This window comes from Hyla sarda, chromosome 6, assembly GCF_029499605.1.
Source record: "Hyla sarda isolate aHylSar1 chromosome 6, aHylSar1.hap1, whole genome shotgun sequence".
NCBI classification, from domain to species: Eukaryota; Metazoa; Chordata; class Amphibia; order Anura; family Hylidae; genus Hyla; species Hyla sarda.
In genome coordinates, this window is record NC_079194.1 from 64,280,571 (window position 1) to 64,549,054 (window position 268,484).

Below are 268,484 nucleotides of genomic sequence, written 5' to 3' on the forward strand. Positions count from 1 at the left end.
TAATGTGGAGGGAACTCTTCTGCACCTAAGGGGGGAACTCTTCTGCACCTAATGTGGGGGCCTCGTATTGATGTTCGCTCACGTCGCACTCCCAGAATTCAAGGGCCGGCGTTACTATGTCCTGACGCCGGCCCTAGAGCGTGACGTACGTGAACATCAAAGGGGGGCCCCCCAAATTCCTTCAAACGGCCCTGGTTCTAGTTCCCCCACATAAGGTTGGCAGTATAGTTCTACCACATTAGGTTGCAGTTCCCCCACATTAGGTTGTAGTTTCCCCCACATTAGGTCGGTAGTATAGTTTCCCCCACATTAGGTTGTAGTTCCCCCACATTAGGTTGGCAGTGTGTTTCCCCACATTGTTGTAGTTCCCCCACATTAGGTTGGTAGTATAGTTCCCCCACATTAGGTTGTAGTTCCCACAGATTAGGTTGTAGTTCCCACACGTTAGGTTGGCAGTATAGTTCCCCCACATTAGAGTGTAGTTCCCCCACATTAGGTTGTAGTTCTCCCACATTAGGTAGGCAGTATAGTTCCCCCACATTAGGTTGTAGTCCCCCCACATTAAGTAGGCAGTATGTTCCCCACATTAGGTGGTAGTTCCCCCACAGTAGGCTGGCAGTATAGTTCCCCCACATTAGGTAGGAAGTATAGTTCCCCCACATTAGGTTGTAGGTCCCCCACATTAGGTTGGCAGTATAGTTTCCCCCACATTAGGTTGGCAGTATAGTTTCCCCCACATGAGGTTGTAGTTCCTCCACATTAAGTTGGCAGTATAGTTTCCCCCACGAGGTTGTAGTTCCTCCACATTAAGTTGGTAGTATAGTTCCCCCACATTAGGTTGTAGTTCCCCCACATTAGGTTGGCAGTATAGTTCCCCCACATTAGGTTGTAGTTCCCCCACATTAGGTTGGCAGTATAGTTCCCCCACATTAGGTTGTAGTTCCCCCACATTAGGTTGGCAGTATAGTTCCCCCACATTAGGTTGGCAGTATAGTTCCCCCACATTAGGTTGGCAGTATAGTTCCCCCACATTAGGTTGTAGTTCCCCCACATTAGGTAGGCAGTATAGTTCCCCCACATTAGGTTGTAGTTCACCCACATTAGGTTGTAGTTCCCCCACATTAGGTAGGCAGTATGTTCACCCTCAGTAGGCTGGCAGTATAGTTCCCCCACATTAGGTAGGTAGTATAGTTCCCCCACATTAGGTAGTAGTTCCCCCACAGTAGGCTGGCAGTGTGTTCCCCCACAGTAGGCTGGCAGTATAGTTCCCCCACATTAGGTTGTAGTTCCCCCACAGTAGGCTGGCAGTATAGTTCCCTCACATTAGGTTGTAGTTCCTCTACATTAGGCTGGCAGTATAGTTCCCCCACATTAGGTAGGCAGTATAGTTCCCCCACATTAGGTTGTAGTTCCCCCACAGTAGGCTGGCAGTATAGTTCCCTCACATTAGGTTGTAGTTCCTCTACATTAGGCTGGCAGTATAGTTCCCCCACATTAGGTAGGCAGTATAGTTCCCCCACATTAGGTTGTAGGTCCCCCACATTAGGTCGGCAGTATAGTTTCCCACACATTAGGTTGGCAGTATAGTTTCCCCCACATGAGGTTGTAGTTCCTCCACATTAAGTTGGTAGTATAGTTCCCCCACGTTAGGTTGTAGTTCCCCCACATTAGGTTGGCAGTATAGTTCCCCCACATTAGGTTGTAGTTCCCCCACATTAGGTTGGCAGTATGCTCCCCCACATTAGGTTGGCAGTATAGTTCCCCCACATTAGGTTGGCAGTATAGTTCCCCCACATTAGGTTGTAGTTCCCCCACATTAGGTAGGCAGTATAGTTCCCCCACATTAGGTTGTAGTTCACCCACATTAGGTTGTAGTTCCCCCACATTAGGTAGGCAGTATGTTCACCCTCAGTAGGCTGGCAGTATAGTTCCCCCACATTAGGTAGGTAGTATAGTTCCCCCACATTAGGCAGTAGTTCCCCCACATTAGGTTGTAGTTCCCCCACAGTAGGCTGGCAGTATAGTTCCCCCACATTAGGTTGTAGTTCCCCCACAGTAGGCTGGCAGTATAGTTCCCTCACATTAGGTTGTAGTTCCTCTCCATTAGGCTGGCAGTATAGTTCCCCCACATTAGGTAGGCAGTATAGTTCCCCCACATTAAGTTGTAGTTCCCCCACATTAAGTAGGCAGTATGTTCCCCACATTAGGTGGTAGTTCCCCCACAGTAGGCTGGCAGTATAGTTCCCCCACATTAGGTAGGAAGTATAGTTCCCCCACATTAGGTTGTAGGTCCCCCACATTAGGTCGGCAGTATAGTTTCCCCCACATTAGGTTGGCAGTATAGTTTCCCCCACATGAGGTTGTAGTTCCTCCACATTAAGTTGGTAGTATAGTTCCCCCACGTTAGGTTGTAGTTCCCCCACATTAGGTTGGCAGTATAGTTCCCCCACATTAGGTTGTAGTTCCCCCACATTAGGTTGGCAGTATAGTTCCCCCACATTAGGTTGTAGTTCCCCCACATTAGGTTGGCAGTATGCTCCCCCACATTAGGTTGGCAGTATAGTTCCCCCACATTAGGTTGGCAGTATAGTTCCCCCACATTAGGTTGTAGTTCCCCCACATTAGGTAGGCAGTATAGTTCCCCCACATTAGGTTGTAGTTCACCCACATTAGGTTGTAGTTCCCCCACATTAGGTAGGCAGTATGTTCACCCTCAGTAGGCTGGCAGTATAGTTCCCCCACATTAGGTAGGTAGTATAGTTCCCCCACATTAGGCAGTAGTTCCCCCACATTAGGTTGTAGTTCCCCCACAGTAGGCTGGCAGTATAGTTCCCCCACATTAGGTTGTAGTTCCCCCACAGTAGGCTGGCAGTATAGTTCCCTCACATTAGGTTGTAGTTCCTCTACATTAGGCTGGCAGTATAGTTCCCCCACATTAGGTAGGCAGTATAGGTCCCCCACATTAGGTTGTAGTTCCCCCACATTAAGTAGGCAGTATGTTCCCCACATTAGGTGGTAGTTCCCCCACAGTAGGCTGGCAGTATAGTTCCCCCACATTAGGTAGGAAGTATAGTTCCCCCACATTAGGTTGTAGGTCCCCCACATTAGGTCGGCAGTATAGTTTACCCCACATTAGGTTGGCAGTATAGTTTCCCCCACATGAGGTTGTAGTTCCTCCACATTAAGTTGGTAGTATAGTTCCCCCACGTTAGGTTGTAGTTCCCCCACATTAGGTTGGCAGTATAGTTCCCCCACATTAGGTTGTAGTTCCCCCACATTAGGTTGGCAGTATAGTTCCCCCACATTAGGTTGTAGTTCCCCCACATTAGGTTGGCAGTATAGTTCCCCCACATTAGGTTGGCAGTATAGTTCCCCCACATTAGGTTGGCAGTATAGTTCCCCCACATTAGGTTGTAGTTCCCCCACATTAGGTAGGCAGTATAGTTCCCCCACATTAGGTTGTAGTTCACCCACATTAGGTTGTAGTTCCCCCACATTAGGTAGGCAGTATGTTCACCCTCAGTAGGCTGGCAGTATAGTTCCCCCACATTAGGTAGGTAGTATAGTTCCCCCACATTAGGCAGTAGTTCCCCCACATTAGGTTGTAGTTCCCCCACAGTAGGCTGGCAGTATAGTTCCCCCACATTAGGTTGTAGTTCCCCCACAGTAGGCTGGCAGTATAGTTCCCTCACATTAGGTTGTAGTTCCTCTACATTAGGCTGGCAGTATAGTTCCCCCACATTAGGTAGGCAGTATAGGTCCCCCACATTAGGTTGTAGTTCCCCCACATTAAGTAGGCAGTATGTTCCCCACATTAGGTGGTAGTTCCCCCACAGTAGGCTGGCAGTATAGTTCCCCCACATTAGGTAGGAAGTATAGTTCCCCCACATTAGGTTGTAGGTCCCCCACATTAGGTCGGCAGTATAGTTTACCCCACATTAGGTTGGCAGTATAGTTTCCCCCACATGAGGTTGTAGTTCCTCCACATTAAGTTGGTAGTATAGTTCCCCCACGTTAGGTTGTAGTTCCCCCACATTAGGTTGGCAGTATAGTTCCCCCACATTAGGTTGTAGTTCCCCCACATTAGGTTGGCAGTATAGTTCCCCCACATTAGGTTGTAGTTCCCCCACATTAGGTTGGCAGTATAGTTCCCCCACATTAGGTTGGCAGTATAGTTCCCCCACATTAGGTTGGCAGTATAGTTCCCCCACATTAGGTTGTAGTTCCCCCACATTAGGTAGGCAGTATAGTTCCCCCACATTAGGTTGTAGTTCACCCACATTAGGTAGGCAGTATGTTCACCCTCAGTAGGCTGGCAGTATAGTTCCCCCACATTAGGTAGGTAGTATAGTTCCCCCACATTAGGCAGTAGTTCCCCCACATTAGGTTGTAGTTCCCCCACAGTAGGCTGGCAGTATAGTTCCCCCACATTAGGTTGTAGTTCCCCCACAGTAGGCTGGCAGTATAGTTCCCTCACATTAGGTTGTAGTTCCTCTACATTAGGCTGGCAGTATAGTTCCCCCACATTAGGTAGGCAGTATAGTTCCCCCACATTAGGTTGTAGTTCCCCCACATTAAGTAGGCAGTATGTTCCCCACATTAGGTGGTAGTTCCCCCACAGTAGGCTGGCAGTATAGTTCCCCCACATTAGGTAGGAAGTATAGTTCCCCCACATTAGGTTGTAGGTCCCCCACATTAGGTCGGCAGTATAGTTTACCCCACATTAGGTTGGCAGTATAGTTTCCCCCACATGAGGTTGTAGTTCCTCCACATTAAGTTGGTAGTATAGTTCCCCCACGTTAGGTTGTAGTTCCCCCACATTAGGTTGGCAGTATAGTTCCCCCACATTAGGTTGTAGTTCCCCCACATTAGGTTGGCAGTATAGTTCCCCCACATTAGGTTGGCAGTATGCTCCCCCACATTAGGTTGGCAGTATAGTTCCCCCACATTAGGTTGGCAGTATAGTTCCCCCACATTAGGTTGTAGTTCCCCCACATTAGGTAGGCAGTATAGTTCCCCCACATTAGGTTGTAGTTCCCCCACATTAGGTAGGCAGTATGTTCACCCTCAGTAGGCTGGCAGTATAGTTCCCCCACATTAGGTAGGTAGTATAGTTCCCCCACATTAGGTAGGTAGTATAGTTCCCCCACATTAGGCAGTAGTTCCCCCACATTAGGTTGTAGTTCCCCCACAGTAGGCTGGCAGTATAGTTCCCCCACAGTAGGCTGGCAGTATAGTTCCCCCACATTAGGTTGTAGTTAGTGTTGAGCGGAATAGGCCATATTCGAATTCGCGAATATTCGCGAATATATGGACGAATATTCGTCATATATTCGCGAATATTCGCATATTCGTTATATCCTCGTTTTATTTTCGCATATGCGAAAATGCGCGTATGCGAAAATTTACAGATGTGAAAATTAGCATATACAAAATTAGCATAAGGTAAAATTCGCATATACTAAAATTTGCATATGCTAATTTTCGCATATGCGAATTTTCGCACGCCAGTCTCACACAGTAGTATTAGAGCCTTCTTTACACCACACAAGCTGGAAGCAGAGAGGGATGATCACTGTGAAGAAAAAAAAAAAAAAAAAAAGAATATTCGTAATTACGAATATATAGCGCTATATTCGCGAAATTCCCGAATTCGCGAATATGCGATATTCGCGAATAATATTCGAATTGCGAATATTCGCGAGCAACACTAGTTGTAGTTCCCCCACAGTAGGCTGGCAGTATAGTTCCCTCACATTAGGTTGTAGTTCCTCTACATTAGGCTGGCAGTATAGTTCCCCCACATTAGGTAGGCAGTATAGTTCCCCCACATTAGGTTGTAGTTCCCCCACATTAAGTAGGCAGTATGTTCCCCACATTAGGTGGTAGTTCCCCCACAGTAGGCTGGCAGTATAGTTCCCCCACATTAGGTAGGAAGTATAGTTCCCCCACATTAGGTTGTAGGTCCCCCACATTAGGTCGGCAGTATAGTTTCCCCCACATTAGGTTGGCAGTATAGTTTCCCCCACATGAGGTTGTAGTTCCTCCACATTAAGTTGGTAGTATAGTTCCCCCACATTAGGTTGTAGTTCCCCCACATTAGGTTGGCAGTATAGTTCCCCCACATTAGGTTGTAGTTCCCCCACATTAGGTTGGCAGTATGCTCCCCCACATTAGGTTGGCAGTATAGTTCCCCCACATTAGGTTGGCAGTATAGTTCCCCCACATTAGGTTGTAGTTCCCCCACATTAGGTAGGCAGTATAGTTCCCCCACATTAGGTTGTAGTTCCTCCACATTAGGTAGGCAGTATGTTCACCCTCAGTAGGCTGGCAGTATAGTTCCCCCACATTAGGTAGTAGTTCCCCCACATTAGGTTGTAGTTCCCCCACAGTAGGCTGGCAGTGTGTTCCCCCACAGTAGGCTGGCAGTATAGTTCCCCCACATTAGGTTGTAGTTCCCCCACAGTAGGCTGGCAGTATAGTTCCCTCACATTAGGTTGTTGTTCCTCTACATTAGGCTGACAATATAGTTCCCCCACATTAGGTTGTAGTTCCCCCACATTAGGTTGGCAGTATAGGTCCCCCACATTAGGTTGGCAGTATAGTTCCCCCACATTAGGTTGGCAGTATAGTTCCCCTACATTAGGTTGGCAGTATAGGTCCCCCCACATTAGTTTGGCAGTATAATTCCCCCACATTAGGTTGTAGTCCCCCCACATAAGGTAGGCAGTGGCTCCCCACAGACATACAGCCTTCAGCCATATACAGTGTATGGTTGGAGGCTGTGTGCCTGTGTACTGCCCCACCTCAGTGCTCTGTCCACCACTTGGTCAGGGGTCACGATCCCGGGACCGGAGGAGCGGTGGTCGGAGCACCAAAGCTGACGTGCAGCTGGTAACTTACCATGCCGGGCACCGCGCGTCCTCCTCCACGATGCTTCGAAACCTTGCTCCTCCGTTCCTATGGGCACACGCATGGGACACCGGTGTGCACAACCTCCCGAAGGCCTCTACGTTTTTAAAGTTAACGCGGGGCCGCAGAAAGGTAACTGCGACATCCTTGTGTCCCGAAAAGATCTTTCAGGACACAGGGATGTCCCGAATGTGAAGGGGGCCCCCTGCGGGCTGCTCAGTGGCGGCCTGCAGGGGGGCCCCTGGGGGATGGGGGCCCTGGGCAATTGCCCGGTTTTCCCCGCTTTAACGCCGACCCTGCTCCTTAGCCATGTTGTGCACCCGCAGAGCATTTTACGCCCACATATGGGGTATTTCCGTACTCAGGAGAAATTTTGGGGTCTTTTTTTCCTTTTACCTCTTGTGAAAATAAAAAGTATGGGGCAACACCAGCGTGTTAGTGTAACAATTGTTATTTTTTTACACTAAAAGGCTGGTGTAGACCACAAATTTTCCTTTTCATAATTCTATTCACATCACTGGCCGGCAAGAGTATAGTGCAGAGATGCGAGCGCAGGATAAAGCCGCTCTGCATCTCTGCAATAGATAGGACAATCACATTGGGTGTCAGAAATGACACCCGCTGTGATCTGTCCTTAACTGCAGGTACTACTACTCCCAACAGGGAACACACTCTGCTCCATGCTGGGAGCTGTAGTACCTGCATTAGTAGACAGATCCCAATAGGTGTCACTTCTGACACCCGATGCGATCGTCCTGTATAATGTATAGATGCGAGCGGCACAGCCGCTCTTCTCTTCTCCCCTGCACTGCCATATATATATACACCTGTTGTTCATATTTCCCACAGACAGTTGTGATGAGCTGAAACCATCTGGCCACAGCTCTCTGCGAGAAATATGAATCTGTGATGTGAAGAACTTCACATCGCAGAACATAGTGCAGAATAGCAGAGAAGAGCGGCTGTGCCGCCGGCTTCTATACATTATATAGGAGGATCGCAACGGGTGTCAGAAGTGACACCCGGGGTGATCTGTGTATTAGTACAGGTACTACTAATCCCATCATGAATCAGTCTGCTCCATGGGAGTAGTAGTACTACATAAAAAATGTAAAAAATAAAGAAAAAAAGTGAAAAAAGTGAGAAAAAAACACACATTTTTAAAATACATTACTAATAAAAAATTTACAAAAATATATTATTTTGACATTTAAATTACCCCTTTCTACATTTTTATTATTGTCAGCTACATTTTTAGTGCCCTGCCCGCTCACATAAATTGATCTGTTTAAAACTTAATAAAAATTTTGTTATAAAAATTATAAATTTCGTTAAATACAATCTTTTCCATCACTACTGTATCTTTTTTTTTTTTTATGGTATCCTACGAAATTTTTTATAAAAAGGTATCTCCATCCCTTTTTTGCATCACTAAAGTCCCAAAAAAATAAAAACCGCATGCAAAACCGCCAAAGTTAAAACCCACATGGCATTTCTTTACTCCCATAGACTTCTATGGGAGGAAAATGCCAAGATTTCTGTGAAAAAAATTTCATAATCTGAACTTGAGGTTGTTTTTGAAAACCAGCCTCTGAGCCCAAAATAGCTGAAAAAAATGGGCGCTTTTTTTTCTGCGTTAAAAACTTCCAGCCTCAAAGGAGAGAATAAACGAAAATGCTAAAATGAAAATAGGCTCTGTCCTCAAGGGGTTAAAAATAGCTGTCTTTACAGCTGTAAGAACCTGTATGCCCTGGATCCTTTAAGGAAATATCTGGCAAATATGAATGTATCCCCTATTCACAAGATAGGGGATAAGTAGCTGGTTACAGGGGGTTTGAGTGCTGGGACCCCCCCCGCGATCACTGGGACGGCCTGCAGGCAGCAATCGCTCTCTACATTTCTATGGACGCCACTCGGGAATCATTGGTGCACTCATAAAAATGAATGGAGGGAGTGCCGACTACCAGTAGACGACACATGTCCCTCTCTGCAGCTACTTATCCCCTATAAGTCTAGTTTTGCCGGAGTTGTTCTTTACTCACAAAAATGTCCCTGATGAGTCTTGGGAATTGAACAATATTATCCAATCCCCTTTGGGGCAGGGGGGGGGGGATTCATCAAAAACTGTGCAGAGGAAGAGTTGTGCAATCAGATTGCTTCTTTCATTTTTAGAAACCTGTAAAAATGAAAGAAGCAATCTGATTGGTTGTCACGGGCAATTGCACCACTCTTCCTCTGCAGTTTTTGATTAATCTCCCTGAAAGAGTTCTCCTTTAAGCGCTTCAGAGCAGTGAGTGTTGGCTACTATGAGTAACCAGTCACTCAGTGCTAATGCAGGGTAGGGGCGATCTTGCTGCTGCCCAGTATTTAACCCTTTAGACGCTGTGATCAATGCCGATCACAGCGTCTAAAGTTAAACCTGCAAGTTGCTCAGTGAAGCTCACGGAACCCCAACAACGTGGTCACAGGGGTTATGTGAGCTAAAATGGCGGAGGAGGGTCCCCTTACCTGTGTCCTGCCACCGATCCAATGATGTAGCCTGAGCTTAGCCAGGCTAGATCAGTGGATAGCCGATCTCACTGTGTAATGCTTTGCATACGCATAGCATCATACAGTAAATGCAATATAATGATTGCATTTAAAATTCCCCTTTTTAGGGACTTAAAAAAAGTGTCAAATAAAAAAATGTAAAAGTTTGTAAAATTTTATAAACCCCCCTCCCCTAAAAAAAATCCAATCACCCTTTTTTCCCTTTTTACAAAAAAATAAAAATACCAAACACCAAAAATAATGATTTTTAATCACATCATTTATCAGAATTTTTTTTATAAAAAGCGATCAAAAAGTCCCATCAAAACAGAAATGGTACCGATAAAAACCACAGATCATGGCACAATAAACGAGCTCTCATACATCCCTGTATAGAGAAAAATAAAAAAGTAATAGGGCCCAGAAAAGAACAATTTTTATGCATACCAATTTTGTAAAAAAAAAAAAAAAAAAAGGATAGTAATCGAATAATAAAAAAAATATATACATTGGGTATTGTTTAGGGATGTCCCGATACCGATACTGGTATCGGGACCGATACTAGCCATTTGCATGGTATCGGGGACTCGTTTAATGTCCCCCATACCATGCCCGATACCTGGTGCCGCTCTGCTGCCCCGTTCTCCCGTCCTCCGGTCCATATCATGTCGTCCTACGGAGGAGCATGTGACACACGTCACTCCTCCTCCCCTGCGCACAGCGTAACGCTACGGAGTAACGTGTATGTCACATGCTCCTCCATAGGACGACACGATGCAGACCGGAGGACGGGAGAACGGAGCAGCAGAGCGAGTTGTCTGCAAGGAGGGGGCTGCTACTAATGTCTAAAGGGGGGGGGGCCTGCTGCTGCTAAACGGGGGGCCCTGCTGCTGTCTAAAGGGGGAGGGGCCCTGCTGCTGTCTAAAGGGGGAGGGGCTGCTGCTGTCTAAAGGGGGGGGGGCTGCTGCTGTCTAAAGGGGGGCCTGCTGCTGTTTAAATTGGGGCCCACTGCCGTTGGCTGTCCGGCCATACTTTACATTGCACGGATCCCTCAACATATGATGGTTTCAACAAGCGATGGTCCATTTGGAACGGATTACCATCGTATGTTGAGGGACCACTGTATTGTATTTGTGAATCAATATAATGTCCATTTTCCTTACAAGCAGAGAGTTTCAAAGTTAGAAAAATGCTAAACTTTCATGAAATTTGGGGATTTTTCACCAAGAAAGGATGCAAGTAACGACGAAAATTTACAGCTAAAATAAAGTAGAATATGTCACGAAAAAATCTCAGACTCAGAATAATCGGTAAAAGCATCCCAGAGTTATTAATGCATAAAGTGATAGTGGTCAGATGTGCAAAAAATGGCTCCGTCCTTAGGGTGCGTTCCCACAGGGCGTATACGCAGCATATTTCACGCTGCGCAAAATTTATGGCAGCAGCGGGAAATACGCTGCAAATTCCTTGCTCACTATACACACAGGGCTTTCGGGTGGCAGCCCTATGCGTGTAATGAGTTTTAGAGGCAGGGCCGTGTGCCGCTGTGACGTGCAGCTCCGCCTCCAAAACTCACTGCACACATAGGGCTGCCGCCGGAAAGCCCTGTGTGTATAGTGAGCAAGGAATTTGCAGCGTATTTCCCGCTGCTGCCATAAATTTTGCGCAGCATCAAATACGCTGCGTATATGCCGTGTGGGAACGCACCCTAAAGGTGAACATGATTACGTCCTTAAGAGGTTAAAAGGAGAGAAGGAAAAAATGGAAAACACAAAACTGAAAATTGGCCTGGTCCTTAAGGGGTTAAACCTTTTGCAGACAAATAGTGAAGCAGTTGCCCGCAGCAACCAACCAGATTCCAGCTTGCATTAAAAAAAAAAAAAAAGTTTTTGAAAAATAGCTTGAAATTGTTTGGTTGCTATAGGCAACTGCGCAAGGTTTGACAAATCTTTCCCGATGTGTGAACATAGCCTAAAAAGTTGGCCCCGAAAACTAAGTGTGAACACTGGTTACATACATTCTCCACAAGCCGCTCAGCTGACCAAACACGACCACCACCACGTGTTTCCTGTGGGGCGGGGCCAGACACGTGACAGCTAGTAGTCACAGAGCAACGTAATCGGGGATGGGCGTGGCGGACGGAGGTCGGCTGGGTGTCATGTGATCACGTCTCCGCTTCACAAGCTCTGGTCGGTGTGCACGAGTCAACGCCGCTGCAGCCGCCGCCTGGCTACGATGGATTTCCTATTAGGCAACGCGTTCGCCACCCCGGTGGGACAGCGGATAGGTGAGTGCTCGGCGCACGGGAACGTAAAGTGCAGCGCGAAAGGGCGATTGTTTTACGACCACTTGTTCTCATTCCCGTTTAGCCAATGAAAAGTTGCTCAACGCTAGGGGCTCAGCCTATGACTGCAGGCTTACCGGACTTATCTGACCAATGGGCTGCGAGATGGTTTAACGCTTGACCAATCAGCGTGCAGACTGAGCTATGTTGGTCATTAACCAATCCCGTGCGGTAAATTCTTCAAGTGGGCGGGGTTACCTGGCTCAGTCATCCCTAGCTTCCCCCTTGTAGATAAATATGTGGGATCCCTTGTGTGTCTGTCAGCGGCTCAATGTATAATTATTTATAATTAGTTATAAATGTATAATTACCAAAATGCTGTAGCTACTGTTGCAAAACTACAACTCCCAGCATGCTGTCCGGGCATGCTGGGAGTTGTAGTTTTGCAACAGCTGGAGACACACTGTTTGGATATCGCTGTGCTAGAATAAACCTGTGGACTCCACACCCCGAAGCAGCAGAGTCTGAACTCGTCCGTATAAGTATGTTACACTCAGTGCGGATCTGCTGCAGATTTTCTGCAGTGGGTTTTAAATATATATTTGTGTGTGCAGAAATCTACACAAAAAGATTCCCATTGTGGGTATGTTCACACAGGGCAGACTTGCTGCAGATTTTTACATTTCTGCAATTGATCTACAGTGGATTCTTAATATATTGGGTCCAGGATCTGCTGCAGATTTACTGTTAAGTCAATACAAATAAATAAGGTTAATACAGGGTCAAAATTGTCCGCAGCTCCTATACGTGTTAATACCTCTTTAGTCCTCGTTCACATGGGCGGATTTGATAGTGAACTTGCAGCAGTAAATGGGGGCAGGCTCTTCGCGGGTTGTCCGTGGCAAACATTTTTGGGTGAAAATCCGCTGCAGATCTTTTTCACTTCAATGGGGTCTACGGGGGATTTTTCACAGCAGAAATTGTGCTGCTGACAAATTGTCTGTGGAGAGCCCGCCCCCATTCGGTTCACAGTCGCCCCAAGGGTCTGTTCACACGGGCAGATTTTACGCAGCATATTTGATGCAGAAAATAGTTGCAGATTCGCAAATTTTTCACAGACCCCTTTTTAAAGGGGTATTCCGGGATCAAACTTTTTATCCTCTAGCCAAAGGATAGGGGCTAAGATGTCTGATCGCGGGGGGCCCACCACTGGGACTCCCCGCGATCTCCGTGCAGCACCCGCATTGTATGTGGGGCTGCGTCTCCAGAGTTGGAAACCTCCGGGTTCCCGGGAATGGAGACGTGATGTAAAGTCACGCCCCCTTGTGACGTAACTCCACGCCCGTCCATTCATGTCTATGGGAGGGGGCATAATGGGCGTTACTCCCCCTCCCATAGACATGAATAGAGGGGGCGCGACGTGACGTCTCCAGTCCTTCTGCTGGGGACTCCCGCGATCTCCGGCTCAGCAACTGCGGCGCCCAGATCAAAGCTTGCAGCTTCTGCATTCGTGACGTCATGCCACACCCCCTCCATTCATGTTTATGGGAAGGGGCGTGACGGCTAGTACATAGCTATCACGCTCCCCCCCCCCCCCCATAGAAGTGAATGGAAGGGGGGCATGGCAGCTGGCATCGCCAGTCATCAGGCATGAAGGGGAGTTCGCTCCGTGCACTGAATGATGGGTACCGCAGCGGGGAGAGCATGGGGGTCCCCAGCGGGGGGTCCCTCGTGGTCTAACATCTTATCCCCTATCCTTTGTATAGGGGATAAGATGTTTTCAGCAGAGTACCCTTTTAAATAGGCTGCGGAAAATCAGGTCATGTGAACGGACCTTTTCTACATATTGATTTTATGCTGCAGATTTTATACTGCAGAAAGGCACAGTCAAGATTAGATGACAAAAAATAGGATAGGGGACAAGTGTCTGATCAAGGGGGGTCCGACCACTGGGAAACCTCTCCTGCACTGCACCCTGGCTCTCCCCAGAAACTGAGCGTGTCGACCCCTGCACCAAGAGGCGGCTTATCTCACAGGATAGGGGATAAGTGTCTGACTGCTGGAATCCCCTGCGATCTCCTGAATGGGACCCCAGCTCTCCTTTTGCAGACGGCACACTCTCCATTCATTTCTTTGGGAGTGCCGAGAGTCCAACGCTTGGGTGCCAGAGAATGATATTAAGAACGGCATTTCTCATTGCTTTAATCTATACGCGGTATAAAACTACTATATTTTAAAAGTGCAAAATGTCCATTTTATGGATGGGATATTCCCATTGAAGTTTACGGACAGGTATTAAAATAGACATACATCTGTGTTTCATCCATATTTCATCAATATTTTGTCATTCAGTTTCTTGTCTAGAAGACGGCCCATGGCTATCTACTGTATGGATGCAATACTGATGGTATTTTATCTGAAATATTTCCGTATTACCAATGTATTTATATGCGCTTGTGTGAATATGGCCTTAGACAGTTCCAAACTGTAGTAAAGTTAGTAAAGTTGATGAAAATTGCTCTATATATCTCCCTTGCTTAGACTGCGGTAAAATATGGTAGTCCTTTTCGGTAGTAAGAGTGGGCTAATAAATCCTGAATTGTGTCTGCCACCAGAGGGAGCCCAGGAGTTTGCTGAATACTGTTGATATGGTGCATACAGTGTAGCATTAGGCCCTACAATAACACCGTATACAGGCTTCATTGACAGCTACAGACAGAACATAAATGTGACCATCTTGTCGCCGTCTCCAGCCCTATCATTGTTGTTACTGTTCTTGCCCTCTGGTGCCCTGGTTACTGCCATGCGGTATTGTAGTCAGGGCTGAAGTCCTGCAGGAACTCATGGGAACGGAGTTCTTCACTTTTTCCACAGCAGGAACGCAGTTCCCATTAGCAGGATTCCTGCAGGACCAGCCCTTAAAGGGGTAATCAGTCCCTAGACATCTTATCCCAGGGGTCCCGCCTTTGGGGACCCCAGCAATCTTTGCAGCGGCACCCAAGACATCCGGTGCACCGAGTGAACTTTGCTCCCTGCCAAATGACTGGTGATGGGGGGGCAGAAGCTTGTGATGTCATGGCCATGCCCTCTCAATGCAAGTCTATGGGAGTGGGCGTGACGGCTGTCATGCCCCCTCCTATAGACTTGCATTGAGGGGCTGTGGCCGTGACATCACGAGCCTCCGATGCTGCACCCAACGCTCTAAACGAATGCCAGGAGCAGCAGGAAGAGCGCGGGGTGAATAGGGGATAAGATGTCTAAGGGCGGAGTACCCCTTTAAGTGAAAATCTTGGGTGAGTTCCCACACTTTTTTTCCCAGGACTTGAGCCCTGATTGTAGTGGGTGATGTCAGACACAAGGCGCACAGATCTGTATATCCCAGTGACTGGTAGACGTGTGGACTTTGTGCCGGTTGTTTGTCTGACCCTGATCACATGACACATGGTTATTGCATGTGCTGTACATTGTCTTGCTGGTTGGTAAAAGCTATGGACTTATACAAGTCAGCACTAAATGGTTCCAGGGGTGTGGAAAATAAAAAACAACTACTTGCCCAAGGGACTAAAACAGAGCCCAATCTACTTGTCCCTTTTTTTTTTCCATATACCAGGCTGTATGAGGGCTTATTTTTTGCACCATAATCAGTTTTTTGTATTGGTACCATTTTGGTGTCGATCTGACTTTTTAATCGCTTTTAACTTTTTTTCCTGGATATTATAAAAATTGCAATTCTGTGTGTTTTTTTTTTTTTTTTTACATATACGTCATTTACCGTACGGGATACATAATGTTATATTCTAATAGTTTGTACAATTACACATGCAGCGATACCAAATATGTTTATTTTTATTATGTTTACATGTTTTTATATAGGAAAAGGGGGTGATTTGATCTTTTAATATGGAAGGGGTTAATGTGTGTCTTTTTAAACGTTTATTAAACATTTTTTTTTACACTTTATTAGTCCCTTAGGTGACTTTTAGGAGGAATCATTAGATTCCTCATGCAGATCAAGGCAGTTCTATTGAACTCTATTGATCTGTGTGCTCTGCGCTCCATTGATTGAGTCTAGACCAGCCAGGATCTATCAATAACAGAGCCACGGACACCAGGGAAGCAGAGGTAAGCCCTCCGGCTACTTCTACAGTGGACCCCTCCACGATCTCGGGATTCACCCCACTAGCCCACCAGGGAGCATTCACATGTCCCTTTAGATCTAAACAGTTAATAGCCAGTCACGTCGATCATCGTATGTCGGCTATTAACGGTGGCCCACAGCTAGGGGCTGCAGAGTATGGAGCGGGCACGAGTCAAAAGCCCACTTTATAAACCCCCCTCTGAGCCCAAAGCAGGGCTAAAGACCTGAAAAATTCACCTGCCCGGCACCCAAAACTGCATGTCCTGGACGCCGGGCGATAGGAATTCCACATCCCTGGGTTCTGACCTCATGCATAACTAGTAGGGGAAAAAAATGGGTTCCCTTCCTTTCCTGAGATATGAGGGTTTATAGTTTGTCTGATAATTCATGGAATCAGTCAGATGGGCAGGGACTTAAAGGGGTACTCTGGGGACCTCCGTGATCTCTCCTGCAGCACCCCCTGTTCATGAGCTGCATGGAGCGAAGATCCGTCTGTGGCTGATGACGGGCACCCCCTCATTACGTCACACCCCACCCCCTCAATGCAAGCCTATGGGAGGAGGCTTGCTTGTCCTCAGTGTACAGAGCCGTGCTTGTTCTGCCCTCACTTTTTAACCAATGAATTATACAAATATACATATAGTATTATATAAAAAGTCTTTGCTAACGACAGGTACACATTAATAGGGTACTCCAGCCCTAATACAACTTATCCCCTATTCAAAGGATAGGGGATAAGATGTCTGATTGCGGGTTTCCCGCCCCCTAATAGGCCATCATGCCCCCTCCTATAGACTTGCATTGAGGGTGCAGAGTCGTGACGTCATGGTACTCTGTCCCCGTGGTCGTCACGCTGCACACTCGGAGCCTCCAGCGCTGTGGAGAGCTGCAAAGGAGGGTGCTGAATGACAGATTGCGGAGGTTCCCAACGGCGAGACCCCTGCGATCAAACATCTTATCCCCTATCCATATATCTCCTATGAGAGAGCCGAAGATTGCTGAACAGCTCTCCCATAGGGATATATGGAGGGGGTGTGGTGGCCCCCACTCTGTGGCAAAGCCTGGGGTCCATACAGATGATCGTGGGGGGCCACAACGTTTGGACCCCTGCAATCTAAAACTTATCCCCTATCCTTCGGATAAGGGATAAGTTTTTCTGTAATGTCGGGCATGAGACTTCTTCTTTAATGTCTCTTCATCTTCCCCTTGTGTATCAGTTAATAGTGTCCCCTCATCTCCCTCTTGTGTCTCATATTTAAAAAACAACAACAACAAACAAACGCCTCCATTCCCACGCTGATCCCTTGTTCTGCCTCCTGATGTCTATGATTGTTGCTCTGGTGTACAGCTGCAGATATCTTTGGTCATCGCTCTGGTGTCACGTGATCAGTTGCCTCGCTGTGATGCTCCGTACTCCTGAGTACAAATTATCACCACCAATTGGCTGCGGCGGTCATCTGACTTCTAAAATTACTGAATTTTGGTCACAACATCCCAGATTTTTTTTTTTATAAAAAGTTATCAAAAAGTTATACATGTGGTAAAGTGATACTGCCTAAACATACAGATTACGGTGCAAAAAATTAGTCCTCATACAGCCCCATATACAGGAAAATAAGAAAGTTATAGGGTCAGAATGGGGCGAGTTTAAAAATACTTTATCTTTAAACAAAAATGTTATTTAATTTTATTTATTTATTTTAAAGCAATACAATACTAGAAAAGCATGTCAACATGGGTATCATTTGTGTTGTCTTTTCTTTTAATCTCCCCATACATTGGATTAATGTGTGTCTTTTAAACTTTTCTTAAAACTTTTTTTTTTTTACACTTTAGTAGTCCCTTAGGGGACTTTTAGTAGCAATCATTTGATTCCTCATACAGATCAATGGAGGTCCATAAAACTCCATTGATCTTTGTGCTCTGTGATCCATTGCTAGAGCCTAGTCCAGCCAGGCTCTATCAATGATAGAGCCACGGACACCAGGGAAGCGAAGGTAAGCCCTCCGACTACCTCTATAGTGGATTGCCCCCCCCCCCCCCCCCGCGATCAACCCCAATAGCCCACCAGAGAGCATTCGCTGTCAGCGGCGATCTAAAGGGTTTATAGCCAGCCGTGCGATCGGGATCGCCACATGCTGGCTATTAGCGGCAGCCCCCAGCTACTGTAATCAGCTGGGGGCTGCAGAGTATGGAGCAGCAGGAGTCAGGAGCTGGCTCCATACACTCTTCTGAGCGCCGCCATGCTTGTCGGGGGCTTTCAGGTCCGGCCCTGCTTGCCCGAAACAGGGCTAAGGACATGAAAAATTCACCTGCCCGGCGCCCGGAACTGCATGTCCTGGGTGTCGGGCGATAGAAATTCCACATCCCTGACTATGGATTGCTAAAGTCATTGAAGATGTCAAAAATATGTATGTGTCAGACATATTGTATCTGCTCAGAAAGGGGCGTGTCCAAGGCAAGCAAAGAACCCACCCTCACTCACTATGCATTCACTTCCTTTCTGAGTCAGCTGTGCTGGGTCTCCTCATCCAATCACTGCAGGCTGCTCTGTAACCCCCCCCCCCTCGGTTTTCATGTCTGATAGACAGGAGTGAGCACAGAGGAGTGCTAGTCCCACCCTCACTTCCTGGACTGTGTCCCAGCCTGTGCTTCAGCTAGGACAAAGATGGTGCTGCAGCAGGACAGGGTTATGTTCTGGATGGTATCGGGACCCCTAGTGGTGTTTTTATAAGCCATGTTTTCTATATAAAAATGACATTTTTTTTTAAATGAAATATATCAGAATGGTAAATGCTTTGCCAAGATCTACAACATATAAAGCGTTTTTGATCCTGACAGTGCCCAGTTAAAGAATTGCTTCTCACGCATTCCTCTAATATATTAAGCTGGCACGGAGCCATGTTGGTGACGGTGCTTTCCCAGCAGCATTATTTGTCATAAAGGTCACTGAACATAATGGCAGCCATAGCAGCCTGTGCACATTAACCTGCCATGAGATGGAAAGCTCTTCCCAGATTATAGACACCGTCCAGATACTGTAAGAAAACAATACAGAGCAGCGTAATGTAGCGCAATGTGTATAGATAAATAGAAAAATGCTGAGCATTGCAGTTATATTCATAACATAGATTTTATTTGTTTATATTTTATTTATGTATTATTTATTTATACTTGTATTTAATGAATGTCATTATTTATTTATATTTTTAATTAATTCATTAATTATTTATTTATTTTATTATTTGTATTTAATTTTTTTTTTTTACCATATTGTAGAGATTTTTCACAAGCTGAATACGCTAAAAACCACCTGACTGCCTATTATCTATCTATGGGCGGATTCGCGCCACGGTATTGTTTCCGGTACAGTAAATCTAATATGTATGGGAAAACGTACTTAATTACGCCATTGTGTATGTCAAATAAAACGTATGTTAGGGTTTTTTATTTTTTGGGGGGTGGCGGGACAGATTCAACATCCGTTAACGCAGTGGTTTCCGAAAATAGGTGTCCAGCTGTTGCAAAACTACAACTCCCAACATACCCTGACAGTCGAGCATGCAGCTTGATAGTATAGTGTTTTTCAAACAGCGTCTCTCCAGCTGTTGCAAAACTACATCTCTCAGCATGCTATTGGAACGCTATTTGGAAAATTTATAATTGTATTTCCTTTTTTGTAAATATATATGTTAAAGGGGAACAAAAACGCAGTGCGAACCCATCCTATCTCTAGCATTGCAGGCAGTCGATGACTATCCTGGACCCCCGTGCTCCTGTGCACATTGCTGTAGTCCCCCCGCAGACAGGAGCGGTGCTGGTTCTATGTATTGGTGACTTATCACCGGCACTTTAGTGCTAACTAATTCTGGAAAGATGATACAGCGGGGAGCGAGCATCAGAAGAGACTTTTATCTTCCTGCCGAACAATGAGCCTGTGTGTCAGAAATGCCTGGATTGTAAACCACATGCTTCCACATCACATGTGCCTGGTATTGGCATTCTGGGAAGATCTTGCTTCCAAAAATATATATATATTTTCTTTGTTGGGTGTGTGCGCATATCTGGGATAACTGATTTTAAATTTTTTTTTTCCTTTTCTCTTCTTTTTTTTTTTTTTTTTTTGTTCTTGTTGTGTGGCTAAAAAGTTGGCACAGCACTGACCGTGATGGAGCTTGGACAAATGAGAGCTAGCTTGGCTACCCTATGTTTCCCTTTTATCCCAACTATTCCCCTGTTCCACAAAATGTATTATATTTAGTTTTTATTGATTTAGTTGTGTGTGTGTGTGTGTGTGTGTGTGTGTATATATATATAATTTTTTTTATTTATTATTGTTTGATACAGCAAATGTTATTATACAGTTTGCAAACCAGATTTTTTGGGGGGACAAAATCAGCCAAAAAAAAATCGCAAAACAATTCACATTTTTTTATTTTATTTATTTATTTTTGAACTGTAAAGGACCATACATTTAATTTTATAACTTTCAACTTAGTGTCCTAAAATGTTCAGCTGTTTTTATATATCGTGTTCAGCACAGAAGACCTTGTTGTCTATGGGGATGGCAATGCCCACACGGCCTTATTGCCGACTGATTCAGTTGGTGCTGGCTGTACTCGGAATCTCCCAGACAGATTGGGAGATTTATCAAAACCTGTCCAGAGGAAACATTGCCCATAGCAACCTATCAGATCACTTCTATCATTTTTGAAAAGACCTTTGAAAAATAAAAAAAAAAAGCAATCTGGTTGCTATGGGCAACTTGGCTACTTTTCCTCTGGACAGGTTTTGATAAATGTCCCCCAGAATGTTTTTGTCCGAAGATTCCTCAGTGTAAACCTAGCCTTAAAGGGGAACTCCAGTACATAACATCTTATCCCACTATCCACAGGATCTCCTGCCCGGAGTCCCGGTGAACATTTGTGTTCAGAACACCGTCTGTTCTCTTTCTCGGAGCGGCCATGGTTGACACTCCCTCTCCATGCATCTCTATGGGAGAGCCAGAGAGACAGCACTCGTGTATCTCCAGCTCTCCCATAGAGATACATGGAGGGGTGTGTTGACCACAGCTTTGTGCGGTGGTTGACAGCATCCTTGCTCGGAGCGGAGATCTCGCCGTGAACATGTAGAACTGTGACCACCGCTGTTGCCGGGCAACAGATCCCACACTTTCCCACAATTCCCCTTGCTTGCCTACACAGTAGAAGCTAACGAGCAATATCTAGATGAACTGAGCATGTGCGACTGTCTCAGTGGAGGACCTAAGATTGTCGTAACCGAGGGCAACATGGCTAAACAATAGGACGTTTTCTGTGATGTTTGTACATTGAAAATATGTTTAATTTCACAAAATACATCAGTTAGGAACTATTTATCTTCGCGGTTAATCCCCTAAAGTATTCTGGATTTGGTGTTGTCATTCTTTCAGCTTCTATTGTGTACTTTTTGCACAGCGTTCGCACTTCAGGAAAGTACCTGCCAAAAGTAAACATTTAGTCATCCCATAGTTATTGCCAAATTGTTAGCTTCACTTTTACCGCCTGCTTCGATTTCAGTGCCTGCCATGGTTTCTTAGCTCTCGGCATTGTCTTCTTGTGCCCATTGTGTTATCCGCATCATACAACTTTCTCTCTAACAAAAAGCGAAAATATCATGTTACTGCTTTGCAGCAGGGCCAGTGTGTCAATACTGCTGTTACCTTTTGGAGAAGGGACACGTAAGACTTGCTTTTTTTGTGCTACTGCAAAACTACAACTCCCAGCATGCTCGGACAGCCAAAGGCTGTCCGGGCATGCTGGAAGGTGTAGTTTTGCAACAGTTGGAGGCATCCTGGTTGGGAAACACTGGTGTATAGTATAAAGCCTCGTAAGTTGAGGCTGCTGGACCTGCGTCATACCCGGAAGGGACCAGCTGATACCTGCTAGTAATGACTGACTTTGGAAATCACTCAAATGCCCATCGTTTAACTGTCTAAATGCCGTAACGTTTAGGACAGGGTCACACACAGGAAATACACTGCCTATTCTCCTATGAAGAGAGACACAGGGCTACCTGGCGGGTTTGAGGTTTGCAGACAGGGCCGTGCACCACAGTCACGTCGGCGCACTGGCTCCTCCTCCAAACCTGTCGCCGGGTAGCCCTGTGTGTTTGCTAACAGCGTATTTCCCGCTGCTGTGTGTGACCCTACCCTTAAAGGGTAACTCTCATTAAAACACATTTTTGCTATTGCACTCCTTATGGTAAATAAAAAATATTTCTAATATACTTTGTTTAAAAAAACAAAATTACGTTTTCTATGTTTTATTTGTGCTTAAAAAAGCTCAAGAGCACATTTTCCCCCATCTTATACACAGACTTGGGACCGAGCTCCAAACACAGAAAGTGCAGCCTAGAGTGCTGAGGGGGGGGGGGGTTGTCCAGTCTCATCCAATCATAGCTCCTCTCACACTTAACTGCCATATGCTTTTGGCTGGACACACCTCCCTCAGCACTCCAGGCTGCACTTCCTGTGTTTGGACCTCGTTCCTAAGTCTATGTAAAAGATGGGGGAAAATGTGCTCTTGAGCTTTTTTAAGCACAAATAAAACATAGAAAACTTCTTTTTTTTTTTTTTTAAACAAAGTATATTAGAAATATTTTTTATTTACCATAAGGAGTGCAATAGCAAAAATTAGTTTTAATGAGAGTCCCCATTTAAACAGTTATTGTGCACATACCTGGTCATCCAGTGGTCCGATCATGTAAATTTGCCAATTTCTGGTCACATCACATCCCAGAATTTTTTTAATAAAAAGTGATTAAATAGAAAGTTAGAGTACCTGTCACCAAATATAGTGTATAATTGTAATATATTGTTCCTTGTGTAATTAGCAGATGCTTTCCTATTCACTTGCTTTTAAAATTCTCAACATAAATATGTTTAAAATGTAATAAGAAAAGGCTCTGTTCTGTTCCCTGCCACAATTAATACAGTGAGTTCGGTCTCCTCCCGGCCTAACAAGAGTCCAAACTCAGGAAGTGTTTCTCTGCACGGAGCTTGATTGACAGCTGCACAGAAAGCTCCACAGATTCTCACAGAAAGCTGCACAGACTGAATGCTGAAAGAGAGCCTCACTGATAGCAACAAAAACTGAAACATGCACAGAGCCTGAGGTCATCCATTAATCACAGCACAGCAACAATGTGAGGGCAGAAGTTTTCCCCCAGCAGGCATCAGTGATGTCATGCCTGCTGGGAAATGCCCACTTTCTCCTGCTGGGAAATTGTACTATGTGAGCAAGAAGAAAGGTATGATACACAGCTTTTTATAGTTCTGAATTTTTTTTAATGGCAGTAAGGGTGTTATGAGTAGTTAGGGAACATAGCCTCAGGTAGTTTATTTGCTGACATGTTCTTTTTAAATACTACGCAAAAGTGGGACCACAGTACTGTAAAATCGTGTAGGTCGTAAAAAAATAAATAAAAAAATCCGGGCTTCTAGTTTCAATACAAATTTGTCAAGCCCTGTCATAAATTTACGGGCTTGTGCCGAGCTTATTCAGTTGTGTAACCTGTTGCACAGTGGCACGGTCATTTCACAAGAGGAACCTTCTATCCGTGGGGTGTGATCTCTTAAGAGGAACTTCTCTGCTTGGATGGTCTGCTTGTACTTGTAGTACCGTGGGTCCATGTTTTCTGTAGGAATCTGACTACGCTGCACTAGTTGGTCCTCCATTGCAAAATCCATTCAAATAACTGAAGAAAAAAAAACAAAACCAAACACAGCATGCATTATGTTTTGTCCGGTTTTAATCCCGTGAAACGATGGACACAAACCCGATGGACACCATTAACATCAATGGGGTCTATTGGGCTCCGGTGGAATGTGTCATGCAGCCTCAGTTTTCCAGCCTTAAAGGAGGGTGTCTGACCGCTGGGACCCACCACAATCTCCTGCACTGCGCCCCCGCTGTCTGCTTGAAAAAAGTGGTGTTGTTCACAGCACAAAGCTTCAGCCGACATGACCCCTCCATGCAGCTTTATGGCAGAGCCGGAGATTGCCGGTTGCATTGCTACGGCTTGCCCATAGAGCTGCATGGAGGGGGCGTGTTGGCTGCACTTCGGGTCACCGTTTGGGAGATCACGGGGGTCCCAGCGGCTGGACCCCCCTGTGATCTGACATTTATTCCCTATCTTTAGGATTTTTTTTTATAAACAGAAGTTCTCCTTTAATTAGAATCTGCAAAGGAGGCCCCAAACTCAGCTTTTTACTACAAAACATAGTTCATTATAATCCTACTGGCTATGAATTACACCTGACACACCTGCCAGGATCCGATATAACTACGAGCCTAGCTGTTTATGCACCTAGATGCCATGGTCAATAGTGATCACAGCATCTCCCTCTCCCCGCTTCTCCCTCAGCAACACTATTGCGGGGTGCTGAGTGATTAAATGGACACTGTCAGAATCAAAAACATTTTTATATGTTGTACATCTTGGCGAACATAAACCTTTCTAGTATACATAATAAAATGTAATTTTATTTTTTTTATTTTTTATAGAAATCATGTTTTTTTCTTAAAATAAAAAAAGACCACTAGGGATCCCCATACCATATAGAAACATAATCCTGTCTGGCTGCAGCATCTTTGTCCATGCCTGTGCTTTAGCTGGGACAGAATGCAGAAAGTAAGGGGGCGGGACTAGTACTCCTCTGTGCTCACTTCTGTCCTGTCGGACTGCAGCGTGAAAACAGAGAGGAGGGGGTTACAGAGCAGCCTGCAGTGATTGGATGAAGAGACACAGCACAGCAGACTCGGGGAGGAAGTGAATGCATAGTGAGTGAGAGTGGGCTCAGTGCTTGCATGGGACATGTTCCTTCCTGAGCAGTGTATTCCAGAAAGAGTGAGCAGCAGAACTGAGGGGGAGATTTATCAAAACCTGTGCAAAGGAAAATTGCTCAGTTGCCCAAAGCAACCAATCAGATTGCTTCTTTCATTTTGCACATGCCTGGTTAAAAATGAAAGAAGCAAGCTGATTGGTTGTAATGAGCAACTGGGCAACTTTTCCTCTGGACAGGTTTTGATAAATCTTCCCCACAGAGATTTGTGAGACAAATACAGAAGCTAAACTCATAAAAAGACATCTGCATGACCTAGAAACATATATAGGCATTATTTTTTTTTCTGTGATATGACTGGTACGCTTTAAGATAGCAGCTTGGGGCCTAGTAAAGACCCCTAGGCCTGCCATCATTATCCCAATGGCTGTTTTTGTGATTCCCCCGCAATTAAAAATAAGTAAAAATATGGATGAAAAAGTTATCATTAAGACCCCTCTACCCTAAGATGGTAACCCGAATGTATATTCTAGTCTAGGCTATATGCCAACCTTAGTTATATACACTCCCAGCACACATCAAGATTGTAGGAAGAAAAAAAAGGGGGGGAGGGAGTGCCTAAAATATTACTGTTCATTGGTATACATTAAAATCCACCCAAAATAAAGAGAAGTGTTTCATATCCACTTGGATAAGGAACACTTTTCTTTATTTTGGGTGGATTTTAATGTATACCAATACACAATAATATTTTAGGCACTTTCCCTTTTTCTTTTTTTCCTAAACCCTAAGATGGCACTAATATAAGCTAAAGCTCACCTCGCTTAGAAATCTAGCCATAAAGCCAAAAAAATGATGGCCCTTAAAAGGTGAAGAGGAAAACACAATATTGCCAAAAATTGCAGTGACAAAGGATGAAAGGTCTGGCAGTGGCAGATGGCACTAGGGGTGTTCTGGGTATTGAGGATGGTGATTATATGGTGCAGAGGAGAAGGTCATAGGCAGAGCGGTGAATTAAGTCAGGTAGGACGAGGACTAGAAGGATTTGGATAGGTGATATTATTCCATCTTTTGAGTCCTGTAGACTGAATTACAGTTAATTAAAACCATGAGCTGAAAAAATAAAATTAAAGGACTTGCCTGTAGTCCTTACACAATGCAAATAAGAAAAAGAATAAAGCAAGGAGGAACTAAGGAAGGAAGCCTGGAGACTGGGTCTTGAGAAATCGGAGAAGAGGTGTTTAGTCTGGCAATATTGTTTAGTTCATTCCCCTTTTATAGCAGATGTGTTATGTACTAGTTGCCTTTTGTACTAGCCCCTTCTAACTTTTCTGTTCTGTATTTATTTGATAGCATTAAAGAAAACCAGTCGTCTCCATTCTGCTCCCTCAGTACTATATAGATTCATTGATGTATATTTGTTCGGGTGATGTTTTAATGTCCGGCCAATCCTCTGTGCAGTGACAACCACATTCCTGGCTGGGAGGGAGGAGGACGCTGTTATAGTGACTGCAAGCGGCTGTGTCTCCTCCTCCATGACTGCATGGCCCTAATTTACATATAGCAAGAGTTGTGAGTTGTTTTTTTTTTCCTGAAAATTGTGCCCCCCGCACCTAAAAACACTTCAATAAATCTATGGCTAGTTTCATATCTGCATATGAGGCTCCTTACTAGGGCTCCATTTCAAACTGAGCCAGCTGCACGATGGTGGTAGGGTATGTTTTTTTTTTTTTTTCCTTAAAATATGTTCATTCTGCAGCTATTAAAAACCAAAAACCCTCAAACCTTTACTTGCCTCTTGCGCTCCCCTGTTGCCTCCGATCTCACTGCTCTCAGTGCCGACCCTTTCCTGGTGTTGGGGGTCAATCCGTTATAGTGCAGCTCAATGATTTCCATGGCCGCAGCCATGTCTTCCCTTAGCCAGTGATTGGCTGAATGGCAATGTGACGTATTGAGCCCCGGCACCAGGAAAAACACTGGGCTCAATATGTCATATTGCCGCCAAGCCAATCACTGACTGAGATGGGACATGACTGCGGCCAGCGATTCACTGAGCTGTACTTTGACGGACCGACCCCCAACACCAGGAAGAGGATGGCATCGGGAGCAGTAAAGGTTCCCCCCCCCCCCCCTTAATAGCTTGACAGAATGGGTATATAAGATCTATGTCATGTCTTTCTGCTGACAGATTTGTTGACTTCTCCATTTATAACCAGTTTTCTGTCTACAGCCCTGGACTATAATAAAATCTTCTGTAATAAAGTCACATGACAGCAAGTCACGCAAATCAGAACAGTCGTTCTGTCACGCGATCAAAGTCACCGTGCAGCCCCAGCCTTAAGGTGATGCATTCCTATTATAAAGGCTTGACGTTACTGGTATGTGTATAATAGACCAGAAGTGTCTTAGGAATGTAGAGCTAAAGGATAAAATGTCTTATCAGATGCTCTTAAGGCAGAAAGGGCTTATTCTTGAAGTAGTGTTTTTGTATCTTCTTGGACTTTCCTCCCATACTAGGCCAGTTTTGATGATTTCAGTGGCGCCTGCTGCAAGTGGACATTCAGCCGGTAGAATTTCACCAACTAAATGTCCGAAGCGTGAACGAGCCCTAAAAGATAACCTGCTGGAGTTATTAGCGAAGGGAATTATGTTGTGTGCACCTGTAGGCCTTGTTCACATTTACGTCAGAGGATCTGTTCAGGGTTAGAAAACAGAACCGGATGGTCCATTAACAGATCAAGGCGAACCCCATTGACTTTAGTGGGATCCATTTGTTTTTTAGGCTAGTGTAAGTTTTTGTCAGTTCTTTCCAACGCCTCCCCGGCTCATGACTTATATTTACACTTACCTGGTGGCCCAGACCCTCCCCCCCTCCATGCTTTGTAAACATGGGGCGCAGCAGCCTTCTGCCAAGGCTCGGCAAATGTACCAGCAGAGCGCCGATAACACACATCCATGAATTTAATTGATTCATGTAAGCAATTGAATGATTGCTTATAAATAGTTTTTCTCCCCTTCATAATAAATATTTATATCACCCCTTTTTCCCATTTAAAAAAAATAAAATAATAAAATCAAACATATTGGGTGTGTGTAATTATCACATTTCTGATCCCACGTGGTTAGCAGCGCAAGCAGCAAAAAATAATCCAGATGCCAAAATTGTTTGTTTATGCTTACGTCACATCCCAGGGAAAAAAAATGGCAAAAATGTGATAAAACAGAACATAAAACATCAAAACTTTTTTTTGCTGACTCGAAACAAATTTGCCAAATTTGCCGAGCCCTGTCTTTTAGTACAGTGCTTGGCTGTTTTGGGGGGGAGACAAGGTGCCCACATTCTTATTATCGAGGTTGGTCAGACCCCCCCCCCCCCCATATTCCCCTACTGGTCAGATAATTATTATCTATTTTGTGAATAGGGAGTAAGTGTTAAACTTGGGATAACCCCTTGAATTCCAGTTCTTTTTTTTTTTGTATAGGCCTTGCGAACATCCCCGTGTATTGATAGGCGTCTCTTTTGCTTTCTGCAGCTTTGTTACATTACTCATTTACAAGTAAACATCCCCGTGGCTGCAGACGGCTCCAAGAATATAATCTGGATCTGGGACTATCCAGTTGCTGGAATGTTCCCCTGGTGGTGCCAGTTCAGACCTCAGTCAGTTGTTTTCGGATCAGCAGACGCCCTTTCTGTAGCTCCCGTCTGGGTCCAAGAGGCTTTTGTTAAAGGGAAACGATTAAAGTTTTTCCAGCATAGGGCGCGGTACGGTTTACCGCCGCGTATGAAATACTTTTCATTCATTCTGTGTCAGCTGAATTTCCCTGAACTGTATTAATCCATTCCCTTTTCTTTTTTTTTTTTAAATGGATTCCTGCATTGAGCACAATATGGGGGGGGGGGGGGGGGGTAGCATGCTTCTTGACACTCATATGGATACAAGAATGTACAGAATTTATCGGGTTTGTGCTATATAATGTGATATTTCTAAACAGCGGAGAAGCTACGGATGCCCCTGTTATGGGTTATCCCAGTATTTCCCAACCATGGGAATGCTGGGAGTTGTAGTTTTGCAACAGCTGGAGGCATGCTGGTTGGGAAACACGGATTTTACAGCTTATTATAATTTTAAACATTTATGACCTATACGCAGGTTGTTCCCTAAAGATCTGATAGATGTGGATGCCACCCCTTTGCCCCCCCCTTATTTATTTCCAGAATTAGGGTCCCCCCGCATCAGAAACTGAACAGAGAAGTGGCTGTGTATATAGAATAAGCTGAGTGGGCTATGCTTTGCCATTTCTAGAACGCCCCTAAAAGTGAAGTTTACAGTTTTCATTACAGTCAACTACGCAAAAAATAACAAAAAAAAAACATTAGTCTGTTTATTTTTTTCCGTAAATAATGTAAGTCAATGGGAAACAGCGGTCCTTCAGCAGCATCCGCTTTCATCATGCGTTGACATACAATTTTTCCCTAAATAAAAGTATACTTTAAACAGAAACAAAAAGGGCCCTACCATGAATATTCATGAAGTGGGCGCAGAGGGGACAGAGGAAGGGATCAGTGGCGTTGCTAGGGTTGGTGTCACCCGGTGCAGTAGAAAATGGTGTCATCACACTCCGCCCACGCTGCGCTACCTACATCACATCACGTTAGATGTAGTGCTAGATGTAGCCCAGTGCTGGGTTAACCCCTTGATGGCTCGGCCCTCCCGAGTCCGGCGATGACGACGGAGGCCAGTAGGGGTATGTTATATTAAACTAAATTTAGTTGGGGATGGGTGCATTCTGCAGGTTTGTCCGACTGTCCATGTCACTTACAGAAACAGCGAGTGACATGGACAGGGTGTCGCCCCACCAGAGGGTGTCACCTGGTGCGGTCCCCCTGCCCCCCCATTGCAATGCCACTGGCAGGGATGCTGGGTATACAGAGTCCCGCCTCCATTGCGCAAAGCTGGTGGTTAATATATTAGCAATGTCAGCTAATAACAGATCTATCTCCAGAACTAGACCGCGAATCCGAGGTTATACCTCATTTTAATCCGGTTCACCTGAACGATAACCCTGTGTATTAGGTTTAGTGCGGGTGAACCGGCTTTAAGGGAAGGGTCACACGTGCGCCATTAAAAAAAAAAGCCAAAATGGTTGCTTGGCGTTTTTCCGTGGGAAAAATGCTGCTGCCAGATGTTAGCAGGGAGTCAATGGGGAAACGCAAAATGCCAAACCCACTTTGCGTTTTTGGGTTTGGCATTTTTTTCCCCTGACCCAGGCGTTTTGCTGCGATCTGGCAGTTTTTCCAAATCGCAGCAATGCTGAGACTCTCAGGTGTTTTTAAGCAAAAACGCGTAGTTTAAGCTTCCTCGGAGAGAAGTGATGCATAGGATCCCTACTTCCCTTCGCAGCCATACAGCATGTCCCTGCATAAATAGGGACTCAGCTGTGCTGCGGCTACAGAGCCGGAGAACAGCTGATCCTGAGCAGTAGATATACGTTGTATATCTACTGCCCAGCAAGAACTTACAGTAAGCCTGCAATGTGTATACAGTATACACATTGCTGGCTCACTTAACCACCTGCTGAGCTGAGCGCTTTGCGCCAGTCCAGCAAGGAAAGACTTAACTTACACTGCCGGACAGTGTAGGTTAACCCTTTTGGGCGGTATACAGGATATACAGCTTTCTATAGATCCACTTACCTCCCTTGCTCCTGTCACTGCCGGGTCCGTGTAGCTCCGCCCCTTAGTGATGATGTAATGGGGAGGGGCAGACGGGAGGCAGAGTGGTAAGTGTGAGGCTCTCTTCACATTGTACGTTTTGTAGAATGTGAATAGACCCTTCTGCCAGTGTCTTCCCAGACAGGGAGACTCCAGCTGTTGCTAAACTACAACTCCCAGCATGCCCACACAGTCGAAGGCTGTCTGGGCATGCTGGGAGTTGTAGTTTTGCATCAATTGGAGGCTCTCTGTTTGGGAAGATCTTTTTACTTTGGCCGCTCTACCCGGGTGGAGAGCGCCAAAAATGTCCTAACCCATTTTTTGTGTTTTCTTTTTTCTTCTCATTTCAGAGCCATGTATGCAAAGGATTACGGCGGATTCGGAGGACTACTGCGGATGAACTGGATTTTTTTTTACCTTTTAATAAAATGGTTAACTAGGGCTGTGGGGGGAGTGTTTTTAAAAATAAAATAATTTTTCCAACGTGTCGTGTTTAGGCTGGGGAGGGCCAGTAACAATGGTCCTCACCCACCCTGGTAACGTTAAGCTGATGCTGCTTGGTTGGTATCTGGCTGAGAATAAAAATACAGGGAACTCTATAAATAAATCTATAAAAAGTAATATTTGGGGGTTAGCGCTAGCTGTTTTTGGGGCCAATGCTAAGCCCCGTCTTAGTAATGGGCTACTAAGCCTGAAAATTCAATAAAAAAAAAAAAAACACTTTGGAAAAATAAAATTGTTTTAAAAAACACTCCCCCACAGCTCTTGTTAACCATTTTATTAAAAGAAAAAAATCCAGTTCTGCAGTAGTCCACCGAATCTGCCATTAACCTCTGCATATATGGATCTGAAATGAGAAGAAAAAAGAAACACAAAAAATGGGTTTGGGCATTTTTGGCTCTCTTTGCTGGGCAGCACCCAGAGAGCCTCCAATTGTTGCAAAACTATAACTCCCAGCATGCCCAGACAGCCTGAGCCTCACACTTACCACTTTGCCTCCCGTCTTTAGCTCTGCCCCCTAATTAAGTCATCACTAGAGGCGGAGCTACACGTATTCGGCAGTGACAGGAGCGAGGGAGGTAAGTGGACCTAAGTGGAAACTTAGGCTAAAGGAGGTTGGATTCTAACACCCCCCCCCCCCCCCCCCCCACGCAGTCTAAAACCTTTTCCCTTTTCCCTATCCTGCGGTTAGGGGATAATTTTTTATTCATGACATATCTCCTTTAATTGCAAAAAATCCAGGAGAGCAGCACAACCACACAAGTAATGATGAGCTGGTAGGTGCAAGCTGTGTGGGAGCTCCAGTACCTCCACTCTTCAATAATGTTCAAGGAACAGCAGCACACAAAATTTGTGCAAAAAGTGGTATACGTTTATTCCATCAATCCAGGGAAATACAGAGCTCTGTAGTGCACTGGACTGATGGAATAAACGTATACCACTCTTTGCACAAATCTTGTGTGCTGCTGTTCCTTGAACATCCTTTAATTGCAAGATACTTATTTTGAGCTGTTTTTGCAATTGTTTTTTTTTTTTTTTTCTTCACGTTTATGTCCCAAAATGACTTGCATTTTTAGCATTTGCTGAAGGCAAAAAGAAAATAAAACACAGCTGAAAAATGTCCAACAAAACAGGTCTAAAGCCTTCCGAAAAAACCCACTAAAATTTGAGACTTATTAGGGGAGATTTATCAAAACCTGTCCAGAGGAAAAGTTGCTGAGTTGCCCATAGCAACCAATCAGATCGCTTCTTTCATTTTTGAAAAGGCCTCTGAAAAATGAAAGAAGCGATCTGATTGGTTGCTATGGGCAACTCAGCAACTTTTCCTCTGGACAGGTTTTGATGAATCTCCATTTTGTCTGTAAAAACAGATGTTTGAGGCTCAAAATTAGTCTGCAAATACGGTGTGTGCTCCTATCCTCAATGGTTCTTCTCAGAAGACTTAAAACTAACTGGAAAAATGTTAAAAGAAGAAACAAGGAGAATAAAGTTAAAAACACGGCCCAGATGGGATGTGTCCAGCATCGTCCATAGCACAGTGCCCATATGTTTAGCTCATCAATTTTTTGCTCCGTCCTCCATAGATGTGGAAAAGCACAGTACAAAAATACATGCCGAGCTGTTTGATCCTATTAGATTTTGGGGCACCAACCATCGATCCTTCACAATAAAAATAATTGGTATTTACAACTTGATGGTAATCTTCATTTGTGCACAAGATCCTATTACTTGTCATGCTGGTTAGAGGTCTCCACCAACTTCTTGATCTTGGTCTTCTATGTATAATGTATCTTTGTAATGTAAAACCTCAGAAGTGACCGGAAGGAAAGTTCACATTGGTTTTTTTTGTTCCTTTTTGGATGCTGGTTCACTGTCCCTACCAGCACTACACAGACTGTGCCAATGTTGGGTTCACTGTAGTGATTCTATGGTCAATGCAAAGGCTGAGTCAGGTTTAAAGGGTTAGTTCAGGGAACTGAACTTATCAGACACTAAGCCACTATCCACTGCAATCTTCAGTATGGGGCCCTGTCTACTTACTTATCTTAGGGCACGCTCTGGCCCCAACCTTCCTGGACTAGTGCAAGTGACTGCCTGCACAGCCAATCAGCGACCACAGTGTTGTCCTGCTGCAGCCGGTGATTGGCTGAATGGGCTGTCCCCTGGGCTTGTCCAGGAAGGTGGGGGTGAAGTGCGCTGAGGATGGGTAGGTGGATACAGGATAAGTATCTGATAAGTTTAGTTCCCCGCACTGGAACTTAAAGGGGTACTCCGCTGCTCAGCGTTTGGAACAAACTGTTCCGAACGCTGGTGCCGGGAGCTCGTGATGTCATAGCCACGCCCCCTCATAGCATCACGCTCCGCCCCCTTAATGCAAGTCTATGTGAGGGGCCGTGACAGCCACCACACCCCCTCCCATAGACTTGCATTGAGGGGGCGGGGTGTGACATCACAAGCTCCCGGCGCCGGCTCCAGCGTTTGCTGCTCAGTGTTTGGAACAAACTGTTCCGGAGTACCCCTTTTAAATCAGCTGGGTGGACCTCTGGGCCATGCATTGGGATTTTGTTTAAATAACAAGAGTTGAAGACCACTTTGAAAACCTGTAAAAACGTTTACGTTATTTTGAATGTTTCAGAAAAGGCAACAGATGGATCTCTACGTTCTGAAGACTGGGCCCTGAACATGGAGATATGTGACATCATCAATGAGACGGAAGAAGGGTAATGATACTAAATAAACTGCGTTCTCTCATGCCGCATCCTTTGCTTGGCATTGACTCCAGTGTTTTCTTTAGGCCTAAAGATGCAATCCGAGCTCTGAAGAAGAGGATTGTGGGAAATAAGAATTTTCAGGAGGTGATGCTGGCCTTAACGGTGAGTTCTTCCTAAGGTGTCTTGTGCTAAGGGACAGAGCATGGGCCCTTTTGGGGCCAACTGGCTGCAGGAAACAAGTACTAATCTCTGTATGGGCATTAATTCAGAGCTTTCACAAGGCTTGAACACTTGGGCAGCTCTAAAGAAGCACTCTGGCATTTTATTTTTTGCTTATATGGTGCAGCATAGGTTGCTCTTAGCTAATAATAGATAATTATGCAGAGGTTTCTGCGTATGACTACCGTATTTTTCGCCCTATAGGACGCACCGGCGTATAAGACGCACCCAATTTATAGGTGCAAAATCTAAAAAAATAAAGATTTTGAACCCAATAGTGGTCTTCAACCTGCGGACCTCTAGATGTTGCAAAACTACAACTCCCAGCATGCCCGGACAGCCGTTGGCTGTCCGGGCATGCTGGGAGTTGTAGTTTTGCAACATCTGGAGGTCCGCAGATTGAAGACCACTGCATAGGAGGTAATACTCACGTGTCCCCACCGCTCCGGACCCGTCACCGCTGCCCTGGATGTCGCTCCATCGCTGTCGCCGTGTCCCCGTCGCTCCGAAACGTCTCTGCTGCCGGCCGGGTATCCTCGCTCTCCATCACCGCCATCACGTAGTTACGCACCGGCCATACAGGGGATCCCTGAACGGAGAAGACACCGAGGAGGCAGGTAAGGTCCCTCCCGGTGTCCTGTAAGCACTAACCCGGCTATTCAGGCGGGCTGTTCGGGACCGCCGCGGTGAAATCACGGCGGTCCCGAACAGCCCGACTGAACAGCCGGGTTAGTGTCACTTTCCCTTCAGACGCGGCGGTCAGCTTTGATCGCCGCGTCTGAAGGGTTAATACAGGGCATCACCGCGATCGGTGATGTCCTGTATTAGCCGCGGGTCCCGGCCGTTGATTGCCGCCGGAACTGCCGCGATAGGGGTGTATTCGCCGTATAAGACGCACCGACTTTTTCCCCCCCCCTTTTTGGGGAAGAAAACGTGCGTCTTATACGGCGAAAAATACGGTATGTCTTACCTGTTTTAGCTGATGAAGCATGCATAAGATCGGCTTCATGTTGGTTTGCAATGCCACACTGAAGGGATTTTGTAATGCTGCCTACATTTCCCTTGAATCCTCTGGCTGAGGGAGTGGGGTTTGATTACTGCAGATGGTCATCTAATAAACCTGCTAGTGGTGGATTTTGCCCAGGTGAACTAAATGAGGGTTGAGTTTGGTTCCCCCCCCCCCCCCCCCCCCCGATCAGTCACTTATCCCCCGTTCTGTGCATAGGGAATAAGTTGTTTTCCCCCTGGACAACATATCAAAAAAAGAAATAAATCTAGGCACTGCAAGATAGCTTGCTATTGTTTAATGAAACACAGCCCCCCACTAGTCAGTCACATTGGTGATCAGGCCGATTTCCGGCATTAACCCTTTAGACACCACAATCAAATTCATTTTTGATTGTTTGTTGATCAGAACATTTTAAATGGCGAAAATCTACTGCCGGTAGATGCCCGTGGAGCTGATTGGGACATCCACAGAAAAAATTACGAGGACCCGATCAGCTAAGAGCCCTTACCTGACCGCCCCCCAAATCGGCACTCCAAAGCTGCAGATAACACTGATCTATGTTGTTCAGTGGAGCAGTTTTGCTCATCTTATAGTCTCCTATGGGGACAAAAAAAAAAAAAGTTTATGGGAATTAACCCCTTTCCTAATAAATGTTAGAATCACCCCCCGCTTCCCATTTTGTAAATAAAATAATGTACACAAAAATAAACATGTGGTATCGCCACGTGCGTAACTGTCCGCACTATTAAAATATAATTTAAAATAAATCTCACCGTCAATGGCATGTGCGTAAACAAAAAAAAAAAAAAAAAGTCCAGAATTGCATATTTTTGGTCACTTAATATACCATAAAAAATTAATAAAAAGCGATCAAATAGTCCCATCAAAACAGAAATGGTGCCAATAAAAACTACAGATCGTGGTGCAAAAATGAGGCCTCACTTATTCCCGTATACAGAAAAATAAAAAAGTTATATAGGGGGTCAGAAGAGGACAATTTTGAGCATATTACTTTTTGTACAAAAAGTTAAAGGTTTTAAATTAGAAAAGTAAAACAGAATACCAATACAAATTGGGTATCATTGTAATCATATGGGCCCAAAGAATAAAAAGAACCTGTCATTTTTACCAAAACAAGCCCTCATATGGATCTTTGGGTGGAACATTGAAAGTGTTATGGCTATTAGAATGCAAAGAGAAAAAAAAAGGACAAAACATTAGCCCGATTCTTAATGGTGACTTTTCGGATGCCAGACAGTGACAACTCGCAGCCCTTTATGGGATCTGTTTAACAAATATGCCGTATGATGTGTATGTCAAACAGGCGCCATGTGAATCTTTGGGTAAGAAGGGGCACCACTTTATTGATTGTATTGAGTCCATCACCCATAGGCTGACATGGCATCAATTTAACATATATTTCATGTAAATTAATGAATTAATGTATTAATGAATTCCATGTAGGCAAAGGGTACCCAAAAAAAAAAAGTTTCTTGGTCGGCTCCATTGGGGGACACAGAGACCGTCGGTATGTCTTGCTGCCACTAGGCATACAAAAGAAAGTCTGCCCCTCCTAGCAGGATATACCCCGCCTAATGACTCTGAGCTAAGCAGTTTTAGCTTAGTGTCAGTAGGAGGCAGACACAGGTCTGAAGCTCTCCAGACCTGGTCTTCTTTTTTTATTTTATAGCTAGGGCCTGTTGTAGATTCTTTTCTCCTTTTTATCTCTTGTTTTTTAGGTGTGGGTTCAGGAGCATGGCGCTACCTGCTCCCCCATATGCGGCTAAGGGGCACGGGGCATAGAGTATGCACCGTTCACCCCTTGCCAACAATGGCCTAGCGCTTGGGGTTGCACCTTGGGTCCTGTACCCAGCCTGACATGACGCAGGTGACAAATAGCTGGCTGAAGACATCTTGGGTGAATATGGCTGGTCACTGGTTGAGTATCTCCCCCCCCCCCCCCCCTCTCCCCCTTCTTCTTTGCTTTAGGGGGCCCCTTATACCCCGGGCCCCAGGGGGATTTTTCATACATTTTTTTAAATTAATTTTTATTATTATGAGGGGCAGGGAATACGGGCTCTGGCCTTTATAGTGCAGTGTCTGGACTCTCCTCCCCCTCCCCTTCGCCATCCCCGACACTGCTTACTCTCATTGTGCTCCAGCCAAATGCAGCGTCTGTCAGCTGGGCTGCTTTCGCGTGGCCAGCTCTTCAGTTTTCTTTCATTTTTGCCTACTTCTCGGGCAAGTCGCGCAGCAGGCAGGAAATTAATTGAGGCTGCGGCCTGGTCCGGCACTTAACTCAGCCCACTCTTCGCATTTGGGCGTGTTGGCGGGGCTCCTGGCCTCCTCCTGCTGCCGGCCAATAGTCTATCAGCGTGCCCGTCCTATCAGCTCGGTGCACGCGCTTTGGGGGGGGGGGGGGGGCGGTCAGCTTCTGTTCTCCTCCCTTTCCTCCTCAAATGGGGTCCATCTGAGTGCGGAGTCCACCCTCCCTGGTCGGTGCAGCCTGCTTCTCTCCTCCCTCCCTCCTTCCCGCTCTGCGGGCCATTTCACCTCAGTGGCTGCCTGCCTCTTTATCTCTAGACATAGGACAGCTACAGCCTGCTTCTCAGCTCCAGGACCTGGGTGAGATTGCTCTAATTTATTTGCTGACTGCTTCCTTACTAGCACTTATGTCCGGCCTTAGTCACCTACTACTCTTGCGTGGGCTGCAAGCCCAAAATGCCGGGTGGTTCCACTGAATCCGCCTGTTCAGCCTGCTCCACTACGCGCTCCATCCCACCTGTGTCTGTCTCTCAGGATGTCCCCCTGGAATGCGCGGTGTCCGCCCCTCCGCCAGAGTGGATTTCTTCCCTTTCTCAGTTGATCTCCGACCTGGCTAGGGTCTCCAGATCAGTGGCCTCTGCTTTGGAGCGGTCTCTCCTGACCCCCACTTCCAGCGCTCACAAGCGCCCTTAAGTGATTTCGTCAGGCACTTCTCCAGAGCCGCGTAATCTGCATAGACATTCTTCCCATAGATCTCACTCCTCTTCCCCAGCTCGCGGCAGTGCCCCACTCTAGGGGCTGCTCCCCTGGTGACCATCCCACCCTCCTCGTTCCCCTTCTTTGGCGACTGCCTTTCAGGTCGCATTAACGCCTTAACCCCTTAAGGACCAAGGATGTACCGGTACGTCCTTGGTCCTGCTCTCCTGATATAACGCTGGGTTACACAGTAACCCCGCGTCATATCACGGCGGGCCTGGCGTCATAGTGAAGCCGGGACCCGCCTCTAATAGCGCGCAGCGCCGATCGCGGCGCCGCACGCTATTAACCCTTTAGCCGCGCGCTCAGAGCTGAGCCGCGTGGCTAAAAGCGAAAGTGAAAGTTGCCGGCGAGCTCAGTCGGGCTGTTCGGGATAGCCGTGGCTAATCGTGGCATCCCGAACAGCTTACAGGACAGCGGGAGGGCCCCTACCTGCCTCCTCGCTGTCCGATCGCCGAATGACTGCTCAGTGCCTGAGATCCAGGTATGAGCAGTCATGCGGCAGAATCGTCAATCACTGGTTTCCTATGAGAAACCAGTGATCAATAATGAAGATCAGTGTGTGCAGTGTTATAGGTCCCTATGGGAGCTATAACACTGCAAAAAAAAAAGTGGGAAAAAAAAAGTGAATAAAGATCATTTAACTCCTCCCCTATTAAAAGTTTGAATCACCCCCCTTTTCCAATAAAAAAAACACAGTGTAAATAAAAATAAACATATATGATATCAACGCATGCGGAAATGTCCGAATTATAAAAATATATCATTAATTAAACCGCTCGTTCAATGGCGTGCACTCAAAAAAATTCCAAAGTCCAAGATAGTGCATTTTTGGTCACTTTTTATAGTGCATTTTTGGTCACTTTTTATATCATTTAAAAAGTGATCAATAAGTCCTATCAATGCAAAAATGGTACCGTTAAAAACTTCAGATCATGGCGCAAAAAATAAGCCCTCATACCTGCATGTAGTTATGATTTTTTTCCAGAAGTCCGACAAAATCAAACCTATATAAGTAGGGTATCATTTTAATCGTATGGACCTACAGAATAAAGATAAGGTTTCATTTTTACCGAAAAATGTACTACGTAGAAACGGAAGCCCCCAAGTGTTACAAAACTGCGTTTTTTTTTCAATTTTGTCGCACAATTATTTTTTTTTTCCTTTCACCGTAGATTTTTGGGCAAAATGACCGATGTCATTACAAAGTAGAATTGGTGGTGCAAAAATAAGCCATCATATGGATTTTTAGGTGCAAAATTGAAAGAGTTATGATTTTTTAAAGGCATGGAGCAAAAAACAAAAATGCAAAAATAGAAAACCCCCCGATCCTTAAGGGGTTAAGGACCAAGCCCATTTTCACCTTAAGGACCAGAGCATTTTTTGCACATCTGACCACTGTCACTTTAAGCATTAATAACTCTGGGATTCTTTTACTTTTCGTCGATACTTGCATCAATTCTTGGTGAAAAATTTAAAAATTTTGTATTTTATAACTTTGAAGCTCTCTGCTTGTAAGGAAAATGGACATACCTTCTTTGTTATTCCGGAGGATGGTCATGAGGGTCTTCCGGCTTCCAAGGCGACCACTTCGCAGTGGATCCATTCTGCCCTCTCGGAATCGTACCGTCGTAAAGGGAAGGTCCCACCTTTTCAGGTGCCTGTGCATTCCACGCGTTCTGTTGCGGCTTTTTGGGCGCTCAACAATAGGGCTCCGGCCTTGCTAGTCTGTAAGGCGGCCACCTGGTCGTCCTTGCAAACTTTCACTAAATTCTGCCAGGTGCACACGTTTGCGTCAGTTGACGCTGGTTTGGGTCGCAAAGGGTTGCAGGCAGCAGTGGCTCAGTCTTCTGCCTGATTCTGAGTTGGGTATTTTTCCCACCCCGGGGACTGCTTTGGTACATCTTCCGGTCTCTGTGTTCCCCAATGGAGCCGATTGTGAAAAGTAGATTTTTTTTTTTTTATGGAGGATTCATTGGGGGACACAGCACCCACCCATTATATTTGTTGCTATGGTTCGGTTTTCTGTCCGAGGGATTGGTTTTCGGGTTCCTTTTTGTCTGGTTCCCTCGTTCACCTGCTGGATTCTTTTTCTGTCAGTCCTTTCCTACTGCTTTGGGACTAAACGGATTAGCTCAGAGTCAGTAGGCGGGTATATCCTGCCAGGAGGGGCCGACTTTCTTTTGTATGCCTAGTGTCAGCCTCCTAGTGGCAGAAAGATACCCACGGTCTCGGTGTCCCCCAGTGGATCCTCCGAGAAAGAGATTTAACGGTAAGCATAAAAAATCTTCTTTTTGTGATGATGCTATATCAATGTTTCCTAACCAGGGTGCTTTCAGCGGTCTCCAAACTACAACTCCCAGCATGTCCAGACAGCCAAAGGCTGTCTGGGCATGCTGGGAGTTGTAGTTTGGCAACAGCTGGAGGCACCCTGCTTGGGAAACACTACGCTATGGACCTGGTTAACTCCTACGTCAGGAGCTTTCCCAGTGCACGTGCTAAAAGGTGGCAAAATAACAGTTTGAACACAGCCTTACAGAGTTGCTATGGGTCCTAACTCGTACAGGGAAGGGGTCCCAAGTGGGTTGATAAAGAGAAAATATTGTAATGTGTTTTTCTGGCACATGTAACCCTGCTGTGTTGTTCCATCTTCTAGGTACTGGAGGCTTGTGTGAAAAACTGCGGCCACCGCTTTCATGTATTGGCAGCTCAGCAGGAATTTGTGGAGGGGGTGCTAGTGAAGACTGTCCTGCCTAAAAACAACCCCCCAGCCATAGTCCAAGATAAAGTGTTCAATTTGATACAGGTACGGCTGACCACATGGAATGGGAACGTCATAAAAATATTCCCACTTGTATGACTGTGACTGGGCTTACGATGGCTATAAATGTTATGTGAGAAGAATATCTGAGCCGCAGGCTCCAGGATGAGCTTCATTACACACAAACTTCATGACACACAAACATATGATATTTTCATTGACAATGCTGTGAGAATAGGTTATTACGGTAATGTTTTTTATTTATTTATTTATTTTTGTAACAACTTCAGCTGTAGTGTCAAGCAGCTGCTGCCAAGGCAAATAAAATTATGGGGTGCATCAATAGGGGCATAGATTCCTACGATTCCTGTGCAAATCACTAGTCAGACCACACATAGAATACTGTGTACAGTTCTGGGCACCAGTGTACAAGAAAGATATAGTGGAGCTGGAGAGGGTTCAAAGATGGGCAACGAGAGTAATACAGGGAATGGGAGGACTACAGTACCCAGAAAGATTATCAGAATTAGGGTTATTTAGTTTAGAAAAAAGAAGGCTTAGGGCGACCTAATAACTATGTATAAATATATCAGGGGACAGTACAGAGATCTCTCCCATGATCTATTTATACCCAGGACTGTATCTATAACAAGGGGACATCCTCTACGTCTAGAGGAAAGAAAGTTTCTACACCAGCACAGATGGGGGTTCTTTACTGTAAGAGCAGTGAGACTGTGGAATTCTCTGCCAGAGGAGGTGGTCATGGTGAACTCTGTAAGAGAGTTCAAAAGAGGCCTGACTGCATTTCTGGAGAGGAGTAATAATACAGGTTGTGGATACTAGATTTATAGGGAAAGAAAGTTGATCCAGGGATTTATTCTGGATTTATTTATTGGAGTCGGGAAGGAATTTTTACCTCCTAGTATGAGGGTTTTTTGCCTTCCTCTGGATCAACTCAGCAGGGACTCATTAGGGTTATAGGATAAACTTGATGGACCCTGGTCTCTTTTCAACCTTATAAACTATGTAACTTTTATTGCACAAGTATAAGGCAACAAAAGACCAGACAAATATATAAAATCTATTAAAAACACACACAAACACCTGAATATATAGTAGTAAATAAGCTACATCAGACCCTCCTGAATGCAGAAATAAGCATAGTGCTATATACCATGCAACCAAAGGAAAAAGTAAGTCAGTAACACCTAATAATAATATATGAAAATGAATAAGGATGAGAAAAAAAAATCTGTATAGAGTGCAGAGTGACTGGGATACTACACAGTGCTAAAATATCACAATACTAAACAAAATGTAAATAATATCCACATTATAAAGTGGACTAGATAAGGCAAAATGGAGGTTCAGTCTGCACTTCAATCTGTATTGGAGGATAGCCCATAGTCTTGGAGGGAAGTGGCCCACGTGCTTTGTCACATAGTGACTTCCTCAGGGATGAAGACCTGTGCACGGTAATACACATTGGCGGGGCATGTCTGGCATTAGCTTGTTAATCCCCACTCCACTATATGGTCTGTTTAACAACTATAGATCAAGTGACAGATGCACTTTAAATGAGTACTCCGGAATATGAAAACTTATCCCCTATCCTAAGAATAGGGGATAATTTTCCGATCATAGGGGGATCTGACCACTAGGAGAGAGATTGCTGAATGCAGCGCTCTCCCATAGAATTATATTGAGGGGGCCTGTCAGCCGCCGCTTCGTGCGGTGGGCAAACACGCCCCCTTACTGCAGACTGGCGGGGCCCTATACGGGAGATCACGGGGGGGGGTCCCAGCAGCCGGACCCCCCACGACTATCTGAAACGTATGCCCTTATCCTTATCCTTTCTGCTTAAATGGGCACTGTCATTTACCTTTTTTTTTTTTTCTATTTTTTTTAAATTTTTTTAATATGTTGTAGTACTTATGTACTACAACATATCTTTAATATACATCAATAATTTTTTGGTGTTTAGAATATTGTATTTTCTATTTGAAATCCGGCCACTAGGGGGTCTCCCTCCTAGTGTCCGGCTGCAGCCTGCTGTGACGTCACAGCTGAATTTGGACCGATCCCGGCCGGGCAATCGTTCCGAACTCAGTCAGCCTCTGCTCGCTTCCTGAATGTCAATTAGACAGGTGGGAGCGAGCGATGTGAATGCCGGGGCTGCACACATTGGCTCACTGGCCTTGCTCGCAGCCCATTCCCGACCCCGGCAGGGATATCTTGCAATGCTCCTATACTCCTCCTCCCTGGGTAGCACATGAACTGCTAAACAGGAAGAGACCCCGGAGCAGCCTGCTGTGGTATTGGCCGCTCATCTATGTGCGCTTCCAACAAGAGCGCAGCATAGATGAGGTGAGGGCAGAAGTCGGCACCCAGCAGGCATCAGTGACGTGGCGCCTGCTGGGGAAATCTGCTTACTGCTCAGCAAGAGTGAGCAACATAAGAGCAGCTGTTTAGAAGGTAGGAAAACATTTTTTAAAGGCAGGGAGGGGGTTAGGGATAGATTAGCAATAGGTAGGGACAGAAAAAAAATGATATACATGGTGGGAGCTACTCTTTAAGCAAATTAAAAGCTTTGCTTACCTCCCTCACTCTCCTGCAGCCTCTGTTATTACGGCTTGTAGTCTCCGTCACACTGCTCTTCCTGGTGCTGGGGTCAGTACCTCACATTACCATTCAGCTTATTGCTGGCTCCAGAAGTGTCCTCCAGCCATCAATTGGCTAAGCGGCAATGAGGTATTGACCCCAGCACCAGAAAGTGCCGTGTGGTGAAGTCCGGGTGCCAGAATATGGGAGGCTGCCGAGGAGGTAATTAAAGTTTTCTTATTTAACCAGACAGCCTAGGCCAGTGCTTCCCAACCAGGGTGCCTCCAGGTGTTGCAAAACTACAACTCCCAGCATGCACGGACAGCCAACGGCTGTCAGAGCATGCTGGGTGTTGTAGTTTTGAAACACCTGGAGGCACCCTGGTTGGGAAGTACTGGCCTAGGCATATTTAAGAAATAAAAACTTTTTGGCAGACACCCCCTTTAACAAAGTACTTTGTTCTTACAAACACTTTTGGGGGAGATCAAAATCTGTCCAGAGGAAAAGTTGCTGAGTTGCCCATAGCAACCAATCAAATCGCTTCTTTCATTTTCAACAAGCCCACTGCAAAATGAAAGAAGCGATCTGATTGGTTGCTCTGGGCAACTTTTCCTGTGCACAGGTTTTGATCAATCTCCCCCTTTGTGTTTCCACCTGCAAATTCTTGTATATCAAATTAGTCAGATATTTTATGGCTACCACTTGATGGCAGCAAAGGGTTACAGGAAACTAGAACACTGAACATGTCTATTGATACCTGTTCTGATTGATAACAAAGTAGGGATCGACCGATTATCGGTTTGGCCGATATTCACGATTTTGGACATTATCGGTATCTGCAATTACCTTGCCGATAATGCTCCGCCCCCCCCCCGGCCAGAGATGACCACGACCGCCGCTGCCCCATTGCCTCCCCCATCCCTGGTTTTATAATTACCTGTTCCCGGGGTCTGTGCTACTTCTGGCTCCTGCCGCGTCCTGCGCTGTTGCTGTGCGTTGCACAATGCTGAGTGACGTCCTCAAAGCGACGTCACAGTCAATGCGCACTGGGGGGGGGGGGGGGAGGGGGCAGTGTAGGGAAGAAATAGCCAATAACTTATACTGGAATATCGGTATAAGTTGTCGGCTATCGGCCACAAAGTTCACAGATTATCGATATCGGCCCTAAAATATCAATATAGTTCGATCCCTATAACAAAGTATTTTTTTAACTGTATTTTATTAAAGAAAAAAAAGCAAGGTATCCTCAGTTATGGTAGCGTATAAACCTATCAATGACCTTAAAGGAGTTCTGTAAGCTAAAACTTTTAACCCCCGCTGTGCCTGGGCTGTAAAACTATACATAATAAACTTTCACTTAACTGCCTACGATACCCCGTTGTTCCGATATCGCCGTCCCATTCTCCGGTCCCGGTCTCTTCCACTTCCTGTGGGTCGGTGACTTCACTATGCGCTCAGCCTATTAGCGGCCGCAGCAATGTCCCGTCGTGGCCGCTGATGGGCTGAGCGCAGAGTGAAGTCACCGACCCGCAGGAAGAGGAAGCTGACAGGGACCAGAGCACGGCCGGCGATATCGGAACAACGGGGTATCGTAGGCAGGTAAGTGAAAGTTTATTATGTATAGTTTTACAGCCCGGGCACAGCGGGGGATAAAAGATTTCAGTTGGAGAACTCCTTTAACACACATTTCCCTTTGAAATGAGGCAAGGCCAAACAATAACAATAGTTACAGTCCATAAGAACAGAACCTATAGGTATTATGCAGAATATCATTGTATTATTAAAGGTAATGTTCCTAGTATAACTTTAGTGGCATCAATTAGATGTAGAACATAATGTGTTGTATGTTAAAATATTGTTGGCATTATGTCAGTAGAAATGTCATAACATTAAATTGAGAGATAAATGTCTTCAAGTGATTAAGAATACAGCCCCTTCCCCAGACCATGGAGGAGCAGGGGAGTTGCATACAGAGAATAATCTGTGTGTGTATCCTTCCCTATCTAGACCTACAATAGTGAAATAAAGTTGTCCCTAATTTAAAGATGTCCAACAGAAAAAAAAATGTATCCCCTATCCGCAGGATGGGGAATAAGTGTCTGATGGGAGTCCGACTGGTTGGATCCCCCATGTAAATGATGTTTTGCACCCAGCACGTCAGCTGATTCAAACACACCCCCTCCATTCATCTTTATGGAAGAGGTGGAGACGAGACACAGCGTTTGCATGTCTCCGCCTCTCCCATAGAGATGAATGGAGGAGGCGTGTTTTCACCAGCTGGGTACGAAATGCGCATTAGCAGAGAGGAGTCGGGCCCCATGCGGAAGATTTGTAATAGGATAGGGGATAATTTATTTATTTTTAATGCTGGACATCTTCTTTAACCTCTTTCTAATGGTAATTAAATGACTCTTTATACACAGTATCTTTTTTTGTAGCTGTGTGTGTGTGTGTGTGTGTATGTATATGTGTGTGTGTGTGTGTGTGTGTGTGTGTGTGTGTGTGTGTGTGTATATATATATATAATATCATTTTTTTGAATTTTACATATCTTTTCTGCATATTTTCGGCACAGGCATGGGCAGATGCTTTCCGCAGCAGTCCGGATCTAACAGGGGTGGTCGCTGTCTACGAGGACCTGAGGCGGAAGGGGCTTGAGTTTCCAATGACTGATCTGGACACGCTGTCTCCTATTCACACTCCCCAGCCTGTAAGTTTATTGTTGTGCTATTAACATATACACCTGACCAGAGGACTAAAGGCCATATAAAATAAACTAGAAATGAGTACAGACAAGGGGGCATCCTCTACGTCCAGAGGAAAGAAGGTTTCTACACTAGCACAGGTGGGGGTTCTTTACTGTAAGAGCAGTGAGACACTGGAATTCTCTCTCGGAGGAGGTGGTCATGGTGAACTCTGTAAAAGAATTCAAAAGGGGTCTGGATGCATTTTTGGAGAATAATAACATTGATTATGTACACTAGATATTTAGGGACAGCATGTTGATCCAGGAATTAATTCTGATGCCAGATTTGGAGTCGGGAAGGAATTTTTACCTCTAGTATGAGGATTTTTTGCCTTCCTCTGGAGCACATTAGGGATATAGGTTGAACTAGGTGGACTCTGGTCTTTTTTCAACCTTATGAACTATGTTACTATGACAAAGTGAGCCAGAATATAGAGCACTGTATATACCAAAGTGGTAGTTGATATGTATGTGGTCTGTAGGACAAGAGAACAGATGAAATCCAGACTAGACAAGGTGATATTAAAACCTATACAACACGCTTCATCAAGGGGTCAAGTCCTGGGGAAAAAGTGTGGCAACTCACCCAAGATTTCCACGCAAAGGCTGATCCTGCAAGACTCTTGCTAATGGGAATGGTGTTTCGGCTGTGGAAAAAGTGCAGGAACTCAGTTCCCACGCGTTCCTGTAGGACTTGAGCCCTGCGCTTCATGAATTCTCTATGGGAGCATCAAAGATAAACAAACGCTGTGCTCGGGTATTTCCGGTTCTCCCATAGACAATGCATAGAGTGGGCGCCAACCTCGTGCTCCATACACTGGAAATATTTGAGTCCCCATTGGGGAGATCGTGGGAAGTTCAACCTCTGGAAGCCCCTGTAATCTCCTGTGGATAGTTTTTAAACGCTGGTGTACCCCTTTAATAAAACTGTGGTAGTAGAAATACACAGAAAATCCATATATGATACATAGTCCAACGTGAGACATTTTCATACTTATGGTGAGGATGAAAGTCTTGCATCTAAAGGTCACAGAATATTAAATGGCTCATACATATTTAGTTTACATAATTCTAACAACCTATATTCATAAGGTGAACTTGTTATTTATTGAGATAAAAAAAACAATGCTGAGATTGCAGCTTTTTTTCTGCATCGTAAAAGGTCGCTGTGTAAGAGGGCGCCTGATCCACAGTGTACATGAGTGGAGATCTTGTAGATCAGTGTTCCTTTACAGAGACTATTACATGGTTAGGTCAGTTGTTGTCCGCACATCTCCTATTACACAGGTATATATGTTGCCGACAGCTGATGATTTACATCATTTCAACATACGATGGCCTCTCAGAGGCCATCGCATGTTGAAGGCAGCATCAACATACGATGCTTTTGGATGTCCGGGCCATCGCATAAACGGCTATCCGGCAGCGCAGACTGCTTCAGCTGCCACCGGATAGCCGCTTACGGTGTGCTGTGTGCCCCGACGATCACTTACCTGTCCTCGGGGCTCCGTAGCGTACTCTTCGGGATCCCCTGCATCGCCGTCGCTCTCCTTCGTCGTCATCACGTCGCCGCGTACGCTGTCCCGTCATCCAATGGGAGCGACGGAGAGCAACTTCCCAGGCAGCAGAGACCTTGCCGGAGCGTCGGGGACACCCGAGGGACCCGGCGACAGCAAGGAAGGGCGACATCCACGGCAGCGGTGACGGTCCGGAGCAGCGGGGACACATGAGTATAACCTCCAATACCAGTGGTCTTCAACCTGCGGACCTCCAGATGTTGCAAAACTACAACTCGGCATGCTGGGAGTTGTAGTTTTGCAACATCTGGAGGTCCGCAGGTTGGAGACCACTGTATATACTTTACATTGCACGGATCCCTCAACATACGATGGTTTCAACAAACGATAATTCATTTGGAACGGATTGCCATCATATGTTGAGGGACCACTGTATTTTGTCTTTTTTTCACCCAATTAGTCTGAGAAGGAGCTGATCGCTGTCCTATTGCACAGGACGTTATAATTTATCTGTGTAATATTGCCTTTGTTAGGTTAATTCATTATAAACTATACATTAGCTGCGGTGTGTTCCAAAATGGTAAGAAAAAAAACAAACAAACTACTTTTACAGTCCAGTTGTTTCTTCCTCAGAGTTCTGTCAAACCTGAAGTTGTTCCGAGACCGGATTTGCCACTTCCTGATACCTTTCAAAGAGGTGGTTCAGTAAGTCGCTCTGCGCCGCCGCCTCCTTACGTGAGTCAGGCTCCGTCAGGCGATGCTCCAATAATACCCACATCTGAACAGGTAAGTCAAAGTTTCTATTATAAACAGTGAGAGGTTGCTATTGTTTCTGTAGATAAAGTTATAGATTGTAACATTGTATACATGCAGTGTATGGATTGCATTGTAAAGTAACTCGGCCTGACACAGTAACCAAGATACTTAGCTGCGAGAAGTACATGATTTCCTATTACACCACAGTAAGCACCAGAGGGAGAAGGCAGTGAATATGAATGAAAGGCATGTGTTCTGGGAAGCCCCTGCGCCTTTTGTCGTACCTTTGTGACTTTCTCAGGGGTGTAATATTGTGCATCACTGCTGTCCTTATATATATGTATGAAGTAATAGTCAATACCTGGCAGATGAGGACGGATCCACCTAAATCCTTCTATCCAGCAGTGCACGGGCCGAGCCCTTGACATCATAAATCGCCAACGGTTAAGTCACGTAAGCCCCCTAATTCGTCAACTGCACATGTGCAATACACAACAAGTTAGACGGATACACACGAATGCGCCAATCAGAGATGGGGCAATACCCACAGTTGAATGTGTTTATCCTCATATTCAGGCATACAAAACAAAATGGCCAAATGTGAAGGGGCCAGTATCTATCAGCCACGCATGTGCAGTACATTTGGTGCACACACACAGTACACATATAGCGAGTCAAATGGGTCAATATATACATTTGTACTTGGCTATATTAATTGCATTGTATCAAATATAATACGCATGCATAGTATGACATTAACCCCACTTCACGTAAGTAAGGTAATGGAGTACTATAGTTAGATCGCTAAAGATGCTACCTTCTTAATCACATGCAATGTAAAATTATGAAAATAAATTGCCAACTAATGCATAATTATGAAGAGGAACAATAACCCCCCTTAATGACAACGGACGTAAATGTAAATCCTGATGTGGTGGTACTTAATGCTTAATTGCTGTCATCAGCCAGGGACCTGCCTATAATAGCTGATGTCAGTCATTAACCCCTCAGATGCCATGATCAATACAGATCACTGCGACAATCTGCAGCAATGCAGTCGTTTAAATGGATGATCGGATCGCCCGCGGTGCTGCCGCAGGGATCCAATCATCCATCATGGTGGCTTCTGGGGTCTTCTGCTCTGGTCTGAGATCGAGCAGACCAGAGCAGATCATCGCCGATAATACTTATGATAGGCATAGCACTGTTCAGTATATGAAATTTATTGATTGCTATAAATAGTCCCCTATGGGAACTATAAAAGTGTAAAAATAAATAAATAAATAAAAAGTGAAAGCCCCTCACCTAATAGAAATTGAATCTTCCTATTGTATCCCAAAAAAGTGTAAAAAAAAAAAAAAAAAAAAAAATGTTTAATGAACATATTTGGTATCGCCATGTGCGTAAATGTCTGAACAATCAAACTAGAATGTAAAAGATCCCGTTTGGTGAACAGCGTAAACGTAAAAAGAAAAACATTTTTTTTGCTTTTTTGTCACATTTTATTAAAAAAAATATATATTCTAAAAAGTGATCAAAAAGTTAAATATAGTTAAAAAGAGTGGTACCAATAAAAACTACAGATCACGGCGCAAAAATTGAACAGTCATACCGCCCTGTATACGGAACAATGAGAAAGTTATAGCTGGTCAAAATAGGGCAATTGTAACCCCTTAAGGACACATCCTTTTTTCACCTTAAAGGGGCATTCCAGGAAAAAACTTTTTTTTATATATGATCTGGCTCCAGAAAGTTAAACAGATTTGTAAATTACTTCCATTAAAAAATCTTAATCCTTTCAGTACCTACTTATGAGCTTCTGACGTTAAGGTTAAGGTTGTTCTTTTCTGTCTCAGTGCTCTCTAATGACACGTGTCTCGGGAAACGCCCAGTTTAGAAGAGGTTTGCTATGGGGATTTGCTTCTAAACTGGGCGGTTCCCAAGACACGTGTCATCAGAGAGCACTTAGACAGAAAAGAACAACCTTAAAGGGGTACTCCGCCCCAGACATCTTATCCCCTATCCAAAGGATAGGGGATAAGATGTCAGATCGCCGCGGTCCCGCTGCTGGGGACCCCTGGGATCCCCGCTGCGGCACCGCGCTATCATTACAGCACAGAGCGAGTTCGGAGCAGCGTGACGTCATGGCGCCGCCCCTTGTGACATCACGGCATGTCCCCTTAATGCAAGTCTGTGGGAGGTGGCGTAATGACCGCCACGCCCCCTCCCATAGACTTGTATTGAAAGGGGTGGGCCGTGACGTAACGATGCTCCGGCCCCTGTACTGCCCATCATTACGTGCAGAGCGAACTCGCTCTGTGCTGTAATAATAGCGCGGTGCCGCAGCGGGGATCCCAGGGGTCCCCAGCAGCGGGACCGCGGCGATCTGACATCTTATCCCCTATCCTTTGGATAGGGGATAAGATGTCTAGGGGCGGAGAACCCTTTTAACTTCAGAAGCTCATAAGTACTGAAAGGATTAAGATTTTTTTAATGGAAGTAATTTACAAATCTGTTTAACCTTCTGGAGCCAGTTCATATATAAAAAAAAGTTTTTTCCTGGATAACCCCTTTAAGGACTGAGCCCTTTTTTCGCAATTCTGACCACCGTCTCTTTACGCATTAATAACTCTAAAACGCTTTTACCGGATATTCTGATTGTTTTTTCGTGACATATTCTACTTTATTTTTATGGTAAATTTTCGTTGTTACTTGCATCCTTTTTTGGTGAAAAATCCCCAAATTTAATGAAAATTTTGAACATTTTGAATTTTTCTAACTTTGAAGCTCTCTGCTTGTAAGGAAAATGGATATTCTAAATACATTTTATTTTTATTCACAAATACAATATGTCCATGTTATGTTGGCATCATAAAATGGACATATTTTAACTTTTTGAAAAAATTATAGGGCTTCAAAGTAGAGCAGCAATTTTCAAAAGTCATGAAACGTGCAAAATCTGAAGGGACAGATGGTACAGAACTACAACTCCCAGCATGCCTGGGCAGTCTAGGCATTCTGGGAGTCGCAGTTTGGCACCCACTAGGAAGGGCAGCAGTAAATATCGCTTACTTCCCCCTTCCTCCACCCCATCCCCCCCCCCCCCTCCCACCGTCATTTCCCTACCTGCGCCGTGATCTCCGCTGTCTCCAGCGACGATCGGCGGTCCCCACGCATCTTCTGGTCAGGTACCGGCCTCCATCTTCTCCCCCAGTTCTGCCCGACATCCAGGGTGGGCAGAACGGGGGGTTGGCATGGCAACCCACTGTCCTGCGCTGCCATTGGTCAGAATCAGTTCTGACCAATGGCAGGGGATAGGAGGAGATCACAGCACTGCGACCTCGCTCCTATACCTCAGGATGATCGAGGCTGTCACTGACAGCTCCGATCATCCCTATTTTCCGGGTGATCGGGTCACCAGAGACCCGATCAGCCCGGAATAGCAGAAAATCGCATGTCTGAATTGACATGCGATTTTCTGCGATCGCCGACATGGGGGGGGGGGGGGGGTACAATTTTTTAAAGTGGTTCAATTATAGAAAAGCATATAACATGGGTATCATTTTAATCGTATTGACCCAGAGAATAATGAAAAATTGTCAAATTTTCCATAAAGTGTACAGCGTGAGAACAAAACATTCCAAAATTTGCTAAATTGCGGTTTTCTTTTCAATTTCCCCACATAAATAATAATTTTTGGGTTGCGCTGTACATTTTATGGTAAAAATAGTGATATCACAAAGTAAAATTGGTGACGCAAAAAACAAGCCCTTATATGGGTCTATGGATGGAAATATAAAAGCGTTATGATTTTTAGAATGTGAGGAGGAAAAAAACAAAAAAATGCTAAAATAAAATGTGCCTGGTCCTTAAGGGATTAATAAACACAGGATATTAATAAGTGATGTACAATAAATTAATAAACGTATGAAACCTGAAATATGTCCAGTAAAGTAGTGCACTAAATGTTATACTATGCTTATTGAGTGCCACCAAGTGTATACATGTGAAAGTAGAATTAAAAAATTAAAATGAAAAAATATAAAAGTATATGTAAAAAAATAGATAAATAAATAAATAAAAAATGTATTGATGGGTAAAAAGTGTGTTGGGTAAAATAGAATGAAGGGACAAGTACAGGGGTGTATTGAAAGTTGTGGAATTTATGTTTTTCCCAGATAGCGAAGCTGCGCAGTGAATTAGAGGTGGTGAACGGAAATGTCAAAGTCATGTCGGAGATGTTGACCGAATTGGTTCCACAGAAGGCAACACAGTCTGATTTGGAGTTGCTGCAGGTAGGAGCCTTGAAGGACTTTTTTTTTTTTCTCTCCCATAAGATTTTTTCCTGTATTCATCTTATACAAGGTCAGATTTTTCATGTAAATTGGAGGTGTTAAAGGTTACTCCACTGTTCCAACGTTTGGAACATTTTGATTGAAATTCAGATTGAACACATTAGGTGGGCCTGCAGGGGGCGCTATAGCAATTATGTAGATGTAATATCTTGAATAAAAAAAAAAAAAATTCTAGTTAAAATATTGTTAGGTTCTGCGTTATCAAACAGAGTAAAGTTTTATGTAATCTTAGGACGACTCCTTTTACAATTTTTCCTGACATTTTCGTTTTGTATTTCCAGAAACGTCTTAAAGGTCACTGTCAGACATAATGTTGCCTAGCAACTCCTCAGTTACTTGATATTTTTTGTCAATCTTTGATACCATCGAGCAGGGTGGATAAATATCCCATAACACCCCTGGCGTTGGGATTCTTTAGTGGCTCATTGAGTTCTGTCACATTCACTGACTTGTTTTTGTTCCCAGGAATTGAACCGTACGTGCCGATCCATGCAGCAGAGAGTCCTGGAGCTTATACCTCGAGTGACCCACGAGCAGCTCACAGAGGAGCTTCTTATTGTCAATGACAACCTTAACAATGTTTTTCTTCGCTATGAGAGGTAAAGGCTTGATGTCTGCCACCGCTTTATTGTGCGGATGTTATAGGATTAGTGTTCGGCGTCAATTAACATGATCAGGTCTTGAATATTAAGGGGTATTAACATTAGTAACGCTGTGGGAGAAGTGTAGGGAGTGTAACTAAGATGTCCCTCTCTTCTCTTGTGAGGTGAATTTCATGTCAAGGGGGATTTAAATTTAAAGGGATATTGCCTTCTCAGAAAGTTTCTCCCTGTACACAGTATAGGGGATAATAAGCCGATTGTGGGGGTGGGGGGGTCCACCTGCTGGGACCCCCACAGATCCTGAGAATGGGAATAGAATTTTCCCCAGAATGAGCAGAGCACACCGCATTCTTTTAATTCCAGGGACATTGTTGTCTCCATCCTCAGGATAGGTAGGGTGCCCAGTAGTCAGACCCCCAATGATCAGTTTGCTACCCCCCATCTGTGTATCTAATAACTTTTTGTATTAGGGTAGGGTCACATGTAGCGTATGCGCAGCGGTGCAAAAATCAGCTACACAGCAGGAAATACACTGTGTATTCTCCTATGTGCTGACACACAAGGCTTACCCAGGACTAGCGCGCCAATGTGACTGTCACTGCGCACACAGGGCTGCTGTGGGGAAGCCCTGTTAGTCTGCTCATATGATTATACGAGGCATATATGATACTTGTGACTCTACCCTTAACGGAGTATTCCTGGACTGGAAAACTTATTCCCTATCCTAAGGATAGGGGATAAGTTTCAGATCGCGGGGGGTCCGACTGCTGGGATCTCCCATACAGGGCCCCGGCAGTCCACTGGAAGGGGGCTTGTCGACCACCACACAAAGTGGCAGCTGACACACCCCCTCAATACAACTCTATGGGAGAGCCGGAGTGCTGTATTGAGCGGGCGTGTTGGTCGCCGCTTTGTGCAGTGGTAGACACACGTTATCTGGCCGGAGAGACGGGGCCCTGTACGGGAGATCGCAGGGGGGTCCCAGCAGTTGGACTGAAACTTATACCCTATCTTTAGGATAGGGGATAAGTCTTTCAATACTGGACTACTCCTTTTTTTAATAAACATTTTAAGGCAGTCTTAATGCGTGTGATCTTGCATATCAAGTGGCACCTGGGCTTACAGTCAGGGAAAGTCCAGATGGCGCCTGTTATTAAAAAAAAAAATGAAGTTTTGTATGTTTTGTTTGTTATTAAAAAAAGCTGCCACTAGGGGTATCCCTACTTGTGCAGAACACATTTCCCCCCCATCTCTTGCACAGACTTTGGACTCCTGCTGGCCTGGAGTGCTGAGGGGTGTGTGCAGCCTTAGCCAATCATAGCTCATCACACACTGAACTGTTCTGGGCTGTGTGTAACAGAATGAGGGAGGAAGTTCTCCCCTGTATGGCTTCAGATGATGTCACGCCTGCTGGGTAAGGGGCTTCACAGTCTGTGAATCTGACTGAGACTGAACAGAAAGTACAGAGCAATATCAAGGTAGAAAAGTAAAACATAATAAAAAATAAAGGCGTGGGGTGGTTTATCATGATGGGGGCAGTGAACTGGGAGGGCTATAAAATTTTACAAGATCATGACAGGTACTCTTTAAGGGACAATTGGGGCAGCCACAGGGAGTATAAGTGCATGTTAACCCCCCCCCCCCCCCCCAACATTTTTACTTTTTTCTCTTTAATGTGTTTTTGTCTTTTTTGTTTTTACATGTTTTGTAAAAATGTGGATTTCAGTTCTAAGCCAGAAAAAAAACAGCATCTTATGAGCTAAAGCACATATATTCCCTTAGAAAACAGTAGGATGCGGATCCCACTCTTATTCTGACTTTTAAATGTTAAAATTCATGTAAATAATCTGATTGTGAATGTGTCCTATTTCTTCAATAATGTGTTTTATATATGAAGTGAAATATTTTTTCTTATTTTAACTGAGTGTACAGATGCACTGTATTTTTAGTCAATGGGTTTAAGAATAGATGTTATGTGAACCTATATGAATTTCCATTTGCTTTCAGGTTTGAGAGAATGTACGCTGGTCAGACCGGTAGAGCGGCAGAACACCAGGTACTTGTTCATGTGATGTTATCCCAAAAAATTATACCTACCATAAAATTGCAAATGTCATACTGTACGCAGCGGTGTTCATAGTCTTCTGTGTAGCAGTGTTCCCTAAACTGTTGCTCTCCAGCTGTTGAGAAACTACAACTCTTAGCATGCTGGGAGTTGTAGTTTTGCAACAACTTAAAGGGGTACTCCGGTGGAAAACACTTTTATTTAAATCAACTGGTGCCAGAAAGTTAAACAGATTTGTAAATGACTTCTATTAAAAAATCTTTACCCTTCCAGTACTTATTAGCAGCTGTATGCTACAGAGGAAATTCTTTTCTTTTTTTAAGTTCTTTTTTTGTCTTGTCCACAGTGCTCTCTGCTGACACCTCTGTCCGTATCAGGAACTGTCCAGAGCAGGAGAAAATTCCCATAGCAAACCCATGCTTCTCTGGACAGTTCCTGACACTGATAGGTGTCAGCAGAGAGCATTGTGTACAAGGAAAATTCAAAATCTTCATTTTTTTTACACTCGCATGTTCTTGTAGACCCAGTTCTTGAATTTTTACAAGGGGTAAAAGGAGAAAAATCCTCTCAAAATTTGTAACCCAATTTCTCTCGAATAAGGAAATACCTCATGTGGATGTAAAGTGTTCAGTGGGCGCAGTAGAGGGCTCAGAAGGGAAGGAGCGACAATGGGATTTTGGAGAGTGAGTTTTTCTGAAATGGTTTTTGGGGGACATGTCACTATGGTGCCAGAACAGCAGAATACCCTGCACATGGCATACCATTTTGGAAACTACACCCCTAAACAAGGGGTACAGTGAGCCTTAACACCCCACAGGTGTTTGACGACTTTTTGTTAAACTCGGATGTGTAAATGGAAAAAAAATGTTTTCACTAAAGTGCAATTTTCCCCCCAAATTAATTTTTTTTTTACAAAGGGTAATGGGAGAAAATGCCCCCCAAACTTTGTAACCCCATCTCTTCTGAGTATGGAAATACACCATGTGTGGATGTAAAATGCACTGCGGGCGAACTACAATGCTCAGAAGAGAAGGTATCACATTTTGCTTTTGGAAAGCAAATTTAGCTGAAATTGTTTTTGGGGGGCATGTCGCATTTACTGTGGTGCTAGAAAGCAAAAAAAACAAAAAACACATGGCATACTATTTTGGAACGTAACAAGGGGTACAGGGAGCCTTAACACCTAACAGGTGTTTGACGACTTTTTGTTAAATTTGGATGTGTAAATGAAAAAAAAAATAATAATTCACTAAAATGCTGTTTTTTCCCAAAATTTTACATTTTTACAAGGGGTAATAGGAGAAAATTACCCCCAAAATTTGTAACCCCATTTCTTCGGAGTATGGAAGTACCCCATGTGTGGACATCAATTGCTCTGTTGGCACACTACAATGCTCAGAAGAGAAGGATCGCCATTGAGCTTTTGTAAAGAGAATTTGTTTGGAATGGAAGTCAGGGGCCATGTGCGTTTACAGAGCCCCCCGTGGTGCCAGAACAGTGGACCCCCCCATATGTGACCCATTTTGGAAACTACACCCCTCACAGAATTTAATAAGGGGTGCAGTGAGTATTTACACCCCACTGGCTTTTGACAGATCTTTGGAACAGTGGGCTGTGCAAGTTAAAAATAAAATTTTTCATTTTCACGGACCACTGTTCCAAAAATCTTTCAGACACCTGTGGGGTGTAAATGCTCTCTGTACCCCTTATTACATTACATGAGGGGTGTAGTTTCCAAAATGGGGTCACGTGTGTGTGTGTGGGGGGGGGGTCATTTGTTCTGGCACTATGGGGGCTTTGTAAACACACATGGCCTTCAATTCCAGACAAATTTTCTCTCAAATCCCAATGGCGCTCCTTCTCTTGTGAGCATTGTATTTCGCCCGCAGAGCACTTTACATCCACATATGGGGTATGTTCTTACTCATAAGAAATGGGGTTACAAATTTTGGGGGGCTTTTTTCTTTTTTTTTCTCTTGTGAAAATGAAAAATTTAGGGTAACACCAGCATTTTAGTGAAATTTTAAGTTTTTTTTTTTTCTCATTTTCTCATCCAACTTTAATGAAAATTCTTCAAACACCTGTGGTGTGTTAAGGCTCACTATACCCCTTGCTACGTTCCGTGAGGGGTGTAGTTTCCAAAATGGGGCTACATGTGGGTATTTTTTTTTTTTTGCGTTTATGTCAGAACCACTGTAAAATTAGCCCCCCCTGTGCAAATCACCAATTTAGGCCTCAAATGTGCATAGTGCGCTCTCACTCCTGAGCCTTGTTGTGTGTCCTCAGAGCATTTTACGCCCACAAATAGGGTATTTCCGTACTCTGGTGTAGTCCCCAACTTTTCCTTTTCATAAGGGGTAAAAGGAGAAAAAGACCCCACAAAATTTGTAGTGCAATTTCTCCCGAGTACAGAAATACCCCATATGTGGCCTTAAACTGTTTCCTTGAAATCCGACAGGGCTCTGAAGTGGGAGAGCGCCATGCGCATTTGAGGACTAAATTAGGGATTGCAAAGGGGTGGACATAGGGGTATTCTACGCGAGTGATTCCCAAACCGGGTGCCTTCAGCTTTTGCTAAACTCCCAACATGCCTGGACAGTCTGTGGCTGTCCGGAAATGCTGGGAGTTGTTGTTTTGCTCTGTTTTGCTCCGTACAATACGTTTTTCATTTTTATTGGGGGGGATAGTGTAAGGGGTGTATAAGTAGTGTTTTACCCTTTATTATGTGTTAGTGTAGTGTAGTGTTTTTATGGTACATTTGCACTGGCGGAGGTTCACAGTGAGTTTGCCGCTAGGAATTTGCGCTGCGGCGAAAAATTTGCCGCAGCTCAAACTTGAAACAGGAAACTCACTGTAAACCTGCCAGTGGGGGGGGGGGCAAACCTCCAGCTGTTTCAAAACTACAACTTCCAGCATGCACTGACAGACCGTGCATGCTGGGAGTTGTACTTATGCAACAGCTGGAGGCACACTGGTTGGAAAACCTTCAGTTAGGTTCTGTTACCTAACTCAGTATTTTCCAACCAGTGTGCCTCCAGGTGTTGCAAAACTACAGCTCCCAGCATGTACTGATCGCCGAAGGGCATGCTGGGAGATGTAGTTATGCAACAGTTGGAGGTACGCAACTACAACTCCCAGCATGCTGAGACAGCTGTTTGGCCATGCTGGATATGCAGTTTTGCAACATCTGGAGGGCTACAGTTTAGAGACCACTGCACAGTGATCTCCAAACTGTAGCCCTCCAGCTGTTGCAAAACTACAAATGCCAGCATGCCCACACAGCAAACAGCTGTCTCGGCATGCTGGGAGTTGTAGTTTTGCAACATGTGGAGGGCTACAGTTTAGAAACCACTGTATAGTGGTCTCAAACTGTATCTCTCCAGATGTTGCTAGGCAACTCACCGGCTTCCATAGTATCCAGGGAGCCGCATCACCGCCCTCTTCTGCCGCCGATCCGCGCCACCGCCGATGGGTAAGTGGACTTCGGCACCGGTCCTCCTCGGTTTCCCCGTTCTGCATGGCCTATTGCGGGTGGGCAGAACAGAGAAACCGATCTGCTATTGGTCGTCGCTTCTACACGACCAATAGCAGGGATAGGAGGGGTGAAACCCCTGCCACCTAACTCCTATCCCTTCAGAGGGATCGTGGGTGTCTTAGACAACACCGATTTCCCCCCCCCCCCCCCTTATTTTCCGGGTCACCGGAGACCCGTATGACCCGTAATTGGAGCAATTGGGGGGGGGGGGGGGGGTCATTTTGCATGGCATGACCTGGGCATTTGCACGGGGTGCCTGCTGTCGTGCGGTAATAACTCAATTATGAATTATGGTCATAAAAATTATGAATTGTGAAAAATTACAAATTATGAAAATTATTAAAAATATCAAAAGTATGACCTGGTGAATTGTAGGCAAAGTCAATCAATACAATTCACATCTGAGTCCGACTATTTCCTCAGATATCACCAAGTTCTTTTTATGACGGGATGACATTAACGCTTAAGGATGTAGTTTTGCAATATACAATAATACACAGGTATTATAAAGTATGCAGATTTATTGGTTATAAGGTTATAAACATAAATAAGTAATAAACACAATGATATATGCAAATGAATATCAATTAGATATTAGTAAACAGTACAAGATTGTTAATTGACTACATAAAGTAGAACAAAACATGTGAGTAGTAAGTAACTTGTTACAATAAACAAAAGCTACTAGGTTAGGAATATCATACGAGAAAAAGGTTACATATCACTCTATCCAGAGGAACCTCACGATATTAAGATGAGCAATATCTAATCATAGACATATCAATATGGAATGCTAAATACACTCCCCGCCCCCTTCTAACCAACTACAAATCACATGATTCCATGAATGGGCAAATCCATCTAAGATTTAAACATGGAAGAACTATGATATACTTCTGCCCCATTCTGGACTATTTTCTATGCATGATCTTGGTAAGACTATTAAGACAATTAGCAGAGATATATGATCTTGCTCTATATTTTAGGAGGAAGAAAAGTTTCCTGTGTGGGAAATATATTTATAACACTTGGCTTGGCAAGTAGGAATTCTATCAATGTCTAAGCAATTATTTAATGCTTTGATAGATTGAGTCTTGATTCTTCTGCAGGTAAAATGAAGTCTCACAATATCCTAAAACTATAATCTCAATATGGAGATAATTAATTATTTTATTTAATTCATTTATTTGCCAATCTAAATGCTATAATTCGTTCCACATTATCCAGTTAGTCTTAATTAAGTGGAATACCATTTTTGTGTCTCTTACCAAGTCTATGTAAGAACTTTACTTCGACTCTTAGGAACGCTGAACGGTCCATCTCATCGTCAGGGACAGCCATTGGTCTGGTACCGTGTGATCAGTCCGACTTCTGGTATCTCACATGGATTTCATGGCTTCCATCTTGTGGACCTCTTTCAGTGGAAGACCTCTTTGTCTTTGTGTGTTCTCTACAGCACAGCACAGTACAGTTCAGTCCAGAGTCCAAAACCAGATGTTAGAGTCAACCCTTACATCTGGTTTACCAGACTTTTTAATTAGACACACCCTCCTAAATTGGAATTCCCCAATGAATGTAGGTTGGGCATGTACATATGGTAATGACTATGACATCACTATAATACCCAGAATTCCTTTCCTGTTGGTGTAATGTCACCCATTCGCTAGGGGGTGCTATTGCATAAGCAATTAGCATCATTACCATTAAGGGTTTACTGTCAATAATTGGTATTAAAACCCACATTCCACACTTGACTGATGGAACAATAATTAACAAACAGGGATTATTTTTGACATCTATAAGTAATCAAACCATGGTTTCTCCAGACATAGAGTCAACAATTGGACATCCTAATTTATTGGAGAGAGAGTCCCATGGAGGTCTCTTTCACACAGAATCTCTCTGCCTGTCTAGTCTTGGTAATTGATTGTTAGTTACAATAACATTCACTGGATAACTAGCCCTATACAAAGACTCATTCTCAAAATCTATACTTGAGACCTTTACACCAGGTCTTAGGAATATAAACATTGAGCAATCCTATATTAGATAATAGATATATACTGATGTCCTTTACAATACTAACAGTATATGACAATATCATATGTCCTACTGATTACCTTATATATATATATAATGGATGATTCTCTAACACTAATGTGTAAATGTCTAGAGAATGTAACTGGCCCCCCTTATCTAAACAGCCATAAATAACTAAGGAGACATCTAAGTATTCTTCCCTCAGACTGGCACTTGAATAGGAGAACTTAGAATACATTGTGGTGTATTTAGAACATACACAAAATGGCCGACATTATGCTATTATGCATATTAAACATAGTGATTCATTTTTGGGGCCTAATTAGCACGACACTGCTGATAGATATGGTACGCCCTTGGTCCTTAACCTGTTAAGGATGCAGGGCGTATCCATACGCCCTGCATCCCGAGTCCTTAAGGACGCTGGGCATATGGATACCCCCGTGGGAATTCCGATCCCCGCCCCTAGCCGGTTGGGGACCGGATCGGGATGCCTGCTGAAATTATTCAGCATGCACCCCGGCACATCGCCCAGGGGGTTCCTGAGACCCCCCCCATGTTGGCGATCGGAGAAAATCGCATGTCAATTCAGACATGCGATTTTCTCCAATTCCGGGCTGATCGGGTCTCTGGTGACCCGATCGCCCGGAAAATAGGGATGATCGGAGTTGTCAGTGACCGCCCCAATCAGCCTAAAGGGATAGGAGTGAGGTCGCAGTGCTGCGATCTCCTCCTATCCCCTGCCATTAGTCAGAACTGAGTTCTGACCAATGGCAGCGCAGGACAGGGGGTTGCCATGGAAACCCCCCCGTTCTGCCCACCCCTGGATGTCGGGCAGAACGGGGGGGGAGAAGATGGAGCCCTGTACCTGAGGAGAAGATGCGTGGGGCCCGGCGATCATCGCAGACATCCAGCGGAGATCACGGCTCAGGTATGGAATCGTCGGTGGGGGGGAGAAATGAAAGTGAAAGTAATGTGATCTTTACTGTGGCAACCACTAGGAAGTCCGGACTTAAACTCCCAGCATGCCCAGACAGCCAAAGGCTGTCTGGCATGCTGGGAGTTGTAGTTTTGCAACATCTGGAGGGTCACAGTTTGGTGACCACTGTTACAGTGGTGCCCAAACGGTAGCCCTCCAGATGTTGCCAAACTACAACTCTCAGCATGCCTAGACCACCCAGGCATGCTGGGAGTTGTAGTTCTGTAACATCTGTCCCTTCAGATTTTGCAATTTTCATGACATTTTTTAAAATTGCTGCTCTATTTTGAAGCCCTCTAATTTTTTCAAAAAGTAAAAATATGTCCATTTTATGATGCCAACATAAAGTGGACATATTGTATTTGTGAATAAAAATAACATTTATTTGGAATATCCATTTTCCTTACAAGTAGAGTGCTTCAAAGTTAGAAAAATGCAAAATGTTCAAAATTTTCATGAAATTTGGGGATTTTTCACCAAGAAAGGATGCAAGTAACGCCGAAAATTTACCATCAAAATAAAGTAGAATAAAGTGACGGTGGTCAGAATTGCAAAAAAGGCCTGCGTCCTTAAGGGGTTAAGTACCAGGGAGCGAAGGCGTACCTGTACGCCCGTGGTCCCTAAGTGGTTAATGATATAGTGAGGTTACCCATTGTTTTTTTTTCCTTTTTGCTGGAACATAACTTGGATGTACACGCTCCATACAGTCATGTGCCCCCGTGGTGTCTAATACTCCAGTTAATGGCTTTCAGTCCCAGGAATGCTCTGAAGTTCAAGGCTTCCCATTTCTGCTGATCCTCTGACCCTCATTTGCAGCAATCTATGTGGTGAGAATGTGAATCAAAAGCTGCAGCTATTTCTGGAGAGCTCAAGGCTGTGAATTCCTCTTTTATCCATTACATGCAGTCAGTTTGTATTGTGTAATCTCCCCAGCCGCGAGTTCACAGTAGGGGTTAATTTATACGTATAAATTCTTGGCTTCTTGTGCTGCCTATGGGGAACCACAAGTATATAAGTTGCAGTAAAAAAGATATCTAACTTATGGATAGATTTGGTTTTAATGCCACTCATCCCATGCCCATTATAATACTGTGTCCGTGCATCAAATTCATATCTAATCTGCTTCCATATATCGAATCGTATCTCCTTAGTATGACTATTCCCAAAATCACAGCAGTCTTCTTTTACTCAGTCCTGTTTCTTTTTATTGCAAAAGTCTTCCCAAGATTTCCCAGATTCTGTGGCCAAGGTAACTAGCTCAGTGTAAGACTAAAGGGGTCCTCCAGTGTTTTAAAATGCTGAAGTACCCCTTTATAAGTGTCTCATCCCAGGAGTCTCCCTGCCATTTCATTTATCCATGCACTCATGTATTTCTGGCACACCATGCAGCAGGGAGATTTCGGGCACCGTTCCAGAGATTCTATCCTGTGGATACATAATTGCAGCAATTTATCAAGCTCTGTAGTATTTTTTTGTGTAAAAAAAGTCGCACGTACTTGCGACTTTTTGCTTATTCCAAAGCACATTTCTGAAATCTGCTCACGTAGTATTTTTTTTTTTTTTTTAACCTTACAGTGGTCTTATATTTATCAGATGCGATAGACACTATTTATGGAGAAAAAAAGAAAAAAAGTTGCATCTCCATTTAAAAGTCACATATGCATTCCAGGGCCAACCTGGCTTACAGAAAGTGCATACGTCCGCTGAAAAGGACATTAACACCCACTTTAACAACTGTTCTTGTTCTGCATCAGGAAACAAAGCTACTACATTAATGTTGATGTTAATTATAGAAAAAATTTATTATATAACTATTATAAATTTTAAGGTTGAAAATACACACTGCACACCTTGTTAATTTTAGGACACGTACATGCTGGTGTACCCACTAAATTTTAAAATGAATGTTGTGTTAAACAGAATAAGGCACAAAATAATTATGTAAGTAATTTTTATAGACTACGTAAATAATGTGGCACTAAAACTTTTCTTTAAAAAAAAGAAACTTCCATAGTAATAAAGCTTCATGCACGTTTTGGGGTGGGTAACGTACCGAGCCGTTTGTTTTAGTTTTTTTGTAGCTGCACTATTGTTTATGTGCCTGTTGGTGCTGCGCGGTCTTCCTTCCTGAAACTCCGGCCTCAGTGCAGCGACGCAAGACTCCGCCCACCAACGTCCCAAAATGCGGGCTCAAAATTAAACAAAAAGCCTCCAGAGCACGGATATTCATGGTGCGGCATAGTATGTTTTTGATATTTTTTAATTTTATTTCTGAGGGTGGATGGGTTGTTGCGGGATAGTTGGAGTGCAGCTATTTATTGCCATGCCGGCCAGTTAGGGTGTCACCCGATTTGGTAGGCCCCCCCTCCCCGTCACTCTCTAGCAACGCTACTGGTAATAAAGGGTAGATAAAGAACTTTGGCTATTAACATAAGGGAAAACTTATCTGCTTTAAAAAATACTTTTTTAAGCGGTTTTCCCGGGTTTTGCTTACGTGTTATTTATTTAATCAAGGTCGTGCGACTACTTGATAAATAAGTCGCATGTAAGCAAAAGTAAGTGAAAAAAAATTGTCATATAAAAGCGATACGTTTGAAAAGAATGAAAAATCTCCTTCAATATGTTTTTAAACACTGGAGTACCCCTTTAAGCTGGAATCACTTATGCACAGTTTATGATGCAGTCTTTGGTGTCAAAATCTGGACAGGATCAAATAGGAAAAAGAAGTATGAGGGGATCATTTATACTTCTTCTTGTAAGATCATTTCTGACTTCGATTTTAAAAAACTGCATTTGTGATTACTGCCTTAAAGGGGTACTCTGTTGCTAGACATCTTATCACCTATCCATAGGTATAGGGGATAAGGTGTCTGACCGCGCGGATCTCTCTGCTGGAATCAGCCGTGATCTCTGTGCAGACACCCAGCATTCTGAACATTATTTTAAGAACGCCAGGTTGGGGTGGCCGTGTTCGTGATGTCACGCCATGCCCCCTCCATTTACCGTATTTTTCGCCCTATAGGACGCACCGGCATATAAGACGCACCCAATTTTAAAGGTGCAAAATCTAGAAAAAAAAGATTCTGAACCCAACAGTGATCTTCAACCTGCGGACCTCCAGATGTTGCAAAACTACAACTCCCAGCATGCCCGTACAGCCCTTGGCTGTCCGAGTTGTAGTTTTGCAACATCTGGAGGTCCGCAGGTTGAAGACCACTGAACTATAGGAGGTAATACTCACGTGTCCCCATCACTGCTCGTCACCGCTGCCCTGGATGTCGCTCCATCGCTGTCGCCGCGTTCCCGGGGTGTCCCCGACGCTCCGGACGTCGTCTTCCCTGGGATCCACGCTCTCCGTCGCCGTCATTACGTCACCGCCATCACGTGGCGTGCGCGACGACGTGATGACGTCGAAGGAGAGCGCCGGCCATGCAGGGGATCCCGGCATGGAGCAGACACAGAGGAGGCAGGTAACGTCCCTCCCGGTGTCTTGTAAGCCGTTCGGGACGCCGCGATTTCACCGCAGCGGTCCCGAACAGCCCGACTGAACAGCCGGATTAGTGTTATTTTCGCTTCAGACACGGCGGTCAGCTTTGATTGCCGCGTCTGAAGGGTTAATACAGGGCATCACCGCGATTGGTGATGTCCTGTATTAGCCGTGGGTCCCTGCCGTTGATGGCTGCAAGGACCGCCGCGATAGGTGTGTATTCGCCGTATAAGACGCACCAACTTCCCCCCCCCCCCCCCAAGAAGATGGGAAGAAAATGTGCGTCTTATACGGCGAAAAATACGGTATATCAATGGGAGGGGCGTGACAGCCAAATCTTGTGACTTGTGATCCAGCCTATATTATCTTTTCTTTTGCAGGAATATTTTAGTCCTGTTCTTGCTTCTGTAATTCCACAAACCCTCTTTATGAAAAATGGCGCTTAATAAAGGACAGTCTTTCCCACCTCACTACTTACAGAGGCTCTTCTTATTACTTTGCTAGGTCTTGGTTATTACACTCCAAAACAATTACCTGTATTCCATTTTTCACAGGTCGGAATAATCTTCTAGGGGGAGATTTAACAAAACCCGTGCAGAGGAAAAGTTGCCCAGTTGCCCATAGCAACCAATCAGATCGCTTCTTTCATATTTCAGAGGACTTTTCAAAAATGAAAGAAGCGATCTGATTGGTTGCTATGGGCAACTGGGCAACTTTTCCTCTGCACAGACTTTGATAAATCTCCCCCCTAGTCTTTTGGGGGATTAGTATTAGGGTCTGTTCACACGGCAGAATTTCCGCTTGCGGAATTCCGCCTCAAATTAAAGCCCATAGATTTTTATCTGGGATTCCGCACTCCCATTCACACTTCTGAATTTCTGCTTGCGGAGTTCCGCAAGCAGAAATTCAGAAGTGTGAATGGGAGTGCGGGATCCCATAGAAGTCTATGGGCTTTAATTTGAGGTGGAATACCGCAAGCGGAAATTCTGCCGTGTGAATAGACCCTCATCTGCCTCCATAGTGGTAGGAGCCGGTGACGGTGGAGGTTTCGTTCAACAATTTGTTTTCTAGCTTCTAGTAGCTCCATAATTGTTATGTTTACTCTCTGGATACCGCTGACCATTGTTTAGTAGTCTCCTGTGGTGAGCACAGACCATACATGTCATTTTACCATTATCTCTGCTGGAGGGATTTTCTCATGTCAGACCCTTCCATGCAGCTGCATTATAATATGGTGTTCTGATAAAATGTGCGTCAGTATAGACGTACGAAAGAAAAGCGTTCTGTTCTTGCCATACTGGGATTAGTGTTTTTCCTGCAGATGCCAGATTGTATTTTATTTTGCTTTACTATATTTATAATCCTGTTTTCTAATGAAATCATTCCTGGTCATTGCCCTGTACTATTAAAGTGCGTATACACTTTAATAGTACAGGGCAAGGTAAGCCACTCAGCAACTCAATGCTTTTAGGCATGTAGACATGGTCAAGGCAACCTGCTGAAGTTCAAGCCGAGCATTTAAATGACCCTGAATGTAGCATGGATGTTTGGTGCCATGTCTGGTCTGAGTATCTTAAAAACTGTGGCGCTACTGGAATTTTCACGCACAACCATCTCTAGGGTTGACAGAGAAAATATCCATTGAGCGGCATTTGTGTGGATGAAAATGCCTTGTTGTTGTCAGAGGAAAATGGGCAGACTGGTTCAAGATGACAGCAACTCAAATGACCACTTGTTACAACCAAGGTATGCAGATTACCATCTCTGGATGCAAAATACACTGCTCAAAAAAATGAAGGGAACACTAAGATAACACATCCTAGATCGGAATGAATGAACTAATCGTATGAAATACTTTCATCTTTACATAGTAATAGATCACTTAGGAATGCGGTGGAAAACTGAGATTTCCATCTTAGATGTGCAGCCAACAAATATTTAGGAACACCGGGGGAGATTTATCAAAACCTGTCCAGAGGAAAAGTTCTGAGTTGCCCATAACAACCAATCAGATCGCTTCTTTCATTTCTTAAAAGGCCTCTGATGAAAAATTAATGAATGAAGCGATTTGATTGGTTGCTATGGGCAACTTAGCAACTTTTCCTCTGGACAGGTTTTGATAAATCTCTGAAAATATTTTCAGCACCTTGCAGAAAGTTTGTCACAAAGAATAAAGGCAAAAGGGGCTGTCACCCTGTACTAAGGTGTACCTAATAAAGTGGCCAGTGAGTGTATATTACAAGTTTGCGTATAGATCTAGGGGGAGATTCAGTTACTGAGTTGCCCATAGCAACCAATCAGATCGCTTCTTTCGTTTTTGAAAAGGCCTCTGAATAATGAAAGAAGTGATCTGATTGGTTGCTATGGGCAACTCAGCTACTTTTTCCTCTGGACAGGTTTTGATAAATCTCCCCCATAATGTGCACACTAATACCTGATGTAATTAATAGCTATCTTTTATCTCCATTCAGGTCCAAAGCAACAGAGACGCCTCCCCATCACTTATTGAACTAGAGACAGCTGCTCAAGCACCGGCTTCCTCTCTATCTGCACAACTGGCCAGTATCGGTGAGTTGTCTTCATGTTTGGACATTTACACTTATTCAAAAATGTTTACACTGTGTTTGTCCTTTAAATGTTATGGCTTCTTTTGACCAAGTAAAAATGGCAGTTTGCGTAACTTCCAGTCCAGTAAGCCATTGGGAGTTACGCAAATTGCATAACTTCTGCGCTTCAGCTGTTTTCAGCTTCCAGACCACCACCGGCATCCACAAACAGGCCGGAGGGGACCAGGAAGCCTCACACGAGATAGGAATAATGCTTCATTTTTAGACCTCTCTGATATTCAGCTTGCAGCCTTCTCCTGGGTTCAGATTCTTCTCATGTGGGTTTATTCCTCCCAGTTCTACATGCTGGATGTGAGGTCTGAGAGTTCAGGATTTGCAGTGGAAGCTCTGCTTTCTCTCTCTATACTTGTACACATCTCATGTGATTCTCCCCTGCTGGCTGCCTTGTGTGTGCTTTTCTCCCTATCTACAGCCTGTGGGAGTTGTACTACATGTATGCTTTCCCTACTATCCAAACTCCGGGCTACTGTGTACAACTGCCTCTCCCTCCCTGCTGCCATCTCTAAGGCTAAGGAGAGCAGGGAAAAAAAAGAGCAGAGATGGCGCTCCAATAGTGAAGTACATTTTCAAAGGGTTAATCGGGAAAAGGATGAAATGGTGCTCACCTTATTGTGTTGTGCTGGTAGGCACAACACTGTGGAATGCTTTAAGTATGCTTTAAGTATATGTGGCGGGAGGCCACCGGTCCCGCTTAGCAAGCGGGATGGTACAGGAATACAGATGTGGAATCTGGGTTGCCTTGCGGGGCTCAACTGATGTCTGTGAAAAAATCCGACTTGATGGCTTCGTAGGCGCTCGCCCGAGGATGACACTGAGTCAGTTGAGATTTTTGAGGCTTTATTTCGTGAATAAACAACGTGTTTCGAGGGGGCACCCCTCTTTTTCAGGTTTATAGCAAGACAGTATGTTATACAGTTATTTATATACATTAGATTTCAAATTCTGGCGGGAGAGTGGGTCGCGGGGTCAGTGGTGACGCCACATTTTTTTTTAAAGAAACTGGTGCCAGAAAGTTAAACAAATTTGTAAATTACTTCTATTAAAAAATCTTTACCCTTCCGGTACTTTTTAGTGGCTGTATGCTACAGAGGAAATTATTTTTCTTTTTGAATTTTTTGTCTTGTCCACAGTGCTCTCTGCTGACACCTCTGTCCGTATCAGGAACTGTCCAGAGCAGGAGAAAATCCACGAAGCAAACCCATGCTGCTCTGGACAGTTCCTGACACGGACAGAAGTGTCAGCAGAGAGCACTGTGGACAAGACAAAAAATAATTTCAAACAGAAAAGAATTTCCTCTGTAGCATACAGCCGCTAAAAAGTACTGGAAGGGTAAAGATTTTTCAATAGAAGTCATTTACAAATCAGTTTAACTTTCTGGCACCAGCTGATATAAAAAAAAAATGTTTTCCACCGGAGTACCCCTTTAAGGGATAGCTGTTACCAGAGGCCTGGTGATCAGTTATTGCTGGACATACATTTTACCTGTATGAAGAGCTATATAACTTCCATTCAGATGAATGGCCATTAATACAGAGTCACAAAGAGTAAGAGATCACAAAGAGTAAGGGATGATCTGTGAGGACCTTTCCGTGCTGGCTATAAAATGGGAGATATTAAAGGGGTACTCCTGTGGAAAAGTTTTTTTTTTTTTTTTTTTTAAATCAACTGGTGCCAGAAAGTTAAACAGATTTGTAAATTACTTCTATTAAAAAGACATAATCCTTCCAATACATTTTATGGGCTGTATACTACAGAGGAAATGCTTTTCTTTTTGGATTTCTCTGATGTCACGACCACAGTGCTCTCTGCTGACCTCTGCTGTCCATTTTAGGAACTGTCCAGAGCAGCATATGTTTGCTATGGTGATTTTCTCCAGTTCCAAAGATGGACAGCAGAGGTCAGCAGAGAGCACTGTGGTCGTGACATCAGAGAAATCCAAAAAAGAAAAGCATTTCCTCTGTAGTATACAGCCCCTGAAAAAAACTGGAAGGATTAAGATTTTTTTATAGAAGTAATTTACAAATCTGTTTAACTTTCTGGCACCATTTGATTTAAAAAAATAAAGTTTTCCACGGGAGTAGCCCTTTAAGTTGTAATTTTACCATCCATCTGGAATCCAGTAACATGCGGTCCATGACGATACAGATGGCCGATAATAAGATCTCTAGTGACGCATTATGAAGCGGGCCGCTCACTCCCTTTACAGCTGTTTGTCAGCTGGAGGTTGTATTGGAAATGTGTGCCATATGGAGCCATGCTTGGCTGGAGTGGTGCTCAGCATAGATCTAATTTGTCGCTATCAAAATTTACACTCGTTTCCTAAAAAATAATTGTATAAATGCTGTTAAAATAGCCTATTTTATTAATATGAAACGTTTCTTACGGAGTCTCCATTGGGCGCCTACACCTTACCTTGATCACTCCGGTAAAATCCGATCACGGCAAACGTCTCATTAGATTGGTGAGGACCATGTATGTGCCCGGGTGCCACGCACACTAGACAAACATGGGCTGCCAATTATCTAATGCAAGGGTTTCCCAACCAGGTCTCCTCCAGCTGTTGCAAAACTACAACTCCCAGCATGCCCGGACAGCCTTTGGCTGTCCGGGCATGCTGGGAGTTGTAGTTTTGCAACAGCTGGAGGCACCCTGGTTGGGAAACACTGCTTTAAAGGAAGGCTCCAGGCAGAAGTGACACACTGGTATTCTTTGTGCAGAGTGTCAAGGGGTGGTACATGACCCTGGTTTAGATTCACACAATGGCACTAAGCTAAAACCCACTAGTTTTTATCAGGTTTATCCAAGTTATTTTGGACATTTTAACATGTCCCAGACACTGTGCACCAAATCTAACTAAGGCTGGGTTCACACTACATTTTTGCCATCCTGTTTTCAATCCGTTTTTCTAAAGAAAACCGTATGGCAAAAAAACAGATGGAACAGTATGGGAAAAAGTAAACCGAATGCGTTTTTAAACAGTATACTGTTTTTAAAAGTGCATACAGTTCCGTCAGTTTTTATAGAAAAAAAACCCATACGTTTTTGAAAATGTTGTCCATTTTTAATGGGAGGGGTCTTGGGTGGGGACTTTAGGATTCAAATGCGCATGTGCAAAGTAAAAACGTATACGTTTTTCCAGTATGGAACCGTATACATGTGCGTTTCCCATTGACGTCCATGTTAAAAAAAAAAAACTTATGTGGTTGCAGTACGGTTTTTAAACCGGAGACAAAATTGTGATCAACCACGGTTTTCACTCCGGTTTAAAAACCGAACTGCAACCGCATACGTTTTTTTTAACATGGACGTCAATGGGAAACGCACATGTATACGGTTCCATACAGGAAAAACGTATACGTTTTTACTTTGCACATGCGCATTTGAATCCTAAAGTCCCCACCCAAGACCCCTCCCATTAAAAATGGACAAAATTTTCAAAAACGTATGGGTTTTTTTTCTATAAAAACTGACGGAACTGTATGCACTTTTAAAAACAGTATACTGTTTAAAAACGCATACGGTTTACTTTTTTCCATACTGTTCCATCCGTTTTTTGGCATACGGTTTTCTTTAGAAAAACGGATTGAAAACAGTATGGCAAAAACGTAGTGTGAACCCAGCCTTACTCGACATTGCATTGTGAAAAGCCAAAAAAGGGGTGTGGTCTGTAAAAGGGGGGGGGGGGGTTGGCTGGCCAAAAAGGGGCGTGGTTTCACAACCCGACCTGTTTGCTATTGAATTCACAGAAAATCCTGTGAATAAATGGCTGGAAATTTCCACGACTTGTAAATCTGTGATCCCTATAGTAAATGGAGTAGAATCCTACAAGTCTGAAACAACATTTAGCACTAGTAAAAACCCGACAGTAAATGAGGCCCAATGTATTTGTTTCGCCTGGAGCATTCCTTTAACCTCTTCATGACCCAGCAAATTTTGATTTCTGGCTCATGGTTTTTTTCCTCCCTACATTCTAAGACCGTAACATTTTTGTTTTTCGACTGACAAAGTTGTTTTAGGGCTTATTTTCTGCATAAAGAGTTGGACTTTCCGATGATTCACTTTTTTTTAATTTTTTTTATCAAAGCCAGAAAAAAAAAATTATATGCAGGGCAAAATTGAAAAAAATGGAATTGCCACAATTTTGTAGGGCAATAACTTTTTCTGAGTTCAAAATACGGTAAACTTGACATTCCTTATTTATTCTATGGGTTAATACAATTCCAATGATATCAAACTTGAATACTTTTGTTTTGTTTTATTGTTAAAAAAAAAAGAATTTAGAACTTTGTTCATTACCATGTTCTCACCCCTATAACTTTTTTATTTTTCCACCTACAGAGCTGTTAGGGTATACTTTTTGTGCTATGAGCTGTAGTTTTTAACGGTACCTTTTTTGTGTATTTCAGTTTTTTTTTATCACTTTTTATTAACATTTTTTGGATGTAATGTAACAAAAAATCAGCAATTTTAGCGTTTTGGAATTTTTTTGTGTTTACGCCGCTTACCGTACAGGATCAGAAACATAATTTAATAGTTTGGACAATTACACACGCGGTGATACCAAATATGTGTATTTTTTTGTACAGTGTTTTATTTAAAAAATGGGAAAAGGGGGGTGATTTGAATTTTTATTAGGGGAGGGATTCTTTTTAAAATTTTTAAAACCCATTTTTTTTTTTTTTTTTACTGTTTTTATACACATTTTCTGCCCCCCCCTTGAGGCCTATCATAAGCCATTATCAGATGGCTTATGCATTACATTGATCTATGAAATCAGTGCTCGATTGCTAAGGGCTGCCTAAGTGAGCCCTAAGCAATCTCAGAGCCAGGGAAGACGCAGAGGAGCAGGTAAGACCTTGGACTTCCCAAGCAACCCACTGGGATCACTGGACACCAGGGAATAGCGGCATTTAGTGTTTAAATGCCGTGATCTGTATAGATCACGGTATTTAACCAGTTAAATAAACGGACCTCTGTGCGATCGCGGAAGTCTGTCATTACTGTCAGATGTAAGCTGCCGACCCATGACGTACATGTATGTCATGGGTTGGGAAAGAGTTAAACTATGAGAATGATAAGATATCGACTCCCTGCATGGAAACTGTTCATTTATAAAGCAGTTCTGTGGGCATATACCAACGATGGGCATAATTGTCAGATCCCACTGTTTTGCGTAGTGCCATCTGTATGATGAGTGATGGTAGCTAGCTATCAGGGCTATATCTGTCTACATAATGACCTTTATTTATTTTTTTTGTACACTAGCGGACTCTGTCCGGCTCCTTGAATGGGGTGTGGCGCTGGTCTAGCGAGAGTGCTTCAGCAGCTGTTTTTTAAATTCTCCTGCTGGATCCAGCTGCCATATGGAAGTTTTTTTTACACAGAAATTGTATACCTGGTGGTAGAGAGCAGGGCCAGCCTTAGGGAAAATTTTGCTGACCTGGGAGAAATTTCCTTTAGTGTTCCTAATTATAAAAGAAAAAAATCTAAGTAATATAACAAAGCCATACTGCTTTAGCTTATACATGTACAGTGAAGTTGGGTTAGAAAGAGTCGTAGCATCTCTACAAAAGACTTCCATTCCCTCACATTGCTGTTAAATATTTTACAGTCAGCGAGACGTGGGACACCATTGTAGTATATTAGGGAATGTGCTCATAGGCAGCTAAGAATTATTGTTGCCCAAGTACCCCTTTAAAGGGGTACTCAAGTGGAAAACACATTTTTTTAAATCAACTGGTGCCAAAAAAGTTAAACCGATTTTATAAATTGCTTTTATTTAAAAATCTTAATCCTTCCAATACTTATGAGCTGCTGTATGCTCCACAGGAAGTTGTGTAGTTCTTTTCTGTCTAACCACAGTGCTCTCTGCTGACACCTCTGTCTGTGTCAAGAACTGTTCAGAGCAGGAGAGGTTTGCTATGGGGATTTGCTTTTACTCTGGACAGTTCCTGACACAGACAGAGGTGTCAGCAGAGAGCACTGTGGTCAGACTGAAAAGAACTACACAACTTCCTCTGTAGCATACAGCAGCTAATAAGTACTGGAAGGATCAAGCTTTTTTAAATAGAAGACATTTACTGATCTGTTTAAAATTTTGGCACCAGTTGTTAAAAAAAAAAAAGATATATTTTTCACCAGAGTACCCCTTTAACAACACAGTATTTTGTCTTCTAAGTGCCCTCACACAGTATACTGCCCCCTATGTCCTACACACAGTATATTGCCCCTGTAGTCCCCCCCCACACACACAGAATAATGCCACCTAAGTGCCCCACACACAATATAATATCAGCAGCAAATATTACCACCATACAATGATTAAATATTACTTATCTACCGCTACTGAACAAAACGCCCTATACACAGAACATGTCCCACAACAGAGTGGTTTGGAGGGGGGTAAGGGGTAAGTAAGTGAGGAGTAGGTGAGTCCTCTTATTAGGTATTTAGGTTACTCCAGTTGATTTTCAGATTTAATCAATAACCAAAAAAAAAGCAAAAAAAATGAAAAAACACCATACTCTTCCCATTGAGCCTTTTTCGCCTAACTAAATCATGCTGATTTTGTCCGTGTGAACATGCCCTAGAGATGTTCCAGACTTGCAAGCTCCCTGGATCACTGAATCCGGTACATTCTTAGACTGTCTAGTCTAAGTTTACACAGAATTAGACAGTTTCTGATTACCCCCCCCCCCCCTGTGTTCTTACTACTTGGTCCCTATATCTGATCCAAACCTATGTCTACTGATAGTATAAAAAGGTTCCTATAGGTCAGTGTTTCCCAACCAGGCTGCCTCCAGCTGTTGCAAAACTACAACTCCCAGCATGCCCGCACAGCCTTTGGCTGTCCGGGCATGCTGGGAGTTGTAGTTTTGCAACAGCTGGAGGCAGCCTGGTTGGGAAACACTGCTATAAGTTTACATGGTGGAAATATTCACATTATATTACAACTAATAGATGCAATGTGTGTTGTTCATTAATGTAATACTGGCCCTGTTTGTGAGCAATAATTTCCCATAAGTCACCATAAAGGTTTATGAGCTTGTAACATTTTGCGGAGCAGATGATAAAATCTGTATGTATTCCAGTGGGCACTGCCAGGAAAATTGGATGTGTACGTCCCCTGCTGTCTCTGCTATTCCGAGCTGGTAGCATATGGGGCTGTATTTTATATAAATAAGCATGTGATTGATGGAATTAGTCCATGTGTTTAGCCAGTATTAAAGGGAACGTGCCATCAGAAAATGTTCATATCAACCTTTTATGGTAAACATAATTTTAGAGGTCAGGATGTGGGGTCGAGATATGAGAACAAAATATGAGGTTGGAATATGAAGAGGGGATTTGGGGTCGTGATATGGGGTCAGCTTCCTCCTTTGTTTCTTTTCCTCCCCTACAAGGATAAGGTAGGAAAAAACTAGGGATCGTCCGATTATCGGTATGGCCGATATTATCGGCCGATAATCACGATTTTGGGCATGATTGGTATCGGCAATTACCTTGCTGATAATGCACCGCCCCGACCCACCACCCCGCGTCGCACCCCCCACCGCCCCGGCCCCATTGCCTCCCCCCATTCCCGGTTTTATAATTACCTGTTCCCGGAGCCCACGCTACTTCTTGCTCCTGCTGCGATCTTGCGTTACGCTGTGCACAGTGACGTGACGTGCGCGACGTGACGTCACCGTCAGTGTGCACAGTGACAGTTCAGTAGGACGCCACCGGAGCCAGATGTGGAGTGGACCCCGGGAACAGGTAATTATAAAACCGTGGATGGGGGATGGTGCGGTGCGGCGGCGGTCGCAGTGCGGCGGGGGGAGCGGTGGCGGTGATAGGTCTCAGGACCCCCGGACAGGCAGGTGGAGAGAAGCGGGTGGCGGCGGCGGCTTATGGCAGCGCAAAAGCCACTCCAGTGCATTGATTTAAAGCACCCGCTTTAAATCAATGATCTGCAGCGGTGTCGCGGGGGGATAAATTGCCGATAACTTATACAGGAATATCAGTATAAGTTATCGCTATCGGCCCTAACCTCCACCGATTATCGGTATCGGCCCTAAAAAAACGATATCAGTCGATCCCTAGAAAAAACGGGCAGCGCCGGGTACATATGGGGCTGTATTTTATATAATCAAGCATGTGATTGATGGAATTAGTCCATGTGTTTAGCCAGTATTAAAGGGAACGTGCCATCAGAAAATGTTCATATCAACCTTTTATAATAAACATATTTTTAAAGAATTTTTGGTGTTTTTTTCTTCTAATTTTCCATTTTGCTATGTAAAAAAATAATGCTAGAATCTTGGAGTTTTCAGTCTGGCCTCTAGGCCTTATATAAATCTGACATTTCCTGTTCTGTAAAGATCTTTTTTTTTGTAGTTACCTACTTCTCATCACAGCGAGGAGTACAATGAAGGGTGACAACAATGTATAGATCACACAGCAAGTGATGCTCACAGCTCAGCGCCTCTCTCTTTGCAAAGGTCATAGAACACTCCCAGTAAGGTTTCTAATTCGTGGGAATAGGACAAGTCCTGTCTATTGTTGCCTATGCCCATGGGGCTTGCTATAAAACATATCCCTAAATGCTGTTAAAACCAGCTCAGGCAAGATGGCAGCCCCATAATAATGGACAAAAAATGTAATGCATTTTAATCAGAAATTAGAAACAAATTAGAAATGTAGAATTTGTTAATTGGCACTTAGCATTAAGAAAAATGTACATGTGTTCCCTGCCTGCCTAATACTTAGCACCCAGGATGTACATGTACGTCCTAAGAGGCAACGGGAGTATAAAGCGAGTGCAGGATCTACGCTCACTTCCTAGACAGCTATCAGCAGCCAGGGACCCGATGCTAATGGCTGACATTACATTAGAGACAATTTTTATGTCTGCCGTTAACCCTTTAGATGTCGTGATTAATACTGATCACGACATTTAAAGCATTAAGGTTTTTCTTTTTTAGACTCATGGGACCATGCGCAGCGCGATTGCAGGCATCCGATGAGTCAAGATGGCGACAGAAGTTTTCCTTACCTCCTTCGTGCAGCTTTTCTGGGATCCATTGGCATAGTCTGCCTTCTGGCAGGCTGTACAAGGTGGATCATTGATATTAATGCTCAGTGCTAGGTCACAGTGAGGTTGGTCAGTGTTATCCACTGCTCAGGAAAGGGGCATGTCTAAGGCAAGCACTGAGCCCCCCCTCACTCACCATGCATTCACTTCCTCTCTAAATCTGCTCTGCTGTGCTGGTCTCCTTAACCAATCACTGCAGGCTGCTCTGTGACCCCCTCCTCTCTGTTTTTATGTTGCAGTCTGATAGGACAGGAGTGAGCACAGAGGAGTGCTAGTCCAGTCCTTACTTATTGGGCTTTGTCCAGCCTGTGCTTCAGCTGGGAAAAAGATGATTCTGTAGCCAGGCAGGATTATACACTTGATGATAAAGGGGACCCCTAGTGGTATATTTATTTATTACATTTTTTATTTAAAAAGACATCTTTTCTATAAAAAGGAGTTGTTCTATTAAGTATATTACAAAGTTTAATGTTTTGCCAAGATGTACAATATATAAAAAGTTTTTTGATTCTGAAAATGCCCATTTTATAGTCTAAAAAGCTGCTTTTTTTGTAGGGGGAAGAATAATAAAAATGCACAACATGAAATCTACTTATTTTTCAGCAAAGGCCACATATTGATAATAAGGATTTGGGTTTTTTTTTTTTTTGTGTCCTTCTTTGCTTGGGAAAAGACCGTAGCATGCCTGCAGACAGTGTGAGGGAGGTTTTGCTGCCCCTGTATCACTAAACTCATAGCAACTGCTAATATCCTTAACCCATAATTTATACTTTAATACATTTTTTTTTCTAATGTTTTTGCTCTGTGGAACCAAGAAGGACATGGAGAAAATAATGGATGGCGCCAGGCCACAGTATGGTAAATGAGCTTAAATACCTGTTCTTTATGCCAGGCACATTTTAGCAAACAATGTGATTGAGGTTTGCCGTTGGATACATCTCGGTGACTGTGAAATCCTCCTTGGAGATTTTAATTAATATCTTTAATTAGACTGAAGTCTGAGAAGCTCACAGAAGGAAGGTAGAGCACTGAGCCTGTGTGAGGCTGAAAGATTTATGATAGCCCTGATACATTTTAAAGGGAATATATCCCCTGTATTTTTATGGTTTACTAATTAAAACCAGATAATTAAGTATTTTTTCTAATTTGTTTTCATTTCTGATTGTAGATTTTGTTTTCTGTATATGGGGCCGATATCTGTTTACAACTTTTAGAGATATGCTTTACAGCAGTCACATGGACCATAGGAACCTAGAGCTTTGAAGATGATTCATTGACTCAATGTTGTGGGAATGCTCTGTGACCTTTGCTGATAGGACAGGAGCTGTGACTATCTCCTATTGTGAATGGTGGATCCTATGTTATCCTATTTATTGATGTTACATTTCATTGTAATCCTGCCCCTAATATTAATAGGATGACTGCTCAGTTATTAGGCTTAGTGCTCAGAATAAAAAAAAAATGCAAGATTTCCTTTTATTTTATATAAGCAATAAAAATAGAATTACACAATCTAATAAAAATTACACAATGATTAAAAAATGTGTTCATCTCTAATATCGCTAGGCTACTAGGCTATGCCATCACTTAAGGATTGGTTGGTATTCAACTTCTAGGATCCTCCCCCCATCATTTATGTGAATGAAGGGGACACAGCGCTAGTATCCCTTTCACTTTTCGTACCCTGCCCAGCAGCCACTCTGCTTAAAGTAAACTGCAGCATAACCCCATTCAGGTGAATAGTGCTAGCTGCAGTACCCTACACATCCTGAAGTGTGGTTGTGCAGGGAAAAAACTCAGTAGATGTAGCGCTATATCAGAACTGTACACCCCTTATTCTAAGAATCATCAAGATTATCATCTCAGGATCATCAAGTGATGGCATAACCTACCAATGGAGAAACAGGAATTTGTCCAGTGCAGGTCTCATGCAAAAGATAATTCTTTATTGAATACTAGCTGAGTACCCGGCATTGCCCAATTTTTCCTTCCTAATCCTTGTTGGGGAAGAAAATCAACAAAGGAGGAAGCTTTTGACTTAATATCCCACCCTCATATATTGTTGTCATATCCCAACCCCATATCTTTTCCTCATGTCTTGTCCTCATGTCTGGACCCCCTGTCCCGTCCCCATATCATGTCCTCACATCATGTCCTCAGGTGGGACTGATTTGTGATGAAAATATTGTAAGCTGAAAAAAGAAGGGTACGTGGCTTTGTGGGACTGGGTGTGATTTGCAAGCCAGACCGATGCACAAAATGGGTATATAATAAAAGGGGTGGGGCTTAAAATGCAGGCATGGCTTTGTGAGATGGGGTGTGGCTTGCAAGCCGGATTGACACATTCACCAGGAGACGCAGAGCAGAGCTTGTGGAGTAAGGTACTCGAAGTCCCATAAACTTGCATGGGACTTGAAACAAAAACCCATCTTTTATATAAGGGTGTAGGTAAGGGTTAATTTAACTATCATATATTTTTATTTGACACATAAGTAATATGTGTACCAGGTATTATTGAAATATCTACAGCCATACGGAGGTTATGTGGGATCATACATTTCCCATTGATTTGCATGGGACTTTAAACAAAAACCCACACACTCACAAATGGGGATAGTTAAGGGTTAATTTAACTATCCTATATTTTAAGTGGACATATAAGTAACATGGAACCAAGTATTCTCAAAATATATCCAGCCGTTTGGAAGTTCTGCAGTAACCTATATTTCCTATAGACCTGTATGGGCCTTTAAACAAAAACCCTGACCCTGGCAAATGGGTGTGAGTAAGGGTTAAATCACCTATCCTATGTTTGTTGTTGACATATACGTAACGTGTGTGCCAAGTTTCATGTTAATATCTTTAGCCGTTTGGACGTGATGCTGGAACATACACACATATATATACGCACACATTGGCCCTCATTTACTATTGCAAACCCGACATGTTTTTTCAGGTTCTGCGCCAGATTGTGTCGCATTGCGCCAGAAATTCTGTCTGCGCCAGATTTTGCGCCAGAATTTGCACCAGAATTGAAAAAACCCCGACTAACTCTCTATTTTGCTAAGAAAACCCGAAAAAGGGGCACGGTCGCCGGGAAAAGGGAGTGTGGCCTCCAAAAAGGGGCGTGTTCCCGACATTTTCACAAAAACCCAACATATTTACTAAGGTTTCCACATAAAATGTGGTGGATTTGAGCTGAGGAAAACCAGACAGATCAGAGCATGTGTAAAAAATGCAAAGTATAGGGAAAGTGGAAAATGTAGGGAAACCTTAGTAAATACCGTGGAAAATAAATTGTAGGGAATTAAAACCCACAAAGAAACCTACACAACACTCTTAGTAAATGAGGGCCATTGAGATATATATATATATATATATATATATATATATATATATATATATATATATATTTATCTCAGAATTTGTGCTAGGTTCCCATCCTAAATGAGGCCACCTCCCCGTGGTGGATGGGGGACACGTTTTGATCAAAAAGTGCGCTAAGAGCCTCAATTTTTTTGACCAATGTGTGCTGCTGCAATCCTCTTTTTTTGTATATATATATATATATATATCTATCTATATATATATATATATATATATATATATATATATATATATATATATATATATATAATGAGAGAGAGATTAAAAGCCATGCACAGGAGTATAAAGTGATGTGTTTCAGGTGCGTTAGAAGCCTGTACGATTAAGGGTGCTTCTACCGCACCTGAAACGTGTCACTTTATACTCCTGTATATGGCTTTTAGTCTTCAATAAAGAATTATCTTTTGCATGAGACCTGCGCTGGACAAATTCCTGTTTCTCCATTCTACAAGTTGTGCTGCCTTGCACAGTCAGAGTGCGGCCTGGCCGATGGGGGATGAGCTGAAGCTGCTATCCATTTGCTCTGCATAACCTACCAATATACCATCTCTTTGAGAGAGTAATGCCCTTTTAAAGGGAATGTGTCATCAAAAAATGACCTATTGTTTGTTTGAATCAAGTTTTTAGGTTAAATGGGCACTCTCATTAAAACAAATTTTTGCTATTGCACTCCTTATGGTAAATCTTTCTAAAATCTTTCTAATGTACTTTGTTTAAAAAAAAATGATAATTACATTTTCTATGTCGTAGCTGCCACTAGGTGTCTCCCTACTTGTCCAGAGCACATTTCCTCCCATCTCTTGCACAGATTTTGGACTCCTGCTAGCCTGGCAGAAGTCCAAAATCAGCAAATACAGTCTGGAGTGTGCAGCCTTATCCAATCAGAGCTCATCTCACACTGGACTGCTCTGAGCTGTTTGTAGCAGAGTGAGGGAGGAAGTTCTCCCCTGTGAATCTGATTGAGCAGAAAATACAGAACAATATCAAGGTAGAAAACTAACAAATAATAAAAAATTAAGGCAGGGGGTAGATTATCATGATGGGAGCAGTGAACTGGAAGGATTATAAAATGTAACAAGATCATGACAGGTACTCTTTAACTGTTCAGTGACTTAGTTATTTGTTCTATTGTAATCCTGCTCGCTTACAACCAATTGGAATAGTGTAAAATCTTGCATTACTGTGCTTCCCTTTAGGCAGTGCAGCAAAGTGTCAGTCAATGATCTTATGTTGACCATAATAAATAGCATGTACAATGCATTCTAAAAGTTTTCATACCCTCTTAATTTGATCACGTTTTGTTATGTTGCGGCCTTGTGCTAAAATAAGAATAAATAAAAGGTTTTCCCCCCATCATTCACCACTTAATACCGCATGATGACGAAGTGGAAATAGTATTTTCTAATATTATGGAGTAAAAAGTGCAGAATGATGACAACATAACAAACCTTCCGAATGCGTTGTAAGTTGCATCCAAAGACCGCAGCTGGATATCCGCTTTGGCTGTAATGACACACAGCCATCCCCAGCATGGAAGGTCCTGTGTATACTGACATACATCAACTTTCTGTGTGATCACAGTAGGACCACCTCAACGCCTCATCTGCAGAGGTCAAAAAGTAAATTGTCACAGTATAAAAACGATATAAAAATCAACGGGAGGCATAGAAGTGATTCCCCTACGTCAGTTTAGTTTATTACTTGAGAATATTTTTCTTATGTACTCTGCATGTATGTCATTGGTTGTTGGGCACTTTTTGTTTGTGAAGGCAGTTTGGACTATACACTTTGTATGCTACTCGGAATCAAAGCAATGGCACGGTCTCCCAACCAGTCTGTGCCAGTATGCCGCCTTCATCAAACATCACATATACCACTGTTACCTTGGCTCTGCCTCCTAATCCCTGACAGCCGGCTGTTGTGATCGCGGTGGCTCCATCCAGTATTACTGGCCGTCCATTCAAATACACTGTTGTCATGTACTACTTGAACGTCACTGATTCATTGAAGGGTCTCCAATGTAAGGCATTCCCCTCTATGATATCTGTAAGACGTCACCTCTTAATGACTACAGTGATCCCTCAAATTACAATGGCCTCAATATATTCTACAATGGTCTAGGGCTGGGCGGTATGACCAAATATGTGTATCACGGTATTTTTTCAACTTACGGCGGTTCCACGGTATATAACAATATTTTCACCCCCCCCCCCCCCCCAAATCATGTGACCCGCCAGCGATGCTCTGATCCCCCCCCCCCCCCGCCCCAAACATGTGACCCGCGCGCGGTGTTCGACTTCGCCCCCCAACTCACTGTATGCCAGTGGTCTCCAACCTGCGGACCTCCAGCTGTTGCAAAATTACAACTCCCAGCATGCCCGGACAGCCAACGGCTGTCCGGGCATGCTGGGAGTTGTAGTTTTGCAACAGCTGGAGGTCCGCAGGTTGGAGACCATTGCTGTACGCTGTATCCCTTTGACCGGGATGCAAAAGATACAGAAAATAAACTTTTAACTCACCCACCTCGGCCGCACGCTGGGGACAGGGGAGGACAGCCGTCAGCCTATCACCGGCCGGAGCGATGCCCCGCCCCGGCCACTGATAGGCTGAGCCCACTGTCATGTAAGAAGCCGGCTGGCGTGTAACATAGGGTTAGTTCCCCGATGTGGGGACAGCGCTGCACTAGGCTGATAATACATTCCCGAGGGGGAGGGGCCCAACCGGTATTGCGGTATAGGGGAAAATTCATATCGTACAGCCCAAAAAAAACGTTATTCGATATGACCCGGTATACGGCCCAGCCCTACAATGGTCTTTTCTCCACCATTGTAACTTGAAACCAGACTCAACATACAATGCTACAGACAGTCCTGATCTGTGAAACGTGTCAATTGCTGGAAGAACTGGCCAATCAGGACATTCACAGGTAAAACCCCTGTATTACTGAAGCGTATGCACTGAATTCCTGTCTGGTAGTGCCCCCTACAGTACAGGGAGGTATTACATGTTCTATACTACTCTTTACCTGTGCCACAGTTAGCTGCTCTTTTGGACACCAAGTAAGGGCGGCTCCATTTTACTTTTTTAGGACATTGCGTGTTCTGTACAGTACCCTGAAGAAGCTCCTGTCCTCTACATAGGCAGTGATTACAGCTCCCAGCAGATCTTTCCAATGGTTTCAACATACAATGGTCGACCTGGAACCGATTAATATTGTAACTTGAGGGACCACTGTACTTTTTAGGGTCTTTTGACAATAAATTCACAATATGTCCCCATATGGCCAGCTGTTCTCAGATCTGGCAGCAAGTGTAGCGTTTTTGTGTAGCACATCACAGGAGAAGCTAGGTATGACATACTGCCCGTTCACATTAGTAAATTGTCTTTGTGATGCAGGACAGGACACGTTCACCAGAGTAAGAGGCGCTCCTTGTAGCCACTCTTCACTACAGCCAAGAGATGATGAAAAGACCCTCCCCCCCCCCCCCCCCCCCCCCCTTCTGTTAACTCAGAAATTCCTTCCTTTATATTTCCCATATCTTTTGTATCCATTCCTAGGTTTGGCTCAAAAACTGCAGCGACAATATTCTAAAAAAGAAACGCCAAGCGGAAGCTCCAACCTATGGATACGTCCACAGAGCGGATCTTTTGCGAGATTTTGGCTGCGGGTTTTAGCTGCAGCAGACCACATTGAACTCGGCGTAATCTGCTGAGAATTTTCCACTGTGGAAAATTTGTGAAAGATTCATACATGTGAAGTTTCCCTAAGGGTACGTTCACTTGTGTTTTTTTGCAGATATTTCACAGCTGATTTTGTAACTCATTGACTTAATGGGTAGCAAACTCTGCTGTAAAAAAAAAAAAACTGCAGCAAAATTTGCACATGTGAGCGTATGCATGTACCCTTAGGGCTCGTTCACAGGATTGGGTTTATTTGCGGGTTTCCCGCTGCGTGCTTGAAAGGAGGCGGGCTCTCTGCGGCTTGCCGTAGCAGATTTTCGGCTGCAAAGTTTCCTCTGCGGAAAATCCGCCGCAGACCTTATTGACTTTAATGCGGCTTGTGGCGGATTTTCTGTAGTGGAATTTCCGCAGCCAGAAATCTGCTGTGGAGAGCCAGCCCCTTTTCAAACACGCAGCGGAAAATCTGCAAATAATTCCGTTCGTATTAACGAGTCGAGGCTGGTTTCACACCAGGTTTTTGCGTTGTCGGGGGAACCCCTATCGGATACCTCTGCTGTATAACTATGACGGATGCTACAATGTAACATCCATCATACGTAGACGTAAAAAAAAAAACATATACTATGTGGTGTACATTTTTACACTATCCTGCTGTACTGAGTAGTGCGCACATCTGTGCTATCCCTTATAGCAGGAAAATGGGAACCATCAGAACGGAAGCTAAAATAGCACTTTTTTTGGCCTTTGTCTATGAATATGTTTGCTGTATGCATGAGGTAGGAAAAGAGCCTTGCTAAACTCCATCTGTCATCTAAGATCTTTTTTTTGTCAGTATTTGTCATAAGGAATAGGCATGAAAAATGCAAGGAACAACTGTGCAGATTTTTTTTCCAACACTTTAAAAAACAAACACACAAACAAAAAAAAAATTGTAATTTCTCTGATGCAGAATCCAGGTCAGAAAGCCTGGTTGCAGAAACGTATCCAAAATGGGCGCACTAGATTTGTGTCAACTCTGTGAGGAACATAGCCTAAGTTTGCTAAATGGTTGTCTGACTGGATACATGAAAGTCAGTATGCATTAAAACTGCTTTGAAATGTTAACAAATCAAACTTTTTAATAATAAAAAAATATGCTTTTGTGTTCATGTAAATAGTTTATTCTTTTGTGTATTCTGTGATATCCTTAAAGGGGTATTCCAGGAAAAACTTTTTTTTATTTTTATTTTTTATATCTACTTTATTTATTATTTTTTTTATATCTACTGGCTCAAGAAAGTTAAACAGATTTGTAAATTACTTCTATAAAAAAAAAAAATCTTAAAGGGGTACTCCGCCTCCAGACATCTTACCCCCTACCCAAAGGATAGGGGATAATATGTCTGTTCGCTGGGGACCCCCGGTGATCTCGGCTGCAGCACCCCGCTGTCATTACTGCACAGAGCAAACTCGCTCTGTGCATAATGACTGGCCATACAGGTGCCGGAGCATCGTGACATCACAGCTCCAACCTCCGCATGATGTCACGTTCCACCCCCTCAATACAAGTCTATGGGAGGGGCGTGGTGGCCGCCCCCTCCCATAGACTTGCATTAAGGAGGCAGGCCGTGACTTCATGAGGGGCGGAGCCGTGACGTCACAATGCTCCGGCCCCTGTATGGCCAGTCATTATGCACAGAGCGAGTTTGCTCTGTGCAGTGATGAAAGCGGGGTGCCGCAGCCGAGATCACGGGGGTCCCCAGTGGTGGGACCCCCCCCCCCCGATCAGACATCTTATCCCCTTTCCTTTGAATAGGGGATAAGATGTCTAGGGGCGGAGTACCCCTTTAATCCTTCCAATAGTTACCAGCTGCTGAAGTTGAGTTCTTTTCTGTCTGACAACAGTGCTCTCTGCTGACACCTGTCTGTCTCAAGAACTGTCTGAAGCATTAAAAGTTTGCTATAGGGATTTGCTCCTACTCTGGACAGTTCCTGAGACAAGCAGAGGTTTCAGAAGAGAGCATTGTTGTCAGACAGAAAAGCACAACTCAACTTCAGCAGCTGATAACTACTGGAAGGATTTAGATTTTTTTAATAGAAGTAATTTACAAATATGCTTAACTTTCTGGAGCCAGTTGATATAGATATAAAAAAAATTAAAAGATTTTTCCTGGAATACCCCTTTAATCATTTGCTGCCATAAAACTGGTGAGTCACAACAGAAGCTTCTCGCAGATCACTGCATGACATTTACCTCCTCTCTGCGTATTTGATGATTATTTTCCTTTCTTCACTATAAACCATAGTAATGTTGCTGCCAATAGGAATCATCATCTGGTTTGACATTCATATATTCCAAGTTTGTATTTAAATTCCTCCTCCTCCTCCTTTTCTTTTGCTGTCACATTGTTTCCCTGTGCGGCTTCAGACGATGATACGGAGCCGCATTTATCTCCATCACTCATCTCCCTTGCATTCTCCCGGTTCTCGCTGTTCTGGTGACAGCTTGTAGTCAGGGAATTTTACAGTATTTTACCGCATAACTGGGCCATATAAAGTAGAGGCGGCATAGTGATGACTTGATCTCCAGCACAATACTCATTGTAAGGGAAGCTCTATTTGCTCGTACAGTGATCCCTCAACTTACAATGGCCTCAACATACAATATTTTCAACATACAATGGTCTTTTTTGGTCTCAACATACAATGCTACGGACAGTCCAGATCTGTGAAACGTGTCAATGGCCGGAAGAACTTACCAATCAGAATGGGCATTCACTGGTAAAACCCCTGTATTCCTGAAGCGTATGCACTGACTGGTGTCTGGTAGCGCCCCCTAAAGTACAGGGAGGTATTACATGTTCTGTACTCTTTACCTGTACCAGGGTTACCTGCTCCTTTGGACACCAAGTAAGGGTGGCTCCATTTTACTTTTTTTAGGACATTGCTTGTTCTGTACAGGACCCTGAAGAAGCTCCTGTCCTCTACATAGACCAGTGTTTCCCAACGAGGGGGCCTCCAGCTGTTGCAAACCTACAACTCCCAGCATGCCCGGACAGCCTTTGGCTGTCCGGGCATGCTGGGAGTTGTAGTTTTGCAACAGCTGGAGGCACCCTGGTTGGAAAACACTGAAACAGACAGTGATTTACAGCTTCCAGTAGATCTTTCTGACTTTTATATGTAAGGATTTGCTTTATCTATATTAGTTATCTATTTATTTTTCTTTAATCGTCACTTTCTCTAATTTTTGGATGACATTTTGGTGGCTACAGAACCAATTACCAGGTTTCCATAGAGTTATGGTCTCAACATACAATGGTTTCAACATACAATGGTCGTCCTGGAACCGATTAATATTGTAACTTGAGGGACCACTGTATCTAGTGAATCCGCTCACAAGCTGCACTTAAAACTCACTTTTATGACTTTTTCATCTTTCCTTAAATAAAGAGCGGTTCACATCACATTTTACCTGTAAGTATACACTGTAATACTGTCAAAAATGTCTTCTAAAATATATAGTGGCATAGCCATAGTCTGCTTGTCAACATACGTTTTATTTGCGGAAAACAAAAGTATAATAGACTACATTTAGGGCTTGTTTACACTGCAAACATTCCGCTGGCTAAAGGCGAGCTCCGGCAAATCTTTGGTGGTAGCACCGTGCCGTCGTTCACCGTCTCATAGACAGTAATGCAGTCCAGCAAAGTTCTGCCCAAGGGTCTATATACACGTACAGTATCCTGCGCATATTTGATGCTATGTTTAGTCATTTACTTTACATTGAAATCTGCAGCATAAAATCCTGCGCATCAAATATGCACACACTGTAAACATGTTCATTTTTTGGAGCGGACGTACTTTACGTCAGTGGAGTTCCGAAGCGGTGATTCTGCAGAATCCCATTGAAAACAATCAGACTCTCCTGCAAGTTGATTTCCACAGCAGAGTGTCCGCAGTGTGGATGAGCCCTTAAAGGGGTACTCAGGTGGAAACCTTTTATTTTTTTTTTATTTTTATTATTAAATGAACTGGTGCCAGAAAGTTAAACAGATTTGTAAATTACTTCTATAAAAAAAAAAAAAAAAAAATAAAAAAAAAAGCTTTATCCTTCCAGTACTTATTAGCAGCTGTATGCTACAAAGGAAATTCTATTCTTTTTTTTTTTTCATTTCTTTTTGGTCTTGTCCACAGTGCTCTCTGCTGACACCTCTGTCCGTGTCAGGAACTGTCCGGAGCAGCATAAGTTTGCTAGGGGGATTTTCTCCTGCTCTGGACAGTTCCTGAGACGGTGTCAGCAGAGAGCACTGTGGACAAAACAAAAAAAGAAATTCAAAAAGAATAGAATTTCCTCTGTAGCATATAGCTGCTAATAAGAACTGGAAGGGTGAAGATTTTTTAATAGAAGTAATTTACAAATCTGTTTGACTTTCTGGCACCAGTTGATAAAAAAAAAAAAAAAAAAAAAAAAAAAAAAAAAAAAAAAGGTTTCCCACCCCTTTAAGGTATGTTCAAACGTGCAGAAAATCCACAGTATAAAACCTGCAGCAAAATAAGCAAATGTGAGCATGCTCTTAGGGCAGTGATTCCAAACCAAGGTGCCTCCAGCTGTTGCAAAACTACAACTCCTAGCATGCCCGGACAGCCAAAGGCTGTCTGGGCATGCTGGGAGTTGTAGTTTTGCAACAGCTGGAGGCACCCTGGTTCGGAAACACTGTCTTAGTGTGCATCCCCATGTAACATACTAACAGTCCATGTTAGGCCCAAAAAATTTTTTGCCCTTAACAGAAGCTGATTTCATCTAAAGTGAGGGAAAACAGTGCTCCCCTTGATTTGCTCATTTTATGTACAATTTATTGCAAAAATCTTTTAAAATTACTGTGATAAATACCTAATGTTGAAACTGAATTACAGCAACGGCCTGGCCCCAGACGTGACTCCTGTGTACAGTGGGGATCAAAAGTTTGGGCACCCCAGGTAAAAATTTGCATCAATGTGCCTAAAGAAGCCAAGGAAAGATGGAAACATCTCCAAAAGGCATCACATTACAGATGAGACATTCTTATAATATGTCAACAAAAGTTAGATTTTATTTCCATCATTTACACTTTCAAAATAACAGAAAACAAAAAAATGTCGTCTGCAAAACTTTGGGCACCCTGCAGAATTTATAGCATGCACTGCCCCCTTGGCAAAGCTGAGGCCTGCCAGTGTCATGGATTGTTCTCAATCATCATCTGGGAAGACCAGGTGATGTCAATCTCAAAGGTTTTAAATGCCCAGACGACTCTGACCTTGCCGCAACAATCAGCACCATGGGTTCTTCTAAGCAGTTGTCTAGAAATCTGAAATTGAAAATAGTTGATGCTCACAAAGCTGGAGAAGGCTATAAGAAGATAGCAAAACGTTTTCAGATGTCAATATCCTCTGTTCGGAATGTAATTAAAGGAGTAGTCCAGTGGTGAACCCAGTGGTGAACAATTTATCCCCTATCCTAAGGATAGGGGATAAGTTTGAGATTGCGGGGGGTCCAACCGCTGGGACCCCCTGCGATCTCCTGTACGGAGCCCCGACAGCCCGAGGGAAAGGAGCGTGTCGACCTCCGCACAAAGCGGCGGCCGACACGCCCCCTCAATACATCTCTATGGCAGAGCCGAAGCGCTGCCTTCGGCAATCTCCGGCTCTGCCATAGAGATGTATTGAGGGTGCGTGTCGGCCGCCGCTTCGTGCGGAGGTTGACACCCGCTATATGGCCGGAGAGCCTGGCCCCCGTACAGAGAGATCGCAGGGGGCCCCCGCGATCTCAAACTTTTCCCCTATCCTTAGGCTAGGGGATAAGTTTTTCACCACTGGACTACCCCTTTAAGAAATGGCAGTCATCAGGAACAGTGGAAGTTAACGCAAGATCTGGAAGTAAAAAAAAATTTGATTTAAAGAAAAATATCAGACAGAACAGCTCGCAGGATTGTGAGAAAAACAATTCAAAACCCACGTTTGACTGCAAAATCCCTCCAGAAAGGTCTGGCAGACACTGGAGTTGTGGTACACTATTCCACTATAAAGAGATACTTGTACAAATATGGTCTTCATGGAAGAGTCATCAGAAGAAAACCTCTTCTACTTCCTCACCACAAAAATCAGCGTTTGAACTTTGTAAATAAACATATAGACAAGCCTGATGCAATTTGGAAACAAGTTCTGTGGACCGATGAGGTTAAAATTGAACTTTTTGGCCGGAATGAGCAAAGGTACGTTTGGACAAGAAGGGGAACGGAATTTAATGAAAAGAACCTCTGTCCACCTGTTAAGCATGGGGGGTGGATCAATCATGCTTTGGGGTTGTATTGCAGCCAGGGAACATCTCACGAGTAGAAGGAAAAATTGATTCAATAAAATTTCAGCAAATTTTGGATCTAACTTTTGGATGCCATCTGTGAAAAAGCTGAAGTTAAAGAGAAGATGGCTTCTACAAATGGATAATGATCCTAAACACACCTTGAAATCCACGGGGGATTACATAAAGAGGGGTAAACTGAAGGTTTTACCATGGCCTTCACAAATCCTGACCTCAACATAATTGAAAATCTATGGATAGACCTTAAAAGAGCAGTGCGTGACAGACAGCCCAGAAATCTCAAAGAACTGGAAGACTTTTGTAAGGAAGAATGGGCAAAGATACCTCAAACAAGAATTGAAAGACTCTTGGCTGGCTACAAAAAGCATTTACAAGCTGTGATATTTGCCAAAGGGGGCAGTACAAGATATTAACTCTGCAGGGTGCCCAAACTTTTGCAGACCCATTTTTTTGCTTTCTGTTATTTTGAAAGTGTAAATGATGGAAATAAAATCTAACTTTTGTTGACCTATTATAAGAATGTCTAACCTGTAGTTTGATGCCTTTTGGAGATTTTTCCATCTTTCCTTGGCTTCTTTATGCACATGAATACAAATTTTTACCTGGGGTGCCCAAACTTTTGATCCCCACTGTATATACGGCTGTCTGCTATCTCAAACTCCTAGTACTGGCATGCGCTGGGAGGAAGTGATCTTTCTGATCTGAATTTTCATGCGGAATTCCGCACAGAGATTCCGCAGCAGCAGAGTCCCATTTGTAGTCAATAGGATCCTGCTGCGCTGTGCACACGGCGGAATTTTCACACCAGATGTTTCCGGCGCCAAAATTCTGCTTTCCCTCTCCGCAGAAAGAATGAACCAGCCCATTCTTTCTGCCAACTCCGCACGGAAAGTATTACCGTTTATGAGATGGCGCATTTCTGTGCGGGCCTAGCGCCGGCATGTTATCCGGGCACCCTCAGTCTGCTCAGGTATCTGCGTATGTGACTGCTGTGTACACCTTTTTGTCGCTCATGTTTATTGCTCAGGATGGGACAGGATTTTTTTTCTCTTTGTTTAAGCTGAATAAAAATAGATTTTATTTTTTTTTTTAAAACACCTAATATAAAACCTAGAAAGCAGATCATTGGCCATGTATGCAACACTTGCATTGACTTTAATTTTATTACCGTATATTGTCTACAGGCCTACGGTTCATACAGCCCCATTTGTAGCTTGTAACAAACAATGGCATATAGTTATCAGACACAGATGATGACGCTGGTTACACCATCTCCTGTCTGCGCTGTTATGTTCTCCACTGAGAATGACTCTGATATCCATAAATTCACTATATAGTCAGTGATCAGGCATAAAGCGCAAGACCTTATGTGTCGTGGGTGAAATGAATATCAGCAAAAGGCAATTCTAGAGCAGTGTTTCCCAACCAGGGTGCCTCCAGCTGTTGCAAAACTACAACTCCCAGCATGCCCGGACAGTCGAAGGCTGTCCGGGCATGCTGGGAGTTGTAGTTTTGCAACAGCTGGAGGCACCCTGGTTGGGAAACACTCTTCTAGAAGCTAAACCTGCTCCAGGACCAAATTTTGAAGCATGAAAGCACAGTCATAGCGCAATGTATATTCCTACTCTTTCTGTAGAACTGTATCACTAGAGATGAGCGAACTTACAGTAAATTCGATTCATCACGAACTTCTCGGCTCGGCGGTTGCCGACTTTTCCTGCATAAATTAGTTCAGCTTTCAGGTGCTCCCGTGGGCTGGAAAAGGTGGATACAGTCCTAGGAGACTCTTTCTTAGGATTGTATCCACCTTTTCCAGCCCACCGGAGCACCGGAAAGCTGAATTAATTTATGCAGGAAAAGTCAGCAACCACCGAGCTGAGAAGTTTGTGACGAATGGAATTTACTGTAAGTTCGCTCATCTCTATGTATCACATTCTAACTCTTTGTATAAAGCACTGCAGGGACAGTAGTTTTTAGGCTGTATGACATCCTGTCTCTCCTGTATATACTCCCTGGGCTCTTCATTCTTCACATAAGCTATATAGGCAAGTAGTCACCATGCAGGCACCATTGTCAGGCAAAGGGGGAAAGTCTCATAGAGCTTTTGACATATACTTCCAAAAATACTCGCCCTTGTTACTCTGTTGTGGATACTAGAATCAATGGGCGAGATTTGTCAAAACCTGTGCAGAGGAAAAGTTGTCCAGTTGCCCATAGCAACCAATCAGATCGCTTCTTTCATTTTTGACAAGGCCTCTGGAAAATGAAAGAAGCGATCTGATTGGTTGCTATGGGCAACTGGGCAACTTTTCCTTTGCACAGATTTGGATAAATCTCTCCCTATCTTCTCATACATGCGGTGCAAATTGAGGAGAGGGAATTATTCCTCCAGAAATGTATTTTATTTTTGTATTTACTATTTCAGTTGCAGTGTCAATTTGGACAAGATTTTTTTGGCAGAATATATTTTTCTTTTAACCTTTTGCACTTAGTATATGGGTACTGTATCACAGAAAAAATAATGCTTATATATTTTACTCACTTGGTCATGCAGATGCTCTACATGTCTTTGTTTTTTTATTCGTCTAACTTCTGTATTTGGCTCACAAATCCCTCTGTTCTGCTGCTCACACATTGTGGCATCCACTGCTCAAGAAGGGGCGTGTCCGAGACAAGCACTGAGCATGCCCTCACTCACCATGCATTTACTTCCTCCCTGTGTCTGCTGTGCTGTGCTGGGTCTCTTCATCCACTCACTGCAGACTGCTCTGTAACCCCCTCCTCTCCTGAGCTTCAGCTGGGACAAAGAAAATGCTTCAGCCAGACAGGATTATGTTCTGGATGGTATGGGGACCCCTAGTGGTCTTTTCTATTAGCCATGATTTCTATAAAAAGGAGATACATTTTTTTAAGAAGTATATTAAATAGTTAAAGGGGTACTCCGCCCCTAGACATGTTATCCCCTTTCCAAAGGATAGGGGATAGCATGTCTGATCGTGATCTCCAGTGTGGCACCCCATAATCCGATGCATGGAGTGAACTCCGTGGAATAGAGGGGGTATGGCATGAACACCACAGTTCCGGCCTGGAGATCAGACATGTTATCCCCTGTCCTTTGGATAGGGGATAACATGTCTAGGGGTGGAGTACCCCTTTAATGTTTTCCAAGATGTACAACATATAAAACATTTTTGACAGTGCCCATTTAAGTAAAGCTGGGTGACCCTCTTCATGATCCAGTAGCATGCAGGAGTTATGTTCTTGTTCTCTTCTTGGCTTTATATAAGGAGCTGCTCTGTGCAGAGAGAATGCCAAAGGGGACAGAGCTCATTCATTCTAAAGGGGGGTGGTATTGCACGTGAAGGCAGCTACCCAAAGTGGCAATCAAGTAGATTGAGCATCAATCAGAAGCCTGATACGTTTTTGTGTGCACAGGGTAGCAAGACTGATTGCTGAATTGTGCGGCCCCTAAGTTCCATCATTTGTTGGCTGCATCCTCCCCTATTGCACGAGAGAGATGCGGCTAATGAACAATGGTTTTTCAGCCTAAATTGCTGAGATCAGCTGATGAGAGTGCTTATTCCTTATTCAGCTGTTTGGTGGACTTTTTGGGGTACTTTCCGGTCCCCGTTAATCAGATCACTTGGCATCCAGCCAAAAACGGGATGCTGACATATACTGTTAATGGGAGCAGCAGACCCCATTCACTTTTGCCAAACTAAGGCTCCTTTCACACTATATGTTGCTCCGTTTTAAAGACCCGTTATAATGTCCCGTTAAGAAAACCCTTAAAACCGGCTGTTAAACGGCCGTTACAAAATCCCATTCAAGTCTATGGGATTTTCTGATTATCCGTTATCACCCGTTATAGCCCGTTATGAATAATGGACGTTATTTGTGACGGGAGAAAAATGAGTGCATTACGGAGCAACATAAAATGGAGCAACATATAGTGTGAAAGGAGCCTAAGGCACCTGGTGACTCAGTTTGGGACATATGTGCTATTTTAAATGTACAGCAGCCTCTGACAAGAGTCAGCTTAATATAGAGCATATGTCCCGAACTGAGTCACTAGGGGGCACTGCTCCCGTTAACAGCATACGTCAGCATCTTGCGTTCGGCGGGGCGGAGGCTCGTGACATCACAGTCTTGTCCCCTCAATGCAAGTCTATGGGAGGGGGCGTGACGGCCGTCACGCCCCCTCCCATAGACTTGCATTGAGGGGCCATGACTGTGATGTCATGAGCCTCCGGCGCTGCACCCAACGCTCTAAACGAATGCCGGGTGCAGCAGGGAGAACGTGAGGGTCCCCAGCATCGGGACCCCCGGGATCAGACGTCTTATCCCCTATCCTTTGGATAGGGTATAAGATGTCTCATACCCCTTTAAGTGGACATTTTGGGTGAGTTCCCACACTTTTTTCCCAGGACTTGACCCCTGGTTGTACCCTCACACAAGGCGATGTGGACTTGTTCAGCCAATAATCTCCTTTTAATTGGGCCCTAAAGATTAGAGTGGGTCCCAGAAGTTTGACTGCAAATAATCAGAATCAAATAAAATCTTATCGAGAGCCCAACTCTTCATTTAGTCGTGACTATTTGGTAGTCCGGGTCAGAGCACCTATTTTTCTGCTGTCTTGTGCCACTATGGCCATCTAGGAGTCTGACTTGCCTGCCTACTGCTTTATTATATATAGATCTCAGTATATTGATACATTTGACTTTTTCCTTAACATTTTATTTTATCTTTTTTAAGAGATGAGTTCTGGGTCTGTGAGTGGAACACTGAAGACTCTGGAACAAGGAAAGAAGCCAGAAGATGATTTCGATATGTTTGCACTGACTAGAGGGAGCTCCCTGGCCGAGCAACGCAAAAGGTGAGTGCACGGTACAGACTTAAATGTTGTACTGTATGATGTGTCATCAGAAAATGAACTGATCTATTGCTTAAATTAGGTTTGTGTTAAATATGTTTTTAATGGGCATTGACGTAGAGACATGTCATAAGTTTTCATTGGTCGGGGTCTAGGTGTTCAGACCCACCTGACTGAGACAGACTTTCAGGCATTACAATGCGTTTTGCACACGGCTTTAACTGTGTTCACCTGTAAACCGGAAGTATTCTTAGTGTTTTTTTTAAGTGTTCTTAGTGTATTTAAATCAGTCTTTTATCACCGTCTTGCATAACCTGATGAAGATCCTGGTCCAGGATCGGAACGAGTTTTCTATAAATAAATATATCCATTTGATACCTTCTCTTCAGTCTGACGCGCCATGCAACAGGTCATTCTTTAGGTTTTCTACACATTGGGGGAGATTTATCAAAACCTGTACAGAGGAAAAGTTGCTGAGTTGCCCATAGCAACCAATCAGATCGCTACTTTCAATTTTCAGTGGCCTTTTCAAAAATAAAGGAAGCGATCGGATTGGTTGCTATGGGCAACTCAGCAACTTTTCCTCTGGACAGGTTTTGATAAATATCCCCCATTTACCTTACCGGACATGAGGATTCATGTACAGCGCTGATCCTGTGGCTGCTTATCGGGCGTTTTCTCTTCACATGCTGCTTTAGGTGTTGGGCTCTTAGCGCAACACCATCTGGTAAGGGCAAGGATTTACATTTTATCCTGCTCTGTATATCTCTGACGGTCATCACTAGGGGTGCACCGGGTCTTTTTGTTTTTACATTTTACGGGCTTAATGTGAGCCTACTGAACTGTCTCGGTTGTGCAGGGAGTGAAGAGCTCAGTCATATCACTTCTCTCCTCGCTTGTTTTAATGATCCGTGGGGGTCTGAACACTCAAATACTGTCCAATGAAAACTTTTGACATCTCTATAAAACAGTGTTTTCTAAACAGTGTGCCTCCAGCTGTTGCAGAACTATAGCTCCCAGCATGTCTGGACAGCTAAAGGCTGTCCGGGCATGTGGGGGGTTGTAATTTAGAAAATTTTGTAACAGCTGACGGCACACTGTTTGACGGGTATATAAAATTATAAAAAATCGAAATTCACTCCAGCCACTAAGCCTAATAATAAGCTCACATTTCCTGTGCTATTAAGATAACACTTTGGCATTACTCCCCCCTACCCCATCATCACAGGCAGAATAACAGTGAATGGCAACATCAGTATATGGATAAGATAGGATCAGACCATTTACAATAGGTGATGGTTCCCTCTCCCCACCCCCACCCCCCTCCTGCACAGTGACTTCTGGACTGGTCCCAGAGCATGCCTAAAAAAACACTTCTATAGAAAAGTCAATGAGTCCCCTCCAGACTATTGTTTCTTATGTCCATGTAGCTGTTTCAGAAAACAGAAACTGATTAGAAAAAAGAATGTTTCAGTATTTGACTGACACCTTAAAGCAGTACTCTGGGATAGAAAAAGGTATCCCCTATTCTAAGGATAGATTATAGGTGTCAGGTCGTGGGAGGGTCCGGCCACTGGGACTCCCACAATTTCCCACACGGTGCCTCGGGTCTCCTCCTGAATGGGGCTTGTCGACTACTGCTCAAGCTGTGGCCGTCACGCATCTCTATGGGAGAGTTGGAGCGATGCAATCGGGTATCTCTGGCTCTCCCATAGAACTGCATGAAGGGGACGTGTCGCCCACAGCTTCATACAGAGAGCCGGGGCGCCATACCATAGATTGAGGCGGGTCCAAGCAGTCGGACCCCCGTGATCTGACACTTATCCCCATCCTTAGGATAGGGGATAAATTTTTCTATCCCGGAGTAGACCTTGAACTTCTTTTCCTCATTGCTTAGGGTGCGTTTACACGGCCTGTTTTTTTTTATTATCCCAGTTTTGTTCCGGATTAAAAACGTTTTATTAAAAAACCCATTCATATAAATGGGATTTTTTTACAATCCGTTTACATCCGTTTGTACCCATCTGCACTCATTTCCGTTTTTTTGATGGCAGAAAAAAAAACGGCACATAGCAACCAATCAGATTGCTTCTTTCATTTTTGAGAAGGCCTCTGAAAAATGAAAGAAGCGATCTGATAGCTTGCTATGGGCAACTCGGCAAATTTTCCTCTGGACGGGTTTTAATAAATCTCCTCCATAGCACATAAAATACATAAAACACACAAACCGTGGCAAAAAATCCTGAGGAAGAATGGAAAGGAATTACTGGGGCTGAGCAATACGTTTTTACTATTTACATGGGATTGGTAAAGCTATATCCATATTTCAAATAGTAAGGCAGTCCATAAATGGAAACACTATAAAGCTGGATAGGAGACACAAAAAATATACAATGTGCAAGCGCTCAGTGCTGTGATATTGACCACATTTGAGTGGGTTCCTCTACTATTAGTACTAGCTGAGGGGACATATCGTAGAAGAGTTTGGGTGGGTTTGGGCATTTTGTGACAGTTTCCGTGAACTTGAGGGTGGTCCTAGGCGTTCCTGTCCTAGGATCAAGTAGTCAGCTGTGAAAATCGTGTGATTTACTACACTAACACTGCCATACTGATATAGCACTGACAATATCCATGGTTTTCATGATTTGGGTGTTTGGATCAGGAATTGAATTTTGAGCTATCAAATTTCTGAAAGACACCGCAGTATTTAAGTAGTGGACAAATAATATTTCAGTAGTCAGACAAGGTTTATTGGACAAACCGAAAATGTGCAATCTGCATCAAAACGAAAGTGTAGACCGGTGCATAAATTTGGCCCCCCAACATATATATCACTTCAAGGAGACTGTGATGGGGGAGGAGAATGTGACAGGGGAGGAGAATGTGACAGGGGGGTGTAACAAGGGGGAGGAGAATGTGACAGGGGGTGTGACAAGGGGGAGGAGAATGTGACAGTGGGTGTGACAAGGGGGAGGAGAATGTGACGGGGGGTGTGACAAGGGGGAGGAGAATGTGAAAAGGGTGTGTGACAAGGGGGAGGAGAATGTGACAAGGGGGAGATGTGAAATAGGCCGTGGGCATAAAATGGGTAGGTAGATGTGAAATGGAGGCGATTGGACATGAAATGGGGGGATTTCACCATTTTTTTTTAATTTTTTTTTTATTGTATCACATTACATATCGAAATCGCAATATTTAGGAGCATATTGTCAATGATGATGGGGATATGGGGTTTATTGATGTTGACTACTGGACTTTTCAATGGGGTTAGTGTGATTAGAGGATCTGATGTATTTAGATCTTCATAGTTTGGGGTGTCATCATAAATGGATATTTCTGACAGTGTTGGTGATGGTTTTGGCGATGGTGGGTTGGGATTTGTAGCTGGTGATTTATGGATATGCTTTTTAAGAACTTCTATGGTTTGCATTATGTCGTAGATTTTTGCTGGTCTGGGCGTGAGTGTTGAGGATGGATAGTTGTAATGTGAAGGTTGGTTCATCTGAGATGGATTGTGGCTTTTGCGGGCTGGTGTGTTGTGGTTTCCGAGGCCACTGAAGATGGTTTGGGTTGGAGTAACACTGTAGTTGGTGGTGGTGGTGGTGGTGGTGGTATTGGCAGGTTGGTGTTGGTGTTGGTGTGTGGTGCACAAAAAACTGTATTTTCCAATGTACAAAGTATACATGGACAAAATCAGTTATAAAGTTATTACAGCACATCTGCGAAACTGGTCTTTGTCACCCCGGTGAAACGCTAAAGAAGAAGTCTGATTTTGGGGTTTCATCCCTTGCCAGGGACACCCGCAACCAGCCTCCAGCTTGTATATTATATATAGGGCACATATAGATATATTATATACAGGGCACATATAGGTATACAGGGCACATATAGGTATATCATATACAGGGCACATATAGGTATATTATATACAGGGCACATATAGGTATATTATATACAGGGCACATATAGGTATATTCTGTATGAACAGAAAATGTGGAGTTCTTTGGTCATAACAAGGCAAAAGAACACAGCATTCAAAGACAAACACTTGCTATCCACAATACAATCTGGTGGAGGGTCCATCATGCTGTGGGGCTGTACTGGGAGTCTTGTTAAAGTTGAGGGTCACATGGATTCCACTAAACATCAGCAGATACTTCAGAATAATGGAGAGGAATCAGTTGAAAGAACGCTGGGGCTGGATATTTTAACAAGACAATGACCCAAAACACTGCACAAAATCTGCTCAGACATTTATGCAGAGGAACAAATCCAATGTTCTGGAATAGCTGTCCCTGTCCCCAGACCTGAATATCATTGACAATCTGTGGTGTGAAGTGGGCTGTGTGTGTGTGTATGTAGGTAGATATATATATATATATATATATATATATATATAATTTATTTTTTTTTTTTGTTTTTTTTTCATTACGCTTGTGTGCTGCAGTCACCTATTTTCTTTGGACTATATATAATAAATATATAATATATACAGCCCACTTCACACCACATGTGCAGATTTGAAGCTGTGCTCAGTCATTTAATTTACATCAAACTCTGCGGCATAAAATCAGCAGCTTCAAATCCTATACGTTAAATATGTGCAGAATTCTGAACGTGTGAATGGTATGGTCCCAGGTAGTGCTTACATAGCGTATTTCATGCTGCGCATCAGGAAATATGCTGTGTATTTTCAATTGAGCATACACACAGGCCTACCCCGTGGCAGCCCTATGTGTTCAGTGAGGTTTGGAGGAGGGACCACATGTGACCCCGCCTCCAATTCGCACTGAACACACAGGGCTGCCGCGGGGTAACCCAACGTGTATGCTCAATGGAGAATATGCACAGTGTTTCCCGCTGCGCAGCGTGAAATATGCTCCGTAAGGTCTTTGTGGGACTGTAGCCTCAAGGGATATTCCAGCAAAAGCAGAGGGTCCGACCTCTGACCCTGTGATCTTGAATAAGAATGAATGGAGTGGCTGCATGTCAACCCATTGCTTCATTCAGCCAAGAGAGTCGTGTTCTGGAGATTGGTCACAGGGGTGTCTGACCTCCTGGCTCCCTGCAGACACTTATCCCCCATAATGTGGGTAGGGAATATGAGTGGGGAATCTCCTGCAAAAGGAAGCATTACCTCTTCCTGTAAAGGGTTGTAGAAAGCTCTTTTAGGGTGCTTGTCGCCAGTACACAGCAGAGAAGCTACATACAATAGGTGGTACCAAAGAGCAAGCTCTTTTCTTCAGGAAGAGAGATAATTTGCATATGATTTCCCATGAAGCATTGCATGGTTTATAAGACTCCACACTCCAGTCTGATGCTTTCCACTCTATGCCCTTATTCAAGAGTCTGAGATTTGTTTTCCATGGTACTTGTGTAGTAAAGGACCATCAAAAGTCTAGAACGTTGCGAGAGGGACCCAAGGAATGAGACTCTTAGTCAGGAGTTGTGTAAATCAGTGTTGGATGAGCTGAGAGAACGGCTCGTCTGATCATGTGAGGACGCAGCAGAAGATGTAAGATGACCCTTGGTATAATCTGATCTTTAGTTACTGAAGGAGTGTTGGAGCTTAGTTTGGGTTCATGACTGTGGGTGGTGACATCAGGTTACTCTCTCTTCTGGGCACAGTCTATTTCTGCCTCCCCACAGGCATGTGTATATCTCTGTCCTCCTTACTGACTGCATTCATCTTCTTCTAGGATTTGTTTCTCACTCATCCAGCTTTTGCGGTTATTTTGAGCTTATGTTGCTCCTTGACTACGTTTCTGCTTTTTTGCATTGATGTCAAGGCCGCTTTTGTCTTTTTTATTCCATTGCCACTCAGATTGTTCTTCCTAACCATGAACCTTTCTGACTGCTGCGGCTGGTGCAAGCACTTAAGGGCCTTTGTGCCATTCTTCTTGATTAGCGGGATGATAGTGGGCATCTACTTCATCGTGGAGGCCATTGTATATAGCGGACCTCTAGCTGATGAGCATTTCTTTGATCACATCGACTCACACCTACCCAAGCCAATTTCTACAAAGTATGGATCGAACCCAGCTAGTCCCAGCAGCTTCAGGTTTTTCACTGACAAGACACACGGCCCAGGGCAAGTGAATAGTTTAGTAGATAGGGAATTAGAATATGGCTGAGAATTAACCCCTCTGCTGCCTTAATAGTCGGGAAGTTTAGAGTGCAGTATATTTTCATGTGAAGCCTGTAGGTTAATTTTATATGAGGGAATTGTTTGCCACTACTGCAGAATATACATTATATACACCAGGGTTATGTGTTATATATTGTGACTTCTTTGTTTGCTTCGGTTACATAGTAATGCCTTATCTTCTGCACTTGCTCCCTCCTTCCAGTTCACCAGAATTCCTGTGGTTTTGCATTACCTTACATCTATCCGGTTTCATTTTGCATTTAAAAAAAAATCTTTTATCAACATCTCTTTTTATCTAGTGTTAAATATGAGGATCCACAGGCGGCAGATGGACTTGCAGTAGCCCTTGATACTCGGCAGCAGAACACTGGTGCAGTAAGTAGTACTTGACATGTCCTATACTTACCTGACTGCTCTAGAAATGCTCAGCTGGCTATTCTTTAACTTTAATGCATTGTATTCCACTGATTATAGTGTCTGAAAATTCTTGTACTAAGGCGATACAATATGAAAGCTTCTGAATGCTTGAAACATGTTGTATTGAGTTTGTTTTAATTTTTTTTCCAAGTATGACAACTTGCCACCTATCTATAGGATTGGTGGTAAATGTCTGATCAGTGTGGGTTTGACCAATCATGAGAACAGGGGTCCCAAGCGCCCCTGTTATAATGTAGAGGGCGTAGACCATGCACACTGACCCTACTGCATTTTTTAGCAGTTTTCTAGACTTTACTCAACTACTGCTCCATTCAGGGACACTTTAAAATTAGGGATACACATTGCAGATACTGCAGCAGAATATGTGCCAAAAGGCAGAAGTGGATCCCACTGGAAAGGGGAAGTATAACATTGTCCTTTGTTTGCCCTATCAATTGGATCCACTTATGCCTTTGGCACATTTTCTGCTGCAGGAAATCTTCATGGTAACTGAAAATGTGTTCCCTTAAAGCGAACGAAGCATTAGATTTGACCATATATAACCCTTGGCAATGCATTACATATGGTAAAATCTTCATTCTCACCATCCCCTGGGGATGTTTTTGCCCCAGAGATGGTGAGGATATGAAGTTTGTAAGTCTCCCCCTCCGCCCTGTAATTAGGAGCAAGGGGAGATGCACTTACCTAGTCCCGCCGCTCCACTTGTAGTAAAGTTCCCTTGGCATGATTTATGGCCCGCGTCATCGCTCTGCTCCCTAGGCAGCTGGAGAAGAGTGGTGCTCTATAACTATCCCATCAGATAATTTTTTGGGGGGTTTTAACAATTTTAATTAAACAGAAAAATCACACAGAAACCCAAAAATCCACCAAACACTTCAATACCATTCACTCCGCCCTACCAACAAACAAAGATAGCCACCAACAGTCCAAGTACATGAGTACCATCCTGCAAAATAAGGAAGAAAGGGCAGAAAATGGGGTGCAGCATTTGTTTTGTACAATATTACTTATATGCATTTCAAGAAATAGGCAAGATGGAACAGAATGCTAAATTGAGGCAGCAATAATCACGTGTTTAGAGACCACCCATGAGACAAAACGAAAGTGACAGCTACATTAAAAAAAAAAATAAGTATCTGCACAGAAAACTCAAAATTACATGGGCAGTAATGAGCAAAATATCTATGAACCAAGAAACCCCAAACCCCCCCCCCCCTCCCTCCACAAGCCTCACCAAGAGCACATAAGCCCCTTAAGGTCTACCAGGGTCCAATCTATTAAGCTTGTTTTCAGGGAACCCACACCATATAAACCTTATGCATGGCCTTACGTTTTTTTTTTCTATAGATACCCCTCTCCAAGCGAACGATAGGAGGGACCCTAGTAGCCAGATCATCCACAATAGGAGGACTGGCTCTTATATGATATTGAGCAATGAGTTTCCTGGTCTAATATAGTATATTAAGGACACCAAGTTGCGAACCCAGAGGGCTCCTCCCCACATCCTATAAGACCCAACAGGCAAGGTTTAGGCTCCAATGCTAAGATAAACCCTTTAACTGTACGAATGAGCAGTATCACAAAGTAATTAAAAGAGAACAATCCCACATCATATGAAACAAGTGGGCACCCAGTTGGCCATACCGTGTACAGGCAGAGTCAGGTCGGAGACCAACCCTATGCAGAAACATTGGGGTTATATACACTCTGGGGGAGATTTATCAAAACCTGTCCAGAGGAAAAGTTGCTCAGTTGCCCATAGCAACCAGTCAGCTCGCTTCTTTCATTTTTAACAAGACCTCTGCAAAATGAAAGACAAAATCTGATTGGTTGCTATGGGCAACTGGGCAACTTTTCCTCTGGACAGGTTTTGATAAATCTCCCCCTCTGTGTTTAGGGAAAGGCTGTGACAAACAATTGAGATAGATTTCAGGGAGAGATAGAAATGGGGTATGTAACAAGACAGTAGAACACGTGCCAACCCCTATGCTGGAAGCACTGTGCAGAATGGTTGGACATTTGAACAGCAGCGGCAAAGGGAGTGAGGAAGGTAAATATAGGATTTATTTTTTCTATATTACAGGGCCTGGAGCAGAAAAAAAAAAAATTACTCCCTAGAATACCTCATGAGGTTAAAGGAGTAGTCAAGCGAAAATGTACTTATCCCCTATCCACAGGATAGGTGATAAGTAGCTGATCGTGGGGGGTCAGACCGCACCCTGGTGCTCTCAGTGAGGAGCTTGTGTTGTTTACTGGTAAGCAGCGCATACTCCATTCATTTCTATGGGAGCACCGATGATGCCCAGGTGCTGCACTCGGAACTCTGTATTTTTGGCACGAGCGCTGTAACTGAGCGCCGGGTTCTGTCCCGGTGAACGCGAGGGGCACAAGCAGTCAAACCCCCTGCGATCAGCTACATCTCCCCTTTCCTGTGGATAGGGGATAAGTACATTTTCTCCAGAAATCTCCTTTAATATAAAGTGGTTTTTACGATTTCCTAATAAGTGAGGTAATAGCAGGGAATGTAAAATAAAAATTAACATGTTTATGTATTTGTGTTTTTTTTTTTTTTTTTTGCGTCCCATTACAAAAGTAGAAAAAGACTCTTTATCTTTATTTTCTGCTCAGATTCCAGCCCCTCAGACCAACTTCATGGAGGACATTGAAAAATGGCTGTCTGTCGATGCTGTAAGTATTTACGACCCGTGGTCTGTGCTGATTATAAGTCACTTACCGTACCCTTTCGCCTATATTAATATTGTATAAGATTGCTGTGCGAAACATATTGTAACAATGTTGAATGTATAGGAAATACAAGTTAGGCTGGGTTCACATCTTGTTTTTTGCAATACAATTCCCGTATAAGTTTTCAATTTGAAAATCGTACGGAACCGTATTGAAAACCGTATGCATTGACTCTCCATTGAAAACCATATGCCAAAAGATGCATCCGGTTGTGTCCGTTTTGCATCCTGTACGGTTTTGTCAGTTTTTTTCCCCTACCCAAAACCGTAGCCTACCACGATTTTTGGTCCTGGTGAAAAACTGTATTGAAACGTATACATTTTTTTTTTTTAACATGGGAGTCAGTGGGAACCATACAGAACTATATGTGCATACGGTTCCATCCAGTTTTCACCATACGGCTTTTGACTTTGCACAGTTTTTTTCTTTGAATTTCAATCAAACAAGTCAAACTTTATACATAATGGAATTTTTCTTAAAAAACTGATGCAACCAGGTATAATTTTTCAAACTGTATACGGATTAAAATTTGTACACCTGTTTTGATACAGTTTAGTCAGGTTTTGAGGAATCCGTTTTTTATCAAAAACCTAATACAGGAACTGTATTGCAAAAATGTGGTGTAAACCCAGCCTTATACTCAGATATATCCTGAGGAGCAACGCCAGTGTCTTTGGCAGTGCCTCCAAACCAGTGAGCACCCAGCTGTTGCAAAACTACAACTCCCAGCATACTGAGAGTTGTAGTTTTGCAACAGCTGCAGGCACACTCGTTGGGAATCACTGCCATAGACATTAGAGCTGCTTCCTCAATGTTACTGTATACTGATGGCGCAGGTGCAGCGTTTGACATTTAGATTTGTACTTCATCTACTTTACGTAATCCTTGGGAAATCTTAACAATAAGTGTTTTTATTTTTGAGCCTCATGAATAGAGCTTTCCAGAAATCTTTCTATTTCTTTGTGCATTATTGGTTTGGGTGACTGCCACACAGCTGTATTGTGCAACAGATAACAGAAATGGCTGCAACGTTGAGGATCTGCCGCAGAATAGGCCTATTTACTAGTCGCAGCTAGATTCTGCATTCATTTTTCTTTTCTTTGCACAGTGTAAAGGTGGCGCATGTGTTGTCGCTTTCAAATGAGACACAGTAGCTCCATAAGACTATAAGACTATTGTAATCAAAATGACTCAAATATACAGATTATTAGAAACCTTTAAAAATGTACATTCGATATATATATAAACCATAATCATAACTTGCAGTAAAAGGGAACCTATTAGATTGAAATATCAGTCCCATCTGCAGACATCATGTATAGAGCAGGGGGAGCTGAGCAGATTGATTGATATATAGTTTTATGGGCATTGCATTTATTCGTGTAAATCCCAAATCTACTTAGTCTGTCAACTAGGCAAAATGACTTCAAGTAGATTGAATGTCTAGAACAGTGTTTCCCAATGACGGTGCCTCCAGCTGTTGCAAAACTACAAGTTCCAGCATGCTGGGAGTTAGTTTTGCAACAGCTGGAATCACTTTGGTTTGGAAACACTGGTCTAGCGATCTAGCGGTGTACAACCCAAAAGTAGAGAGCCTTTTTTCTTTTTATTGGAGGAAGCACTTTTACTCCCTCTTGTGTCTGAGACCACACCTATAGTCATTTATATATCTTGTTATGTATAAGTGCACGCAGAGTTTTGCAGCTATCCAACATCTTCAGGCTAAGTTCACACCAGCATTGTGCTCCGTCCCATTCAGGATCTGTCCAGCTTTGTCAAAGTACAACGCACACTGCCAGGTCCTATTGACTGAATGGGGTCTGTCGGGTTCCCATCATATATCTGTGGAGCTCCTCTAAATGCAGCACAACGCAGATGTCACCTCAGACTTAGCTGGGTGTCTTATTTCTATATAAGTCCCATATTATCTTAAGGAAAAGCAGTTTCCTTGACTTGGTTGCCAGCATTTCATTATCATTTTGGCTTGAGTCATGGATAACTCATTTGAGGAAATCTCGATCTCACATGATAATAGTATGTTCTTTTAATAACACGGATCAATAGACTCATACTAAGCAGTTGAATCCTATCTGCTGTTTCTAGCACAGTCTAGAACATGAAGGCGATCATCCGAGTATTATTATCAACTGCACGGCTATGCTCCTTGCTTCATGTTATTAACATTTCCTTTAATGGAAAATGTCATTGAGTTTCTTCTCTGTTGAGTTGATAAAGAGGTACTTACTCCACTGGAAAATATATTTTTTTTATCAACTGGTGCCAGAAAGTTGAACAGATTTGTAAATTACTTCTATTAAATAATCCTTAATCCTTCCAGTACTTATCAGCTGCTATATGCTCCACAGGAACTTCTTTTCTTTATTAATTTCCTTTCTGTCTGACCACAGTGCTCTCTGCTGACACCTCTGTCCATTTTAGGAACTGTCCAGAGCGGGATAGGTTTGCTATGGGGTTTTTCTCCTGCTTTGGACAGTTCCTAAAATGGACAAAGGTGTTAGCAGAGTGCACTGTGGTAATACAGAATAGAAATTCAAAAAGAAAAGAACTTCCTGTGGAGAAAATAGCAGCTAATAAATACTGGAAGGATTAAGATTTTTTTTAATAGAAGTAATTTACAAATATGTTTAACTTTCTGGCACCAGTTGATTTAAAAAAAATGTTATCCACTGGAGTACCCTTTTAAACCTACCATGCTTTGCTTTCTTCTAGCTTTTCTAGGGAAGATTAATGGCAACCAATATGGCTGCGCAGTGGTAGACACCCTGACTCTTGAACAACACATTTGGCTGATGCACTGATATGCGATATGGGGGATGTATCCGAGCTAGGTAGACTTTGCTTTTCTTGAGTTTGGAAGAGTGTGGCAACATCTCTTGTGGTAACTGCTACCAAGGCCATATTGGTTGTCAACCGACTCTTGTGCTATTTGCTATAATGGCCATATTGGTTGTCACCCAACTCTTGTGGTATCTGCTACTATGGCCATATTGGTTGTCACCCAACCCTTGTGGCATCTGCTGCCATGGTTATGTTGGTTGTCACCCAATCCTTGTGCCATCTACTGCCATAGGTATATTGGTTGTCACCCAACCCTTGTGGTATCTGCTGTTATGGTTATGTTGGTGTCACCCAACTCTTGTGGCATCTTCTGCCATGGTTATATTGGAGGTCACCCAACTTTTCAGGAAGATGCAGCTGAAGAGAATTTGTACCATCTGAATAGAATTTTGTAACTTTCCATCATATCAGATCTGTGAAAGGTTTCTTCACTGATCTCCAAAGCTTCCAGCGTCACATTTCTTTTCATCAGTGTATCCTTTTTAGTAGGAGTTGTTGCCATAGCTCTGGAAATGTCATTCTGTATCTAATACTTTTGCATTCTTCCCACACACAGGAAGATGAGAATGAGGGGGAAGAGGGTGTGACCAGTGAAGGTAAGTGGCCAGCGTTCAATCTTCTGCTATGAAAAGCACAACTCCAATGACCTTTTCTATGCAAAGAATAGGAATAGGGCACTTACCAGGTCGGTCATGTAGCGGATGACTTTATTGAAGGCTTGGCATAAGCAACTTACAAATATTCAGTGCAGGACGGACAGGTGAATAGCAGCAGGGCTACCTGGGCAGGTGATGGAGCCTTTTCGCGCACAGTGGCTCTTTAACTGGCTTCATCACGTTAGGAGATAAGTGTTATATGTTCTGAGCACCGGTTGCTATAGTGATAAATAAACAACTCACAATTAAAGTGACAGGTGTACACAGAGATAAAACACATCTAAGAGATACACAAATCTAAAAACTAAGAGCAAGCTACGGAGAACTACAATAAAACAGTCCTCTTATTGTGCTCATTGAGGCCAAGATATTGCCTCAAGGCGCAAGGTCCACTTAGCTTCTTTTTTTTAGCAAAAGTTGATGCCTGTCCATTCCTCCAATAGGCGTGTTCGACCCGTTTCAGAGCAGTAAAAGATAAAGCATTTAGATTACCATTATGTACATCATTCAAATGCTTAGTGAAGTGTGTAGCCCAACTCCGTTTTTTTTTTGATCGAACATGCTCGCGATGGAATAATGGGAGGTTTGTTTTGGCAACATAGAAAAAATTACAGGTACATACCAGCCAAGAGAAGTGCCTGCTTAGCGGGTTCTTTCCCGGTTCTGTGTCACCTAGCCTCAGTGTTAGTCTCTGAGGACTGTTGGCAACCCTGGTGTTGGGTCTTGTCAGACCTAGCGGTACTCTCACCTGACTGCTCTCCCAGTAATCATGTAACTGTGACAAATAGAGTCCGCACTTGCCGTGAATTTGCCCTTCTATCATAAAGATACTATAGTTCAAGGTTCGTCATTAAGCTTGATATGTAAACTGGTCCTCTTCTTCCTACAGAATTTGATAAATTCCTAGAGGAGCGAGCAAAGGCAGCAGACCGAATTCCACCATTGCCTTCTCCTCCCACCGATGCCCCTCGAGTCTCTTCCAGTACTGGGCGGAATAAGAAAGAGAACGGTGAAGACGCTCTCTTTGCCTTGTGATTCTCTGAAGTTTCAGTCTGGAGCTTATGGACATCTCAGTTGTAAAAATGTCACAGGCAGAGTGAAAATTTCCTTTTGGAGACTCTTCCGAGACAAAGAAAAAAATGTTTCCTGTGGTACTAGGATCTTTTGGAGTATGGATGCCATGAGCAGTACCAGACCACACCGCTGTTTTTTTCTGATTTGAAATCTCTTGTTAGCTTTGATGGCTACATTTCCTGATGCCTCCTCATACTGTAGACCTTGTTGGTTGGAGCTTTGCTTTCTTCTTGTGTTACCAGATAACTATCTGAAGTGGAGCCATTTTTTAGCACTACAAACCTGAAGCTGTCTACACATGCCTCCGACAGATACACCATCCACATACCAATTGCACTACTGGAAGGAGTATACGACTAAGCTTGGGGTTTCTTACTACAACGATCAGCTTGCTTAATACCTTAAGTGCCTTCTTGGTCTTTCTTAGTCTTCTAAGAGGTTGTTCTATGGAGTAGAGCTTGGTTTATTCCAGGACTATATATATGTTTAGGTACAGGAATTTGCTGCTTTTTAAATATAATAATCTCACTGTTGGAATAAACCCAAGAGATAGTAGCTTCAAGGTTGGTTCTATCGTATTTGTGCTTTGTACAAGAAAAACCCTAAATGATTTGAGGACTGTGGGAAGTTTAGAAGTTGTAGCTCCTCACTTCTGCTCACTATCCTCCTCCCTACTAAAGAAATGTCAGAATAGAACATATACAGCCTTATTGACTGAATGAATGAATGAAAATTGCTTTTTATTGCTACACTCGCATTGTTTTTTATCTGATCTTTCTATATCGTGGATGAGGAAGCCATAATGGCTATGGACAATGTAGTAACTTTTTACTATATAAATGATGTAACATATAACACGTGTTCAGCAGTGTAAACAATAGATGTTTCTATTTTGGTTGCCTTGGCTATATTCAGCGGCATCTATAAGTTTTTTTATTAGTCATTTCTTTTTTCATGCTAAATATTTATAGATTTCATTTGAAAGACGGTTTCAGCTCACCTGAGGGCAACGTGCCAGGCGATCCCCAGTAGAACAAAGGGGAAAAGGGAGTGTTCAGCCGGAACTGTTAAAAAGACTTCTTTTATTATAATCGATTAAAAGTCCATATAGGAAGCCAGCTATTTAAGAAAGCACGATCGGACAAAAATAGACTGGGTACAGCATTACCGACGCGTTTCTAGTTGAATAACCTTTAATCGTGATAAATTTATAGATTTAGGTATACCTAAGCAGACGAGAAGAAATGTAGTCCAAAAGCAGTGGTTTCAAACTGTGGCCCTCCAGATGTTGCACAACTTCAACTCCCAGCATGCCCGGACAGCCAACGGCTGTCCGGGCATGCTGCGAGTTGAAGTTGTGCAACATCTGGAGTGCCACAGTTTGAGACCTCTGTCCTAAAGCTTTGTTCGCATCAGTCGTCTGTTCCATGATGTCAGGGCTCTGATATGTGTACAGCGTTTTACCTTGAAGGTCGGGGAAGTGGTGTGCAGATTTTTTTTTTATGTAAGGACACAATTTTAAGTTTATATGACAGATGGATCCATTATATCTGTAAGGGCACACAACAGATTTTAACATGGATTGTGGTGTGAATTTTTCGCCACCTTGGATTTGTCTAATGGAACACTCTTATGGCTCCTATAAAGGGGTATTCCATGATCATCTTCTATATTATGCTGGGAACATTGCATAAAAAAAACAAGTGATACTCACCTACCCTTGTCCCCCACAGCTCCTGTTTCAGGTCCCCACTCTTCACTGCTGGTTCTTGATGAGTCTTCTCAGTAAGACCTGCCTGCTGAGCCAATCACTGGCTGCAGCTGTGTCCCATCTCGGCCAGTGATTGGCAGAGCAGGCAGGTCCTTCGGAGATGTTTCATTTTTGGGACCAGCATCTGATTAGAAGGGGGCTGTTGGGGACCAGGGTTAGGTAAGTATCACTTATTTTTAGCAGAACATTTTAAGATACCAGAATAACCCTTTTAGAACAGGAACATCAATGTTAAAGAGGTATTCTGGTATAATGATCTTATCCCTTTATCCAGATCCTCAGAACAAAGCCCAAACTCTTTTGATTTGAATAGTGGCGAGTCGTCAAAAATCCTGTCACTCCATTCAATGTATATGGAGCTGCCAGAAATAGCCGAGGGAGTACCCCTTTAACGTAAATAAAGCCTTAAACAGGTCTGTCAGGTGAATATACTTTATGTAACAACAGCATATTAATGCTACAGACTTGTACTCATAGTCAAAATGGTACGAAAAAAATCGCCATTTGTGGAATAGGAGCACTGTAATAATACAGCGGCCTCGAGTCTGTGTTCACAGATAGAGTACTGCCCTACCTTCTCCCTTCCAATGTTTAACTAGCTTCTGTGTACAACCTTTCATTCACCACCCTGCAGTGTCCAGGAGAGCGCCCCCCTCAGGAATACACCAGCCTTGTAATCATGAGTCGGTTGTATTCCACAGCGTTTAATGCCATTTTGGCGTATGGAGCCGTAGCTGTAATATGCTGCGCCTCCATAGTTCAACCTATTCAGCCGACAGATCCGCTGTAACTGTACCCATATATACTTATATGTCCTTGAATATAGTCATGGCAACCGGAATCTTTTGCCGGCCGCATTCAAAGAACTGGACCATTACGCAAATAGAAATACTTTTTATATTGAAAAAAAAAATTACTTTTTATTTTAGAATTAAAAAAAACTGTTGCAGCTCCTATGATTGTAGAATGTAACCTTGTTTAATTTGCTTATTGTTTTGCATAGATTACTGTTTAAATCTAAGACATTTGTATGTTAGCGGCCCTTTAAGGCCAGCATTTATCTTCATGTGTGTATGCAGTGCATATAGTGGATTCTGACCCACAGCCAGCAGAAACGAATACTATATACCAGCTAGACAAGACTGAGAAGCCTATGATCGATAAACCGGAAACTAATACTATATACAGGGGTCAAGTCCTGAGAAAAAAGTGTGGTAATTCCACTTGAGGGCTGCTTCTGCAGGACTCCTGCTAATGGGAACGGTGTCCCTGCTGTGGAAAAAGTGCAGGAACTCCGTTCCCGCAGGACTTGAGCCCTGACTATATACCAGCTAGACAAGACTTGATAAACTTACAATCAATAAACCTTAAACTAATACTATTTACAGGGGTCAAGTCCTGGGAAAATAAGTGTGGGAACTCACCCAAGATTTCCACTTGAGGGCTGCTCCTGCAGGACTCCTGCTAATGGGAATGGTGTCCCTGCTGTGGAAAAAGTGCAGGAACTCCGTTCCCACAGGACTTGAGCACTGACTATATACCAGTTAGACAAGACTGAGAACCCTATGATCGATAAGCCATCAGAACGCCTTTTAATAATGTGATGTTTGCTTAATACAGCCTCTATAGTCCTTTCCGCTTCTCTGCACAGTTGACTTTCTACATTTGCTGCCGTCTTTTAAATCTCTATGCTGTTTTTAAAAAACTATCCAGCATATAGGACCGAGGGGTCACCCTGGTTTTCCGATCATTTTTTAGAAATTGCGACAAAAAAAATTTCTTTGGGAGTCTCATTTGTTTAAACATTACAAATATAATAAATGAATAAATACATCTGAAAATGACAGTATTTTTTATTTTTAATTTTTTTTCTGTCCAGTATATGCTTGTGTCTCAACAGTTTATGGTTTTATGTTACAGCTAGAAACTGAATTGGCTGATTTTTTTTATTTGACTTAAATATATTTTTGAAGACTTTTGAAACATAGTATGAGAATATTAGTATGGCAATGCATTTAAAGGCACCACTCGATTTGTCGTAAGGACAATATTTGCCAATCAGGCTGCCTCCAGCTGTTGCAAAACTGACGGCTGTCCGGGCATGCTGGGAGTTGTAGTTTTAAAACAGCTGGGGGCACCCTGGTTGGGAAACACGGCATTAGACAGTAGTGGCCACCTGATTTTTGAGGTTACGGGTGCATTTATACTGTACCTTATACTGGATATTTGAGCAGTACTCACTATGTACTACTTTAATATACACGTAGTTTAGGTTGCACTTCCAGGCATATTGCTATATTTGTATAAACAACACAACCTGATATAGTATAGAAAAAATATATATATATTAATATCAGGTTGTGTTGTGCTTTATATATATATATATATATATATATATATATATATATATATATATATATACATACACAACACAACCTGATTTTATATACATATATACACTGCAACATGACATATATAACACAACCACGGGGATGTTGTCAGTAGGCTGATGCCCAGTATGGTTACTTTTTATCTGTTACCATAGAGCAGTGCGTTTTGGGAGCCCAAAAGACTAAAGGTGGCCATACACATAAGAAAGCTTGCAGTGATCTCTCCCGATTCCTCCTATACACAGCCGGGATTTCGTGTGTTCATACTGGAGAGTAAGGAAGATTCCAGATTCCTGTGGTATATGCTTATGTTCCCAATAAAAAAGGGATCGGGCAATTGAAATTCAAAATTCAATGTAGTAGTCGTATAGAGAAGAAAGATGACCTGGCACTGCTTCTTCACACACACACACACACACACGATACTAATCCCATTCGACACAATCGTGCAGCTTGTCTGTCTGTGCATCGTGTTGGTGGTGCTAAACTTGTATGAAATGCAGTTCACTGTATAATCGGTAGTAGAAGAAAAAGACAAGTGCACTCACCACTTCGTATGCTTCTTCTTTATTTAAAGTTCCATTTGGAAAACATAGGGGTGCAGGGGGACGATGACAACGCGGTGTTCAGCAGGCGCACAACACCACGTTGTCATCTTCCCCTGCACCCCTGTCTATGTTTTCCGAATGGAACTTTAAATAAAGAAGAAGCATACGAAGTGGTGAGTGCATTTGACTTTTTCTTCTACTACCGAAATTCAAAATTCTATTCCGTCCATTTGGAAGCCTATAGGGGGAGATTTATCAAAACCTGTGCAGAGGAAAAGTTGCTGGATTGCCCATAGCAACCAATCAGATTGCTTCTTTCATTTTGCAGAGGCCTTGTTAAAAATGAAAGAAGAAATCTGGTTGCCATAGACAACTTTTCCTCTGCACAGGTTATGATAAATCTCCCCCATAATGTTGTTTCACTAAATTGGGATCAATTAGTCAAGTTAATGGACGTGGCATAAAGCAGGCTGTGAGATATGTCCCAGATGACTGCTTTACTGTATGGAAAAAACGTGTTGGTTTTTAGGTATTGCATCGTATTCATTATCAATTATAATTACGTACAAGACATAACAATTGTCGATGAGGATGGGATCACCGTGGTTAATAGGATTATACAGAGTTCATATGGAGAAATTAGATGTTTCCAACCATTTTATATGGAATTCATTTGCTGAAAAATTTGTTTTAGCTTGAAGCAAATAATGTATCTAATGCTATTCAGAAAGAAGCCGTGCTGCTGAGTGTCATGGGCCCCAAGACATATGTCGCCTCCTTTCTGATGTCATAGGCCCCAAGACATATGATGTCGCCTGCTTTCTGATGTCATAGGCCCCAAGACATATGTCGCCTGCTTTCTGATGTCATAGGCCCAAGACATATGATGTCGCCTGCTTTCTGATGTCATAGGCCCAAAGACATATGATATTGCCCGCTCTCTGATGTCCCCTAGACATCAGAGAGCCAAGACAATGTAATAGAGCAGCAGGAAACGCTAGCAGAATGCTTGGATGTATAGGGAGAGGTATAAGCAGTAGAAAGAGAGAAGTGCTCATGCCGCTGTACAGAACACTGTTGAGGCCTCACTTGGAGTATTGTGCGCAGTACTGGAGGCCATATCTCCAAAAGGATATAGATACTCTAGAGAGAGTTCAGAGAAGAGCTACTAAACTAGTACATGGATTGCAGGCAGGGCCGGCCTTAGGGGTGTGCGAGCTGTGCGGTCGCAGAGGGCGCCATAGCAACAGGGGCGCCGGGCGACCGACACAGCTCGCACCAAGTATATATAATTTGAATTGCCCGACGCCCGGGATTTAGCCCTGCTTCGGGCAAGCAGCGCTAAATGCCGGTGTAATGGAGAAAATGGTGCCCTGTAGCGGAATGTGACCCTCCACACAGGGACACAGTTTTCTGCTTTGCAGGCCGCTCCCTCTCATTACATTCCCACTACCCTCCCTCAACTGTGTCCCTATGCGGAGGGAAAAAAAAGAGGATACAGGAGCCCAGCAGTGTTCTAAGGCAGAAGGGATATGCTGATCCCGAAACGCGTCATTGCCTGCATGCTTTTTAAAATAGTTTTATTATTACATTCAAATAAACTATTTTAATGTAACCTACGTCTTCCCTGAACCATCTTTGGACCGAGCAGTGCCAGATGCAAGGGCCTTCTTTTTCTCCTTCCTCATCCTATGCGGAGGGTCACATTCCGCTTCAGGGCACAGTTTTCTTCATTACACCGGAAGGCTTCACTTACCCCGACCTCCTCCGCGTCTCCGGTTGGCTGGCGGCCCGAGTCTGAAGCGGGACGTCGCACATGTGACGTACCTCCGCAGACCTGCACAGGACGTCAGTGACGTCACTCGTCAGGGCGCCGCCGGAGAGAAGAGAAGCGCAGGTCATGTAAGGTTGTCTATGTGTGTGTGTGTGCGTGCATGTGTGGTTGTCTGTGTGTGTGTGTGTGTGTGTGTGTGTGTGTGTGTGTGCGCGCATGTGTGGTTGCCTGTGTGTGAGTCGGTGGGGGAATGGGGGAACGTCAATGCTACCGAATTTGGGGAACCTGCTACTACCTAATGTGGGGAAACTGCTTCTTCCTAATGTGAGGCTATACTGCACCTAATGGGGGAGCTATACTGTACATAATGTTGGGAACTATACTGCCAACCTAATGTGGGGGAGCTATACTGCACCTAATGTGGGGAGCTATACTGCACCTAATGTTGGGATCTATACTGCACCTAATGTTGGGAACTATACTGCACCTAATGTGGGGGAGCTATACTGCACCTAATGTGGGGAACTATACTGCACCTAATGTGGGGAACATTATACTGCACCTAATGTGGGGGAACATTATACTGCACCTAATGTGGGAAGCTATACTGCACCTAATGTGGGGAACTTTACTGCATCTGATTAAGGGGGACATGGGACTGATTAAGGGGGCAGGGGAATGATTAAATATTTAAAAAAAATATTTGTTACAAAGATTATTTTTTCCTCGTTGTGTATGTTTATGGGGTAATTGGGGGGGGGGGGGGCACAAGGTTAGCTCGCACAGGGCGCCTGAACACCTAAGGCTGGCCCTGATTGCAGGATAAAACTTTAAATCAACTGGTGTCAGAAAGATAAACAGATTTGTAAATTACTTCTGTTTAAAAATCTTAATCCTTCCAGTACTTACTACAGAGGAAATGGTTTTCTTTATGGAACACAGAGCTCTCTGCTGACATCATGACCACAGTGCTCTCTGCTAACAACTCTGTCCATTTTAAGAACTGTCCAGAGTAGGTGAAAATCCCTATAGCAAACATATGCTGCTCTGGACAGTTCCTAAAATGGACAGAGATGTCAGCAGAGAGCACTGTGGTCATGATGTCAGCAGAGAGCTCTGTGTTCCAAAAACCATTTTCTCTGTAGTATACAGACCCTAAAAAGTACTGGAAAGATTAAGATTTTTTTAATAGGAGTAATTTACAAATCTTTTTAACTTTCTGGCACCAGTTGATTAAAAAAAAAAAATTAAAAAAAAAAAAGTTTTCCACGGGAGTACCCCTTTAACATGAATAGGAGAAAGAAGAGACAGAGAGGATATGATAAAGACTTTTAAATACATAAAGGGAATCAACATGGTTAAGGAGGAGAGGATATTTAAAAGAAGAAAAACTACTACAAGAGGACATAGTTTTAAATTAGAGGGGCAAAGGTTTAAAAGTAATATGTGGAAGTATTACTTTACTGAGAGAGTAGTGGATGCATGGAATAGCCTTCCTGCAGAAATGGTCGCTGCAAATACAATGAAGGAGTTTAAGCATGCATGGGATAAGCATAAGGCTATCCTTCATATAAGATAGGGCATGGGGCTATTGATAGGATTCAGATTATTGGGCAGACTAGATGGGCCAAATGGTTCTTATCTGCGTTCTTATCTAGGTTTTTAACCCCTTAAGGACTCAGCCTTTTTCCGTTTTTGCATTTTCATTTTTTCCTCATCACCTAAAAATCATAACTCTTTCAATTTTGCACATAAAAATCCATATTATAGCTTATTTTTTGCACCACCAATTCTACTTTGCAGTGACATTAGTCATTTTACCAAAAAATCCACGGCAAAATGCAAAAAAATTTATTGTGCGATTGGGCCTCAGTATCAGAGATGGCAACCCTAGTGGATACTGGTCTCCCTAACAGCCGGGGGAACAGCTCAACTAGTAGTGTGGGGGATGGTAACGCAGGTAGGCCAAGACAGTTAGTTGTGGTAGGGGATTCTATAATCAGGAAGACGGATAGAATAATTTGTCGCCAAGACCACCTCAACCGAATGGTTTGCTGTCTCCCTGGTGCCAGGGTTCGGCATGTGGTGGAAAGGGTGGACAAATTACTAGGGGGGGCTCGGGATGACCCAGCTGTCGTGGTCCATGTGGGAACCAACGACAGAATACATGGTAGGTGGAGGTCCTTGAAGAATAATTACAAGGAACTAGGTGCCAAACTGAAGGGAAGGACCTCTAAGGTTGTGTTCTCTGGAATACTTCCTGTGCCATGCGCATCGCAGGAAAGACAGCGGGAGCTTAGGGAGTTAAATGCATGGCTTAAGTCGTGGTGTGAGGGGGAAGGGTTTGGGTTTTTAGAGCACTGGGCTGACTTTTCATTGGGGTACAAACTCTATTCTACGGATAATTTGCACCTGAATGGAAGGGGGTTTGCTGTGCTGGGGGAGAGAATCCTGGAAGGGGTGGCTGAGTATTTAAACTAGGTGAGTGGGGGGAGGATAATAAAGCAAAGAAAGCAGACAGTGGGATGGATAGGTTAGAGAGGGGTCAGGACATAATGATGGGTGGAGAGGAGTCCTGTGGGGGGAGGTTAAGAGCAGTGGATAAGGAGATCCATGCGTTACAAACCAGCCGTAAAAATAAATGTAGCCCGAAAAATTGCAATCCCAATAAATCAAAAAATTCCATTAGCCCCAATAACTCAATAACTACAATAAGCCCCATTAACTCAAAAAATACCGTTAGCCCCAATAACTTAAATAACAACGTTAGACCCAATAACTCAAAAAATCCCATTAGCCCCAATAACTTAAATAGTACAATTAGCCCTTATAACTCAAATAATAACATTAACCCCAATAACTCTGAAAATCCCATTAGTGAGACTATATGTGTAAAACTTAATGGAAATGTAAAGTGTATGTTCACAAATGCCAGAAGTCTAGCAAATAAAATGGGGGAGCTTGAGGCCTTGATGCTGGAGGAACATATTGATATAGTTGGGGTCACTGAGACATGGCTGGACTCCCCGCATGACTGGGCTGTTAATCTGCAGGGGTTTACATTGTTTCGCAAGGATAGAATGAACAGAAAAGGTGGTGGAGTCTGTCTGTATGTAAGAAGTGGTATGAAAGTCAGTGTGAACGATGCCATAGTGTGTGATGATTCTGAGGATGTGGAATCACTGTGGGTAGAATTACAAAAGGAGGGAAATACTGAAAAAATAATATTTGGTGTAATTTACAGACCCCCTAATATCACTGAAGAGATAGAAGGTCGGCTGTATAAACAAATAGAGAGGGCCGCCCGGGCAGGTACAGTGGTAATAATGGGAGATTTTAACTATCCAGATATAGATTGGGGTCCGGGGTTGGCTAAAACTACAAAGGGGAGAAAATTCCTAAATTTATTGCAGGATAATTTTATGGGCCAGTTTGTGGAGGATCCAACAAGAAGTGATGCCTTGTTGGATCTGATCATTTCCAACAACGCAGAGCTGGTTGGTAATGTAACTGTGCGGGAAAACCTTGGTAATAGCGACCACAATATAGTTACTTTTGACTTAAAATGTAGAAAACAAAGACAGGCGGGGAAGGCAAAAACATATAACTTTAAAAAGGCAAACTTCCCTGGGCTGAGGGCTGCACTACAGGACATAGACTGGGGGGAGGTGTTGTCAAATACTGATACAGAAGGTAAATGGGACATCTTTAAATCAACTCTAAATAACTATACAGCTAAATATATACCAAAGGGGAACAAATATAAACGATTAAAACTAAATCCTACATGGCTGACAAATGAGGTTAAAAGAGCAATAAACAACAAAAAAATTGCCTTCAAAAAATACAAATCTGATGGGTCAGGTATAACATTTAAACAGTACAAGGAGCTTAATAAAATCTGTAAAAATTTAATAAAAACAGCAAAAATTCTAAACGAGAGACAGGTGACCAAAGAAAGAAAAACTAATCTTAAATATTTTTTTAGATATATAAATACAAAAAAACCAAGGACAGAGCATGTAGGACCCCTTAATAATCATAATGGGGAGGTTGTCACGGGCGATCAAGAGAAGGCGGAGCTACTGAATGGGTTCTTTAGTTCTGTATATACTATGGAAGAAGGAGCTGACATTGGCCAGGTCAGTGCTGATAACACATCATATAATGTATTGAACTGGCTTAATGTAGAGATGGTACAAGGTAAGTTAAGTAATATAAATGTAAGCAAATCTCCAGGGCCGGATGGACTACACCGAAGAGTTCTTAGAGAGGTAAGTTCAGTAATATCTGTACCCTTGTTCATGATATTTAGAGATTCTCTGGTGTCTGGTATTGTGCCAAGGGACTGGCGTAAGGCTAATGTGGTACCAATCTTCAAGAAGGGCTCTAGGTCTTCGCCAGGCAATTATAGACCGGTAAGTCTAACGTGCATTGTGGGTAAATTGTTTGAAGGACTTATAAGGGATTACATACAGGAATACATAGGGGATAATAGTATTATAAGTGATAGCCAGCATGGGTTTACTAAGGATAGAAGTTGTCAAACCAATCTAATTTGCTTTTATGAAGAGGTGAGTAGAAGCCTTGACAGAGGAATGGCTGCGGATATAGTGTTTCTGGATTTTGCCAAAGCGTTTGATACTGTCCCTCACAGACGTCTGACAGGTAAGTTAAGGTCCTTGGGCTTGGAAACTTTAGTTTGTAACTGGATTGAACACTGGCTCATGGATCGTACCCAGAGAGTGGTGGTCATTGATTCGTACTCTGATTGGTCCACAGTTATTAGTGGTGTACCCCAAGGTTCAGTACTGGGCCCACTGCTGTTTAATTTATTTATCAATGATATAGAGGATGGTATTAACAGCTCTGTTTCTATCTTTGCAGATGACACCAAGCTTTGTAGCACGGTACAGTCTATAGAGGATGTGTATAGGTTACAAGATGACTTGGATAGACTAAGTGTCTGGGCATCCACGTGGCAAATGAGGTTCAATGTGGATAAATGTAAAGTTATGCATCTGGGTACTAATAACCTGCATGCGTCGTATGTCTTAGGGGGGATTAAACTGGCAGAGTCACTGGTAGAGAAGGATCTGGGTGTACTTGTAGATCACAGACTACAGAATAGCATGCAATGTCAGGCTGCTGCTTCCAAAGCCGGCAGGATATTGTCATGTATCAAAAGAGGCATGGACTCAAGGGACAGGGACATAATACTCCCCCTTTATAAAGCATTGGTACGGCCTCACCTGGAATATGCTGTTCAGTTTTGGTCGCCTGTTCATAAAAGGGACACTGCGGAGTTGGAAAGGGTGCAGAGACGTGCGACTAAACTAATATGGGGCATGGAACATCTTAGCTATGAGGAGCGATTAAAGGAGTTACAATTGTTTAGTCTTGAGAAGAGACGTTTAAGGGGGGATATGATAAACGTATATAAGTATATAAATGGCCCATATAAAAAATATGGAGAAAAACTGTTCCAGGTTAAACCCCCTCAAAGGACGAGGGGGCGCTCCCTCCGTCTGGAGAAGAAAAGGTTTAGTCTAAAGGGGCGACGCCTTCTTTACCGTGAGGACTGTGAATTTATGGAACGGTCTACCTCAGGAACTGGTCACAGCAGGAACAATTAACAGCTTTAAAACAGGGTTAGATACATTCCTGGAACAAAATAACATTAATGCTTATGCAGAATTATAAAACTACATCCCTTTCCCTTATCCCCTTACACCCTTCCCTTCAATTCCCTGGTTGGACTTGATGGACGTATGTCTTTTTTCAACCATACTAACTATGTAACTATATAAAATTGAAGAAAAAATGTCATTTTGTAACTTGTGGGGGCTTCCATTTCTACTCTTTTACTTTTCGGTAAAAATGACACATTCTCTTTATTCTGTAGGTCCATACGGTTAAAATGATACCCTACTTATATAGGTTTGATATTGTTGTACTTCTGAAAAAAATCATAACTACATGCAGCAAAATGTATACGTTTAAAATTCTCATCTTCTGACCCCTATAACTTTTTTATTTTTCTGCGTACGGGCCGGTATGAAGGCTAATTTTTTGCTGTGTGTTTTGAAGTTTTTAGCGGTACCATTTTTGCATTGATCGGACTTTTTGATTTGCTTTTTATTCATTTTTTATGATATAAAAAGTGACCGAAAATACGCTATTTTGGACTTTCTGAATTTTTTTGCACATACGCCATTGACCGTGCGGTTTAATTAACAATATATTTTTATAGTTCGGACATTTATGCACGCGGCGATACCACAAATGTTTATTTTTATTTACACAGTTTTTTTTTTTTTATGGGAAAGGGGGGTGATTCAAACTTTTATTAGGGAAGGGGTTAAATGATCTTTATTAACTTTTTTTTTTTTTTTTAACTTTTTTTCTTTTGCAGTGTTCTAGCTCCCATAGGGGCTATAACACTGCACACACTGATCTTTTACTTTGGTCCCTGCAAAGCCATAGCTTTGCATGGATCAGCGTAATAGGGGCTCATTTGCTCAAGCCTGTAGCTCAGGCTTTGAGCAATCAAATGCAGATCAGACGTGACGGAGCAAGGTAAGGGGGCCTCCGCTCGTGTCCTAGCTGATCGGGACATCGCCATTTTATCGCGATAGTCCCGATCAGCCCAAGGGCCGGGAAGCCCATACTTTCGTTTTCGACACTGGGATCAACTTTGATCAGGGCGTCTGAAGGGTTAATAGCGCGCGGCACAACGATCTGTGCCGCACGCTATTAGCCAAGGGTCCCGGCTATCAATAGCAGCCGGGACCGACCCGGTGTGATGCGGGGTCATGGCGTGACCCTGTTTTAAACACAGGGACAGGGCACAGGGCGTACAGGTACGCCCTGCGTCCTTAAGAGGTTAAAGGGGTACTCCGCTGGAATTTTTTTTTTTTTAAATGAACTGGTGCCAGAAAGTTAAACAGATTTGTATTTCTTCTATTAAAAAAATCTTAATCCTTTTAGCACTTTTTAGCAGCTGTATATTACAGATGAAATTCTTTGCTTTTTGAATTTCTTTTTTGTGTTGTCCACAGTGCTCTCTGCTGACACCTCTGTCCGTGTCAGGAACTGTCCAGAGCAGTATAGGTTTCCTATGGGGATTTGCTCCTGCTCTGGACAGTTCCTGATACGGGCATCAGGTGTCAGCAGAGAGCACTGTGGACAACACAAAAAAAGAAATTCAAAAAATAAAGATTTCCCTCTGTAGCAAACAGCTGCTAAAAGGTACTGAAAGGATTAAGATTTTTTAATAGAAGTAATTTACAAATCTGTTTAACTTTCTGGAACCAGTTCATTTAACATAAAAAAAAAAAGTTTTCCACCGGAGTACCCCTTTAACCTCTTAAGGACCCAGGATGTATGGGTACGTCCTGAGTCCCGGTCCTGCGATATAACGCGGGGTCACATGGTGACCCCGCATCATATCGCGGCGGGCTCGGCGTCATAGTGAAGCCGGGACCTGCCTCTAATAGCGCGCGGCACTGATCGCGGTGCCGCGCGCTATTAACCCTTTAGCCGCGCGCTCAAAGCTGATCCTTGTGGCTAAAAACCAAAGTAAAAGTGTCCGGCTAGCTCAGGGAGCTGTTAGGGATTGCCGAGGTATAATCGCGGCATCACGAACAGCTGTAGCACAGGAGGAGGTCTTCTTACCTTCTCCTGCGCTGTCCGATCACCGAATGAATGCTTCAAGCCTGAGATCCAGGCTTTAGCAATCGCCGAAAACACTGATTGATCCATCTACATAGGAATGGATCAATCAGTGTAAAAGATCAGTCAATGCAATGTTATAGCCCCCCCAAAAGTGTAAAAAAAAATCATTAACCCTTTCAATTATCCCTTTCCCTAATAAAAGTTTGAATCACCTGGCATTTCCAAGAATAAAAAAAACATAGTGTAAATAAAAATAAACATGTGGTATCGCCGCGTGCGGAAAAGTCCGAATTATAAAAACATACCGCTTTTTAAACCACACGTTCAATGGCGTACGCGCAAAAAAATTCCAAGAATAAAAAGTGATCAAAAAGTATGATCAGAACAAAAATGGTACCGCTAAAAACTTCAGATCACGACGCAAAAAATGATCCCTCATAGCGCCCTGAACACAGAAAAATGAAAAAGTTATAGGGGTCAGAAGATGACCATTTTAAACATATACATTTTCCTGCATGTATTCATGATTTTTTTCTGAAGTGATACAAAATCAAACCTATACAAGTAGGGTATCATTTTAACCGTATGGACCTACAGAATAAAGATAAGTTATCATTTTTGCCGAAAAATGTGCTGTGTAAAAACTGAAGCCCCCAAAACTTACAAAATAGTGTTTTTTCATCAATTTTGTCGCACATTGATTTTTTTTTTCCCCATTTCACCGTAGATTTTTGGTTAATTTAACTAATGTCATTACAAAGTAGAATTAGTTACGCAAAAAATAAGCCATCATATAGAATTTTAGGTGAAAATTTTAAAGAGTTATGATTTTTTAAAGTTAAGGAGGAAAAATTGAAAATGAAAAAACGGAAAAAGCCCGGGTCCTTAAGGGGTTAATGACTCAGGGATTTTCCTTCTCACCTTTTTAAAAATCATAACCCTTTCAATTTTCCACCTACAGACTCATATGATGGCTTGTTTTTTGCCCCACCAATTGTACTTTGTAATGACATCAGTCATTTTACAAAAAGATCTATGCAGTGCACTTTTCCGTAAAAATGACAACTTTTCTTTATTCTGGAGGTCCATATGATTAAAATGATACCCAACTTATATAGGTTTGATTTTTTTTTTTTCCTTCTGGTGAAAATTATAACTGTTTGCACGAAAATTTGTACGTTTTAAAAATGTCCTCTACTGACCCCTATAACTATTTTTCCACATACAGAGTGGTATGAAGGCTCATTTTTTGCACCATAATCTGAAGATTTTATTGGTACCATTTTTGTTTTAATGGGACTTTTTAATCGCTTTTTATACATTTTTTTTATGGTATACAAAGTGACCAAAAATACGCAATTTTGGACTTTGGAATTTTTTTTTACGAGTACGCCATTGGCCGTGCGGTTTAATTAACATTATATTTTTATAGTGCAGAAATTTACACACGCGACGATACCACACGTGTTTATGTTTATTTTTGTTTACATTTTTTTTTCTTTTATGGGAAAAGGTGGGTGATTCAAACTTTTATTAGGGAAGGGGTTAAATCACATTTATTAACTCTTTTTTTTTTTTGCCTTTTTTTAAATTTTTTTACACACTTATAGCTCCCATAGGGGACTACAAAATGCAATCTTCTGATTGAATACACTGATCAATGCTACGCCATAGTATAGCATTGGTCAGTGTTATGGCGCTCTGCTGCTCCAGCCTGGATCTCGGGCATGGAGCAGTAGATTGCCGATTGGACGCCGAGGAGGAAGGTAGGGACCCTCCTCGCGTCTTCCGGGAAGCATTTTTTTTACATTTTAGATGCGGCGATCTAGGAGGTTAATGCCAGGCATCACCGAGATTGGTAATGTCCGGTATTAGCCATGGGTCCCAGCCGTTGCTAGCTGCTGGGATCAACCTGCTATGACGCAGGGTCCGTGTGTGACTCCGCGTTATAGCACAGGAGCGGGCGCAGGGCGTACAGGTACGCCCTGTGTCCTTAAGAGGTTAAAGAATCATTTTGCTCCAGCCCTATTTGAAACTGTGAGATGTTTCCCTTTTAAGAAAAGGAATCAACTTCCCGGTGAAAGTATCACAGCTTACATTCTGAACTGCGCAAATTGTCAGAAAACTGCAATTCTACCAGCAGTTTAGTCACTATGAAGAGACAGACTTGTGTGTAGTCTTAGAGATGAGGCCCTTCAGAGGAAATAACACTGCAAAAAAAATTTTTTTTAAAAAGTGTTACTAAATGTGATTTAACCCCTTCCTAATCAGAATCATCCCCCTTTTCCCATAAAAAAAAAACTATGTAAATAAAAATAAATATACACATATGGGGTATTGCCGCGTGCGTAACTGTCCAAACTATAAAAATATATTGTTAATTAAACTGCATGGTCAATGGCGTACACGTAAAAAGTTCCAAAGTCCAAAATAGCGTATTTTTTATCACACTTTATACCATTAAAAAAATTTATAAAAAGCGATCAAAAATTCTGATCAAAACAAAAATTGTACCGATAAAAAGTTCAGATCACGGCGCAAAAAATTTGCCCTCGTACATCCCCATATGCAGAAAAATAAAAAAGCAATAGGGGTCAGAAGAGGACATTTTTAAACGTATACATTTTCCTGCATGTAGTTATAATTTTTTCCAGACGTACGACAAAATCAAATCTATATAAGTAGGGTATCATTTTAACCGTATGGACCTACAGAATAATGATAAGGTGTAATTTTTACCGAAAAATGCACTGCGTAGAAACGGAAGCCCCCAAAAGTTACAAAATGGCGTTTTTTTCTTTTTGGGTAAAATGACTGTTACTGCAAATTAGAATTGGATAAAGCCATTATATGGATTTTTAGGTGGAAAATTGAAAGGGTTATGATTTTAAAAGGTAAGGAGGAAAAAAACGAAAATGCAAAAACTGAAACGCTGAGGCCTTAAGAATGGGGTTAATAGAGTACTGTAGTGGAATATAACTTTTCCTCTATCCACAGTCCACCGACCATTGGATCTATAGCAGTCAATGGAGCAATATCAAAAGCTTGTAATGGAGGATTTGATAGTGAATCCAGCATAGGAATTTCCAACAGTTTGTATGGTAAGTGGCTAAGAGCATCAGCATTGTTGATGGACATTGTTCTCCATGTCAGGAACTGTCCAGAGAGTACTGTGGTCAGACAGAAAAGAATTCCAGAAAGAAATACAACTTCCTGTGGAGCATACAGCAGCTGATAAGTACTGGAAGGATTAAGATATTTTAATAGAAGTCATTTACCAATCTGTTTAACTTTCAGGCATCAGTTGATTTAAAGAAATATCCCTTTAAACATAGTCGGGTTGATCAGTCCGTAGTAGAATAAGGCTGTTAGGTTTCCACTGGCTCTAGACCAGTGGTCTCAAACTGTGGCCCTCCAGATATTGCAAAACTTCAACTCCCAGCATGCCCGGACAGCCGTTAGCATGCTGGGAGTTAAAGGTTTGCAACATCTGGAGGGTCACAGTTTGAGACCACTGCTCTAGACAGATACCAATGTTAGTAATATACAATATATAGAGAGAGTGAGGTGTGAAAACTACGCCATGTGTTTCATCTCACTAGGCCTGTATGTGTGATATCTGTCACATCTGTAATGATGATCCAGACCCATGGAGGGAATTGGTTTTATATAATGGGAAATGTTACATACGTATAGCAGGGCCAGGAACAGGAAAAGGAACAAAGGGCGTCCCAATGATGATGCTCCTGAGGACGTCTTGGAACCGCTCACGCAGATCTTGCAGCATTGATTCCCAAAATCTCCAGATTCCTAAAAAAAAAAAAAAAAACTATGTTACTGAAAAATAATTAATAATACAAACATGAAATAAGTAGATAATCCGCCTGCAATAAAATCACACAAACTTATTCCCTATTATACACATGGAGGATACTTGCTCGTATGTCCCTGATTCTTCTCTGTGTCTGAGGAAACGCCATTTTGAGAACAGGGAATTAGATGTTCCTCATTTTTCTTCTTTATTTCAGGTGGAGGTAAAGGACGGCAGATGACACCATGGGATACACAACACGCGTATACAGACCAAAATATATATACTTTATCGAACTAATTTATACATTTTAAAATCACAGAAGAACTTTATATGTGATCAAAAATCTTACGATACATGGCTCGATTCATGCTTTCCTTTACACGGATCAGTCGTCCTGGTCCCTTTTCTGAAAAACAGCCCCAAAGCATGATGTTTCCACCCCATGCTTCACAGTAGGTAGGGTGTTCTTTGGGTGCAACTCAGCATTCTTTCTCCTCTAAACACGACGAGTTGAGTTTGTACCAAAAAGTTCTACTTTGGTTTCATCTGACCATATGACATTCTCCCAATACCCTTCTGGATCATCCAAATGCTTTCTAGCAAACTTCAGACGGGCCCAGACATGTACTGGCTTAAGTAGGGGGACACGTCTGTCACTGCATGATTTGAGTCCCTGGTGGCGTAGTGTGTTACTGATGGTAGCCTTTGTTACTTTGGTCCCAGCTCTCTGCAGGTCATTCACTAGGTCCCCCCATGTGGTTCTTGGATTTTTGCTCACCGTTCTTGTTATCATTTTGACACCACGGGGTGAAATCTTGTGTGGAGCCCCAGATCGAGGGGAGATTATCAGTGGTCTTGTAATGTCTTCCATTTTCTAATAATTGCTCCCACAGTTGATTATTTCACACCAAGCTGCTTGCCTATTGCAGACTGTCTTCTCATTCTGATGCAGGTGTACAATTTTGTTTCTGGTGTCCTTTGACAGCTCTTTGGCCATAGTGGAGTTTGGAGTGTAACTGTTTGAGGTTGTGGACAGGTGTCTTTTATACTGTTATAAGGTTAAACAGGTGCCAGTAATACAGGTAACGAGTGGAGGACAGAGGAGACTCTTAAAGAAGAAGTTACAGGTCTGTGAGAGCCAGAAATCTTGCTTGTTTTTTGGTGACCAAATACTTATTTTCCACCATAATTTGCAAATAAATTCTTAAAAAATCGGACAATGTGATTTCATGGAATTTTTTCTCTCATTATGTCTCTCATAGTTAAGGTATACCTATGATGAAAATTACAGGCCTCTCTCATCTTTTTAAGTGGGAGTACTTGCACAATTGGTGGCTGACTGAATACTTTTCCCCCCCACTGTATACCCTAGAGTAGTCAGCCCAGAACAGAGACACTAGGAGTGCCTGATGTAACATTTAGCCGACAGGACAACATCCTCTACTAGGACACCACAAATGCAAAGCCCCACATAAACAACCTATAATATAAGGTGAGCATACACCCACCTCATAGAGATAGACAGAGCATTAGTCCACCTGAAGTGATAGAAAACAATAAAAAGATATCCTTATATATTAGTGATCGTACTTTATGTAATGTGTGCAGACTGCAGAGCATACATTTCCCTCTCACACCCCCATAGTAATTTATAGCGGTAAATATAGTCAGCAAAATGCATATATAATTGGGGGGGAATAAAATGCCTATACAATGTATACAGATCCATGTACATTTAGACAATTTGCCTCATAGTTAGCATATCAAAACCCCTTCACCCCACATACATATTACGCTTTGGTGACTTTGTCCAGGGTGGTGATCACAGAAATGCCCTCCCCTTATATATGAGAATGACCAATAGAATGCAACAACACATCTTTGCTTTGCTACCAACCAATGCCAATGCAGAAAAAAGAATGTATTAATAATTTTACAAAATATATATATATGTAGTTAAAATATAAAATATATGTAAAAATATATGTAGTTGACCACGATCCCATCATGGTGCCTACACGCTAGCTTTGGGATACACCTGGTTTTGTAATGGGGCTTGCATGACAGCTCCACAGCAGCAATAAGTTTCGGTTACCATGGATAGTGCATCATAAGGCAAAAATTCTGATCGCTATGTCAACCAGGCACGCATGCGTGATCCACCATCTTGTTTATGGGCCCTTCATATCCATGACTATATCTTATGATCAAAGTGCAGTCATCTTTGCTGCTAATAGGATATAAGGGCACACGGCACAAGTGTAATGGATATTGGGCCAGAAAAAGACACAGAACATTGCAACGATCATACTCCCTGTTCCAAATTATTATGCAAATTCCATTTAAGGGTTACAATTATTAGATATTTTGTTTTTCAGTGTAACTCATGGATGGCATTGTTTCTCAGGGCTCTTTTGATCACTAATAACAATCTCAGACACCTGTGATAATTAGATTGCCAGGTGAGCCCAATTTAAGGGAAAACTACTAAAGGTGGGTGTTCCACATTATTAAGCAGATCATCATTTTCAAGCAATATAGGGAAGAAAAAGGATCTCTCTGCCACCGAAAAGAGTGAAATAGTTCAATGCCTTGGCCAAGGTATGAAAACATTAGATATTTCACGAAAACTTAAAGGGGTACTCCGCCCCTTGCATCTTATCCCCTATCCAAAGGGTAAGGGATAAGATGTCAGATCGCCGGGGTCCGCTGCAGCACCCTGCTTTTATTACTGCACAGAGCAAACTCGCTCTGTGCGTAATGACCGGCGATATAGGGGCCGGAGCATCATGACGTCACGGCTCCGCTCCCTCATGATGTCACGGCCCCCCCCCTATATGCAAGTCTATGGGAGGGGGCGGGCCGTGACATCACGAGGGGCAGAGCCGTGACGTAACAATGCTCCGCCCCTGTATTGCCCGTCATTACGCACAGAGCGAGTTTGCTCTGTGCAGTAATGATAGCGGGGTGCTGCAGCCGAGATCCCGGGGGTCCCCAGCAGCGGGACCCCCGTGATCTGACATCTTATCCCCTATTCTTTGGATAGGGTATAAGATGCTAGGGGTGGAGTACCCCTTTAAGCGTGATCATCGCACTATTAAGAGATTTGTGGCTGATTCAGAGCACAGAAGGGTTTGTGCAGATAAAGGCACATTGAGGAAGATTTCTGCCAGATCCATGCATCAGATCAAGAGAGCAGCTGCTAAAATACCATTACATAGCAGCAAACAGATATTTGAAGCTCCTGGTGCCTCTGGAGACATATACATCAAGGTGTAGAGTCCTCTAGAGTCTTGCAACTGTGCATAAACCTTTTATTCGGCCACCACTAACCAATGCTCACAAGCAGAAACGGCTGCAATGGGCAGAAAAATACATGAAGACTAATTTTCAAACAGTCCTGTTCACTGTTAAGTGCCATGCAACCCTGGTGGATGGTTGGTGGACGTCCCCTTTAGGGTCCCCGAAGGTGTAAAGATGACCCCTACAAAGAATGTAAAGTTTCTGACTGACCACTTTTTTCCCTGGTACAGAAGGAAGCACTATGCTTTCTGAAATAAAATCATCTTCATGCATGACAATGCACCATCTCATGCTGCAAAGAATGCCTCTGCATCAATGGCTGCTATGGGGATAAAAGGAGAGAAAATCATGGTGTGGCCTCCATCCTCCCCTGACCTCAATCCTATTGAGAACCTTTGGAGCATCCTCAAGCAAAAGATCTATGAAGGTGGGAGGCAGTTTACATCCAAACAGCAGCTCTGGGAGGCCATTCTGACATCTTGTAAACAAATTCAAGCAGAAACTGTCCAAAAACTCACAAGTTCAATGGATGCAAGACTTGTGAAGCTGCTATCAAATAAGGGGTCCTATGTTAAAATGTAATGTGACCTGTTAAAATATTTAAAAAGTTAAAATGTTGTTAAAAGTTTGATTGAAATAGCTTTTGATTTCAGTAAATATGCCGCAAACACAACAAATGACAATCTTCAGTTCTTTACAACCAATAAAGTGTTTTGAAACTTACTGTGCTTAACCCCTTAAGGACCAAGCCCATTTTCACCATAAGGACCAGAGCGTTTTTTGCACATCTGACCACTGTCACTTTAAGCATTAATAACTCTGGGATGCTTTTACTTTTCATTCTGATTCAGAGAATGTTTTTTCGTGACATATTCTACTTTATGTCAGTGGTAAATTTTCGTCGATACTTGCATCATTTCTTGGTAACAAATTCAAAAATTGTGATGAAAAAATTGTAAATTTAGCATTTTTCTAAATTTGAAGCTTTCTGCTTGTAAGGAAAATAGACATTACAAATAAATTATGTTTTGATTCGCAAATACAATATGTCTACTTTATGTTTGCATCATAAAATTGACATGTTTTTACTTTTGGAAGACATCAGAGGGTTTCAAAGTTCAGCAGCAATTTTCCAATTTTTCACAAAATTTTCTAAATCGGAATTTTTCATGGACCAGTTCAGTTTTGAAGTGTATATGAAGGGCTTTCTTATTAGAAATACCCCATAAATGACCCCATTATAAAAACTGTACCCCTCAAAGTATTCAAAAGGACATTCAGTAAGTGTGTTAACCCTTTAGGTGTAGGAGAAAATTCAAAATCTTCATTTTTTACACTCGCATGTTCAAGTAGACCCAGTTTTTGAATTTTTACGAGGGGTAAAAGGAGAAAAATCCTCTCAAAATGTGTAACCCAATTTCTCTCGAGTTAGAAAATTCCTCATGTGTATGTAAAGTGTTCAGCAAGCGCAGTAGTGGGCTCAGAAGGAGCGACAATGGGATTTTGGAGAGTGAGTTTTTCTGAAATGGTTTTTGGGGGGCATGTCACATTTAGGAAGCCTCTATGGTGCCAGGACCGCAAAAAAAAAACACATGGCATACTATTTTGGAAACTACACCCCTCAAGGAACGTAACAAGGGGTACAGTGAGCTTTAACACTCCACAGGTGTTTGACGACTTTTCGTTAAAGTTGGATGTGTAAATGATTTTAATTTTTTTCACTAAAATGCTGGTTTTCATCCAAATTTTAAATTTTTACAAAGGGTAATAGGAGAAAATGCCCCCCAAAATTTGTAACCCCATCTCTTCTGAGTATGGAAATACCCCATGTGTGGACGCCAAGTGCACTACAGTGCTCAGAAGAGTAGTAGTCACACTTGGTTTTTGGAAAGCAAATTTTGCTGAAATGGTTTTTGGGGGGCATGTCCCATTTAGGAAGCCCCTATGGTGCCAGCATGGCAAAAAAAAAAAAACTAACAAAAAAAAACACATGGCATACTATTTTGGAAACTACACCCCTCAAGGAACGTAACAAGTGGTACCGTGAGCCTTAACACCCCACAGGTGTTTGACGACATTCGTTAAAGTTGGATGTTGTGGCAGTGTGGCAAGGAAAGGGTGTATTTCCCTTGCTATCTCTGCAGAATGCTCCACCTGTGGCCTGATTAATGAGGTATCAGGAAGGGAAAGTGTGTGTTTTAAAAGGAAAAGGAACAGAATAGTTGGGGCTCTTCCTAGGAGACAGCATGTGGGCTGTAGGGAAGAGACAGAGCCTGCTGAGGAGTACACAGCCCGAGCTAAGAGAGGCTCAAAGAGACTGCCATGAATTGTGAGTAGAAGGTTGCAGGGGACATAAGTTTAACCGGCTGAGGGAAGCTCAGTGGTTGTTAGTCAGGACAAGCTGATCTGTGTAGTCAGTGACCAGACGGTCTAGGATTTTGTTTGTTCCTGCTTTTTGTTTATTTCTTTCCCTGCAACCTGTGTAATAAAACTGGCAAGGTGCAAGATTTGCATTATAAGCATTTGTTTGCTGGTTTATTGAGAAGAAACGCATCCTGTGGCGTGGTCCAGGACGATCCCAGAGCTAATCCCCAAGGAGGAATCCTTACAATGTGTAAATAATTTTTTTTTTTCACTAAAATGCTGGTGTTACCCATTTCATTTTCACAAGTGGTAAAAGGAGAAAATGTCACCGTAAATTTGTAAATACATTTCTTTGGAGTAAGGACATACCTCATATCTGGGCGTAAACAACTCTGCGGGTGCACACCAGGTCTCAGAAGAGCAGGAGCGCAGTCAGGGGCCTTGAGGTTTTACATGGCTGCCTATGGAGCCAGAACAGTGGGACCCCCCCCCCCCCCCCCACAAGGAGCGTTACATGGGGTAAATTACTAACAAGGGGTACAGTGGGACGTAAAATTATAAAACAGGTTATGATCCCAGAATGATGACCCAGAGCATAGCCAAAACAAAAAAATAGAAAATACTAAAAAATATTCCCACCCATCGCTGGATGTCGTATATCTGGATTTTTCCAAACCATTTGATACGGTGCCTCATAAAAGGTTGGTGAATAAATTGAGAAGGATGGGGCTGGTGGAGAATGTGTGTAAGTGGGTAAGTAACTGGCTCAGTGATAAGAAACAGAGGGTGGTTATTAATGGTACTTATTTTGATTGGGTGACTGTTACTAGTGGAGTACCACAGGGGTCCGTCTTGGGTCCTGTTCTATTTAATATATTTATTAATGACCTTGTAGAGGGGTTGAATAGTAAAGTAGCAATCTTTGCAGATGATACTAAACTCTGTAAAGCGGTAAACACTATAGAGGACAGTGCACTGTTACAAATGGATCTGGATAGGTTGGAAGTTTGGGCTGGGAAGTGGCAGATGAGGTTCAACACTGATAAATGTCAGGTAATGCACATGAGGAAAAAAAATCCGGTCTTGGATTATGTATTAAATGGGAGAACACTTGGGATGACTGACATGGAAAAGGATTTAGGAGTCTTAGTTAATAGTAAATTTAGCTGTAGTGACACGTGTCAGGCAGCTGCTGTCAAGGCAAATAAAATAATGGGGTGCATCAATAGGGGCATAGATGCCCATGACAAGGAAATAATTCTACCACAGTACAAATCACTAGTCAGACCACACATGGAATACTGTGTACAGTACTGGGCACCATTGTACAAGAAAGATATAGTGGAGCTGGAGAGGGTTCAAAGACGGGCAACCAGAGTAATACGGGGAATGGGAGGACTACAGTACCCAGAAAGATTATAAGAATTAGGGTTATTTAGCTTAGAAAAAAGAAGGCTTAGGGGCGACCTAATAACTATGTATAAATATATCAGGGGACAGTACAGTGATCTCTGCCATGATCTATTTATACCCAGGACTGTATCTATAACAAGGGGGCATCCTCTACGTTAAGAGGAAAGAAAGTTTCTACACCAGCACAGATGGGGGTTCTTTACTGTAAGAGCTGTGAGACTATGGAACTCTCTGCCAGAAGAGGTGGTCATGGTGAACTCTGTAAAAGAGTTTAAACGGGCTGGATGCACTTTTGGAGAATAATAACATTGCTGGTTATGGATACTAGATTTATAGGGACAGAACGTTGATCCAGGGATTTATTCTGATGCCATATTTGAAGTCAGGAAGGAATTTTTACCTCTAGTATGAGGGTTTTTTGCCTTCCTCTGGATCAACTCAACTCAATAGGGACTTAATAGGGGTACAGGTTGAACTTGATGGACACTGGTCTTTTTTCAACCTTATGAACTATGTTACTATGTTACCCCAAACCCTATGCTCTGATTCATCATTCTGGGAATGTGACATGTGTGGCAGTCCGTAACCTTTTGCCTCAAATGCGCACCCCGCTCAGGTGGAGAGAGAGCGCTGCGCATTTGAGGCAACACAAAAAAGTCCCCAAATGATAGTGACTCAGTGACCCATGACCCATTTTTGGAAGAAATACCCCCAGAGGTCTTATCAGTTTTTTTTTGTTTGTTTTTTATAAAAGAGTTTTTTGGGCAATTTAGCGGTTTATGGGGTTAAAATTTGGAATGTACTCTGGACTTGGTACATTGGGGTTAAATTATGGGAAATTAAAATGAAGAGGGAAAATTTAGTACTCCATGTAAGTGTGATACTCCCTCAAGCAGTTTTTAATGCAGAGGCCCGGATGATCGGGGCAAGTGTCACATTGAGTGGTGGTGTCCTTCCGGACCCCCCTCTTGTGACACACTCTGCATCTTTTCTGGGACTGTCCCCTCTTTCCAGTGTGGGGGACCTCATCTGGAAAGTGTTGGCCTGGGACGATCCTGACACCTATATTTCCAGTTCCTTGGGAACTCCTGCCTGCTCTTTCCCGGTCGACAAAGATCAGGGCCCTTAGGACTTCTTCTTGGAATTGGAGGAATGTCCCAGTGTTTCCAGCGTACTGGGACAGTACAAAAGAGTTGTACATGGCAACCTGTACCAAGTAGACCGCAACTTTTTTGTACCATATCCTTGTTTTCCGCATGCCCATGTTTGGTTGAGGACTTGATCAGAGAGATCAACTCCCCCCATATACCGATTGTAGTCCAGAATACAATCGAACTTGAGGACCGTTGTGGTACCTCGTACAGGGACAGGTGAGCTGCCGTTACCATGAATTGTGGTCAGCATAAGGACATCCCTTTTATCCTAATACCTGACCCGCAACAGGTTTTTATGGGTAAGGGCACGGGACTCACCCTTGGGCATAGGTGTCTGCAGAAAATTTAGAAGGAGGCCTCTCTGGTTTTTCCGCACGGTCCCACCAGTGGATGTGGATCTGGCGGCAAGGGATGTGAACAGAGGGATACTGGTATAAAAGTTGTCCACGTACATGTGGTAACCCTTATCCAGCAATGAGTGCAAAAGGTCCAAAACGAGTTTCCCGCTAACACCCAGAGTGGGGGGGATATTCTGGGGGTTCAATACGGGAATGTTGTCCCTCATATACTCTAAACTTGCAAGTGTACCCGGAGGTACTCTCGCAAAGTTTGTAGAGCTTCACGCCATACTGCGCCCGCTTCGAGGGAATGTACTGGTGGGAGATGAGCCTCCCCTTAAAACTGATACGAGACTCATCTACAGAGAGCTACCTGATAGTGTTGCTCAAGAATATTCGCATTTCGAATATTCGCAGCGAATATCGTATATTCGCGCTAAAAATTCGCTATTACGAATATTCGTCTTTTTTTCAAACTGTTTTAAAAACTGAGCATATTGTAGGGATCTCCTTCGACTGATAAATGCAATGCTTGTATCATTAAAGACCCAGGGATGAGACTGTGAGGCGAAAGGTTTATGCATTGCGAATATTATTTGAAATTCGGTCCCTTCTTATGCCTGTGAGCCAATGAGAGTTCTGCAAGCACAGTTGTCAGAGCTTAGCAACGTCCCTAGCAACCAATAGAAACTTGCTGGCACGACCAGTATATAACATCACTCCCCACGAGCATTCCTTTGCAGATTCACATGGTGGTTTAGAGAGGAGAGTGTTTCTGTGCTTTTGCTTGCGACCTTTGTGCCATTTGTATCCTGTGACAACCAATTGCTTTTTTAAAAGCAGAAGAGAAACCAATTGTTTTTTTAAAAACAGAAGAAGCACAACTGATAACACAGTGATAACTCTCCGAGTACAGATAATGTAGTAGATGTGACCTGCAGTCCTATGTAATACCACAGATAACACAGTTCTCCAAAGTGAGAGTGCCATGCGTATTTGAGGAATAAATTAGGGAATTGCATAGGGGTGGACATAGGGGTATTGCATGCTAGTGATTCCCAAACAGGGTGCCTCCAGCTGTTGCTAAACTCCCAGCATGCTTGGACAGTCAATGGCTGTATGGTAATACTGGGGAGTTGTTTTGCAACAGCTGGAGGCTCCGTTTAGGAAACAGTGCCGTACCAGACGTTTTTTAATTTTTATTGGGGAGAACCGGATGTCTGTGTAGGAGTATGTGTATATGTAGTTTTTTACTTTTTATTTTGTGTTAGTGTAGTGTAATGTAGTGTTTTTAGGGTACAGTCACACGTGCGGGGGTTCACAGTAGTTTCCCGCTGAATGCAGCGAGTTGCATGCAGCGAGTTGCATGCAGGGAGTTGTAGTTTAGCAACAGCTGGAGGCACAATGGTTGCAATACACTGAGAGTTTGTTACCTGGTTTCACAACCAGGGTGCCTCCAGCTGTTGCAAAACTACAACTACCAGCAGGCATGGTCTGTCAGTGCATGCTGGGAGTTGTAGTTTTGCAACAGCTGGAGACACACTGTTTGGGAAACACTGCCATCTGATCTTATATCATAACTTTTAAACTAGTCTAAAATGCAGTTAAATATAATGAAATAACAGTGGTGACATTACTTACACAAATCAACAGTTTTTCCTCATTTGGTGAAAAGTTACTCCCCACCATCTTCAGGGAATATGCATATGCCGCTCATCACTACTCCCTGAGGGGTACATTGGCCTCCCAAAATTTGGCCCCAAAGTGATCTATGACCTGCCTAACTTTGCAAAGCCGGTCATAGGCGGGATCACCTCGGGATCACCAAACTTATACCTAATTAACCCCTTAAGGACACATGACGTACTGGAACGTCATGTGTCCGCTCCCGATCTATAACGCGGGGCCACGGCGTGGCCCCCCGTCATAGCGGGTCGGGCCCGGCCTCTAACAACGGCCGGGACCCGTGGCTAATAGCGCGCGGCATTGATTGCTGTGCCGCGCACTATTAACCCTTTAGATGTGGCGTTCAAAGTGAAACTGAAACCATGCCGGTTAGCTCAGTGGGCTGTTCGGGATAGCCGCGCCGAAATCGCGGCATCCCGAACAGCTTACAGGACAGCAGGAGGGTCCCTACCTGCCTCCTCGCTGTCCGATCGCCGAATGACTGCTCAGTGCCTGAGGCATGAGCAGTCAAGCGGCAGAATCATCGATCACTGGTTTCTTATGAGAAACCAGTGATCAATGTAAAAGATCAGTGTGTGCAGCGTTATAGGTCCCTATGGGATAACAATGATCAGTATAAGAAATCAGTGTGTGCAGTGTTATAGGTCCCTATGGGATAATAATGATCAGTATAAGAGATCAGTGTGTGCAGTGTTATAGGTCCCTATGGGATAACAATGATCAGTGTGTGCAGTGTTATAGGTCCCTATGGGAGCTAGAACACTGCAAAAAAAAAAGTGAATAAATATCATTTAACACCTCCCCTATTAAAAGTTTAAATCACCCCCCTTTTCCCATAAAAAAAAAACACAGTGTAAATAAAAATAAACATATATGGTATCGCCGGGTGCGGAAATGTCCGAATGATAAAAATATATCGTCAATTAAACCACATGGTCAATGGCGTGCGCGCAAAAAAATTCCAAAGTCCAAAAAAGTGCATTTTTGGTAACTTTTTGTATCATGAAAAAATGAATAAAAAGCAATCAATAAGTCCTATCAATGCAAAAATGGTACCGTTAAAAACTTCAGATCACGGCGCAAAAAATGAGCCCTCATACCGCCCCATACACGGAAAAATAAAAAAGTTATAGGGGTCAGAAATGACAATTTGAAACGTATTAATTTTCCTGCATGAAGTTATGATTTTTTCCAGAAGTACGACAAAATCAAACCTATATAAGTAGGGTATCATTTTAACCGTATGGACCTACAGAATAAATATCAGGTGTCATTTTTACCGAAAAATGTACTACGTAGAGACGGAAGCCCCCAAAAGTTACAAAACAGCGTTTTTTTTCAATTTTGTCGCACAATGATTTTTTTCTGTTTCACCGTAGATTTTTGGGCACAATGACTGATGTCATTACAAAGTAGAATTGGTGGCGCAAAAAATAAGCCATCATATGGATTTTTAGGTGCAAAATTGAAAGAGTTATGATTTTTTTTAAAGGCAAGGAGCAAAAAACGAAAGTGCAAAAACGGAAAAAACCCCGTTCCTTAAGGGGTTAATAATCATCAAAAATGCATTAATTAACTTATAAATATATACATGCATTTATTAAATTGTATACAGTGTTCAACTCATGTGTATACCCATTCATATTGTTACTATAAGAACACAAATAAATAGGGCATTTATGTATGTTGGAGTTGTCTTGGGTACCATGTTTTAAAATGCTAATTAAGGTTCAACTTAGCTATGAGGAAAGATTAAAAGAATTACATTTGTTTAGTCTTGCAAAGAGACGTTTAAGATGTGATATGATTAACGTATATAAATATATAAACCCATACAAAAAATATGGGGAAAAACTGTTCCAGATTAAGCCCCCTCAAAGGACAAGGGGGCACTCCCTCTGTCTGGAGAAGAAAAGGTTTGGTCTCAAGGGGCGACACTCCTGCTTTACCATAAGAATTGTAAATTTATGGAACAGTCTACCTCAGGAACTGGTGACAGTAGGAACAGTGGAAAGCTTCAAAACAGGATTAGATACATTCCTAGAACAAAATTACATAAATGCTTATGCAGAAATATAAAATCACATCCCTTCCCTTTCATCCAACCTTACCCCTTCCCTTCAATTCATTGAAGGACATCTTTTTTCAACCGTACTAAGTATGTTATGCATTCCCTGCGGAGTCTGCAGAAAGAATGGACATGTTAATTCTTTCTGCAGACACCGGAATCAGAATTTCTGCACCAGAAAGAGCTAGCGCGGATATTCCGAGGTGTGCAGTGTAGCAAAATCCCTTTGAATTCAACAGGACTCGGGGACGGGATGCTGCTGAAATTCCAGCATGTGAACATGGCCTCAGTGTCCGAACATTTTCACATGGGTAAAAAAACATTAATTCTGATAATTATGGAGATTTTGCCTTTTAAGGCAATTCACACTGACATCAATAAAAAAATTTAAGAAAAAATGTTCATAAAAGAACTGTATTAGGATTTGTCTTGTGGGACTTAGTAGACTCTTCAGGGTATCCCATGGCTGCATTCTTTGGTCACTGCTGTTTGCACAAATTTCATATCATATCCAGAAACTTCAGAGTAGGAAACATTTTTTATTATCTGTAGTGAAATTGCCATTTTAGCAAAAAACAATATACCAAATCTGAGAAGCCAGGCCACAAATCTGACTTTATTGATGAAGAGGAAAAAAATAGACTGCAAACTGCACGATATAATCCCCCAGTAACATAAAGAGCCAAAAATACATTTAGAATGGAGACAGATGTATTTCTATGACAGGTTCAGTATAATTGCCATTGGAGTTCCCATCTTATTGAGATGCTGCAGACAGATGATAAATCGGAGAGATACGCGTGCTACCAAAGCCTATATGGATCTCCATGGAGCATTTACACTTGTCATTCCTTGCGGTCCTATTTATATATTTTCTCCTTCCAGTATATTCTGCCCAGCTCTGTACCTGCAAATGAAATGATGAGTTATCCGATCATTGTTTACATTTATGTGACATAAAGCTCCCAGGCCAAAAAGAAGACAGGATGGGGGGGGGGGGGGGGCGGTTACGAGGCTTATTATGCTCCATGCACTGCATTTCGGCCACCATTTCGGAGAGAGAAATGTGTAAGAGAGAGAGCAAGAACTACTGATACCAAAAAGTCTTCACATATCCAACAGAATTTTCAAAGCAAGCTGAGCAAAGCATTAATCAGTGGGCTGACCTCAGAAAGTGACCTCCTGTCACCTGCAGTACTGTGTCCAGTTGGTGCACTACAAATCCCAGCCAGCAGTGAATGAGCCTATAAAAGTTGACACATTACAATACATTAGCAACTTGAGCAAAGCAGTGAGCTTAGCTGTACTGTCACATAAAAATGCATTCAAAGTAAACATGAAATATGCATTTTAGGCCAAGTTATGTGTATTTTCTGGGTGTAATCAAACTTATAGTATTTCTACCTAGCTTTAATGTAACTACACATTTCAAAGCCTTGCGAGTGAATGTGGAATAGCCATCCAAGGCCAAGTTACACGTTTTCCCTAAAGCAGCATTGCTGTTTCTTCAAAAAGAAAATAAGACATAGGCGGGCTCTGAGTTTAGGAATTACGGCTCTACATAAGCACACGATGTGGCATCATAAGGCCTGGCTAGAACTATCACTAGTCTTAATACAGCCTGCTGTTTGCTGGATACATCTAGGACTAGTCCACCACTGCCTGCTGTTAGCTGTCTACTACAACTACCACCAGTCCACCACCCTTGTTGCCACTACTACCAGCCAGGCCTACACATACACAACCCATGATTTTAAAAAAGTGATATTTTTTTCAGCTTTTCATCCAAAAGTAATTTTTTCCTCACCATTTTGGGACATCAATCCTGTTGCAACTCTCAAACAGAATATTTGAAATGCTTGGAAAAAGCCATTGCATCTTTTTTCCCTTGCCAGCCACAAATCCTATTACAACTCCCAAAAAGAAAGAATTGTTAAAATTTTTTAAACATTTCAATATTTACAAAAGCTGATTCTTTACCTTTAAAGGGGTATTACGCCCCTAGACATCTTATCCCCTATCCAAAGGATAGGGGATAAGATGTCAGATCGCCGCGGTCCCGCTGCTGGGGAGCCCCGGGATCCCCGCTGCGGCACCCCGCTATCATTACAGCACAGAGCGAGTTCGCTCTGTGCGTAATGACGGGCGATACAGGGGATGTCATGGCTCCGCCCCTCTTGACATCATGGCCCGTCCCCTTAATGCAAGTCTATGGCAGTCTATGGCCTCCCATAGACTTGTATTGAAAGGGGCGGGCCGTGACGTCACGATGCTCCGGCCCCTGTATTGCCCGAAATAACATGTAGAGCGAACTCGCTCTGTGCTGTAATGATAGCGCAGTGCCGCAGCAGGGATCCCGCGGCTCCCCAGCAGCGGGACCGTGGTGATCTGACATCTTATCCCCTATCCTTTGGATAGCGGATAAGATGTCTAGGGGCGTAGTACCCCTTTAAAGGGGTACTCTGGCGCTTACACATCTTATCCCCTATCCAAAGGATAGGGGATAAGATGCCTGATCGTGGGAGTCCCGCTTATGGGGACCCCCGGGATCATGCACGCGGCACCCCGTTTGTAATCAGTGCCCGGAGCGTGTTCGCTCCAGGTCTGATTACGCTCGACCGTAGGGCCAGCGGCGTGTGATGTCACGCCTCCGCCCCCGTGTGACATCACGCTCTGCCCCTCAATGCAAGCCTACGGGAGGGGGCGTGACAGCTATCACGCCCCCTCCCGTAGGCTTGAATTGAAGGGCGGAGCGTGACGTCACACGCCGCCGGCCCTGCGGTCGAGCGTAATCAGACCCGGAGCGAACATGCTCCGGACACTGATTACAAACTGGGTGCCGCGTGCATGATCCCGGGGGTCCCCAGCAGCGGGACTCCCGTGATCAGGCATCTTATCCCCAATCCTTTGGATAGGGGATAAGATGAGTAAGCACTGGAGTACCCCTTTAAGGTCTTCTCTATTTCGAGACACCATCACCAATCCTGTTGCAACTCCTACAAAGAAATATATTTTGGAACGCTTGGAAAAATCCACTGCATATTTCGATACCTCCATATGCATTTTACCACTGGCAGACATCTACTGACAACCAGGGAGACTTTATGCAGATTTATTTTAGTGTTAAAAAAAAGAAAACAAAATCCGCTAGTGCAGTCTGTTTTTTAACAAGCTATTAGTTACCATAGGTTACCCCATGTCACTGTAATGTTGACATTAACTTTGCCTTAAAACCACTTTAAAACTACTTAAAGACATCCCTAGGCGACCCAGCAGTTTTATACTGGACTGTAGAGCTCGTAAAGGGGTACTTAGCTGCCAGACATGTTATCCCCTATCCACTGGGGTGCTGCGGCAGAGATCGCAGAGAGTACTGCCGGACCCCCGCAATCTTTGCCGTGACACCCCAGTCATCCGGTGCACAAAGCAAACTCCGTTCCATGCCGGATGACTGGCGATCACAGCCGCCACACCCCCTCCATATATATCTATGAGACGAGATGTGACGGCTGTGTACTAGCCATCACACCCCCACCCATCAACTCCCTCCAACACAGACTTTCAATTCCCTCCAAATGTTTTCTATGGGGTTTAGATCTGGAGACTGGCTAGGCCACTCGTGGACCTTCTTACGAAGCTACTCCTTCGTTGTCCGGGCGGTGTGTTTGGGATCATTGTCATGCTGAAAGACCCAGCCACGTTTCAACTTTAATTCTCTTGCTGATGGAAGGAGGTTTTCACTCAAGATCTCAAGATATATGGCCCCATTCATTCTTTCCATTACACGGATCAGTCGTCCTGGTCCCTTTGCTGAAAAACAGCCCCAAAACAGGATGTTTCCACCCCCATGCTTCACAGTAGATATGGTGTTCTTTGGATGCAACTCAGCATTCTTTCTCCTCCAAACACGACAAGATGAGTTTTTACCAAACAGTTCTACTTTGGTTTCATCTGACCGTATGACATTCTCCCAATACTATTCTGGACTCTGGATCATCCAAATGCTTTCTAAAAAACTTCATACGGGCCTGGACATGTACTGGCTTAAGCAGGGGGACACGTCTGGCACTGAATGATTTGAGTCCCTGGTGGTGTAGTGTGTTACTCATGGTAGCCTTTGTTACTTTAGTCCCAGCTCTCTGCAGGTCATTCACTAGGTCCCCCTGTGTGGAACTGGGATTTTTGCGATCATTTTGACACCACGGGTGAGATCTTGCGTGGAGCCCCAGATCGAGGGAGATTATCAGTGGTCTTATATGTCTTCCATTTTCTAATAATTGCTCCCACAGTTGATTTCTTCTCACCAAGCTGCTTGCCTATTGCAGATTCAATCTTCCCATCCTGGTGACGGTCTACAATTTTGTTTCAGGTGTCCTTCGGCAGCTCTTTGGTCTTGACCATAATGGAGTTTGGAGTGTGACTGTTTGAAGTTGTGGACAGGTGTCTTTTATACTGATAACAAGTTCAAACAGGTGCCATTAATACAGGTAACGAGTGGAGGACAGAGGAGTCTCATTTTCACCTTAAAGGAGTAATCCAGTAGTGAACAAGTGGTGAACAACTTATCCCCTATCCTAAGGAAAGGGGATAGGTTGCAGATCGCGCGGGGTCCGACCGCTGGGCCCCCCCCGCGATCTCCTGTACGGGGCCCCGACAGCCCGCGCGAAGGGGGCGTGTGGACCCCCGCACGAAGCGGCGGCCCACACGCCCCCTCAATACAACTCTATGGCAGAGCCGAAGTGCTGCCTTCGGCAATCTCCGGCTCTGCCATAGAGATGTATTGAGGGGGCGTGTCAGCCGCCGCATCGTGCGGGGGTCGACACCCACTATCTGGCCGGAGAGCCGGGGGCCCGTACAGAGAGATCGCAGGGGGCCCCAGCAGTCGGATCCCCTGCGATCTCAAACTTATCCCCTATCCTTAGGATAGGGGATAAGTTTTTCACCACTGGACTACCCCTTTAAGGACTGAGCCATTTTTTGCAATTCTGACCACTGTCACTTTATGCATTAATAACTCTAAGATGCTTCTACCGATTATTCTGATTCTGAGATAATTTTTTCGTGACATATTCTACTTTATTTTAGTGGTAAATTTTTGTCGTTACTTGCATCCTTTCTTGGTGAAAAATCTAAAAATTTCATGAAAATTTTGAAAATGTAGCATTTTTCTAACTTTGAGAATCTCTGCTTGTAAGGAAAATGGACATTCCAAATAAAGTTTATATTGATTCACAAATACAATATGTCCACTTTATGTTGGCATCATAAAATGGACATATTTTTACTTTTTGAAAACATTAGGGGGCTTCAAAGTATAGCAGCAATTTTCAAAATTTTCATGAAAATTGCAAAATCTGAAGGGACAGATGTTGCAGAACTACAACTCCCAGCATACCTGGGCAGTCTAGGCATGCTGAGAGTTGTAGTTTTGCAACATCTGGAGGGCTACTGTTTGGGCACCACTGTAATAGTGGTCTCCAAACTGTGACCCTCCAGATGTTGCAAAACTACAACTCCCAGCATGCCGAGACAGCCTTTGGCTGTCTGGGCATGCTGGGAATTGCAGTTTGGCAACCACTAGGAAGGCAGCAGTAAAGATCTCATTACTGCCACCTTCCTTGATGCTCCACACCGTCGCTTTCTTACCTGCGCCGTTGATCTCCGCTGATGCCACCGATGATCGCCAGTCCCCACCGCATCTTCTTCATAGTTACCGGTCGCCATCTTTTCCCCCCGTTCTGCCCGACATCCAGGGGTGAGCAGAGCGGGGGGTTTCCATGGCAACCCCCGTCTTCAACTGCCATTGGTCAGTACTCATTGCTAACTAATGGCAGGGGATAGGAGGGGGTGGCACCACTGCACCTCGCTCCTATCCCTTAGGATGATCGGGGCTGTCACTGACAGCTCCGATCATCCCTATTTTCCGGGCGATCGGGTCACCAGAGACCCGATCAGCCCGGAATAGCAGAAAGTCGCATGTCTGAATTGACATGCGATTTCCTGCGATCGCCGACATGGGGGGGGGGGGGGGTCTCAGGAATGATTTCAGCAGGCATCCCAGTCCGGTCCCTGACCGGCTAGCGAAGGGGACCGGAATTCCCATGGGCGTATCCATATGCCCTACATCCTTAAAGGGGTATTCCAGGCAAAACCTTTTTTTATATATATCAACTGGCTCCGGAAAGTTAAACAGATTTGTAAATTACTTCTATTAAAAAATCTTAATCCTTCCAATAATTATTAGCTTCTGAAGTTTTCTGTCTAACTGCTCAATGAAGATGTCACGTCCAGCTGTGCATGATGGGATAATATCACCATAGGAACTGCACAGCTCCAGGGACATGAGTCATCAGAGAGCAGTTAGACAGAAAACAACAACTCAACTTCAGAAGCTAATAACTATTGGAAGGATTAAGATTTTTTAATAGAAATAATTTACAAATCTGTTTAACTTTCCGGAGCCAGTTGATATATATATATAAAAAAGTTTTGGCCTGGAATACCCCTTTAAGGACTCGGGATGCAGGGCGTATGCATACTCCCTGCGTCCTGAACAGGTTAAAGAAGAAGTTACAGGTCTGTGAGAGCTAGAAATCTTGCTTTGCTTGTAGGCTTGTTTTTAGGTTTGTTTTCCACTATAATGTGCAAATAAGTTCTTTAACCCTTTGACGACCAAGGATGTAAATGTATCGGAGCAATGCTCGGGTCATGTGCGGCAGGTCCCGGCTGCTGATAGCAGCCAGGGACCCGCCGTAATGGCCCACAGCCGCAATCACGCGGATGTCTGCCATTAATCCCTTAGATGCCGTGATCAATACAGATCACGGCATCTACAGCAGCACGGCTACATTTTATGCTGATCTGATCACCTGCGGCACAGCTAACATAGCGGACGGAGGTCCCCTCACCTGCCTCTGCCGCCTTCCAGGTGTCTTCTGCACTGATCTGCCATCCAGCAGACCAGAGCAGAAGATTGCTGATAATACTGATCAGTGCTATGCTCTTTGCATAAAAAGTTTAAAAAATTTAAAAAATCCCCTCCCCCAATAAAAATGTAAAATGGCCCTTTTTTCCCATTATGTCCCCAAAAAGTGTAAAAAAAAATTAGTTAATTAGTTAAGTGTAAAAAAAATTACTTACTAAACATATTTGGTATCGCAGCCTGCGTAAATGTCCGCGCTATTAAAATATCATGTTACTGATCCCGTAAGGTGAACGGCGTGAACGTAAAAAAAAGTCCAAAATTGCTGCTTTTTGTCACATTTTATTTAAAAAAAAAATATATAAAAATTTATAAAAGTTTTATATACACAAATGTGGAATTATTAAAAAGTACAGATCATGGCACAACAAATTTGCCCTCATACCGCCACTTATATGGAAAAATGAAATAGTTATAGGTCATCAAAATAGAGGAATTTTAAACGTACTAATTTGGTTAAAAAGTTTGCGATTTATTTTAGGCGCAACAATAATAGAGAACTATGTAATCATGGGTGTCATTTTAATTGTATTGACCCACAAAATAAAGAACACATGTCATTTTTACCGTAAATTGTACTGCTTAAAATGAGACCTTCCAATATTTGCAAAATTGCTTTTTTTTAAATTTTTCACACACAAATAGTATGTTTTTGGTTGCGCCATACATTTTATGGTAAAATGAGTGATGTCATTACAAAGGACAACTGGTCGAACAAAAAACAAGCCCTCATACTAGTCTGTGGATTAAAATATAAAAGAGTTACGATTTTTAGAATGTGAGGAAGAAAAAACTAAAATTCTAAAATAAAATTGGCCTGGTCCTTAAAGGGGTACTCCGCCCCTAGACATCTTATCCCCCATCCCCCAGGATCTCCGCTGCAGCACTGCGCTATCATTACTGCACAGAGCAAGTTCGCTCGTGCGTAATGACGGGCGATACAGGGGACGGAGCAGCGTGACATCATGGCTCCGCCCCTCATGACATCAAGGCCCGCCCCCTTAATGCAAGTCTATGGCAGGGGCGTGACGACCGCCACGCCCCCCTCCCATAGACTTGTAGTGAGGGGATGGGCCATTACATCAAGAAGGGCGGAGCCGTGACATAACTATGCTCCGGCCCCTGTATTGCCCGTCATTACGCACAGAGCGAACTCGCTCTGTGCAGTAATGATAGCGCAGTGCCGCAGCAGCGATCCCGGCGATCTGACATCTTATCCCCTATCCAAAGGATATATAGATGTCTAGGGGGGGAGTACCCCTTTAACCCCTTAAGGACGCAGGACGTAAATGTACGTCCTGGTGAGGTGGTACTTAACGCACCAGGACGTACATTTACGTCCTAAGCATAACCGCGGGCATCGGAGCGATGCCCGTGTCATGCGCGGCTGATCCCGGCTGCTGATCGCAGCCAGGGACGCGCCGGCAATGGCCGACGCCCGCGATCTCGCGGGAGTCCGCCATTAACCCCTCAGGTGCTGGGATCAATACAGATCCCGGCATCCCGGCGTCTCCTGCTCTGGTCTGTGATCGAGCAGACCAGAGCAGGAGATGACCGATAATACTGATCTGTTCTATGTCCTATAGATAGAACAGATCAGTATTAGCAATCATGGTATTGCTATGAATAGTCCCCTATGGGGACTATTCAAGTGTAAAAAAAAATGTAAAAAAATGTAAAAGTAAAAGTAAAAAAAAAGTGAAAAATCCCCTCCCCCAATAAAAAAGTAAAACGTCCGTTTTTTCCTATTTTACCCCCAAAAAGCGTAAAAAACATTTTTTATAGACATATTTGGTATCGCCGCGTGCGTAAATGTCCGAACTATTAAAATAAAATGTTAATGATCCCGTACGGTGAACGGCGTGAACGAAAAAAAAAAAAAAGTCCAAAATTCCTACTTTTTTTATACATTTTATTAAAAATTTTTTTATAAAAAATGTATTAAAAGTTTTTTATATGCAAATGTGGTATCAAAAAAAAGTACAGATCATGGCGCAAAAAATGAGCCCCCATACCGCCACTTATACGGAAAAATAAAAAAGTTAGAGGTCATCAAAATAAAGGGATTATAAACGTACTAATTTGGTTAAAAAGTTTGTGATTTTTTTTAAGCGCAACAATAATATAAAAGTATATAATAATGGGTATCATTTTAATCGTATTGACCCTCAGAATAAAGAACACACGTCATTTTTACCATAAATTGTACGGCGTGAAAATAAAACCTTCCAAAATTAGCAAAATTGCGTTTTTCGTTTTAATTTCCCCACAAAAATAGTGTTTTTTGGTTGCGCCATACATTTTATGATATAATGAGTGATGTCATTACAAAGGACAACTGGTCGCGCAAAAAAAAAGCCCTCATACTAGTCTGTGGATGAAAATATAAAAGAGTTATGATTTTTAGAAGGCGAGGAGGAAAAAATGAAAACGTAAAAATTTAATTGTCTGAGTCCTTAAGGCCAAAATGGGCTTAGTCCTTAAGGGGTTAAGGTCAAAAAATATGTCAGCAGATAAGAACCATTTGGCCCATCTAGTCTGCCCAATAATCTGAATCCTATCAATAGTTTCTGGCCCTATCTTATATGGAGGATAGCCTTATGCTTATCCCATATATGCTTAAACTCCTTCACTGTATTTGCAGCGACCATCTCTGCAGGAAGGCTATTCCATGTATCCACTACTCTCTCAGTAAAGTAATACTTTCTGATATTACTGCAGAAACCTTTGCCCCTCTAAAACTATGTCCTCTTGTGGTGGCTGTTCTTTTAAATATGCTCTCCTCCTTTACCATGTTGATTCCCTTTATGTATATAAAAGTCTCTATCATATCACCTCTGTCTCTTCTTTCTTCTATACATGTTAGGGTCCTTCAATCTTTCCTGGTAAGTTTTATCCTGTAATGCATGTACTAGTTTAGTAGCTCTTCTCTGAACTCTCTCTAGAGTATCTATATCCTTCTGGAGATACGACCTCCAGTACTGCGCACAATACTCCAAGTGAGGTCTCTCTTTCTACTGCTTATACCTCTCCCTATACATCCAAGCATTCTGCTAGCATTCCCTGCTGCTCTATTACATTGTTTTCCTACCTTTAAGTCTTCTAAAATAATTACTCCTAAATCCCTCTCCTCAGATACTGAGGTCAGGACTGTGTCAAATATTCTATATTCTGCCCGAGTGGGTTTTTACACCCCAGGTGCATTATTTTGCACTTATCCACATTAAATTTCAGTTGCCAGAGTTCTGACCATTCTTCTAGTTTTCCTAAATTATTTTCCATTTGGTGAATCCCTCCAGGAACATAAACCCTGTTACATATCTTTGTGTCATCAGCAAAAAGACTAAAACCTTACCATCGAGACCTTTTGCAATATCACTAATGAAGATATTAAACAAAATTGGTCCCAGTACAGATCCGTGAGATCTCCACTGGTAACAAGACCTTGCTCTGAATATTCTCCATTGACTACAACCCTCTGTTGTCTGTCACTCAGCCACTGCCTAATCCACTCAACAATATAGGAGTCCAAGCTCAATGACTAGTTTATTGATAAGTCTTCTATGTGGGACAGCATCAAAAGCCTTACTAAAATATAGATATGCGATGTCCACTGCCCCTCCGCCATCTATTCTTTTAGTCACCCAGTCAAAAAAAAATCAATAAGGTTTGCTTGGCATGATCTCCCTGAAGTAAACCCATGTTGTTTTTGATCTTGCAAACCATGGGCTTTTAGATGTTCCACAATCCTATCCTTTATAGGGTTTTCATTAATTTCCCCACTATTGATGTCAGACTTACTGGCCTACAGTTGCTTGATGGCTTCCTACTTTCTTTCTTGTGAATGGGCACGACATTTGTTAATTTCCAAATGTCAAAATGGGCTTGGTCCTTAAAGGGGTTCTCCGGTGCTTACACATCTTATCCCCTATCCAAAGGATAGGGGATGAGATGCCTGATCGCGGGAGGCCCACCGCTGGGGAAGCCCGTGATCATGCACGCGGCACCCCGTTTGTAATCAGTCCTCGGAGCGTGTTTACTCCAGGTCTGATTACGGGCAACCACCGGGCCAGCGGCGTGTGACGTCACGCCTCCACCCCCGTGTGACGTCACACTCCGCCCCTCAATGCAAGCCTACGGGAGGGGATGAGATGCCTGATCGTGGGAGGCCCGCCGCTGGGGACGCCACACGCCGCCGGCCCGGTGGTCGCCCGTAATCAGACCCAGAGCGAACACGCTCCGGGAACTGATTACAAACGGGGTGCCACATGCATAATCACGGGCGTCCCCAGGGCGGGACTCCCGCGATCAGGCATCTTATCCCCTATCCTTTGGATAGGGGATAAGATGTGTAAGCACCGGAGAACCCCTTTAAGGGGTTAAAAATCAGACAATGTGATTTTATTGATTTGTTTTCTCATTATGTCTCTCATAGTTGAGGTATACCTATGATCAAAATTACAGGTGGGAGAACTTGCACAATTGGTGGCTGACTAAATACTTTTTTGCCCCACTGTAGCTATGTCAGTATATTGTAATGAAAACATATGTTGAATGATAGCTCCTTACAGGGATTAAAATAAAAGAAAGTATTATAAAATAAAATAAAACAAAACACAATCCCTTTTTACATTTAAAGACATTACATTTGGAATTTGCTTTTGTAGGCATATAATAATAGGAAAATTTAAACCTTTACATCTTATCCTTTATCCAAAGGATAGTGGATAAGATGTCTGATCGCGAGGGGTCCGGCTGCTGGGACCCCCGCGATCTCTTGGCGACACCCCGGCGTTCTGAACATTTTAGTTCAGGATGCTGGGTTCGAGTGCCCCTGGGTGATATCATGCCACACCCCCTACATACATGTCTATAGGAGGGGGCGCAATGAGCCACCACAGTCGCTACACCCCCTCCTATAGTCTTGAACGGAGGGGGCGTGGCGTGACAATCAAGGCTGCTAGAACCCAGCGATCTGAACAAAGATGTTCAGAACGATGCTGGGGTGCCGCCTGGAGACATCTTATCCCCTATCCTTTGCCAGTCAGTGATTGGCTAAGTGGTGAAGTGACCTAGGGTCTGCAGCTCTGTGAAGTGCTGCAGTGACTCATACCAGAGGCTGGGAGGGAGGTGAGTAGGAGCTTTTTTTTTTGTTTTATTATGCAGTCTGGGCACATAGGTGAATTCCTTTTTTTAACTGGGCAACCCCTTTCAGAAATATGTAGTTGAAAATAGAAAAGAGTGTAAAACAGCAACATGACCTCATTACCTCATTATTTTGATCAAAAAGTGCGCTAAGAGCCTCAATTTTTTTGACCAATGTGTGCTGCTGCAATCCTCTTTTTTTGTATGACCTCATTACCATTGTCCAGGTAGCAAGTCCAGCCTCCAATGTAGAAATGTCCAAAATTCACAGCATCAGTCAGCTACAGATTGTATAAATATACGATCCGTGATCTGACTGCTGCTGTGATTTTTGGACATTTCTTCTTCTGTAGTTGAAAATAGCAAGTGTAGAAGGTACATGTCCCACAAAAAAAGAAACAAGACTCCATATTGCTGCGTAAATCAAAAATAAACCCTAAAATGCTATTAGTTACAAAATTGGGAGCTTTAAAGCCCCTAGGCATTTTATGCCCTATCCAAAGGATAGGGGATAAGATGTCTGATTGCAGTGGTCCCACCACTGAGGACCCCCACGATCACGGCTGCGGCACCCCAGACATCTGGTGCATGAAACTAAATTTGCTCCATGCCGAATGACTGGGATGGGGAGTGGAGGCTTGTGACGTCATGGTCACGGCCATGCATCCTCAATGCAAGTCTATGGGAGGGGACGTGATGGCCGTCACGCCCCATCCCATAGACTTGCGTTGAGGGGGCATTGCCGTGATGTCACGAGCCTCCGGCGCTGCTCTAAATGAATGTCATGTGCAGCAGGGCGATCACGGGGGCCCCCCCACGATCAGACATCTTATGCCCTATCCTTTGGATAGGGAATAAGATTTCTAGGGGCAGAGTACCCCTTTAAATACAAATATTTTAAAACATATCATAGAAATATATGACCTCTTCTCTGTAGGAGGTGGAAGCTAAGTTGGCATCAGTGAAAACAATTTTGAAGCTGATGTTATTTTCTTTTCTTGAAGTCGATGTTATTTTGCTTAGTAATAAAATTACGGTGATGTCTCCTATATATATTCCTGGTAGTTTCTTGTGTTATTCTCGGAGCTGTTCTTTACACAGTTAGAAGCACTGTTTCTTATTGGTTTTTTTTAGTTTTTTTTTTATTGCATACACACTTTATAAATGATGAAAACCTGAGAGCAGAGCTAAGCACGGTGAAGTCCTCACCACATTCCATAGAGGGCACTTAAAGGTGCCTGACACCCCCTAAGGGAATTTTATTAGCAACACGTACAACCTACCCTTGATAACTACTGCTGGTCTCTTGATCCTTTTTGGTCTTCATCTCTCGTTGTCTGTATGTGTCACACATTTCCTGACACAAGATGGCAGATCATGCATTACATCATGCGCTTGTCTGCACCACTTCATGGACTGTAAAAGCCCGAGGTCAGAAGAGGCAAGAAAGCCAGATGAGCAATGAACATGTAAATAAAGGGGCATTGTGTTGCCCCTTTATTACTCCAACTGTGATAATTGAGCATTGCATGGCACTATCTGGGCACTACATAGCACTTTTTGTATGGTGACTTTAACTGACCATTGGAAGGTGCTGTTTACATAGGTATAGTGTTTATCCATTATTGTGGGCACCAAATGGCACTATTTATATGGGTAGTGTGTGGCATTATCTGGGTTTTAAATGTACTGTTCTTTGGCAATGTGTCAGTGATTTATTGATGCTATTTCATTACTATGTGGTGCTGCTTATGTGGGAACTATGCAACATTTTCTGGGCATGATATTTATCTTTTTTTATTTTTTTATTCTAAAAGTAAGAATTTAAAGGGGTGGTCCAGCAATAGGAAAACTGAGTTAATTTATTCCAAAAACCTGTCCTCAGGTTGTGTGTGGTATTACAACTTGGCTCCATTCACTTCAATGGAACTAAGCTGCAGAACAACACCCAACCTGAGGATGGGCGGGGTGCTGTTTTGGAAGAAATCAGGTCTGTCTTTCTAATACTGGACAGCCCATTTAAAGGGAAAATGTGATATAAAAAAAATGCAGTTCAGTCTGTAAGCAGCATGTTATTGAGAAAGGGGAGAAGAGTAGAATAATATACATGCGAAAGTATGGGAAAATGTTCAGAAAAACTTCTGATCATTCTGGGCTTAGGAGTCCAGTGGGTGGTCCTCCACCACCAGAGTGGAGAATAAAAAGGCCCAGTTAGATGTCATTGTAAGGTCAGACTGGGCCACCTCGTGCCAAGGAATGCCTAGACCAGAAATGGCCTTCAGGATTTACTTCCCAAATAAGGGAGCACTTTCTAAACTCGGGGTGACAGTAAAGACCATCTACGATGACAAACAAGGTGAAAAATGCCTGAATGGTGACTCTCACTTGGGACCTGCACAGCAGGCTGTTTTGTTGCAGTTAATGTAACTTTCATATATTTGTTTAAAATGGGTATTGGGAGTCAGAACATGCCTACCATATATTCTATTTGTATATGTGCAATGGTTTAAATTCTCTGGTGGACTTTATATATAAGCATATGAGAGGAAGGTCACGTGATCCTTCTGGCATCAATCTCTAATAGAAACCACTAGAAAGTGGGAGCTTCTTCAGGCAACAAAGCTCACAGCAAAACGTGTGTTGGTGCGGGTATATATGGTTATGGCACCTCACATGATTTTATGAATAGTTTCTTATTGGTCCGTAGATTTTTTATTTTTGTAATTTCATTTTCTTTACTATCTGATTTGTACGTCTATGCAGTATACTTGTCATCTGCCATCCCTCACGAGCTGTATGGTGACTGATGTTTCATATGCATTCATATATATTTATTCTGCGGTTTACTACTTATTTGCCTTGTCATACATTCTGTCCAGTTTGTGTCCTGGTGTCCATATATATTTTTATTCGATTTCCTCTTTTTAATAAATGAATATTTAATAAAGGCATATTTTGTTTAATTCATTTGTATTGTGCACTTTGTTCTAATCTTTTTGGTGTAGAATAAATACATATTTATAGCATTGAGAGTGAATATAGTATGGGCATTTTATGCCGTGTTACTTGCATTTGTAGCTGGGGTCAACATAATTCCAAATTGATAGCATTGGGAGCCAAAGGTGACTGGCAGTTTCTCCGTCACTTGACAAGTTGCTGAGGGACAGATCACCCCAAAACATAAAAATGAACAAATCTTTTTCAATAACAAAAAAAATAAAATAAAAATAAATTATATATATATATATATATATATATATATATATATATATATATATGTGTGTGTGTGTGTGTGTGTGTGTGTGTGTGTGTGTGTGTGTGTGTGTGTGTGTGATGTCCCAGTACAGGACATGGTCCTGTACTACCTTTAGGCCTTGTCAGGTTGAGTCCCTCAGTGACCTGGGGGCTCCCCTGCAAGGTCTCCCCCTGTTGGCTTTATAAAGGTGTGTATATCACTTTAATGCTTAGACAGGATCTCTATGTATAGGTAGTATAGAGGACCTGTGGGAGGTCTCATGGACCTGTGTGTAAGCCTGTCACATGTTATGTTATGCCACATGATTTGTTGTCAAATGTTCTCCCAGATAGCACCAGCTTAGCCTATGACCCACAGCTTGACCAATGGGCATTATTACAGCCCCCCACTATATAACGGCCAGCCATTACTATTCTCTCTCTTAGCACTTACCACCAGCTACCTTACTGAGCTCAGCTACCAGAGAACTCTTCCATCTAAGTCTTTGCTGAGGCAGCAACCACCAGAGATCTCAGTGCAAGTGATCAGCATCTGGAAGGCCACATAGCTACCGTCTCTCCAGTTAGTCTCAAGTCTATGTCTGCTGTCACTGAAACTAGTCAAGACCTGCACATAGTCAAGTCAAGTCTAATTACAAGTCAAGTTTATAGGTCCAGCAAGTTGCGAGGTTCTCTGGGTCCTGGCGACCTCTGGGAATTCTGGCCTTAGCTGTCAAGATAATTACACCTGTCTTCTACTCAGTAAAGCCTCCGTTTAACCATAACTGGTTGTGGACTCTTATTTCACTACTAGCAATTGGGATAGCAGAGAATCCAGACGTTTGGTGTTCCGGTACCCGAAAACCACACTGACGTCACGAACACTAGGGGCTAATATTATCCAGCCCCTGGGGTTAATACCATCTGATCCCACCAACCTACACCACCACACCCGTGGTCCCGCCATTCACCGGGTGGTCCACCACCTTCATATATATATATATATATATATATATATATATATATATATATAAACAAATGGTTGGACGAGGACATGGTAGAGTTAAGGGCACCCCTGCCACATAAGCATGTTAGTGGCAGTCCAAGCACTGTGGGCACCACCCATTTGCCCAGTCCCAGTACATGTAGAACCAGCAGCCAGGTGCCATAATATTAGTAGTACCAGCAGCATCAGCTAGCAAAAGTTGTCCAGGTCTTTCAGGGGTTGTGTTGTTTTAGAGGATAGTATGGGCATTGAGACTGGTTGATTTGCTCGAGGACTTCTCAGGAGGAGGAAGAGTCTGACAATATGATGTGGAGCCAAGTCTCAGTGGACTCCTTATTGTCTACAGTTACATGATGTGTTGCATGCGGCCTTTCTAAATCTTTTTAATCATCTCTCTCTCTTTGAGGATAGTCAGCCCTTGGAGTTTATTAGTGGAGAGATAGTGGAGCTAGTGGAGGTGGAAGCAGTGGATGAGCATGGCACCAGTCGGACTGGTGGTGGTATTGATGGAGGTGATATTGTAAGGCATCATGGTGGATATGCTGAGGGTGAGCAAGAAGCCTATGATTAGACATCGGGGTTTATACTGAGAGGAGTGGTTGGGATGATGATGAGGAGTTTGATGATGATGTCAGTGATAAAGAGTGGAGCAGAAGTAGACCCAGAACATCTGTCAAACAAACTAGATGTAGGCCTGCTGGTATGCTCAGCTCAGGAGCAGGTGACAGCAACTGCATCTGTAGTCTTGAGAAAAAGCCTCTTAGAGGAGTGGCCCAGTAGGGTGGTGGTGTACTAATCTCTGCCATGTGGAAATGCTTTGTTTTCTTACCAGATGCAGAAAACCAGGCACAGTGCCATTTATGCAACAAAATAGTAAGGCATAGCAAAGGTCTGAGTTAAGCAATGAATGGCTCTATATAAACACATGGAGCAGCATCACAAGGCCTAGTACTAGTCCTCCACTTTCTGCTGGCTACAACTAGTACTAGTTCACCACCCCTGCTGTCTGCTGGCTACTACAACTACCACCAGTCCACCAAAGCCTTCTGGCCCCTGGCTACTACATGTACTACCATTCCACTACCCTTGTTGCTGCTACTACCAGCCAAGCCCACACTACCAACAAAGCCCAATCCATGATCCCAAAAAGGGATAATTTTGGGGGGCTTTTAATACAAAAGCTATTTCTTGTTCTCTATTTTAGGACACTCATTCTGTTGCAACTCAGCCATGGCATCTTTATTTGCCAGGCTAAAAACTTTAAATTAAAAGGCGATATCTCATGTTATGAAAATGTTTTTTTCAAATTGCTGGGGCTGCAAGAAAATAAAACAATAAACATGACTAGAATAAAGTTTGTGCAGTTCACAATGGCAAATTTAAGGGGTGCTCCGGGAAAAAAATATATTTTTTAATCAACTGGTTCCAAAAAGTTAAATAGATTTAATACTTCTATTAAAAAATCTTAATCCTTCCAGTACTTATCAGCTGCTGTATACTTAAAAGGAAGGAGGTAGTTCTTTTCTGTCTGACCACAGTGCTCTCTGCTGATACATCTGTCCATGTTAGGAACTGTCCAGAGTAGGAGTAAATCTCCAAAGCAAACCTCTCCTGCTCTGGGCAGTTCCTGAAATTGGACAGAGGTGTCAGCAGCGAGCACTGTGGGAAGGCCTAAAATAACTATACAACTTCCTCTGGTGCATACAGCAGCTGATAAATACTGGAAGGATTAAGATTTTTTAATAGAAGTATTGAATCTATTTAACTTTTTGGATTTACACATTTGGATTTACAAAGTTAAAAAGATTTACAAATCTGTTTAACTTTCTGTCACCAGTTAATTAGAAAAAAAAATGTTTTCCACCAGAGTACCCCTTTAAAAAGAGACTGTATGCTGTATTTGTTTGCTCAAAAAAACTTGTTTATTGTTTCCATTCACAACTGTGTCAGGTCACAATTATTTGCATTATCCTTACAACAGGTCCACTTTATCTGGAGACTGAGAGTCAGAATTAATTAAATACAATTTTGTGTGAATTTTAGAATGATGATCTATAATATGTAAGGAGGTCCGACAGATGGGCAGAGAATCAGGTTATAAGCCGAGGCCTATGAATTTGTTATCATATCTCTTTTCCTATGAGCAATCTCCATGTCCGTGTTATTGATTTTTTTGTTCTTTCGTACTATAACTTCACTTCCAAAATAACCTCCCAGCTGTTTTCATTGTGAGAAAGATAATTTATTTTGAAGAGTTCACAGCAGAGGATGGCTTACTGTCTCAAGTTGCCTCATATAGTACATTCCAAGTTACATTTTAGTAGATGTCAGTGTCGATGTTGGTTATTGGAGCAAAACTGTGGAAGGGTCATGAAGAGCAAAAAATGCATTGAAACTATTGGTGTCCACAACTCTTCTGCCACATTAAAGTGTACCTGTCGCCAACAAAAACTTTTTATATAATGTAGATAATACCAATATATGTATATTTGTAATATAAATTCGTTAAAAAATGTGTATATTTTTGTCCCGGCAGCTATTGCATGTGGGTCTCTATGAGGAGTCCAAATACAGGAAGTGAGGGTGGACAAGCAGGGCTCTGTGCACTTAGAAAAAGCAGGACAGTGTGCACAGAGGCTCTATAACATACTCATACATCAGGATGATTGACAAGGCAGGAGTCTGCAAAGATCCCTGATTGTCCTGTCCTCACTTCCTGTTTTTGGACTCATCATAGAGACACACAGACAATAGCTGTAGGGACAGCATTTTTTCACCCAAAAATATACACAATTTTTAATCAATGTATATTACAAATATACATATAATGTGACACTTTAAGTCACCAAAAAATCCACCTAGTGTAACATAAGTAGAATGGGTGAGGAAGGGGAGATTGCAGCAGTATGTCTCGCTAGTGTAGGACAGCAGGGCAAGGCAGAATACATGGGAAAGCTCTGGTATCACATCAGGAAGACCCCATCCACTCAGCAAGGATGAGAGAAAAAATGTACTGAAACCAGCAGAAATGAGGAAACAATTTAAATTATTCATGACACACAACATTATGGCACTACATTTAATATGTGCATCTACAGCGGCCTATGGAGTATTTTTTAAACACATAGGAATTATTAAGAAGGTGCACACGCATGGATTTTTTTAAAAGATGACTTGTTATTAAAAAGATTAATATTTGGTTTTGCCACAGACATTCTTTTAGGAAAATTCCTGAAACTTATTTTTTAAATGTCATGATCAATGTCTCCTCTCATGCATGTGCTGATGCAGGTAGAAGCTATGCTCTAGATATGACCTGTCAGACACGTTCTATTGTACTAGTGTAGCCACATGTTATACTTGGACATATACAGTACTGTACCTGCCACTCCTTATAAAACTACAAGTCACATGTTTGGAAGTTTTAGGCTGGGTTCATACTGTAAGGGTATTCAAGGATTTTTTTTCTTCAGCCTTTGAGCCAAGTTATAAAACTGTGTAGACTGCATAGAACAAGGAGCTTCCTTTACAGAACGGGGCCGCACCCATCCCTCGCCCTTACACAACCCGTGTATAACGAGACATAGACAACAGTTGTCATTTTGCTGGAATGGGAGGTCGATTACAGAGTTTATTATAATATACGTACCATCAAAATGTATTAAACAAACCCCTTGGTGGTTAACTCTTTTTACCTTCTCCACTCATATGGCCAAAGCGGTATGCCAGCCACCAATGGGTATGCCCGCATTACTGATGGCCATTTCTTGCCTTCAAACTCGTGAATGCTCCTGATATCACTCTCCACCGACACGTGTGGACGATGAACATATGATCCACCTACATGGCGCTCCGACCCTCACCCAGTAGGAACAAAGCTTGTTCCACTCCATGCCAGATAAAAGGTGTCCATACCAACATCACTGAGATGGACCCCCATCAGATGACATCAGGTGCCTGTTGTAGCCCTTCAACTGTCTATGCCAAATGATAACCTCAGCTCTGGACCTGATAAAGCACATAAACCTGGAATTAACTATGCGGCAAGCCTTCTTCACCACTGAAGCAACTCTAGCCCCCTGCCAAGTCACCCTTGGGACAATCTTTGACCATACAAATACCACTTCTGTGAAGAACCCGTCGATCTTCTCCAGATTGGCTCTTACGAGCGTAATAAGCTTAGGTACCCAAAGGAAACACAGGTCATTCCCTCACAATTGGATAACCAGCACGACCAGGTAGTGAACCAAATTGGCCAAGTCAACCGCCGCAGACAGCAAATTTTGACCTCTGCAGACACCTACACATGCTAATGAAGCTTGATGTTCCGGTAACCCTTAGCAAAGTTTTTTAGTGATAAGCGCAAATGTTAACATAATTGAACAGAATTGATATTGAAGAGACCCAGTTAGTTGCCATTGCCCATGAGGTGGATGGATCCTATTGAGAAAATGTCTCTTTGTCCACATATTTAATTTTACATCTGTAATTTTAATGGACAAGTTAATAAGGTCCCAGGAGCAGGATATGTGTTTCAAATTCCTGGCAACTTCTGAGCCTAAGACTTGCCCAGAGACTATCGCAATATGGATGCGTATTTGCCAGAAGTCCTAAGCAAAAAAATCGATGACATTCGAATTTCGTGATGAAATCCTCTCCCAGTCCCCCAAAAGTTCTGATCCAATTCCCAGCCACGTCTCCTCTTCATCACTCTCAGTTTTTTAGCCTGTAACGGAGGATGAGGTTTCCAGGCTCCTCTCCTCCACCCGCCCCACTACCTGCTCTAGTGACCCCATGCCTTCACACCTCATCCAGTCTCTCTCTCCTGCCATCAGCTGTCACCTAACTAAAATCTTTAACCTCTCCCTCTCTTCTGGAGTCTTTTCCTCCTCCTTCAAACACTCTATCATAACCCCACTATTGAAAAAAACATCTCTGGACCCGTCCTGTGCAGCCAACTATCGACCCGTCTCAAATCTCCCCTTTATCTCCAAACTCCTGGAACGCTCTGTCTACTCCCGCCTTATCCGCTATCTCCCCGAGAACTCTCTCCTTGACCCCTTAGAGTCTGGATTCCGCTCCCTTCACTTCAGAAAAACTGCCCTAACCAAAGTCACTAACGATCTTCTGACGGCCAAATTAAATGGCAATTTCTCTTTTCTGATTCTCTTGGACCTGTCTGCGGCTTTTGACACTGTGGATCACCAACTCCTCCTCAGTAGTCTCTGCTCCATCGGTCTCAAGGACTCTGCTCTCGCCTGGTTTTCCTACTATCTCGCTGGCCGCTCCTTTAGCGTCTCGTTTTCTGGCTCTACTTCTTCTCCTCTTCGACAAAACACCAAGAGAACGGAGTCATTTAAATAGAGTTAAAACATGATTGCTTTTATTGGTTCCATAAAAACATAAAAAAGGGGAAAGAACAAACTAACTGTGGGAGGTTAGACACAAAGGGGCGACACTACCTGCTCATGTGCATAATACTATAATACAATAAAGGTGCATGGTGCATTGGATGAAGTGCATACATCAAAGGGTCAGGAAAAGACCTCTATAAAGTGCACATAGTTAAAAATACAAACATGCATACCACTCGTAAGATGTGATTGATAATACCAGCAGCAGAGCAGGAGTGACGCCACCCCTACGATCGTTTCGGCAAACCTTCGTCCTGGGACGAAGGTTCGCCGAAACGATCGTAGGGGTGGCGTCACTCCTGCTCTGCTGCTGGTATTATCAATCACATCTTACGAGTGGTATGCATGTTTGTATTTTTAACTATGTGCACTTTATAGAGGTCTTTTCCTGACCCTTTGATGTATGCACTTCATCCAATGCACCATGCACCTTTATTGTATTATAGTATTATGCACATGAGCAGGTAGTGTCGCCCCTTTGTGTCTAACCTCCCACAGTTAGTTTGTTCTTTCCCCTTTTTTATGTTTTTATGGAACCAATAAAAGCAATCATGTTTTAACTCTATTTAAATGACTCCGTTCTCTTGGTGTTTTGTCTAACAATTTTTGGAGGCCATATATGAAGCCCCTTTGTATCGGGGATGCACTTTAGACATATTGTATGTCCTATTGATATATTTACACCCAGATACTCTGTTGCTATTTTATTATTTCTTCTCCTCTTCCCCTTGCTGTCGGGGTTCCCCAGGGATCGGTCCTGAGTCCTCTACTCTTTTCACTCTACACATCCCCCATTGGAAAAACAATCAGTAGATTTGGTTTCAAGTACCACCTCTATGCTGATGATACCCAACTCTATACCTCTCCCTCCAACATCACCCCTGCACTCCTACAGAATACCAGTGATTGTCTCTCTGCTGTCTCAAACATCATGTCCTCTTTATATCTGAAACTAAATCTTTCTAAAACAGAACTTCTTGTTTTTTCTCCATCAACTGATACTGTACCTAACCCTGACATTTCCATCTCGGTATGTGGGACTACCATAACTCCCGGGCAGCAGGCTCGCTGTCTTGGAGTTATACTTGACTCTGATCTGTCTTTCACTCCCCATATTCAGTCTCTTTCACGTTCTTGTCACCTGCATTTCAAAAACATTTCAAGAATCCGCCCGTTTCTTACTACTGAAACTGCTAAAACTCTCATTATTGCTTTGATTCACTCCCGCCTCGACTACTGTAACTCTTTACTAATAGGCCTTCCTTTCTCCAAACTCTCTCCTCCCCAGTCCATCCTTAATGCCGCAGCCAGACTCATCTTCCTCTCCAGCCGCTACACCGACGCCTCCTCCCTGTGCCAGTCACTACAATGGTTACCAATTCAGTCCAGAATACAGTACAAAATCCTCAGTCTCACACACAAAGCTCTCCACAATGCTGCACCTCCCTACATCTCCTCTCTCATCTCTGTCTACCATCCTGCACATTCTCTCCGATCTGCTAATGATCTCACACTAACATCTTCTATAATCCGAACTTCTCACTCCCGTCTCCAAGACTTCACTCATGCTGCACCGGTTCTCTGGAATGCTATCCCTCAGTCCCTCAGACTCAACAACAACATCCATAGTTTCAAGCGTGGCCTAAAAACACATCTTTTGTGACAGGCCTATAACATTCTCTAGTTGGCCTCAACATATCCTCAACATATCCCCAACTTATCCTCAATATATCCCCAAACCTCTTGTTTGAATAGTTATTGTGTAATATTATGTCTGATACTTGTCTTTGTTTGTACCCCATAATTGTAAGCGCTGCCGAATCTGTAGGCGCTATATAAATAAATAAATAAATAAGTGTATGGGACTTTCAGCAACCAATTCATGATAGTCAGTCTCTGGCTCAGAAGTTTCTGGAAATTTTAAACACATATCCTGTTGCTGGGACCATTGTTGGAGGTATGCTTTAAGTGCAAGACACTTCTTTTGGGCTGTTTACACACCAAAACACATCTGCATTATAGCACATATTTTAACATGTATTTTAGAGCTCAAAGGGGTTGGTTCCCTGGCCTTTTTTGATTCTTAAAGAGGCACTGTCATTGTTAAAAACTTTTCATATATTGCAGGACTCATTATAATATGACATTTCACAATATACACCTGTTAAAAAAAATTTAAATTTTCACCTGAAATTCAAGCTCAGCCACCACTAGGCGTCGCCTGTCTTTTAGCCAGACAGACTAGTCTAGATTTTACAGCATACTGGATACCGGCCGTAAAGCATACCGGTATCCAGTATAGGAGATTTCTATTGTGTATGAAAAACTACAGATAAAAGATGTGTGGACATGCTGGGAGCTGTAGTTTTAAAACAGCTGGAGGCAACACTGCTCTAACACAGTTATTTACAAACATTGCAGCTTCATTTGTTACTAAACTACAACTCCCAGCATGCTGAAATAGTCAAAGCTTTCTCAGACTCCTGAATGACAAAGAAGTTGATCAGACATTCAGGAGTCTGTGAAAGATGAATGACACACATAGTGACAGCTATGCTGATTAGCATCCAGCTTTACTAGGAGAAGATAAAACAAATAGAACATGTATTCATAAAAATGCTGTACTTTTATCTAAAAAATCATTGCACAAATTTTTTTAAAGATTTATTTTTTATATTTATACATTTTATCTTGTTATGAATTCACCATAATGTCTTCTGAATACTGCAGGCAAGCTCCAAGTATCTTCCTCTGTGTAACATGACACAGCATAAAACCAGAGAGGAAAGGGTTACAGAGTAGAGAGTACTGATTGGCTGACTGCCCAGGCTTGCTTCTGTGAGGGAGACAGACTGACACCCCCCCTCCAGCCTGCACAATGAAAAAGTAACTCACCAGCAGATAAATGCTTATATCTCTGGATATATAGGTCAGAGACACATAAAAATTATATGCACATGATCAGAACTGGGTCCTGAGTAACATATCACGTTTTTTCTTTTTTTTGCTCTATGACAGGTACGCTTTAAATATCTTGGTTGCAATGTGATTTGTAGTTTTTGTTTAACGTACTTAGATAATGTAGACTGAATGGATTTCTTAATGCCGGGAAGCAGTGACAATCAGTATTGGTTCCTGAGTGGACAGTGTGATTTCACAGAAGTGTGATTGACCTGGAGTTACATTGTGTTGTTTAAGGGGTCCCTTTATTTTTTTGAGCAGTGTACTTCAACGGCTTTACAGCACTGAAGTCAGCAGAAGAAGAGGAAACGGGACCGAACCGGTCAAGTTTTCTCTTCTTCTGTTGACTTCAGTACTGTAAAGCCATTGAAATATAATTTGTAACTGAAACATGCGCAGTGCGACCTCTTTAAGTTCACATCACGCATGCTCCATTTGCCTCCAGTTCCGGCAGCTTCCCGGCATGGGACATCATTACTGACATCAGTGTCAAAAGCCAATGCGCCAATGACAGCATAGGGCACCAGAAAAACTACATAGGGACTTCCATCATTTAAATAGGAGTCTTGGCGCCTATAGAATAGACAGCCATGTGCATGCCCACAGAGGTAAGTGGATTGTTCTATCTATAAATATTAACATCTGTTGCATTGCGTACATTTCTAAACAAAAGGGGTAATAGTGTGGGCACCTAAGATAGCAGTACTGTAGACACATTTATAGAGGATGCAGCAGGATGGTATTAATGCAGGGGCAACAGGATAGAACAGCATTTCCTGTAACTGTACTGAAATCACATATATGGGCCTGTGTAAAACATCTATCTGCCACTATATTGTCACTGCACGGTGGCAATATTGCTTTCTGTATAGTGTTTAGGACACTATGTGGTGGTATTATGTGATCATGATGTGGTGGTTTTATATGGCCTCTGTATTATCTGCCAGTGGTAATACTGTATTATTTATAGGGATATTACGGTATAGCCTACAAATATTATTATATTACTGCCGTATGTGTATTGAACTGTGCAAACATATCTTAGCCCCTTAATGTACCCTAACATAAATGTACACCTTGGATTGTCTAGTGGCACCTTGATGTGTATTCACGTCCAGATAATCAAACAGACACATGAGCGGTGAATACCAACTAGGCTCAGCAGAGATCAGAGAAACTTCTGATCCCGGCCATTTAACACCTAGGATGCTGCAGATAAAAAAAAAAAAAGCAAGGTTTTATTGTATATTCATTGGCTTAATTGCATATCCATGCCCCAGTTATACATGATTTTCATAGGATCCATAAAAGACACTTATTTCAGTCAGTCTCAGGATTGTGTGAACGTCACGCTGTGTCTTTCTTTCTTATGCACGCTTCATCAGTCTCTCTTTTTCCACTTACATCTCAATTTCTGTTTATGCCTTTATTTCACAGTACTCACTTTAAAAATGTATGAAGCTGTAGTGCTGGATTAATTTCCCCAGAGGAAGGCTTCTCTCCCGCCTGTGCCATTTGCGGCATTCTGCATACACATGTTTTGCTGGGCATACGGTATTTGCTTCTAGCTCAAGGAAGATACAAGACTCCCCAGTTTGACACATTAGATGGGCTGTTCCTCGGGTGGATTCCTGATATGCTTTAGCACGGTCAGAAAGGTGCTCTCGGTCAGTTTTTTTTTAATGTAGTGTGGTGTCTTTATGTGTATGGGTCCCCATAGCCAGAGTCCCTAAGACGTAGGGGTCCATGTTGTATAGTCTACCCCTTGTCACCTCTATTCCATCTAGTAAACCAGTAACTTATGCAAGGTTTATGTAAATATAGTTATATAAATGTAAATGAATAGTTAATTACCTGCGCGTAGCGTACCAGGACCTGCGGGTCACGTGACTAGGTGAACTCTATGGTATTTCTGCTTGAGGACCTGTGGAGGTCCCTATGACGTATGCAATCCCATCATTCTGTGTACGAGTGAATGACAAGTATTCGGACCAATCAGATTCACCCTGCCCCTGCCCATATAACGGAGCTGCAGCCATTGTTCTCTCTCTTGTTCCTGCGCAGCCAAGCAGTAAGCACCTCTCTCTTGTTTCTGGGCTGTCAACCGAGAAGGACCTGCGCAGCTATTCTCGCAGTGAGTTAGGCCTGAGCCTTGCGGCGACGGCTGATCAATACTAAATCGAGAGTGTATGAATCCCCAGACACTCTGCAGCATCACCGGACCTAATCTAACCCCTAAATCCGGACGAATCTGCAATATCTACCCTAAATTCAGAGACTTTGTAAATACCTCAAGGTCTGCAACAACTGTCAGTCACTGAACAATATAAGGACTGTTATATTAGACTGTTACTGTACCTTGGATGTACCGTAAGCACTTAAGTAAAGTTGTTCAAGTTAAATCTCCTTGTGGACCTTCAGTCATTTCATGCACCTATCGTTACTGGGAAGGGCGGCGATAGGCCGGAGAATTACCTCAGCATACTAGCCCTTAGCCTGGCGTCACGAACTATAGGGTTAACATTAACCCCTCATATACCGATACAACATTCCCACTACTATACACCCCCCAAGGGCTACCACAAAGCCTTTTTGGCATTGCACGAACAGGATACGGGTGTGTGCCTACTACAGTCGCCATCAGTGAACGTGTACTCCCCCCAGAAAAAGAACTTTATTTATGTACTGTGACTTATACTCCGGAGTAAGGGGTTGAGCACATGGTGCTGTGTGGAGGAAGTGCGCATGTAAAGTAAGGGGGGAGGCGAACCGTACAGCGGAGCTACAAGTTAGCGCGGGATCTCCCGGCGCACATGATCCAGAGACCCCGCCCACCGAAGCTCCCGGTGCCGCGGCAGCCATTTTGTTGGAGACTAGTGCCAGAAACCAACAGAGAGACAGCTCATCGCGGGAAAAGGCGCAGAGTGCGACAACGGGCTGGAAGCTGTGGGGAACCAGTACAGTACGGGACTCTGAGACATCAGATTGCCGAATTGAAGTCCCGCATAGAGTCGCTTCAGCTGCCGATCAATGCACTCAAATTCCCATTAAAGGCTGTTGAGTTTCAGGTCACCGCTCTCAAATTTGAAATCTACGCTTTCAAGTTCCAGATTAGAGAACAACTGCGTATTTCTTTGGGACCTAGGAATTCAAGACCTGTTTAAAGGGCCAGCATATCAAATACAGAGATGTCAGAACCTGCAGTCCCACAGTCCCCACCTGAACAGCAAGGGGGCGATGCTCCAGTGGCCCCATCAATGGGGTCTCCACCCCAGGCCAGAAGAGTGTTGCCGCCTTCACCAACACTTTCGACCTCACAAGGATGTGCTCTGCCTGTGATTCCAGCGAGACCTCCAGCACAGGCGGAACAGGACCCAATAAGTCCACCTTCAGTCTCTCCCTATGTGTTGGGAGCCCCAGTTGCCGTACCTGTCTTCTTGGGGAATACTGTGCTTCCCACTTACAATGGTGATCATTTTACATTATGAGACTTTAAAGAAAAATTCTACAGCCTCTTTGGATTTTATGCACTTCCCCCTCATCAACAGGTACAGCTGCTCCTGGGACAGCTCCAGGGACCCGCCCTGGAAGAACTTCGCACCTGGCCAGCGGCTGATAAAGCCACAGTGGGACAGATTTTTGAAGGACTTTCTCAAGTGTTTGAATCTCATTCTCCCCCGGAGGTACGCCTCCGACTCTATGAACGGCACCAGAAGCCAGCTGAGACCCTCCGAGCATATGCAGTGGCTTTGCAGAGCGCAATAGAGGCGGTACAGAAGTTGGACGAGATCACGCCCGATCAGGGCAATCGAGTACTGATGGACCGTTTTATAGAAGGAGCGCTAAACAAATGGGACAAGGCCCAACTCAGGATGCTGGCCGTGCAAAATCCAAACATGGCTTTCCCAGCTTTTAAGAGACTCGTGGCTAAAGTAATAGAGTCGGGACCTCAGACAGAAGAGATTAGTGTCCCCGCTGTTAAATCTCCAGGGCCCGCGCCCCAGCCGCCTGTCCCTTCTCAATCTGCCCCGCCAACACCTTCTTCTAGTCCTTGGACAGCTGACTTACCAGACATTAAACAGGACATTGAACAGTTAGCTAAGGCCTTTAAAGAAATGTCTGTATGGCCAAATCATTCTAGATCTGCAACACCACCACCTAAGAAGGCCAACCCTCGCCCTGCTGCTCCATCTGGCATCCCTCCTGTGAGACCACCTGGAAGTCAGAGACCCGTCTGTAGCTATTGTAACAAGAACGGACACTATAAGAGCCAATGCTGGGCTTTAAACGGGCGTCCCCTGGGGTTGAGGACCGCACCCCAGAAGTAGAGGTTGAAGGTCCAGAATCAACCAGTGACAAGAAGGGACTGTCTATGTATGTAGCTTCTTGTCCTTACCTACAGGTGATGATTGAAGGTATCCGGTTACAAGCCCTGATAGATACTGGGTCTCATGTATCCACTATTCCACAGGGGTTTTTCTATAAGTACTGGGGCCCAGAAAGGTTGTGTGACCCTCAGGAAGCGTAGTTCAGAGTAATTGCAGGGAACGGGAAACCAGTACCCAGGCATGGTTACTGGGAGCCCACGGTGCAGGTGAGAAAACATGTGTTAGGAAGACAAGGTGTGATTGTCACAAATGTTAGGGATGAGGGGGCAGCTGATTTCATTTTAGGCATGAATATTATGAGGCACTGTTTTGATTATATTGTCTGTGCACTGCATGCATCTCTCCCTCACCTGTCACCCCCAGGCCGGCGAGCTGCCCAACACCACCTCAAAATCCTCCAAGCAGAACAGAAGTTTTTGAATCAGGAGGAGAGATCTGTCGAGTAAGGATTTAAGATATCTGAGCCATTAGTCTACAGCCACAGACGGAGACAGTTATTTGGTGTCGTGCCTGACCCGGGATGAAAAATCAAGATTACCAAGCGCTCTTGGAACCCCTTCTACTGGAAGATTGTCCCTTGGTGCGAGCTGCTAGAAGCTATGTAACCGTACGGAATGGGAAGGTCCCAGTGAGACTTATTAATCTCTCTCAAGTTGCGGTTCAACTACCCAAGTATACCCCAGTGGCTACTCTACACCATCTAGACGTCCGAGATGTAGTCTCGAAGTCACAGGTGGTCCAACAAGGACCTGATCAGAATCCTACGGAACCTTGGTGGAGTCAACTACAGATAGGAGGCGAAGATACCCCCAAGGAACAGGTGGAAGGATTCATCCAAGTGGCTTAGAAACATCAAGAAGCTTTCAGCAAATGCCCCACCGACTTTGGCATCACCACCATGATCAAACATAGGATTCTCACTGGAGACAATCCACCCATTAAAGAGAGACATCGTCCTGTGGCTCCTGGAATGTATCAGACCATAAAGAAAATGCTTGTGGAGATGAAAGAGGCCAATGTCATCCAGGAAAGCCAGAGTCCGTGGGCTGCACCTTTGGTCCTGGTGAAGAAAAAAGATGGAACTATCCTTTTTTGCGTGGATTACCAGAAATTGAACAACATAACTCATAAGGATGCCTATCCTCTACCACGCATTGAAGAATCTTTGACTGCGTTGGGGTCTGCCGCCTACTTTTCCACACTGGATCTGACGAGCGGCTACTGGCAGGTGCCAATGGCAGAAGAGGATAGAGAGAAGACCGCATTTGTGACCCATATGGGTCTCTTCGAGTTCAAAAGTATGCCCTTTGAACTGTGCAATGCACCAGCTACTTTCCAACGCCTAATGGAGCGATGCTTGGGGCATCTTAACTTCCAGAGTGTTCTGTTATATTTAGATGACATCATCGTCTATTCTCGAACATATCAGGAACACCTGGATCACCTGAAAGAAGTTTTCCAAGTCCTTATCCGACATGGACTCAAGGTTAAACCTTCCAAATGTCACTTGCTAAAGCCACAAGTGCACTACCTGGGACATGTCGTCAGTGCTCAAGGAGTCCAGCCTGATCCAGACAAAGTGAGTGCTGTGAAAGTGGCCTACACCCAGGACGGTGCGAGACGTCCGAAGATTCCTGGGGTTTGCTGGATATTACTGGCGCGTCATCTCCCATTTTGCTCAAATTGCTGGCCCCTTGACCGAATTACTGAGAGGGACTGCCCTGGATAATTATAATGGAAGGCTTCCCATCCAGTGGGCCAAGGAACAAGAAGATGCCTTTCGAGCCCTGAAGTATCTCCTCACGGAACCCCCCATTTTGGCGTATCCTGACTACAGCCTGCTGTTCCGTTTATACACAGACACTAGCTTTGAAGGTCTGGGGGCGGTCTTATCTCAAGTGCAAGATGGCAAGGAGAGGGGGATTGCCTATGCCAGCCGGCATCTTCGAGGTGCTGAGAAGAATGATGCTAACTATAGCTCCTTCAAGCTGGAGCTCCTGGCCCTGGTTTGGGCTATTACTGAGAAGTTTAAGGACTACCTGGCTGCTACTCCCTTCACGGTCTACACAGATAACAACTCCTTGGCCCATTTGAACACTGCTAAGTTGGGAGCTATTGAACGACGTTGGGCCTCTCGGTTGGCCAACTATGATTTCAACATTAAGTTTCGCAGCGGAAAAACCAATGTTAATGCGGATGTACTTTCTCGCATGGCCCCGGGAGAAGCACCTCCTACTGAAGATGTGTGATAAGATGTAGAAATGCCTCCCTTCTACCAAAGGTTCGTGAGCCAGAATGCTCTAACTGCCCAGGCGGGTGACGGACCTGAATCTCCCAAAGTCTCATCTCTGAAGATCTGTCCACCTGGAAGACACTTCAGGATGAAAGCAGGGTTATCGGGGACCTCCTCGATTATTGCCTCCACAAGAAAGTGCCTACTCGGGTACGCAAGGCCCACGGAGACTTTGAATTGAAGCGGCTGTGGCGGCAGAGGAATCGCCTGTTCCTGCACAAGGGGTTGGTCTACCGAAATTCCCTGGACCCAGTCTCAGGAGACACCAGATTGTGGTTCCCAGGAGGGATGCAGCCATGGTTCTGAATGCCTATCATGATCAATCCGGACACTTCGGGGTCCATAAGACAGAGATCACCGTCAGAAGGAGATTTTACACGATTGGGATGCGGGGAGACATCGAGAAGTGGTGTGCCGAGTGCTCCGTGTGCAACGTGATAAAGAACCCCTGGAGGGACGCAAGAGCCCCTTTGCATCCCATCTGTACAGAAAGCCCGAATCAAATTGTTGCCTTTGACCATGTGAAGTTGGCCCCCACTCGATCTGGCTATTGTCATGCTCTAATTATGGTGGATCATTATTCCAAGTGGGTGGTCGTGGTCCCCGTCAAGGATCTTACCGCCAACTCTTCTATCGACATTGGATCCAACCTCTGGGGTGTCCTGAATCGGTCCTCATGGATCGGGGAAACGCCTTGGAAGCCCAGTTGTTCCAGGAACTCTGCCGGTTGCATGATTGCAAGAAGCTCCGGACAACGGCCTACCATCCCCAAGGGAATGGGCTCTGCGAGAGGATCAATCAAGTGTTCATCCAGATGCTCAGACCAGCCTCTGTCTCGAAGCACGAAGAGTGATCTATGCTGTTGCCTGAACTCCAGGAAATTTACAACAACACTGTTCACTGCTCTACGGGGTATACGCCCTTTTTCCTGATGATGGGCCGACACGGCCAATTGCCAAAGGATCGCACCTTCGGACTACAGGCACCTTTCAACAATTCTACTCAGGCTTCCCAAGGTTGGGTGTCAGAGCATCGACGAAGAATTGAGGAAGCCAAGGACATCTATGAGAAGAAAATGGGTGAAGTTCATGAACGCCAGCAGAAAGATTATAATCGACATGCTTCGGCTCAGCCCTTGCAGCTTGGAGATAAAGTGTGGCTCAGAAAATTTCCTAGAACCAATAAATTGGACTCCCTGTGGGAAACGCAGCCATACACCCTTACTGCGGTTCCTTATCCTGAAACTGACGTGTACGAGATACAAAAGGACGGGTTCGAGCCACAGGTGGTTCACCGGAATAGGATGAAAGTGTGCCTGAAAGAAGATATGCTTGGCCCATCTCCTCCTACTCCTTCTGATCCTCCTGCTACTTCTACTCCACCTCTACCAAGGCCAATGAGAGAATATGTGTCGGGAGAAGGAATTTATCCCACTATGGACGTTCCTTTGTTCCCATCTCAGCTGCCTACCATGTATTGGGGCATACCGTTCCCAGCTCCATCCAGTCAGCCGCCACTGGTTGCACCACCCAGTCAGTTGCCAGTAGCTGTTGCCCCCTGTCAACCACCATTGGTTGCTACACCCAACATCATTCCTGCTCCAGTGACTGCTCCAGATATTGATGCCACTACTCCACCTTTCTTAAGAGAACCCCTCAGTTCAACCGAAGATGTTGCTTCCGTTTCCAGCCCTCCAGCTGGTCCCTCGGGGACTGAAGTTCTTGAAGAATCCTCAAGTGAAGGAACTCCTGATGACTCGGAGGTGGTGTTGTGGCGGTCTCAAAAGATTACACAGGGCAAACTACCCATAAGGTACCAGGACTCACATTTAGTACCTGCACACATAGTACCTTTGATAACCCACTTTAATGCTCTGCCGATCACTTTTCAGTACCCTAGATTACTAACTTAAATGTACTACCTCAAAATTTTCTAGTACATACACCAAAATAATTATCTCACTTAAGAAAACACTTAAGGAATTGTAGCATATTGATACCCAGTTCCTGCCACTGTTAGGTACACTTCTTCTCTTTCATTGCGTGTGTGAGATGCTCTGCCAGGCCAGTAGGTGCTCTTACTAATATAGAATTAAACACATAATTCTAAGAATAACCTAGATAGGTTGTTTTGAAAGTGCTCTAGGGATCAGTAGCGTGTAGCCGATAGACCCTAGCAGCCACCCTTACTGTGACCTAGCTTCCGGCTAGCCAGTATAACCTTATGTGTACTTACAGGTAACTTATGGATGGAAAAGAAATAAAATGTGTGAGATAATAAAAGTGTCTAAGTCAGCTTGAAACTAAAGGTAAATAGAGCTGTACTAATGTCTAGATAGTCTCATGTATAGAGAGTTGTGCTAATGTTCAGTTTAGCCTCATAAAAATTGTATGGAGAGCTAATAAAATGTCTTAGGAGCTAGCAACTACATGTCAGATAGCTGCCTAATTGTCTAGTAAACTTCAAAATGTATAATAGGTCTAATAAGGTTGTATAGGAAGCTAGAAACTAAAGGATAAATAGCTTTGTTAATGTCTAGATAGCATTAAAATGTCTAGATAGCATTGAAATGTCTAGATAGATTTCTATTGTCTAATCCAGATACTAGGAAAGGTATCAAAAGAATGTAAGAATGTGTTTAGTTTAATTAGGATGTACACCAGATGTATAGATCATCCTGTTTTATAGCATCCTGTTCTAGTCCTAGTCCCTCTGTCTCAGGCGAGAGACGTCGAGGTCGACTTATTTTAAGTAAGGGGGTTTGTGGTGTCCCGGTACTGCATCCTATGCGGTCCCTTTATGTGTATGGGTCCCCATAGCCAGAGTCCCTAGGACGTAGGGGTCCATGTTGTATAGTCTACCCCTTGTCACCTCTATTCCATCTAGTAAACCAGTAACTTATGCAAGGCTTATGTAAATATAGTTATATAAATGTAAATGAATAGTTAATTACCTGCGCGTAGCGTACCAGGACCTGCGGGTCACGTGACAAGGTGAACTCTATGGTATTGAGGACCTGTGGAGGTCCCTATGACGTATGCAATCCCATCATTCTGTGTATGAGTGAATGACAGGTATTCGGACCAATCAGATTCCCCCTGCCCCTGCCCATATAAGGGAGCGGCAGCCATTGTTCTCTCTCTTGTTCCTGTGCAGTAAGCACCTCTCTCTTGTTCCTGGGCTGTCAACCGAGAAGGACCTGCGCAGCTATTCTCGCAGTGAGTTAGGCCTGAGCCTTGCGGCGACGGCTGATCAATACTAAATCGAGAGTGTATCAATTCCCAGACACTCTGCAGCATCACCAGACCTAATCTAACCCCTAAATCCGGACAGATCTGCAATATCTACCCTAAATTCAGAGACTTTCTAAATACCTCAAGGTCCGCAACAACTGTCAGTCACTGAACAATATAAGGACTGTTATATTAGACTGCTACTGTGCCTTGGATGTACCGTAAGCACTTAAGTAAAGTTGTTCAAGTTAAATCTCCTTGTGGACCTTCAGTCATTTCATGCACCTATCGTTACTGGGAAGGGCGACGATAGGCCGGAGAATTACCTCAGCATACTAGCCCTTAGCCTGGTGTCACAAACTATAGGGTTAACATTAACCCCTCATATACCGATACAACATTCCCACTACTATACACCCCCCAAAGGCTACCACAGTAGTAAACTGTGTAAAGATCCCCTATTAAAATTCAGGTTCAACAAAATATTAAAATAATTTTTCTTAAAAGAAAAGAGAAAATTTCATCAATTAGGGGTTAGGAAGATATGCACAACTCATTTTTATTTCTCCTCCATATCAGCCCATGGGCCTACATAGCTCACAATAGGCTCCAAACAACTTCTAGCCACTGATCATAGCAAAAGCCGAGCTAGGAGAGGTTGATACGGCAGAAACCACACCTAGACTGTTCTAGGTCCACTCCTCTCCTGGGAGAGAAGGCTGGACTAGGAACTTTTTCCAAATCATTCTTGAAATTTCTGTGCAGAAACATAGGCGTGCATCACGTGACCAAGGCACCAATCATCTGATACAACAGTATGCAAATTTCAACCCTCAGGCCATGTTCACATGCCAGAATTTCCAATGCAGAATCCGGCACAGAGATTCTGCTGCAGCAGGGTCCTGTTGAATTCAACAGGATTCTGCTGTACTGTGCACACGGCGGAATTTCCGTGCCAGATGTTTTGTGCATCTTTGCGCTGAGTCTGCGTGGAATGAGACAGCCCATTTCTGTGCCGTACTAGTGCCAGCATATTATGCCGACGCCCCGCAGTTTGCTGAATGTCCGCACTGAGATTCTCCGTGCGGACATTCTGTCGTGTGAACATAGCCTAAAACTCTTGTTTAACCTCAGAGTATGGAATTAATGTAGAGCAATGCACATAAACACACAGTATCCCAAACAAAAAGTTCTCTCACAGCCACACGACAACTTTGATGAGGATGTTAGCTGGAACATAGGTATTGGGAAACTACACAGATGTATGCAGACAACTGCTCAACAGACAATACCCCTCTCCTTACTTCCTTTCAGTTACTTCCCATTTGTGGGGTGCACAACTTCAGTACTGCAATTCCAAACTGCAGGGTACAAAGCTTCCAAGAACATGCAACAGGTCCACGGCCAGGTTGCTAGGTCAGACCGGATGCCTGAGCATGTTATTATAATAATTATTCACACTATGCAGCGGCCAGCACTACTCTCACTCATGCCTGCTATGAGCTTGGACCTCAGGAGGAAATACAGCATTATTAATCCTGGCACGGTATCCACTATACAATCACAGAGATGCTCTATTCCGCAAGACACATAGTCCAATCCAATCACAAAGAAAGAAACAGAACGTCATTCACTGTTAGAAGATTGATCCGTGGGTAATTCTTGATTCCTTTTTTGCAAACAACATTCCTTAGGTGCAAACAATATCCAAAAGGAAGGGCTACTGATTGGTGTGAAACAGCTGTCAATTATACATGTCGATGTGAGCTGGGTGTACCGGCCAGCTCACACCGACAGGTATAATTGACAGCTGTTTCACGCCAATCAGTAGCCCTTCCTTTTGGATATTGTTTGCACCTAAGGAATAAAGAATTACCCATGGATCAATCTTCTAATACTGAGTGCCGTTCTATTTCTTTCTTTGTGATTATAATGATACTGCATTACATTACAATAATACTGCATTACATTTTTCTTATGGCTTTGACTTTTTAAATTTTCCATTTTGACCTAAAAAGATCTCTGCAACTACAGTGCTGGTTAGCCATATAGACATTTATTTGCCTGTTATTGAAACATTTATGAAATATGTGGGTCAGCATTTCTAAAACCCACCAAAATACTCTTGATCAGACTATAGAACTTTTTCAATTATAGAGGCTGGATTATCTAATAGATTTTTTGGGCCTGCTACAGATGGATCATTTATTCTCCAAGGTTTGGCAGGGAATGAATCCCGGAGCCTAGTGAGCCGCAGGGCACCATAACACTTCTTAACTTTTAAGCATTCATTTGGACACTTAAGCTGCAGGCCATAGAGACAATATTCTACATACCAGATGAAAGAAAAAGATGAACGTGGATTATGTCAGTAATGCACCTAATAAAGTTGGGCAATAGATATTGAATGAATCCGAGATAACATTAAAAAAGTAATATCATCAAAGTAAACTGTATTATAAAAATACATTTATTTTAAATCTCAACACCTTGAAGGTAAAAAAATGAAGGACCATATATAATATGAAGTCAGTAATATAAATCCCGATGAAAGGGGAATTAAGTGAACCAGTCTTTTTAATTTGTGTTTACCTAGTTTAGGCATATTGCCCATGATAACCATGCTTTGTGAAAAACCGACCATTTTAGCTGTTTTTGCACAAGCTTCTGGCAGTTGGTTATTCCGAAATCACTCTTCTCTGCTTTTTTGTCAGTTTGTGGACTATTTGTGGTGATTTTTGAAAATTGTCGGGTAACACCCATTTTTGATAACCCTTTGTAGGGTTTTCTGAAACTTTCCGAGTGATGTGTGAGAATGTAGACTATTTTTGTCCAAACATGTCGCAAAAAGTGTCGCACAGGCGTGCGCCTAAATTTAGTCCACAAAAACAGATAAAAACTGAAGGGTTTGGCTTAGTAAATAAGGGCCATTGCCGCACAGGCGTGCGCCTAAATTTAGTCCACAAAACCCAATAAAAAATGTTGTTTTATGGCTTAAGTGCACAACTTTACACTCATCAACATAAAAGTTTATTTGCCATGTCTGTGCCAAAGCCTCCAGCTTCCCCAGATCCCTCTGTAATATTATGTTATCCTCCTCTGCGGTGATACTGCTACTGACTGATGCATTCAGTTTTATTTGTGCTGTCAAAATGAATAGAAACCACAAAGAAACTCAAACTCCCCCATTATGTGTCAGTGTGATCTATTGGGTGCCATTAGGATGTACAGGACAGGACTATTACTCCTTCATTAGGAATGTTGTAAATCACACAAACCTGACTGGTTGTAGGGTCTTAATTGTATTGATTTTAGGTTCAATATAAAAGCAAAAGGTCACAGAAGAAAAAGAAAAGAACAACTTCCTACAAATATAATCCGTGACAGACGAGGGATAAGCACCGCAATCATTGTGCTCTTGTAAAAAAATGTTATGTCTATAGTTAAAATTATTTAGAGAAAATATCCATTGACTTAGGAATCAGTGTTACCCAACCAGTTGGGCCTCCAGCTGTTGCAAAACTACAACTCCCATCATGCCCGGACAGCCAAAGGCAGTCCGGGCATACTGAGAGTTGTAGTTTTGCAACAGCTGGAGGCACCCTGGTTGGGAAATACTGCAATACAGTATATAGTCACTGGGAATAGAAAACCCTTCCCAAAATATAACTGTATTTATATGCCTAAAAATAGAGAAAAATTGTCACTCTAACATATGTAAAAGGAATTAAACAGAAGGAGAAGATTTCAGAGACAAATATCACAGGGTAACAGATGGATCTGCGCATATTTTTTGTATACATTGTTTAGCCACTTTCTGACTTCTATTGAATTCTCCCTTTCAGAAGGCAAAAAGGGAAATGCTGCCTGAAAAGGATTCCCCTAAATTGCAAAAGCTTATCCCATGGTCCTAGCACAGCACTCAGGTATCTCCAGCGCTCCCATAGACAATGCATGGAGTGGCAGAATGGTCAGACTCCCTATGATCAACCACTCATAAGTTATTTTTGGCTGGTACGGGATAAAAGCAGACTTAGGGTACGTTCACACATGCAGATTTTTTTAGCTGGTTTTCCGCTGCGTATTTGAAAGTGGGCGGGCTTTTCTCGGCTGTCCGCAGCAGATTTTTCGCGGCGGAATGTACACTGCGGAAAATCCGTCGCAAGCCCCATTGAAGTCAGTAGCGACTGTGGCGGATTTTCCACAGCGTAAATTCCGCCACGGAAAATCTGCTGCGGACAGCCGAGAAGAGCCCGCCCACATTAAAACCCGTTAAAAAATCTGCGCTTGTGAACATACCCTTAGGCTGGGTTCACATCATGTTTTTCCCAATGCGGGAGCGCATACGGCAGGGAGGAGCTAAAAACTTGCCCTGCCGTATGCGCTCCCGTATGTAATTCATTTCAATGAGCCGACCTGAGTGAACCGGTCGGCTCATTTTCCCCCGTATTTGGTTTTCTACCGGACCTCAAACAGTAGTCAACCACGGTTTTAGGTCCGGTAGAAAACCGTATATGGGGAAAAATGAGCCGACTGGTTCACTTCGGTCGGCTCATTGAAATGAAGTACGTACGGGAGCGCATACGGCAGGGATACGGGAGCGCAAGGTTTTAGCTCTCCCCTGCCATATGCGCTCCTGTATGGGGAAAAACGTGATGTGAACCCAGCCTAAGGCTATGTTCATATAGTGGAATTTCTGAGCGGAATTCCGTGGCAATATTCCACTTAGAAATTCCACAGTAGCAGAGTCCCATTGATTTTAGTGGGATTCTGCTGAACTGTGCACATGGAGGAATTTTCACGGCAGAAACATCCTGATTCCAGCGTCCACAAAAAGCATAGACATGTCCTTCTGCAGATTTTGCTCGGAAATGCATTGGAGTCTATGAGACAACGCATTTCCCAGCGGTCCTAGCGTCCGCCGGACATTCAAATGTGCAAAATGTCTTCCCATATACTCCAGGCGAACATTCTGCCTAACATGGCCTAAATGTGCCATAGACCTTAGAAAAAAGTCAGCCAAACCTGCCAACTTTAGCAGGTTAGGCCGACTGCTCAAAGAATTAAAAAACGGTTCAGCCGACAGATATTGTAAGTGAATGCGCACCTCTATGCTGGTATCCTGGTGGACACCGCCAGGGATCCAGAAAAATCTGTGCCCCTGAAGCCAAATGTGATCCACGCAGTGATTGGCTCAGGTGTGCGCACACCCTTCCCTACAGGGACACAGTTTTCTTCTTATTACAGTGAGACACAGTTATCAGCATCCCCACTCCCTTTCTCTCCATCCCAGCTCCCTTTCTCTCCATCCCCGCTCCCTTTCTCTCCATCCCCGCTCCCTCTCACTCCATCTCTTCCATCCCTCTCTTATGGGGACGGGGACACAGTTTCTCTGCACATCTTCCAGCTTGTCTCCGACCCGCCCACACATCTACCACCCGCCGCTACCTGTTGCAAGACTACAACTCACAAAATGCCCTTATAGTGAGGACATGCTTGCGGGTTGTGGTCCGGCAATAGCATTCGGACGAATGGTATGTGGTGTCCCAGCACCAGAAGCTGACCCATGGTTTTGGACTGTCTTGAGCAGCTTGGCAGCGCAAGGTTGTATTAATTATGTGACAATGATAATGACAGATAATATATTTTTCTAAATTAATTTTGTTATTCTTGAATGTATATATGTTTTCCTATTACTGTGTCTTTAATTGTGAGCAGTGAACCCCATGTGACCCTGCCTGCCAATGACAACCCCAAAAGTCTCCCCTACATAGTGAGGTTCAGGGGAGTAGTTAGTGAGTCCACTCTTAGTTTCCACCCCATTGTGGCTCCTGAGCCACAGCTTAGCTCAGGTGTGCTGTCTGTCGTGTACTCTGAGGAGAGGCCTACTTCATATGCAATCTCTCAACCGGTTATCCTGCAAGTATTACTCTCAAGGAGGAAATTCATGCCTCAGCGGAACAGTCTTTAGTACCTTGGCAGGACCCTAGAAACCAGAATTTCTTCTTCAGTCTCAAGTCAGTATAATTCTGTCTGGTGAAAGCACCACAAGTCTCGGCAAGGCAACAGGGCTCCCGAGGGGTTACGCTGCCCTCTCACATCAAAGGCCAGCTATAATACCATCTGCAGCAGCTCAGTAAAAACAGTTATCTGTAACCTGAAGTCGGTGTGTTCATTTACTCCCCGCATCTTCTCCAGGAGAAGCTGCCTCCAACCTCGGACCATGTATAGGATAACGGTGCCCTGGGGTCACAAATTGATCAGGTGTTTCCATCAACACCACCCGTGTAACCACAACTCTTTTTGGCGTCACAAACAGCATCATTCTCTCATTGTGCGCCGACGCCACAACTCTTTTTGGCGTCACAAACAGGATAATTGCTATTCGTGAGCCGACCCCACAGGCAGATGTGCAGGCGGGTAGGAGATAAGCTGGGAGATGTGCGGAGAAACTGTGTTCCTGTCCTCATGAGAGAGGGTAGCGGGCATGGAGTGAGAGGAAGCAGGGATGCTGATGCTGTTTTCTTCATTGCACCAGCGCCAAAAAATGTTGCAGCATTTCCTATGCCTCTGACCATCTGTAGTAAAAAAGATGGAGAAAAGGAACTGTCATAGTCTGATCTCTTTCCTTTCATGCAGAATACCAGTACAAGCCCATAAGGCTGTAATAAGTGCTGCTCTACTTTGAAGGGGTTAATCAAGAGTATAATAAATGAAATGACCGGCAGGGAATGTTGTCAAATAACAACCCAACCATTATTCACATGTTAAGTTCCCATCCTCTCTGGCACCAGTGCTCTGGATTCTGCTATAGTCTTTGACAACCTGCCTGCAGCACTTCAATATACTCCAGAGCTATGAAGGAGTTAAAAGACACCTACACTGAATGGTAATATGAAAAATCCCACACCTCATCTACACTTCATCCTCCTCCCCAATGATAATCTGTCTCCTACGATATCCCTTAGTGCTTGACATTTTATCCCTCAGAAATCTTGCCGTAGCGATGAGCGGCATACTGATGTGGTGAGAAGGTCAGCGGGTCACATCATGACAAGCACAGAGCGGGCTCCTTATTAGAATACCAGCTGTGCCCTCCTCTATACCAGGCTTAACTCAGATTGTATTCATCTTTTTAGTGTTTGTTCCAGCAAAAAGACTATAGTTCCAGCTAGAGACGCATCTAAATGGAAACTTGAAAACAAACCTGGTATAAAATAAACACGGAATTTCAATTATAAAAGACAAAGCAAAAATAAGCAACCTGTACGCACTGTGTATAACCTGATATAATTGGTCTGGGATACTATGGAAGAATACTCACCCACCCCCCCACCCCCATTTATGGTGTACTGTGTCTGTATTCCAGAGTCCATAATAAATAGGGAAACATGGGAAACCACCCAGGACCCATGCTTCGGGGGGCCCATGAATCCTTTGCACCATTATAAATTGGTGGAAGAGGAGAGTCATCAAGCTCTGTTCTACCTATGGGCTTCATAACCACTAGCTATAGTATTAGACACGGGTCAAGTCCTGGGAAAAAAGTCTGAGAACTCACCCAAGATTTCCACTCAAGGGCTGGTCCTGCAGGACTCTTGCTAATGGGAACCAGGTTCCTGCTGTGGAAAAAGTGCAGGAACTCCTTTTCCATGCCTTCCTGTAGGACATGAGCCCTGGTATAAGACATCACCACTACAGCCAGCCTTTAAACAGCAGTGCTGGGAGAGTCCAATGCTACAGTATACCTGCAGTCCTGGCACACTTATATCGAGAGCACTACAAAATTGGTGCACAGTCCCAAACAGCTTCTGGCTTCTGCTCCCTTAACAACCCAACCCCTTTTTTCTTCAAATAGAGGACAGAGGATCCAGCTTATCTTACAGCTGTCAGTGCTTTCCTGAGCTGTTGTAAGACATTGCAGTTCTGTGTGCTGAAAAAAAGGTTATGTTTAATGCAAGTGATCCACTACATGTTGCGCCTCCTGGCAGACACAGGCACTGGGATACCATTAGTCCGGTCTGGTCTGTGCCTCCCCTTCCCTTTATGCTTCAGCTCCTCTTGCTGCTGTGGTGGCCCAGTACTGGAGTTGCTTTCTTGTACCCTTTCTGTTCTGTGTGGCGGACTCTATTTCAGAGCCCCCTGAGTCCACCTTCACTATATGTGCCCTAAAGGGTAAAGTGACCTATGTTATTTATTCATTTGTGTGTATAACGTTCATATGCCTTTAAGTGTTGTTGCTACGTCCTGTGTAACCAGGGAAGGTGTCAGTGACCAGGTGACTTGTGTGGTGACATATGGGACCCCTCAAAATTGTTCCCATATAAACCAAGGGAGGAGCTAGCTAGTCACTCTATTCTCTGCTGAGGAACAGTGAAGACCTGAGAGTGTCTGGAGTCCTGAGAGAGACCTAGGCCTAACCATGCAGCCACACTTCAATCACCAAGTGCCCCTACAGGTGAATGTCAAAGCCTGGTAAGCAGTCACAGGGGTGAAGCCTAGTCAGTCATAGTCAAGTCAGTCAAATCTGCTAAAGTCAGCATGTGTCTGCATAATTCTGTCCAAGTCCACTACAAGTCCCAGCGAGCCCGCAAGTCTCCTTAATTCACTGGTCATCTCCTTGGGCCTAACTGAGTGGTAAAGACCATTCCATCTGTCTGGCTAAGTAAAGCTGCCGTTGTTCCATAACTTTGCATCGGAGTGATTATTTGCCCTGTGCCTAGCCCAGGAACCTGCGGCCATACCTCGGGTGGTTTCACGAACACAAGGGGTTAAAGGGGTACTCCGCTGCTCAGTGTTTGGAACAAACTGGAGCCTGGAGCTTGTGATGCCATAGCCCTGCCCCCTCATTACATCATGCCCCACCCCCTCAATGCAAGTCTATGGGAGGGGGCATGACAGCCGAATGGCATCATGGGGGGCAGGGCTATGACATCACGAGCTCCCGACTCCAGCATTCGGAACAGTTTGTTCCAAACGCTGAGCAGCGGAGTACCCCTTTAATGCCATCTCCCCCTAGGGTAATGACCTCTTCCCTTGCATCGCATCCTCACCACACTGTCAATGTTGTGTCCAGCTCTGTCTATAGGGACAGAGTGAGTACAATGTCCCACTAGAATCCCTGTGGAATTACCTCACAAACTCATATACTTATACATGCTACAGCAAGGTATGGCTACAGTGTTAAACCTTGGCTTGCTTCCTTGAGTTTGTCCGTTTCTACCAATCTGTTCTTCCTCCTGTGTATGACCTCAGCCAGGCTACCTGCCTAGACCTATCTGCCTTTCCCTGACCAAGCACACATGTTTCCAGCCCAAGACCTCAGCTAGTTCCCAGACTTGTCTCTGCCTGTCCCCTTTATGCCTTGAATCAGCATTAGTTGGGCCATCTGCCATTAGGATTGCCACCCAGCCAGTATTTTGCTGGCACAGCCAGTATTTTAATGCCTCTGCTGGTAATTTTGTAGAAAACATATGTAAAAGCCGGAATTTTTTGGGAAAGAGCCTCCGGCCACTGTGGACAGGATCAAATGATGCACCCTTAGCCCCGCTTCCCTGGCCTTGCAAAAGAGTATGGCAAAGGGGGGGGGGGGGGGGGGGGGTCAGGGGGATCAATTGAAATGGTTAAATGGTTATGGTGCAGGAGGATCAGTAGGATGGGGATGAATCAATTGGAATGGTTATGATACAGGGTTCAGAGAAGAGGGTCAAAGTAAAAGTATGGCACAAGGGTAATCAACAGGAATGATGGCACAGGGGATCGGGGGGGGGGATTAATGTGATGTCACGCATATATATTTAATTATGCAAATTAGCATGGATGGTATTTTTTTTTTTGCAAGAAAGGTGGCAACCCTTCCTGCCACCTACTGTATACTTGAACCACTCCCAGAGGTGGCAACCTGGTAGTGAAGACCAGATCTTCATAGAAGAACATTAAAGGGTTAATACCAGGTGGTTATTAAGACAATGCAGGAATGGTCCAAGGTCAAACCATCTAGGTGGCACCACCTTTCAGTTACATTAAGATGGAGTTGGGGATTATGCTGGCCTGTGAGCAGTATGGGGACTCTCAGTCCTGCCTTGTGTCCACCCCCTTAGTTGCTGTTTTCTGTAGGGATCGACCGATATAGATTTTTTAGGGCCGATACCGATACTCTGTGCAGGTTAGGGCCGATAGCCGATAACTTATACCGACATTCCGGTATAAGTTATCGGCTATTCATCCCCCCCCCCCCCCCCCCGGCGACACCACTGCAGATCATTGATTTAAAGCAGATGCTTTAAATCAATGAACTGCAGCGGCTTTTGTGGTGCCAGAGACCGCCGCCGCCACCCACTTCTCTCCCCCCGTCTGTCCTGGGGTCCTCCTGGGTCCTATCACCACTACCGCCCCCCCCCCCTTCACCACCGCACCAGGTAATTATAAAATCGGGGATGAGGGAGGCAATGGGGCAGCGGCAGTGGCGGTCTCTGGCCGGGGCGGTGCGGGGCATCATCAGATTATCGGCAAGGTAATTGCCGATAACGTCCAAAATCGTGAATATCGGCTGTTAATATCGGCCAAACCGATAATCGGTCGATCCCTAGTTTTCTGTACACCTCTGAATCCCTTTTCTACTTAGTTCTTTCTCTCACAGTGTCTTGAATCAGTGGTTCTTTACTCAAAAAAGTAGTGGAGTGTGCCCACCACTGAATATAAAGAAGGAAGGATATATACAGAACTCATGCAAAAGGGAAGCAGGATGGGGGGGGGGGGGGTGTTGGGGAGTGTATTAATGTGGTACCCCTGCAGTCCAGGTTAGCCAGTTACAACTCCCATGGTCTGGTTCCACCATTCCACTACTCTATTTAACTCCTAAAGGACACAAATGTTCCGGTGTAGTTAGTAAGAAGCAAGGAACAAGAAGGGGTATCAGGAATGTGACCAAAATAATATATACTGTAGGTGTGATATCTCAAGAACAAGCACTCTCTAAGTGGGGGGATTCCATTCTCCAACCCCAACCCTTAGTTGATAGAGAGCCTTCTATTACTCCAAAATTTTCAGAAATTCAACTCCACCCAAGATATAGTACAAATTAGTGTTTTATAACATCAGTATATCAGTACACATGAAACAATGACACTAATGGCTTGTTATTATAAAATCTGTGTAGCAAAATTTGACAGATGAGCTACATAAATATTGGAGGCAGATAATCTATGACAAAATTAATGAAATACCATAAAACAGCAAGTGAGGAGAATAACAATACTGGCAAATAACATTACAACATATTAAAGTTCAAAACAGGCAGTCATCCAATCACATGCAGTTACATTCTTCCCCATATATCATTCTACTGTCTTGTTTTTAAAGGGTCACTCTGCCCCTAGACATTTTATTCCCTGTCCAAAGGATAGAGGATAAAATGTCTGATCGCGGGGGTCCCGCCGCTGGGGACCCTCGCGATCTCGGCTGCGCCACCCCAGACATCTGGTGCACAGAACGAACTTCGCTCCGGATGACTGGCGATGCCGGGAGGAGGCTCGAAATGTCACGGTCATACCCTGCTCGTCATGCCCCCCCCATAGACTTGCATTGAGGGGGCATGGCCGTGACATCACGAGCGTGCGGAGTTGCACCCAACGCTCTAAACGAATGCCAGGTGCAGCAGGGAGATCGCGAGGGTCTCCAGTAGCAGGAGCCCCGCGATCAGACATCTTATCCCCTATCCTTTGGATAGGGGATAAGATGTCTAAGGGTGGAGAACTCCTTTAAGGGCAGGGGCATACTGTACATAGAAGAAAAGGGGCCTCATAAAAAATTATGAAATGGTCCCCATCTTACAGGTCAGATTTTGCTACCTAGGAAAGAAAGTCCTGGTCTTAAAGGGGTACTCCGGTGAAAACCTTTTTTCTTTTAAATCAACTGGTGGCAGAAAGTTAAACATATTTGTAAATTACGTCGATTAAAAAATCTTAATCCTTCCAGTACATATTAGCTGCTGAATGCTACAGAGGAAATTCCTTTCTTTTTGGAAAACTGATGACATCACGAATACAGTGCTCTCTGCTGACATCTCTGTCCATTTTAGCAACCATGCATAGCAGATGCATAGCAGATGCATAGCAGATGTATGCTAAGCGCAGCATGGTGGCTCAGTGGTTAGCACTGCTGTCTTGCAGTGCTGGAGACTTGGGTTCAAATCCCACTAAGGACAACAATAAATAAAGCATTATTATTATTATAATAACATCAGCAGAGAGAACTGTGGTCGTGATGTCATCAGAGAGCATTCCAAAAAGAAAATAATTTCCTCTGTAGTATTCAGCAGCTAATAAGTACAGGAAGGATTAAGATTTTTTAATAGAAGTAATTTACAAATATGTTTAACTTTCTGCCACCAGTTGATTTAAAAGAAAAAAGGTTTTCACCGGAGTACCCCTTTAATTTAACTTTACTTTCCAAGACCCATTAAGCAGTTCTCGGACCAGACAGAATGGGGGCCTATATTTCCAAGGGCCCCATAGGAATCCTTAAAGATTCTAAGGATATTAAAATGAAGTGTTAAAGAAAGAAATAATCTATCTGAGAGGTTAGCATGTGTTTCCTTATTTCCACATTAATGTTCAAATATCATCTTAAAACAATCATGTCCGTACAAAACCCATTTTCAATGAATGTACTTATCAGGGAGACAAATCTCGCTATGCTTGGTTATCATTACACTTTGCAATAGATTGCACGCTATATGAGTGTACATGACACAACATGTACATGAGTAATTTGATGACAATTGCAGCAATAACACAATATAGCACTGCAATCAAATGCAATAGTAATGTGTGATCATCAAGCCCGAATTTTGCTGCTTGACTCCTGTATGCAGTGTATCCTGTATATTGAAATACGCCAACTGATATGAATGTTAATGCCAACTCAGTCTTACATTTCCATCCTTTTTAAAACATGTGAAGTGGCTATTAACATTATTAATAATACATATTAATAATATTAAAACTATTACATGGCTCACACATAAAAAGTAGTGTCATATAGTATTCATTTATATTGCTGCTAAACTGCAAAAAATTTTTATAAATAATGTCACCCGACTGTACACATAAATAATGGCACTATTAACCTAATATATTAGGGTTTGTGCACACTCTGCATGTTGAACCATATTTAGGCCGTGAAACAGACCAAAATGTCAGTTTTACTGGTAAAAAAATAAAAAAAAAAGACCCTCCCCCCCCCCCCCCCAAAAAAAAAAGCCTTATATGTTCCATCAGATTCTATTGAATCCACAGGACAACCCACTCTTTGCGCACACACAGTTTAATCTTACTGATTTTATTGCTATATCTGAAAAATAAAGTGCTGGGGCCTTTTTTTCTATTACACACCAAACTATGGCTGTAGTTAGGTACACAATTTGGGATGCATTTTGAGATGTATGTCCTGATTGAAATCTTTTGGGGGGGACAATAGATTTTTTTGTAACCCGTATAAAGGCTAATGATTTGACCAAAACAGGTGCAAAGAAGAACCAAAGAGTGGCCTGACTCCTAAACTAAATCATTTTGTCTGTAAAAACAGTAATTTTTGAGTCTCAAGTTGAACCTCTGAAAACATAATATAAATATACAGTTCAAAATAAATAATACCACTATTTACAGAAAGAGGCATCATACAGTATAAAAGGAGCACTCTGGGATGTAACAATAATATCCCCTATCCTAAGGATTGAGGATGTGTCAGTAATCCCCATGATCTCTCACATGGCACGCTGGCTCTCTGCATGAAAGGTGGCGTTTCGACCAAGCACGAAGCTGCAGCCGACACGCCCCCTCCATGTAGCTCTATGGCAGAGGCAGAGATAGCCGAGAGCAGTGCTCCGGCTCTCCCATAGAGATGCATGGAGGGGGCTTTTAGGCCGCCGCTTCCTGAGGTGGTCGACACCTACCATTTATGCAGAGAGCCGGGTCCCCATGTGGGAGATCGCCAGAGGGCCACTTATGACACTTTTACCCTATTTTTAAGAATTTTAGACTCTGCTTTTTTGAATTTTCCATTTTAGTCTCTATATTTTATAGACTAGACAATGCATGTGCAAACTGTATGCATGGGTGACCATCATTATCAAACTTACTACAGATGCAGATTTGTGCCCATATTATGGCTGCAAGTCCCAGCTTGACCCCTGGTCTGATGACGCAAACTGACAGCTATTAGGGTCACCAGGCTTGTGGCAGTAATACTGACACAAAAAATACATCCACATTACGCTCTTGCAAAGCCGACTAATTTGCATTATTTATTAAATAAGCAGCACTTAATATTACCCTCCAGCCTAAGTTCATGGTAAGCGTCATGGAAGTGTAAAAAAATAAATATGTTAAATAACAGTAGGTCTGAGGACTTTTGTAACCTCTAAAGGAAGACTTTCAGAAAGTGCAGAAGCATCAAAGGATCATGAACAAGTTTGGAAGATAAGTGACAGCAAGAGATTAAAAGACAAGCTAAAGGCAGAGCACCGCGGAGAAGACACGAGATTAAAGATATACAAATATCCAGAGATCATCACAGCAGCTGCAAAGTACAGTAGGTCTTATACAGAGATACTTCTCCCTGTGAAGATTTGCAAGGAAAAAGACGGCACCATTGTGCATAGGGGATTTATAGCCAGTGCTTCAAACATAAAGACATCATCCTGGAGCTCTTCATCGCGTTTTTAGTATTCAACAGCATTCTGCCACAGAGGAGACAATTTTTCATATAAAAAGACAAAGGATCAGTGACACTGACAGGGCCTCAGATGGATTGTAGTGCAGACTCCAGACCCGACCTTTGGCATGTTCAATCCGATTTACCTGCTGAAAGGTTTATCATCACAGACAGATGTGTCTCTCCAATGTATATAGACAGGACCTTGCAGCGCTCAGTAGAATCATTTAGATCAGTGGTCCCAAACTGTTGTGAATGTAATAGATTTCTGTAAACACCTTCAGTACTCATTGTGCTGTCATCTCTGCCACGTAAATAGCATGTTAGAGTTACACGTATCAAGCCTGTAGTGTTGATACAGTTCAGGTGCATTTAATCTTGTTCCACAAATGCCTACAGTACTCATTGTGCTGTCATCTCTGCAACGCAAAAATAGTTTCAAGAGTTGAAACTTAGATTTGACAAGTAGGTAGGTGAACTTTCACCCAAAAAGGACAAAAGTAGCCAAAAAAAAAACATGTCTAGAAAATGAGTTGGTGGGCAGGTTAGAGGGCAGAAGATCCCCGCCATGTTTACTGCCAGTAAGAATGTTTGTGACAGTACTAGTACAAGCAGTGGCAACAGCAGCTAGGTGTTGTGTAGTTGTATTTCATACCAAAGAAACAGAGCATTTGCTACTGAAAAATGTATATACTTTATTGATGTAAACATAACACACAGGAAACATCAGGAGTTTAAAAAAATACTGGCGGGACTGGGTATTCATATTAAGATATCATAAATGCCAATGTATATATAATTAATAGTAAAATAGGGTGGGACGGGGTGGGACGGGGAGAAGTAGATATATATATTACTCAAAGCCTGAACCTATATATTACACTTGACCGTCAAAATCCCATTCGTGGAACTTCTTTTCTACCTTACCTAATGCAGAGAACATGGCAATATCTCGTCTCTGCAAACAGATAGTAAGCCGTGGCCAGAGTCCGAGTGTAGGAACTACGTCTCTACCAAAAGGCAGTGTGGGACAGTTGAGACAGCCCACAATGTGTGGAAAATGCTGCTGCTGCTGCTACTGATGATCCTCCAGATCCCTCCCAACTGTCTAACAGGCAGGCGTCTTCCACAGACAGTACATTTTCGGTATTTGCCTATTCTGTGTCGTGCCCTCCTCCTCCCTGATCCCGTCAGGAATCCATGTCCTCCAGACAACAGTATTCTCTCAGTCACCCTGTTGTAGTGTGCCTTAATTTGTACCTGGCCAAGTTGTTGGTTGCATAAACCCTCCAATACCATCTTGCTGACTCAACGGCCTTCAGGAAACTAATGGGGTATGCCCAGCCCAAGTAGCGCATACCTAGTCACCATTATTTTGCAAAGAAAGCCATCCCCACTTTGTACAATCATGTGGTGGAGAGGGTGGGCCACTCCATGAACTTGTCTGTGTGCAGACCATGATTGATTCGTGGGGTGGTAGCTACGGCCAGGGGCAATACATGGCCAAACTATAGTTTTGCTCTCTTGCTGTGGTCTCAGTGTGATTTCCCACCATATATGCCCCAGCCAGGTGGCCCAGGCCTGCCTGGTGGGGCATACATGGCATAAAATAGTTTTGCTCTCTTGCTGTGGTCTTAGTGTGATTCCCCAGCCAGGCCTGGGCTGCCTGGCTGGGGCATACGTGGGCAAAAAATAGTTTTTATCTCTTGCTGTGGTCTCAGTGTGATTCCCCAGCCAAGCTTTGGCCGCCTGGATATGGCAAAATTCTAATAGATTTTTTTTGGAAACCTGCTACTTCCAGCCAGGCCTGGGCTGCCTGGCTGGGGCAAAATTCAAATTGATTGCTGTTGCTATTGCAAACAGCCTGCGGCCAGCCAGGGCTGCTGGCAAAATTCAAATAGATTTTTTTTGGAAACCTGCTACTTCCAGCCAGGCCTGGGCCGCCCAACTTGCTGGGGCAAAATTCAAATTGATTCTTTTGGAAACCTGCTACTTTTAAGCCAGGCCTTGGCCACCTAGCTGGGGTAAAATTCAAATTGATTTTAAAGGTTTCTTAACCTGCTACTGTATACAGAATACTACAACTCCATTGAGTAAACCACTGTGTGACATGCTGAAGGTTGCTATTGCAACCTCCCTCCCTCCAGCCAGCCAGGCCTGGGTCACCTGGCTGGCCAAATTTGAATTCATTTTAATGGTTTCTCAACCTGCTGCTGTACGCAGGATACTACAACTTACTCTAGTAAACCACTGTGACATGCTGAAGGTTGCTGTGGCAACCATCCTGCAGCCAGCCAGGCCTGGGTCACCTGGCTGGCCAAATTCAAATTGATTTTAAAGGTGTCTCAACCTGCTGCTTTATGCAGACTACTACAACTTCCTCCAGTAAGCCACTATGACATGTTCTGCTTGTAGTTTCAGTCAGGTCTACACATTCTCAACTCATTCATGTCAGCAATCACCAGTCCAGGAACCATACAATTAAATTTTTATTTCAAAATTAAAAAACTTTATTGAAATATTCCTGCTCCTACTACAAGTCCGCCATCTCCTTCTGTATGTTATTCACATAAGTCTGCCATCTCATGCTGTACGCTACTAACATAAGTCAGCTACCACCTGCTGCATCCTGGATACTACTAGTAACACCAATCCACCATCACTCAACTTCCAGCCAGGCCTACACGTACACAACCCATCATCCACAAAAAAGGGATAATTTCTGGCACGCTTTAAAAAATTCACTGCGTCTTCCCATGCCTCTGTGTGCATATTAACACTGGCAGGCATCTACAGACAACCAGGAATACTTTGTGCTGCTTTATTTTGGTGTGAATAAGCCTTAATAATGGGCGAGCTGTTACCATGGGTTACCACATGTCGCTAAAACTGAGCCTTAAAAATACTTTAGAACTACTTGAATACATTCCTAACAGTGTTAGACAGGGGGGTTAGAGGTGTTAGGCAGTGTTATAAACATGTTTAGGGGAGTATTTCATTTCTGGCTCGAACCAAGCCGAACCGTACTTGTGATTTCTGAAAAGTTCGGTGAGTCCAGCAAACCAAACTTTTCAAAAGTTCGCTAAACTCCAATCATAAACAATGAAGGGTAATTCCAATCTTCCATGAGGCTATCTCCCTCTAGCATGGGAGTTCCCATATCACTTGCCTCTAATCGCAACTGTTCCCTGTCTGTCCCTCACTCTTTTCTGTTTTTGGAGGGATTGTGTTTTACATGCTGGGCAGGAGGTCATGCAGAGAAAGCGTGTAACAGAATAGCAATGCAGATGGAATGATAAAGGCAGTACTTTTTAAACTGAAGTAGGGGAGAATTAAGGCTGCTGTAAAAAGAAGTAATGTATGTGAGGAGGAAGCAGAATCATCAAAACTGTAGTCCTTCACCTTGATTATCCCACCCAAAGCAGTCCCTTCATTGCGGGGGACATTTCACCTCCATTCTTGTGATAGTTGGAGGTCCCCACTGATCACCCATGAATAGGGGGTAACTGAATCATGGGTTATTCCTTTAAAGGGAATCTAAGAAATCAAATGTCTTCCATCGATAGATTAGCAGGGCGGGCCTTAGACTCTGTTCACATCACATAAGAACATTCCATCGGAATTTAATCAAGAATTCTAAACACATAACTCCTTTTAGGGTGTATTCACACAAACAGTACCCTGCTCATATTTGATGTGCAGGATTTGAAGCTGTAGTTTGTATGCTGCAGAGATCAATATAAACTAAATGACTGAACACAGCATCAAACCTACAGCTTCAAATTTTATGTATCAAATATGCGCAGAATACTTTGCATGTGAATATACCCTTAGGGTCTATTTACATGTACAGTATTCTGCGCAGATTTGATGCACAGATTTGATGTGTAGGATTTCAAGCTGTGTTCAGTCATTCAGTTTACATTGTAATCGGCAGCAAAAAATCCTGCGCATCAAATCTGCGCAGAATACTGTACGTGTGAAAAGACAATTAACCTCTTCAGGATATAGGGCGTATGGATACGCCCTGCATCCCGAGTCCTTAAGGACCGAGGGCGTATCCATACGCCCGTGGGAATTCCGGCCCCCACCGCTAGCCGGTTGGGGACCGGAGCCGGATGCCTGCTGAAATCGTTCAGCAGGCATCCCGGCATATCGCCCAGGGGGGTCATTATATCAATTCAGTCCAGCGATCTGCGGCGATTCCGGGTCAATCAGGTCTCCAGTGACCCGATGACCCGGAATTACTGGCTGTTCGGGGCCGTCTCTGACGGCCCCGAACAGCCAGAGCCTGCAGGGGTGAGGTGGCACTGGTGCCACCTCACGATCGCCCTGATTCGTCGGCCGGATTACCGGCCGACCAATCAGGGCGCCTGCTGCGGGTGTCACTCCCGCACCCGCTCCGCCCCTCTTCTGGAGGACGTGAGCGGGTGCGGGACGTGCACCCCGGGTGCTGGGGACCCCGATCCCCAGCGCCCCTGTTGGGATCGGGGCCCCAGGAGCAGCTGCGGCGGCGGGACTGACCTGCAGCGTCTGGATCGTTGGAGGTGAGTGACAGCCTCCTGCTGTTGCTTAGCAACAGCTCCCAGCATGCAAAAAGGGCATGCTGGGAGCTGTAGTTATGCAACAGCAGGAGGCAGACCACCACAACTCCCAGCATTCCCTTATGGGCATGCTGGGACTTATGGTTTTGCAACAGCTGGAGGCACATTCTTTCTATGGAAAAGTGTACCTTCAGCTGTTGTATAACTACAACTCCCAGCTTGCACAAACAGCTAAAGTGCATGCTGGGAGTTGTAGTGGTGTATCTGCTGGTTGCATAACTACAACTCCCAGCATGCCCGTTGGCTGTCGGTGACTGCTGAGAGTTGTAGTTTTGCAACAGCTGAAGGCACACTGGTTGTGAAACTCAGAGTTTTTTTTTTACCTAACTCAGTGTTTCACGACCGGTGTGCCTCCAGCTGTTGCAAACTACAACTCTCAGCAGTCACCGTACACCATGCACCGTACATGCTGGGAGTTGTAGTTTTGCAACAGCTGGAGGCACACTGGTTGTGAAACACTGAGTTAGGTCACAAACTCAGTGATACATAACCAGTGTGCCTACAGTTGTTGCAAAACTGCAACTCTCAGCAGTCACCGACAGCCAACGGGCATGCTGGGAGTTGTAGTTATGCAACAGCTGGATGTCCCCCCCAATGGGAACGTACAGGGTACACTCACATGGGCGGAGGATTACAGTAAGTATCTGGCTGCAAATTTGAGCTGCCGCAAACTTTCTGCTGCAGCTCAAATTGCCAGCGAGAAACTACTGTGAACCCCCGCCCGTGCGACTGTACCCTAAAAACACGACACTACACTAACACAAAAAATAAAATAAAAAGTAAAAAACACTACATATACACATACCCCTATACAACCCCCCTCCCCTCCCCAATAAAAATGAAAAACGTCTGGTACACCACTGTTTCCAGAACGGAGCCTCCAGCTGTTGCAAAACAACTCCCAGTATTGTCGGACAGCCGTTGACTGTCCAGGCATGCTGGGAGTTTTGCAACAGCTGGAGGCACCCTGTTTGGGAATCACTGGCGTAGAATACCCCTATGTCCACCCCTATGCAATCCCTAATTCAGGCCTCAAATGCGCATGGCGCTCTCACTTTGGAGCCCTGTCGTATTTCAAGGCAACAGTTTAGGGTCACATATGGGGTGTCGCCGTACTCGGGAGAAATTGTGTTACAAATTTTGGGGGGTATTTTCTGCTTTTACCCTTTTTCAAAATGTAAAATTTTTGGGAAAACAAGCATTTTAGGTAAAAAAAAAATTTTTTTTTTACATATGCAAAAGTCGTGAAACACCTGTGGGGTATAAAGGTTCACTTAACCCCTTGTTACGTTCCCTGAGGGGTCTAGTTTCCAAAATGGTATGCCATGTGGGTTTTTTTTTTGCTGTCCTGGCACCATAGGGGCTTCCTAAATGCGGCATGCCCCCAGAGAAAAATTTGCGTTCAAAAAGCCAAATGTGACTCCTTCTCTTCCGAGACCTGTAGTGCGCCAGCAGAGTACTTTTCACCCCCATATGGGGTGTTTTCTGAATCGGGAGAAATTGGGCTTCAAATTTTAAGGGGTATTTTCTTCTATTACCCTTTTTAAAAATAAAAAATTTTGGGGAAAACAAGCATTTTAGGTAAAAAATTTTTTTTTTACATTTGCAAAAGTCGTGAAACACCTGTGGGGTATTAAGGTTCACTTTATCCCATGTTACATTCCCCGAGGGGTCTAGTTTCCAAAATGGTATGCCATGTGTTTTTTTTTTGCTGTTCTGGCACCATAAGGGCTTCCTAAAGATAACATGCCCCCCAAAAACCATTTCAGAAAAACGTACTCTCCAAAATCCCCTTGTCGCTCCTTCCCTTCTGAGCCCTCTACTGCGCCCGCCGAACACTTTACATAGACATATGAGGTATGTCCTTACTCGAGAGAAATTGGGCTACAAATACAAGTAAAAATTTTGTCCTTTTACCCCTTGTAAAAATTCAAAAATTGGGTCTACAAGAACATGTGAGTGTAAAAAATGAAGATTGTGAATTTTCTCCTTCACTTTGCTGCTATTCGTGTGAAACACCTAAAGGGTTAAAACGCTGACTGAATGTCATTTTGAATACTTTGGGGGGTGTAGTTTTTATAATGGGGTCATTTATGGGGTATTTCTAATATGAAGACCCTTCAAATCCACTTCAAACCTGAACTGGTCCCTGAAGCTCTATTATCCAAAAAACTTCCCTATCCAATAATTTCTGCCTGACACCCCCTCCCCTCATGGGGTTAAAAATGTTTTCAATGCCGAGGAGAGACAAGGAGGAGAAATCTCCCCCGTGTTTCTCAACACAGTGTTTGGTGGCCATAGAAACATGGCGAGACAAAAAGTGTGGGATATCAGACAGATGCTTTCTAATCCGAACTTTAAGAGCATTCGAAGTACAACCCACATATTGTACATGGCATTTTTCACAGGTTAATAGATATATAACATTCGCCGTATTGCAATTGATAAAATGTTTAATATTGTATTGTTGTTTGGTAACCATAGAAGTAAAAGTTTTACTGTTCTTCATAATGCCACAAACAATACATTTATTATGTCCACATTTAAAACTGCCATTAATGTCAAGCCATGTTCTGGTAGATGATGTTTGGGAAATATAAAGACTCGGGGAAACAGATTGTCCTATTGTTTTGGCTCGTCTGGCAACACATTTGTACCCGTTTTCAAACACTTTTGCATATTGATTATCATTAGATATCATGGGAATATATTTATGTACAATGTTGCAAACTGCCCTGTAATTTTGACTATAGGTAGTAGAGAAAACCAATTGTTTATTGGTGTTCTTATGGACAATATTGGAGTGAGAGTATTTCTATTTTTAAGTCTAGCAATATTTTTGGCCCTCTCCAGGGTCCATTTTTTATAGCCCCTGGCTAATAAGCGATTAATGATGTCATCCGCCTCTGTTTCAAATAAAATATCCGAGGAACAATTTTGTTTAGTACAAATGTGTTGCCAGACGAGCCAAAACAATAGGACAATCTGTTTCCCCGAGTCTTTATATTTCCCAAACATCATCTACCAGAACATGGCTTGACATTAATGGCAGTTTTAAATGTGGACATAATAAATGTATTGTTTGTGGCATTATGAAGAACAGTAAAACTTTTACTTCTATGGTTACCAAACAACAATACAATATTAAACATTTTATCAATTGCAATACGGCGAATGTTATATATCTATTAACCTGTGAAAAATGCCATGTACAATATGTGGGTTGTACTTCGAATGCTCTTAAAGTTCGGATTAGAAAGCATCTGTCTGATATCCCACACTTTTTGTCTCGCCATGTTTCTATGGCCACCAAACACTGTGTTGAGAAACACGGGGGAGATTTCTCCTCCTTGTCTCTCCTCGGCATTGAAATTTTTTTTAACCCCATGAGGGGAGGGGGTGTCAGGCAGAAATTATTGGATAGGGAAGTTTTTTGGATAATAGAGCTTCAAACTAGATATCAGAATGGTATGAACCTAAGACAAGATGTTATTCTCCACTATTAGTGTCTTCAACTCATTTAAATTTATTACTCATATTTATATATGTATTATTTTTGCATACGTTCTACAGAAGATATTCAGGGTGGACGAATTTTATATATATATATATATATATATACATTTTTTGTATATTATACCTGTGTCTCATGGGTTCATACCTGCCCTCTCTTTCATTTTTCATTTTTCATATTTCTCCCGACTGTTCGTGTGCTCCTATTCATTTATTTTATTTTATTCCATCTATTTTCCACTGACAGAATTTATACTTATATATATATATATATATATATATATATATTTTTATAATCTATTCTAATAATGATAAAACTGTTCTTTTTTTTTTCTCTTTCTTCTTTTTATTCCCAGTTTTCTTTCTCTTTCTTGTGAGTAGCGCACATGGGCATACTATTGCTGGATTTTTCCCAACATGGACATTTGGAATATTTTCCTGATATTATTCAGTATGAAGAAAAAGGAAGAAATCATATAAAAAACAAGTGATAAAAAATTATTATTCTTTTTTCTATATGCTCATGTGCGATATCGGAAAAGATGGAGAGAAAACGGAGGGAACACTTAAACCTAATATCCAGATCGATCTCTCAAGTACTGAAGATAACATACAAAACTTTGTTGTTTGATATATAAATTTCTCTTTTTTTATATATATTTTATATTCAAGGTGTTTATATTCATGTTCACATTGCAAGATACTACTTCCTTGCGTTTTTATTGTTATCTTGGTTTGTTAGGGAGGGAGGGGGTTAAACACCTGGGCCAAGCCCCGTGGTGATTTCATCCCCTTCCTCTATAAATAACATGCACCCATGTCTGTTAATTGTACGACTAAGGCTACGTATTGTGGCCGAAACGCGTCACCTGTCTTCCATGTTGGCTGATTGCTAAATAAAGTACCAAGTATTGCTTGATTTGCCACGCTGGACTTTCTCTTCATTACTCAGAAACATGTTACTTATATGTCCACTAAAAATATAGGATAGTTAATTTAACCCTAACCTACCTCCATTTGCAAGGGTCGGGGGTTTTGTTTAACCCCTTAAGGACCCAGGGTTTTTCCGTTTTTGCATTTTCGTTTTTTCCTCCTTACCTTTAAAAAATCATAACTCTTTCAATTTTGCACCTAAAAATCCATATGATGGCTTATTTTTTGCGCCACCAATTCTACTTTGTAATGATGTCAGTCATTTTACCCAAAAATCTACGGTGAAACGGAAAAAAAAAATCATTGTGAGACAAAATTGAATAAAAAATGCCGTTTTGTAAATTTTGGGGGCTTCCGTTTCTACGTAGTACATTTTTTGGTAAAAATGACACCTTATCTTTATTCTGTAGGTCCATACGGTTAAAATGATATCCTACTTAAATAGGTTTGATTTTGTCGTACTTCTGGAAAAAATCATAACTACATGCAGGAAAATTAATACGTTTAAAATTGTCATCTTCTGACCCCTATAACTTTTTAATTTTTCTGCGTATAGGGCGGTATGAGGGCTAATTTTTTGCACCGTGATCTGAAGTTTTTAACGGTACCATTCTTTGCATTGATAGGATTTATTTTCATGATATGAAAAGTGACCAAAAATGAACTATTTTGGACTTTGGAATTTTTTTGCGCGTACGCCATTGACCGTGCGGTTTAATTAACAGTATATTTTTATAATTCGGACATTTCCACATGCGGCGATATCATATATGTTTATTTTTATTCACACAGTTTTTTTTATTTTTTATGGAAAAGGGGGGGATTCAAACTTTTAATAGGGGAGGTGTTAAATGATCTTTATTCACTTTTTTTTCCACTTTTTTTGCAGTGTTATAGCTCCCATAGGGACCTATAACAATGCACACACTGATCTTTCACATTGATCAGTGGTTTTTCATAAGAAACCACTGATCGATGATTCATGCCTGGATCTCAGGCACTGAGCAGTCATTCGGCAATCGGACAGCGAGGAGGCAGATAGGGATCCTCCTGCTGTCTTGTAAGCTGTTCGGGATGCCGCGATTTCGCTGCGGCTATCCTGAGCAGCTCCCTGAGCTAAACGGCATGCTTTCACTTTAGACGCGGCGTTCAACTTTGAACGCCACGTCTAAAGGGTTAATAGCGTGCGGCACCGCGATCAATGCTGCGCGCTATTAGCCACGGGTCCCGGCCGTTGTTGGAGGCCAGGCCCGACCCACTATGACGCGGGGCCATGCCGTGACCCCAGGTTATAGATCGTGAGCGGACTCATGACGTACGCGTACGTCATGGGTCCTTAAGAGGTTAAAGTCCAATGCAAATCTATGGGAAATATGTTTCAGCATAACTTCCAAACACCTGACAATATTTCAATAATACTTGGTCAATGTTACTTATATGTCAAATAAAAATATATAATAGTTACAGTAACCCCTAACCTACCCCCATATGTGAAGGATGGGGCTTTTTGTTTCAAGTCCCGTGCAAGTACCTTACTCCACAAGCTCCGCTCTGCATCTCCTGGTGAATGCATAAGTCTGACTGGCAAGCCACACCCTGTTGAAATTATCATATGTCGGGGCCATCGTAAGTTGGGGGATCACTGTATATGAAACTCAATATGTGTGTGTGTTTGTATGTGTGTATGTTCCAGCATCACTTCCAGATGGCTAGAGATATTAAAGGGGTATGTGACGAGACCAATCTCGCCACATTGCATTGGAGAAGCCTGGTTGCCCACCTGCTGCCTTTGGACTATGGCCCTGGGAGATTGGGCCCTTTAAAAACAGTATTCAGCCCTACCAGAGTGTATGTCACTCATTCTGGCCCTTTAAATACAGTGGGGTCATTCGGTACTTGCCCTGTGTGTGCGGTGATACCCCAGATAGCTATGCCTTGGAGCCCATTCATATAATGAAAGACTATGGGAAAGACTTTAGCTCCATGGCAATTGAACTATATGTGTGTGGTCTGAGCACCATTTGATAATGTGCGCTCAGACCTAAGCTATCTGGGGATATGTTGCATGTATATGTTTTATGTAGTAATTGTGGCATTGTGTAGTTTTATGTCTTTTTGAAACCATGTGCTCAATGGAGTCTGCCTCTATCCCTGGGAGATAATTGGATTTCTTCATACTGGAAGATAATTGGATTTCTTCCCAGTTGTCTGGGGGATAGAGAGGAGGGAGGTATGGGTAAAGTGTGAAGGGCTTATGTTGAAGCCACTGCGATTGGCTACTGTCCACTATGTTCTACAGTCTTCCATCAGGTCCCCTAGGGGAGTGTCCACCTGGTGGAGACCTGCATAAATACCGGGCAGATAGCCCCATTAAAGTCAGACCACGCTTGACCCTCAACACGGAGCCTTGTCTCGTTCTTGGGGGTTTAACTGTATGCTGATAGGGACTGACTGCCAGGAGTGTAAGCCGCTTGGGAGCTTTTCCTGTTCGTCTGCTAGCAGCTATTCGTGAGGTTCCAGTTTGGAGTGCTATTTTGTATCCAGTTCATGAGTTTTGGTGATTTTACAGTAGCTCTGCCTGTCTGTGAAAAGGGGATTAGCCTAAATGGATTTTAACCCCTTGTGTGCAGAAACGGTCCATTACAGTGTACTCCGGTGGAAAACTTTATTTTTTTTTTTAAATCAAATGGTGCCAGAAAGTTAAACAGATTTGTAAATTACTTCTATTATTTTTTTTTTTAATCCTTCCAGTACTTATTAGCTGCTGAATACTACAGAGGAAATTATTTTCTTTTTGGAACACAAAGCTCTCTGCTGACATCACAAGCACAGTGCTCTCTGCTGACATCTCTGTCCATTTTAACAACTCCCCATGGCAAACATATGCTGCTCTGGATAGTTCCTAAAATGGACAGAGATGTCAGCAGAGAGCACTGTGTTCCAAAAAGAAAAGAATTTCCTCTGTAGAATTCAGCAGCTAATAAGTACTGGAAGGATAAAGATTTTTTAATAGAAGTAATTTACAAATCTGAGATAAATGGAAATGTGTGTGCAGCTCACAACCTTGTATCCGAGGTTAAATTGTGGTTGACAAATCGGTAAAATAAATTTAGAATCAAAATGTCAACCACCCATCAAGGATACCCCCCTCTGGGCATGCTGGGAGTTGCAGTTTTGCAACATCTGGAGGGTCACAGTTTGGAGACCACTGTTACAGTGGTGCCCAAACGGTAGCCCTCCAGATGTTGCCAAACTACAATTCTCAGCATGCCTAGATTGCCCAGACATGCTGGGAGTTGTAGTTCTGTAAGATCTGTCCTTCAGATTTTGCAATTTTCATGAAATTTTTGAAAATTGCTGCTCTACTTTGTAGCCCTCTAATTTTTAAAAAAATGTAAAAATATGTCCATTTTATGATGCCAACATAAAGTGGACATATTGTATTTGTGAATAAAAATAAAATTTATTTGGAATATCCATTTTCCTTACAAGCAAAAATGCTAAATTTTCAAAATTTTCATGAAATTGTGTGATTTTTCACCCAAAAAAAATGCAAGTAACGACGAAAATTTACCACCAAAATAAAGTAGAATATGTCACGAAAAAACAATGTCAGAATCAGAATATCCGGTAAAAGCGTTTTAGAGTTATTAATGCGTAAAGTGACGGTGGTCATAATTGCGAAAAAGGGCTCAGTCCTTAAGGTGAAAAAGGGCTGCGTCCTTAAGGGGTTAACATGAAACTTGGCACACATGTTACTTATCTGTCAACAACATTCATAGGATAGATAAATTAACCCTCACCCACCCCCATTTGCCAGGGTCAGAGTTTTTATTTAAAGTCCCATACAAGTCTATGGGAAATATATGTTACTGCATAACTTCCAAAACTGCTGGAGATATTTCGATAATACTCGGTCACATGTTACTTATATGTCCACTAAAAATATAGGACAGTTAATTTAACCCTAACCTATCCTCATTTGCTCATACAAAGAAGTGTATACACGTCCTTGTGCCGTTAATGGTGTATGGCGCAGGCTCCCGGCTCGAGACCGCCCCATACCGGTGGGCCCTCAGCTGATTCTTGTAGCTGACAGCCGGCGTTAATAGCCGACATGCGGCAATTGCCGCGGTCGGCTATTAACTCTTTAGATTGCCGCTGTCAAAGCTGACAGCGGTGTCTAAAGGGACCTTTAATCACTCCCTGGTGGTCCAGTGGGGTGGATCGCCCCCCCACCACTGCTGACGTAGCCAGAGGGCTTACCTCTCTTCCTCCGCTGTCCATGGCTCTGAGATTGATAAAGCCTGGCTGAACCAAGCTTTATCATTCGAGCGCAGAGCACACAGATCAATATGGTTCTATCGATCTGTATGAGGAATCTGTAAGGGAACTAATAAAGTGTAAAAAAAAGTTTAATTAAAGTTTAAAAAAACACACATTAACCCCTTCCTTATTAAAAGTTTAAAACACCCCCCTTTTCCCAAATTCCATATAAAAAATATAAAAACACAATAAAAACAAACACATGTGGTATCGCTGCGTGCGTAAATGTCCAAACTAAAAAATTATAATGTTAATTAAACCACACGGTCAATGGCGTATACGTAAAAAAACAGGATATGAGGTCAGGTTATGAGGACGGGATATGAGGTCGGGATATGAGGACAGGATATAGGGATGGGATAGGAGGTCGGGATATGAGGTCGAGATATGAGGAGAAAATATGAGGACAGGATATGAGGTCAGAATATCAGGAGGGGATTTAAGGTCGGGACATGAGGAAAGGATATGGGGTCAGGATTTAAGGAAGGGATTAGAGATGAGCGAATCAAAGTTGACGAACCCGAATTGTTCACGAATTTCATGAAAAATTTGATTTGCAACGAATGCGAATATCGCTACATTAAACTCCATTTTACAGCGTTCCAGGCTATTGGAGACCTAAGATGGCGGATCCACATGTGAGTACATGGGGCAGGGGATTATGGGAGGGCGGGAAACAGCGGCGGGAATGAAGGTAGGCGGGCTGACCCTGAATCACATGTGAGATGCAGCCGATCAGTGTTCACTGACCCCTGTGATGTCACAGCCCCTATATAATCGCCGGCCATCTTGCCTCTCTTCATTTCATCTATGCACTCAGATAGAGAGGACAGGACTGCGTGTGTGTGAATAGCTCATACCACAGCGTTACACTGTAACTGCTAGTCACATCAGCATTAGGGAAAGGCAGGAGTGTAGAGTGCTGTGCTGTTACTCTGAGAAGGATCATTGATATCTAAACCTCCTTGCTCCACAAATCTTCTGCTGCTCAGAATTGTGTGACAGAGTGCAATTTAGGGTTTAATCACTGGATTTTTTTTATTTGTGGTGCTGCACTGTCTGGTCCTGATGCTGTTCAGAAATACGTGATTGTTCAGTGGACTGTAGTGCATTTGTACCATTTTGTACCTGTTAATCTGTCAAGGGGCTACATACTGTGCAAGTCCAATCAATAGTATTCACCGGCTGTTTTTTTTTTTTTAAATAGTTTTTTCTGCGTATAGTTACGCATATATAACTGCCCTCATCAGTGCATACTGCATAGGTACATCCAAGTATTGTACCATTTAGTACCTGTTCAGCTGTCAAGGTGCTCCATACCGTCAAAGTCCAAACAATAGAATTCACCGGCTGGTGTTTTACAAAAATACAGAGTTTTTTCTGCGTATAGTTACGCATATTACTGCCCTCATGAGTGCATACCCCATAGGTACATCCAAGTATTGTACCATTTAGTACCTGTTAAACTGTCAAGGTGCTCCATACCGTCAAAGTCCAAACAATAGCATTCACCGGCTGGTGTTTTACAAAAATACTGAGTTTTTCTGTGTATAGTTATGCTTATTACTGCCCTCATCAGTGCAGACCGCATAGGTGCATCCAAGTATTGTACCCTCTAGTACCTGTTAATCTGTCAAGGGCCTACATACTGTGAAAGGACAGGCGTAAGTAATCACCTGCTGCTGTTCTAGACAAATACTGTTTAAAGAGCAGTGTAGCATATTGTAATACCCTCATAAATGCAGTATGTCAGGCAGAGAAGTGCCAGGACATGCACAGAGGAGTGGCAGAGGCCTAAATACTTCAGGCAGAGTTGGCAGCAGACTTGGGGCGAGTGGCAGCAGGAGTCGCAGCGAGAGGCCTGAGCTCCCGTTATAAGCCAGCGGTTGTGTCTCCACCAGCAACCCATCTGCCATCATTGATTGGTTAACTTGCTCATCCACATCATCACAAGTGACATCTGACACCCCCAATCAACAGTCGGTGGGTTCCTCAGACACAACCCTCAGTTGGCATGGCCCGGGAGCAGTCCCTGTCCTCCCATTGCCTTTGTCTTATGCTGTTCCCTCTCCTAGAGAAGTATCTTATGCTGTGGGTTCAGCTCCACTATTTACTGAAGACGATCTGATAGAGGACAGTCAGCAGCTACTGGACAGCCAAGAAGGGGAGGAGACATGCGCCGCTTGCTCCGCTAGGCGGCCAAGTATTGATGCAGAGAGTGACGTGGGAAACGGTGTTGCAAGTGTTCAGGGTCCTGAAGCAGACACTGTTGGGGAACCTGAGGAGGACATCAGTGACGTGCACACAACTGTTGATGATGATGAAGCCGATCGCAATTGGGAGCCGGGTGCAGAAAGGGCTTCATCATCATCAGGAGAAGAGAGTTGCAGGTTGCCCTTGAGGCAGCAAGGCGGTAGCACGGTTGACAGTCAGCGTGGTGGCAGGAGTGGAAATTCAGGAGCCAAACGTGCCCGGGGGAGACCACCTGCTTTGTGGCAGCCTACCTTTCCGGGAGGTAGTGGAACAGGGGTTCCTGGAGATGGCGCCAGTAGCAGTCAATTAGTGCGCACTGCGGGTGGGAAAATCAGCTACTCGGCGGTGTGGAAGTTTTTCATAAGGCATTCGGAGGAGGTTCACGTAGCCACATGCAAGATCTGTCGGCAGAAGGTGAAGCGTGGCCAGGGTCCCAATGTTGGCACCACGGCCCTGCGTCAACACATGCTTCGCCACCATAAAGCGGCCTGGGAGAACCGTGGCTCCGATGTAGTGGTCCAGCCTGCTGCATCACCCAGTGGCCATCCGCTCCCTCCTTCATCCAGCCAAGGCTCCACCACCTAAGCCGAAGGGAGCTGTGGGTCAAACCCTCCTTCTGTCGCTCCTGCTTCTCCCGCTTTTAGTCAGCCATTCCGCCAACAATCCATCGGCGAAGCCATGTCCAAGAGACAACAGTATGCGCCCACTCATCAAACGGCGCAGAAGTTGAATGTGCTCCTGTCCAAGTTGCTGGTGTTGCAGCCCCTCCCTTTTCAAGTGGTGGACTCTGCACCTTTCAGAGAATTGATGGCTTGTGCCGAGCCGAGGTGGAGAGTCCCAAGCCGTCATTTCTTTGCGAAGAAGGCAGTACCAGCCCTGCATAAGCTTGTACAAGAGAAGGTGGGCCAGTCCTTGAGCCTGTCGGTGTGTTCAAAAGTGCACGGCAGCGCCGATGTGTGGAGCTGTAACTACGGGCAGGGACAATACTTGTCTTTTACGGCCCACTGGGTAAATGTGGTTCCTGCACAGCCACAACAGCAACTTGGACAGGTCACACCGCTTCCTCCTCCACGCTCTCGCTCCCAGGCAGTTGGTCCTGTTACAGCGTGCGACGCCTCCTCATCCTCCACCGTGTCCTCGGCCTCCACTGCACGTCCAAATCTCGGTGGCCCTTCATCGTACCATGTGTGTAGGGCACGGCGGTGTCAAGCTGTTCTTCACATGGTTTGCCTTGGCGAACGGAGTAACACAGGGGAGGAACTGCTAAAGTTCATTTGTAAAGAAATCCGAGTATGGCTTACTCCACGAAATCTGGAAATGGGAACCATGGTGACCGACAACGGGAAGAACATTGTGTCTGCGCTGCGACAAGGAAGTGTGAAACATGCGCCCTGCATGGCACACGTGTTGAATCTGGTTGTCAAGCACTTCCTCAAGTCTTCACCCCATTTGCAAAACATCCTGAAAATGGCAAGGAAACTGTGCATGCACTTCAGCCACTCGTACACCCCCAAGCACACCTTCCTTGAGCTGCAGCGTCAGAACGGTATCCCACAACATAGTCTTATTTGTGACGTTGCCACACGTTGGAATTCCACCCTCCATATGTTGGACAGACTATACGAACAAAGAAAAGCCATCATCGATTTCTTGATGATCCAAGCAGATAGGAGCACTCCCCTGTGTAACTTCAATGTGAACCAGTGACAGCTCATACGTGACACCTGCCATTTGCTGAGGTCCTTTAAGGAAGCCACATTATTTGTGAGTCGCCTGGATTACGCCATGAACGACATAATTCCACTCCTACATTTCCTACAACAAATCATTGAAACCATGGCTGGTCACGGCAATGGAGACATTGCGCCTTCATCTCAAGGCTACAGGAGCCCTGTGGGGGCTGAACTGGAGGAAGAGGATGATGAGGGCAGAGCGGAGCACAGTTTAGGTTGGATGAGATGGCCGGTGTTTCTAGTCTTCGGACAGGAGAGGAGGAGCAGGAGCAGCCAGAGGAGCTGGAGGGTTATGAGGAAGTTGAGACAGAGGACCCAGACACACCGTGGCAGTATGCAGTGGAGATGGAGGAAGGTTGTCCCTCCGAGCCACTGGCGCAAATGGCACGATGCATGCTCAGTTGCTTGCGTAGTGACCCCCGAATTGTCAAAATTCGTCAGCGGGATGACTTCTGGATCTCCACCTTATTAGACCCTCGCTACCGTCCCAAATTGGGGGCCTTTTTTACACCCACTGAGAGGAAGGACAAACTGACCTACTACAGAGAGATTCTACGTAGTCAGTTCACATGGCCACATGGTCCATCCACTTGCAGGTCTGACTTGGGGGGCCCTCTGCGCTCACCTTCCACTGCCATGGCTGCTGGGGAGGGGAGGGAGGAGCAGTACCAGCTCAATCAGCAGCAGCCTGAGTCTACAGTCGCTGATGAGTAGCTTTCTTCACCCGCATAGTGAAGCAACTAATCAGCAGCAGGTAGACATGGAGCAGGATCTGAACCAGCAGGTGGTGGCATACCTTGACATGGCCATGCCAACAACCATTGAAGATCCGCTGGACTTCTGGGCAGCCAAACTTGATTTATGGCCACAACTAGCAGAGTTTGCCCTGGAAAAGCTGTCCTGCCCGGCCAGTAGTGTGCCATCAGAGCGGGTGTTTAGTGCAGCCGAGGCCATAGTCACCCCAAGGCGAACTCGTCTGTCCACTAAAAATGTGGAGAGACTGACGTTGTCAAGATGAATTAGGGATGGATCAGCCAGGATTTCCAGTCATCAATGCCAGATGCCTCAGAGTAGATTGACCATGCTGCTACACCAACATTTCCCAATTATGGTTGGTTATAAAACCCTCTTGGGTTATCAATTAGGGTTATGAAACCCTCTTTGGTACTGCGATTGCCTGCTCCTGGCTCATCCTGTGTCTTTCAGGAACTACTTGCCTCACTGATGCTTCTGGCCTTGGGCCTTTAATTTTTGGATGTTTAGCAGTAGCTAAATATATGCTTAATGCAAATGTCAACATTGTTCTTTAAATGTAAGGGGTTATGAAACCCTCTTGGGTACTGCGAATGCCTGCTCCTAACTCATTCTGTTTCTTTCAGGAACTACTTGCCTCCCTGCCCTCAGGCCTTGGGCCTTCAATTTTTGGATGTCTAGCAGTAGCTAAATATATGCTTAATGCAAATGTCAACATTGATCTTTAAATGTAAGGGGTTATGAAACCCTCTTGGGTACTGCAAATGCATGCTCCATACTCATTCTGTGTCTTTCAGGAACTACTTACCTCCCTGCCCTCAGGCCTTGGGCCTTCAATTTTTGGATGTTTAGCAGTAGCTAAATACATGCTTAATGCACATTTCAACATTCATCTTTAAATGTAAGGGGTTGGTTATGAAACCCTCTTGGGTACTGCGATTGACTGCTCCTGGCTCATCCTGTGTCTTTCAGGAACTACTTGCCTCACTGATGCTTCTGGCCTTGGGCCTTTAATTTTTGGATGTTTAGCAGTAGCTAAATATATGCTTAATGCAAATGTCAACATTGATCTTTAAATGTAAGGGGTTATGAAACCCTCTTGGGTACTGCGAATGCCTGCTCCATACTCATTCTGTGTCTTTCAGGAACTACTTGCCTCCCTGCCCTCAGGCCTTGGGCCTTAAATTTTTGGATGTTTAGCAGTAGCTAAATACATGCTTAATGCAAATTTCAACATTCATCTTTAAATGTAAGGGGATGGTTATGAAACCCTCTTGGGTACTGCGAATGACTGCTCCTGACTCATTCTGTGTCTTTCGGGAACTACTTGCCTTCCCGATGCCTCTAGCCTTGGGCCTTCAATTTTTGGATGTTTTGCATAAGCTAAATACATGCTTATTGCAAATTTCAACATTGATCTTTAAATGTAAGGGGTTGGTTATGAAACCCTCTTGGGCACTGCTCCTGACTGCTCCTGACTCATTCTGTGTCTTTCAGGAAATAATTGCCTCCCCGATGCCTTAGGCCTTGGGCCTTCAATTTTTGGAAGTTTAGCAGTAGCTACTACATGCTTAATGCAAATTTCAACTATGATCTTTAAATTCTCGGCGCTCTGCTAGGGCCTTCTCCTACCCCACCGGGGCCGATCTGAGGACCTCCCTAAACCATTCAATCGGTAGTAGAGTACAAAGGGCAGGGACTTAATGAACCCGAGCTTATGACCCGCGCTTAGTTGTGATTCTTCTTTTCTGGCAAATAATTGCAATCTCTGATCCCTATCGCAAACGGGGTTCAGCGGGTTACCCGCACCTGTCGGTGAAAGATAGACACACGCTGGTCCGTTCAGTGTAGCGTGCGTGCAGCCCCGGACATCTGAGGGCATAACACACCTGTTATTGCTCGATCTCGCGAGTGATCGTGCAATATAAGGGGTTATTAAAGCCTCTTGGGTACTGCTGATGCCTACTCCTGACTGCTCCTGTGTCTTTCAGGAACTACTTGACTTCATGATGCTTCTGGGCTTGGGCCTTCTATTTTAGGATTTTTGACATACATGCTTAATTAAAATTTCAACAATTATGGTGCAATGTATGGGGTTATTAAACACTCTTGGGTAGTGTTTTTTTCAAATTTTCTGATAATTATCACTGTAATAAACTTGAATTTTCCACAATAATAACCATTACACCATTGAACGATTGTTGCGTGTGATTTTTTAAGTAATATTTTCAAAAAAAAAATACGCAGAGGGATGAACTCTGCTTCTTTATTTCATAAAAAATTATTTTATAGAAGAATGTCTTTTGGTGGTCCACCGTCCTGCATTATAGAGTCTTCTGGACTCTTGAATATGCGCTTGTTCTTAAACAAAGGTAAAAAAACAAAAATGGCCGGTCAGGGCTATGGAGACATTGCACCTACATCTTACGGCCACATGAGCCCTGTGGGTGCTTGTGAGATTAGGTCCTTTGTACCCACACGGCGGGGTCCGGGACACAAATTTTGATTTAAATTTCAAATAAAAAAATCACACATTTCAATGGTCTCCTCATGCTGCAGCCAACTCCAGGCTGCGTCATTCTGGTAATAAATAGAGAGCACTCGCTGTCCTAAATTATCGTTAACATTTTTCGTCAAAAATGTTTGTCTTTTTTATTAGGGATTGTGAAGCTTTGGTGCGTACTCATGCATCAGCCAACTCCAGCCTGTGTCATTCAGGCAATATATGGTTTACTGATGGCGCTGCTGGGCCTGGGTCTGGGAATTTTAAATTTTCTCATAGGTAGCACCCGCTATCCAAAAGTCTTCTTCATAAATTTCTATAATTGTTGTATTTTTTGGAGGGATTGTGAAGCTATAGTGTGTACTCATGCATCAGCCAACTCCAGGCTGTGTCATTCAGGCAATATATTGGTAGCACCCGCTGTCCTAAATATTCTTAAAATTATTTTAAAAATGTTTGTTTTTTCTTTGGTATTCTGAAGCCCTGGTGTGTACTCAATGCTGCTTCCTGCTAAACTCTGTCAGCCCCTTGGTCCTGCGACAGTGTGCTACTCCGCCTCCACATCCTCCACTGTGTCTTAAGCCTCCACTGCCCGGACAAGTCTCAGTGGCACTTCAGCATACCATGTGTGCAGGTCACGGCGGTATCATGTTGTTCTTCACATGGTTTGCCTTGGCGAGAAGTCTTGGAAACAATGGCCGGTCAGGGCAATGGAGACATTGCGCCTAAATCTCACAGCCACATGAGCCCTGTGGGGGCTTGTTGGATTTGGTCCTTCGTTCCCACACGCTAGAGTCCGGGACACGCAAAGTTTGTTTTAAATTTCAAATCAAAAAATGATGGCGCTGCTGGGCCTGGTTCTGGGAATTTCAAATTTTCTCATGGGTAGCACCCACTATCCAAAATATTTTTCAAAATTTTCTAAAATTGTGGTGTTTTTTGGGGGGGATTGTGAAGCCCTGATGTGAACTCGTGCATCAGCCAACTCCAGGCTGTGTCATTCAGGCAATATATGGGTTACTGATGCTGCTATGGGGCCTGGGTCTGATAATTTCAAATATTCTCATGGGTAGCACCTGCTATCCAAAATCTTTTTCAAAAATTTCTAAAATTGTGGTGTTTTTTTGGGGGGATTGTGAAGCCCTGGTGTGTATTCATGCATCAGCCAACTCCAGGCTGTGTCATTCAGGCAATATATTGGTTACTGATGCCGCTGTTGGGCCTGGGTCTGGGAATTTCAAATTTTCTCATAGGTAGCACCCGCTATCCAAAATCTTCGGTTTAAATTTCTTAATTCATCTTTTAATTTTAGTGATTGTGAAGGCCTAGTGCCTACTCATGCTGCTGGCAACTCCGGGCGGTGCCATTCATCCACTATATGGTGTCCTCATGCTGCCAACACCTCCACGCTGTGCCATTCAGCCACTATATGGTCTCCTCATGCTGCCAACACCGCCACGCTGTGTCATTCAGTCACTATATGGTCTCCTGACACTGATGCCACTACCAGGCTCTGTCATTGTGCTGCTGTGCGGCAGTGATTCTAAAAGCGATGCCGGTAATCTGCATGTTATTCTGAATAACAGTATTAATTCACTAACCCAGCACACTCAATGTGCATTTTAGAACACATCAAAGTGTTCTATACCCCTATAGAGGCTGTATGTAGGCTAGAAATAGCCTTTTTAAATATAGATTCGCCGCAAAAAATTTTGGATTGAAACAAACTTTATCGGAAAATTTGGCGAATCGCCGAATCGAATTTTTGAAAAGTTCGCTCATCACTAGAAGGAATATGAGGACAAAAGCTTCCTCCTTTGTTGCTTTCCTTCCCTCACAAGGATAAGGTAGGAAAACCAGGCAGCCCAGGGTACTCAGCTAGTTATTTATATTGTTTACGCTTTTGATGATCATCAGAATTATTTTAAGATTATTGCTATTTCAGATGTTGAGATCATTTGAATTCTCCAACAACGGCAGAGCTGAGAATTGTCTTCAGTATCACAGTATGTAATAGTGCCGAATACACATACTGATAATGTTCTGCTTTCACACTGCCACCCACGCATTCAGTATCCCTACAGCCCTCACTGCAGAGACATCCAATGTAATTTATTGGTAAGCTATTCCTACCAAGCCCTGTGTTCCTTGCGCAATAAAACTCCACAGTTGTATATTGGAAAATGTAAATTAGGGACATCTCAATGGCTTATACTGAGTGAATATTATAACTTTATTTATCAAGCATACATTCTGTGTTATATGTCCCTGCTCCTAAAGTAGCCAAAGATATATGATATATATGATCTTTTCTAATTCAGTTTAGCATGGCTACATGTTTATAAAACTATTTTTAGGGTAGGGTCACATGGGCCGTATTTTGCTGTGCATTTGCTGCTGCGTTTTTTTCTACCCATTGACTTCAATACGGCACATGTTTTTTTATTGCCTATATCATGCACACTCACTATTACTAGTCCTACAGCCAGAGGTGTAACTATAGGGGGTGCAAAGGTTGCAGACGCATAGGGGCCCTGGTGCCTAAGGCCCCATAAGAGACAAGTATTATAAATGGTACATGGTGCCCAGAAGCTACAAGTTACGCCTCTACCTTTCTTTTTTTCCAGCACAGCTGCACTATAACTTAGTCGTGTAATCACCAGTCTGACTCTTTCAATGGGCACTGTCAGATCCAAAAACTTTTTATATGTTGTTAGAGATGAAAATGAAAGACCTTTTGAAATTTAGTTGTTTAACCCCTTCCCGACCTATGACATACATGTACGTCATGGGTCGGGTGGGCGGACATGACGGGGGCCCGGGGGTCAGGTCCGCATCATGACCGGGAGTTGTCCGCTGCTATCAGCAGCTGACATCTGCAAGTAATGTCGGACTTCGGCAATCGCGCCGAGGTCCGTCAATTCACTGGTTAAATACCGTGATCTATAACGATCACGGCATTTAAACACTAACTGCCGCTATTCCCTGGTGTCTATTGGTCCCATAGCCCCCCCAGATGTAATCGTGGGGGGCTATGGGTTGCGAGGGAAGCCCAAGTTCTTACTTGCTCCTCGGCATCTTCCCTGGCTCTGTGATTGCTTAGGGCTCACTTAGGCAGGCCTTAGCAATCGAGCACAGATTTCATAGATCAATGTAATGCAAAAGCAGTACATTGATCTATGTAAGCCTAGGGGGGCCAAAAAATTTGATTAAAAAAGTAAAAACAAATTTTAAAGGTTAAAAAAAAATCCCTCCCCTAATCACCCCTTTTCCCATTTTTTAAATAAAACACTGTACAGACAAAAAAAGATACACATATTTGGTATCACCGCGTGCGTAATTGTCCAAACTATTAAATTATTTTGTTTCTGATCATGCACAGTGAACGGCGTAAACGCAAAAAAATTCCAAACACCAAAATTGCAGATATTTGGTTGCCTTACAATTTTCAAAAAAATGGAATGAAAAGTAATGAAAAAAAAACAGAACTACACAAAGTGATATAGTTAAAAACTACAAATGATGATGTAAACCCCCTAAAACAGCTCTGTATGTGGAAAAATTTAAAAGTTATAGGGTAATGAACATGGTAATGAACAAAGTTTTTTTATATTTCAAAATTTTAATATGTTTTTAACAATAAAACGAAACTAAAATTATTCAAATTTGGTATCATTGGAATCGTACTGACCCATAGAATAAATATGGAATGTCAGATTTACCGTATTTTGAACTCAGAAAAAATATGATTGCCCTACAAAATTGTGCAATTCCATATTTTTTTTAATTTTGCCCTGCATATAATTTTTTTCTGGCTTTGTAATACATTGTGTGATAAAAAAAAAAAGTTAATCATTGGAAAGTCCAACTTGTCACGCAGAAAATAAGCCCTAATACAACTTTGGCAGTTGAAAAACAAAAATGTTATGGGTCTTAAGGAGGAAATGAACATGAGCCAGAAATCTAAATTTGCTGGGTCATGAAGGGGTTAATTTTTTTTTGAATTTTCGATAAAGAAAACGGCTCCTGAAAAGCCCACCACTAGGGGTTCCGGCAGCAGTCTGGCAGCAGCATCAGGCTTGTCCATGAGTCATGGACAAGAGATGACCCATGGACAATGCTGCATGAGAAAACAGACCAATTACCTCCCAAAACTAGTGTTGAGCGGCATAGGCCATATTCGAATTCGCGAATATTCGCGAATATATGGACGAATATTCGTCATATATTTGCGAATATTCGCATATTCGTAATATTCTCGTTTTATTTTCGCATATGAGAAAATTCGCGTATGCGAAAATTTACATATACGGAAATTAGCATATACAAAAATTAGTATAAGCGAAAATTCGCAAATGCGAAAATTAGCATATGCAGATTTTCGCATATGCGAAAATTCACACACCAGTATCACACAGTAGTATTAGAGCCTTCTTTACACCACACAAGCTGGAAGCAGAGAGGGGTGATCACTGTGATGTGTACTGTGAAAAAAACAAACAAAAAAAAAAAACGAATATTCGTCATTACGAATATATAGTGCTATATTCGCGAATATTCGCGAATTCGCGAATATGCGATATTCACGAATAAAATTCGAATTGCGAATATTCGTGAGCAACACTACCCAAAACCACAAGGGAGGGCACGCCCCCTTCCCCTGAGAGGATTTCTAACACTGTGAGCTAATGAAAAGAGGGATTTTATAATCAGTATGGATGATATAGGCATCACATTTATATGTACATTGTCAGGATTAGGTACACATCACTTTATTGCGTTTTTGCGTTTTTTTTTGTGTGGGATCTGACAGGTACGCTAGTGTACCTGTCACCAAACTAAACTTTTAATATATTGTTCCTTATGTTATTATAAGATACTTTGCAATTTACTTGCTATAAAAATTCTCAAACTTTATATGTTTTCAATGTGATTGAAAAAACAGCCACTAGGTGACTCTGTTCTGTACCCAAACAGTAAATTTGGTGTCATCCCAGACTTGCAGAAGTCCAAACTCAGGAAGTGCATGCGTGGCATGGCGTGGCACAGCTCTCCCAGGCTTCAGTGGTGTCGCCCCTGCAGGGGAACACCCACTTTCTCCTTTCGGGAGCTCACACAATGTGAGCAATGTGAGAAAGCTATGATACTTAGCTTTTTAAAGCTCATAATATTTTTTTTTAGGGCAAGAGGGGTGTTAGGAGTAGTTAGAAAATATAATCTTTAGAAAATATGGTTTGATGACAGGTACTCTTTAAATCATTAATCATTAAGAATTTGAGATATTGTACCTCAATTTTGAAAAATATGGTAAAAACTATTTTACCATGATTTCGGAATATTACTGCAAAAACAGATAGAAATTGAACATGTGAACACAGCCTTAAGATGTACAATCTTTATAAAACACCTCAATTGTTATTATAGGTCAAATCACTTTTGCCCCATACCAATATTTCTCTTAAAAACGCACCTTGAGTAAGAAAATGCATGAAAATTGCACAGTGTGAACTCCCAACCCCCTAACCCATCTATAAGTCTAATCAGTTCACCTGGGTGATCTCCAGCGTTGATGAGATGACCAGCTGCAATGAACCAACACCAAAGCCAAAGAATTCATGGGAAATGGAACCCACATCACTGTGTATTTGTATAGAAAACTGGAGCCTATGCTATGTCTGCACAACAGCAAAAAGAGTTAGGTGGCAATGCATGTGTGGTATAGCGGGGTGTGAGGTGCAGGGCAGATGTTGTTACCCTAGGTGCAGATTGGATTAGCCTATAACCACCTGAAGGTATACCGCTGGATCCTTGGCAAGGCACAGGGGAAATTAAGACACTGACGCCAAGTTATGTACAACGGTAACTTTAATGAGGGTAGACAGTTGGTACAAACTATGCAGTACAGCCAGGGCCCAAGGAGGTGACCAGTGACACAGAGGCCTCACAGGCTTGCTGAGACTTGTAGTTGGATGGGAGAATTTAGAGCCACGCTGGGAAGACAGATGACTTGACCTGACTAACTTGTGACTGACAGAACGGTGACTTTAGCTTACTTGTACTTGTTTTGTGGCTGCAGGACTTGAGGTCTCCAATGCTCTGGACACACACACTGAGGCAGCTTGACTGCACTGGACCTCAGCACAAAGTGCTCTAAGCTCCAAGAGAGAGAGAAGCTAGCTCCACCCAAGGCTTATATTGGGATTCTAGCAGGTAGCCCATAGGTCACTCTTGTGGTCAGCTAGTCACTGGTACCTCTTGGGTAACAATCATATTGTATAACTTGTTAAAGGTACAATACACAGAATAATGCATAACAAACAGTCATGGGCGTAAATGTTGGCACCCCTGAAATTTTACAATTAACCTAATATTTGGTTGCATACCCTTTGTAAAAAATAACTGAAATCAGTCGCTTCCTATAACCATCAATAAGCTTCTTACACCTCTCAGCCGGAATGTTAAACCTCTCTTCCTTTGCAAACTGCTCCAGGTCTCTCTTATTGGAAGGCGCCTTTCCCCAACAGCAATTTTAAGATCTCTCCACAGGTGTTTAATGGAATTTAGATCTGGACTCATTGCTGCCACTTCAGAACTCTCCAGCGGTTTGTTGCCATCCATTTCTGGGTACTTTTTGACGTATGTTTGGGGTCAATGTCCTGCTGGAAGAACCAAGATCTCGGATGCAAACCCAGCTTTCTGACACTGGGTTGTACAGTGCGACCCAAAATCCATTGGTATTCCTCAAATTTCATGATGTCTTTCACACATTCAAGGCACCCAGTGCCAGAAGCAGCAAAACAACCCCAAAACTTCATTGACCCTCCACCATATTTCACTGTAGGTACTGTGTTCTTTTCTTTGTAGGCCTCATTCCGTTTTCGGCAAATAGTAGAATGATGTGCTTTACCAAAAAGCTCTATCATGATCTCATCTGTCCACAAGACGTTTTCCCTGAAGGATTTTGGCTTACTCAAGTTCATTTTGGCAAAATGTAGTCTTGCTTTTTTATGTCTCTGTGTCAGCAGTGGGGTTCTCCTTGGTCTCCTGCCATAGCGTTTAATTTCATTTAAATGTTGACGGATAGTTCACACTGACACTGATGCTCCCTGAGCTTGGACAGCTTGAATATCTTTGGAACTTGTTTGGGGCTGCTTATTCACCATCCGGACTATCCTGCGTTGACACCTTTCATCAATTTTTCCTCTTCTGTCCACACCCAGGGAGATTAGCTACAGTGCTATGGGTTGCAAACTTCTTGATAATGTTGCGCACTGTGGACAAAGGCAAATCTAGATCTCTGGAGATGGACTTGTAACCTTGAGGTTGTTGATATTTTTCCTTGAGGTTGTTGATATTTTTCCACAATTTTGGTTCTCAAGTTAACATGCTCTTCTCCTCTTTCTGTTGTTCATACTTAGTGTCGCACACACAGACACACAATGTAAAGACTAAGTGAACTTCTCTCTTTTTTACATGCTTTCAATTGTTATTTTTATATTGCCCACACCTGTTACTTGCCCCAGGTGAGCTTAATGGAGCATCACATGCTTGAAACAATCTTATTTTTCCACAATTTTGAAAGGGTGCCAATAATTTTGTCCAGCCCCTTTTTGGAGTTTGGTGTGACATTATGTCCAATTTGCTTTTTTTCCTCCCTTTTTTTAGTTTAGTTTCAATACACACAAAGGGAATAAACATGTGTATAGCAAAAGGTGTGTTACTGCAATCCTTTTCTGTGAGAAATACTTCATTTCCTTGAAAAATTTCAGGGGTGCCAACATTTACGGCCATGACTGTATTTACAAACACTGCAGGGGGGCCTTGGGACATGGAGGAACACTGCCTGACAGGGCAGGGAAGATACGGGTAACACCATCCCGTACAGGGCAACCACACATGCACTAGAAGCTCCACATTATTTTCTTATATTAGCCCATGCTGCACTATAGAAGACAAAAAAATGCTTAAATGCAGAATGCGCAAAACAAAACAACAATAAAATTCTTGAAATAGCTAGAAACCAACTTTTACATCATAATAAGACCATAACAAGTGGCTCCCAAATGGCTCCAATAGTAATAGTTCCCACCTTTGTGTCTCACACAGTAATATTAATCCCAGTGGGCCCCTACTTAATAATAGTGTCCCCACATGGTTAAAGTTACTTCAGCGAGTATTGGTGTTAACTTAGTGTCCTTCAAACATAAGTGTTCCCTCACTCTTGATGCCACCTTATTTCCCCCCTAGATTTGATGCCAACTTATTGACCCAACTCAGTAATGGATACGCCTTAGTGCCCTTACTTGGCAATAAAGGCCCTTAGTGCCCCCACTAAGTAATAGTTCATCCACACTTAGTAGACATGTCCCTGCTACTAAAAGTGCCCTCCACACAGTAATTGTGCACCCACTTAGTAATGGTGCTCCTACAGTGCCCCAACTCAGTAATGCTGGCTCTTTAGTGACTAAACTCAGTAATGATGCCCTCTCTACTTGGTAATGGTGCTACTTTGGGCCCTTACTAAGCATTTTTCCACTTCAGTAGCAAATCTTATCTGCCTCTCTCTCCCACCTACTCCAAAGCAACTGTGCGGGCTTCTTCTATGTACATATGTCCTTGAATATGACACATGGGTATGCTGGAATTGAAAAAAACGCTGAGACTGCTTGTCTCTATTCCCTGCTTCTAAGATGTGAAGTCGGAGCAGGACCTGCTTGCCCAGTTGATCACTGGCAGGACAGGACACAACTTTGGTCAGAGACTGACTGAGCCGGGAGAAGCTGGGAGAAGAAGCTGCGGTGGACCAGGTAGGTAAGTATCACTTCTTTTTTACATCATGCCCAGAATACTAAACTTTTTACTTCACAAGAATAATCTGATGTCTATGGGGGACTTTTATCAATGTGTGCTTTTGTATTCCTTTTTTTAGTTATCTTTTTCTTACATTTTTTTTTGCTTATGTGCGACTTATTTATCAACAGGTTGCTTTAGTAGTGGCATTTTCTGCTCCATGTCTGAGATGGAGTAAATTTAGTAGGTTTTTTCATGTGATGCAACTTTTTGCTTTGTTAAGCAATTTTTTAAAATTTTGCTTAGGGCACTGCACAATCAAAAAGTCGCAAAAAAAAATAGAAGAGTCGCAAATGCAACTTTTTTTGCGATAATTTTAAGCAAAAAAAAAGGTGTTTGCCTGCATACAGCCAGACACAGAATAGTGCGTAGGATAGGGAATATGGCTTATCTCCTAATATACATTTATATCCTCTTGTACATTGAAAATATTTCTTTATATATGTCTCGTTTATTGCTTTTTGATATGAAATAAGCAAGATATCGCTGGGATTGGTTTTTATTATCATTATTATTATTAATAATAATTATTATTTTCCAACTATTAGTTCAGGCCAGCCCTCTAATATTTCTGTTATTCCCCTGGTAAATGTGATGGTTTTTACGCTGTCAGTCTGGGCCTGATATGGTGCATGTTTAATATGCAGAGAACTTTACTATAGTGTGGTGACCCAGTACAGAATCATGTGTTCTTCTGTACTACTGCCCATCCTGTGTGGCAGATGCAGCTTCAATGTCCGTCTTGGGCCCACTATCCTCAGAACTCTCTATAATCTACAATATTATGCAATGTTATATAAGGGTTAATGCATTTGTATTTTCTATGCGCTTGTTACCTTAAGAATCCTGTTGCTATGAACCTTGTTGTTAGGGGAGTATGCAAAGGTGAACCAGGGGACTTATCTGGCCAATGGGATCTCTCTAAATTCCTCCCATATATAGTGAGGTCAGAGTTCAGTGCAGTCTCTTAGTGATCTTGCTGTGGTACAGTTTGGTGAAGTGTGATGTCGGTGAGGTGATCCTGAAGGAGGGCTGAGGCCTAGTCCAGCAACCACGCATCTTCTACCAGTCAACCCCACTACCCAGGTGAAAGTCAAAGACTTGCGGTAAGCACTAAGTCCGGGGAATTTAATACAAGTAAAGTCCAGCAAGTTAGTCAAGCTCAAGTCACTACAGTCTAGCGTGGGCTGCATACAAGTCAAGTCAGTCATATACAGCACAATCAAGTATAAGTCCCAGCAAGCCGATACGCTTCCCAAAGTTCACCCTGTATCTCCTTCACTCTAATCTGAGCTGTAACGGATTGTACAATCTTTCCAACCTCAGTAAAGCAAACCAGTTATCCGTAACCTTGTGTCGAAGTAATTATTTGACCCCGTGTCTGGCACAGGAGAAGCTGGTCTACCTCGGGTGGTGTATAGGTCAACCACGCCCTGGCATCACGAAACGGTTAATTACACATTACCCTCATTCAACACCACAATAGTGTCTACTTATTGCAGTGTTTCCCAACCAGGGTGCCTCCAGGTATTGCAAAACTACAACCCCCAGCATGCCCGGACAGCATGCCCGGACAGCCGTTGACTGTCCGGGCATGCTGGGAGTTGTAGTTTTGCAACAGCTGGGGGCACCCTGGTTGCAAAACACTGACTTATTGTAAGAAGGGAGCACAATCCGACCCCCACCAGGTGAGGATCTGACCATTAGAATGATTTAATAGGCCTCTACATTGTCTTCAATGCTGCAGGGTCCCTGTATGTGTGATTATCATACATCTCTGATTCCAATTAGTCACAAGCAGTAATGCTGGGAGCCGACTCCCTTCTCCAGACACCATCAGCTTCTCCTCTGCATGTCCTCCTCATTATCGCTCTGAGTAACCCTCTGTTCCCTGTCTACTTTATCTTGACATCATGTTTCCTCCAAAGCTCCTTACATGTCTTCCCTAATATCTGCCTGTGTTCATTTTCCATTCCTACCCAAGGCCTGTTGTCTGAGAGCAATCCCATTACCTCTCTGATATACACCTCATTTATCACTTTACCTGGCTCTTTGCCTCTATCCATCCTTTTATATGTTTATATACATACAGTTTATATATAGTTACTTGAAATGTTAATTATTCATCATCTGAGGCAGGAACATATTAATTAGTGCATACAAAATAAATCAACTAGTGGACCATACTTATGCTAAATAAGAAGACAGACTCATGATGTATGCAGCAAAGTGAAACATCTTTTTGGATGTGCATATATTGTGCTGCCCACAATTTCCATATAAAAAATTTAAAAAAATTCAAGAAACTAAATTTTCACTTCCTGATCATCCTACAAAATGAGATCCCAAAGCAATGGTATCCTAGCAGTTAACCCATTACATGCTGTTGTCAAAACATGACCGTGGCCAATTTCTAATGAAGGACTTGAGGTCTGTCATGGGTGTGCCTCCGAAATGCATAGCGCAAAAATAATAATGAATACATTTCCCATATAAAAAACATTTTAGTATAAACCATAAAATAATAATATAATAATAATAAAAAACGATACATAATGACAGAAACAACAAAAGCATATAATTATTTATCCTGGAACATGAATGCTGTACAAAAAAAACAAAAAAAAATAACAATTTAAAAATGGCAGTATTTTGTTAATCCGCCCCCCCAAAAATGGAAACGCTACGACCAAATAGTCGTATGTACTCGAAAAAGATACCAGTAAAAAAGTTTTTCTACTAAAAGCAAGAATCCGCCGGACTTTATCAAGAAAAGAATGATGGGTTATGGGTTTTGAAACGCGTTTCTATTCTGCCACACTGCTAAAAAATAAATAAAAAATAAATAAAAAGCCATATATATTTGCTATCACTGTAGTTGTACTGACCCAGAGAATACAATTATAATGTTATTTTTACTACACGGTTAAAGGCATCAATTTAAAACTAAAAAAAAGACAAACTCACATCTTTTTTCCTTTATTCTCCCAGAAATAATTAATAAAATGTAATCAATAGGTTATATGAACCCCAAAATAGTGCCAGTAAACTTGTCCCGCAAAAAACAAGATGCTATGTCAACAGAAAAAAAAAAATGTTAAGTCTTAGAATGCGACATTGAAAAAATCAAGAAAAATGTTTGAGCAATAAGGGCCACATCAGCTTGGTCACTAAGTATTATTATTTATAATTATAAGTATTATAACTAAGTAAATAATATGGTGATCAAGAGCGTGCATGCGCTCAAAACGCGTCCATGTTGCAGTGTATCACTGGCTAGGTGGTGGGTCGTGAGTGCTATCTTGCAAGATTTTTAACGCTGTGGATTATAAAAGTGAAGTTTTATGGAATTGTTGGATCCTGAACATTTTTATGCATAATACTAAGTATTATAATATCTTCTTTCTAGCACAGACTTACCTTCAGGGAGAAGTCAGGTATTACATTTGGGAAGATATTTCAGAAATTTCGTAACCCGTCTAAGCATTTTTCTAAATATCTTATCACATCCCTGTATTAGGTACACTCGCTTACTTCTCCCTTATGTGGTGAATATCTTGTGGAGTCCTGCAGGGACACTAAGAGTAGGGTCACACACGCCATATATTGCTGTGTATTTGCTGCTGCATATTTTCTTACCCATTGAATTCAATGAGTAGGAAAACATGCAGCAGCAAATACGTAGCAAATAACGGCACGTGTGACTGTTTTTTCAGTGGCTTATCTTCATCTTTCACTTCCCTCTAAAAAAATGATGTACCTTTTTCAATCCCATTGAGAACATTACCTAGGTATTACAGAATCATCAGCCAAATGGAAATTTCTATTCTTATTAATGTCCAAGGGATCCCATTAGGTCTACCATCGTCTTCCCTTAAATTGCAATATTGCTTTTACATTAAGCCATCCAGACTCACCAGAACATTTCCAAACACATCAGCCTTCGGCTGCAGATGTAAAATGAACATTTGTAAGCTTCTCTACATCCAGAGGGTCTCCCCAATGATACAGCAGTTTTGGGAATTCTCACATATATAGTCAAACAAAATGTGGTTTGTGGGTCCAAAAGTGACGCTGTTGTTGCCTAATTTAGATCTGCTACCTCTGTTTCTTTCTTACTGTTGTCTTTCATGTTCTCTCTGCATCCTGTGTAGCGATAATGAAGTTATTGGGGTCTCTGCTGTCTTGGCTCAAGTGAATAATAACTGTATTATGGAAGGGTTGATAGCTGAAGGATAGACACTGAGTTAGCCTTTTTTTCAGTTGGACTCTGTTGAAAACTTATGATACAAATGTTATTTTGTAAACTTTTAATTGTGATTTGTAATCTGTCAGATGCTCCAGCTATTTCATGTTGGATATAGGGCGTGCCTGTATGTCCTTGACCCACTACCTTCCTGTGAAGCGGGCTCAGGAGCTGACCCTGCGATGTAGCGGGGTAATTCTGTCGGCTATCTGCCGCCAAGACCCGTGTCTAATGCTGGACATCACCAATCGCAGTGATGCCCGGCATTAACCCCTTAAATGCTGCAATCAAAGTTGATCTGAGAGGATGGCGGGAGGGCCCTTACCTGCCTCCCTGCCGTCCGATGGTTGGTCTGAAGCTCCAGTCAGCCATAGTAGGCTTGAGCAGCAGAGCACCAATAACACTGATCAATGCTATGTTATGGCATAGCATTGAGCAGTGTATGCAATCCAAGGATTGCATGTAATAGTGCTCTATGGGTATTTATTCTACACTTTAGCACGTATGTATGATCATTCATACATATTATATATTCTATATATTTTTTTTTCACGTGTATTATACAATTAATTTTATACACACATTTTTCCTGTGTATCACATATCACATATATTGTTTGAGTTATAAAAATATATATTTATGCCATTTATCTATTAATATGAATTATTATTTATTTGATATTTTTTATTATATTTTTTATTTGTTACTTATTTTATTTATGAAAAATATGTATTACTTATTTTTCCTATACACATTATATCTATTCATGTATTGTATTTAATATGAATTTTTTCCTTTTATATTTGGTAAGTATCACGTTTGCGTGTTTGCACTGTTGGTTTACTTGGCACTTTTGAGCACTAGCACTTTTTCACTTACTCACTTAATATAACCACTCTTATTTATAATCACATTATAATATGTTATTTGTTTTGAGATTCTCATACTGCGCTTGCGCTAAACAACTTGGACACTGTATGTGGATCATGTGACATGTGGTCACATGATCTCTTGTCAGGTGATCCGGCTGCAGTGTGGGCGGCACCCGTAACTTCCCGATCACATGATTGCACCACATGACCATAACGTAGGTGAACTGGGGAGGATGTGACAACATCCACCATGTGACAGGGTCATGTGACTGCTATGCGGGCGCGCTTATGGCCCAGCGGCGGTACATAATATGGGGAAGAGATGATGACTTCATACAGCTAAGATATAATGGAGATGGGATGATTATTGTGACACATGTGAGGATTGGTTGATTATGGAAGACGCTATGGAATGCATGTTATGATTGGATGGGGAGTGAAATAAAAGAGGGCAGGAAACCCAGCGTTAGCCACACCCCTGAGGAAGCTCCCTTGTCTGAGCAAAACTTATGTTGGGGTTTGTACACATACTGGTAAGACCTGTATACTTGCAATAGACTCAGGGTATTATACTTAATACTTTATGCCTATAAGTTCCATGCACTATGCATTTTATTCAGTTACTAGCTAAGTACCCGGCGTTGCCCGGTTTTTTCTTCCTAATCCTTGTTGGGGAGGAAAATCAACAAAGGAGGAAGCTTTTGACTTCATATCTCATCCTCATATATTGTTGTCATATACCAACCCCATATCCCGTCCTCATATCCAGTCCTCATATCCCGTCCTCATATCCAGACCTCATATCCCATCCTCATATCTCGACCTCCTCTCCTGTCCTCATATCTCGACCTCCTATCCCGTCCTTATATCCAGTCCTCATATCCCGTCCTCATAACTCGACTTCATATCCCAACCTCATATCCTGACCTCATATCCCGTCCTCATATCTCAACCTCATATCCCGACCTCCTATCCCGTCCTCATATCCTGTCATCATATCTCGTCCTCATATCTTGACCTCATATCTCATCCTCATATCCCGACCTCATATCCAGACCTCATATCTTGACCTCATATCTCAACCTCATATCCCGACCTCCTATCCCGACCTCATATCTCGACCTCCTATCCTGTCCTCCTATCCCGTCATCATATTCTGTCCTCATATCTCAACCTTATATCTCAACCTCATATCCCGTCCTCATATCTTGTACTAATATCCCGTCCTCATATCCCTACCTCATATCCCGTCATCATATCCTGACTTTATATCCCGACCTCCTATCCCGTCCTCCAACTATCTTGACCTCACATCCTGTCCTCATATCCTGACCTCCTATCCCAACCTCCTATTCTTACTTCATATCCTGACCTCCTATCCCGTCCTCCTATCTTGACCTCATATCCCGTCCTCATTTCCCGACCTCATATCCCATCCTCATATCTCGACCTCCTATCCCGACCTCCTTTGTGAGATGCGATGTGGCTTGCAAGCCGGATTGACACATTCACCAGGAGATGCAGAGCGGAGCTTGTGGAGTAAGGTACTGGAAGTCCCATATACTCGCATGGGACTTGAAACCAAAAACCCATATTTTATGTATGGGTGTAGGTAGGTGTTTATTTATTTATTTTTTTGTTTTAAACACTTTATTTAAAGTTTGCAGTATATAACAAGCAGTCTCCAATCAGGAGGACATAGTAGAAGAACAAAAACAAAGGTTAAAGAAAACATAAGGTAGAAACTGTCAATAACAGTAGTCCGTCTGGTATAATAATATCACACATGAGAGCTAATATATGCAATCAGTAGAAGGTCAAAGTAGAGAAATCCTAAAGAGCCTTTGCCCAGTCAAACCATTGATCAATACGGTATTTAGGCAGTCCTTTCCTCTTGGCAATAAGTCCTTCCATAGTAAAGTTATGGCGAATAACTGCCTTAAGGGCAGTAACACTTGGAAGCTCAGGTGACTTCCAATGTTGAGCAATATCAGTTCTAGTGACAGTAAGTACATGAAAAATAACAGTAACACAGGTGGTAGGTAGTAGTTCCGTATGCAAGGTGAGGAGAGCAATTTCAGGTCCCCATATAAACGGTACATTAACATAGCTCTGCAGAATGAGGTGAATATCTGACCACAGAGGCCGGATGTGTGGACATGTCCACCATATGGGCATTAAAGTACCGATCTCCCTCCTACACCTCCAGCACAATGGCGACACAGATGTATACAATTTAGCAAAATGGGCGGGAGTGTAATACCACCTATAAAGTAGCTTACGTGAGGCTTCAAGGTGATTAACACAACGGGAGAACTTTTTGGGTAAGATGAACACACATTCCCATTGGTCAGAGGTGAAGGTACAGGATAAATCCTCCTCCCATCTGTCTTGAAATGAGAAACATTCATTAATTGCAGATTTCAGGATTTCTGAGTACCCAACTGTTATACCTTTCCTAAAACAGCTACTATTATAAAAGTGTTTTTCAAATAGGGTCTTGGTGGGCACGTCAGTCCAGTGTAGTGAGTCAAGAAAGTGTCTCAGTCTTAAATACTTATAAAAGTCTTTATGGGGAATATCATATGTAGCAACTAAGGTAGAGAAGGGAACAACACTGCCCTCATCTAATATACTCTGCACATGTGTAAGCCCCTTCACGGTCCAAGAACAAAAGTCAATATCAGCTAAGTAGGTCCCTATAGCGTCTAGGGGGATATCATTACACCTAGGCGGGATCAGGGACAAGCAAAGATCAGTTTTGCTCCACTATCTAACCGCTGCTGCCACAGTAGAGTAAGTAGAAGAGGGAGCGAAGGTAGGGTTAAATCGTAAAGACGATAAAAAGTGACACAAGGAGGGGGAGGCTAGGAGCTCTGCTTCAATGTCAACCCAATGAGGCGGGTCCAATTGCCACCACCACTTCTTAAGCTGGTCTAAAATTACGGCCTGATAGTAGGCTCACAAGTTGGGAACCCCCATGCCACCACGGTCAATGGGCTGGTACATCAGAGCAGCCCCAACCCTAGAACGCTTATTTGCCCAAATGAAACCTAACAACAACTTTTGGAGTTGGGTTATATATGTTGCGGGAATGATTACTGGGAGATTCCTAAAAAAATAAAGTATCTTGGGCAACAGCATCATTTTAGCCGCAGCTATTTGCCCCGCCCACGAGATAGGCAACTTAGAGTAATTTTGCACTTCCTTGCAAAGCTGTGTTCTAAGCATGGTAAAATTTACTCCCACCAAACGGTCAGGTTGTGAGGTCAGGACAACTCCAAGGTACGTGATCTGTCCCTTTGCCCACGTAAAGGGAAACCTATGCTTGAGGGCGCATTCCATTGCCTTAGGGACATTCAGGGCCAAAACGCTAGATTTAGAGGTATTAATCTTGTAGTAGCTCACTGCACTGAATTTGTCTATTATAGCCATTACCTCTGAAAGGAATGTCTGAGGGTGGGAGAGACATATAATGACGTCGTCGGCGAACAACCCAATACGGTGATCAACACCACCTATACGTATACCTTCCACCACTGACGACGTCCTTATACGCTGAGCAAAGGGTTCCATCACCAAGGTAAATATGACAGGGGAAAGGGGGCAGCCCTGTCTGGTCCCATTACTCAAGAGGAAGGCCTCTGAGAGGGCTCCAGAGATAAACACTCTAGCTGAGGGATCAGAGTAAAGGGCCATAATAGCATCTCTAAAATGAGAGGGAATTCAAAATTTGCAGATTACCGCTCTAAGATACTCCCAATGCACCCGATCGAACGCCTTCTCCGCATCCAATGATAGGAGCAGAGAAGGCGTCCAATCGGAGTGGGCTCTGGCAATCAGGTCCAGGAGGCACCTAGTGCCGTCCAAGGCCTGGCGACCCCGTACAAAGCGCACTTGGTCCTTTGCAACTAGTGTTGGTAAAAAGAGATTAAGTCGTGAGGCCAAAAGCATAGCATACAATTTTATGTCACTATTTAACAAAGAAATAGGCTGATAGCTGGTAGTATCATTGACAGGTTTGCCAGCCTTGGGTATAGTAACCACCAGTGCCTCCAACATCTCTTTACGGGGCCGGCCAAGGTCTGCTATAGAGTTAAAAGTCCGCACTAGGAATGGAGCAACTAAGGGTCCAAATTTTTTATAAAAATCGTTGGATATACCGTCGGGCCCCGGAGATTTGTGTAATTTAAGAGCACGGATACAGGTAAGCACCTCCTCCTCAGTAAAAGCTCTATCTAGCTCCTCCGCCAGTTCTAGGGTTAAAGAAGGGAGAGACATAAAAGAAAGAAAGGAAGAGATAGCGGCAGCAGACGGCTGATGCGTAGCAGTATCCTTATTCAGATTATAAAGGTGCTCATAATATCTAGCAAAACAGTTGGCTATACCCTGGGGATCTGACACCTTCACACCAGAGCTATCAGTCATGGACGGTATCCTAGCCTTCGCAGTCCGTCTCTTAAGTTGTTTAGCAAGGAATGCACTAGACTTGTTGCCCTGCCAATAGTAGGACATCTTTAACCTGCGAAGGGCAAGTTCATAGGTATGGAGTGAAAGGGAGTGAAGCTGTCTGACTGATGAAATGTCCCCTAATCGTGGCCTTTAAGGCACACCACAGCATAGGGTCGCTAACATCCCCAGTATCATTCACCCGGAAGTAAGCCGAGACCATGGAATACGTGGCATCCGCATACTCCGGGGGGTTCAGGATCATGGCATTAAGTCTCCACACAGATATTGGGTGCTGAAGGTATCTCTCCCTGATAGTAATGCTTAAGGGTGAATGGTCAGACCATTCAATTGGTAGAATTTTAGCGTGGGCTATCAGGGGCAAAAGAGACCTGGAGATGAGGGCATAATCGATGCAGGAGTATGTGTGATGGGCGTTAGAATAAAAGGTAAAATCCCTTTCAGTGGGGTGAAGCACCCTCCACGCATCATGTAGATCATACTTAGATGCAAGAGAGAAGAAGCCTGTGGGCTCCCGTCTCAGGTTGAGGGAGGTAGAGTCAATATGAGGCCACATAGCTAGATTAAAATCCCCCATGAAAATTATGTGTCCCATAGCTAGTCTCTCTACCTTCCTAAACAGTGATTTAAGAAACACACATTGTCGACTATTGGGAGCATACAGAGCCACTAACGTGTATTGGATGTTATTAAGCAGACACACCAGAATAAGGTACCATCCACCCATATCTACCACCACCCTTTGTACAGAGAACGGCTATAGAAACCCCCTTTTTCTTGTGTAAAGCATGGGAGTGAAATATGTGAGGATAATTCTTGTTCGTCAGCCGACCTGCATCACCTTCATTTAAATGTGTCTCCTGCACACACATCACGTCTGCATGCAGACGCCTAGCCTCTTTCCAGAGTAGTGACCGCTTGAAGGGGGAATTAAGACCATTAGCATTTAGGGACACTATAATAATAACCATAATAGGAGAACAGTATATGCATTAGACAACCTCTCGCAATGACACGTTACACAAAGGAAGTCTGCAATAGTGCACATATCAACAGATGTAAACACGCAGTGTATACCAGACAGGACAACAAAAACAATAACACACATTAAACAAGACAAACCAGAAACAACAAATAGTCAAGAGCATAAAGGCCATGAGGTAAGCCTATGATGGGGACAAATAGGTGGAAATAGTCCGCAGCCAGGCCTATACAGATAATCTACAAAACGTAGTACCCTAGCAGCAAAAGAAAAACATAATGGGCACAAGTAAAACTAACGTCTCAGTCCAGCAATACCAGTTGAGTCTCTAATTACTTTTTCGTTTCCTATTGGTGACCAAGTGCCATTCCTCTGCAACTCCCGGGAGAGGAGACGCTCCGGTGAAACGGGGTGAGGAGGTCAAGGTAAGTAAGTTCCATTCCGCGCATAAGCAGTTAAGCTCCTCCGGCGAAGAGACCACCATCTTGCCCCCGTTGCAGGTGACGATCATTTTAACAGGATGTCCCCATTTGTAGGGAATGCCATTGTCAAGTAGAACTTTAGCTCCAGCACCAAACTCGCGTCTTCTGGCTAAGGTAGCCGCTGATAAGTCAGTATATAGTTGCAACTCAGCAAATCGTTCAGGCAGGGAGGAGGCCACTCGAGCCTCATGCATCAATTTCTCTTTAATGTGAAAAAAATGCATCCTGAGGATCACATCTCTTGGGACCGCAGCAGGGAGCGCCTTGGGCTTGGGCAGTCTATGAACCCTATCCATTAGTAAATCCATAGAGGAAGCTTTGGGCAAAAGAAGCGCAAAGAAGTCTGTAAGGTAAGCATTAAGATCCTCAGTTTTGACTGACTCGAGTACGCCGCGCACCTGCAAATTATTGCGGCGAGACCGGTCCTCCATATCCGCAACCTTGAGTTTCAATGCCGTGACCTCATCTTCAAGAGAGTTAGCCACATCCACCACCGTGTTGTGGGACGAGGTGAGCTCAGCCAACTTGCTCTCTATATGTGAAGTGCGAGTTCCCAATGAGGAGATCTCAGACGGAATACTAGTGACAGCACTTTGGATGTCTGCATGCAGAGAACTTCGCAGCTCAGCTAGCAGTCCCCTCATTATCGACTCAGTAAGTGGAGAGTGGGAGGAGAGCCCAGTCTCCGTCTCATAGCGGGCTCCAGAGCTCTGAGGCACAGGGGTAGCCGCGGGATAGCGTACCTGAGAAGACCCAGATGCAACCGAGGGTCTGACAGAGCCGGTCGATGACTTCTGAGTCGAGGAGCCGCTCTTCTCTCTGTCCGCTCTGGGTGAGGAGGATGCCGGTGAAGCGCTGCCTGTAGCCGGAGATGCAGAGCCGTTGGGAGAAGGTGCCCCGGACAGCTGCGCAGGAGAAGCAGCCGCGCCATCTTGAGCGGCCTCCGCCGCCGGGAAGAACGCGGTGAGTTTCATAGGACTCTTCTTATTTCCCCTGTTGCGGGTCATCACCATGTAGTCAGAATGCTCCCCGATCGGAACCAATGGTTTCTAGGGCAAGAACCAGGGTACCAACGCTGTGTAGCCGCTATCAGGCCCAGTGGTTAGCGGAGCACACGAACTATGCGACCGCCGCCATGCGATGCTAGACATGCCCCCCGGTAAGGGTTAATGTAACTATCACTCTTTTTATTTGACATATAAGTAATATGTGTACCAGGTATTATTGAAATATCTCCAACCGTACGGAAGTTATGTGGGAACATACATTTCCCAACTGATTTGCATGGGACTTTAAACAAAAACCCCGACCCTCACAAATGGGGGTAGTTAAGGGTTAAATTAACTATCTAATATTTTAAGTGGACATATAAGTAACATGTGACCAAGTATTATCAAAATATCTCTAGCTGTTTGGAAGTTATGGGACTTTAAACAAAAACTCTGACCCTGGCAAATATGGGTGAGTAAGGGTTAAATCACCTATCCTATGAAAGTTGTTGACATATGAGTAACACGTGTGCCAAATTTCATGTTAATATCTTTAGCCGTTTGGACATGATGCTGGAACATACACACACAAATTGAGTTTTATATATATATATATATATATATATATATATATATATATATATATATATATAGATAATGTTGATTATACATTGTTACTATGTGAATTAATAGGCTGCTATGTAATACTGTTTGAGGTCTAGCTGCAATATTTTTGTGATCACTTTGCTCTTGCCTGTAGTGTATTTTCTGTTGTGACTGATATTTTGTAGTGCCTATGTGATGATTGGATTATATGTATTTTTAATGTTATTGTGATTCATAAAGATTTGCATACTTTAAAATGTTTTGGTGTTAGTGTCCATATTTGGGGTACATAAAAAAGGCAAAGAAGAAGGACATCAGTTCCCAGAACACTGATGGGTTTTGGCAATCAACTCTTATTCATATCGTGATGCAATGAATAAGGCTTGATTGCCGAAATAAGTCAATCATGGGCATGGAACAGTTTAGTTATGAAGAAAGATTATTTAGTCTTGAATAGAAGCATCTAAGGGGGAGACTTAAGGGGGAATGAACCTTTATTGGACTATAAATAACCTTTGTAAAAAATATGAATAAAAGCTGGTTCATGTTAAAGGGGTACTCCACTGCTCAGCATTTGAAACAAACTGTTCTGAACGCTGGAGCCGGCACTGGGAGCTCGTGATGTCATAGTCCCGCCTCCTCATGACGTCATGCCGCGCTCCCTCAATGCAAGTCTATGGGAGGGGGCGTGACAGCCGTCACACCCCCTCCCATAGAGTTGCATTGAGGTGGCGGGAGCGTGACTTCATGAGGGGGCGGGGCTATGATGTCACAAGCTTCCGGGGTCGGCTCTAGCGTTCAGAACAGTTTGTTTCAAATGCTGAGCAGTGGAGTACCCCTTTAAATCCCTTCAAAGACAAAGGAGTGCTTTCTCAATCTGGAGAAAAAAAAAATCATTGTCCAGGAGTGACAAACCTTCTTTACTATGAGAACTATTAAACTGTATGATATTCTCAGGAGCTTGGCACACCAGTGACAGCCAAGGGCTTGAAGGAAATCACATAAATACTCACATAAAGGTGCAAAATTGTTGTTTTGAAGAGCAGTCACACTAGAGAGTATTAAAGTGCAACTGTCATGAAATTTTGGAGCAATAACCTGCACACAGCCTTTGTGCTATGTGCAGGTGGTGAGTATAGCAATATTTTTACCGAATATTTGAAGGCTTTCATGACTGCAAAAAATGGTTTTATTCAAAGCCACTGACGGTTGGATAGGCGTGGCGCAACCACACCCACCCCCACGCCTACCCCGTATGTCAGCACTGGGACTGCTGTGTGATTGACACACAGGTCCCAGCGCATGCACCCTTATGCTAATCTAACCTGCGCGCTGCTGTGTGTCATCCAGCAAGCGCTCACTCCCGCCGCCGTCTTCCTCCTCAGTGCACCTGTCCAGAGCAGCGAGCTGCAGGTTAGTTCTCGATACTTGGTGCAGAGAGGAAGCGCGCTCTCAGGCACCTAGCACTGCGCAGGCGGACTGAGGAGGAAGACGGTGGCGGGAGCAAGCGCTTGCTGGATGACACACAGCGGCGCGCAGGTTAGATTAGCTGAAGGGGGCATGCGCTGGGACCTGTGTGTCAATCACACAGCGGTCCCAGCGCTGACATATGGGGTAGGCGTGGTGGCGGCGGGGCATCGCATACTTCGCGCCACTCCTATCTGACCGTCAGTGGCTTTGAATAAAAGCATTTTTTGCAGTCATGAAAGCCTGCAAATTTCAGGTAAAAATATTGCTATACCCACCATCTGCACACAGTACAAAGGCTGTGTGCAGGTTATTGCACCAAAATGTCATGACAGTTGGACTTTAAGCCTTTTAGGTGTAGGGAAGGCTAGTAACCTTGGACTCCAGCTTGAACTTGAAACATTCTTGAAACATCTCTGTTTGTCTCACAAATATCAATTTCTGTACCCATTAATTCAGGAATTGGAGGATATCTTTCCACTGCAGACCAGAAAGGAACAAGGGATAGAAGGGAAGGGAGCATAGGGATTGACAGAATATCACCTGCGACAGTCTGATCCAAGAATTCGGCTGGAGACTTCACGTTGCTTGTTGTTTCTTAGGATCTATTTACACGGCAGAATTTCCACTTGCGTGCCTGCAGTGCGAATAGACCCTTAGAGTGTGTAAAGGGCTAAACACAGCAAGTGGAAACCACAAACAGAAGGCTGAGGGACTGCACCTGATTGACTATAGTGGATAACAGTATAAGTAGTCTGGGTGGCTGCCCCTTTATAATGCGTGACATTGTGGTAATGCAACCCCCTCCCATAGACTTGCAGTCAGGAGGCGGGACGTGATGGCACGATGGAATGGAGCCGTGACGTCACGGTGCTCAGGCCCCTGTAAAGTCCTATCATCATGCACAGAGATTTTCCTCTGTGCTGTGATGATGGCGGGGTGCCACTATTGAGAACGTGGGGGTCCCCGGTGGTGGGACCCCCGTGATCAAACATCATATTCCCTATCCTTTGGACAGGGGATAAGATGTCTATGGGTGGAGTACCCATTTAAAGAATCCCCTTCCCACTCAGGGATGGTTTGCTGCTATATCTCTGAGTGCTGCCCCCTAGAGATCAGGCCGAGAGATCATGAAATTCTCTGCACAATCACTGAGAGAACTGTGTGTCTGACAGCTACAGCTGCACAGTCCTCTCTGTCCCTTCTCTTCACTGATCTCTATGATCTATGCACTGTGATAATAGGAAGCTGAATACAGCCAAGACAATGCTGGAGCCTAGAAAGGTGAGGCACCCCCTGGGCCCAAGGTATGAATGATTAACCCTTAACCCTGCGCTAAACCACCAGGGACTTGGATATCAATTATGTATCTGTCCTAGACCACCAATTACACTGCTTTGGCCCTTTCTTTGTTGTCAGATCACCAGAGATTCTAACATAAATCCTTTAACTCTTTCTCTGCCGTAGGCCACCAGGGATGCAGCATTAATTCTTTCTGTGCAAATTTTAACCCTTACACTGCTACATACCACCCAGAAGGCTGTAATTAACCCTTTATATGCTTGGACTATGAGGGAAACTGTCAATAACCCCTCCTCTGCCCTAGATAGCTTCTAATCTGCAGTTACAAATCCTGCGCATCAAATCTGCGCAGGATCCTGTATGTGTGAGCGTACCCTAGAAGTTAGAGTGCCGAGGTCCCTAACTGCCCCTCTCACAAAGGTTTACATGGAACACTGGCCCCTGTGGCCTTTTATCTATAGGGGTTATCAAAAAAATACCAGCCAGTAATATTCACTCTACTCATTTCTGAGATCCTCTTCAGATCCAGCTACTGTGTTGGGTCTTGATGCCATCCAGCATCCAGGGCCTGAAGAAGAGCTGAGAATGAGGAGGGTACATATATGAATGTAGGGTCTTAAATTAGGGCTCTGGTCTAGTGGTGGTATAGACATGGTGTAGCAGGGTTGTGATGGGCAAGGGAGGGCCCATGTTTGGGGAGAAGAGAGGGCCCATGGTCTACTTAGTCTGTCACTGCCTGTAAACCATCTGAAGCATGCCTGAACATGGCGAGAGCCTCAGTTTTTCCAGGTCATCAGGGAGCAAATTTATGTTGAATAACAGGCAATGGGAAACGCAAAGGTTCTTATCTTCTATTTAACAGAAGAGAAATTAATCATCACTCTGTCTTCTTGGTTGTCTTATTTATGAGCCATCTGGCAGTAATTCTGACTAATGAATTAATTGATTCTTTGTATACTGCTATTTGTTAATCTCTTCTATCCATTAATCCATGCATGTGCTGTCGTAGGAATATCAGAAAATGTAAATTATAGGAGACAAATAGAGATGGGCGAATTTTTGAAAAAAGAGAAAAATAGTTTCGGTCCAAATTTATTTGCGGCGAATTGCAATTAAAAACGGCTATTTCTGGCTTACAGAGAACCTCAATAGGGGTGTAGAACACTTTGCATTGCTGTAACATGCATAGGGTGTGTGCTGGGTTAGTAAAATAATACTGTTATTCAGAATAACATGCAGATTAGAGGCATCGCTATTAGAATCTCTGCCGCAGAGCAGTACAATGACAGAGCCTGGAGGTGGCATCATTATGAGGAGACCATATAGTGGCTGAATGACACAGCACGGAGGTTGCGGCAGCATGAGGAGACCATATAGTGGCTGAATGACACAGGGTTGAGGTGGAGGCAGCATGAGGAGACCATATAGTGGCTGAATGACACAGTGTGGAGGTGTTGGCAGCATGAGGAGACCATATAGTGGCTGAATGACAGTGTGGAGGTGGCTGCAGCATGATAAGACCATATAGTAGCTGAATGACACAGCGTGGAGGTGGTGGCAGTATGAGGAGACCATATAGTGAATGCATGATGTGTACTCTTTATTACCATTCTTTCCACTTTGGATCCCATCACTCATCCCCCCCCCTTTTTTTCACCCCCCTTTTTTGTCCACACATACCGATTTTAATATTTAGTTCTTTATATCTAATTACACATTTTGATAGAGAATATATATTGTTCCCATTTACAATCAGCCATTTTTCACATAGACATCTTTTTCCTGGGCCAGTTATCCATTTCTATCTTATTTTCTGTTTTGATCACAGCCATTTTGGGGTAGCCTGACTTTCCCCCTAATGAACAATTTTCCGCGCATGCGCAGTTTAAATGACGGTGACCATTTTCTTGCAGCCGCATACTCTGCACCATGTATGGCAAGGTAGTCATGTTGATGTAGTCCTATACCCCCTATGAACACATACGCAAGCATGCTCCTTGGCGAAACGCGTCGGAGACCTGTAGCGGGACCAGGGGCGAGTCCATTATACGTGTGCCTATATATGTATATGCTGCTATTGTTCTTTGTTTGTCACACTCACATCCTTTGTTGTTTTGACTATAGCACTTGCTTTATGTAATCACCAGTTAGTCAGCACATTGCACTTTCTAGTTCCACATTGCTATGCTTGATTATTTCTAAATGTCTTTATTGTAGGGATTTATTGTATTTGAACACTGGCACTTTATTTCACATTGCAGCTTCTATGATATATTTTTATTTATATATGTATAAAGCCTGATGGGCTGTATTTGTGCGAGGGGCGGAAGTAATTATCGCTCCCTGCACTTCCAGGTGGGGCTTATTGGGAACAGGTGGGGGCGTGTGTATATAACTCCCCCCTCTCCTACAGGGGCGGAGCACGTGTCGTTTGTGGAACCCTCCCAACCCTCCCTTATCTTATTCCTTCACTATAGTGCATGCCCTCTATAGGCGTGCCCTCATTGCGCGGTTATGGCACAACTCAGACCACTATGCTAGGGTAAGATCTTGTATAGGTATGTAGGCAATCTTTCCTGTCACTAGTACACGTATGGAGCCCCGATCACAAATATAATTTGTCACACACACTTTGCTACCTTGAACGGGTATCCACTGTGCAGCACTTTTACTATATACCTGGATCTCTCTTCCCCTTTACTTCCCTCTATATCCTGCTACACTAACTATATGTTGTACTCTGAGATACATTTTTATATATATATTTATTATGTATTTCATTCCGTCTACTAAGTATACATTTTTAGACTGACGTCCTGTTATTAAATAAAATTATATATTTTTTAATATATTGATTTGCATTTTATTATTTATTGAGGCACATAGATTTACGCTTTGGTGTACTGTAGGTATATATGAGACCATATAGTGGCTGAGTGGAGGTGGCAGCGGCATGAGACGACCATATAGTGGCTGAATGACATAATGTGGAGGTGGCGGCAGCATGAGGAGACCATATAGTGGCTGAATGACAAAGCATGGAGTTGGCGGCAGCATATAGTGGCTGAATGACATAGCCTGGAGTTTGCGACAGCATGAGGAGACCACATAGTGGCTGAATGACACAGTCTGGAGGTGGCGGAAGCATGAGGAGACCATATAGTGGCTGAATGACACAGCGCCGAGGTGGCGGCAGCATGAGGAGACCATATAGTGCCTGAATGACACAGCATGGAGGTGGCGGCAGCGTGAGGAGAACATATAGTGGCTGAATGACACCGCCTGGAGTTGGCGGCAGCATGAGGAGACCATATAGTGGCTGAATGACACAGCCGGAAGTTGGTGGCAGCATGAGGAGACCATATAGTGGCTGAATGACACAGCCTGGAGTCAGGGCCGGATTAACAATGGTGCTTATGGAGCTTGTGCTCCGGGCCCCGGGCACCTAGTCAAACAAGAGGGCCCCTGGATGTCTGACTTTTTTTTTTTGGAGTTCTTTTCACCAAACTACATTTGCGCCCTCCCCTCCCCCCCTGCACTTGGTATCTTCCCTCGGCCCCGGACTCTTCACGTCTGAGCAGGAGGAGGGGGAGGAGGGAGGGGAGCACAGAGCTGTGAGGAAATGAGAGCACCACAGAGGCTGTACATCATGGGGCCTGACTAAAGTAGGTGTCCCTGCATGTATATATATGTGTATGAGCGTGTGTGTGTGGATATATAAGTGTGCGTACATATGTGTATGTCTATGTACTGTGCCTGTGTGTGTGTTACTACTGTGGGTGACTATATAAAGCGCATGTCTGTATCTATACCAGTGTGTCCCCAGTTGTTGCAAAACTACAACTCCCAGCATGCCTGGACAGCCAAAGGCTATCTGGGAGCTGTAGTTTTGCTACAGCTGTAGGCTCACTGGTTGGGAAACACTGATCTATTCTATGTGTGTGTATGAAACATGCATGTACAGTATGTAATGTGTGCAGTATGTGTGCTGTGTGTATAATGCATGTACAGTATGTAATGTGTGCAGTATGTGTGCTGTGTGTATAATGCATGTACAGTATGTAGTGTGTGCTGTGTGTGTATATAATGCATGTACAGTATGTAATGTGTACAGTATGTGTGCTGTGTGTATAATGCATGTACAGTGTGTAATGTGTGCAGTATGTGTGCTGTGTGCATATAATGCATGTACAGTATGTAATGCGTGCTGTGTGTATATAATGCATGTACAGTATGTAGTGTGTGCTGTGAGTATATATTGCATGTACAGTATGTAATGTGGGCAGTATGTGTGCTGTGTGTGTATATAATGCATATACAGTATATAATGTGTGCAGTATGTGTGCTGTGTGTATATATAATGCATGTACAGCATGTAGTGTGTGCAGTATGTGTGCTGTGTGTATAATGCATGTACAGTATGTAATGTGTGCAGTATGTGTGCTGTGTGTGTATATAATGCATGTACAGTATGTAATGTGTACAGTATGTGTGCTGTGTGTATAATGCATGTACAGTATATAATGTGTGCAGTGTGTGTGCTGTGTGCAGTATGTGTGCTGTGTGTGTATATAATGCATGTACAGTATGTAATGTGTGCTGTGTGTATATATTGCATGTACAGTATGTATTGTGTGCAGTATGTGTCCTGTGTGTGTATATAATGCATATACAGTATATAATGTGTGCAGTATGTGTGCTGTGTGTGTATATAATGCATGTACAGTATGTAGTGTGTGCAGTATGTGTGCTGTGTGTATATAATGCATGTACAGTATGTAATGTGTGCAGTATGTGTGCTGTGTGTGTATATAATGCATGTACAGTATGTAATGTGTACAGTATGTGTGCTGTGTGTATAATGCATGTACAGTATATAATGTGTGCAGTGTGTGCTGTGTGTATATAAGGCATGTACAGTATGTAATGTGTGCAGTATGTGTGCTGTGTGTGTATATAATGCATGTACAGTATGTAGTGTGTGCTGTGTGTATATAATGCATGTACAGTATGTAATGTGTGCTGTGTGTATATAATGCATGTACAGTATGTAATGTGCACAGTATGCGTGCTGTGTGTGTATAATGCATGTACAGTATATAATGTGTGCAGTATGTGTGCTGTGTGTATATAATGCATGTACAGTATTTAATGTGTGCAGTATGTGTGCTGTGTGTGTATATAATGCATGTACAGTATGTAATGTGTGCAGTATGTGTGCTGTGTGTATATAATGCATGTACAGTATGTAATGTGTGCAGTATGTGTGCTGTGTGTATATAATGCATGTGCAATATGTAGTGTGTGCTGTGTGTGTATATAATGCATGTACAGTATGTAATGTGTGCAGTATGTGTGCTGTGTGTATATAATTCATGTACAGTATGTAATGTGTGCAGTATGTGTGCTGTGTGTATATAATGCATGTACAGTATGTAATGTGTGCAGTATGTGTGCTGTGTGTATATAATGCATGTACAGTAAGTAATGTGTGCAGCATGTGTGCTGTGTATATATAATGCATGTACAGTATGTAATGTGTGCAGTATGTGTGCTGTGTTTGTATATAATGCATGTACAGTATGTAATGTGTGCTGTGCGTGTATATAATGCATGTACAGTATGTAATGTGTGCAGTATGTGTGCTGTGCGTGTATAATGCACGTACAGTATGTAATGTGTGCAGTTTGTGTGTTGTGTGTCTATGTAATGCATGTACAGTATGTAATGTGTGCAGTATGTGTGCTGTGTGTGTGTGCTGTGTGTGTATAATGCATGTACAGTATGTAATGTGTGCAGTTTGTGTATATTGTATGTCTATGTAATGCATGTACTGCGTTGTGCTGTGTGTATATAATGCATGTACAGTATGTATTGTGTGCAGTATGTGTGCTGTGTGTGTATATAATGCAAGTACAGTATGTAGTATGTGCAGTATGTGTGCTGTGTGTATATAATGCATGTACAGTATGTAATGTGTGCAGTATGTAATGTGTGCAGTATGTGTGCTGTGTGTGTATATAATGCATGTACAGTATGTAATGTGTGCAGTATGTGTGCTGTGTGTGTATATAATGCATGTACAGTATGTAATGTGTACAGTATGTGTGCTGTGTGTATATAATGCATGTACAGTATGTAATGTGTGCAGTATGTGTGCTGTGTTTGTATATAATGAATGTACAGAATGTAATGTGTGCAGTATGTGTGCTGTGTGTGTACATAATGCAAGTACATTATGTAGTGTGTGCTGTGTGTATATAGTGGATGTACAGTATGTAATGTGTGCAGTATGTGTATATAATGCATGTACAGTATGTAATGTGTGCAGTATGTGGGCTGTGTGTGTATATAATGCATGTACAGTTTGTAGTGTGTGCTGTGTGTATATAGTGCATGTACAGTATGTAATGTGTGCAGTATGTGTGCTGTGTGTGTATAATGCATGTACAGTATGTAATGTGTGCAGTATGTGTGCTGTGTGTGTATATAACGCATGTACAGTATGTAATGTGTGCTGTGTGTGTATATAATGCATGTACAGTATGTAATGTGTGCAGTATGTGTGCTATATGTATATAATGCATGTACAGTATGTAATGTATGCAGTTTGTGTGCTGTGTGTACATAATGCATGTACAGTATGTAATGTGTGCAGTATGTATGCTGTGTATATAATGCATGTACAGTATGTTATGTGTGCAGTATGTGTATATAATGCATGTACAGTATGTAATGTGTGCAGTATGTGTTGTGTATATGATGCATGCATGTACAGTTTGTAGTGTGTACAGTATGTATGTTGTGTGTACATGATGCATGTACAGTATGTAATGTGTGCAGTATGTGTATATAATGCATGCACAGTATGTAATGTGTGCAGGATGTGTGTTGTGTGTGTATGTAATGCATGTACAGTATGTAATGTGTGCAGTATATGTGTTGTGTGTATATAATGCATGTACAGTATGTAATGTGTACATGATGTGTTGTGTGTATATAATGCATGCATGTACAGTATGTAATGTGTACAGTATGTGTTGTGTGTGTATAATGCATGCATGTACAGTATGTAATTTGTACGGTATGTGTGCGTATGATGCATGTACAGTATGTAATGTGTACAGTATGTGTGTCGTGGTGATGTACAGTGTGTATGTGTGTTGTGTGTATATGATGCATGTACAGTATGTATTGTGTACAGTATGTGTGTTGTGTGTATATGATGCATGCATGTACAGTATGTATTGTGTACAGTATGTGTGTTGTGTGTATATGATGCAAGCATGTACAGTATGTGTGTTGTGTGTGTATATGATGCATGTACAGTATGTATTGTGTACAGTATGTGTGTTGTGTGTATATGATGCATGTACAGTATGTATTGTGTACAGTATGTGTGTTGTGTGTATATGATGCATGTACAGTATGTATTGTGTACAGTATGTTTGTCGTGTGTATATAATGCATGTACAGTATGTAATGTGTACAGTATGTGTGTTGTGTGTATATGATGCATGTACAGTATGTAATGTGTACAGTATGTATGTTGTGTGTATGAATATGTATGTATGACGTCACATAACAAGGATAATACACAGTGATGTAATAGTACAGGGACAGGACTCAGGAAACAGTATGTGGGGAACAGAGTCTAAATAAAAAGGACAAAGGAGTTTGGAGAAAGGGGCAGTGGAGTGATGAGGATCTCTGGAAGAGGACTGAGGGGTTGGAGAAGGAGGGAAGAGAGGGGTCTGGTTGAGGATAGGTAATGATGTAGGGGTCTAGGGGTGACTGAGGGATCTGTAGGAGGACTGAGGAGTCTGGGGGTGACTGAGGGGTCAGTGGAGGATGGGAAAGAGGGGTATTGAGGAGGACTGGGGGTGGCTGAGTGGTTTTGGGGGGCAGGTGACTGTGGGATTTGTAGGAGAATTGGGGGGGGTCTGGGCATGACTGAGGGGTTGGGGGAGGAGGGGACATAGGGGTCTGGAGGAGGACTAAGGCGTTTGAGGTGAATGAAGGGTCTGGGGGTGACTGAGGGGTCAGGGAGGAGAAAACAGGGGTCTGGAGGAGGGGACAAAGGTCTGGGGGACAAAGGAGTCTGGAGGAGGACAGTAAAGGGGTGGGATTCAGCCAAACTGAGAAGAAACAGTGTGGGGCAGTATTTTCAGGGGCTTAGTGTTTGGAGGGGTTATATTCAGGGGGCACAGTGTCTAACAGGCTCATATTGATTATTTTTTCATATACAGGATAAGGATCTGCTGACAAAGTGAGGAACCAATGATGTCTGGGCATCACACCCTGCAGAGGATGATTTAGCTGGAAGCCACCACCCCATCTGGACCGGATGAAGGAGAAAATGGAAGACAACATAGAAGACGTCACCTGTAATCCTTTATATCATTGTGTATTCTTTCTGACTAGGTGATCATGAGTGAAACTGTACCTCAATCTGTGACTTTCCAACTATTACAAAACTACAACTTCTATGATGCCTAAATATCTCAAGACATTATGGGAGTTGTAGATTTTCAGTAGGTGGAAAGCCACTGGAACTGAGGTAATTAATGGGGGTCCCAGCAGATGGAAACTCACCAAAAAATGGGCTGCATAGTCTGAAATGCCCATGCCTTTGTGAAGGCTTGTTAATTGTCATCACTGAAAACATGCACAGGGTGGTTGAGGTTTAGGGATGTGTCTGTGTTGGCATTGTTTTTTTTTTTTCGGGGAAGGGTGGCCCCATCATACTAAAGTGCTCCATCCTCCAAGTAGCCTTAATCTGGCCCTGCCTGGAGTTGGCAGCAGTATGAGGAGACCATATAGTGGCTCAATGACACAGCGTGGAGGTGGCGACAGCATGTATTGTTAAAAAGTCATTCTAAAGAATTGGCATATATTGCAGATAAAAACAATGGTAAATTATTTAAAGACCCCTCCGATGTTTGCTTACAAAAAAGGCATGGAATAGGTGAAAAACTCATCAAAAGTGATGTTATAATAAGAAAAAGTAGTTGCAAACTTTTTTGGCTAGTAGACGTAAGGGTACTTTTCCTTGTTTAAATTACAGCCACTGTAGTGGCAAAATTAAAGGAGAAAAGTTCAGCCACCCTTCAAAGGGTAATTTTATCATGCATAAAGGTTTTTATACCTGTACTAAAACTAAAAATGTAATATACATGCTCAAATGTTCATGCGGACTTACTTATGTAACAGCTAGGATGATCAAAACCTGTATCACCGAACACAAGTCTGTTAAATTTCTTGGTACAGAAAAAATGGAGGCATCAGGTAATGGAGAGAGCACTGTTGCTAGACATTTTCGTGAATGTGGTCATTCTATTACAGCACTTAAATGGTTAATACTTGAGGAGATTCCAGAGTTGGCAAACGAGAGTCTTAATGTGACTCCGTTCGCCAAGGCAAACCATGTGAAGAACAGCGTGACACCGCCGTGCCTTGCTGGAGGGGCACTGAGACTTGTCTGTGCAGTGGGGGCTGAGGACACGGTGGAGGATGAGGAGGCGGAGTGGCACACTGTCACAGGACAACGGCCTGAGAGCGTGAAGCCGAAAGCGATATGACCTGTCCAAGTTGCTGTTGTGGCTGTGCGAGAACCACATTCACCCAGTGGGCCGTAAAGGACATGTACAGTGGGGCAAAAAAGCATTTAGTCAGCCACCAATTGTGCAAGTTCTCCCACTTAAAAAGATGAGAGAGGCCTGTCATTTTCATCATAGGTACATAGGTATACCTCAACTATGAGAGACATAATGAGAAAAAAATCCATAAAATCACATTGTCTGATTTTTAAACACTTTATTTGCAAATAATGGTGGAAAATAAGTATTTGGTCAATAACAAAAGTTCATCTCAATACTTTGTTCTATACCCTTTGTTGGCAATGACAGAGGTCAAACGTTTTCTGTAAGTCTTCACAAGGTTTTCAAACACTGTTGCTGGTATTTTGGCCCATTCCTCCATGCAGATTTCCTCTAGAGCAGTGATGTTTTGGGGCTGTCACTGGGCAACATGGACTTTCAACTCCCTCCAAAACTTTTCTATGGGGTTGAGATCTGGAGACTGGCTAGGCCACTCCAGGACCTTGAAATGCTTCTTCCGAAGCCAGTCCTTCGTGGCCCAAGTGGTGTGAATGGGATCATTGTCATGCTGAAAGACCCAGCCACATTTCATCTTCAATGCCCTTGCTGATCGAAGGAAGTTTTCACTCAAAATCTCACGATACATAACCCCATTCACTATTTGCTTTACACGGATCAGTCATCCTTGTCCCTTTGCAGAAAAACAGCCCCAAAGCATGATGTTTCCACCCCCATGCTTCACAGTTGGTATGATGTTCTTTCGATGCAATCCAGCATTCTTTCTCCTCCAAACACGACGAGTTGAGTTTTTACCAAAAAGTTCTACTTTGGTTTTATGTGGCCATATGACATTCTCCCAATCCTCTTTTGGATCATCCAAATGCTTTCTATCAAATTTCATACGGGCCCAGACATGTACTGGCTTAAGCAGGGTGACACCTCTGGCACTGCATGATTTGAGTCCCAGGTGGCGTAGTGTGTTACTGATGGTAGTATTTATTACTTTGGTCCCAGCTCTCTGCAGGTCATTCACTAGCCCACTCCCCTATGTGGTTCTGGGATTTTTTTCTCAGCGTTCTCGTGATCATTTTGACACCCCGAGGTGAGATCTTGCGTGGAGCCCCAGATCCAGGGAGATTGTCAATATGTCTTCTATTTTCTCATAATTGCTCCCACAGTTGATTTCTTCTTACCAAGTTGCTTGCCTATTGCAGATTCAGTCTTCCCAGCCTGGTGCAGGTCTACAATTTTATTTCTGGTATCCTTCGACAGCTCTTTGCTCTTAGCCATAGTGGAGTTTGGATTGTGACTGTTTGAGGTTGTGGACAGGTGTCTTTTATACTGATAACAAGTTCAAACACGTGCCATTAATACAGGTAACGAGTGGGGGACAGAGGAGACTCTAAAAGAAGAAGTTACAGGTTTGTGAGAGTCAGAAATCTTGCTTGTTTGTAGGTGACCAAATACTTATTTTCCACCATCATTTGCAAATAAATTCTTTAAAAATCAGACAATGTGATTTTATGGATTTTTTTTCTTCCTCATTATGTCTCTCATAGTAGAAGTATACCTATGATGAAATTTACAGGCCTCTTTCATCTTTAAGTGGGAGAACTTTCACAATTGGTGGCTGATTAAATACTTTCTTGCCCCACTGTATTGTCCATGACCATAGTTACAGCTTCACACGTCTGGGCTGCCGTGCACTTTGGTACACACCGACAGGCTCGTGGACTAGCCCACCTTCTGTTCCGCAAAATTGTGCAGGGCTGGTACTGCCTTCTTCGCAAAGAAATGACGGCTTGCGACCATCCACCTCAGCTCGGCACAAGCCATCAGTTCACTGAAAGGTGCAGAGTCCACCACTTGAAAAGGGAGGGACTGCAGCACCAGCAACTTGGACAGAAGCACATTCAGCTTCTGCACCGTTGGATGAGTTGGCGCATACTGTTGTCTCTTGGACGTGGCTTTGCCAATGGATTTCTGATGGAATAACTGACTCAAAGTAGGAAGAGCAGGACCATCTGGAGCAACAGAAGATGGGTATGACACACAGCTCCCTTCAGCTGAGATGGTGGAGCCTTGGCTGGCTGAGACAGGGAGCAGTGTGCCATGGGGTGATGCAGAAGGCTTGACCACCACATCAGAGCCACAGTTCTCCCAGGCCGCTTTATGGTGATGCTGCATTTGTTGACGCAGGGCTGTGGTGCCAACATTGGGACCCTGGCCACGCTTCACCTTGTGCCAACACATCTTGCATGTGGCCATGTCAACCTCCTTCAGATGCTTGATGAAAAACTGCCACACTGCTGAGTAGCTGATTTTCCCACCAACAGTCCTCACTGATTGACTGCTACTGCCGCCGACTCCAGGAACCCCTGTTTCACTACCTACCTGGAAGGTAGGCTGCTGCGAAGCAGGTTGTCTACCCCGGGCACATTTGGCTCCACGCTTTCCACTTATGCCACCATGCTGACTGCCAACCATGCTACCATCTTGATGGCTCAGCTGCTGCCTCAAGGGCACCCTGCAACCCTCTTTTCCTGATGATGATGAAGCCCCTTCTGCAACCGGCTACCAAGTGCCATCGGCTTCATCATCATCGAGTTGTGTCTGCACGTCACTGATGTCCTCCTCAGGTTCCTCATCAGTGTCTGCTTCAGGAGCCTGAACGCTCGCAACACCTCCCACACCACTATTCTCATCACTACTTGCCCGCCTAGTGGAGAAAGCGGCTGATGTCTCCTCCACTTCTTGGCTGGGCAGTAGCTTCTGACTGTCCTCTAGATCGTCCTCACTAAATAGTGGAGCTGGACCCACAGCATAAGATACTTCTGTGGGGGAGGGAACATCATAGGACAAAGGCAATGGGAGGACAGGGACTGCTACCAGGCCATGTCAACTAAGAGTTGTGTCTGAGGAACCCACTGACTGTTGACTGGAGGTGTCAGATGTCACTTGTGATGAAGTGGATGACCGTGTTAACCAATCGATGACGGCAGATGGGTTACTGGTCGAGACACGACCGCTAGCTGATACCGGGAGCTCAGGCCTCTCGCTGCGACTCCTGCTGCCACTCGTCCCTAGTCTGCTGCAACCCCTGGCTGATGAATTTAGGCCTCTGCCACTCCACTGTGCACGTTCTGGCACTTCTCTGTCTGATATACTTAGTGCGTATATGAGGGGAGTACAATATGCTCCACTATGCTTAAAACAGTATTTGTGTACAACACCAGTAGGTGTATACTTTTGGCTGGCCTTTCACAGTATCTAGGCCCTTAAGACTTTAACAGGAACAAAATATTACACCACTTAGATGTATGTATGTGGAATGCACTTATGAGGGGAGGACAATGCGCTCCAGTACGCTTACAAAAGTATTTGTGTACAACACCAGCAGTACACACCAGTGCTGCAGCACACAGTCGCTGTGTACTACACCCAAAATTTTACTTTCTCTCTCAATCTCACTCCCTTAACTATCAGTGCTTCTAGGCAGGATTTTGGCTTGAGGTGAATCGTTGCTGTTCTGTGCAACACACTGCTCTCTGTCCCTCTCTGTAATAGAACGCTGTAGTGACTAGGAGGTGAATCGCTGCTGTAAAAATGCTTTTCTTTGCAACACACACTGCTCTCTTACCCCCTCTGTGCAACAGAATGCTGATGTGACTAGGAGGTGAATCGCTGCTGGAATAATGCTTTTCTGTGCAACACACAAAGCTGCCTGTCCCTCTCTGTCTCTCTGAAATAAAAGGCTGAAGTGACTTGCCGCAAGATGGCTGCCGATTATATAGAGCTATGACATCATGGGGGTGGCTGACTGCTGATAGGCTGCATCCTGCATGTGATTCAGGGTCATCCTGCCTACCCTTGTTCCCGCCTTCACAGGATTCCTTGCCCCATGTCCTCACATGTGAATCTGCCATTTTAGATGCCCTGGAGCCTGGAGCGCACTAATTGGAGTTTAATGAAGCAATTTGTGCGATCGAATCGTGGCGATATTCGCATTCGTTTCAAATCAATTTTTTCCTGAAATTCGTAACGAATTCAGATTCATCAGATTCTATTCGCTCCTCTCTAAATTATATGTACATTTTATTGCAACCAGAATGTGTGTTTGTCCATGGAACATGCTATTTTAAGAACAAGGGCAGGAAACCGATGTCAGAATGCAAATTTTTAGAGTTTTATGCAATCACCGTTTGAGTGGCACTGGTATATGGAGGATCACTCACCAAGTATGCTTGAAAACATTTATTTACATCAAAAAGGTGAAGAACAGGCCGCTTTTCGCATAAGCCTTCCATTTCTGTAGACAGCAGAGAAAGTCTAATGCCGAAACGTTTCCTGTTCTTCTCTCTTTTGATGTGAATAAACCTTTTCAAGCATACTTGGTAAGTGCCGGGTTCTACTTGGCATACATTCTGGACATTTCTGCCATGTGCACCACTGCCATCTATGGAAGTGCTGACCCACATTTTACTTGGTAGAGATTAAAATAGAAAAAAAGGACACTTTCTGGACACAAAATAACCACAGGGAGGCCCTGCTACTATGACTCCTAATGCTAACCTTCCACAAAATATATGTATATGTACACAACATAAGTCAATACCACAGCAAACGGTAACACATCGTAGGTTCATGAATAAAAGAATAACTAGTATAAATATGTTTTATTAATTTCAGCAATATGTATAGATGTCCCTTAGGGTCCCTTAGGCCGCTGTCTAGAAAACGTTTATTTATGTATTAGTTGATGAACTTAGTTATCTGACTACAGAATAGGAAATCTGTTAAATAATTAACTTGTCAAAATGATTTCCTTGATGTGCCTGAAGTAAAATCAAATCCTGTTACTGTGTCCATTGACGTACATCTTCAATTCTAGAATGCAAGTTCTTGAAGACTGCAGGCTCTAGAGAATGTATGAGAATACTTTAGGGCAGTTGTCTCTGAACTGTGGCTCTTTGCCTGTTGTAACACTGGAACTCCCAACATGCCATGACAGTCAAACTGGGAGCTGTATTTCCATAACACCTGGAGAGTCACAGGTTCCTATTTCTGCTGGTCTTGTAGTAAGGAAAACTTAAAACTCCAATTCAGGCGCTTCTCCAATAAAAGGTTTTCTTTATTTTCAGGATTATGCATAAAATATTTTAAAAGCACTTTCAACGCTTTCCAGCTTGGATCGAGCTCTTTATCAAGCACCTGAATTGCATTTATAAGTTTTCCTTACTACAAGACCAGCTGTTCATTGCCTACTTCCCTGGATGATCGGGTACTCCAATGCTGCTGACCCGCTACTGATATGCTGCTATAGATGTTATGCTCTGAGCATAACCAACTCTGGTGAGCGCATTTTTATCACTACCTATATCTGCATCCACAATGGTAATAAACTAGGATCGCGCTCCTCTTTTTTTTCTTTTTGTCTCTGTAGTACGGGTTCCTATTTGGCTTTGCTAAAGCTGGAGCAGGTTTCCAAATTTCCAAATCTCTACACTGTAGCAGTCAGGTTTCCATATGTACTGTAGGTAGACAACTGCTTATGTGCTGAGGGTGTTGGAGGGGCAGATGTTATTAACCCTTAGGGCAGATGGCATTAACCCTTTGTGTTTGTGATGCCAGGGTGTGGTTTACCTAATTCACCACCCGAGGTATGGCCTATGATTCCTGGGCCAGGCGCGGGGCAAATAATCACTCCGATGCAAAGTTACGGAACAATGGCTCTTTACTGAGGCAGACAAGGTGTTAAAGTCTTTACAGCTCAGTTTAGGCCCAAAGAGATGTATGGTGAACTTTAGGAAGCTTATCGGCTTGCTCGGACTTGTAGTGGACTTGGACTGGCTTATGCAACCCACGCTGAATTTAGTTACTTGACAGACTTGACTAGACTTGTCCCTTGTATTTTATTCCCTTAGGCAATGCACCAATCCACTCATTCTCCTCTAAGGGGAACACTCTGGTTGGCTCTCAGTGGATTTTAGAAGAAGCACACCCCTCCTCTGCCCTAGATCACTAGGGATGATGGCAGTAACCCCTTCTCTGGTGTAGATCATCTGGTATCCAGGCAGTAATCCTATAAATCAGGGATAGAATTATTAACTTCTTCATTAGCCTTTATCACCAAAGTTACAGAAAGTTACGTTTTTCTGCTCTAGACCCCAGGAATTTTACTGTAAACCTCAGTTAGGGATAAAGACTAATAAATCGTGTAATGCCTGTGTCTTTACAGAGGAAGCGGTTCTAAGTAAGCTGTCTAAAGTTAGGACAAATAAGTCACATGGGCCTGATGGGATACACCCAAAGATACTAAAGGAGCTTAGCACTGTAATGGCATAACTGTTAACAGATTTATTTAACCAATTACTGGTAACAGGAGTTGTCCCAGAAGATTAGAAGTTAGTAAATGTCCTCATTCACAAGAAAGGTAGAAAAGGGGAATCCGGCAACTATAGGCCAGTAAGTCTGACATCAATAGTCGGGAAATTAATGGAAAGTCTACTAAAGGATAGGATTGTGAAACATATAAAATACCATGATTTGCAAGATGAAAAAGAACACGAGTTTACTTCAGGGTGACTAAAATAATAGATGGCTCAGGTGCAGTAGACATTGCTTATTTTTATTTTAGTACGGCTTTTGACACTGTCCCACATAGAAGACTTATCAATAAACTACAGTCATTGAGCTTGGACTCCCATATTGTTGAATGTATTAGGCAGTGGCTGAGGGACAGACAACATAGGATTGTAGTCAATTGAGAATATGCAGAGCAAGGATTTAGTTAAACTTGAGGAATGGTCAGAACTCTGGCAACTAAAGTTTAATGTGGATAAGTGCAAGATAATCCACCTGGGACGTAAAACCCTTGGGCAGAGTATAGACTATGTGATACAGTCCTGACCTCATTATCTGAGGAAAGGGATTTCAGAAGACTTAAAGGTAGGCAGACAATATAACAGAGCAGCAGGAAATTCTAGAAAAATGCCTGGGTGTATAGGAAGAGGAATTAGCAGTAGAGTGGGAAGTGCTCATGGGTGTATAGGAAGAGGTATTATCAGTAGGGAGGGAAGTGCTCATGGGTGTATAGGAAGAGGTATTATCAGTAGAGAGGGAAGTGTTCATGGGTGTATAGGAAGAGGAATTAGCAGTGAAGAGGGAAGTGCTCATGGGTGTATAGGGAGAGGTATTATCAGTAGTGATGGAAATGCTCATAGGTGTATAAGGAGAGGTATCAGCAGTAGAGAGGGAAGTGTTCGTGGGTGTATAGGAAGAGGAGTTAGCAGTAGACAGGCTGCTGTACACAGCACTGGTAAGATCTCACTTAGAGTATTGTGTGCAGCACTGGAAACTGTATCTCCAGAAGGCTATAGAGACTCTAGAGAGAGTTCAGAGAAGATCTACTAAACTAGTAAATGGGTTCAAGGATAAAACTTATCAGGATAGGTTAAAGGACCTTAAAGAGGTACGCCGGTGTAAAACATTTTTTTTTCTTTCTTTCAAATCAACTGGTGCCAGAAAGTTAAACAGATTTGTAAATTACTTCTCTGCTGACACATCTATCCATGTCAGGAACTGTCCAGAGCAGGAATAATTCCCCATAGCAAACCTCTCCTGCTGTGGACAGTTCCTGACATGGACAGAGGTGTCAGCAGAGAGCACTGTGGACAGACAGAAAAGAAATTCAAAAAGAAAGTAACTTACTCCGTAATATACAGCAGCTGATAAGTACTAGAAGGATTAGGATTTTTAATAGTAATTTACAAATCTGTTTATCTTTCCGGCACCAGTTGATTTAACCCCTTAAGGACTCAGCCCATTTTGGCCTTAATTTTTACGTTTTCGTTTTTCCCTCCTCGCCTTCTAAAAATCATAACTCTTTTATATTTTCATTGCCAGACTAGTATGAGGGCTTGTTTTTTGCATGACCAGTTGTCCTTTGTAATGACATCACTCATTATATCATAAAATGTATGGCGCAACAAAAAAACACTATTTTTGTGGGGAAATTAAAAAGAAAATGCAATTTTGCTAATTTTGGAAGGTTTCGTTTTCACGCCGTAAATTTACGGTAAAAATGACGTATGTTCTTTATTCTGAGGGTCAATACAAATAAAATGATACATACTTTTATATTATTGTTGTGCTTAAAAAAAATCACAAAATTTTTAACCAAATTACAGTGACCCCCCGACCTACAATGGCCCCGACATATGATGAAATCGACATACGATGCTTTTTTATGTCGGGGCCATCGCATTAAGTGCTATCCGGCAGCACCAAATGCTTAAGCTGCTGCCGGATAGCAGCTTAATGTTCCCCGTGTGGTGCGGTAAGTATTACTTACCCCTCCACGATGCTCCGGGGTGCCCTCCGGGTCCAGCGCTGGTCTTCCGGTGTCTTCTTGGCCCTCTCCGATGACGTCAATACGCTGCTGCGCACGCCATCCAATAGGAATGGCGTACGCAGTGGCGTAATGACGTTGCTACGCAGGCCCAGTAAGGCCTTGTGGAAGACAGAAGAGGACCGGAGAAGACAGAATAGGACCGGAGAAGACAGCAGAGGACCGGAGAAGACCAGGAGAGCCCAGCGGAGGCTCGGGATCACCATCGGGAGCGGCGGGGACACCATCTCGAGCGACGGGGACAGGTGAGTACAGCTTCCTATACTTACTTTACATTGCACGAATCCCTCAACATACGATGGATTCGACAAACGATGGCTCGTTTGGAACGAATTACCTTCGTATGTTGAGGGACCACTGTAGTACGTTTATAATCCCTTTATTTTGATGACCTATAACTTTTTCATTTTTCCGTATAAGCGGCGGTATGAGGGCTCATTTTTTGCGCCATGATCTTTACTTTTTTTTGATACCACATTTGCATATAAAAAACTTTTAATAAATTTTTTATAATTTTTTTTAAATAAAATGTATTAAAAAAGTAGCAATTTTGGACTTTTTTTTATGTTCACGCCGTTCACTGTACGGGATCATTAACATTTTATTTTAATAGTTCGGACATTTACGCACGCGGTGATACCAGATATGTCTATAAAATTTATTTTTTACGCTTTTTGGGGGTAAAATAGGAAAAAACAGATGTTTAACTTTTTTATTGGGGGGGGGGATTTTTCACTTTTATTTTACTTTTAATTTTACATTTTTTTTATTTTTTTTTTACACTTGAATAGTCCCCATAGGGGACTATTCATAGCAATACCATGATTGCTAATACTGATCTGTTCTATGTATAGGACATAGAACAGATCAGTGTTATCGGTCATCTTCTGCTCTGGTCTGCTCGATCTCAGACCAGAGCAGAAGACGCCGGGAGCCGGACAGAGGCAGGTGAGGGGACCTCCGTGCGGCGTTCTGAATGATCAGATCCCCGGAGCAGAGCTGCAGGCGATCAGATCATTCATTGAAATCGCGTACTGCCGCAGATGCCGGGATCTGTATTGATCCTGGCATCTGAGGGGTTAATGGTGGATGCCCGCGAGATCGCGGGCGTCGGCCATTGCTGGCGGGTCCTTGGCTGCGATCAGCAGCCAGGATCAGCCGCGCATGACACAGGCATCGCTCCGATGCCCACGGTTATGTACAGGACGTAAATGTACGTCCTGGTGCGTTAAGTACCACCACACCAGGACGTACATTTACGCCCTGCGTCCTTAAGGGGTTAAAAAAATGTTTTCCACCAGAGTACCCCTTTAACATGTATAGCTTGGAAGAAAGACGAGACGGAGGGGATATGATAGAAACTTTTAAATACATAAAGGAATAAACAAGCTAAAGGAGGAGAGCATATTTAAAAGAAGAAAAACTACCAAAAGAGGACATAGTTTTACATTAGAGGGGAAAGGTTTCTGTAGTAATATGAGGAAGTATTACTTTACTGAGAGAGTAATGGATGTATGGACTAGCCTTCCTGCAGAAGTGGTAGCTGCAAATACAGTGAAGGTGTTTAAGCATGCATGGGATAGGCATAAGGCTATCCTTCATATAAGATAGAGATAGATATAAGGCTATCCTTCATATAAGATAGAGATAGGTGTCAGGCTATCCTTCATATCAGATAGGGACAAGGACGATTCATAAGTCTTATGAATATTGGGCAGACTAGATGGGCCTAATGGCTCTTATCTGCTATGTTTCTATATCACCTATGTTGCAGAAAGTTACCTCTTCTCTGCCCTAGACCCCAGGATTTTTACTGTAAACCTATTAACTAATCTTGCTAATTATTTGGTGCTATAGAGAAATATTCATCTGCTGCTCCTTTTGATCATCTAGTTCCGAAGAAACAGTGCCCAGGTCCCTTAAAGTGAGTTAATGTGCAGGGTACCAGATACTGTCTATGCTTCATTCTATGTCTATGCGCCAATCCACTTATTCTCCTCTAAGGAGTGCACACTGGTTAGCTCCCAGTGGATTTCAGAAGAAGCACACCCTGAATTAAGCTGCAGTGTCTACTGCGAGGTGCAGGTCCTTTGCAAAATCTGTAACCTGGCAGCTAGGGATGAGAGAATCGAATCTGATGAATCCAAATTTGTTACGAATTTCAGGAAAAATTAGCTTTGTAGCAAATCCGAATATCTCTGCGATTCGATTGCAGAAATCACTTAATTAAACTCCATAGTGCGGTCCAAGCTCCAGGGCATCTAAAATGGTGGATCAACATTTGAGGACATGGGGCAAGGAATCCTGGGAAGGAGGGAACAAGGGTCGGCGGGATGACACAGGCTACCTGCTGCATGTGATTCAATCAGTAGCCAGCCACCCCTGTGATGTCACAGCCCTATATAATCGTCAGTCATCTTGTGGCCAGTCACATCAGTGTTTTATTTCAGAGAGTACATTTCACTGAAGGGAGAGATAGAGCGAGATAGAGAAACAGCTTCACAGCAGCAATTCCCCACAACCCCAAATAACTGCATAAAAGCACTGACAGAGAAAGAGAGAGAGAGACTTCTGCAGTGGGGTTTACAGCAACTCTAAAGCTTAAAGGGGCTAATTAGGCAGAGCAGTAAAAGCCATTGTCACCTGCTATTAGTGCCTAATAGTACTATACTGGGCTCTACTACACAGCAATTCTGTACTGCTGCAGTTGGTTGTACAACAACTATAAAGCTAACAGGGGCCAGTTAGGTTGAGCACGAAAAGCCATAGTCATCTGATTATAGTGCCTAATAGAGGTTGTATAGCGGAGCTTATTGTCCTCCCATAAGTGTAACCTGTGCGTAGACATAGGTGGTGTATGTTTTTTCTCTTTCTGAAAAACTAATTTTGGCCTAGTTACTGTGAAAGGCCAGCCAAAGCTATACCCTTGTTTCTGTAGCCTTATACAGTTTTAAGCGGAGCGTATTGTCCAGCTCTCATAAGTGTAAACAGTACGTACACTTATGTGGTGTATGTTTTTTTTTTTTCTGAAATTTTTTTTTGGCCTAGTTACACCCTTGTTTCTGCAGCCTTATACAGTTTTAAGCTGAGCGTATTATACAGCTGTCATAAGTGTAAAGTGTAGGTACACCTACGCAGTGTACGTTTTTTCCCCTGAAAAACTAATTTGGGCCAAGTTACTGTGAAAGGCTAGACAAAGCTACACACTTGGTTCTGTAGTCTAATACAGTTTTAAGCATAGTGGAGCACATTGTTCTCCTCTCATAAGTGTACCATACACGCACTCAGCTGGTGTATAAGTGTGTCAGGCAGAGAAGTGCAAGGTCATGCACAGAGGAGTGGCAGAGGCCTAAATACATCAGGTTCAGGCAGAGGTTGCAGCAGAGTAGGGGTGTGTGGCAGCAGGAGTCGCAGCGAGAGGTCTGAGCTCCCGGTGTCAGCTAGCAATCGTGGCTCAATCAGCAACCCAGCAGCCGCGATTAATTGGTTCACTTTGTAATCCACTTCATCCCAAGTGACATCCGACACCCCCAGTCAACAGTCAGTAGGTTCCTCAGACTCCACCCTCAGTTGGCATGGCCCTCATGCTGCTGCTACCTCCAGGCTCTGTCATTGTGCTGCCATATGGTTTTCTCATGCTGATGCTGCCACCTCCAGGATCTCTCATTGTGCTGCCATATGGTCTCCTCGTGCTTATTTTGCCACCTCCAGGCATTTTGCCACCTCCAGGCTCTGTCATTGTATCTCCATATGGTCTCCTCATGCTGATGCTGCCACCTCCACACTCTGTCATTGTGCTGCTATATGGTCTCCTCATGCTGATGTGGCCACCTCCAGGCTCTATCATTGTGCAGCTATATGGTCTCCTCATGCTGACGCTGCCACCTCCAGGCTCTCTCATTGTGCCGCCATATGGTCTCCTCATGCTGATGGTACCACCTCCAGGCTCTCTCATTGTGCTGCAATGGATACTGCAAAACATAATTAAGATGCTGGTCCCCAGTTACAGAAATTCCTCCGCATTAGACCGCAAGGTAGTATTGAGGATATGCATTAGCTAAAACTTACTGTAGCTTTTCTTAGGATAAAATATATGGGCCTACAATTTTTTTTAAATCTAACAAAAGGAAAGGTGTGCAAAAAACACCATGTGCCTCCTCTGCCATTAGGGTTTTTTGGTGGAAATAGGGAGAGGTTCCTGTGTGGTGCTGCCCTTTTTAGGGCAAGTAACACTTGCCAAAAAGGGAATTAATAGGGCGAGAGTAGGGCCTTACAGGGGAAGTATTTACACCCACCTTTTACAATTGACCATATGTTGTTCGTTTTAACCTTTTAGAGGTCTTTGCATTGCATCAATATTTGGTGGTGTAGGTGGCACATGGTGTTTTTTGCACACCTTTCCTTTTGTTAGATTTCAAAAAATGTTTTGGGTAAATATATTTTATCCTAAGAAAAGTTACGTTTTAGCTAATACATATCCTCAATACTTGTGCACACCAACACTTTGCCAAATTACACCGTTTTCTTCTGCCTACCTGTCTCAACTACTATTCTAATCATGCCACCGGCCTGATGCCACACATCTGATGTCAAGTTCTCCTTCTTTCACCTACCTTCGTCACCGGGTACTGGTATTAACACGCACCACCCCACTCTACCAAAGTGTAACAAAGTGCACGGCAGTGCCGACGTGTGGAGCTGTAACTATGGTCAGGGATACATGTCTTTTACGGCCCACTGGGTGAATGTAGTTCCTGCACAGCCACAACACAAACTTGGATAGGTCACGCCGCTTCCATCTTCGCGCTCTCAGGCTGTTGGTCCTGTGACAGTGTGCGACTCCTCCTCCTTATCCTTCACCGTGTCCTCAGCCTCCACTGCACGGACAAGTCTCAGTGCCCATCCAGCATACCATGTGTGCAGGGCACGGCGGTTTCACGCTGTTCTTCACATGGTTTGCCTTGGTGAATGGAGTAACACAGGGGAGGAATTGCTAAAAGTCATTCATCAAGAAATCGAATCATGGCTTACTCCACAAAAACTAGAAATGGGAACCATGGTGACCGACAACGTGAAGAACATCTTGTTTGCGCTGTGTCAAGGAAATGTGAGTCATGCTCCCTGCATGGCACACGTGTTCAATCTGATTGTCAAGCGATTCCTGAAGTGTTACCCCCCCATCTGCAAGACATCCTAACAATGGGAAGAAAACTTTGCATGCACTTCAGCCACTCGTACACCGCAAAGCACACCCTCCTTGAACTGCAGCGTCAGAACGGCATCCCCCAACATAGTCTGATTTGCGATGTTTCCACACATTGGAATTCCACCCTCCATATGTTGGACCTATACAAACAGAGAAAAGCCATCACCGATTTCTTGATGATCCAAGCGGATAGGGGGACTCCCCTGTGTAACTTCAATGTCAACAAGTGGCAGCTCATACGTGACACCTGCCGTTTGCTCAGGTCTTTTGAGGAAGCCACATTATTAGTCATTTGCCAGGATTACGGGATGAACAATGTCATTCCAATGCTTCATATCCTGCAACACGTGTTGGAAACGATGGTAGGTCAGGTCACTGGAGACGTTGCGCCTACACCTCACGGCCACATGAGCCCTGTGGGGGCTGAACTGGAGGAGGGGGGGAGGGGGACATTGGAGCACAGGTAAGGTTTTGTGAAATGACTATAGGAGGAGAGGAGGAACAGGAGCAGGCTGTGGAGCTACAGGGTGATGAGGAAGACAAGACTGAGGACCCAGACACACCGTGGCCATGTAGTCTCCTCATGCTGCTGGTACATTAAATTAAACTTTATCTTCATCTATTTTAAATCTTCAATTAAAAATTTCCTAAATATCTTTAATCCTTTCAATTGGGAAGCCCTATGGTCTCGTCAGGATGTTGCCACCTCCAGGCTGGGTCATTCTGCCACTATATGGTCTCCCCTTTCTGATGCCGATTCCAGGCTGTATCATTCTACCACATTATGGTCTCCACATGCTGCTGCCACCTCCAGGCTGTGCCATTGCTCCACCATTTGGTCTCCTCATGCTGTTGGCACCTTAAATTAAATCTATTTTAAATCTTCAATTAAAATTTTACAAAATATCTTTAATATTTTCTTTTGTGAGGCCCTATGGTCTCATCTGGCTGCTGCCACCTCTAGGCTCTGTAATTGTGCCACCATGTGACTCCTTGTTATATTGGGTTTTGTGGTCATACAGTATTAGTTAAAGTAAAGAGGCAGGGGCTGGAACAGGTGGTAGTCCGCCTCACGGCAGACCGCCAGCTTGATGCTCACCAGAATTGGTCCTCAAAAAAGGATTTAAAAAAATTTAAATAAATTCAAATTAAATCAAATAAAAATGACAAAAAAAATCTCTTTAATCTCTTAATTATGACACCATATGGTCTCTCTCCTGCCACATCCAGAAGCTGTGCGGCAGTGATTCTAATAGCGATGCCTGTAATCTGCATGTCATACTGAGTAACAGTATTATTTCACTAACACCGCACACTCCCTATGCGTGTTAGGACAAGGCAAAGTGTTCTACACCCCTATTGAGGCTCTCTGTAGGCCATAAATAGCCATTTTTAATAGCAATTTGCCGCAAATAATTTCGGACCAAACCAAATTGGGGGGGGGATTCAGCAAATGGGCCAAATCAAATTTTTAAAAACTTTGCTCATCTCTACTGGCAGCCGCATAGTCTCTGGGCCACGCCTAAACACCTGAAAAATCCTAGTGTAGCTATAGGGCTCTTGTACTACTTCTTCCGTCAGGCTCCTGTTTCTATCTTTTTATTTTGTTTGCTTTCTTTTTCCCTTGTAGTGTACTAGGAAGATATTCACCAGGATAAGTAAATGGGCTACCTCACTTCTAGCCAATAAATGGGTGCATAACTCAAATTGGCATAATCATACATGTACAGTACATTAAAACATCACTACACCTCAGTATAACAGCTAAATGTCTAACAACAAATTTATACATCTCACATGGACACGCAGTGGGACAGAACAGTGACATATTTATGCACATTGTCCCTGTGCTACCACTTAAATATGAGTATAATCCCATTATCATCCCATCATGTGTGCATTATCCCTGTGCATTAGGGAACTCAAAAGAATCGTAAACATTTCCTGGTCTCAATTTCCTGCTAAAGGCTGTTATGGTGGATTGGGATCACATTCCACACCTTGCTACAATACTCATGGTTACTTGTTATGACCTTGATTGAATTGCAAATGTATTCCCCCTTTTTTAACCTCTATGTAGTCTGATGACACCTATAAAGTGTATCTATCCTCCAAGTTTGAATTAAAGGGGTACTCCACCCCTAGACATCTTATCCCCTATCCAAAGGATAGGGGATAAGATGTGTGTTCGCCGCTGGGGACCCCTGCAATATAGCATGCAGCAGCCGTCACGCCCCCTCCCATAGACTTGCATTGAGGGGGTGGGGCGTGACATCACGATCTTTCGTTCCCGTGGTCGGGAGCCAGAACCTCCAGTGCTGCCGGAAGCAGATATAGGTGGGTGCTGCATGCTATATTGCAAGGTTCCCCAGGGGCAGGACCCCCGCAATCAGACATCTTATCCCCTATCCTTTGGGTAGAGGATAAGATGTCTAGGGGTGGAGTATCCCTTTAAATAAGGTAAGATTATCCCCATTAACTATGGGACCCCACCCGTCATATCCAACCATTTATGTTATGTCTATAGCTTCCTATCATGTCCACATCTATACAGCTTTCATTTACTTTGGACCTAGGGAAATAAAAGCTAATGCAATATAAAGAAAGGAAATGCACTATAGAATTTTATTCAGTACTACGAGCAACTTAAATAAAGAACATATGTGCTTATAATAGATTTTTTATTACAAAAATGCATTTCTGTGCATCAATTTGATGTCTTTTACTTCTCCTTTAATGTTTAAGATTCTTTTTCTATATCTTGTGCATACAATACACCAAGCACATAGCATGCTGCAGCCTGAAGGACATACAGTATTTATTGTATTTCATTAAAGGTCTCTGCTTAACCCATTGTACTACAATTGGTTTTTTTATTTTTTTATCATATTCTTCTCCCATATATGATGATGTTGTTACTATCATATATTTAACAATACAATCATCTTACAATAGTTTTACAAGCACAATAAAATCTTCTTGGCAGATCCTTTATAGGTGTATTGGGTGTCAGTTACCAGGCAAGAAAATGTATAAGATTTATCAAGATTTAATGCTATAAATACCAACATTGGTAAATGACCTGTCTGTCAAGCAATGAATAAATCCAATTTGTCACATCAGTCTTTATTAATACGTAGAGATTGGTAATTTTTTATTTGCCTTACAGAAAGAGAACATATCACAAAGGACTTTACAGGATTGGTATAAATTATACAGTATCAGTCCCTGGATCCACTGGACTCAAGCATATTGCCCACATAATAGTGTGACCTTGTAGGCATCTTATAACATCGGCTACATTTGCTATGTATCATTTTCTTCATTTACATATGCCATGCATAATTGTGTGTTTCTTTATGACGAGGGATTATATTTTCATTTTTCTCTTATGTAGATTTTTTCACTTTCTTCCTCTTCTATTTTCTCTTCGGTTCTTATTGAAGTGTGTACATCATACTTAACATACAAATTCATATCTAACTATTCCACAGATCAGTTACCAAGATCAAGAGCTGGGAGGGACGGAACTTTGGCTTACTGCCTACTGCCATGATGATCAAAGAGGTAGATATTGTATTCTTAGTGTTTTACTAACTGCTAAAATCCACTTGATGTATACTGACCAACAAAAGACTTTTATGTGAAAGGAATACTCCACTGGCCAGCGTGTAACTAAATGTTCCAAGCGCTACGCCCCCTTGTGACGTCACAGCCACGTCCCCTCAATGCAAGTCTATGGGAGGGGGCGTGACAGGCATCATGCCCCCTCCTATAGACTAGCATTGAGGGGGCATGGCCATGATGCCACAAGGGGGCGCGGCAAACCCCTGCAGTGCAAAAACTGCATTCGGAACATTTAGCTCCATGCTGGCCAGTGGAGTACCCCTTTAAACTTTGGAGTACCATGATTTTCTCTATCTCTTATAGACTGCAGATTTCCTAACGGTCATTGTAACAAAACTTGTTTTACAGTGTGAAAGCAGCCTAAGCTGGAGTGTAGTTCTTTTTCAACTTAGTCCATGACCAGTGAGTGTCTGTCAGCTAGGACTCTTATAGATCAAGAGAATGCTGGGTCTCGTGTCCCTCCCTGGATTATATGGGCAGCAGTCGGACATGTTCACTGTCACTCCATTCAACTCTATGAGCTGAACAAAGATAGGGAAGCATTCCAACAAATGATAAGAACCAGAGAGCACAATCATCTAACTGCACACATGTCAGGTAATTCGGTAAATCAACAGAGCAGGACAGCGGCCGGTATATTCTAATAGATCACTATAGAAGCTATCTCATATAGTAAAGAAAATAAGCTTGCACTCACCATTCCTGTAGTATATCTTCAGTTGGTCATTCCATCCGGCAAGGGAGATCTGAACGATGCGGGGCACTCAGAGGCAAACAGACGTTATCAAACACAGCCGAAAACGTCTCTTTGCCCCTGAGCGCCCCGCATCGTTCAGATCTCCCTTGCCGAATGGAATGACCAACTGAAGATATACTACAGGAACGGTGAGTGCAAGCTTATTTTCTTTACTATAAAAGATAGGGAAGCACTGAAGCGTTCTTTGGTCAGACCCCTACCAATAAGACAACCATTCCCTATAAAGCAGAATAGTGTTACACAGGTGCTGATCGAATAGATCGGTGCTCATTTAAGAAGCCTATTACATGGGGAGATATATACAGGGAGATATACAGTTTGATTTTTTTATATGCTAAAAAGCTGAAAACAGATGATAAATGAGTCCTTGCTCATAAGCTGACTGATAGCCAGGCCTATTACACAGGACAATATTGGCCAGTTATGTGATAGGGCCTTAAAGAGGTCACGCACTTTATAAAAACCTATCCCCTACTGAAAGGATAAAGGATGAGTGTCTGATTACAGGGGGAACAACCGCTGGGACCCCCCCAGTGATCTCCTGAATGACTCTCACCTTAACATGTAGGGTCCACTTCTTCTCCACAGCTTGTCCCGGCCCCCACCCTTGGAGAAGGGTCTCGGTCTTAGCCAGTGATTGGCTAAGATGGCCATCACTTTGGGGGATCCCAGAAAAAGAATCAAAATTCTGATTTTTACTTACAAAACCATATCCAACAATTCACTGTTCCATATTTCTATAATTTATAATACACAAACATACAACCTCCACTTTAATTAAAGGGATTATGGCAAGATTAAAACTTTTTCACTATTCCTAGGTAGGTGAGGAATGTTTTCTCAGTGAGGGTCTGCCCATTGGGACCCCAACCAAACTTAAGAATAGAGGTCTCTGCCCTCCTGAGTGAATGGAATGACAGCATGCCTGCTTACCCAGCTTTCTGTTTACACATTATGGGCCTACTAAAGATAGACAAGCACTGTGCTCAGCTTTCTTTGGCAGTCCCTTAGCAAGTGATTAGAGTGGCAGCCAAGCAGGAGCACTGCCGCTCATTTCACTCAGGGGACAAAGGACCCCTGATCTTGTGATCTGTGGGGGTTCCAGTGGTTAGACACAAACCGATAAGATACTTATCCTGTGAATTTTTTTTCGTGTTCTTTCTTTCTCTTCTGGAACTTCCTCCCTTATTCCATCCAGGACTCTTCAACAATCCACAGTTTTAAATGGACACTAAAAAATGGACCTCTTCTGACAAGTCTAACAAGCCTATATCTTGGCCTAAAGAGTCTCCTGACTGGTATTCCAACAACTTTACCATCTAGAACTGCTTACATGTATCTATTAACATTCCTTATAGATCCTAAGCTTGTAATTCTGAGTTTCCAATCAGACATATAAGGACCCATTTACATCAAGTTTTTGGGGTAAACATTGTACACAAAATTCATTGTACCAATGGTAGACTGACTGATTTTAATAAAACAAACTACTAGTGACCATGTTATGTCTTTTCTCTGTTGTATACTTTTTTTTGTGGCACTCAAAAAGAGTGGTAAACTAGTCCAACAAAAGCGAAACAAAAACCTACAGATTCTTGATATAGACTGAACTTAGTCACAATGAGACAACGATTGGTCCATTAAAGTCCATGGGCCTGCTATGAGTACATTGCAGTATTCACTGGTATACCAATGTATGCTAGTGACTTATCCCAAAAACATAATGTGAATGAAGCTTAAAGGGGTACTCCGCCCACAGACATCTTATTACCTATCTAAAGGATGGGGGATAACATGTCTGTGAGCGGAGTACCCCTTTAAAATAGTACGTCTGTCAGCTAGGTTTCCCACTAATGTTAAAAATGTTAAATGTCCTGGCATGGATTTATTAGAGAGATGACCTTGTATGTACCTTCCCTTGTGGAACACTCTGATCTGTTACATTGATTGAAATGGTGAGGTAGCCATGTATACAAGGTCCAAGCTGCTGCACAGACCTTTACATGTGTGATCATTAGAACTGTTGGCCTGGAAATCTACTCACAGTTTGGCACTTGTCATTGGGCGCATCCTCCATAATACATCAATCTATTTTCTCCATCAACAATCCAGTTCATTTCAATGAGTAATCTTCTTTCTCCTTCTCCTTCTCCACTTCCTTTTTCTTCTTATCTTCCATAGCCGGGAATAGTACAATGATGGAACCTAATCAGTCTGTGTATTTTTCTCCCTGGTCAGGTAAGAGTTACTCACATGGGCCAATCAGCAGTGAAGTGGGTGTATTTTTAGGCTCTCCAGCCTTTGTGGCTGGCTGCTGACAATGGCATATTGGTTCTGCCATTTTTCCTTTTTCTGTTTCTCTAGTTATCTGTCTTAGACTTGGACGGTTATCCTGTCTAGTTTGGTATCTGTATTGTTAACTTGTTCCTTGTATTTTAGCTTGTGTTGACACCTGTTTCTGTGAATCCTGAATCTTGACCCATGTTTAGACTTGTTTGTATTTTGTTCATTACTCCTAGGTTTGGTCCTGTCCACATAGTTTTGTTGTGCCCCTAACCTGGAGTCCATTTAGTTTTTGTGTTTTGTATTCCTCCATTATTGGAGTTTGGTTTTAAAGAGTAATTGTCACCAAACAATATTTTCTAAACTAACTCAGATAATATTTCCTAAGTACTCTGAACACACAGCAGGCACGACGTCACTGAAGCCTGCGAGAACACTTCCTGAGTTTGGTCTGCTGCCAGGCAAGGAGGAGACCAAACCAACTGTTTGACTTGCGGCAGGGAACAGAACAGAGCCACCTAGTGGGCATTTTTTCATCACATTAAAAACATATAGGGGAGATTTATCATAGGATTTAGACTGGTTTTTCCTGTCTAAAATTGTCGCACAGAAAGCTGCAGTCTAAATATGTGTGACTTTTTCATGACTTTTGCTTTAGAGGATTTTTAGAACATGATGCATTCTAGTCTAATTTAGACAGAAAAATGCATTGGTGCTGAATTTATTAAAAACGACTCTTCAGCGACAAGTCGCATCGGCTTAAAGTACGCTGCAATGTCAGACCATGCTGGAGCAGGTTTAAATACAGTCTAAAGCATAGATCCCCAAGTCTGTGCACAGAATTTATCAAGAGCCGTGCGCCTTTTGATAAATTAGGTGCACAATAGACTAGCGTAACGCTCTGTAGTTTGGTCTATATTGATGCGGGACATAGACAGCTTTGATAAATCTCCCCCATAAAGGTTGAGAATTTTAACTACAAGTAAATAGAAAAGTGTCTTGTAATTACATAAGGAACAATATATTAAAAGTTTAGTTTGGTGACAGGTACTCTTTAACCCCTTAAGGACCAAGCCCATTTTCACCTTAAGGACCAGAGCATTTTTCGCACATCTGACCACTGTCACTTTAAGCATTAAAAACTCTGGGATGCTTTAACACATGAATTTGATTCTGAGTTTGTTTTTTCGGGACATATTCTACTTTAACATAGTGGTAAATTTCCGCAGATACTTGCATAATTTTTTGGTGAAAAATTCCAACATTTCATGAAAAATGTAATGATTTTGCATTTTTCTAACTTTGAAGCTCTCTGCTTGTAAGGAAAATAGACATTCTAAATAAATTACATATTGATTCACATATACAATGCGGGAGATTTATCAAAGCTGTCTATGTCCCACATCAATATAGACCAAACTTCAGAGCGTTACGCTGGTCTATTGTGCGCCTAATTTATCAAAAGTCACACGGCTCTTGATAAATTCTGCGCACGGACTTCGTGATCTATGCTTTAGACTGTATTTAAACCTGTTCCAGCATGGTCTGACATTTCAGCGTACTTTCAGCCGATGCGACTTGTTGCTGAAAAGTTGCTATTGATATATTCAGCACCAATGCATTTTTCTGTCAAAAATACACTAGAATGCATCATGTTATAAAAATCCTCTAAAGCAAAAGTTGCGAAAAAGTCGCACATATTTAGACTGCGACTTTCTGTGCGACAATTTTAGACAGGAAAAAACTGTCTAAATCCTTTGATAAATCTCCCCCAATATGTCTCCTTTTTGTTTGCATCATAAAGCTGCAAGTTTTTACTTTTGAAAGACATCAGAGGGCTTCAAAGTTCAGCAGCAATTTTCCACATTTTCACAAAATTTTCAAAATCGAAATTTTTCATGGACCAGTTCAGTTTTGAAGTGGATTTGAAGGGCCTTCATATTAGAAATACCCCACAAATGACCCATTATAAAAACTGCACCCCTCAAAGTATTAAAAATGACATTCACTAAGTGTGTTAACCCTTTAGGTGTTTGACAGGAATAGCATCAAAGTGAAGGAGGAAAAATCAAAATCTGCATTTTTTACACTCGCATGTTCTAGTAGACCCAGTTTTTGAATCTTTACAAGGGTAAAAAGGAGAGAAATCCCCCCAAATTTATAACCCAATTTTTCTTGAGTAAGGAAATACCTCATATGTGAATGTAAAGTGTTCGACGAGCGCAGTAGAGGACTCAGAAGGGACAATGGGATTTTGGAGAGTAAGTTTTTCTGAAATGTTTTTTGGAGGGCATGTCGCATTTAGGAAGTGGCACACTATTTTGGAAACTCTGACAGCTCCGATCATCCCTTTTTTCCGGGCTATCGGGTCACCAGAGACTCGATCAGCCTGGAATCGCAGCAAACCCCGCATGTCGCATGTCATTGGTCAGTCACTTACTGACTGGCCAATGACAATGATTAGCAGCACAGGACCATTCTGATTGGTCCCCAGCTGCATAGTAACATCGGTTGCCATTTTTATCACCATGCCACGGGACATGGTGATAGAAAATGTATTGGACGTGTATGAACGTCCATTTGCGTTAAGTGACAGGAAAAATGGACGTTCATACACGACCATTTGCGGGAAGGGGTTAAAGTTAGTCTAGTTTGAATTGATTCTAGTACATCCTTGATCTATTTAGTGTTCTGACTTTAGTTAACCTGTCCATTCCCTGCATTCTTGGTTATTCTCGCTGCTATATATTTCCTAGTATCCTGTTCAGTTCATATTCTCTAAGGCTGCTTTCACAGTATAAAGTTCTTCCGTTTTAAAGAGCCGTTATAATGTTCCGTTATGAAAACCCTTAAAAACGGCCGTTAAATGGCCATTACAAAATCCCATACAGCTGTTACAAAATCCCATTAAAATCTATAGGATTTTTACATATCTGTTTTAAACCATCATAGCCCGTTATTAATAATGGACGTTATTTTGTGTCGGGAGAAAAATAGTGCATGTACCCTTTTTTCCTCCCATCACAAATAACATCCATTATTAATAATGGGCTATGACGGATTAAAACGGATAATGGATAATAAACTTTAATGGGATTTTGTAACGGCCGTTAAACGTCCGTTTTTAAGGGTTTTCATAACGGAACATTATAACAGCTCTTTAAAACGGAAGACCTTTATAGTGTGAAAGCAGCCTTATCTGCTGTTTTATCTTGCTCTGGTTCTTAGGTTGTTGCCTGTTTGCTATTTACCTGCTGCCATGTTACCTTGATATCTGTTTGGAACTACTTTGCCTTCCATTACTCAGTATTCTGGTTCCAGTCTGTGTCTTTGTTAGCTTGTAACCTTACATATCCTTACCTGTGTCCCCGACCTTGTGCAGTTCATGTTTATTGTCACACTTTAGTCAGCAGAGGGTCTGGCGCCCAGCTGTAGAGCAATTGCTTAGATGGCTATGCAAGTAGGCAGGGAAAGGGGTACTGGGATAGGTTAAGGGTGCACTAATCCCTGTCCTATGTGATGTGTATCATGACAAATTATAATTAATATTCTACATCTGGACCATGCCATCTATTGGGAACCTTAGATTTCCTCCTGTACCAACACGTGGTACATATTATTGAGCAAGATATAAAAGTGCAAATGCAAAAAAAAAAAAGCAGAAGTCCACAAGATAATTCAATGCTTTTATACCTAGTGCTATAAAATGTATGCTGCTATGCAAGGCTTGCTTTACGCACATGTGGGCCCTTGGGCAGCATAGTCTTAGTGTGCCCCTGTCTATCCACCCTCAGTTTGAAAAGCACAGACCATCATTAGCCAGATTGCCATGTTCTCCCTTCAGGTCAGTGGTTCTCGACATCTGTCTGTGTTTGTCTAGTGCTCAGCGGCGTAGCGTGGGTTGTCAACACCCGGGGCAAGGCAAGTAATTTGTGCCCCCTAACCCGTGGATTTTAGCACTCGAGTCTCTTCCACTAGATTAGTTAAAGAAACCCTTACCCCCTAAGCACATGTATTGTTTGTTATGAAGATACTGATAAACAAATTAAAGGTTGCTAGACCCACTGGCTTACATCAACTTATGTTGAGCTGGAGCAGCACATATGGATCGAAATCTGTCTCGTCACTGTTGAACCAACCAAACTTCAATCCATCTGGTCAGCTCAACATGCCAGTCTTGACCTGCAGACCGGGAACATCCCAAAGAAACTTCAGTTTTGGGGATGCTCTGCTAGCACTACACAGCCAGCCCACAGAGCCCAGTACTACGCCAGTCAGTCCTGACTCCTGTCATTCGTGACTCCTAACTTTTTTTTTACCGGCTGTCCCAGACCCGATCACAGCAGTCAGCAGGCTAGGTTTTCTCCTCCAGGTCCTTCTAGGTTTTCCTCTTGCAGCGTCTGTCACCACTGGCTCCCTCTCTCCTCTCTGGCCTGTGTCACCTGCCTGCCGCCGCTGCCAGCTTCTTCTTGCTGCTGCCTGGTCTGGTCTGGTGTGCTTCTCTCCCGCGCTCAGCTCTGCGCTGGGCGGCCGCTGCACTGTCCCTCCCCCAGATAGTCCCTCGCTCTCTCTTCGCAGCCACCGCACCGCACGCCTGGCATCCCCCCCCTCCACAGTGGGCAGCGACCCGGCGGCTCGGATCGGATTCGCACAGCCAGCACTGCAGAGAGAGTGAGTGAGCCAGGCAGGGGCAGAGAGCTGCGAGTGCGAGCGCGCCCCCCCAGATGTTGTGCCCGGTGCGGCCGCCCCCCCTGCACCCCCCACGCTACGCCACTGCTAGTGCTGACATCCGTATTGTTCCTATGTCACATACCACGGGAATAAGATTATGGATTTCTGCTGAA

General features: G+C 43.2%; 1 protein-coding gene across 1 annotated transcript; it reads left to right on the forward strand.

Moving 5' to 3' along the window:
• Positions 1 to 11,537: 11,537 nt before the first annotated feature.
• TOM1 (target of myb1 membrane trafficking protein) lies at positions 11,538 to 112,813 on the forward strand. Its single transcript, XM_056523988.1, has 15 exons — positions 11,538 to 11,728; positions 33,537 to 33,621; positions 33,696 to 33,774; positions 40,518 to 40,667; positions 45,799 to 45,933; positions 48,120 to 48,272; positions 52,421 to 52,537; positions 53,063 to 53,196; positions 55,207 to 55,255; positions 67,777 to 67,873; positions 95,166 to 95,286; positions 101,731 to 101,806; positions 104,498 to 104,557; positions 108,030 to 108,069; positions 109,019 to 112,813. The coding sequence occupies exons 1-15, from the start codon at positions 11,677 to 11,679 to the stop codon at positions 109,162 to 109,164; spliced, it is 1,494 nt and encodes a 497-aa protein (XP_056379963.1). The 5' UTR covers positions 11,538 to 11,676; the 3' UTR covers positions 109,165 to 112,813.
• Positions 112,814 to 268,484: the final 155,671 nt, after the last annotated feature.

Excerpts from the sequence above, each read along its gene's own strand:
- TOM1 (XM_056523988.1), top strand. The coding sequence starts at position 11,677 with ATGGATTTCCTATTAGGCAACGCGTTCGCCACCCCGGTGGGACAGCGG. Across the intron at positions 45,934-48,119 it reads CTATTCACACTCCCCAGCCT|AGTTCTGTCAAACCTGAAGT; the intron begins GTAAGTTTATTG and ends TTTCTTCCTCAG. Across the intron at positions 108,070-109,018 it reads AGAGGGTGTGACCAGTGAAG|AATTTGATAAATTCCTAGAG; the intron begins GTAAGTGGCCAG and ends TTCTTCCTACAG.